A 288,358-nucleotide genomic window follows, 5' to 3' on the forward strand; every position below is an offset into this window, starting at 1 on the left:
GAAGACTCTTAAGAGCCCCTTGGACAGCAAGAAGATCCAGCCAATTTATGTAGAATCTGGCTGTGGCTAGGTTGATACCAGCTTCTAATATCCCCTGATTCTCTCTCTCCTGTATTAACATCCTGACAGTCATGTTTACCATTTTTACCTCAGGATCTTGCATTGTACTCACATGTATAGAGGCTTAATAAATATTCATTACAAAAAAGGATGAATGAACAGCCATCATTTGTCTCCACCTAAACTGTGGCGGCGGCCGTGGCTAAGTCACTTCAGTCGTGTCCAACTCTGTGCGACCCCGCAGATAGCAGCCTACCAGGCTCCTCCGTCCCTGGAATTCTCCAGGCAAGAACACCAGAGTGGGTTGCCATTGCCTTCTCCGTCTAAACTAAGCAAACATTAACTAAAATAAAAAGAAAAACTCATTTTACTGCAGATGTAACTCAGAGGAATGCAAAACTCCGGTATTAGTTGTGTCCTCGTGAAAGAAAATATAAGTATCTTCGATGCTGGAGTTCTTAGCAACTCTGTAATAGAATGTAATTCACTCTGAAACCAGTGGGAACTGAGCAACAAACCAGCACAGTTTGGCTGTAAAGTTCGTGCGGTTCCAAGAAACTGCATTAAAAACACACTCCATTTGAATTTTCAGTAAGAATTCTAATCCGTTTAACCACCTCCTGCTACATCCACACCACAGAATATTAAAGAGGTACTCTTCTTGGTTGTGCCTCACTATCGAAGATTTTTAACATAAGAACACAATTAACTTAGTCTGCTCCTGTAAAGGGATCAGATCCCTGGGAGTTTAAACAAATTAATAAGTTTGTTGATTAGAAAAGATAATTCACCAGCTTCCTCTGTATATTTTTTATTTAGGACAACACACACATGGAGCTGTCTCATTCGTTTTCTCGACTGGCTTACGGTAAAGAGAAGAATGGGTGCCAGCTGTTCTCCATTACCAGCAGGGATGAGAGGAAACAGACTTTAGCATGAGGTTTTTAGGTTCCTTACAGGGAAACTTAAGGGCTTTTCTTAGGTGGCATAGTGGTAAAGAATCTGCCTGCCAATCCAAAAGAAGTAGGAGACACCAGTTCTGATCCCTGGGTCAGGAAAATCCTCTGGAAAAGGAAATGTTAACCTCACTCTCCTATTCTTGCCTGGGAAATCACATAGAGAGGCCTGGTGGGCTATAGTCCATGGAGCTGCAAAGAGTTGAACATGACAGCATACACACATAGGGAAATATAGCTTTTCCTTGGGGCTTTTTCAGTCTTTGGAATGGATTGGTGAGGGAGGTGGGAACTCTAGCCAGGGAGGGAAAATACTCCCCCCCCCCCCCCCCGCCCTGAGGTTTATCACAAGAAGTATTTCATTACAACATATATCAACTCTTAGACATCAGTAGTTCTCAAGTGATACATAGAGATGAGACGGAATCCTGCACAGAGTTTTTAAAAATCCCAAGGTCTAATCCATACCCTAAACTAATCAGACCTTGATCCTGGGAAAGATTGAGGGCAAGAGGAGAAGGGGACGACAGAGGATGAGATGGTTGGATGGCATCACCGACACAATGGACATGGGTTTGGGTGGACTCCGGGAGTTGGTGATGGACAGGGAGGTCTGGCGTGCTGCGGTTCACAGGGTCGCAAAGAGTTGGACATTACTGAGCGACTACACTGAACTGAAACTAATTAACTCAGAAACTCTAGGAGTGGAACCCAGTCATCAGTATTTTTAGTTTCCTTTGTGATTCAAAACTAAACTGTAAATTAAGGGAAATGCATAAGGAAAATTTGCCCCAAACCAACTTTGGTGTCTAAAGGTTGAGATAAAGGAGACTGTTCCAAAAGGCAGTAAAGGAAGGTCAATATATAAGGTTTTGGTGAAGGGGGAGCTCAAAACAATTAAGCACTCATTTTACAAAATGCTTTCTGCTAGTCTTGAGGCTCTGGTGTTATCATGAAGGTATTTAATGATTTTCTAGATATGAGGAGATGCAAGGATTAGGATCATAAAATCTGTTCCTGAAAATATCCAGGTACCTGAAGACCGGTCCCACCAGATTCCTTGAGGCACAGAGTGCCTCACTCTTCCCTGAACTCCCTCAGAGGGCGTTGAAAGTTAACAGCTGCACTAGGAGAGGGTTCAATCTCCAGAGGCAGATGGCAAATGCCCTTGTTTGGTCACTGGCAATGCTCTTGGTAAGCACCAATTTATAGCTGACTAAGGGAACTTCATGGGAAATAGATGGGGAAACAGTGGAAGCAGTGTCAGACTTTATTTTGGGGGGCTCCAAAATCACTGCAGATGGTGATTGCAGCCATGAAATTAAAAGACGCTTACTCCTTGGAAGGGAAGTGATGACCAACCTAGATAGCATATTAAAAAGCAGAGACATTACTTTGCCAAAAAAGGCCCATCTAGTCAAGGCTATGGTTTTTCCAGTGGCCATGTATGGATGTGAGAGATGGACTGTGAAGAAAGCTGAGCGCTGAAAAATTGATGCTTTTGAACTGTGGTGTTGGAGAAGACTCTTGAGAGTCCCTTGGACAGCAAGGAGATCCAACCAGTATCCTAAAGGAGATCAGTCCTGCGTGTTCATTGGAAGGATTAAACTCCAATACTTTGGCCACCTCATACAAAGAGTTGACTCATTGGAAAAAACCCTGATGCTGGGAGGGATTGGGGGCAGGAGGAGAAGGGGACAACAGAGGATGAGATGGCTGGATGGCATCACCGACTCGATGGACATGAGTTTGAGTAAATTCCAGGAGTTGGTGATGGACAGGGAGGCCTGGCATGCTGCGATTCATGGGATCGCAAAGAGTCGGACATGACTGAGTGACTGAACTGAACTGAACTGAAGGGAACAATTACAATAAAATCATATCCTATGCCTGCCAGGTGGGTGACTCACAAACTGGAGAGCAATGATACCAGAGAAGTTCTCACACTGCTGTGAAGGATCTAGGCCCCCTATCAGGCTCCCCACCATGGGGTTTCAGCCAAGGGAATGGAATCCCCAAGGAATTTGACTCTAAGGTCAGCTGAATTTGATTAGAGAGCTTCCATAGGCCTAGGGGAAACAGAGACTCTTGGAGGGCACAAACAAAATCTTGTGCACACAAGGACCCAAGAGAGAGAGGAGCAGTGATCTCATAGGAGACTGAGCCAGACTTGCCTGTGTGTGTTTGAGAGTCTCCTGCAGAGGTGTGGGCCAGCAGGGGCCTGCCACGGGCACAGGGGCACTGACAGCAACATTCCTGGGAGCTGCAGCATAAACCCTCTTTGAGATCACCAACTGTTTCTATTCAGTCACTCAGTCGTGTCTGACTCTGGGACCCAATGGACTGCAGCACACCAGGCTTTCTGTCCTTCACTATCTCCCAGAGCTTGCTTAAGCTCATGTCCATTGAGTTCATGGTGCCATGCAGCTATCTCATCCTCTTTCATCCCCTTTTCCTCCTGCCTCCAATCTTTCCCTGCCTCCAATCTTTCCCTGACTTTAGTAATGAGTCAGTTCTTTGCATCAGGTGGCTAAAGGATTGAAGCTTCAGCTTCAGCATCAGTCCTTCCAATTAATATTCAGGATTCATTTGCCTTAGGATTGACGGGTTTGATCTCCTTATAGTCCTAGGGACACTCAAGAGTCTTCTCAACCACCACAGTTCAAAAGCATCAATTCTTCAGCACTCAACCTTCATTATGGTCCAACTCCAACATCCATACATGGACTAATGGAAAACCATAGCTTTCACTATTCGGACCTTTGTTAGCAAATTAATGTCTCTGCTTTTTAATATGCTCCCTAGGTTTGTCACAGCTTTTCTTCAAAGGAGCAAATGTCTTTTAATTTCATGGTTGCAGTCACCATCTGCAGTTATGTTGGAGCCCAAGAAAATAAAGCCTGTCGCTGCTTCCATTGTTTCCCCATCCATTTGATGTGAAGTGATGGACTGGATGCCATGATCTTAGTTTTTTTAATGTTGAGTTTTAAGCCAGTTTTTCCACTCTCCTCTTTCACTTTCATCAAGAGGTTCTTTAGTTTCCCTTCACTTTCTGCCATAAGGGTAGTGTCATCTGCATATCTGAGGTTATTGATACTTCTCCCAGCAATCTTGATTCCAGCTTGTGTTTCCAGCCCAGAATTTCACATGATGTACTCTGCATAGAAGTTAAATAAGCAGGGTGACAATATCCAACCTTGACATATTTCTTTCCTAATTTTGAACCAGTCCATTGTTTCATGTTCTAATTGTTGCTTCTTGACCTGCATACAGGTTTCCCAGGAGGCAGATAAGGTGGTCTGGTATTCCCATCTCTTTAAGAAGTTTCCACGGTTTGTTGTGATCCACACAGTCAAAGGCTTTAGTGTAGTCAATGAAGCAGAAGTAGATGTTTCTATGGAATTATCTTGCTTTTTCTATGATCCAGTGGATGTTGACAATTTGATTCCTGTTTCCTCCACCTTTTTTAAATCCAACTTGAACATCTGGGAGTTCTTAGTACACGTACTGTTGATACACATATCCAAGCATAGCTTGGATAATTCGTAGCATTACTTTACTAGTTTGTGAAATGAGTGCGCAACTGTACAGTACTTTGAACATTCTTTGGCATTGCCTTTCTTTGGTATTGGAGTGAAAACTGGCCTTGTCCAGTCCTGTGACCTCTACTGAGTTTTCCAAATTTGCTGGTATATCACGTGCAGCTCTGTCACACATCATCTTTTAAGATTTGAAATAGCTCGACTGGAATTCCATCACCCCCACTAGCTTTGTTCTTGTGATGCTTCTTAAAGCCCACTTGATTTCTGCTCTTAGGTGAGTGATCACACCATGGCTATCTGGGTCATGAAGATCTCTTTTGTATAGTTCCTCTGTGTATTCTTGCCATGGCTTAATATGTTCTGCTTTTGTTATACCTACTATAGAAGCCTATAGACTCCAGGACTTGGTCGCCTCGGGCCAAACAACTGACAGGAAGGGAACACAGCCCCACACTTAAGCAGACAATTGGATTAAAGTTTTACTGAGCACCAGAACAAGACCCAGTTTCCCCCACAGTCAATCTCTCCCACCATGAAGCTTCCATAAGCCTCTTATCCTTATCCCTCAGAGTGCAAACAGAATGAAAAACAGAATCACAGAAAACCAATCAAACTGATCACATGGGCCACAGCCTTTCTAATTCAATGAAACTCTGAGCCATGCCATGTAGGGCCACCCAAGACAGACAGGTCATGGTGGAGAAATAGCTCCAGTGGAGAAGAAGAGTGAAGAAGAGTGGATAAATAATTCCAGAAAGAATGAAGAGATGGAGCAAAAGTGAAAACAATGCCCACCTGTGGATGTGACTGATGATGGAAGTAAAGTCTGATGCTATAAAGAACAATATTGCATAGGAACCTGGAATGTTAGGCCCATGAATCAAGGTAAATTAAAAGTGGTCAAAGAGGAGATGGCAAGTGTGAACATCAACATTTTAGGAATCAGTGAACTAAAATGGACTGGAATGGATGAATTTAACTCAGATGACCATTATATCTACTACTGTGGGCAAGAATCGCTTAGAAGAAATGGATACTTCTTCCAAAATGCAGTACTTGAGTGCGGTCTCAAAAATGACAGAATGATCTCTGTTTGTTTCCAAGGCAAATGATTCAGTACCACAGTAATCCAAGTCTATGCTCCAACCAGTAACGCTGAAGAAGTTGAAATTGAACGGCCCTATGAAGACTGACAAGACCTTCTAGAATTAACACCCAAAAAAGATGTCCTTTTCATCATAGAGGACTGGAATGCAAAAGTAGGAAGTAAAGAGATACCTGGAGTAACAGGCAAATTTGGCCTTGGAGTACAAAATGAAGCAGAGCAAAGGCTAACAGAATTTTGCTAAGAGAACACACTGGTCATAAAAAAATGAAACAAACAAACCCTCTTCCAGCAATACACGAGAAGACTCTACAGATGGACATCACCAGATGGTCAACATCGAAATCAGATTGATTATATTCTTTGCAGCCAAAGATAGAGGAGCTCTATACAGTCAGCAAAACAAGACCAGAAGTTGACTGTGGCTCAGATCATGAACTCCTTATTGCCAAATTCAGACTTAAATTGAAGAAAGTAGTGAAAACCACTAGTCCATTCAGGTATGACCTAAATCAAATCCCTTACGATTGTACAGTGAAAGTGACAAATAGATTCAAGGGATTAGACCTGATAGATAGACTTATGGTCTTATGTTCAAGACTTATGGACAGAAGCTCATGGCATTGTACAGGAGGCTGTGATCAACACCATCCCCAAGAAAAGGAAATGCAAAAAGGAAAAATGGTTGTCTGCGGAGGCCTTACAAGTAGCTGAGAAAGGAAAACAAGCGAAAGGCAAAGGAGAAAAGGAAAGATATATCCACTTGAATGCAGAGTTCCAAAGAATAGCAAGAAGAGATAATTATTCATTCCAAAGTGAACAGTGCAAACAAATAGAGGAAAACAAGAGAATGAGAAAGACCAGAGATCTCTTCGAGAAAATTAGAGATACCAAGAAAACATTTCATGCAAAGTTGGGCACAGTAAAGACAGAAAGAATATGGGCCTAACAGAAGCAGAATACACTAAGAAGAGGCGGCAAGAAAACATAGAAAAACTATACAAAAGAGATCTTAATGACCCAGAGAGCCATGATAGTGTGATCACTCACCTAGCTCCAGACATCCTGGTGTGTGAAGCAAGTGGGCTTTAGGAAGCATTGCTACTAACAAAGCTAGTGGAGGTGATGGAATTCCAGCTGACCTATTTCAGATCCTAAAAGACAATGCTGTTAACGTGCTGCCCTCAATATGCCAGCAAATTTGGAAAACTCAGCAGTGGCCACAGGACTGGAAAAGGTCAGTTTTCATTCCAATCCCAAAGAAGGGCAATGCCAAAAATGTTCAAAGTATTTGTGCTTATTTCACATACTTTGGCAAGGTAATTCTCAAATTCCTTCAAGTAAGGCTTCAACAGTATGCAAATGAAGAGCTTCTAGATGGGCAAACTGCATATAGGAAAGGCAGAACAACCAGTGATCAAATTGCTAACATCCATTGGATCATAAAGAAAGCAAGGGAATTGAAGAAAAACATCTAATTCTGTTTCATTGACAGGCTAAAACCTTTAACTGTGTGGATCATAACAAACTGTGTGAAATTCTTAAAGAGATGGGTATACCAGACCATTTTACCTGCCTCCTAAGAAACCTTTATGCAGGACAAGAAGCAACAGTTAGAACTGGACATGGAAGAGTGGCCTATTTCAAAATTAGGAAAAGAAGTGTGTCAAGGCTGCATGTTTTCATCCTGCTTATTAAAATCTCATAACATTTTGCAAAATGCTGGGTTGGATAAAGTTCAAGCTGGAATCAAGATTGCTGGGAGAAAGATCAATAGCCTCAGATATGCAGATGACACCACCCTAATGGCAGAAAGTGAAGAGGAATTAAAAAGCCTGTTGGTGAAGGTGAAAGAGGAAAGTGAAAAAGCTGGCTTAAATCTCAACATTCAAAAAATGAAGGTCATGGCATCTAGTCCCATCACTTCATGTCAAATAGATGGGGAAACAGTGACAGACTTTTACTTCCTTGGGCTCCAAAATCACTGTGGACGGTGACTGTAGCTATGAAATTAAGATAATTTCTTCTTGGAAGAAAATCCATGACAAACCTAAACAGTGTAGCAAAAAGCCTCTATTTAGTAAGCATAATAAAGTGCCTCTGGTTGGATGGCATTATTAATTCATTGGACATAAATTTCAACAAACTCTGGGAGAGTGTAACAGAGCAGGACATGACTGGGTGACTGAACAACAGCAATTATATGTGTATATATTTATACTTATACATATGTATACATATACATATATATGTATATATACATATACGTATATCACTTGTCTGTACAGCAGAATTTAGTACAACATTTTAAATCAACTATACAGCAATGAAATAAATTTTAAAAGTCATAATGGACTTGGGGGTTTAGCAATCATGTAGTGCCAAGCTCCACTGTAACCAACCAATTTTGAATTTTACAGAGTATTTAGGTAATTACACATCTTTTCCAGTGAAATTCTGTGGCTTTTTGCCTTTGTCATCCCCACAATTGAAGGCTGTGAAGGGTCTCAGAAACAGCCTTCACAGATGTAGCTTGTCTTCTTATAAAACTATAAGCAATTTTTTAGTACTTTAATTGTTTTTGGTTCTTTTTAAAGCCTTCCACTTATCCCACTTTTTAACAATTTTTATTTTGAGATAATTTTAGCTTTTATTTTGTGACAAAATATATAAAACAAAAATTTCCATTTTAATCGTTTTTAAGTTAACAATTTAGTGGTATTAATTATGGTCACATAGTTGAGTTGTACAACCATCACTGCTCTCTATCTCCAGCACTTTTCATCATCCCACACTAATGCTCCATTTTTGTAAATTATTAAGTCCTCATTACCTCCTCTTCCCATCTCCTGTTTGCATTTCCTGTTTATATTAATTCCTCTATTCTTGTTGTTGTTCAGTCACTCACCTGTGTCCAACTCCTTGGGACCCCATGGTCTGGAGCACGCCAGGCTTCCCTGTCATTCACTATATCTCAGAGTTTGCTCAAACTCATTTCCATTGAGTTGATAATGCCATCCAACCATTTCATCATCTGTCACCCCCTTCTCCTCCTGATTTCAATTTTTCCCAGCATCAGGGTCTTTTCCAATGAGTCAGTTCTTCGAATCAGGTGGCCAAAGAATTGGAGCTTCAGCTTCAGCATCAGTCCTTCCAATGAATATTCAGGACTGATTTCCTCTAGAATTTTCTGGTTTGAACCCCTTGCTGTCCAAGGGACTCTCAACACTCTTCTCCAGCACCACAGTTCCAAAGCATCAATTCTCTTGTACTCAGCCTTCTTTACAGTCCAACTCTCACATTCATACATGATTAATGGAAAAGTTATAACTTTGACTAGACGGGCCTTTGTTTGCAAAGTGATATCTCTGGTTTTCACTAGGTTGTCTAGGTTTGTCATAGCTTCTCTTCCAAAAAGCCAGAAGTGTCTTTTAATTTCATGGCTGCAGTCACCATCCACTATGATTGTGGAGACCAAGAAAATAAAGTCTGTCACTGTTTCCATTATTTCCCCATCTATTTACTATGAAGTGATCAGACCAGATGCCTTAATCTTTGTTTTTTGGATGTTGAGTTTTAAGCCAACTTTTTCACTCTCCTCTTTCATCTTCATCAAGAGGCTCTTTAGACCACCTTCTCAAAAATGACAGAGGAATAGGACAGGGAGACCACTATCTCGCCCACAAATTCATCAAAAGATCATTTGAACACTGAGCAAGTTCCACAAAACAACTTATGTACACTGGCAGAGGACACCAGACACCCAGAAAGGCAGCCCATTGTCTTTGAAAGGAGATAGGGCAAAATATAAAAGATAAAAAAAGAGACAAGAGTTAGGGACAGAGACCCATCCTGGGGAGGGCGTCATGAAGGAGAAGCTTCCAAACACCAGGAAACCCTTTACCAGCGGGTCTGTGGGGAGTTTTGGAATTTCAGAGGTCAACATAACTGGGAGGAAAAAATAAATAAATAAAACCCACAGATTATGCGCCTAACCACAACTCCCAGCAGAGAAGTAGCCCAGATGCTCACGTCCACCACCAGCAAGCAGTGACAGAACAGGGAGGTGCGAACTGCATCGCTTAGGGTAAGGACCGGGCCTGAATGCCCTGAGGGCAATCTGAGGGAGGTAATGTGAGATAGCAACCCAAACTGTGAGAAGCCAGAGAGAAAAAAAAAAAAAAAAAAGAAAGAGAGAGAGAATTTTCCCACAAAAAGCTCTAACCTAAGGCACTGCCAGGCCCACTCACAGAACAAAGGACTGAGCGAATACCAGAGGAGAGCAAGCAAGCTGTGGACCGGCCCATCCCCCACCAGAGGCAGAGAGGCAGGTGGGCGACAGCCAGAGCCAGTGAAGGGCAATCTTGGCTCCAGAGATGGCATCCTCTACCAAACTGCGAGCAGGCTCCCAGTTGCTAACCGAGTCTTCCTGGAATCCTGGATGGTTGACATCTGCCAGGAGGGTCGCAGCCAGAGATCAGTTCCCCAGAGGAGACACACAGCACACCTGAGAGGGCTGTCCCACTTTGCACCCAGGAAACTGAGTGGCTGGGACCGGGGAGGTGATAAGACTCACTGCCCCAGCTGGGGAGACTGCGCTCACCAAGTACCTGGTCACCTGAGCTGCTCAGACCTGGGAAGGGCACAAAATGCAGGCCCAACCGAGTCGGTGCCTTTGTGGAGTACCCAAGAACCTGAACCTGAGCGGCTTAGAACTGGGAAGTGCATGCAACCCAGGGCCCACTTTAGAGAGCTCCCCTGCAGAGCAACCTGGAGCTTGAGCAGTATAGACCGGGAAAGCACACATGCCGTGAGTGGGGGCAAACCCAGTGTGATCCATACACTGCAAGCACTCCCCACACATGCCAGTGATGTTTATTTGCAGTGTTCCTCCCTCCCCACAGCATGACTTAACAAGTGAGCCTAAATAAGTGACCACCTCCGCCCCCTTGTGTCAGGGTGGAAATTAGACACTTAAGAGACTTGCAAACAGAAGAAGCCACAATAAACAGAGGAAACCACTTCGGAAGTGACAGGTGCAACAGATTAAAACCCTGTAGTTAGCACTGACTACATTGGAAGGGGCCTATAGACCATGAGAAGACATATAAGCTGGAAGGAACTATCTGAAACTGAACTGACCCCAAACTGCCCACAACAGCTCCAGAGAAATTCCTAGATATATTTTACTATTATAATTTTTTAATTTTTTTTTACTTTATGCCCTTTATTACTCCTTTAGTTTTCATTTTTATAACCATTACCTTGCAAAAAAAGACCCTATTTTTAAAGTAAATTTCATATATATTTTAAAATAATTTTTGTGATTTATTTTTAATATTGTATTTTTGAGAATCTGACCTCTACTGTAGATTTTTATTCTTTGTTTTTTTAGTATTTGTTATCAATTTTGTACCTTTAAGAATCCAATCTTCAGTACCCATTTTTATTTAGGAGTGTGATTACTGGCTTGATTACCCTCTCCCCCTTTTGACTCCCCTTTTTCTCTCCCAGGTCACCTCTATCTCCTCCCTCCCCTTTCTCTTCTCTGTCCAACGCTGTGAATCTCTTTGGGTATTCCGGGCTGTAGAGAACACTTAGGGAACTGATAACTGGCTAGATATGTCTCTCTCCTTTTGTCCCCTCTTCTCCACCTGGTCACCTCTATCTCCCTCCTCCCTTTTCTCTTCTCCATGTAACTCTGTGATCCTTTCTGGGTGTCCCTCACTGTGGAGAATCCTTTCTCCATTAAGCTATATGTATTGTCATCAGTTCAGTATGGATGGAGAAGTCTTGAGGCTACTCTAAGAATAAGACTGAAAACCAGAGGGAAGAGGCTTAAATTCAAAACTTGAGAACACCAGAAAACTCCTGATTCCAGGCAACATTAATCAACAAGAGCTCATCCAAAAGCCTCTATACCTACACTGAAACCAAGCTCCACCCAAGAGCCAACAAGTTCCAGAGCAAGACATACCACACTAATTCTCCAGCAATACAGGAACATAGTCCTTAGCATTAATATACAGGCTGCCCAAAGTCACATCGAACCCATAGACAGCTCAAAACTCACTACTGGGCACTTCATTGCACTCCAAAAAGAAGAGATCCAGCTCCACCCACCAGAACACAACTTCAAGCTTCCCTAACCAGGAAACCTTGATAAGCCACTCATTCAACCCCACCCACAGGGAGGAACCTCCACAATAAAGAGGAACCACAAACTTCCAGCATACAGAAAGGCCACCCCAAACACAGCAATCTAGACAAGATGAAAAGGCAGAGAAATATTCAGCAGGTAAAGGAACATGATAAATGCCCACCAAACCAAACAAAAGAGGAGGAGATAGGGAGTCCACATGAAAAAGAATTCAGAATAATGATAGTAAAAATAATCCAAAATCTTGAAAACAAAATGAAGTTATAGATAAACAGTCTGTAGACAAGGATTGAGAAGATGTAAGAAATGTTTAACAAGGACCTAGAAGAAATAAAAAAGTCAATTAATAATGAATAATGCAATAACTGAGATAAAACACACTCTGGAGGGAATCAACAGTAGAATAACTGAGGCAGAAATAAGTGATGTGGAAGACAGAATGATTGAAATAAATGAAGCAGAGAGCAAGAAAAGAAAAAAAAATTAAAATAAATGAGGACAACCTCAGAGACCTCTGGGACAATGTCAAATGCCCCAACATTCGAATCATAGGAGTCCCAGAAGAAGAAGACAAAAAGAAAGGCCATGATAAAATACTTGAGGAGATAATAGTTGAAAACCTCCCTAAAATGGGGAAGGAAATAGCCACCCAAATCCAAGAAACCCAGAGAGACCCAAACAGGATAAACCCAAGGCGGAACACACCAGGATATATTTTAATCAAATTAATGAAGATCAAACACAAAGAACAATTATTAAAAGCAACAAGGGGAAAACAACAAATAACACACAAGGGGATTCCCATAAGGATAACAGCTGATCTTTCAATAGGAACTATTCAGGCCAGAAGGGAATGACAGGACATACTTAAAGTGATGAAAAAGAAAAACCTACAGCCCAGATTATTGTACCCAGCAAGGATCTCATTCAAATATGAAGAAGAAATCAAAAGCTTTACAGACAAGCAAAAGCTGAGAGAATTCAGCACCACTAAACCAGCTCTTCAACAAATGCTAAAGGATCTTCTCTAGACAGGAAACACAGAAAGGGTTTATAAACTTGAACCCAAAACAATAAAGTAAATGGCAACGGGATCATACTTATCAATAATTACCTTAAATGTAAATGTGTTGAATGCCCCAACCAAAAGACAATGACTGGCTGAATGGATACAAAACCAAGACTCCTCTATATGCTGCCTACAAGACACCCACCTCAAAACAAGGGACATATATAGACTGAAAGTGAATGGCTGAAAAAATATATTTCATGCAAATGGAGACCAAAAGAAAGCAGGAGTAGAAATACTTATATCACATAAAATAGACTTTGAAATAAAGGCCATGAAAAGAGACAAAGAAGGACACTACATAATGATCAAAAGATTGCTCCAAGAAGAAGATATAATAATTATAAATATACATGCACCCAACATAGGAACACCACAATATGTAAGGCAAATTCTAACAAGTATGAAAGGGGAAATTTACAGTAACACAATAATAGTGGGAGACTTTAATACCACACTCACCCCTATGGATAGATCAACTAAGCAGAAAATTAGCAAGGAAACACACACTTTAAATGATACAATGGATCAGTTAGACCTAATTAATGTCTATAGGACATTTCACCCCAAAACAATGAATTTCACCTTTTTCTCAAGTACACACAGAACCTTCTTTAGGATCGATCACATCCTGGGCCATGAATCTAGCCTTGGTAAATTCAAAAAAATTAAAATCATTCCAAGCATCTTTTCTGATCACAATGCAGTAAGATTGGATGTCAACTACAGGGGAAAAAAAAAAAAAAAACTATTAAGAATACTAACATATGGAGGCTAACAACATGCTTGTGAATAACCAACAAATCAGAGAAGAAATTTAAAAAAATCAAAATATGCATAGAAATGAATCAAAATGAAAACACAACAACCCAAAACCTATGGGATTCAGTAAAAGCAGTGCTAAGGGCAAGGTTCACAGCAATACAAGGTTACCTCAAGAAACAAGAGAAAAGTCAAATAAATAACCTAACTCTACACCTAAAGCAACTAGAAAAGGAAGAAATGAAGAACCCCAGGGTTAGTAGAAGGAAAGAAATCATTAAAATTAGGGCATAAATAAATGAAAAAGAAACAAAAGAGACCATAGCAAAAATCAACAAAGCTAAAAGCTGGTTCCTTGAGAAGATAAATAAAATAGACAAACCATTAGCCAGACTCATCAAGAAATAAAAGGAAGAAGAATCAAATCAACAAAATTAGAAATGAAAATTAAAAAAAAAACACAAAAAACAACACAGAAATATAAAGGCTCATAAGAGACTACTATCAGCAACTAATGCCAATAAAATGGACAACTTGGAAGAAACAGACAAATTCTTAGAAAAGTATAACTTTCCAAAACTGAACCAGGAGGAAAGAGAAAATCTCAAAAGACCCATCACAAGCATGAAAATTGAAACTGTAATCAGAAATCTTCAGCAAAAAAAAAAAAAAAAAAAAAAAAAAGCCCAGGACCAGACAGCTTCACAACTGAATTCTACCAAAAATTTAGAGAAGAGCTAAGACCTATCCTACTCAAACTCTTTCAGAAAATTGCAGAGGAAGGTAAACTACCAAACTCATTCTATGAGGCCACCATTACCCTAATACCAAAACCAAACAAAGATGCCACAAAAAAGGAAAACTACAATCCAATGTCACTGATGAACATAGATGCAGAAATCCTTAACAAAATTCTAGCAAACAGAATCCAACAACATATTAAAAAGATCATACATCATGAGCAAGTGGGCTTTCTCCCAAGGATGCAAGGATTCTTCAATATCCACAAATCAATCAACGTAATACACCACATTAACACATTGAAAGAAAAAACCATATGATTATCTCAATAGATGCAGAAAAAGCCTTTGACAAAATTCAACATACATTTATGATAAAAACCCTCCAGAAAGCAAGCATAAAAGGAACATACCTCAACATAATAAGAGCCATATATGACAAACCCACAGCAAACATTATCCACAATGGTGAAAAATTGAAAGCATTTCCCCTAAAGTCAAGAACAAGACAAGGGTGCCCACTCTCACCACTACTATTCAACATAGTTTTGGAAGTTTTATCCACAACAATCAGAGAAATAAATCAGAGAAATAAAAGGAATCCATATTGGAAAAGAAGAAGTAAAACTCTCACTGTTTGCAGATGGCATGATTCTCTACATAGAAAACCATAAAGACACCACCAGAAAATTACTAGAGCTAATCAATGAATATAGTAAAGTTTCAGGATATAAAATTAACACCCAGAAATCCCTTTCATTCCTATACACTAACAATGAGAAAACAGAAAGAGAAATTATGGAAACAATTCCATTCACCACTGCAACAGAAAGAATAAAATACTTAGAAATAAGTCTACCTAAAGAAACAAAAGACCTATATATAGAAAACTATAAAACACTGATGAAAGAAATCAAAGAGGACACAAATAGATGGAGAAATATACTGTGTTCATGGATCGGAAGGATCAATATAGGGAAAATGAGTATACTAACCAAAGCAATCTATATATTCAATGCAAGCCCTATCAAGCTTCCAATGGTATTTTTCAGAGAATCTGAACAAATTATTTCACAATTTGTATGGAAATACATAAAACCTCGAATAGCCAAAGCAATCTTGAGAAAGAAGAATGGAAGTGGAGGAATCAACCTGCCTGACTTCAGGCTATAGTTCAAAGCTACAGTCATCAAGACAGTATGGTACTGGCCCAAAGACAGAAATATAGGTCAGTGGAACAAAATAGAAAGCCCAGAGATAAATCCACACACCTATGGACACCTTATCTTTGACAAAGGAGGCAAGAATATACAATGGAGAAAAGATAATCTCTTTAACAAGTGGTGCTGGGAAGAGGTCAACCACTTGCAGAAGAATGAAACTAGAACACTTTCTAACACCATACGCAAAAATAAACTCAAAATGGATCAAAGATCTAAACATAAGGTCAGAAACTATAAAACTCCTAGTGGAAAACATAGGCAAAACTCTCTCTGACATAATTCACAGCAGGATCCTTTATGACCCACCTCCCAGAGTAATGGAAATAAAAGCAAAAATAAACAAATGGGACCTAATTAAACTTAAAAGCTTTTGCACAATGAAGGAAACTATAAGCAAGTTGACACGACAGCTTTCAGAATGGGAGAAAATAATAGCAAATGAAGCAACTGACAAAGAATTAATCCCAAAAATATACAAACAGCTCCTGCAGCTCAATGCCAGAAAAATAAATGACCCAATTAAAAAATGGGCCAAAGAACTAAACAGACATTTCTCCAAAGAAGACATACAGATGGCTAATAAACACATGAAAAGATGCTCAACATCACTCATTATCAGAGAAATGTAAAACAAAACCACTATGAGGTATCATCTCATGCCAGTCAGAATGGCTGCTACCAAAATGTCTACAAACAATAAATGCTGAAGAGGGTGTGGAGAAAAAGGAACCCTCTTACAGTGTTGGTGGGAATGTAAACTAGTACAGCCATTATGGATAACAGTGTAGAGATTCCTTAAAAAACTAGAAATAGAACTGCCATACGACCCAGCAATCCCACTGCTGGGCATACACATCAAGGAAACCAGAACTGAAAGGGACACATGTACCCCAATGTTCATCACAGCACTGTTTACAATGGCTAGGACATTGAAACAACCTAGAAGCCCATCAGCAGACAAATGGATAAGAAAGCTGTGGTACATATATACAATGAAATATTACTTGACCATTAAAAAAAAAACGCATTTGAATCAGTTCTAATGAAGTGGATGAAACTGGAGCCTATTATATAGAGTAAAGTAAGTCAGAAAGAAAAACACCAATACCGTATACTAACACGTGTATATGGAATTTAGAAAGATGATAATGATGACCCTATATGCAAGACAGCAAAAGAGACACAGATGTAAAGAACAGTCTTTTGGACTCTGTGGGAGAAGACGAGGATGGGATGATTTGAGAGGGTAGCATTGAAACGTGTATATTTTCATATGTGAAGCAGATTGTCAGTCCAGGTTCGATGCCTGAGACAGGGTGCTCAGGGCTGGTGCACTCGGATGACCCTGGGGGATGGGATGAAGAGGGAGGTGGGAACGGGGTTCTGGATGGGGAACACAGGTATACCCATGGCTGATTCATGTCAATATATGGCAAAAACCACTACAATATTGTAAAGTAATTAGCCTCCAATTAAAATAAATAAACTATTGTTTTTTAAAAGAAGCTCTTTAGTTCCACTTCACTTTCTACCATGAAGTAATATTTTATTAATAAAATATGTAACTGGTTTTATATGTAAAATAATAAAATATTTTACTGATATTTCTCCCAACATTGTTGATTCCAACTTGATTTTATGGTGTGAATATAACACAATTTATTTAACCATTCACATGTTGGAGAGCATTTGAGTTCTTTCCAGTTCTCAGCTATTAAAAATAAAACTGCTATGAACATTCATATACAGATACTTACAAGAAGATAAATTTCCCTTTCCTGGAACAAAAGCACAAGAGTGAAATCACTGGGCTGTATAGTAAATGCATGTTTAGTTTTGTTAGAAAATGACATACCCTTGCAGTGCAGGAGACTCTGGTTGGAATCCTATGTCAGGAAGATCCACTGGAGAAGGGATAGGGTACCCACTCCAGTATTCTTGGTGTTTCCCTTGTGGCTCAGCTGGTAAAGAATCCGCCTGCAATGCAGGAGACCTGTGTTCAATCCCTGGGTTGGGAAGGTCCTGTGGAGAAAAGAAAGGCTACCCACTGCAGTATTCTGGCCTGGAGAATTCCAGGCGGTCATAAAGAGTCAGACACAACTGAGCGACTTTCACTTTTTCAAGCATAAAAAAAAAAAGTAAAAGTGATAGTTGCTCAGTCATGTCCAACTCTTTGAGACCCCAAGGACTGTAGTCTGACAATCTCCTCTGTCCCTGGGATTTTCCAGGCAAGAATAGTGGAGTAGCCATTCCCTTCTCCAGGGGATATTCCCAACCTAGGGATCAAACCTGGGTCTCCTGCATTGCAGGTAGATTCCTTATTGTCTGAGCCACCAGGGAAGCAAGCATAGCTTTATCAGTTTGCATTCTTACCAACAATCTCTGTGACCCATTTTCTCTTCACCCTTGCCTGAATTTGGTTTTATTACTATTTAAAAATATTTATTTGTGTTTGTATAAGTGTGTGATAATATCATATTGTGGAAATAGTGATGTTCCACCTCTTCTTGCTTGCTTATTTGCCATCTGTGTGTTCTTTTTGGCAAAATGTCTGCTTTTCCTATCTTTTGATCATTTTTTAATTGAACTTTTTTTTTTGTTTGTCTTTACTTTTAAATTTTGAGAGTTCTTTTTACACTCTAGATGCAAGTCTTTTGCCAGATATGTGATTTGCAAACACTTTCCCCAAGTCTGTAGTTTGTTTTTTTACTATCTTAGCAGGAAAGTTTTAAATTTACTGAGGTCTAGTTTATCATTTTTTTCCTTTTATTGATTTTACTTTTGGGTGTTTGGTCTAAAACTTATTTGCCCAGTGTTAGGTCCTAAAGAGCTTTTTCTAAAACTTTCATAGTTTTACAAGTTAAAATTAATACTATGACCTATTTTGAGTTAATATTTATATAAGTTAACAAATTTAGCTTCAGGTCCATTTTTGTTTACCTATGGATGTCCAACTTTTTTAGACCACTTGTTGTAAAGGTATTCTTGGGACATCTGGTTTCCATACTAACATTTAAAAGACTTGAACCTGTCACTCCCACACTCACAATGAGAAAAAACCCAAGTAAACTGAAAAACAAAAACTCTTTTTTACGTCCTTCAGAGAAATGAGTTCATAGGTCAGTCAGCTACTGGGAAAATTGGATAAGGAGGAAGCTACAGAAAATCACAATTTACCAGGATCTGAAAGCCAAGACCAGAAACCCATTGCTAGAGCCAGTACCCATCGGAACAATTAAGCTGCAATTGATGAACCTCTAGAGGCTCAGTGTGGAGTAGGTTGTGAGGTTAAATACTCCCTGTGAGAGTCCATTCTTAGGAAAGCCCTCCACATTTTCATGGCTTTTACCTCCAGGGAAACAAGCAAGTTCTCACTGTAAAGAAAAATCCCAAAGTCACAGTCCAGGCCCATTTACCAAAAAAAAAAAAAAAAAGTGGAGAGTTAATCATGAGATTATAGAATGTGTACCCTCTCAACATCTTACTAGAATATTAACAAGCCTCCAGAACAGTATGAGTGAATTAAAAGTAAGAAGATGCCAAAAACTTGCTCTGTTTAAGAGATAATTTCAAGGGAAAAATCAAAGACAACAAAAACAAAACCTTAAAAGAGACAACAAAAATTTTAACAGACAAAAACAAAAGTACAAAAACAGAAAAGTAGAAATTAAGTCTCTGACACTTATAGCTACAGAAAATTTTAAACATATCCTAATTTCTATCCACATAAACATAAAAACTCACATTAAATGTTGTAAGTTCCTTTTAGCAAATATATCATGTATATATTACAACAACAAAAAAATTGCATGGCATGCTAAAAGACAAGAAAATATACAGTCTGATGGGGCAAACATGTATCAGGACAACATCAGATATGGCAGAAATTTTATCATCAGATGGAATCTAAAATATCTATAATAGATATGCTAAGAGATCTATCAATAATAGAAAAAGTAGACGAAGTGCAAGAAACAGATAATATAAACATAAGATTGGAATTCTAAGAAATAATAAAAATAAGATGCTAGAAATCAAAACACAGTATTAGAAGAGTGCCTTTGTTGAAATCTTGCAAAAGCTAGATGCAACTGAGAAAAGAATCTACATCTTGAAGATATGTCAATGGAAGCCTCACAAACTAAAGCATGAAAAGAAAAGAATGAAAAGACACATAACAGACTATTGAAGAACTGTTGGATAATCACACACTCAAAAAAAAAAAAAAAGTAACATATGTACAATTAAAACGATAGGAGAAAAAAAAATAAAAGAAGAAATATTTGAGTTAGAACTTGATAAAATTTTTCCAAAATTAACTGCAGAATCAAATCACAGATCCAGAAATCTCTGAGAAAACTGACCATGTTAATTACCAAAATATCTATACCAGGAAATAATATATTCAAGCTACAGGAAACCAAAGGCAAAAAGATAATCTTCAAAGAAGGCAGAAAGCACTGAGGGGGTTGGGAGGAAGTGAGGGAAGAGAGGAGACTAACTTATAAATAAGCAGCAATAACAAAGACATTGAGCTTCTCTTTACAAACAATGCAAGCAAGAAGAGAGTAGAATGAAATATTTACAATTTTGAAAGAAAAAAAAAAGACTCTAGAATTCTGTGCTCAGTGAAATTAGTCTTCAAATGTAAAGGAGAAATAAACACTTTCTCAGACAAACAAAACCTGGGAGACTTATTACCAGTAGACTTGCCTTGCAAGAAGTGTTAAAAGATGTTTTCCAAAGAGAAGAAAAAGATATGTCATAAACTCAGATCTCCAAAAAGAAATGAAAAATACCAAAGAAGGGAAAATGAATATAAGACTTTTAATTTTTATTCTTACTTTATTTAGTAGATAACTTCAATACAATAAAAGCAATAATTGGTAATTTTAGCTTTTGAATAAGGAGGAAATGACAGAAATAGTATAGTAGATGGAGGGGTCAATTCAGTATCTATTCTCTCGATAAAGTGCTATAGTGTCATTTACATCATAATATATATACATATAAAATGCTAAGTGAAGAGAAATAAACTTATAAATAAGACTAAATAAATCTGAAGAAGACAGAAAAGAAAGGAACATTAAAAAGGAAATAAATAATAAGAGCAATGATTAGAAAATAGTTATGAATAGGATTAAATACTAATTAAACTATATAAATAATCATTTTAAGTATATATGATCAAAATACATCAAATAAAACCAAAGCTGACTTAGGGATAAAAAATAATTCTCAAATTTTTGTTGCCTAAAATGGTAAATAAAAAGACACAGATACATTAGAATAGATTAAAAAAAAGATAACATCATGGTAACAATCAAAAGAAAATTAGAATAACTATATTATTTTAGACAAAGCAATCTTCAAAGAAAGGAAAATTATCAAGGATGAGGAGGAACACTTCATAATGGTACAGTGTCAATTTTATAACAAAACAACAGTTTTTAAAATGTATTAATATATGCTTTAAAACAGAGAATCAAAACATGTGATACAAATATTGACAGCACTGCAAGGAGAAATATACAATTCCATTGTGACAACTAGAGATTTCATCACATTTGTTTCTGTTATTGACTGCTTTCAAAGGCAGAAATTCAGTAAAGATATAGTTGAACTGAAGAGCAACATCAAGCAACTGGATCTAATTGACATCTATAGAATACTTTATCCAACAAAGGCAGAATACACATACTTCTTAAGCTCACATGGAACATTCAACAAGCTAGATCATATTCTGGATTATAAAACGCATTTTAACAAAGCCCACATTGAAATTAAACTAGAAATTAATTAATAGAAAGATATACCCCCAAGCATAAAATATTAGGAGACTAAATACATGCTTCCAAATAACATATAGGTCAAAGAAAAAAATATTCTAACAATTTTAAGTAATTTAAAATAAAAATACAACTTATCAAAATGCATGGGATATAGCAAAAACAGTACTTAAAGGAGATTGCACAGCTTTGAATGTTTTTATTATAAAAAATGAAAAGTCTAAAATTAAACTTCCATCTTTGGAAACTAGAGAAAAAAAGGATAATATAAACCCAACACAAGCAGAAAAAAATAATAAATATGAGAGCAGAACTCAATGAAAATGGAATAAGAAAACAATAGAGAAAATCAAAGAAGCCAAAGGCCTGCTCTTTGAAAAGCATCAATACAATTGATAAATCTCTATCCAGGCAAAGCAAGGAAAAAAGATAGAAAATACAAATTACTAACAGAAATGAAAGACAGGGGAAGGGCATCACTACAGATCCCACAGACATTAACAGATTAGAAAGGAATTTTATGAACACTCTATGCCAACCAATTTAATAAATGAAATGGACTAATTCCTTAAGAGACACAATTTACGAAACACACACATAGAAGAAATAGATGTTCTGAGTAGCCTTATGTCTGTTACATAAACTGAGTCAATAACTAATAACCTTCCACAACAAAAGGCATCAAACTCAGGTGGACTCATTGGTAAATTCTATCAAATATTTAAAGACGAAATTATACCAATTTTCTCTAATATCTTTCAGAAAATAAAAACAGAATGAATACTTCCTAACTTACTCTATGAAGCTATCATTACCCAAACAACAAAATCACACAAGGACATTGCAAATTGGAAAACTGCAAACTGGTATCTTTTATAAACTTAGATGAAAAAATGTTCAATTATTGGCAAACTAAGTTCAGTAATCCATACAAAAAATTATATGTTTTGGCCAAGTTAAATTTGCCTCAAGTATGCAAGGCTGAATCGAAAGTTGAAAATCATGCTCCATCAACATCAAAAGGTAAAGAAGAAAAATCCAACTAAAATTCATGAATCTTCTACTTCAGTTTTATTTGCTAGACGTCTGGTGCTTTGGACATTTGAAGATTTCCCTGTTAGTGTAAAGGATGGTGTTGCATCAACAACAACAACAATACATGAGAACCTGCCACGTCAGGCTGGCTGCTTTCAGTGTACTTAGTTGCTCAGTAGTGTCCAACTCTGTGTGACCCCATGGACTGTAGCCCACCAGGCTCTGTCCATGGTGATTTTCCAGGCAAGAATACTGGAGTGGGTTGCTGCATCTTCCTCCAGGGGATCTTCCTAACCCAGGGATCAAACCCAGGTCTCATCAGTCTTCTCCTAAAACCAAAAAAGAGGTACAATACTTTACTGGACCCCTCTGGATTTTGGAGGAAACATATCCCTCCCTTGGTTGTAATATTGAGTCATTTACTGAGTGACCAAAAACACTGCAAGTTTCTTGTAGTGCTGAGAACAAGAGAAGGCTCAGCAACAAGATTAGCTCTCCATACTAGCTTCTCTGCCAGTTGGGCCATATGTTCCAGCAGATCCAATGATGCTTGAAGTGTCAGTAGCAGATACAAATGTTGTGTGGAGCCTTGGGCAGAGCCCAACGTTGAATCACAGCACACAACCTTAGAATTTGGAGCAAAATCCATCTGTTCTCTGAAGACGATTACTTTCCTTTTGAGGAATGGCATTTGGTCTGCTAATGGGCCTTATAAACACTGAACACTGAACATGGGCCAGCAAGTTACTATGCAATTTGAACTACTTACGATGAACATGGTGTTATTTGATAACAGAGCCATTAAGTTGTGCATGCACAGCAGAACTCTGTCATCAAATGGAAGTGATATATAGGTGGAATATCAGATCCCAGAATGCCCTGAAAACACAAGCAAGATACATAAAGATGTGCCCAAATACCCATGATCCCCAGTTTTGTTACACTATAATCTCTCTTCCAGTTTGCACCTATGGCCTCATGGGGAATTCCCTATGATCAGTTGACAGAGAAACAGAAAATTCTGGCCTTGTTTTTGCATGATATGCAGGCACCACTGGAAAGTCAACAGCTGTAGCACTACAGCTCCTTTCTGAGATATCTCTGAAGGACTACCATGAAAGGAAATCCTGTAAGAAGACAGAACTTCAAGCACTGCACCTCTTGATTGTTTGTTTGGGCATAAAAATGACCAGATATGCAGTTATACGTATATTGATTCATGGACTGTGACCAATGGTTTGGTTGGATGATCAGGAATTTATAATAAAAAATGATTAGAAAATTGATGGCAAGAGAGTGTGAGAAACAGATATGTATAAGAACTCTCTTAGGAAAACATGTGAAGTTCTTTGTGTCCCATGTCATGTGTCATGCTAAGTCACTTCAGTCATGTCTGACTCTTTGTGACCTGATGTACTGTAGCCTGCCAGACTCCTCTGTCCATGAGATTCTCCAGGCAAGAATACTGGAGTGTGTTGCCATGCCCTCTTCCAGGGGATCTTCCTGACCCAAGGATTGAACCTGTGTCTCTTACATCTCCTGCATTGACAGGTGGGTTCTTTACCTCTAGCACCACCTGGGAAGTGTCCCATGTCAATGCCCACTAAAATGTGACCTCACAGAAGAGGATTTTAATAATTAAGTGGATAGGATTACCTATTATTTGGATATCAGTCAATCTCTTTCCCCAGACGTTCTTGTCATTGCTCTATGGACTCACAAGTAATGCATCCATAGTGGCAGAGAATGGAGGCTGTATATAGGTTTGGGAACATGGATTTCCACTCTTCAAGGCCAACTTGACTATAGCCCCTGCTGAGTACCCAATCAATCAATAGCAGAAGCCAGCACTGAGGCCTGATATGCCACCATCATCTTTGGTGTTCGATCAGCTACCTGGTGGTATACAAGAGGAAATGTTTTGTTCTTAGTAGGCTAGACACTTACTCTGGATGTGGATGCACCTTCCCTGCATGCAGCGCTTCTGCCAAAGTTGCCATCTGTGGATTTATAGAATGCTTTATCCACTATAGGTATGGTATTACATGGTAATATGGTACCATACACAGTATGGTACAGAATAAGGCTTCTGATAAAGGAACTCACTTTACTGAAAAAAGTAGCAATGAATTCATGCTGATGCAATTCGTTGGTCTAACATGTTCTCCATCATCATGAAATAGCTGGCTTAATAGAATTTTGAAAACTCTTACAGCACCAGCTAGGTGACAATTATTTGCATGGTTGAGGCAAGTTTCTCTAGGAGGCTGTGTATGCTCTGAATTAGCATCCAGTATGGTACTTTCTCTCCAATAGCAAGAATTTATGGGTCCAGGAATAAAGAGTAGAAATGGGATTGGCATCACTTCCTATTACACATAGTGATCCACCAGCAAAATTTTGCTTCCTGTTTCTTCACTCTTGTGTTCTGGTGGCCTACTGATCATAGTTCCAAAAGGTATAATGTTTCTACCAAGAAACACAATAATGATTTCTATGCACTTAAGACTGTTGTTCATCTACCTTGGGCTCTACTGGCCTTTGAATCAACAGGGAAAGGAGGAAATTGCTCTGCTGACTGAAGTGATTAATCCTGAGTGCCAAGTGGAAATTGAACTAGTACTCCACAATGGAGGTAAGGAAGAGTATGTCTGAAATACAACACTTTAAGTTGCCTCTTATATTACCATTCCCTATGATTAAGGCTAAACCTAACCCTAATCCACAAGGCCTTAACCCCAACAAAATAACTAATGGCTCAGACACTTTAAGAATGAAGGTTTTGATTCCCCTACCAGGCAAAGAACCAGAGCCAGCTGAAGTGCATCCTGAGAGCAAAGAGTGTTACAACCACATGACCAGTTACAGAAATGAGAATTGCCATGGACTGTCATTTTCATTGCTATTTATTCTTATTTCTTATGAATGTGTATGGAAACACATATATCCATTTCTGTTGTCCCCATAATAAATATGTCTTGGTTTTCATTTTTTCTCCTTCAGTTCATGATACCACTCATGAAAAGAGATATCTAAAACCCAAATAACAGCTCAATTATCTCATGCCCCTGTTCAAAATTCTTCAGTGTCCACACTCAAAGGTTCTGCATGATTTACCTTCTATCAAACATCATTTGCTGCTAGCCTTTGGATTGTTGTTATTTAGTCACTAAGTCGTATCCGACTCTTTTTATTACCCCATGGACTGTAGCCCCTCCGAGCTCGTCAGTCCATGGGATTTCCCAGGCAAGAATACTGGAGTGGGTTGCTGTTTCCTTCTTCATAGGATCACACTGACCCAGGGATCAAATCTGTGTCTCCTTCTTAGCAGAGAGATTCTTTTCCACTGAGCGACCAGGGAAGACCAACCTTCAGATTGCCAGTATTCTAATCACATTAGAATGCATAAAGTTTTGTTATTTTTAGGGATTAGCTTATGCCTGATAAGCCAACTCCCATCTTACTCAGCTCAGTACACCTAACTTTTTTTAGCTCCATAGATAATTTGTTCTCTTAAAGCCCTATCTAAACAAAAAAGAAAGCATTCCATTTTTTTTTTTTTCATAGTAGACACTAGGTTAATTATTGTGAAAAATCTATGGATGAATGAATTTTACATTTATTTTCTAAACTTGTGGAAAAGAGACTCTAATTGTACTCTACATCCACAGAATAAAATAAGCATTCATTTACCAAATACTTATTGAATAAATGAGTATATTAAAGCATGTATTAAAGACTGCACTAAACAGTACCTTCCAAGACCATTAACTTTATGATTCTTGCTTGAAAAATTAAGCAGATAATACTTGATAATTTATTCTTTACTAAGAACAATTCAGAGTTATTCTTCTAAAAGTTTGTATTTGACATCCAAAGTAGACAAATTCTGCCCAAGTAAATCTGTGGCCTTTCCTCCCTTTTTCAAAGGAGCATATAATCTTTTCCCAATCACAATGGAAAAATAATCTATTTAGTTAAGTAAGCTCTGGGCAAAGTATTCCACAATGCAGACTATTTAGGAATTTAAATCTTGTCTTCATATATGTCCTAGAATTGAAGCTTGCTTTATCTACCAGTAATTTATTAATAGTGATAAAAGTTTTGCTTCTAAGTCCAGATTAAATATTCTTCTAAGAGACAAAAGCTTTCTTCTTAGCCTTAAGTAATCTTCATCACACACTAAATTGTGCAGAGGTAGAGAGAACGAAATCTATGAAAAAGAAGAAACTGACCCCCATTGTAGAATCCAGTTTGAATCCAGAACATCCTCAATCTTGCTCTCACAGTGAGCCACATATACATATATGAAAACAAAGTTGTTATAGTCATACTAATTACACTCTTTTCAAGAATTCAGATTGTGTTTATTTAGTATACACTTTAGAAATTCTTAATTATGTGCCAATAATTTTGCCTCTCATCTTTCTTTAAGGTATTTTAGAAGAGATTACCTCTTATGAAACATGTTGGCACTCATGTCTGAAAATATTTTGTATAAATATATGGCTAGAGGTCATTCAAATGAGAGATAAAAAAAAAAAACACAACTATTTGTGCAGTTTTGAACAGTAGGAGCAAAATGTCACTTGGTGTTCAAGACCCAAAGGGATATTTCTCTTCCCTGTCCTTCACCTTCTGAATACAGAGTCCATGAAAGAATATGGAGTTTCTTCATCTTCAAATGAGCATATCACCATATTTTTTGTCAATATTTTTAGCAGACATTATGCTGCTGCTCCTGCTAAGTCACTTCAGTCGTGTCCTACTCTGTGTAACCCCATAGACGGCAGCCCACCAAGGCTCTTCCGTCCCAGGGATTCTCCAGGCAAGAACACTGGAGTGGGTTGACAGTACAACTCTCACATCCATACATATGCTAGTTAGATAGTATTAATGTTTTACTTTCGTTTTCTTTGACCGATGAATCCATAGTGGGGGTTTTTTGTTTGTTTGTTTTTCATTTTTAATTTAATTTTACTTATTAATTTTCTTCTGGGTTATCTGTAGCATAAATTTGATTTGTCAGCTTATTGTATGAGGGCTAACACTATCAACATTTTTTTCAAACTTATTTCTCTTCTGTTGTTTCTTAACTGTTGTTAACCCCTTTGTAGACAACTGAAAAAACAGAGGCTAAAGGGGTGTAGAAACATACTAGTCAAATTTGTTGTTTTGCCTAGTGAAGGGAGTTTAGAGAAGATAGTGAGGAATTTATGCTTTTTTGCATGCATTTGTATTACATATGCTATTATTTTTCTTCTGATTTTCCTTCCTCACTTTTCTGTTATTCCAGACCAGGTTTATTTCTATATGGGTTTTATATTTTGTGTTTGGAAAGAAAAATAATTATCCTTATATTTTTTTATTATTTAAAAAAATGACAAACATAACTACATATATATGACTCCTTTTTTTAAGTTACAATTTGCTGTGTCTTTTGTTGGTAGACTGAGCCAACTTACCATCTGAATGCAGAGTTGTGAATGAGCCCAGACAAGATTAGCTGAGACTAGCCCAGATCACCAGAACCACCCAGTTTACCAAAACATTTATAAAATAATAAATAGTTGCTATTTTAAGCCACTCATTTTAGGAGGTGATTTGCTATGCAGCATTATTGTGGTAAATGATACATAGACCAACTAATACACTTTCATATTGTAGGTTCACTAAATCCTTTTAATGTGACTTTGCAAAAATAGATGTCATGACTAATTGGCTTATTTTTCATATATGTAAATTGTTAACAGACATAATTTCCTCCAAAGCAAAAAGAAATTTCTAACACTACACAAGATGTAACACCAAAATAACTTCAAAGAGGTAGTGATGCATAGAGGCTGACATGGTTAAGAAATATTCATGAAATAAGATGTATTTGGAAATCTTATATTAGTTAACATTATCTTGATCAAATTTTTGAAAGTTGATTTTATGCAACACATACTGACTCCTTGCTATTGGTATTTTCTTTTTATCTTTTAAATATCAGGACAAAGTCTATCAGGTATAAAATGTTAATTAAAACAGTAGCAAGATAGTTCACTCTTCGTTTCATTATGGTAAAATTTTTTAATGCAGAAGGACTCTGAGAAGGACTAACAGTAGATTTCAAAGGTATATGAAATATAGCAGGTGATCTGAAGTAAATATAGGGCCCAAGAAAATGGTCATGTCCCATGTCTCAAAAGAGTCCCTGGAATGGTCCTCCGAGTTAGAGTCCTTTGTTTCTTGCAGGAAGGAATTCAAGAGCAATGCATAGTAAAGTGAAAGCAGGATTATTTAGAAAGATACACATTCCATAGACAGGGTGAGTTGTCTCAGAAGGTGGGAGTGGCAACTCAGGGAATATGGTCCAGGTCTCAGGTGAGAACCATTCTGGGAGAAGCACATTCCATACAGAGAATGTGGACAATCTCAAAAGATGAGAGAGGTCGCAAGGTGAGGGATAGTTAGTTTTTATGGGCTTGATAATTTCATAAGCTAATAAGTGAAAGGAATATTATAACTATCCTGGAAAAGAAATGGGAATTTCCATGAATTGGAGCAATATCCCCTTTTTGGTCTTTTATGGTTAGCTTTCAGAACTGTGTGTGTATCATTTACATGTTAATGTATTACAATGAGTAAATAATGAAACAAAGGTCTACTAGAAGTCAAATCTTCATCCATCTTGGGCCTAGTAAGTTCTAACAGGTTTTTATAGTATTCTGTTCTTAATGGCTGTGCCATTCTTTTAATGGTTGTGCCCTGCCTGCCTCCTTCCTACCTCAAAACTAGTAGTAAACAAGAATAGTAAATGAAATGGGATGTGGAAACAAAGCATAATTTTAAATGATACTAATATATTCTCTATAATTAATTAGAAGATGCCACAAGTTTATATGTAAGGTCTTTTTAGTACCCAGTTGAAACAGACGGATATGAATCAGGTGTGCAATTCACCACAACCATAACTTATCAGATATAGAATTACTCCTCTACAAAGTGAAGTGAAGAGAAAGCTGCTCAGTCATGTCCGACTCTCTGTGACCCCACGGACTGTAGCCTGCCGGGCTCCTCTGTCCATGTAATTCTCCAGGCAAGAATACAAGAGTGGGTAGTGATTCCATTCTTCAGGGGATCTTTCCAACCCAGGGCTGAACTCAGGTCTCCCTCATTGCAGGTGGATTCTTTACCATCTGAGCCACCAGGGAAGCCCATTCCTCTATAGGAAAGACTATTTAAATTCAAAAACAAACAAATAAAACCTGGCATGTGTGAAACGTTTAAGTGATGAAAATATTAAAAAGAAAACAAAATGTAATGTATGACTGTCTGAGAAAGATAATCTTTTCACTTAAAAACAGGAAAAAGCACATGATGTGATATTGTTACCAGAAGGGGGACATCATCCTGGGCCTGACAGTAGGCTCTTATCTAACACTCAGAAATGAACTGTCTAAGGAGATACACATCCTGACAAAGAAAGAGACTTTATTTAGAAGGGGTACCCTAGTGGAGAGCAGCAAGGTAAGGGAAGTCAGGAGAACTGCTCTGACACATGGCTCACAGTCTCAAGTTTTATGGTAGTGGATTTAGCCTTCCAGGTTGTCTCTGGCCAACAGAGACAACCTAGCTTGCTGTCTTTGGCTTGTACACATATTTGGTCTGACTCAGGGTCCTTTCTGGTGGTGCTCGCATCTCTCAGCCAAGATGGATTATAGTGCGAGGGTTTCTGGGAGGTTGGCTGGACATATTATGGACTGGCAGTTTGTCCCTCCTTTTTGGCCCCTCCTAAATTCTCCTAGTTAGTTTTTAGTGGGGCCTCCTGTTGTGAGACAACTCATGCAAGAAGTTATTATTGTGTCTGACCAGGCAGAAGAGAGTTCCGTCAACAGTCCCTAATAATGTGAGCAAAGAAAACCCAGAGAGCAAGAAAGTGATCGTAGAAATTTAAAATATGACTCTTCAAAGGAAAAGAAAAGTAATTCTACAGAAGAAATGAAAAATAAATTTGGGCAAGTCTACCTTTGTGTGTGTGTGTGTATGTGTGTGAGAGAGAGAGGACGGGGCAGATGACCTAAAACAGACAAAATATGATTTATATAGGCATCCCAACATTTGATAAAAAGAATCTCTGAAAAAAGAAATAGAGCAAAACATGGAGATAATAATAATCAAGGAAATTATGTTTAAAAACTAATCTCTGTAGATCTGAATACTGAATGGCAGAAGTCTTAAGATTTAAGGTGGCCATAAACTGCTGAACAAAATATACATATTTTAAAATGCCTTAGTAATTCATGAATTATCAGAATACCAAGGATATGCAGAAAGCATTAAAATTTCCAGAAACAAAATACTGACCTCTTATCATTAAACAAGAATCAGACTGAAATCATACTTAACTAACTCTGGATCTCAGAAAGAAATGTTTCAGTAATATTTCCACTAGCCTTAGAAAAAAAGAAAATATTTTTTATCTAAATTCTAAAATCAGCCTAAGTTTCGATCCGTGCAAAACTAGAGATTTTTAGATATTCTATGCCTCAGAAAGGATTATCTCTTATGCACTCTTTGCTACATTCCACACGTTTTTCACAGTGATAAAAGATGAAGGAAAAAAAATGTTCCCTAAAAGAGGTTAGTTTTTCCTGCCTTCTGTGTGTGACCTAACCTGATACTTTTAGATTTACAGAAAAACACCCCAAACATTCCATGTGGATTCTTGAATGTGGGTGATTTTATGTATCTGACAAAAATGTTTCAGAATTCATAACATCTGAGGAGAAATGTACTCTTTAAAGACACCCTTGGTTTAAATCAGATTTGGGGGGCAGGAAAGGAGTCTTTAACTTGCTTAGTAACCCACTGTTCTTACACACTTTAAAAACCTCAGCTGTACCATCAATAATTAACAGAGTTCTATGAAAGCATTTTCTGTTCATTATAACGGGCTCAGCAGGAGCTCTGCTTAGGCACATTGTTGTAAGTGGGTTCCCATTACTGCCCCTAGCTGAAAGTAAGCATATGGTGTCTCTTTTAACTTTTGCTTTGTTTCCTGATTCAGACTAATTCTCCTTGTAATTATTTTGAATTAGTGGAATTGTGTTCCACTTGTTTGTTGAGTGTTTTATTAATTTTTCATTATGAAAAAGAATGTGACTGCACATATCCTGAGAGTTAAAATTCAAGGAAATAATCTCATCTGTTATTTCTGATGTAAAATCACAGAATCCAGAAGTCAAGCTGTAATAAAATATAAAAAGAGTAAGGTTTACTAAAAGCCACCCTTAAGTTACAGGAAATTGCAATTAGATGGGTGTACTTTAGACATTTCATAAGATATTTCCATGAGATATAAAGACAGATTTCTGGTCTTTTTATGGCCCAAGTATACCCTGAATACACTATATCTTAGTTAACAGGTTTAACTTAAAATATGTTAATAGCAAATGTTATTAAAGTGTATCCAGCCTATTTTTACAGAAAATAATGAAGCAAAGCAGACTGAAGCATAATCATAGACCTGCATTGGCCAGTGGCTGGAGAAAAAGTAAACACTATGTAAGAAAAGTCAGTAAAATCCGTTAAAAGAAGTAAGCGACTTTGTGGTGCCAAGAATAAGACCAAAGACTCCTCTAAATTAATGGAACTTTGCCTTTTGTAAAAATTCAAAGTAATTAGCAGTTAGAAGGAAGGACAGGGCACAATTCATTGTACATATGGTATGAATACTATGAGTGTCCTCTGTGTATTACATATACATACACAATATATATGGCATATATATGCATACTATGTGTGCCTATGTATATCACGTCCTTTCTACAATCATATTGCATGTGTTGGATGGCATCATCAACTCAATGGACATGAGTTTGAGCAAACTCTGGGAGACAGTGAAGGACAGTGAAGCCTGGCATGCTGCAGTCTATGGGGTGACAAAGAGCTGGACATGACTTAGTGACTGAACAAAAATTGCATATGTAGTAAATGTAACCATGCCCCCCCGCCCCCGCCCCACCGCCCCACCATCTACATGCCCATAGTCCAGAACGAATTTAAGGCAACTGAAGGTTTTTCACAGTTTTTTTAAAAAAATAGTTTATTTGTATGTTTTCATGATTGTGCCATTAAACAGGTAAATGCAGAGACCAATATTGTCAACATCATACACCTAACCACCAGATATAATAAATGATGTTGACATTTGGACATATTTGCTTTCATGCCACCTTCTGGTCTCTTAAATATACAATGATGACATCAAATTTATATTTCCATTTCTTTCCAGACTTCTATAGTGAAACCCATGAATATCAATCCCATTTAGGCTTTTAGAGTTTACAACCTATGTCCGGTCTGTATTTTCCATGCACTTTAAAAATGTACACATATGTTAGCATCCTTATGAATTCTTGGGCAATTCATTTTATTCACTCAATATTCTCTTTTAAATAATGATTTAAAGCATACCTTTAAACTGGCATTCTTGAGCATGTGTTTAGAGGTATTTTTGACGAGACATAACTTAAGTGAAATTGCTTCATCATAGGCTATAAGCTTCGTTGTACTTGTTTTTAAGAAATTGCCATACTGCTTTCTAAATATTTACACTATTTGCATTTCCATAAGAAGAAAATGTGGAAGTTACAACTTAACATCTTCACTGACACTTGCTATTGGTTTTTCCAGTATATACAGCAATACAGGAAAAGATTATTTTTCTCTTTCTCTCTCTCTCTCTGGCTCTCTAATCATGTGTGTGTGTAAATATATGCATATGCAACCATATGTTTTTAACTTCTGGATAGTTGTATAGGCGCAACACAAAAAGTTTTAATAAGAGAAAGCTACATGATTTAACAAGAATGACATATAACTCAACATTTGCAGATGCTATCATATTTTCCTCTCCATCTAGATTTTGAAATGGTTTTATTACAACAATTCATCAATAAATAAATAAATAAGATTTTAAGAAAAGCAAGAGACTTTTCCAGGCTACAATGCTTTTGTGAACATATTTGGGTCAAACTGTCTGTTCTCAGAGTTGTTGGTTTTCCATTATCTTAGTATGTGTTTGTCACACCTTAGTTTATGAAACACTTTCATATCCCATATTTCCTTTGCAGGGAAGATACTCTATTTTAGACTTAAGCCAGTGTTTCTAGTGTGAAGCTTACATGTGTTATCATTTAAGTTAAAATGTCAGAATCTTAAGTATATTAACTATCATTTTTAAAAATTGAGAAAACAAAACTCAGAGATATAAAGTCATCGTGAAACACAATCAGAGACACGTAAATGATGATACAAGATTTGAACACAGTTTTGCTTCCAAGTCTGTTGCTCCTGACTTTTAGTTCATTTGTTGGTTTTACTTTATTTTGACTGAGAAAACTAAGGCAGTAATCTGTAGGGACTTTGTTTCATCAGGGGAACACTGGTTAAAGATAATTGGGTTAGGTTAATTTTAGGCAGGGAAGAGGACAGGGAATTATCACTTTCTAAGTCAGTAGCCTAGAAAAGTTGTTTCAGAGCTTCCAAGTGGCCAAAGAACTTGTGAGAGACGTTAAGGGACTGGAGAGTATGAGAAGGGAAACCTAGCTTGATGCATATTTCTAAATTTAAAAGAAAAGCCATGATATCATGTCCTGATATCTAAACATGATATCAGGAAATGATCCAGATAAACAAAAGAAAAAAGGATGACACTTTTTCTCATGAAAATCACTAGAAAAATCATTCCAGTTGTCAGAAATTATGGTATATTTCCATGTGGCAATTTGCAATTTATTGTTCACTCAGAGTTACTGGAATTTTTCCCACATGCAATTTGCTTTATCACTTAATGTGTGGCTATTTAGTGCAGAAAACTTCAAAAGTTTTTGTGTTTCAGCTCATTTTTTGATACTTGAGTGAAATATAGCCTGGGTAAATAATTGTAAATGTACATGAGCAGCAAAATTACAGAGATTTAACAAGTGCTGGTTCTGGAATCCTAGATGCAATCCTGGCTTCTGCTCTCAGTTTCAGTTTTCTCATTTGTAAAATGAATAATTAGGGCAGTTTATATTTCTCAAAAATTTCAAGAAAATTAGAAAATAAAACAGCAAAATGCCTGGCACCTAATAAGCATGGATGCATGTTAAACATTATTATCATCTAGTGCTACATAAACATATTATAGAGCTTAAGGTATCACCTCAATAGACACACAGATACAAATAACAACTAGAGCAAAATCATTATAGAAGGTTGAGGATGTAGGACTATAAACTGCATCTTGACCAAACCCAGGTAGCAATTGTCTGGATGGGGTGGATTGGGAAAGTTTTCAATGTCAATGGAATTCAAGAGGAAAGAGTATCTAGTAATGAAATGTGTCTGGAACATGGGGATAAATTGTGTCTCCTTTCTCTTTCCCCACACTATTGAAAAGACAGAAAAAGGTGTAAAAGGGGGAAAAAATGAACCATAGGTATAGAAAAGAAAAAAGGGTATCTTCTTCAGACCAGCAATTTTTTTGAACTGTCTAGTAGATAGAGGATGTCTTGAGACTGGAAGGAGACAACCAAACAAGTAAAACATAATCCAAACTATAGTGAGCAAAAGGACATAGAGGCAATGAGAAGAGTTCTTTCTAACAAAGCATTAGAGGAACCCCTAAAATTAAACAGGAACGAGAAAGGTCCAGGGGTCATCATCCAGGCACTTAATTAAAAGCTAACTTAGAAAAGAAATGTCCCTTTTCTGCTTAGACCCAGGGAGTGTTTAGAAGCAGCACTAACCTCCCCCTACCACTGCCCCTCCCAACCTTTGCCACAGTACAAAAAAAAAAAAAAAAAAAAGAAAGAAAGAAAAGAACCTCTAAACAAGAATAAGAATATAAGTATCAACCTAAGTCAGGCCTTTGCCATGAATTGGGGGCTGAAATGCTGAGCAGAATGTGAATCAGACAGCTTTCTTCCTTCAGGATTAAGTTCTTACTACAAATCTCAATTTGATGGATCTGACACAGAATATTAGAGTGGGTGCTGGACTAGAGCACAGTTAATGCATGGCCAGGTCATTGAAAGGGTCAAGAGTGCTCACCTCTAGAAACCAAATCTTTGGGCATCCAGTATTCTGCAGTAGGTCTTATGTTATGCTATGCTTAGTAGCTCAGTCATGTCCAATTCTTTGCAACCCCATGGACTGTAGCCCACTGGGCTCCTCTGCTTATGGAGATTCTCCAGGCAAGAATACTGGAATGGGTTGCCATGCCCTCCTCCAGGGGATCTTCCCAACCCAGAAACTGAACCCATGTCTCCTATATTGCTGGTGATTCTTTACCATCTGAGCCACCAATGAAACCTATGAATACTGGAGTGGGTAGCCTATTACTCCTCCAGGGAAACTTCCTGACCCAGGAATGGAACCAGAGTCTCCTACATTGTAGGCAGATTATTTACCAGGTAAGCTACAGGGGAAGCCTCAGTAGGCCCTGCCTGTCCTCAGTGAAGCTTCCAAGGTGTCACCAGTGGTAAAGAACCCTCCTGCCAGTGCAGAAGACACAGGAGGCACAGGTCCATTCCATGGGTCCTGAAGATACCTTGGAGGAAGGCATGACAACCTACTCCAGTATTCTTGCCTGGAGAATCCCATGGACAGAGAGGAACCTGGTGGGCTACAGTCTCAAAGAGTGGGACACAACTGAAGTGACTTAGCACACACATGTCCCCAGTGAGTTCACTAAAATGAGAACATGAATTCACCAAAAAACACATAAGGATATTCTTTGAGTTGAGAAAGAACAAACTTGCTAAAAAATTCAATTTAATTCTCAAACAGATATTTGATCCAAGAATAGGTAAACATTAGAATAAAACAAAGATACTATCAAAGAAAGGTATCAACTTCAATTAAGTCTCTACAAAATCATCTTGCATCCATCAGGAAAAGACACATTATGGCAAAGTAATAAGCCATCAGTATTCTTAGAAATTATGTATCTTATTACAGAATAATATATGTATTAAGTTGCAGAAATGACAGTGGGGTTGACCAGTAGCATTATTCTTAAGAAGTGAAGCATGGGAATGGAATTTATGAGAGTTAATAGACATGAATAATAAGATACTGAAACATCCATAGGGCAAAGAAAAATATTATTTTTAATAGGAAACATAACTGGATTATAAAGGTATGTCAAAACCAAAACAGAAAACATAGAGGAAGGAAGGAGTAAGACTCTCATCAAAAATGATGCTACCTCAATAATTCTTGTTACATGAGAAAAATAAAAATCTGACTTGTTTGAGCCATTTTTTGACATTTGTTTCTAGCAGCCTCATGTAACTTCTAGTGAGTACAAAGTCTAAGATATGTCAGTAAAGACAACAAATTTATGGGTTTTACCTAGCAAAGATAGAACTCTGACATGCCAACACATGAGCAAAGAAGTAAACCAACTAAATGTATCTATATATGCTGTTTACAAGAGGTACATCTCAAAATAAACTTCTAGACAAAAATATACAAGTTAAAAACTTAATTCAAAGTGAAAGTTATTAAATAGGGTAAATGATGCAATATCATATACAAATGAAATTAGCATTTTTACAACAAAATGATATATACAATTCAAAATAATATACAAACTAAAATTTTGAAAATCTGGATTTTGATTTTTATGAAAATATTACCTAAATGTATTCAAGAAGGAATGAAAAACATGAATAGAATACATAAAGATTTGCAAGCATTGCCAAAGAGATAAAAGACTATCACAATGATGTCCATTACAGCTCTATGTGTGGTACTAAAATACTGGTCCCTCAAGCGGAGATTATACACATTGATACATTTAAGCAACAATATGAAACACAATAGATAAATGTTATAATGTAGATATGTCATTAAACATATTTCAGTTAAAATAGCATAATATGTATAAATGATATCATTTGTATAAAATGTTATTATATATATGATTACACACATGTATCTATACATCTTTGTAGTAGTATAAAAATGGATAAAAATTATGACTCCCAATTTCTTGATAGTAAATGCTACTGACAGACTGATGGAATTTAATTTTGATATGCATAAGGCTTACAATATTTTCTTTAAAAAAAAACTCTAAAGAAAAAAGATACAATGTTAAGACTTTATGAAGTGAATTAATAGACATTTTTATTATGTTGCTTTCTATTAATATTTGTATATTTAAAATATTTCAAAGTAAATATGTCTGTTCAAAAGGATCTATTATGAGTTATTAGAAGTAATAAATAATTCAGTAAAGTGATGAGACATAAGAACAAAACACACATGAAATGATTAGAAAGTACTAAGCAGAAATGATTAGAAAATGTAATGAAAAACGCCATTTGCAAAGAAAATAAAAAATGACCTGTAACTATTCAAACTGAAATTTTCAACTAATCAGAAAATTATACACAGTTTTAAGGGAAGAAATTATTTTAAGATAGGAAAAAAATGTATTGTAAAATTTTCACCCAAATAGATCTTTGAATAGGAAGCAAGGCCAAAATTTCTGCTTGCTTTTCTGGAATTCAATATTTTTTTCCTAAAATAAACAAGGAAAAGCAATATGCTAGAATAAAAGTTAATTTTTCAAAGGGATTACATATCCTTTCAGTGTAGTTGACAATTTCATTCTAAACTTAATAAGTAGGAAAAACATGCAATAAGAAAATATTTTTTATATACATGAACAATATAAGACTTGACATAAGTGTGTGTGTATGTGTATATATATATATATATATATATATATATACACATATATATGTATACACTCAAACTTATATACTTATATACATATATATATGTATATATATATATACTCAAACCTTATGCTGTTTATCACTGTGGGCTAACCTTTGTAGATCTATTCATCTCCAATGACGGCATTCACCCTAACCAATTTTTCTGTTGGATTTCTATGTAATAAACTACTCTTGGTAGTATACTCTCTCTGGACATAAATATTTAGACAAAGTCAAGGATAAGGTTTGCATCAAAGGGTTTTAAGGGAAGTTAGAAATCTGTCCTTTATTGTGCCCACCTTTGGATGAAATGTTCCTTTGATATTTCCAATTTTCTTGAAGAGATCTCTAGTCTTACACTTTCTGTAGTTTTCCTCTATTTCTTTGTGTTGTTCATTGAGGAAGGCCTTCTTGCCTCTTTTGCTATTCTCTGGAACTCTGCATTTAATAGGGTGTATCTTTCCCTTTCTCCTTTGCTTTTCGCTTCTCTTCTTTCTTCAGCTATTTGCAAAGCTTCCTCAGACAACCAGTTTGCCTGCTTGTATTTCCTTTTCTTTGGAATGGTTTTGTTCGCTGCTTCCTGTACAATATTATGGACCTTGTCCATAGTTCTTCAGACACTCTTCTTACTAGATCTAATCCCCTGAATCTATTCATCACCTCCACTGTATATTTGTAGGAGATTTGATTTAACTTGCACCTGACTGGCCTAGTGGTTTTCCCCACTTTCTTTAATTTAAGCCTGAATTTTGCTATGAGAAGCCGATGATCTGAGCCACAATCAGCTCCAGGCCTTGTTTCTACTGTCTGTATACAGTTTCTCCACTTTCTGCTGCAAGGAATGTAATCAATCTGATTTTGGTATTGACCATTTGGTGATGTCCATGTGTAAAGTTGTCTCTTCTGTTGTTGAAAAAGGTTTTTGCTATGACAGTGCCTTCGGTTGGCAGAATTGTTTGCCTTTGCCTTACTTAATTTTGTACTCCAAGGCCAAACTTGCTTGTTACTCCAGGGGTCTCTTGACTTCCTACTTTTGCAATCCAATCCCCTATGATAAAAAAGACAACTTTTTTTTTTTTTTTTTTTTTTTTGATGCTAGTTCAAGGAGGTCTTCTAGGTCTTCATTGAACTGATCAACTTCAGCTTCTTTGTCATTAGTGGTTGGGGCATAGACTTGGATTACTGTGATGCTGAATGGTTTGCCTTGGAAATGTACCAAGATCATTCTGTTGCTTTTGAGGGTGCACCCAAGTACTGAATTTCAGACTCTTTTGTTGATTTTGAGGGCTACTCCTTTTCTTCTACGGCATTCTTGCCCACATTGGTAGATTTAATGGTCATCTGAATTAAATTCACCCATTCCCATCCATTTTAGTTCACTGATTCCTAAGATGTCAATGTTTAGTCTTGCAATCTCCTGCTTGATTATGTCCAATTTACCTCGATTCATGGATCTAACATTCCAGGTTCCTATGCTATACTGTTCTTTATAGCATCAGATTTTACTTTCATCACCAGACTCATCCACAACTGAGCATTGTTTCTGATTTGTCTCAGCCACTTCATTCTTTCTGGAACTATCAGTTGTCCTCAGCTCTTCCCCAGTAGTATATCATACACCTTGCAACCTGGGTGACTCTGTCCAGTGTCATATAATTTCGCCTTTTTATATAATCCATGGGATTCTAATGGCTAGTATACCGGAGTGGTTTGCCATTGCCTCCTCCAGCAGATCATATTTTGTCAGAACTCTCCACAATGATCCATCCATCTTTGGTGGTCCTACATAGCATGGTTCATAGCTTCATTGAGTTATGCAAACCCCTTCACCATGACAAGGCAGTGATTCATGAAGGGGTAGACATCCTAGAGTGTGAAGTCAAGTGAGCTTTAGGAAGCTCTGCTGCTGATAAAGCAAGGCTTTAGCAATCAAAGAGAGGTAGAATTTAATTTAGTCAATGAAAAAGAGGTAGAATTTTTTTTTTTCTCTATGATTCAGCAAATGTTGGCAATTTAGTCTCTGGTTCCTCTGCCTTTTCTAAACCCAACTTGAAACCCATGGGAGATGAGTGCATGAGAGATGAGACAGTTGGATGGCATCACTGATTCAATGGATGTGAACTAGGGCAAATTCTGGGAGATGGTGATGGACAGGGAAGCCTGGCATGCTACAATCCATGGGATCTCGAACAGTTAGATGTGACTTGATGACTGAAGAACAACAGAAATATTTGAGAAAGAGATCACCATCTTTTGAAATTGGTATTAGGTGGATTTTCTAACATCATTATCAGAACAACTGATAGCTAGATATATGCAGGCCTGGTTATTGTATGCTTTAATTCAGTGGTTATGATATATTTTTCTACTTTATGGAGTTTGTCTTAAAGCAGGTTGCCCTAAAGTAGGCATATCCTAAATTGTTTGACCCTATAGCAACCCAGTGATTAGGATTTGCTTTAATCTTTCAGTTACTTTTCACTTTGTGTTCTGTGTTTTCCAAAGAGCCAAATAACCAGGCAAGAAATAACATTCATGATCAAGAACAGAAAGTTAAAGACATGTCATTGGTTGAGACATTCTGAGGACAAAATTATAGAGATGCCAATCCAGAGTCATATGAAAAACTATTCAAGTAATATGTGTTTTAAAATATTCTACTCTTTAATCATCAACAAAATAATGCAGCCTGAAAGCTTGTAAATTAATAATAAATTTTTTATTAATAAAATAAATTAATATTTATTTTTATTCAACTCACTTTGATAAATACTTAGGCAAGATAATACAGAAATATATCATCAAAATTCAAAAGTTTGAAATCACTGCTTAAATGTGAGACAGCAAAAGAGACACAGATGTATAGAACAGTCTTTTGGACTTCTGTGGGAGAAGGTGAGGGGGAGATGATTTGAGAGAATAGCATTGAAACATGCATATTATCATATGTGAAACAGATCACCAGTCCAGGTTTGATGAATGAAACAGGGTGCTCAAGGCTGGTGCCCTGGGATGACCCTGAGGGCGGGAAGTGGAAGGGGGGTTCAGGATGGGGAACACATGTATACCCATGGCTGATTCATGTCAATGTATGGCAAAATCACTACAATATTGTAAAGCAATTAGCCCCCAATTAAAATAAATAAACCTTTAAAAATCTTATTATTACTTTACACATTTAGCTCTGAAATTAGTTCCTAGATAATTATTTAATTGAAACTTCAAATTCATATTTTTATCCTTTGCTTTATAAAATTCTACCTACTTTTAAAGGCAGGAACTGTCCTTTCCATTGAATCTTCCCTAACATCTCAAAGCCATAGCAATTTCTCTCTTCTACACTGTGAAGAATATAGTCAAGCACAGTCTCACACATTATTTTTAAATAAACCCCTCTCCAGAGAATTGGTTAAGGAATAATTCTGCCTTTTCACCCTAGGAACATCCTAAACATAACCTATGAAAAATACATATTTCTTTATCAGTTTCTGGCTGACTGTACAAAATGTGAATTTAGGATTAAAATTTAAAATGGAAAGTACTCCTTTCTGCAAGCAAATAGGTATCAAAGGATGGCAAAAGACATATAAGTAATACTATGGCAATGCCTATATTAAAAAAAAGAAAAAGAGATAAATTCCACATCCTGAACTGTGATTAACTGGCTTCTAGTAATGAGCCCCCAATTAAAATAAGCTCCTATTCTAAATGTTTTTGTTTGATAATAACTCTCACTTTTTTCCTTTCTCTTCTGAAGAAATAATGGAAAATGCAGTTAGGTTTTCTGAGCAGACTTTAAAACTCTCCATTAAACCCTTCTATGGGTTGCATTACCTTGTTCAATATCCATCCCTCATTTATAAGAACAATAGCATCTTATGGAGAACAATACCTTTCCCACCCTGAAAATACTTCCAGAAATGAGAACTATTTGGATCCCCCTGGCCACAGTCATTGATTTCTAAATTTATATATGATTCATTTTGAATAATTAGAGAAAATACCAGGACTTTTTTGGTGATATCTGGAAGGAGCTCTCTTTTCTCCAAGATCTCCAAATTGACAGGATACAGCCTCATCATCATCTTGCCAAAACATTGGAAGGACATGAATGAAAATGAAGTCAACACAGAAGAAAGAAAATTGAGAGACTAAGATAAAGAAACGCTGTGTCCTACAAATACATAACACCCTAGATCTAGCTGTACCCGAAGTCTGTCCCTAGGTTTTGCTATTATGTGAGCTAATATTGTGCCTCTTCTCCTTTAAGATATATTGGGTTTGGTTTCCAGCACTTGAAACTGAAATTGTCCTGAATCATGGAGATCATAAAGATATGAAGCACTGAAGCATTTTGTTTAAAAGAATATCACATGGTATTGCTGCAGTTCAATACAACTAAAATGAAAATAAATATCAACCCTCAAACTCCAGGTTGAAATAGAGGAGAATGAATATTTAGGCTGTACCTCTTCTCCAAACAAAGGGTGAAATTGGCAGAATAATTTGAATCATATTAAGAAAAACATGCCATTTTAAAAGTCCTGCCTGTGCTTTGTGTGGCTCAGGGGCAAAGAACATGATTAGACAGCCTTTTGTTTGGAAAAATACTTTAAGGAGTTGGTGCTACACAAGAATAACAGAAGACTTAAATTAGGGGCTGGGCTAAACTTCTAATCAAAGTAAATAGCAGGAATTTGGTTTTGGAATCAAGCAAATAGAAAGCAGGGGGGGAAAGGTCTGGAGTAAGGACTTATAAGATTAAGACAGATGTAACCTACAAGATTTTCCCATGACTGGAAAGAATTAATGGATTTCTTTAGGACAGGAAGGTCCAATGCTCAATTTTAAGGAATTTCTTGTTCTTTTATATAATCCACTGCATTAACTTCAAGTAAAAGACTGTTAAATGTAAGAAGCTTATGTGATGAGTTCTTCAGGAGAGATGAATTGTTGGGGTGTTGACCATTGTGGGCAGAGCCAGCTGGTGAGAAAAGATTGTAGCCAGAGGACCTAAAAGCTTGTGTTGAGCCAGTGATAGGGATTTAGGCTACAGGGCACACTGACTCAGAAGGCTGCAAGCCCCCTGCTCCTTCAGAAATCCTCAGAAACATTTTTCAGCAGATGAAACAGAATAATTCTGAAAAGGTGGAGGACTTGATGGGAATTGGGGGAAGGCATCAGTTTCACTGAGACTTAAATTTCTTTGCTTTCTTAAACGGGGTAATCCTTGAAGAGTAGCAAGACATACCATCTCAAAATACGCTTACATATTTATTACAGGCATACCTCAGAGATACTGCAGGTTCAGTTGCTGACCACAGCAATAAAAAAACAAAAAAATTCACAATAAAACAACTCACATGGATTTTTTTGTTCATTTATTTACCATTACATGTAAAAGTTTTATTTATACTATATTGTAGTTTACTAAATTGAAAAGCATTATGTTTAAAACAACTATACCTTAATTAAAAAATAATGCTCTTGGGAAAATGGGGCTGATAGATTTCTTCTACATGTGCGATAAAGTGAATAAAGTGAAGCACAGTGCAATGAGGTATGCTTATATTTGGACCTGAAGACATTTGAAAAGAGGCAGATACAAAAAAAGCTCTCTGCCCTTCTATTTGTCTAAAAAGGAACATAAATTTATAAAGACATCCTCTCTTTCTTCTCTACCAAGAAAGACAAAAGTTAGTTACTAGAAACAACTGTGAACTCTAAGCCCAGAGTTGGCACTAGTGGAATCTACATAACAAACTTTGCTAAAAGAACTTCTTACGTTAGTTTCCTCATATGTTTGAGACGGGAAGGAAGTGGGCCAGGCACAGCTGTTAAAAGAATGGGAGGTGGCAGCATTTGAGAAAAACATGATACAACAAAAACTGGCCCAAACCAGCTAAAACCAAGGTGGCATAAAGCATGGTTTGAACATAGTATGGTCATAGTGTCTTCATTAGATACTAAAGAAACACTCCCATTCACACCATGACAGTTCCAGGGCTGACCATAAAAGGCCAAAAAGTGGACAGTGACCCAATCCCTAGAAGTCCCTTCACCTCAGCAAGAATATTCCTCCCACTCATTAGCATATGAAATTACCCAGTCCATAAAAATCAACAACCCCACACCCCAGGGCTGCTCTTGCCTTCTGAGATGAACTATGTTCTGTCTATGGAATGCATGCCTCCCTGAGTAAACCTGCTTTCACTCTACTTCTGCTCACTCTTGTATTCCTACCTGTGTGAAGCCAGGGACCCTCAAATAGCCATTCATCCCATGGACTCTGGTGTGTCTGAGGATGTTATATTTCCTTCTCCTGCATTGTATTTACCTTCCTACAACTTCAATCTTAAAGCTCAAAGTCCCTTTCCATTGTCTTGTCAATACTTCACAAATTTATTATTCTTTGCTATTGCCGGGAGAAATATCAATAACCTCAGATATGTAGATGACACCACCCTTATGGCAGAAAGTGAAGAGGAACTAAAAAGCCTCTTGATGAAAGTGAAAGAGGAGAGTGAAAAAGTTGGCTTAAAGCTCAACATTCAGAAAACTAAGATCATGGCATCTGGTCCCATCACCTCATGGGAAATAGATGGGGAAACAGTGTCAGACTTTATTTTTTTGGGCTCCAAAATCACTGCAGATGGTGATTGCAGCCATGAAATTAAAAGATGCTTATTCCTTGGAAGGAGAGTGATGATCAACCTAGACAGCATATTAAAAAGCAGAGACATTACTTTGCCAACAAAAGTCGGTCTAGTCAAGGCTATGGTTTTTCCAGTGGTCATGTATGGATGTGAGAATTGGACTGTGAAGAAAGCTGAGTGCCGAAAAATTGATGCTTTTGAGCTATGGTGTTGGAGAAGATTCTTGAGAGTCCCTTGGACTGCAAGGAGATCCAACCAGTCCATCCTAAAGGTGATCAGCCCTGGGTGTCCATTGGAAGGACTGATGCTGAAACTGATACTCCAATACTTTGGCCACCTCATGCGAAGAGTTGACTCATTGAAAAAGACCCTGATGCTGGGAGGGATTGGGGGCAGGAGGAGAAGAGGACGACAGAGGATGAGATGGCTGGATGGAATCACCGACTCGACGGACATGAGTTTGAGAAACTCTGGGAGTTTGTGATGGACAGGGAGGCATGGCGTGCTGCGATTCATGGGGTCGCAAAGAGTTGGACACGAGAGCGAGGGAACTGAACTGAGTTGAAATGAAGATATCTTATAAGTTTAAGTTATAATCACTTTGAGGTCCTCATCACTGAGTTCTCCCATATGTATGTGCCATGCAGGTGTTAATTTCTGTTTATTTTTCTCTTGCTAATCCTCATTTTGTTCATCCAATTTATAAGCCCCAAACCAGAGGAAAAATTCTTTTTTCCTCCCTCATAACCCCAACGCAGGACTGAGACTAGACTTCATACACAAGTGGTTTATTTGAGTGATTCATAGAAACCATGGCAAGGGGAAGAGTGAGGCAGGAAGAGCAGGAGACCAACAATGGTGTATTTATGGAGCAGGTAAGCATGGGAACAACTGGGGCTCAGTCCCTGCCACTTTGTTTGAGAATCCTCCAACAAACACTCTGGAGAACTCATTCCTTGCAAAGTTCAATAATCCAGGAAATGTTACCCCACGTTAGCTGAATGGTGGCTCTTGGGGACATCAACATCCTGGCACTTCCTGTTACTACTTGTGAGTCAGGCATCCTTCTAGAACCAGAGGCATCCTTCAGGCAGAGAGAAGCAAGCATTTAATGGAAGACAAAAACACTGGCATGTATGGGAATTGTTTATGATTTCAAGGAGCTCCAGAGGGTTGAGGAACATGGGCTATGAGGCAATTAATGATATCTTTCCTATCCAGTAGTATTTGAAAGTCAACAGAGAAATTTTCTTTTCATCAGCTATTTGTACTTGTAGAAATACTTAGTGACTAGAGAAGGAAATAACTGAAGGTTATGTGTGAATGTTCAGAAGGAAACTTCTATATCATTCTCTATATAAATTCTATATCTATACTGTTTTCCAAAGTAATAAAAATAGATGTGGGATTTTTTTTACATCAATCTGCTTCTGCAAACCTTCTTTTTGCTTTCCACTAGTTTAATAATATTCCTATAAAATGTTAATCAATTAAAAATTAGGAAATGTTTCAATTGTACAAAAAATATCAGAACAAGTAATAAATATGTTACTGTCACTCAGATTTGATGTTCTGAAATGTTTCCAAAGACCCTATTGCTGGGAAGGATTGAAGGCAGGAGGAGAAGGGGATGACAGAGGATGAGATGGTTGAATGGCATCACTGACTCAGTGAACATGAGTTTGAGCAAACTGCAGGAGATGGTGAAGAACAGGGAAGTCTGGCATGCTGCAGTCCATGGGATTGCAAAGAGTTGGACACGGCTGAGCGACTGAACAATGTTTCCAAAGATACCTGATAACAGCATGTGGAATATTGCATTACTGCATAGGGTAACAATATGTGGAGAATCTGAAACTCCTATATATTGCTTGTAAGAAAGTGAATTTGTACTTTTTAGAGAAAACTTTGTAAAGATCATACCTATGAAACTACTACCCAGAAAATTCATCTCCAGCTGTCTACCTTAGAGAAATTTGTACAAATGACTTTATGGAAACATTTGTAGCCACTATTTGCAACAGCAATAAAGTAAAAAACAATACAGCTGTCTCTTTATTGGTTAATAGATAATAAGTAATCTTATTCATATAGTGGAAGTTAAATAGCACTTAAAATGCTCGCTGTAGCATGTGGTGTTCTTTTCAAATTTTTTTCTGTCCCTTTGTGTAAGAGGATCGAACTTCCTTATCTGGTAGCTGATGCTAGTATCTACTTGAGGCCTATTATTTTGAGGTACATTTTCCCATGGGGAGATTTAAAGGGCCCATCCCACCAAAGTCGGGTTTGGTAACAAGACTTGCTTTGACCAATGAAATGAGGGCAAAAATTATTATACTACACTGAAAGAGAGGTGAGGAGTCATTTGTGTGTCTGTTATATGTATCCTTGACCATGAGCATGAGAATGTCCTGGATAGAAGCTGATCTTTCTTTCTAGGTCTAAGATAACAAGAAATGAAAGATCCAGAGCTCATATGGCCCATGAGTAAGACGTAAACTCATTAATTTGGGAGAACTGAGATCCTCCAATTGTTTGAAGCATAATTCAAGGAATAATGGTTTAAAAAAAAAACAAAACTGGATACTTAGCATTACTGTTCTTGTTGTTCAGTTGCTAAATCATGTCTGACTTTGCAACCCCAAGGACTGCAGCACGCCAGGCTCCTTTATTCTCCACTGTCTTCTAGAGTTTGCTCAAATTCATGTTCATTGAGTCAGTGATGCTATCTAACCATCTCATCCTCTGTTGTCCCCGTCTCCTGTCCCCTCCTGTTTCTCTCAATCTTTCCTAGCATCAGGGTCTTTTCCAATCATCTGACTCACCACATCATGTGGCCAAAGGACTGGAGCTTCAACTTCAGTAGCAGTCCTTCCAATGAATATTCAGGGCTGATTTCCTTTAGGAATGATTGATTTGATCTCCTTGCAGTCCAAGGGACTCTCAAGAGTCTTCTCCAGCACCACAATTCAAAATCATCAATTCTTTGGGCTCATTCTAGTCTATGGTCCAACTTTCACAACCGTACATGACTACTGGAAAAACCATAGCTTTGACTTTACAGACCTTTGTTGGCAAAGTAACATCTCTGCTTTTTAATATACTGTCTAGGTTGGTCAGAGCTTTTTTTCCAAAGAGTAAGCATCTTTTAATTTCATGGCTGCAGTCACTGTTTGCAGTAATTTTGGAGCCCAAGGGAATAAAATCTATCACTGCTTCAAATGTTTACCCTTCTATTTGTCATGAAGTGATGGGACTAAATGCCATGATCTTAGTGTTTTGGGGTTTTTTTGTTTTTTTTTTTTTAATGCTGAATTTTAAACCAGATCTTTCACTTTCCTCTTTCACTTTCATCAAGAGGCTCTTTAGTTTCTCTTCACTTACTTCCATTAGGATAGTATCATCTGCATATCTGAGGTTGGTATTTCTCCCGGAAAGCTTGATTCCAGCTTGTGATTCATTCAGGCTGACATTTCATATGATATACTCTGCATATAAGTTAAATAAGTTAAATAAGACAATATACAACTTTGTACTCCTTCCCCAATTTGGAAACAGTCAGTTCGTAATAAGGAGGAAAAAGATATATTTTAAATTTTGTCAGAGGCTAAATGAGATATCAGCAGCTATAGTAATGCTGGTTGCCTCCAGTTGTTGGAAAATTAAATATCTTCATAAACAAGAAAAGACTGTTTCTTCTAGAAAATAAATGTAGGTGATCTATAGAAGTTGTTTCATAAGGTATGGGCCTTGGAATCAGATCTAGGTGTGGATAGTAGGCCTACCATTCAAGGCTCTTTATCCTTTGACTTAATCTCACTGATTCTGAAGTAGTCCTTACATGGAAGATGCTCTTAGTGCCTTGTAGCTGTCATTAGACAAAAGATATAAAACCATCAAGTCCTTGGTGTGTGTGTTAATCTATTGAGCTTTAAAAAATAAATATATGTTGTTGTACAATGTGTGTAATACTAAGAACCACAGATATATATGATCTTAAACTAGGTTCTGGATACATAAGTGTGCATCCCTCCATAGGTACACTTTATGCTTTTCACTGCAGTAGGATGTACATACAGTAGAGAATATACTTGAGTTTGATGATTTTTTTTTTTAAACTGAACCAGTATCTGTAGCAGAAAAACAAAACATTACCAAATACTAGAAGTCCTCCTTGTGCATCCAACTGACAGTATGCTTGACCCAAGTTCAATAATTATCTGGACTTCAATCACTTAAATTAGTTTTGTCCATTCTTATTTAGTATGGTTCAGTTCAGTCACTCAGTCCTGTCTGACTCTTTGTGATCCTGTGGACTGCAGGAAGCCAGGCTTCCATGTCCATCACCAACTGCTGGAGCCTGCTCAAACTCATGTCCAACAAGCCAGTGCTGCCATCCAACCATCTGATACTCTGTCTTCCCCCTCTCCTCCTGCCTTCAATCTTTTCCAGCATCAGGGTCTTTTCTAGGTAGTCAGTTCTTTGCATCAGGTGGCCAGAGTATTGGAGTTTCAGCTTCAGCATCAGTACTTCCAATGAATATTCAGGACTGATTTCCCTTAGGATTGACTGATTTCATCTCCTTGCAGTCCAAGGGACTCACAAGAGTCTTCTCCAACACCACAGTTCTAAAGCATCAATTCTTTGGTGCTCAGCTTTCTTTACATTCCTCTCTCACATCCATGCATGACTACTGGAAAACCATAGTTTTGACTAGACAGACCTTTGTTGGCAAAGTAATGTCTCTGATTTTTAACAGACTGTCTAGGTTTGTCATAAATTTTCTTCCAAGGAGCAAGAATCTTTTAAATTCATGGCTGCAGTCACTATCTTCAGTGATGGTAGAGCTCAAGAAAATAAAGTCTGTTACTGTTTTGCACTGTCTCCCAATCTATTTGCCATGAAGTGATGGGACTGGATACCATGATCTTCATTTCTTGAATGTTGAGTTTTAAGTCAGCTTTTTCACTCTCCTCTTTCACTTTCATCAAGAGGCTCTTTAGATTCTCTTCATTTTATTCCATAAGGGTGGTGTCATCTACATATCTGAGGTTATTTATGTTTCTCCCAGCAATCTTGATTCCAGCTTGTGCTTTGTCCAGCCCGGCATTTCACATATTGTATGCTGCATATAAGTTAAATAAGCAGGTTGACAATATACAGCCTTTACTTACTCCTTTCCCAATTTGGAACCAGTCTGTTATTCCATGTGCAGTTTTACCTGTTGCTTCTTGACCTGCATACAGATTTCTCAGGAGGCAGGTGAGGTGGTCTGGTATTCCCATCTCTTAAAGCATTTTCCACAGTTGTGATCCACACAGTCAAAGGCTTCAGTGTAGTCAATGAAGCAGAAGTAGATGTTTTTCTGGAATTCTCTTGCTTTTTATATGATCCAACAGATGTTGGCAATTTGATCTCTGGTTCCTCTGCCTTTTCTAAATCCAGCTTGAACATCTGGGAGTTCTTGGTTAATGGACTGTTGAAGCCTAGCTTGGAGAATTTTGAGGATTACTTTGCTAGCATGTGAGATGAGTGCAATTGTGTGGTAATTTGAACATACCTTGCCATTGCCTTTCTTTGTGATTGGAAAGAAAACTGACCTTTTCCAGTCCTGTGGCCAGTGCTGAATTTTCCAAATTTGCTGGCATATTGAGTGCAGCATTCTAACAGCATCATCTTTTAGGATTTGAAATTGCTCAACTGGAATTCAATCACCTCCACTAGCCTTTTTCGTCGTGATGCTTCCTAAGGACCATTTGACTTCGTATTCCAAGATGTCTCGAGGTGAGTGATCACACCATTGTGGCTATCTGAGTTATTAAGACCTTTTTTGTATAGTTCTTTTTTGTACTTTTGTCACCTCTTAATATCTTTGGCTTCAATGAGGTCCATAAACTTTCTGTCCTTTATTGTGCCCATCTTTGCATGAAATGTTCCCTTGGTATCTTTAATTTTCTTGAAGAGATCTCTAGTTGTTCCCATTCTATTGTTTTTCTCTATTTCTTTGCATTGTTCACTTAGGAAGGCTTTCTTATCTCTCCTTGATATTCTTTGGAACTCTGCATTCAAATGGATATATCATTGCTTTTCTCCTTTGACTTTTGCTTTTCTTCTTTTCTCAGCTATTTGTAAGGCCTCCTCAGACAACCTTTTTGAATTTCTTTTTCTTGAGGATGGTTTTGATCACTGCCTCCGGACAATGTCACAAACTTCTGCCCATAGTTCTTCAGGCACTCTATCAGATCTAATCCCATGAATATCTTTGTAACTTCCACTGTATAACCATAAGGGATTTGATTTAGGTCAAACCTGAATGCTTAAACTACCACACAATTGCACTCATCTCACACACTAGTAAGGTAATGCTCAAAATTCTCCAAGCCAGGCTTCAGCAATACATGAATCATGAACTTCCAGACATTCAAGCTGGTTTTAGAAAAGGCAGAGAAACCAGAAATCAAATTGTCAACATCCACTGGATCATCAAAAAAGCAAGAGAATTCCAGAAAAAAACATCTATTTCTGCTTTATTGACTATGCCAAAGCCTTTGACTGTATGGATCACAATAAACTGTGGAAAATTCTGAAAGAGATGGGAATACCAGACCACCTGACCTGCCTCCTGAGAAATCTGTATGCAGGTCAGGCAGCAACAGTTGGAAGTGGACATGGAACAACAGACTGGTTCCAAGTAGGAAAAGGAGTACATCAAGGCTGTATATTGTCACCCTGTTTAATTAACTTATATGTGGAGAAACATGATAAATGCTGGGCTGAATGAAGCACAGGGTGTAATTAATATTGCTGGGAGAAATATCAATAACTTCAGATATGCAAATGATACCACCCTTATGGCAGAAAATGGAAAAGAACTAAAGAGCCTCTTGATGAAGGTGAAAGAGGAGAGTGAAAAGTTGGCTTAAAGCTCGACATTCAGAAAACTAAGATCATGGCATCCGATCCCATCACTTCATGACAAATAGATGGAGAAACAGTGGAAACAGTGGCTGACTTTATTTTTCTGGGCTCCAAAATCAGCCTTCTTTATGGTCCAACTCTCACAATCCATACATGACTATTGGAAAAACCATAGCTTAGACTGTAAGGACCTTTGTTGTCAAAGTAATGTCTCTGCTTTTTAACAGACTGCCTAGGTTGGTCATAACTTTCCTTTCAAGGAGCAAGCATCTTTTAATTTCATGGCTAGAGTCGTGATCTGCAGTGATTTTGGAGCCCAGGGAAAAAAGTCTATCACTGTTTCCTTTGTTATCCTATCTATTTGCCATGAAGTGATGGGACCACATGCCATGATCTTCATTTTTTTGAATGTTGAGTTTTAAACCAGCTTTTTTATTCTCCTCTTTCACCTTCATCAAGAGGCTCTTTAGTTCCTGTGTGCTTTCTGCCATAAGAGTGGTATTATCTGAGGAGCCAAGATGGCGGAGGAGTAGGACGGGGAGACCACTTTCTCTCCTACAAATTCATCAAAAGAATAACTGAATGCAGAGCAAACTTCACAAAACAACTTCTGATCGCTAGCTGAGGTCATCAGGCGCCCAGAAAAGCAGACCATTGTCTTCGAAAGGAGGTAGGACAAAATATAAAAGATAAAAAGTGAGACAAAAGAGCTAAGGACGGAGACCCGTCCCGGGAAGGGAGTCTTAGGCGGCCTTGCTTGGGCTAGGGTCCGGGCCTGAGTGCCCTGAGGACAATCGGAGGGAGCTTCTGTGAGGTGCCAACTTGAACTGTGGGAGACCAAAAGAGAGAGAGAAAATTAACTGGCCGGAACACACTGCCGGCCGTTCGCAGAACAAAGGGACGGAGAAAGTCCCGAGGAGAGCTCGCAGGCTGCGGACCGGCCCAGCCCCGCCGGAGGCAGGAGGCAGGGGGGAGGGGAAGGTCGCGGCGAGACACAGGGCGCAGGCACCCGGCCGGCGCGGGCGGGGACTGGGGCTGGGGACGCAGACGGCGGAAGGCGAGAGCACCCGACTGGCGCCAGCGGAAACTGAGACTGGGTCCGCGGAAGGGAGTGAGTGTGCCACACCTGGGGATAGCACGCCCATCAAGCCCCTCGCTGCCTGGACCGCTCTGACGGGGAAGGCACAGAGAGCAGGCGCAGCTTTTCCTTCCGCGCTTTTGTGTAACACCCGAGGGCTGGAATCTAGCGCAGCGCGGGGCGCGCTCCATATAGAACAGCCAGGAGCCTGAGCAGCGCAGAAGGAGAAAGCAGCGTCAGCCCCTCCCGGCAGCGCCAGCCCGCCCCGCGCAGGGCCAGCCCCTCCCCGCAGCGTCAGCCCCGCCTCGCAGCGCCAGCCCCTCCCAGCAGCGCAACGGAACTAGCTATCTGAATAAGAGTCCACCTCCGCCCGCCTGTGTCAGGGCGGAAATGAGACCGGCAAACAGAAGCCAAATAAACAAAGGGAACCGCTTCAGAAGGGACTGGTGCAACAGATTAAAATCCCTGTAGAAAACACCGACTTCACCGGAAGGGCCCTGTAGATATCGAGAAGTGTAAGCTGGAACGAGGAGCTATCTGAAACTGAGCCGAACCCACACTGACCACAACAGCTCCAGAGAAATTCCTAGATATATTTTTACTTTTTTTTTTTCTAAGTAAGGAAAAAAAAAATTTTTTTTTCTTTTTATATTTTTTCTTTTTTATTTTTTCTCTTTTATTTTCCTTTAAAATTCCCTATTACTCCCCCATTACTCCTTAACTTTCATTTTCATAGATTTTTATGATTTTTTTAATTAGGGGGAAAAAAAATTTTTTTTCTTTCTTTTTTTTTGTTTTTTTTTTTCTTTTTCTTTTTTTTTCTTTCTTCTTCTTTTTTTTCTTTCCGTTTTCTCTTTTATTTTCTATTTTTCTTTTTCTCTTATTTCTTTTAAAGTCCTCTAGTACTCCTCTACTACTCTCCATTTTCATTTTCACTACACTATAACCTTACAAAAAAAAAAAAAAAAGAGAAGCCCTATCTTTAAACCGAAGATTATTCTCTCTCAATCTTGACTCTCTGTTTTCTACCTCAGAACACCTCTATTTCCTCCTTTCCCCTTCTCTTCCCAATCCAATTCTGTGAATCCTTGTAGGTGTCTGAGATACGGAGAACACTCTGGGAACAGACAGCTGCGTAGATCTCTCTCTCTCCTCTTGAGTCCCCCTTTTTCTCCTCCTGCTCATCTCTATCTCCCTCCTCCCTTTTCTCCTGTTCATGTAACTCTGTGAACCTCTCTGGGTGTCCCTAACGGGGGAGAATCTTTTCGCCATTAACCTAGAAGTTTTATTATCAGTGCTGTATAGTTGGAGAAGTCCTGAGACTACAGGAAGAATAAAACTGAAATCCAGAGGCAGGAAACTTAAGCCCAAAACCTGAGAACACCAGAAAACTCCTGACTACATGGAACTTTAAGTAATAAGTGACCGTCCAAAAGCCTCCATACCTACACTGAAACCAACCACCACCCAAGAGCCAATAAGTTTTAGAGCAAGACATACCACGCAAATTCTCCAGCAACACAGGAACATAGCCCCGAATGTCAACATACAGGCTGCCCAAGGTCACACCTAACACATAGACCCATCTCAAAACTCATTACTGGGCACTCCATTGCTCTCCAAAGAGAAGAAATCAAGTTCCACGCACCAGAACACTGATGCAAGCTTCCCTAACCAGGAAACCTTGACAAGCCAATCGTCTAACCCCACCCACTGGGTAAATCCTCCACAATAAAAAGGAACCACAGACCTCCAGAATACAGAAAGTCCACTCCAGACACAGCAATCTAAACAAGATGAAAAGGCAAAGAAATACCCAACAGGTAAAGGAACATGAAAAATGCCCACCAAGTCAAACAAAAGAGGAGGAGATAGAGAATCTACCTGAAAAAGAATTTAGAATAATGATAATAAAAATGATCCAAAATCTTGAAAACAAAATGGAGTTACAGATAAATAGCCTGGAGACAAAGATTGAAAAGATACAAGAATTGCTTAATAAAGACCTAGAAGAAATAAAAAAGAGTCAATTAAAAATGAACAATGCAATGAATGAGATCAAAAACACTTTGGAGGGAACCAAGAGTAGAATAACAGAGGCAGAAGATAGGATAAGTGAGGTAGAAGATAAAATGGTGGAAATAAATGAAGCAGAGAGGAAAAAAGAAAAAAGGATCAAAAGAAATGAGGACAACCTCAGGGACCTCTGGGACAATGTGAAACGCCCCAACATTCGAATCATAGGAGTCCCAGAAGAAGAAGACAAAAAGAAAGGCCATGAGAAAATACTTGAGGAGATAATAGCTGAAAACTTCCCTAAAATGGGGAAGGAAATAGCCACCCAAGTCCAAGAAACCCAGAGAGTCCCAAACAGGATAAACCCAAGGCGAAACACCCCAAGACACATATTAATCAAATTAACAAAGATCAAACACAAAGAACAAATATTAAAAGCAGCAAGGGAAAAACAACAAATAACACACAAAGGGATTCCCATAAGGATAACAGCTGATCTATCAATAGAAACCCTCCAGGCCAGAAGGGAATGGCAGGACGTCCTGAAAGTAATGAAAGAGAATAACCTACAACCTAGATTACTGTATCCAGCAAGGATCTCATTCAGATATGAAGGAGAATTCAAAAGCTTTACAGATAAGCAAAAGCTGAGAGAATTCAGCACCACCAAACCAGCTCTTCAACAAATGCTAAAGGATCTTCTCTAGACAGGAAATGAAGAAAGCTTGTATAAACGTGAACCCAAAACAACAAAGTAAATGGCAACGGGACCACACCTATCAATAATCACCTTAAATGTAAATGGGTTGAATGCCCCAACCAAAAGACAAAGATTGGCTGAATGGATACAAAAACAAGACCCCTATATATGCTGTCTACAGGAGACCCACCTCAAAACAAGAGACACATACAGACTAAAAGTGAAGGGCTGGAAAAAAATATTTCATGCAAATGGAGACCAAAAGAAAGCAGGAGTCGCAATACTCATATCAGATAAAATAGACTTTCAAATAAAAGCTGTGAAAAGGGACAAAGAAGGACACTACATAATGATCAAAGGATCAATTCAAGAAGAAGATATAACAATTATAAATATATATGCACCCAACATAGGAGCACCGCAATATGTACGGCAAACACTAACGAGTATGAAAGAGGAAATTAATAGTAACACAATAATAGTGGGAGACTTTAATACCCCACTCACAACTATGGATAGATCAACTAAACAGAAAATTAACAAGGAAACACAAACTTTAAATGACACAATGGACCAGCTAGACCTAATTGATATCTATAGGACATTTCACCCCAAAACAATCAACTTCACCTTTTTCTGAAGTGCACACGGAACCTTCTCCAGAATAGATCACATCCTGGGCCATAAATCTGGTCTTGGAAAATTCAAAAAAATTGAAATCATTCCAGTCATCTTTTCTGACCACAGTGCAATAAGATTAGATCTCAATTACAGGAAAAAAAATTGTTAAAAATTCAAACACCTGGAGGCTAAATAACACGCTTCTGAATAACCAACAAATCATAGAAGAAATCAAAAAAGAAATCAAAATATGTATAGAAATGAATGAAAATGAAAACACAACAACCCAAAACCTATGGGACACTGTAAAAGCAGTGCTAAGGGGAAGGTTCATAGCATTACAGGCTTACATCAAGAAACAAGAAAAAAGCCAAATAAATAACCTAACTCTACACCTAAAGAAACTAGAGAAGGAAGAAATGAAGAACCCCAGGGTTAGCAGAAGGAAAGAAATCTTAAAAATTAAGGCAGAAATAAATGCAATAGAAACTAAAGAGACCATAGCAAAAATCAACAAAGCTAAAAGCTGGTTTTTTGAAAAAATAAACAAAATTGACAAACCATTAGCAAGACTCATTAAGAAACAAAGAGAGAAGAACCAAATTAACAAAATTAGAAATGAAAATGGAGAGATCACAACAGACAACACTGAAATACAAAGGATCATAAGAGACTACTACCAGCAGCTCTATGCCAATAAAATGGACAACTTGGATGAAATGGACAAATTCTTAGAAAAGTATAACTTTCCAAAACTGAACCAGGAAGAAATAGAAGATCTTAACAGACCCATCACAGGCAAGGAAATCGAAACTGTAATCAAAAATCTTCCAGCAAACAAAAGCCCAGGACCAGATGGCTTCACAGCAGAATTCTACCAAAAATTTAGAGAAGAGCTAACACCTATCTTACTCAAACTCTTCCAAAAAATTGCAGAAGAGGGTAAACTTCCAAACTCATTCTATGAGGCCACCATCACCCTAATTCCAAAACCAGACAAAGATGCCACAAAAAAAGAAAACTACAGGCCAATATCACTGATGAACAGAGATGCAAAAATCCTTAACAAAATTCTAGCAAACAGAATCCAACAACATATTAAAAAAATCATACACCACGACCAAGTGGGCTTTATCCCAGGAATGCAAGGATTCTTCAATATCTGCAAATCAATCAATGTAATAACAAATTAACAAATTGAAAGATAAAAACCATATGATTATCTCAATAGATGCAGAGAAAGCCTTTGACAAAATTCAACACTCATTTATGATTAAAACTCTCCAAAAAGCAGGAATAGAAGGAACATACCTCAACATAATAAAAGCTATATATGACAAACCCACAGCAAGCATCACCCTCAATGGTGAAAAATTGAAAGCATTTCCCCTGAAATCAGGAACAAGACAAGGGTGCCCACTCTCACCACTACTGTTCAACATAGTGTTGGAAGTTTTGGCCACAGCAATCAGAGCAGAAAAAGAAGTAAAAGGAATCCAGATAGGAAAAGAAGAAGTGAAACTCTCGCTGTTTGCAGATGACATGATCCTCTACATAGAAAACCCTAAAGACTCTACCAGAAAATTACTAGAACTAATCAATGAATATAGTAAAGTTGCAGGATATAAAATTAACACACAGAAATCCCTTGCATTCCTATATACTAACAATGAAAAAACAGAAAGAGAAATTAAGGAAACAATACCATTCACCATTGCAACAAAAAGAATAAAATACTTAGGAGTATATCTACCTAAAGAAACAAAAGACCTATACATAGAAAACTATAAAACACTGATGAAAGAAATCAAAGAGGACACAAACAGATGGAGAAACATACCGTGTACATGGATTGGAAGAATCAATATTGTCAAAATGGCTATTCTACCCAAAGCAGTCTATAGATTCAATGCAATCCCTATCAAGCTACCAACGGTATTTTTCACAGAACTAGAACAAACAATTTCACAATTTGTATGGAAATACAAAAAACCTCGAATAGCCAAAGTAATCTTGAGAAAGAAGAATGGAACTGGAGGAATCAACCTGCCTGACTTCAGACTCTACTACAAAGCCACAGTCATCAAGACAGTGTGGTACTGGCACAAAGACAGAAATATAGACCAATGGAACAGAATAGAAAGCCCAGAGATAAATCCACGAACCTATGGACACCTTATCTTTGACAAAGGAGGCAAGGATATACAATGGAAAAAAGACAACCTCTTTAACAAGTGGTGCTGGGAAAACTGGTCAACCACTTGTAAAAGAATGAAACTAGAACACTTTCTAACACCATACACAAAAATAAACTCAAAATGGATTAAAGATCTAAATGTCAGACCAGAAACTATAAAACTCCTAGAGGAGAACATAGGCAAAACACTCTCCGACATAAATCACAGCAAGATCCTCTATGACCCACCTCCCAGAATATTGGAAATAAAAGCAAAACTAAACAAATGGGACCTAATGAAACTTAAAAGCTTTTGCACTACAAAGGAAACTATAAGTAAGGTGAAAAGACAGCCGTCAGATTGGGAGAAAATAATAGCAAATGAAGCAACAGACAAAGGATTAATCTCAAAAATATACAAGCAACTCCTGCAGCTCAATTCCAGAAAAATAAATGACCCAATTAAAAAATGGGCCAGAGAACTAAACAGACATTTCTCCAAAGAAGACATACAGATGGCTAACAAACACATGAAAAGATGCTCAACATCACTCATTATTAGAGAAATGCAAATCAAAACCACAATGAGGTACCATTACACGCCAGTCAGGATGGCTGCTATCCAAAAGTCTACAAGCAGTAAATGCTGGAGAGGGTGTGGAGAAAAGGGAACCCTCTTACACTGTTGGTGGGAATGCAAACTAGTACAGCCACTATGGAAACCAGTGTGGAGATTCCTTAAAAAACTGGAAATAGAACTGCCCTATGACCCAGCAATCCCACTTCTGGGCATACACACTGAGGAAACCAGATCTGAAAGAGACACGTGCACCCCAGTGTTCATTGCAGCACTGTTTATAATCGCCAGGACATGGAAGCAACCTAGATGCCCATCAGCAGATGAATGGATAAGGAAGCTGTGGTTCATAGACACCATGGAATATTACTCAGCCATCAAAAAGAATTCATTTGAACCAGTCCTAATGAGATGGATGAAACTGGAGCCCATTATACAGAGTGAAGTAAGCCAGAAAGATAAAGAACATTACAGCATACTAACACATATATATGGAATTTAGAAAGATGGTAACGATAACCCTATATGCAAAACAGAAAAAGAGACACAGAAATACAGAACAGACTTTTGAACTCTGTGGGAGAAGGTGAGGGTGGGATGTTTCAAAAGAACAGCATGTATACTATCTATGGTGAAACAGCTCACCAGCCCAGGTGGGATGCATGAGACAAGTGCTCGGGCCTGGTACACTGGGAAGACCCAGAGGAATCGGGTGGAGAGGGAGGTGGGAGGGGGGATCGGGATGGGGAATAAGTGTAAATCTATGGCTGATTCATGTCAATGTATGACAAAACCCACTGAAATGTTGTGAAGTAATTAGCCTCCAACTAATAAAAAAATAAAAAAAAAAAAAGAGTGGTATTATCTGCATATCTGAGATTATTTGATATACTCAGAGAATAGTTAACAGATAAAGTGTTAAAAAAAAAACATACTTCAACTAAGTAAACTTTAAAGGTCTTATTGGCTTTATTCAGTGATTCATGAATCAGGTTTCATCCAATCTAGCAGGTAGAAAGGAATACCCAGGAGCTGTACAAAATGCAAACTTATTGGTAGAAGGGAATGTGAAGAAAGAGATTTTTAAAAAGTGGATCAAAAAATTGGATTGGTCATAGCAGGGTCAATATTTTCGGGGATTGTACAGATCTATCAGGCAGAGCACCCCACTAGTGCTGATCAGGTTTGACTCATTTAAGATTGTATTTCTGATTGACTTGTTTAAGATTGTATTTCTGGGAAAGCAGAAACAGAAATTAGATCTTGGATATGTGACATGAGGCTTTTCATAAGTAACTCCATTTTAAGCCTGTTGTATTGGATTTTAACACAAGCGAAACTTAACCTAGTGTCTTAGTCAGTTGGGGTTGCTATAGCAAAGAGGCATAGACTGAGTTGTTAAACAACACACATTTATGACCTACAGTTCTCGAGGATGGGAAGTTCAAGATCAAGGTGATGGTTAATACCATCTGGTGCAAGCCCTCATCTGGGTTTGCAAATGGCTGTCTTCTCTTCTTATTCTGTCACAGCAGAGAATAGAGAGAGTGGAACAAGAACTCTCATGTCTCATAAGGACACAAATCCCATCATGAGGACTTCACACTCATGACCTAATTACTCCCTCAAAGGCCCCATCTCCAAATGCCGTCATACTGGAGATGAGATTTTAGCCTCCCCATCTCCAAATACCATTAAATTGAAGATTAGATTTCAGCTGATGAATTTGAAGGGGGTACTAATATTCAGTCCATAGCACCAAAAAAGGGTAAATGCTAAAATAGAATTATTTAAGTGTTCTCTAAGAGCACTCAGAAGGAACTTTTTATCAGACACCAATTGATAAAAAGCCATTCTGAATGCTGAAACAGGATTATAATGTCCTATGCAGAAAATTGCAGGTAATTTTTTTTTCCCCCAGGAAGAACAAACAGCACATACACCAAGAATAGGCTAGAAAAGAGAGAAATTTCTCAGGAGTAAATAGTTTGGCTTCACTAGAGCACAGGGTGTCCATGTGGAAATCATAGAAAAGGTAACTATGGAAACAGCATTTTTGTTGTTCAGTCACTAAGTCACATCCAACTTTGCAACCCCATGGATGGCAACATGCAAGGCTTCCCTGTCCCTCACTATCTCCCAAAGTTTGCTCAAATTCATGTCCACTGAGTCAGTGATATTATCTAACCATCTCGTCCTCTGCTGCCCTCTTCTTTTGACCTCAGTCTTTCCCAGTATCAGGGTCTTTACCAATGAGTTGTCTGTTAGCATCAAGTGGTCAAATGATTTGGGTTTCAGATTCAGCATCAGTCCTCCCAATGAATATTAAGATTGGATATCCATCCTTTAGGATTGACTGGTCTGATCTACTTCTTGTCCAAGGTACTGTCAAGAGTCCTCTCAAGTTACCACAGTTCAAAACCATCAGTTCTTCAGCGCTCAACTTTCTTTTTGATCTAAATCTGACAACCATACATGACTATTGGAAAAACCATAGCTTTGACTATATGGATCTTTGTTGGCAAAGTGATGGCTCTGCTTTTTAATATACTGTCTAGGTTTGTTAAAGCTTTCCTTTCAGGGAACAAGCGTCTTTTAATTTCATGGCTGCAGTCACCATCCACATTGATTTTGGAGCACAAGAAAATAAGATCTGTCAAAGTATCAACATTTCCCCCCTCTATTTGCCATGAAGTGATGAGACTGGATGCCAGGATCTTAGTTTTTTTAATGTTAAGTTTTGAGCCAGCTTTTTCACTCTCCTCTTTCACTTTCATCAACAGGTGCTTTAGTTTCTCTTCACTTTCTGCCATTAGAGTGGTAACATCTATATATCTGAGATTAATACTTCTCCCAGGAAACTTAATTCTAGCTTGTGATTCATCCAACCCAGCATTTCACATGATGTACTCTGCATATAAGTTAAATAAACAGGGTGACAATATACAGCCTTTTCTTATTCTTTTCCCAATTTTGGACATCAGTTGTTGTATGTATTGTTTTAACTGTTGCCCATGTGTGTTTTAACTGTTGCTTCTTGACCTGCATACAGGTTTCTCAGGAGACAGGTGAGGTGGTGTAATATTTCCACCTTTTTAAGAATTTTCCACAGTTTGTTGTGATCCACACAGTTAAAGTCTTTAGCATAGTCAATGAAGCAGAAGTAGATGTTTTTCTGGAATTTCTTTGCTTTCTCTATGATCCAGTATTTGTTGGCAATTTGATATCTGGTTTCTCTGCCTTTTCTAAACTCAGCTTGTACATCTGTAAATTCTCAGTTCATGTACTATTGAAGCCTAGCTTGAAGGATTTTGAGCATAAACTTACTAGGATGGGAAATGAGTGCAATTGTTGGGTATCTTGAACATTCTTTGGTTCTGCCCTTTTTGGGGATTGGAATGAAAGCTAACCTTTTCCAGTTCCGTGGCCACTGCTGAGTTTTCCAAATTTGCTGACATATTGAGTGCAGCACTTTAACTGCCTCTTTTGGGGGGAATTTTAAATAGCTCAGACAGCATGGAACATATGGAAGCTCACCATGCCTGTCAAGAGGATTTTCAAGTTATAGGGTAGACACACTGAACCACACAGGAAACAATGGCCTTTAAGAAAATCTTTTACTCAAAACCCATAACTGTATTATCAGGCTGTTATTTACATCTCAAAAAAATAAAGCAATCCATTCAACATAGATTTGTCACAGATTCCTTTAAAAAATAAACCTCTTAATGCCCTTAAGGTGAGAATTTTTCATGTAATTTATCAGGAAATTCTATTTTACATTACTATTACTTTTGAAACATATGTCTACAGGTTAAAAAGTATCTCTCCCTTTATATCTCAGATTGGATAATATTTAATTCAATTACAGAGTTACAGTAACATGTGCAACTGGTAAAATTGGGTTTGGGAACAGACTTTACAGCCTTTTTGTAAGACTGAGTCCAACTGGTGGGGCTCAGTCAATGGTGGAAAATGATAGAATGTTAATCTAACAACTTGATGAGTCAATGCAAGAAGAAGCTCGCTTTAAGAAAACTTCAAATGTGCTACCTTTTCTTGGTTTATCTACTATACCCTTTAGCTGTAGTTTCTCCCCAATAAAGTGTCATGATCTCATTTACATATCTTTTCTCTCCCAACTCTTTCTCCTAACTTTTTGTTTGCTTTTTAAAAATTGTTGCTTATCAGGTCTAAGCATTACTGCACCTGGTGGGGGCGGGGGAGGGGGGGGAAACACAGATGAGCAGCTTTACCTTTATGGTCAATTTATTTTTCCAAATCTCTTTAGTAATTTTTGAAAATTTTAATTGGAGGATAGTTGCTTTACAATATTCTGTTAGCTTCTGTTATACATCAATATGAATCAGTCATAGGTATACATATGTCCCCTTCCTCTTGAACATTCCTCTCCACTCCCACTCGCCCCCCACACCAATAGTTTGTCAATGAGCACTGGGTTGGGTTTGAGCTTCCTGTATCAAATGCAGATTCCCACTGGCTGTCTATTTTGCATATGGTAATGTATATATTTCAATGTCAATTGAAATATACTCCAGTACTTTTGCCTGGAAAAATCCCATGGACTGAGAAGCCTGGTAGACTACAGTCCATGGGGTTGCAAAGAGTCAGACATGACTGAGCGACTTCACTTTCTCCTTCCCCAACTGTATCTACAACCCTAATCTCTATATCTATATCTCCATTACTGTCCTGCAAATAAATAGATTCACCACTACCATCTTTCTAGATTCCATATATATGCTTTAATTAATATGATATTTGTTTTTCTCTCTTGCTTCACTCTGTATAATAGGCTCTAGGTTCATCCACCTCATTAGAATGAACTCAAACGCACTCTTCTTATGGCTGAGCAACATTCCATTATATACATGTACCGCAACTTCTTTATCCATTCATCTGTCAATGGACATGTAGGTGGCTTCCATGTCCTAGCTATTGTAAATAGTGCTGCATGGAACATTGGGGTACATATGTCTTGTCCAATTCTGGTTTCCGCAGGGTATATGCCCAGTAGTGGGATTGCTGAGTCATACTGTTCTCCATAGTGGCTGTATCAATTTACATTCCCTCCAACAGTGTAAGTGGTTTACCTTTTCTCCACACCCTCTGCAGTATTTATTGTTTGCAGATTTTTTGATAATGGCCATTCTGACAGGTGTGAGGTAATACCTCACTGTAGTTTCGGTTTGCATTTCTCTAATAATGAGTGATGTTGAGCATCGTTTCATGTGTTTATTAGCAATCTGTATGTCTTCTTTGGATAAATGTCTGGTTAGGCTGCCTGCCCACTTTTTTATTTTTTATTTTTTTCCAGTATTGAGCTGCTTTTATATTTTGGAGATCAATCCTTTGTCAATTGTTTCATTTGCTACTATTTTCTTCCATTCTGAGGGTTGTCTTTTCAGCTCACTTATAGTTTCTTTTGCTGTGCAGAAGCTTTTAAGTTGAATTAGGCCCCACTTGTTTATTTTTGTTTTTATTTATATTATTCTAGGATGTCGATCAAAGACAATCTCACTCTGATTTATGTTAAGGAGTGTGCTGACTATGTTTTCCTCTAGGGTTTTATAGTTTCTGCCCTTACATTTAAGTCTTGAATCCATTTTGAGTTTGCTTGTATGGTGTTAAGAAGTGTTCTAGTTTCACTCTTTTACATGTACCTGTCTTTTCTCCATTTCTTTGTCAAAGATAAAGTGCCCATAGGTGCATGGGTTTATCTCTGGGCTTTCTATCTTGTTCCATTGGTCTATATTTCTGTTTTGGGGCCAGTACTATACTGGCACATACTATAGTACAAAACTATACTTACTGTACTATACTGTCCTGTAGTACTATATAGTACTACACTGTAGCTTTGTAAAATAGTCTGAAGTCAGGAAAATTGATTTCTCCAGGTCTGTTTTTCTTTCTCAAGATTGCTTTGGCTACTGGAAATCCTTTGTGTTTCCATACAAATTGTGAATTTTTTTTTTTGCTCTAGTTCTATGAAAAAAGCCATTGGTAGTTTGTTAGAGATTGCATTGAATCTGTAGATTACTGTGGGTAGTATAGTTATTTTCACAATTCTGATTTTCCAATTCAAGAATATGGTTTATCTCTCCATCTGCTTGTATAGTCTTTGATTTCTTTCATCAATGTCTTACAGTTTTCTGCATATAGAGCTCTTTGTCTCTTAGGTAGGCTTATTCCTAAGTATTTATTCTTTTTGTCACAATGGTGAATGGTATTGTTTTCTTAATTTCTCTTTCTGATTTTTAATGTTAGTGTGTAGGAATTCAAGGGATTTCTGTGTATTAATTTTATATCCTGCAAATTTACTATATTCATTGATTAGCTCTAGTAATTTTCTGCTAACATCTTTAGGATTTTCTATGTATAGTATCATGTCATCTGCAAACAGTAAGATTTTTGCTTCTTCTTTCCATTCTGGATTCCTTTTACTTCTTTTTCTTCTCTGATTGCTGTGGCTGAGGCTTCCAAAACTATGTTGAATAATAATAGTGAGAGTGTGCACTCTTGTCTTGTTCCTGATCTTAGAGGAAATGCTTTCAATTTTTCACCATTGAGAATAATGTTTGCTGTGGGCTTGTCATATATGGCCTTTATTATGTTGAGGTATGATCTTTCTATGCCTACTTTCTGGAGAGTTTTTATCACAAATAAGTGTTTCATTTTGTCAAAGACTTTCTCTGCATCTATTAAGATGATCATATGATTTATATCTTTCAGTTTGTTATTATAGTGTATCACATTTATTGATTTGCATATATTGAAGAATACTTGCATCCCTTGAATAAAGTCCACTTGATCATGATGTATTATCCTTTTAATAATTTGGATTAGGCTATTCATAATAATAATAATATGTTATTGGATTCTCTTTGCTATCATATTGTTGAGGATTTTGGTATCTATATTCATCACCATGATATTGGCCTCTAATTTTCTTTTTTTGTGACATCTCTGACTCGTTTTGGTATGGTGGCCTCATAGAATGTGTTTGAGAGTTTTCTTTCTCTGCAATTTTCTGGAAGAATTTGAGCAGTAGAAGTGTTAGCTCTTCTCTAATTTTTGGTAGAATTTTCCTGTGAAGCCATCTGGCCCTGGGTATTTGTTTATTGGAATGGTTTCTGTCCTTGTGATTGCTCTGTTCATATTTTCTATTTCTTCCTGGTTCAGTTTTTAATGTTATACTTTTCTAAGAATTTGTCCATTTCTTCAAGGTTGTCCATTTTATTGGAATATAATTGGTCATAGTAGCCTCTTACAATCCTTTGTATTTTTTATGCATTATCTATTGTAACTTCTCCTTTTTCACTTCTAATTTTATTGATTTGAGTCTTCTCCCTTTTCTCTTAATGAGTCTAGCTAACAGTTTGTCAATTTTGTGTATTTTCTCAAAGAAATAGCTCTTTTTCCAAGTGTTAGTGATGTCTCTACAATTTGTTGAGGATATTCCTTTCTATAATTGGTATATTTGAAGAAAATCTTTTCCATTATAAAAAAGTGACCTAGTTTGCTTTAATTATCATTTTCTACTTCACTTCTCAAAGCGTTTCTTATTTATTTTTTGTGAAAGGCAAGCAATATTTCTTTTTTAAAATAAATTAATGTATTTATTTTAATTGGAGGTTAATTAAAATATTGTGGTGATTTTTGCCATACATTGATATGAATCAGCCACAGATGTACATGTGTCCCTCCATCCTGAACACTCCCCCCACCCCCCCCCCACCTTCCTCCCCACCTCATCCCAGAGCACTGGCTTTGAGTGCCCTGCTTCATTCATTAAACTTGTACTGGTCATCTATTTTACACATGGTAATATACATGTTTCAATATTATTCTCTCAAATCACCCCACCCTCAGCTTCTCCCACATAGACCATTAGTCTGTTCTTTACATCTGTCTCTTTTGCTGTTTTGCATATAGAGTCATCATCACCATCTTTCTAAATTCCACATGTATGCATTAATTAATATACTATATTGGTGCTTCTCTTTCTGACTTACCTCACTCTGTATAATAGGCTCCAGTTTCATCCACATCATTAGAACTGACTCAAAAGCACTCTATCTTTATAGTTGAGTAATATTCCATTGTGTATATGTACCACAACTTCCTTGTCCATTCGTTTGCTGATGGGCGTCTAGGTTGCTTCCATGTCCTAGCTATTGTAAACAGTGCTGCAATGTACATTGGGGTACATATATCTCCTTCAATTCAGGTTTACTTGGTGTATATGCCCAGCAGTAGGATTGCTGCATCATATGGCAGTTCTATTTTCTGTTTCTTAAGGAATCTCTACACTGTTCTCCATAGTGGCTGTACCAGTTTGCATTCCTACCAACAGTGTAAGAGCATTCCCTTTTCTCCACACCCTCTCCAGCATTTATTGTTTGTAGACTTTTTGATGGAGGCCACTCTTACTGGCGTGAGATGGTACCTCATTGTGGTTTTGATTTGCATTTCCCTGATAATGAGTGATGTTGAGCATCTTTTCATGTGTTTGCTAGCCATCTGTATGTCTTCTCTGGAGAAATGTCTGTTTAGGTCTTTTTCCCACTTTTTTATAGGGCTTTTGTTTTTCTGGTATTGAGCTGCATTAGCTGCTTGTATATTTTGGAGATTATTTCTTTGCCAGTTGTTTCATTTGCTATTATTCTCTCCCATTCTGAAGGCTGCCTTTTTACTTCACTTATAGTTTCCTTAGTTGTGCAAAACATTTTAAGTTTAATTACATCCCATTTGTTATTTTTGTTTTTATTTCCATTACTCTGAGGTAAGTCATAGGAGATCTTGTTGTGATTTATGTCAGAGAGTGTTCTGCCTATGTTTTCCTCTTAGAGTTTTATAGTTTCTGGTCTTACATTTAGGTCTTTAACCCATTTTGAGTTTATTTTTGTGTATGGTGTTAGAAAGTTTTATCATTTTATAAGTGATTGACCAGTTTTCCCAGCACCACCTGTTAAAAAGATGATCTTACCCTTTGTGTATTTTTGCCTCCTTTATCAAAGATAAAGTTATATTTCTTCTTAAAGTTGTTCATCATATATCATAGAATAATTAAAACTACTCTATTTTCCATTTCACTCAACTAGTAAATTTGTTAACCACTTACAGTGAAATATGCAAAAAATATTGTAATAAATTAAGCTTTTAAAAACACAACTATAGCCTATTTTGATATAGTGGCAATGCCCTAAGTACAAAGAAAAATTCAAGAATGAGGATGTTATGTGAATCAGAAGAATATGTGAAGAATTTTTCTAAAGAACAAAGTCAAGAAGTCAAGCCCTCACAAAAAGGTTAGCTACTGTATCATTTGTCAAATAAACTAAGGAGAATGAAGGTAGGTTCTCCCAGGCAGGAAAAGCAGCAAGAGAAATGTAAAGTTAACATATGATTGTAACATAAGGCAATAGTAATGAGCCCAGCACATGATATTCTAAGGGAGCTAGAAAATTCTAGCAGGATGTTGAGAATATGGTCATCATATAAAGGCATTCATTATTGGACCTCTAAGAAATTAATGCCTCTTATTATAGGCAAAGAGAAACTCTTAAAGATTTTAAACAAGGGATTTGTATAGAAAAATATCTATTTTAGAATGATAGCTTTGATCATTATATAAGGGATAGAAAGCATACAGGAAAAATTGCAGGTTTTCCCTCCTATATAGAAGTAAACCCAGGTCTCCTATGCTATTTTTCTTTCACCTGAGTGTCTCCTTTATTACTCACACAAAATACTTACACACTTTTGACACTTCTGGTCACCACATGTGAGGATTTTTTCCCCTACAACAAGCAATTCTTTGAGACACCATTTGAACATCCCATAACTTAATTCTAACACTATCTACCTGGAGGCATTGTCAAATCCCATAGGCGAAGGGCTCAGTCCCACAACACTACTCCCTACCCTATCACTCAAAAAACCATTCCAGATTGTCACTGTACTTCTGACCAACCAGCTATAAGTCAGATATTTCAACAACCCCCCACCCCCCTCCTTGTATTTTATTTATTTGCTACAGCAGCTCACAGAACTCAAGGAAATACTTACATTTATGATTATTACTAAAGGATATGATAGAGGATACAATGAACAACCAGAAAAAGATATATGTAGGGCAAGTCCTATGAGGGTCCTGAGCACATGAACTTCTGTCCATGTGGAGATTGCCAACTAAAAATTTTCACTTGCCATTTGCCTGTACATGGATTAGGTCACTAGCTACTGAAGCCACTGACCTTCAACACATTCTGAAAGGAGCTCAGGGTATAGATCATGAATGAGACACTGTGCCCTGGAAAATACTGGCATAACAGGCCTTCAGATAGGAAGATATTTTCAGAAGACAATTTTAAGAGCCCAATTTCTGGATCTTCTCATATCTAGAAAAGCACTACACTATAATTATTAACAGTGACATCTGCTCCTCATGACTAGCAGCAAATCTCTGTCAAAATGTGTGCTTGACTGCATGTATCTCCCTTCACTAAAATCATATGTACTAATGATCTCCCCCTACCTCTTTGGAGCAGTTTCTCAGAGCTGTCTGAAAGTTGTCTCCCAGGCTATAGTCCTCATTTTGCCTCAGACAAAACTTAACTCACAATTTCATGTTATGTTTTATTTTCAGTTGACAAGGTGGGGTGCATCACCCTCCTAGTTTGAACATGCTCACCAACGTGGAAGCTCTCTGAAACCCGTACTATTGGAATTTTATGGAGGCTTCATCACATGGGGATGATCAACTCTACTCTTTATTCCCAACCCCTCTCCTCTCTCTAGAAGATGGAGGTATGGAGCTAAAAATTCCATGCCTCTAATCATTACTTGTTTTTTGTTATTGTTGTTGAAAAGCCCTCATTTAGGAGCCATCCAGGAGCCCAACCAGAGTGACCTCATTAGAACAAAAGATGATCCTAATACTCTTACCACTCAGGAAACTACCAGGGTTTTAGAAACTCTGTGCCAGGAACCAGAGACAGCACCAACATATATGTGTGGGTAAAAGTATATATATAGCACATATATCACATATGTGTAATCTCACAGAAAGGAAGATAAGGGTTAACTACAAGAGTGAAAGCAATTATAGTAGAAGATCTGTAAAAAGGACATTGTGAAATGTGAGGGAAATCTAAATGTGAGGGAAATCTTAGTATCCTAAAGTAGCACTCATCACTCATGATTTCTTTCTTTTTTGTCCTATTGGGTATGCAGGTAGAAAGTCACAACTAACTCCCATTATGCATTTATGAAGAAACAATAAGGATGAAAGTAATTATTAAGGATAAGCATAAAGATGACAGAAACTGAGACATTTGTGTTATAACAGAATTACTCATTTCTGGACTCCCAAGAAAATTTAACTATAATAGCTGATGCTTGTTATGTGTAGCCAAATGCAGTCCCTAAGGATTACAACATGAAAGCCTCTTTTTAAGAAATCTTGCTTTAAAAAATGACAAAAGATTACATCAAGGTCCAGACACAACAAATGGGACATGAGACTGAATCAAATCTACAAATTAAGAGAGCAGTTGAATGCAGTCAAGTGATAAAGGTAGCTTGCAGCAACCTGAGTGATAAAAAAAGTGAGTTAAGGTGTACAATTAAATATATGCAAGTCATGAGGATCAAATACAATCCCAGTGGAGGCACATGGACCCTTGAACCATTTTCATGGTAGCAAAAGGAAATTAACCAGAAGAAAGGGGACTGTGTGTGTTTGTCTGTGACTCTTATTGATTCATTCTGAGAGTGTGTGATTCCTGGGTCCTATCCTGGTCTGCAATCTCTTCAATTAGCTATTATCTCACCATTCAAGTATTTTAATCAGAAAACTCAAAAATGGTAAAATTATGCTCCTTAATTATTTGAGTAAGTCACTTTATAATTACCTGAATTGTTTAAAATTAAATAATGAGATGATGAAATTAATCAGATGCTTATATTAATTTTTTTTAATTTAGGGATGACCTAGGTGTTCATCATAAAGGGGTTTGCAATTTTAAGAGAATCCAGCATATTAGAACACCTATCAAGTTAACTTTATGATTTCAATTCGAAATGAATAATTGATACTAGGACTGTGAATTTTATCATATAGTAAAATGTAATTGTTTTTAAACAATAATAGAATCCTTAAAAGAACTTAATTTACTGTATTTATAAGTTTGAGCTCATAAACTTCAAAGAATTACTTCATAAATAAATTTACTGTAGGGCTGATTATAGCTTAAAATGTTTAGGGGTTTTTAATTTTGAAAAATTTTTTAATAATGATAGTAACATTTATTGAGAGTTTGCTATCTACATGACACTGCTACTATTTTACAGATATTATTTCATTTAATCCTCACAGCAGTGTTGTGAGGTAAATATTCTTTTTAAAAAATTTTATTGGAGTATAGTTGATTTACAATACAGTGTTACTTTAGAGTGGACAGTAAATTAATTATACATACACATATATCCATACTTTTTTAGATTATTTTCCCATATAGGCCACCATAAATACTAAGTAGAAATAATAAGTCTTTGTTAGTTATCTATTTTATATAGCAGTGTGAATATGGCAATCTGAATATCCCAATCAATTAATCATTCCTTCCTTATCCCCTTCTAAGGATAGATTTGTTTTCTATATCTGCACTTCTTTTCCTGTTTTGTAGATAAGATCATTTGTACCCTTTTCTTAGATCCCACAAATAAGTGATATCATATGATATTTGTCTTTGTCTGACTTACTTCACTCAGTATGACAATCTTTAGATCCATCCATGTTGGTACAAATGGCATTATTTTATTCATTTTTATGGCTGAGTAATATTCCACTGTATATATGTACCACATTTTTCCAACCCATTTCTCTTAGGTTGCTTCCGTGTCCTGGCTATAGTAAATAGTGCTGCAATTTACACTGGTGTTCATGTATCTTTCAAATTATGATGTTCTCCAGATTTATGCCCAAGATTGGAATTTCTGGATCATATACTAGCTCTAGTTTCAGGTTTCTTTAAGTAACATTCATAGTGTTCTGCATAATTGCTGTAACAATTTAAATTCTCACCAAGAGTGTAGGAGTGTTCCTTTTTCTCCACACCTTCTCTAACATTGATTATAGATTTTTTTAGATGATGATCATTCTGACTGGTGTGAAGAATGGCCTTCAATAACTACATTGCTGTAGTTTTTATTTACATTTCTCTAATAATTAGTGATGCTGAGCATCTTTTCATGTGCTTTTTAGCCATCTACGGGCATTTAATTAAATTACTAATTTATTAAGAAAATTTATCAATTTACTAATTATATTAATTACAATGATAATTATAAAAATTAAATTACTTAAAGAGTTATAATAAATTAATAAATTATTAATTTATTTAAGGGTATTAAATTAAATTATTTTAAGTATTTATTATGATAAACTTTAGTTAATTGAATATTTGTGAATTAACAAGTGCAGGTGATTAAATTTTTCACAAAAAAGCTTTATTGAGTTAAAAGCAAGCTTTCAAAGTTGAACTTGACAGTTTGAAAATAATGCAGCTTTTAAATCTGCAACATTAATTACTGGAATGTTATTTAGAATCAAAAAATTATAAAATGCTATTTCCGCACAAAGGGCTTCCTTCTTCAAACTTAAAATAACTTACATGAAGACTTTTCAATGAAGATGCAGAGACAGATGTCTCAGAACAGAGTTCAAGAGAGAAAAATCTTATTTTATCTCATTCTATCTTATTTTAATAGAGTAAAGGCAGCATAAATACATTTAAAGGAAGAAAGGAAAGACAGGGATGACAGAGTAAAGGATACTGAGTGCAAAAACACAGCTGTTTTTCTTGCCTATATGGTAAGAACATAAATATTTTGAACTAAAAGTCGTGAGTGAAAGTCTCTCAGTCATGTGCAACTCTTGGGACCTCATGGACTATACAGTCCATGGATTTCTCCAGGCCAGAATACTGGAGTGGGTAGCTCTTCCCTTTCCCAGGGCATCTTCCCAATCCAGGGATTGAGCCCAGGTCTCCTGCATTGCAGGCAGATTCTTTTATCAACTGAGCTATCAGGGAAGCCCATAAGTCATTGCACCAACTTTGAAAAAAGTATTGACATATTTTTAACAGAAACTGGCAACTTACAAGTGCAAATTCTGTTTATTGTACTTTTAATAGCTGTAGCTTACTATTTTGGATGTTCAAATAGTTGTGATCATCAAAGTTGTAGTAACTCAGTTTGATCATTCTTAGAGTCATTTATATTCTTATATATCCTAGAAGTATAGAAGCACTCAGACAAATGATTTGTCATTTCTAGACCAAGAATATAACTCCTAACAAAAATAAAAGAAAATCTCTAGTATCATCTTAAATATCAATATCTCCTATACAGAATATGCACAAAGCAAAGCAAAATTTATTTTACTCATTTTTGCCTATGTAAAGCTATATGACTTCCTACATGATATAACTGTTAAAAATAAAAAGATATTAAATTAGATAGGCTATACAATCTAATATTATCCTAAGACATGTTCAGGCCATATCTAAAAGTTTTTTGTGTTCTATACTTCTTCTTTATTGACGTTTCTCCCCTTCTTAGTCAGATGAAACCATAAAATTAGGATTGTTAAAAAACTGAACAAAGAGAACGACTCAATTGTTCTTACTTCCAATCTTGGATTTTAAGTTTAGGACTGAGTATGACAGACACAGAGAAAGAAAAGCTGATGAACCTGCTCCTAGTACACTCGTGTGTGTTCAGTCACATCCTACTCTTTGTGACTCCACAGACTGTAACTTGCCAGGCTCCTCTGTCCATGGGATTATGCTGGCAAGAATACTGAAGTGAGTTGCATTTCCTCCTCCAGGGAATCTTCCCAACCCAGAAATCAACCTGCATCTCCCAAGGCCCCTGCATTTCAGGTGGGTTCTTTATTACTGAGCCACCAGGGAAGCCCACCTGCCCCTAGTCTGTCCCCTAAAACCAATCCATGAGTTACCTGGGCTGGTGTAAGGTCACACATGACCTTAAGATGGTGATACTTTAAAATGTGCTAGAATTGCTTGGATGACTTGTTAAACATAGACTACTTGAGCCCACCCCTAGGGTTTCTGAGGTAAATCTCAGATAAGGCTTGTCAAGAATTTGCATTTCTAATTTCCAGCTACTGATCTGCAGAACGAGTGAATAAGGAGACAGGGAAATGGCCTAGAGACAATAATTTCAGTAAATCAGCTTCTAGATAAAATGTTTCTTCTGGATAGTTCTGGAAAATCAGAAATGCAGCTAATGCATGCAGATAACCCCATAGCCAATCAAATAAGAATTGACTTCATTGGCCAGTGAAGATAGGTCCCTGGAGGTTAGGGTCAATCTAAGTTGCCAACTGCTTGCCTATACTTTTTTTTTTAGCAAAAATACTTGGACTTGTTCTAAAATTTTGCTGAATCCCATGCAAACAGCTTCCTGAAGCCCACTGTTTTTAAGAGCCCAGGTATCTGCAAATACTGCAAAGCAGAGCATTTTAAAGAAAAAAAGAGCTGATAGGTATGTAAAAACAAAGTCTTAGCACCATACCTTGGATGGGTCCACATGTAGCAAATCCTTTCCCATTATAGTCCCAGACACCTTCCATATTTAGTTATTATGATTCTATGAGACACTTATAAATGCTCCAATTTTCCTCTTTGCCTTATTTATGTTCTTCCTTAAAGTTTCACCTGGTGCTTTTATGAGAACCACTCCCCTCTGACATTAGTCAGAACCATCCAAATGTCTAGAACCATCCAAATTTTAGCAGTGAATTTTGAAACACTATTACCATTGTTTCTCAAACACATTTATAAGTTTCTCTGTATCCTACTGCATCTTCTTCATCGATGATTGTGTTAGCCCATAGAAGATGCCCCGAAACAATTTTTCAAGGTTTCCAAAATAGTCCTTTGATTTTTATCCAGACATCTTCGCCAGCCTCGATCTCTGGGGAAGAGATAATCTGTGCACTGCTGCTCCACAGATGTGAAAAAACAAGTCCTGCCAGAGAAATCTCCATGCTGATCTATAAGGAGCTAAATTTAAACACAAAAATCAATGTTTTATAATAGCTCCTTCCAATCACACGACAATTTGGGTCTGTCTATAACATGTGAACATCAGGCATTGAATAAATACTGATGGCCTATTTGGCAGTCGTTCTCCTGGATAAAGACTATGAGGGAAAACAGGCCATGAAGACACTGTACTCTAACAGAGCTTAGCCCACTCATCCCTTAGCCAAGGCCATGTCTACATTCACAGAGAGAAAGTCTGGTTCTGCTTGGAATCTCAAATATCTTGATTTGTAAATGCATTCAATCTGTACTGGTAGCTTATTATCAGTAAAACCACATCGGAGGTGAGATAAATCCTAAGATTCATGGTTGTCAAACAGCTTTTGGGGGCCTCTGACTGCAGTAACTGTGTTATCTGAGCAGACTACACAATTAATAGTCAAAAAATGAGGTAACATATCATCTCTGAACTACTAATAGTCCCAGAAAGAATGAAGTGACTGGGCCAAAGCAGAAATGATGCTCAATTGCAGATATATCTGGTGATGAAAATAAAATCCAATGCTGCAAAGAATAGTATTTCATAGGAACATGGAATGTTAGGTCCATGAATCGAAGTAAGTTGGATGTGGAGCAGGAGATGCAAGAATAAATATTGGCATCTTAGGAATCCATGAACCAAAATGGATGGGAATGGGCAAATTTAATTCATATGACCACTGTATCTACTACCATGGGCAAGAATCCCAGAGAAGAAATGGAATAGCCCTCATAATCAACAAGAGAGTCCAAAGTGGAGTAGTTGAGTGCAACCTCAAAAATGACAGAATGATCTTAGTTCATTTCCAAGACAATCCATTCAACATCACAGTAATCCAAATCTATGTTCCAACCACTGAAGAAGCTGAAGTTGATCAGTCCTTTGAAGACCTCAAAGACCTCCTAGAGCTAACCCCAAGAGAAGATGTTCTATTCATCACTGGGGATTGGGATGTAAAAATAGAAATTAAAGAGAAACCTGGAGTGACAGGCAAGTTTGGCTTTGTAGAACAAAATGAAGCAGGGAAAAAGCTAAATGAATTCTGCCAAGAGAATGCATTGGTCATAGCAAATACCCTTTTCAACAACACAAGAGACAACTTTACACATGGACATCACCAAATGACCAATACTGAAATCAAATTAATTACATTCTTTGTAGCAGAAGATGGAGAAACTGTATACAGTCAGCAAAACAAGACTTGGAGCTGACTGTGGCCCAGATCATCAGCTTCTCACAGCAAAAGTCAGGCTTAAACTAAAGAAAGTGGGGAAAACCACTAGACAGCCAGGTATGACTTCAATCAAATCCTCTATGAATATGAAGTGGAGGTAATGAATAGATTCAAGGGGTTGGAACTTGTAAACAGTTTATGTGAAGAACTATGGATGGAGGTCCATAGTATTGTACAGGAGGCAGTGAACAAAACTATCCCAAAGGCAGGGAAAAAAAGCAAGAATGCAAAGTGGTTGTCTGAGGAGGTCTTACAAATAGCTAAAGAAAGAAGAGAAGCAAAAAGCAAGGGAGAAAGGGAAAGCTATATCCAACTAAATGCAGATTTCCAAAGAACAGCATGGAGAGACAAAAAGGCCTTCTCCAGTGGAACAGTGTATAAAACTAGAAGAAAACAACAGAAGGGGAAAGACTAGAGATCACTTCAGGAAAATTGAAGATATCAATGGAACTTTTTGCCCAAAGATGGGCACAATAAAGGACATAAATGCTAGAAACCTAGTAGAATCTGAAGAGATCAAGAAGAGATGGAAAGAATACATGGAAGAACTGAATTTAAAAGATTCAGATAAACTGGAAAACTATGATGGTGTGGTCTGCCACCCAGAGTCAGACATTCTGAAGGGCAAAGTCAAATAGGCCTTAGGAAGCACTACTGTTAATAAAGCTAGTGGATGTGATGGAATTCCAGTAGAACCATTCAAAATCCTGAAGGATGATGTTGTCAAGGTGATGCATTCAATATGTCAGCAAATCTGGAAGATCCAGCAGTGGCCACAGGACTGGAAAAGATCAACCTTCATGCCAATTCCCAAGAAGGGTACTACTAAAGAATGTGTTAACCATCAAACAATTGCACTCATCTGCCATATTAGTAAGGTTATGCTTAACGTCTTGCATGCTAGGCATCAGCATTATGCAAACCAAGAGCTTTCAGATGTCAAAGCTAGATTTAAAAAAGGAAGAGAAGCCAGAGATCAAAATTGCCAACATTTGCTGGGTCATACAGAAAGCTAGGAAATTTAAAAAAAAAACACAAACAAACAAAAAAATACATCTACTTCTGTTTTACAGAAGTACACCAAAGCTGTGTGGATCATAACAAACTGTGGAAAACTCTTAAAGAGATGGGAATGCCAGGCCATCTTACCTGTCTCATCTCCTGAGAAACCTGCATGCAGGTCAAGAAGCAATAGTTAGAACTTTGCATGAAACAATTGATTGGTTCAAGATTGAGAAAAGAGTATGATATGGCTGTCTGCTGTCACCCTATTTAATCTATACACTGAGCACATCATGAGAATTGTTAGGCCGGATGAGTTACCAGCTGAAATCAAGATTGGGGGGGAGAAACATCAACAACTTAAGATATGCAGATGGTACATATCTTTCTAAAATGGCAGAAAGCAAAGAGGAACTAAAGATTCTCTTGATGAGTGTGAAGGAGGAGAGTGAAAGAGCTGGGTTAAAACTAAATATTAAAACAACAACAACAACAACAACTAAGATCATGGCAACTGGCCCCATTACTTCATAGCAAATAGAGGGGGGAAAGGTGGAAATAGTGACAGATTTCCTCTTCTTAGGCTCTAAAATCACTGTGGATGGTAACTGCAGCCATGAAATCAGAAGACATTTGCTTTTTTGCAGGAAAGCTATGAGGAACCTAGACAGTGTGCTGAAAATCAGAGACATTACTTTGCCAACAAAGTCAAGGCTATTGTCTTCCCAATGTTCAATACAGTTGTGAGAGTTGGACCGTAAGAAGGCAGAGCACCAAAGAATTAATGCCTTCGAACTATGGTGTTAGAAAAGACTCCTGAGGGTCTCTTGGACATCAAGGAGATCAAACCAGTCGATGTTAAGGGAAATCAACCCTGAATACTCATTCAAAGGACTGATGTTGAAGCTGAAACTCCAGTATTTTGGTCATTTGAACTGAACAGTTGACTCATTGGAAAGTTCCCTGAGTCTGGGAAAGACTGAGGGCAGAAAGAGAAGAGGGCATCAGAAGCTGGATGGCCTCACCGAAGCAGTGGACATGAACTTGGGCAAACTTTGGGAGATGATGAAGGACAGAGAGGCCTGGCTTGTTGCATTCCATGGGTTGCAAAAAGTCAGACACCACTGGGTGACTGAACAATGTTCTTCGATTTAATTTTCTTTAGTCAAAGTATAAGAAATGTTGTAAAGAAATAGAAAAGCTTCTACATGGTAAATGTCAACCATCTCCCTGCAAATACATTCTGTCTATATAGGGGTATGCTTTACAGAAAATGACTTTTCCAGTTAGCATTGTCATATGATAGACCACTCAATATAAAGCAATATATCATTATGCTCAACTATTCTGTGAGTCAGGAATTTGGAAAGAGCATAATGGTGTTGTGTTTCTGTTCTGTGATGTCTGAGACCTCAACGGGGAACCTTCAAAGGTTGGGGATGACTTGTTGGCTAGAGGCTTGATCATTAGAAGGCCACTTATTCACATGTCAGCCTGAGCACTTATACTCTTCTTGTGGCTGCTTGGGTTTTCTCAGAGCATGACAGCTATGTTCCAAGAACATTTGCCCCAGAAGAATCAGGCAGAAATTATATCACCTGTCATTAGAGTTGCATGGCTTCATTTCATCTTGCATCACAAGCTACCCAATTCAAGGAGAGGGTCCACATAATTCCACTTCCCAGTAGGAAGAGGCATCAAAGTCACACTGTGAAAGTGTGTGAGGTGGGAAAGGGATTCCATGATCATTGGAAAATACAATCTGCTGTGAGGAACATTTCACTAGTCTGAATCAGAATTTTTGCCATTTGGCTGATTTATTTCTCTTACCTCAGAAGATGGGACTTAGGAATTATTGTAGCAGACCACTTACCACTCTAAAGATAAAGTCCTTATTTCTATAGGTAAAATTGCTTTGAATACACAGTTAAGATGATTCCAGTAAATAAATACACATTAGATGTGGAGGATGGATCTTAATAGAAGAAAATTTTATTTTGAGTAGAAGCAAAGGAGAAATTGGCTTACTTCTATGGGTCAAAAATGGAAAACTTTTAAGGTTTTTCTGGACATGTGACCCATCCATTTTATCTTAGACTAACTAGAAAAACATAGTTAAGATGAAAAGGTCAGGTTGGAATTGTATTGACTGACTACTTCTAATAGTTGTTGGAGGATATTTTATGATCAAAGCAGTTACAAAAGTAGAAATGGGTCTATTGATTTTGAAGTCTGTATCATTATCTGGTAAGTCTGGATTTCTCATAGAAACTGGCCAAATTGTCCATAAGAGGTTGCCTACTGCCTCTGGGTAAATTTGCAGCTGTTCTTTATCTGAAAATTAGCCCTCAAAACTTCAAAGTTCTAAAGACTTTGAAGCTGGGATTCCTGAATATGGACTTTGGGCTCATTTGCATCTCTTCCCCAACTCTGCTGATGATTCTGAAGCTCCTCACCTTTCTGTGAACTTTACTAAAATGAATGTGCAGGAGTGAACTGGGCCCCTTTCCTGAGTTGCCCTCTCCTCTTTCAACAATCTTGGAGATAAGACAATGGGTTAATTGAGGTAGCTACCTGCATTCAGGCCCTGCATGAACCTATCTCTCTGTTGTTTTTGGACTGTATGTAGTCTAAGTAAACTGCCTACAAATATTTTTTCAGAAACTTCTGCCAATATTGCAATTTTCCACTAAGGCTTTTGAGGAAAAAGAAACCCTCAGTGATTTGCCCATAAAAAAGTAAAACTAATGTATCAGACCTTTTATATATTGTATTTATAATATATTTATGACATGTTATATATATGGTGTTTATAAATATATACATGATATTTATAAATATACTTTTTATTTTCTTCCATTAAGGTACACCCTCTAACACCAGATGTGTATGTTGTAGAATATTCATTTTGTGCTTCAAAGCAATTTAACCTTAAGAAGTAAGGGTCCTGTCTTCCCAGTGGAATGTGTCATGCTACCATAAGGCAATCCAAGTCTTTATATATCTATACCTATAAGCCAGGAGGTCAGGAGAATAACACCCTGCTCTATGATGAGATTAAAGTCACTTTAGGAAGGAGCTATTCAGTGAGGTAAATTGGCTTTTTCCATGCTCTGCAAAGCAACTGTTTCAGGAGAACATTGACATTAGATTTTATGTCTTTGTTGTTTTTTTTTTTTTTTTTCACTTTTAATGAATTGTGAACATTTTGATTGGGATACTGAAGGCTTCTACCATCTAGAGCAGAGGTTATCAAACGTGATTGCATCAGAGTCACTCCAGAGCTAATTAAAATGCATATTTCTTTGGGGATCCCTCTTCAGAATTACTGCTCTTTAGCTTTCCTACTCAAAGTGTGGTCTGTGTATCAGTTGTACTGGAAATCACCTGGGAACTTCTTGAAACATAGAATTTCAGCCTGCAACCTAGAAATAGAGAATAAAGTCTGCACTTTAACAAGATCCCTAGGTGATCTATATGCACATTTAAGACTGAGAAGCAGAAGTACTTTTCCAGAATAGTAGTTTCCTGCTGTGGCTATTTACAAGTGAAATATATGCCCCTCATCATACCTAATGTTATAAGAAATTTCCAGGTAATTTCAACTGCACCTCTCTTTAAAAGATAAATAAAGTATATCTGACAGCTAGGGGTTTAGTAACATTGTTAGAAGGATTTGTTGTTGCTGTTCAGTCGCTCAGTTGTGTCCAACTCTTTGTGACCTCATGGACTGTAGCAAACCAGGCTTCCCTGTCCTTCACCATTTCCCAGAGTTTGCTTAAACTCATGTCCATTGAGTCAATGATGCCATCCAACCATCTCATCCTCTGTTACCCGCTTCTCCTCCTGCTTTCAATTTTTCCTAGTATAAGAGTCTTTTCCAATGAGTCAACTCTTTCCATCAGGTGGCCAAAGTATTGGAGCTATAGCTTTAACATCAGTCCTTCCAATGAATATTCAGGGTTGATTTCCTTTAGGGCTGACTGATTTGATCTCCTTGCAGTCCAAAGGACTCTCAAAGAGTTTTCTCCAGCATGTATATTATCTATATTGAAACAGATCACCAGCCCAGGTGGGATGCATGAGACAAGTGCTCGGGCCTGGTGCACTGGGAAGACCCAGAGGAATCGGGTGGAGAGGGAGGTGGGAGGGGGGATCGGGATGGGGAATACATGTAACTCCATGGCTGATTCATGTCAATGTATGACAAAACCCACTGCAATGTTGTGAAGTAATTAGCCTCCAACTAATAAAAATAAATGAAAAAAAAAAAAAAAAAGAGAGAGAGTTTTCTCTAGCACCACAGTTTGAAGACATCAATTCTTTGGCCCTCAGCCTTTTTTTGTTTTCCTGTTCTCATATCTGTACATGACTACTGGAAAAGCCATAGCTTTGACTATACGAATTTTGTCAGCAAATAACGTCTCTGCTTTTCATATGTTGTCTAGGTTTGTAACAGCTTTTCTTCCAAGGAGCAAATGTCTTTTAATTTCATAACTGCAGTCACAGTCCATAGTGATTTTGGAGCCCAAGAAAATAAAGTCTGTCACTGTTTCCATTGTTTCCCCATCTATTTGCCATGAGATGATGGAACTGGATACAAAGATCTTTGCTTTTTGAATGTTGAGTTTTAAGCCAGTTTGGCTCTCCTATTAGAAGGATAACTACTCTAATTTATAAAATTAATTGGTTCAATATTATAACAAATAATCTATAACATGTCCCACAATCATTTCCAAAACCATGACCAAAACCTATAAGAAGTCTGAGGCTTTCTTTTTTTCCTAGGACAAGAATTGGAAAGCAGTGATGGTCAGCACTCATTCATACATTTTACTCAGAATAAGCATTTACAAGCAATAAGTGGTCAATGAGTAAATTCAAGGAATATCTGAACAAAAAAGCATGAGTTCTAGTTAGAACCTATCAATCAAATCATACAAAAAGTTAATATAATTATCATCACTTTTCTATTAGGTGGACTGTCCAACAAAGTTTCATGGCTAACTTAGCCATGTCTACAAAAAAAAAAAATCAAGATTTAAATTACTGACATAATTTGGAACATACAGTTAAAATCTAAGAACTTTATTACATAATGTTGCCTTAATGTATCGCTGTCTTATAAAGAGAACTTTGGTATGAATTTAATGCAACTAACACTTTTGCAAATTTATTATTCATATATGGGTTGACAGGACTTCCTGGGTGGCTCAGTGGTAAAAATTACACCTGCCAACACAGGAGATTCAGGTTTGATCCCTGGGTTGGGAAGATCCCCTGGAGAAAGAAATGGTAACTCTCTTCAGTATTCTTGCCTGGGAAATCCTATGGACAGAGGAGCCTGGAGGGTGGGCTATAGTCCATGGGGTCACAAAAGAATCATACATGACTTAGCAATTTAAAAACAACAACAAGGGAGGGAGGTTCAAGAGGGAAGGGGCACATGTATAGCTATGGCTGACTCATGTTGATGTTTGGCAGAAACCAACACAATTCTGTAAAGCAATTATCCTTCAATTAAAAGTAAATAAATTTAAAATTTAAAAATAACAAAACAATGTGAGTTGACAGGGTAAAATTCATAATTCTAAAATTTTTACTTTAGAAACTGAAAGAGAACATTATTCACTTCATTAACCTTCTCTGAATTATTATTAAATAATAATTAACATCATTAACTGTTTCTGTACATTTCAGTCGTTCAGTCGTGTCCGACTTTTTGTGACCCCATGAATCGCAGCGTGCCAGGCCTCCCTGTCCATCACAAACTCCAGGAGTTTACTCAAACTCATGTCCATCGAGTTGGTGATGCCATCCAACCATCTCATACTCTGTCGTCCTCTTCTCCTCCTGCCCCCAATCCTTCCCAGCATCAGGGTCTTTTCCAATGAGTCAACTCTTCCCATGAGGTGGCCAAAGTATTGGAGTTTCAGCTTCAACATCAGTCCTTCCAATGAACACCCAGGACTGATTGCCTTTAGGATGGACTGATTGGATCTCCTTGCAGTCCAAGGGACTCTCAAGAGTCTTCTCCAACACCATAGCTCAAAAGCATCAATTTTTCAGCACTCAGCTTTCTTCACAGTCCAACTCTCACATCCATGCATGACCAATGGAAAAACCATAGCCTTGACTAGACGGACCCTTGTTGGCAAAGTAATGTCTCTGTTTTTTAATATGCTATCTAGGTTGGTCATAACTTTCCTTCCAAGGAATAAGCGTCTTTTAATTTCATGGCTGCGATCACCATCTGCAGTGATTTTGGAGCCCAAAAAAATAGTCAACCACTGTTTCCACTGTTTCCCCATCTATTTGCCATGAAGTGATGGGACCGGATGCCATGATCTTAGTTTTCTGAATATTGAGCTTTAAGCCAACTTTTTCACTCTCCTCTTTCACTTTCATCAAGAGGCTTTTTAGTTCCTCTTCACTTTCTGCCATAAGGGTGGTATCATCTGAATATCTCAGATTATTGATATTTCTCCAGGCAATCTTGATTCCAGCTTGTGCTTCATCCAGCCCAGCATTTCTCATGATGCACTCTGCATATAAGTTAAACAAGCAGAGTGACAATATACAGCCTTGACGTACTCTTTTTCCTATTTGGAACCAGTAATTATTTACAATGTTTTAAAGAATTATTTAGGAGAGTGTCTATTCCATATGATTTCTCAGGTCTCCTGTATAGTGTTTCTTCTTTCCCAAATATCACAATATTATAGGAAAAAAAATAATAAAGAAAATGCCTGAGAAACAGAGACACTGAAATATTTAAGAAGTCAAAAAACATGTAATACGCATTTAAAACTAGATTAAGAACATAATCTCATAGGACTAAAAAATGTACAATTCCATCGAGATTTAAGAAATGAATTTCCCAGAAAAAGCTTATAGAAGGTATTCAAGACTAGATCTAAGATAGCAGGGACTAGGAGCAGAGGAGAAAATGCTGTGGGACAACTGGTCCACTCTCCCCATTTTACCACTGAAGGGATTTTTCTCTAAGAGAATAAAGAGAACTCAACTTTCTCTGTACATAGGTTTTTCTACTTTTGTGACTCATCTGAGAATCTTGTTGAAAGACAAATTCCAATTGACTAGGTCTGAAATGATACCAGAGATTGGGACTTTCTAACAATCTTTCAGGTGATACCAATGTTTCTGGGTCCTGAACTGCTTTTTCTGCTGCTTTTGTTATTAAAAGTTATTGTTATTAAAAGTCATTTACGCTCAATGACTTGAATTACTTTTTGGGTTGAAAAATGCTCTAGTTTGATATATTCTATTAAAATAAAAGAAAGAAATAGAAAATCTTTACTTGACAGTGTCATCAGGTAACATGTAAGCAATAATTTACCCCATAATTATTAACTAGAATAAAACATAGATTATTTGACAGAATTATGTCCTGTAAAATTCAACCATATTTATCCAAGTTGTTGCTCTCTTGCTTTCTATTTTTATTGAGACATAATTGACCTATCACATTATATTAAATTTTAGCTTGCTTGAGGCTAATCTTCACAATCAATGGGCATCTCAAGAACACAGACCCTAGTGCTCAGTAGAAAGGAGAAACATGTCAACTGTGGTTCGAAGTGTGCGTATTTATGAAAGGGCTCTGATTCCTCTGCTGAGAAACCTGTACACACCTTGCATTGAAGACAGAAAGAATCTACAAGTCCAGAAAGCAGAACAATTTTTTTCTTTTAAGTTTTTAAAAGTTTTCAAACACTAACACAGAATCTGTGACTTAACTTTATTCATTACTAAAGGTTCTCCACTGACGATTTTATAGTTTCCATAGAAATGGCAGGAATATACCTTTCAAAGCAGATTCCCAGCTTCTGTTAATTATTTTATGGCATCTGGACAATATCCTGTGAAAGAAAATAATATACCCTAGGCTTAATGCCAACTGTCACACAAAGTTCTATTCATGTTCCAATGACAATAACAGGTTACTGTGCCTCACACCATTAAATAATACATAATTCTTGTGAGACTAGATGTGTAAATTCCTAATGGGAACCCGAGAACTAAGACATGAGGTATTGTGTAATAACAATACATGGACGAGACACCTTAAGGACAAATTATTGAGGAAAATTATTTTTAGAATATCTAGAGTTAGGTTATATTTTTACATACCATCCATATGTCTTGTTCTTTCCACTAAAACATATTTTGATAGTGGTACTAAGCATGAAGATATATGAAGCATTCTCCAATATTTGCATCATTATATATCCAAAATAGTAGGCATCCATGTGGGGAATAGATACAACAAGAAAACTATTTTCTCTTTGGTTTGATGATCAAAAGTTAAAATCACTTTTTCATTTGTGGGTAATAAAGAAAAAGTTTATAGGACAGCTGGACCAAGTTGTAAATTCATAAGCTTAATGAGTATATTTGTAAAATATGCAGTTTGGGACATTTTTTTGTGGTAATGAAATCTAGTCAAAATGTGGCACCATGAAAACTTGAAAAACAGTGTAGCTTAGAAATCTGCCCCCATAAATGCTCAGTACAAGGGATAGGAAAAAGCAAAACGATGGCCAGAGAGCATCTTTTATTTCCAGGACTCCACAGGAAACTTCTTTTTGTGTAAGTGAACTGCCTAAAAGTCAGCATACATTTTTTTGTTTGCTTTTCTTAAAATATTTAAATCTATTTACTTTTTAATTGAAGGATAATTGCTTTACAGAATTTTATTGTTTACTGTCAAACATCAACATGAATCAGCCATAGGTGTATATGTCCCCTCCCTGTTGAACCTCCCTCCCATCTTCCTCCCCATCCCACCCCTCTAGGTTGATACAGAGCCCTTGTTTGAGTTCCTTGAGACATATAGCAAATATCCCTTGGCTATCTATTTTACATATGGCAATGTAAGTTTCCATGTTACTCTCTCCATACATCTCATCCTCTCCTCCCCTCTCCCTGTGACCATAAGTCTGTTCTCTATGTCTGTTTCTCCATTACTGCCTTGTAAATAAATTCATCAGTACTGTCTTTCTAGATTCCATATATATGTGCTGCTGCTGCTGCTGAAGTCGCTTCAGTCATGTCTGACTCTGTGCGATCCCATAGACAGCAGCCCACCAGGCTCCCCCATCCCTGGGATTCTCCAGGCAAGAACACTGGAGTGGGTTGCCATTTCCTTCTCCAATGCATGAAAGTGAAAAGTGAAAGTGAAGTCACTCAGTCGTGTCCGACTCCTAGTGACCCCATGGACTGCAGCCTATCAGGCTCCTCCATCCATGGGATTTTCCAGGCAAAAGTACTGGAGTGGGGTACCATTGCCTTCTCCAATATATGTGCTAGTATATGACATTTCTCTTTCTCTTTCTGACTTATATCATTCTGTATAATAGGTTCTAGGTTCATCCACCTCATTAGAACTGACTCAAATGCATTTTTTTTTTTTTTATGGCTGAGAAATGTTACTTTGTGTATATGTACCACATATACATTTCATCCATACATTTCTTTATCCATTCATCTGTCAGTGGACATCCATGTTCTAGCTATTGAAATAGTGCTGCAATGAACATTGGGGTACATGTGTTTTTAAGTTTTGGTTTCCTCAGGGTATATGCCTAGGAGTGGGATTGTTGGGTCATATGATGGTTTTATTCCTAGGCTTTTAAGGAATTTCCATTCCGTCTTCCATAGTGGCTGTATCAATTTACATTCCCACCGACAGTGCAAGAGGGTTCCCTTTTCTCCACAACCTCTCCAGCATTTACTGATGGTAGAGTTTTTGATGATGGCCATTCTGACCTGTGTGTGGTGATAGCTCACTGTAGTTTTGATTTGCATTTCTCTAATAATGAGTGGTGTTGAACATCTTTTCATCTGTTAGTTAGCCATCTGTATGTCTTCTTCATAGAAATGTCTGTTTAGGTCTTTTTTCCCACTTTTTGACTGTACATTTTTAGCTTTTCTGGTATTGAGTTGTATGAGTTGCTTGTATATTTTGGAAATTAATCCTTTGTAACTTGTTCCATTTGTTATTATTTTCTCCAATTCTGTGAGTTGTCTTTTCACCTTGATTATAGTTTCCTTTGCTAGCAAAAGCTTTTATGTTTAATCAGATCCCACTTGTTTACTTTTCTTTTTATTTCCATTACTCTAGGGGGTGGGTCATAGAGGATCTTGCTTTGATTTATGTAACTGAGTGTTCTGACTGTGTTTTCCTCTAAGAGTTTCATAGTTTCTGGTCCTACATTTAGGTCTTTAATCCATTTTGAGTTTATCTTTTTGTATGGTGTTAAGAAATGTTCTAATTTAATTCTTTTACATATAGCTATTCAGTTTTCCCAGCCCTACTTATTGAAGAGGCTGTCTTTGCCCCATTGTATAGTCTTGCCTCCTTTATCAAAAATAGGGTACCTATAGGTGCATGGGTTTATTTCTGGGCTTTCTATCTTTTTCCATTGGTCTTTATTTCTGTTTTTTTGTGCCAGTACCATACTGTCTTGATGACTGTAGCTTTGTAGTATAATCTGAAATCAGGAATGTTGACTCCTCCAACTTCATTCTTCTTTTTCAAGATCGCTTTGACTATTCAGGGTCTTTGTGTTTCAATATTAATTGTGAAATTTTTCCTAGTTCCATGGAAAAATGCCATTGGTAATTTGATAGGGATCATATTTGAATCTGCAGATTGCATTTGGTAGTATAGTCAATTTCACAATATTGATTCTTCCTACCCAAGAATGTGGAATGTCTCTTCATCTGTTTAAGTCGCCTTTGATTTCTTTCATCAGTATCATATAATTTTCTGTATACAGTTCTTTTGTCTCCTTAGGTAGGCTCACTTCTAGATATTTAATTCTTTTTGTTGCAATGGTGAATGGGATTGATTCCTTAGTTTGATTAATTGATTCCTTAAAAATCTTTCTGATTTTTAATTGTTAGTATATAGGAATGCAAGTGATTTCTGTGTATTGATTTTGTATCCTGAAACTTTACTAAACTCACTGATTAGCTCTAGTAATTTTCTGATAGTATCTTTAGGGTTTTCTATGTACAGTATCATGTCATCAGCAAACAGTGAGAGCTTTACTTCTTATTTCTGATCTGGATTCCTTTTATTTCTGTTTCTTCTCTGATTTCTGTAGCTAGGACTTCCAGAACTATGTTCAATAATAGTGTGAGAATGCATGCCCTTGTCTTGTTCCTGATCTTAGGGGGAATGCTTTCAGTTTTTCACCATTGAGAATAATGTTTACTGTGGGCTTATCATATGTGGCCTTTACTATGTTGACTCCTATGCCCATTTTTGAAGAGTTTTAATCATAAATGAGTGCTGAATTTTGTCAAAAGCTTTTTATGCATCTATTAAGATTATCATATGGTTTTATCTTTAAATTTGTTAATATGGTATATCACATGCATTGATTATATATATCGAAGAGTCCTTGCATCCCTGGAATAAACCCAACTTGAACATGGTGTATGAGCTTTCTAATGGGTTGTTGAATTCTGTTAGCTAGAATTTTGTTGAAGATATTTGCATCTATGTTCATCAATGATATTGGATGGTAGTTTTCTTTTGTGTGTGTGTGTGTTGTCTTTGTCTGGTTTTGGTATCAGGGTGATGGCAGCCTTGTAGAATGAGTTTGGAAGCTGGGAAGTTCCTTCCCCTGCAATTTTTTAGGAGGCTAGGCATTAGCTCTTCTCTAAATGTTTGATGAAATTCACTTGTGAAGCCATCTGGTCCTGGGTTTCTTTTTTTGAGGGGGAGGAGGAGGGGGAGATTTTTGATCACAGTTCCCATTTCAGTGCTTGCAATTGAAGTGAAAGTAAAAGTCGCTCAGTTGTATCCAACTGTTTCAACCCCATGGATTATATAGTCCATGAAATTCTCCAGGGCAGAATACTGGAGTGGGTAGTCTTTCCCTTCTCCAGGAGATCTTCTCAACCTAGGGACTGAACCCAGGTCTTGTCCATAATTTCTATTTCTTCCTGGTTCAGCCTTGGAAAATTGAACTATTCTAAGAATCTGTCCATTTCTTCCAGGTTAACTATTTTATTGCCGTGTAGTTGCTCATAATAATCTCTTATACTCCTTTGTATTTCTGCATTATCTGTTGTAACCTCTCCTTTTCCATTTCTAATTTTATTTATTTGATTCTTCTCTCTTTTTTTCATGATAGTTCTGGCTAAATGTTTGTCAATTTTGTTTATCTTCTCAAAGAGTCAGCATTTGGCTTTATTAATCTTTAATATTGTTTCTTTCATTTATTTCTTCTCTGATCTTTATGGTTTCTTTCCTTCTACTAATTTATTTGTTCTTCTTTTTCCAGCTGTTTTAGGTGTAAAGTTAGGTTGTCTATTCGATATTTTTCTTCTTTCTTGAGGTAGGATTGTATTGCTATAAACTTTCCTCTTAGAACTGCTTTTGCTGCATCCCATAAGTTTTGAGTTGTCTTGTTTTCATTGTCATTTGTTTCTAGACTTTTTTTTTATTTCCCTTTTGATTTCCTCAGTAACTGTTCATTATTAAGAAACACACTATTTAATCTATATGTGTTTGTGTTTTTTACAGGCTTTTTTTTTTTTCTTTTTCTTGCAATTGATATCTCCTCTCATAGCATTGTGGTCAGAAAAGATGCTTGATTACAATTTCAATTTTCTTAAATTTACTGATTTGTGACCCAAGACGTGGTCTATTCTGGAGAATGTTCCATGTGCACCTGAGAAGAAGATGTACTCTTCTGCATTTGGATAGAAAGTCCTGAAGATATCAATGAGACCCATCTGGTCTAATGTATCATTTAAGATGTGTTTCCTTATCAATGTTCTGTTTTGATGACCTGTTAATTGGTGTAAATGTGGTGTTAAACTCTCCTACTGTTATTGTGTTACTGTTAATTTCTCCTTTCATGTCTGTTAGTGTTTGTCTTATGTGTTGAGGTACTCCTATATTGGCTGCATAGATATTTACAACTGTTATGTCTTCCTCTTGGATTGATCCTTTGATCATTATGTATAGTCCTTCCTTATCTCTTGTAATTTTTTTTTTTAAGGTCTATTTTGTCTGACATGAAGATTGCTACTCCAGCTTTCTTTTGCTTTCCATTTGCATGGAATATATTTTTCCATCCTCTCACTTTCAGTCTATATGTGTCTTTAGGTCTGAAGTGGATTTCTTGTAGACAGAATGTATATGGTTCTTGTTTTTGTATCCACTCAGCCAGTCTGTATCTTTTGTGTGGAGCATTTAATCCATATATATTTAAAGTAATTATTTATATAGATATAGATATAGATTTATTGATATATATGTTCCTATTGCCATTTTCTTAGTTGTTTTTGTAGATCTTTTTCTTCTATTGTATTTCCTGACTATATAACTCCCTTTAACAATTGTTGTAAAGCTGGTTGGGTGGTACTGAATTCTCTTAACTTCTGCTTGTCTGTAAAACTTTTGATTTCTCCATCAATTTTTGAGTAAGATCCTTGCCAGGTAGAGTAATCTGGTTGTTGATTTTTCCCTTTCAGTACTTTAAACATACCCTGCCATTCCCTTCTGGCCTGCAGAGTTTCTGCTGAAAAATCAGCTGATAAAAGTGTGGGTTTCCCTTCTATGTTACTTATTGCTTTTCTCTTGCTGTGTTTAATAGTCTTTCTTTGTGTTTACTCTTTGTTAGTTTGATTAGCAAGTGTCTTGGCATGTTTCTCTTTGGGTTTACCCTACACGGGGCTCTTTGTACCTCTTGGACTTGATTGACTATTTCCTCTTCATGCTGGGGAAATTTTCAACTATAATCTCTTCAACAATTTTTTTCATACCCTTTCTTTTTCTCTTCTTCTTCTGGGACCCCCATATTTCAAATATTGGTGTTGTTAATATTGTTCCAGAGGACTTTGAGTCTATCCTCAGTTCTTTTCATTATTGTTTCTTTATTTTGCTCTTCAGCAGCTATTTCCACCACTTTATCTTCCAGTTCACTGATTTGTTCTTCTGCTTGAGAAATTCTATTGATTTCCTCTAGAGTATTTTTAAATTCAGTAATTGTGCTGTTTGCCTCTGTATGTTTATTCTTTCATTCTTCTAGGTCTTTTTAATTGATTCTTGCATTTTCTACATTTTATTATCAAGGTTTTGGATCATCCTTACTGTCATTATTATGAATTCCTTTTCAGGTACTTGCCTAGCTCTTCTTCATTTATTTGGACTTGGGTGTTTCTAGTTTGTGCCTTCATTTGTGCAGTATTTCTCTGCCTTTTCATTACTTTTTTTTTTTTTTTTTTTTTTTTACTTACTGTGCTTGAGGTCTCTTTTTTCCAGGCTTCAAGGTTGAATTCTTTCTTTCTTTTGGTTTCTGTCCTTGTAAGTTTGGTCCAGTGGTTTGTGTAAGGTTCCTGTAGGGTGCAACTTTTTCTTGCTTTCTGGTGGGAGGAGGTGAGGTGTCTTTTGTTTTTTGTTTTTCCCCTCTGATGGCCATGGCTGAGTGAGGTGGTTATCCTAATGCTCGTGATTGTGTTTTTATTTCTGTCTTGTTTGGTGTTTGATGAGGCATCCTGCACAGGGTGCTACTGGTAGTTGGGTGATGCCAGGCCTTGTATACAAGTGATTGCTTTTGTGTGAGTTCTCACTATTTGATGCTCCATAGGGTTAGGAGTGGTCTGGTAGTCTAGGATCTTGGAGTCTGCGCTCCTAGTCCAAAGGCCCAGGGGTTGATCTCTGGCCAGAAAAGGAGATTCCACAGGTGGTTTATTATGGTATTAAATGGAATTAAAACAAATACCCCCAAATGAGAACAAAAGACAAACCACAAACAATTGGCAATTATAAAATCAGGCAAATAACAATTAAAATAATTGAATATACTCACATACATATACACCCATAAGCAAAATCAAAACAGTCCAACAAAAATAAAGTACAATAGATTGACCTGGTACATAAAGGAAACCAAACTTTATATCCATGAATTAAGAACAAAACTAACTAGAGCATAAACTGGAAAACAAAAATAAAGCAAGGTACCAACTGGGAAATAAATAAAGCAATGAAAACAAAACTAACAAATATGGCCAGAAAAAGAAAGGAAAGAAAGAAAAAATAAGAAAGAATAGAAATGCAAAGATAAATAGAGGTCAATAAAGAAGATTTATGTATATTAAATCTTTTATTTAATATTTAAAAATATTTAATTAAATCTTTTATTTAATCTTTTATTTAATTTATTAATTTAACATTTTAATTAAATATTTAATTAAATCTTTTATTTAATTTATGTATATTAAATGCAGTTAGTATACTAACTGCAAGGGGAAAGAACACTAGGAAAAGCAAACAAAGGAAGAAATGCACAAAAAACAACAATAAGTTTAAAAACTTAAAAAATTTAAATTAAAAAAGAGGGGGAAAAAGGGAAAACTCTACAGAAGTGCAAAAGACCAATGTAGGAGCAGAAATTTAAAACAGAAATATAAATTGTGATAAAAAAACTCACAAGCTTAAATAGATTTCATAGTGCTAATAAAATTGACAATTACAACAGAAGAGGGAGGAGAATGGGAAAAACAAACTTTAAAGGAAACAAACAAACAAACAAAATCCAAAAGAGACTGCAGAACAAGTCAAAATATATGAATAATAAATGTTTTTCTTGAGTTTCTGCTAATGGTGCCCTTTCTCTTGCTGGGAGTCACAGTCTACCTTGCCTCCCTAGGATGCCCTCCAAAACTGCACTGGTTTCTGGAACTGTTGTGGGAGCAGCTCAGACTCTAATCTGGTCCTATTCCTGTGTGTTCTTACCTCCAATGTCCACAGTTGTCAAAATTAGTGTGTTTTCTTTTGTGGGAGGTCTTAATGTCCTTTTATATTTTCCATAGACACAGAGTCTCCCTAGTTGATCGTGTGAATTTAATCTCCAACTTCTACAACTGGTGGAAAGATTTTGCGTCTTCTTCCTTAGTCACATTGCCCCTGGGTTTCAATTGTGGTTTTATCTCCACCTATGCATGTGAGTCATCCACTGGGATTTGCTGAGGCTTCCCTGAAGGAATACCCCAGTGAGTGCGATGGGTGCAGGTGATGCAGTTGCTTGGGTCACAGGGATTCTGGCAGCACCAGGTACTCACGGGAGTTGGCAGCTAGAGCAACAGGAAATATAGTGATCTAGAAGGGTATGGCAACCCATCCCAGCATTCTTGCCTAGTGAACCCCACTCCCCCATCCCCCCACCCCCGACAGAGAAGCCTGGCAGGTCACAGTCTACAGGGTTTCAAAGAACTGGACATGACTGAAGCGACTCCATGTGCACAGATGCAAGGCTTTTTTTGCCTGTGCCAGTTCTGCCCCAGTGAGTGTTGAGCATGAAGGTGGCACAGCTGCTTGGGTCACAGGGATCCTGGAGGCACCAAATGTGCAGGGACATGGACTGCCTCAGTTGCAGGAGTTAGGGCCCTATCAGAGTCTTTTTTCAAGCCTCTGACAGCTGGTGATCAGAAGGCCTCTTTGGCTAGTCTTTCTCCATTGCTCTGCCCATTCAGGCACTTAGAGGGCTCCCTTTCCTGGGGTCCTTCTCTGTTGTTTGGCACACAAGGCACTTAAAGAGGCACCCTGGGTGGGTGTTACTCTGTTGTTACATACCTCAGGCATTTGATGGGCCACCCTCTCTTTTGTTCAACTGCTGGTGCTGCTGTATGGGGAGAGAGAGGCTACAGTGATGGCTCCACCCTTTCACATGACTCAGCAGTATTGCCTTGCTTCCATGGCTGCCTGGCTTTCTTCCATAGGCATTTCCCACCAAAATGTTTACCCTCATGTCCCCTTGGTCCGTCTCCTAGTAGTCAACAGCAGCCCTTGCCCTGAGATTGCTCTACAATCCCTATACTCCAGCTCCCAATTGTTGCACCTTCTAGGGGACCTGCGTCTCGGTTTGGGGGTAAGTATGGCTGTGGCAAGGATTATCTGATTCTCATTCCATTTAGACTGTCACAGATCAGCTACTTCACTCTTAGTATCAAATGTTTCTCCTTTGAGCCAGACAATTGCCCTGATGTGAGGATTGGACCCTTGCTTCAGTTCTTCCACCCACTGAGGGCAAGGTGTAGTTAGTAGGCAGTCCTACCAACCCTCTTGTTTTTTTCCCCCTAGTTCCTGCATCCTACCAAGTTATTCATGGTTCTATATATTCTTTTCAATTGGTCAGGCACTCCTGCCCACTCTCAGCTGGTGTTCTGCAAGCACGTCTGTGTCTGAAGGTGTATTCCTGATGTATCCTTGGAGAGAGATGTAACTCCACATCCACCTACTTTTCCACCATCTTGTTCTACCCATTTGCTTTTTTATTTATCCTTTTTCTTTCAGATGACTTGAATGTCAACTTTCCCCTTATTTTACCTCTTTGTTATTAATTGGACTTGTAGGTGAAATCTCTTGAAAACCCCATCTGCTAAAGTGTCACATTTCCTGATTTCAAAACTTACCACAAAGCTACAGTAATGAAAACAGTGTGTGAGTGGCATAAAGATAGATGTACAGATTAGTGGAAGAGAAATTAGAGCTCAGAAATAAGCTGTTACATTTATGGTCAAATATTTCTGACAAGGGTGTCAAAACAAATTAAAAAGAATAGTCTTTTCAAAAAATGGTTTGACTGAAATACACTATATACTGAAAACCACAGAACTGTATACTGTAAGTAGGTGAATTTTGCATGTAATCACATGTCAATAGAGTTGTTTAAATTTTCTTTTAAAAATCCATCTGCTGTAAACCCACTTTATCAAAAGAATATTATATTTGGGATCAGGCATCTTATATGAATTATCAATTAATTTGGAAATAACACTTCAGAACTAGTTAGGAAACAATATAAAGGAAACTGAATAACAGATCTGAGTTGTATATTTGGCAAAACAAGCACCTACACACATCTTCATAGATGAAACTTTGCTCATGCATCAACTAAAAGACTCATCATACATGCCTGAAATCAGGCTAGAGAATGCAGTTACAAGAAAAATAGACAAAAAAAATGTCAGTGGATTTGAGGCACCATGTTCCTCATCTAAGGGAGAAAAAATAAAGATAAAACCTTGAAATTGCATATTAGGCTGTTGTTGTGCCACTGGTAATGTATATAGAGGATCAACAGTTCAGTTCAGTCGCTCAGTCGTGTCCGACTCTTTGCGACCCCATGAACCGCAGCATGCCAGGCCTCCCTGTCCATCACCAACTTCTGGAGTCCACCCAAGCCCATGTCCATTGAATCGGTGATACCATCCAACCATCTCATCCTCTGTCGTCCAGTTCTTCTCCTGCCCTCAATCTTTCCCAGCGTTGGGGTCTTTTAAAATGAGTCAGCTCTTCACACCAGGTGGCCAAAATATTGAAGTTTCAGCTTCAAAATCAGTCCTACCAATGAACACTCAGGACTGATCTACTTTAGGATGGACTGGTTGGATCTCCTTGCAGTCCAAGGGATTCTCAAGAGTCTTCTCCAACACCATAGTTCAAAAGCATCAATTCTTCTGTGCTCAATCTTCTTTATAGTCCAACTCTCACATCCATACATGACTACTGGAAAAACCATAGGCTTGACTAGACGGACCTTTGTTGGCAAAGTAATGTCTCTGTTTTTTAGTATGCTATCTAGGTTGGTCATAAGTTTCCTTCCAAGGAGTAAGCATCTTTTAATTTCAGGCTGCAGTCACCATCTGCAGTGATTTTGGAGCCCAGAAAGATAAAGTCTGCCACTGTTTCCACTGTTTCCCCAACTGTTTGCCATGAAGTGATGGAACCGGATGCCATGATCGTAGTTTTCTGAATGTTAGAAAGATGGTAATGATAACCCTATATGAATGTTGAGCTTTAAGCCAACTTTTTCATCCTCCTCTTTCACTTTCATCAGGAGGCTTTTTAGTTCTTCTTCACTTTCTGCCATAAGGGTGGTGTCATCTGCATATCTGAGGTTATTGATATTTCTCCCAGCAATCTAGATTCCATTGTGCTTCCTCCAGCCCAGTGTTTTTCATGATGTACTCTGCATATAAATTAAATAAGCAGGGTGACAGTATACAGCCTTTATATACTCCTTTCCTTATTTGGAACCAAACTGTTGTTCCATGTCCAGTTCTAACTGTTGCTTCCTGACCTGCATACAGGTTTCTCAAGAGGCAGGCCAGGTGGTCTGTATTCCCATCTCTTTCAAAATTTCCCACAGTTTATGGTGATCCACACAGTAAAAGGCTTTGGCATAGTCAATAAAGCAGAAATAGATGTTTTTCTAGAACTCTCTTCCTTTTTTGATGATTCAGTGGATGTTGGCAATCTGATCTCTGGTTCCTCTGCCTTTTCTAAAACCAGCTTGAACATCTGGAAGTTCATGGTTTGCATATTGCTGAAGCCGGCTTGGAGAATTTTGAGCATTACTCTACTAGCGTGTGAGATGAGTAAAATTGTGCGGTACTTTGAGAATTTTTGGCATTGCCCTTCTTTGGGATTGGAATGAAAACTGACATTTTCCAGTCCTGTGGCCACTGCTGAGTTTTCCAAATTTGCTGGCTTATTGAGTGCAGCACTTTCACAGCATCATCTTTCAGGATTTGAAATAGCTCAACTGGAATTCCATCACCTGGAAGTGGTCAAACAGGAGATGGCAAGAGTTAACATAGACGTTCTAGGAATCAGTGAACTAAGATGTACTGGAATGGGTGAATTTAACTCAGATATCCATTATATCTACTACTGTGTACAGGAATCCCTTAGAAGATATGGAGTAGCCAACATAGTCAAAAAAGAGTCCAAAGTACAGTACTTGGAAGCCATCTCAAAAAAGACAGGATGATCTCTGTTCGTTTTCAAGGCAAACCATTCAATATCACAGTAATCCAAGTCTATGCCCCAACCAGTAACGCTGAAGAAGCTGAAGTTGAACAGTTCTATGAAGACCTACAAGACTTTCTAGAACTAACACCCAAAAAAGTTGTCCTTTTCAGTATAGGGGGCTTGAATGCAAAAGGAGGAAGTCAAGAAACACCTGGAGTAACAGGCAAATTTGGCCTTGGCGTACAGAATGAAGCAGAGCAAAGGCTAATAGAGTTCTGCCAAGAGAACGCACTGGTCATAACAAACACCCTCTTCCAACAAGAGAAGACTCTACACATGGACATCACCAGATGGTCAACATCAAAATCTGATTGATTATATTCTTTGTAGCCAAAGATGGAGAAGCTCTATACAGTCAGCAAAAACAAGACCGGGAGCTGACTGTGGCTCAGATCATGAATTCCTTATTGCCAAATTCAGAATGAAATTGAAGAAAGTGGAGAAAACCACTAGACCATTCAGGTATGACCTAAACCAAATCCCTTATGACTATATAGTCGAAGTAAGAAATGGATTTAAGGGACTAGATCTGATAGACAATCGACAGACATATGTAAATTGCAGTAGTAATAGGGGAAACTAATGGATCTCCAAATTAAAAAGAATAGAATTGTCTCTAATGAAGCTTTAATGGATACTGACATTTTTGATGAACAGAAATAATTCTTAGACTATTAGAATTTCACCAGATAATTTATAGATATATTAATTCTTTAGATGCCTGGGTGATACTACCTGAAGAACTAACTCAGAGAAAATAATTTTACCAATATATTAATATTTACACCAATTAATCCATGTTCATGTTTTAGTTATTCTTTTGGAGAGGATATTGGGAAAGAAAATTATGGGTAACTATAGAACCAGCTAGCACATTATGGGGCATTTCCAAGTAACTTGTTCCATAAGCACTTGAATTAGATTTTGGGGAGAACGATCTGTGAACAAACCAGTTAGTCTATTAGAAAGTCATTAAGATTTACCTCATTCTATAATCTAGATGCTCTATGGAGCCACCATCACTTTCTTCCTCACATCATCAAATTATACAAAGAAAAACACAAAAGAATTTTTTCAGAGACCCCAGGGTTAAAGCCCATTGGTTTTACCATGAATATGATTGCTGTAAACCTCTGGAGATCTTGTCAGTCTTCAAGGAACATAAGTCCTTCTGGAGATTTTACCCAACTTTATTATTCTAGGTTATTTACTAGAAATACTCTGGTTTTGCTCTTTGGACAAGTTGGTAAATCTCAGAAAACATCATGGGACTCCGGTTAACTAGTCTGTTTAACACTTTGATTACACAACTTCATGCAAAGGGAGGTATTGCTTCATCTTTGGAATTGTTCCCCTTTCTGTTCCCTCAGGGATTTAATCTGCTTGTAACATCCATCAAAGAACTCCACTGTTCTAAAATTTGGGACAAAGGAACTTAGATTTGGAAAAAAAATAATTCACTTAGATTCTAATTTAATTAAATAAACATTATTGTGTATCCCCTGTATGCCTGAATAATCTGCTAGGTTCTTGAGATTTAAAAGTGATCAATTAGATAATCCTTCATGCATTTTAAAATGTCTATCAAATCAGATATTATTTTCTTCAACATTTTCATTATTTAGAGACAAACGAATTCAGAGAGATTGACTATCTTTTTAAAAGTTCTCTATCAAGTGATTTTACTATTTATCATTAGAAAATAATTGTCCCAAGTAGGAAAGAGTAGAAGAAATCAAAACTAGCCAATCAGAGATCCAGATGTTTTGCATGGTAAAACATGAAACCAGAATCTATCCCCAGTTCTACTACTAGTCATTCCAGTTAGCTTTTATAGGTTCACTTTCTCTTCTAGAAAACTGGTACAATAAAGCTTGTCTCTCTATATCCTTTACAATGGTGTTGAAGGAAAATTACCATAACCTACAGATTATCAAAGCTACTTCACATCTTAGATCAAAGGTGGCATATGTATTTTTAATTTATTTATTAATTTTAATTGGAGGCTAATTACTTTACAATATTGTAGTGGTTTTTGCCATACATTCACATAAATCAGCCATGGGTATACATGTGCCCCCCACCCTGAACCCCCTTCCCACCTCCCTCCCCATCTCATCCCTCAGGGTCATCCCAGTGCACCAGCCCTGAGCGTCCTATCTCATGCATCAAGCCTGGACTGGTGATCTATTTCACATATGGTAATATACATGTTTCAATGCTATTCTCTGAAATCATCCCACCCTTACCTTCTCCCACAGAGTCCAAAAGTCTGTTCTTTACATCTGTGTCTCTTTTGCTGTCTCACATATAGGGTCATCATTACCATCTTTCTAAATTCCATGTATATGCGTTAATATACTGTATTGGTGTTTCCCTTTCTGACTTACTTCACTCTGTATAATAGGCTCCACTTTCATCCACCTCATTAGAACTGATTCAAATGCATTATTTTTAACAGCTGAATGATATTCCATTGTGTATAAGTACCACAGCATTCTTATCAATTAGTCTGCCAATGGACATCTTGGTTGCTTCCATGTCCTAGCTATTATAAATAGTGCTGCAATGAACATCGAGGTACACGTGTCTCTTTCAATTCTGGTTTCCTCGATGTGTATGCCCAGCAATGGGGTTGCTGGGTCGTATGGCAGTTCTATTCCCAGTTTTTTAAGGAATCTCCACACTGTTTCGCCATAGTGGCTGTACTAGTTTGCATTCCCACCAACAGTGTAAGAGGATTCCCTTTTCTCCACACCCTCTCCAGCATTTATTGTTTGTAGACTTTTTAATAGCAGTCATTCTGACTGGTGTGAAATGGTACCTCATTGTGGTTTTGATTTGCATTTCTCTGATAATGAGTGATGTTGAGCATCTTTTCATGTGTTTGTTAGCCATCTGTATGCCTTCTTTGGAGAAATATCTGTTTAGTTATTTGGCCCATTTTTTGGTTGGGTCACTTATTTTTCTGGAATTGAGCTGTAGGAGCTGCTTGTATATTTTTGAGATTATTTCATTGTCAGTTGATTCATTTGCTATTATTTTCTCCCATTCTGAGGGCTGTCTTTTCACCTTGCTGATGGTTTCCTCCATTGTGCAAAAACTCTTAAGTTTAATTAAGTCCCATTTGTTTATTTTTGCTTTTATTTCCATTACTCTGGGAGGTGGGTCATAGAGGATCCTGCTGTGATTTATGTCAGAGAGTGTTTTGCCTATGTTTTCCTCTATGAGTTTTATAGTTTCTTGTCTTACATTTAGATTTTTAATCCATTTTGAGTTTATTTTTGTGTATGGTGTTAGAAAGTGTGACATATATTTTAAAGAAAAAATGTTAGCTGTTATTTCATCATATTTAGAGAGCATACAATTGCATTATTTTCTATCTAAAATGTGTTAGTATATAGGATACAGTATACAATGTCTTGTTCTCTCCAAACAGTAAACAAGCAATTATTTAAATGTTATTGAAAGATTTTTCAGGAGGATGAAATAAATAAAGTGTGTTGTAATGATTCAGTATTTTATTCTTAATAGTGACATAATTCTTGCAGTTTACTTTCAAAAGGAAAATAGGTAGGGGAAAGACGGGGAAGCAGTACTACCCACATGTGTGGACAAACCATCTAGATGTGATTTGACTATGATAATAGATAATAGAATAATATTCTATTCTAGATATTCTAGATAATAGAATCCTCTAGCCACCATGCACAGATACAGGTGCCCTGATATATAGTCCATGTGGTTCTAGACCTAAAGTTACTAGGAAAGGCCTAATGATATTTGGTTCCTCAATAAAGTGTTTCCAAATAAAGTGTCCTTCGATCCAGAAGGAAAAAGTCCATGCACACATTTTTTGTAAAACTTTTGTTCTGTCAAAGGTTGGTTTTTACTGTACCTGAGGTCATCAATTAGGCTGCTAATTGATGTGGACCTTGAGTGTGTCCTCTTATTCACTCATATTTGGTCATAATAGAAAAGGAAGCAAGCATCTGCTATTTCTTCTAGGCTAGGTCAGTTCTGTCCTCTGCCAAATGTCTTCATCATCCTTCATAGAGTGTGATGGGATCTTCTTCCTTATTAGTAGTAGTAATGTCTTTCTGCTGTAGGGTGGCATGACAAACATCCTTTAACTTCTACTATAAACCTATGAGGCAGGTTAGACAATTAATTGACCTCACTCTTTATGGATATTGAAATAAAATTCAGAAAGATTACCTGGCATATTCAAGGTCACTCCATAATGCAGTGGTAAAACACACTTCTCTTATCAGTGTGTATCAATCAGTGGTTCCCAAACCAGCATCACATGGAAACTTGCTAGATTTCCCCCACAGATGCCTACAGCTTATTCCCGTCAGCCTGCAAATGTTACCTTACCTGGCAAAAGGGATTTTGCAAATGTGATTAAGTTAATGATATTGTGCTAGTTATATACAGAGTTGTCCTAATTTAATCACAAGAGTCCAAACAAGAGGGAGGCAGAAAGGTCAAGGTGCAGGGAGATATAACAACAGCAGCAAAGGTCAGAGTGTGCTCTAGAAGGTCGAAAAATCAAGGAAATAGATTCTTCCCAGGAACTAGGGAGAAAGAATATAGTCCTGCTGACCTATTTTTGGATTTCTCAGCTCCATAATGATAAGATAATGCATTTATGTTGCTGTAAGTCACTGCATTTGTGGCAATTTCTTATAGAAGCAGTAGGAAATTAATACTGAGGGTGGGATGCCATATCCTATGCTTTAAAAACCTTAAAGGTAATTCTGATGGTAAAGTTTGAGTAACACTGTTCAAACCATTTGGTAAAAATTTAAACATACTAATAAGATTCATAACCAATTAGGAAGAATTTCTCAATAGAATTAATGCATAGAAAAAAGTGCAAAGAGAATGGGGCTAAGGCCAGTGGGAAGAAACTGAGAACCCATTTAGCAAATAGAGACTAAACAGATGAAGAACCCCTATATGTGTAAAGACTAAAGAAAAGCTTATCCATGTCAGTGCAGGAGTGAGATGCTTGAGAAATGAACTGAGGGAGGATGACTGTGTACTTAGTCATTTTATAATTTGAAAAATAAATAAATAAATCAAACTCATGGCCTCTAAGTCATCCATCAGTCAAATCACAATTCTTTCTTAACTTAGAATCCATGAAAAGAGGTCTGGAGACAAAGATTAAAAAAATCTTTATTTTTACCAAATTCTAATTGAAGTGTAGCATTTCCTTCAATTGCGAATGTAACTAATAAATCACATAGTAATGGCGGAAATTGTTACTTAGTCATCAATAGAAACCACATATACTTTTCTCTTACAATTGTTGCAGATGTCTATAATATCATTTATACTCTTTACTACTGTAAAGTTATGACAGAGATGAGCTGCACTACTGAATCCTTGTTAAACAATGTGGTCAATGTGGTGAAACAGAAACATGTATTATTTTATCACAAATTTATCTTTTTATATTTAAAAGATAACTGTCTTCCAAAAACCTGTTTTTAAAAATTATATATATGCATATATATTACTTTTGCATATATATATTATATTTAAAATCTTATTCTGAGAAAGGTTTCATAGGATACTTCAGACCATCCAAAGGATTAATGGCAATAATTAATTAATTATTATGAGGCATAATGTGTGTGATATAAATAAGACAAATATCATTGTAGCATATTTATAAGTAATGAAAAAGAAACTAAAATCTTGTTTAATACCACATAAATCAGACTAAATGTATAAGGCCAGGGCCCTTTTCTTTGTTTTCTCAGGTGTCCATCTGAGCATCTCCAATACTTTCAGATGCCAAATTGGTGTGATTTCCACCTAATCACAGAGCTTTAAAGTCCCACCTTACTTTTGAATTATACTGATTGATGCATCTCAAAAACTTGAGGGAGATAGTCTAAATACCCTGAGAACTAGGCTATGCCAAATTTGTGTTTTCCCTCAGTTGTACTGGCTTCCAAATCAGTTAATGGTTGACATGCTTCCCACAGAATGACCTCAACTCTCTGCTAAGGACCTGGGAAAGAGTGAAAAAGCAAAACCTGACATAGACAATAAAGCCGCTGAAAATATGACTTTGAAATAAGGTATGTCCACTGAACAGCTTCCTAGAGTGTATTTTGTTCATACCTACTATATGACTTAAAGGGACTTTGAAGTTCACTTTCAAAACTGCAACTGTTTGAATGTGGTGCATCAAGATATTCTATGATATGAGGATAAGTGGATATCTTAGCCTCATGGATACTCAATGCTAGATGAACCATGAATATTTGGGAATTCAGGGTTAATTCAAATGATCCTCCAAAATGTTATTTGTTCATCCAGAGTTTACCCAAATGATCTAAATAGTTTCATCATCCAAAATCAGCTGACACTTAAGTGAGAATTAATTTTCCTGTGAGATTTCTCTTTCTCCTTTCTGCCAGAAATATTCCATGTACTTTCTCAAGGTTATGCAGCTGACAGGTCCCAAAAGGTCTGGGAAGTAAAAACAAACAAAAAAGTAAATAGCAATTAATTCAATGTGAAACCTAGGTACAGAGAATTAACTTCCTAAGTAAATACTGCAGGTCTTTACACATCGCACTCTGTTAGCATCTGAAAAGTATACTATAGACAATAAAAAACCTGCCTGCAGTGTAGGAGACCCAGGTTTGACCTCTGAATTGGGAAGATCCCCTAGAGAAGGGAATTATTACCCACTCCAGTATTCTTGTCTGGGGAATTCCATGGACAGAAGAGCCTGGTGAGCTACAGTCCATGGGGTCGGAAAGAGTAGGACACGACTGAGTGACTTCACTCACTCACTCATCTTGAATTAAGAGAATGGACAAGAAGATTTTTCAAGGACCATTCCTGTAAATGTATACTGATATATTGTGTATTATGCTGTGACAAGAACAAATGAGATCACCAAGAAGGCTTGCTTATAGAAACTTCCATGTTCAAAGAAGTACTCTACTGAAAAAAAAATCAAGACATATTATGGGTATCCCGGTTAGCAATGGCTGGAGGAAATTCTGCACCAAGAAAGAGGCATAGTGGCCCCCAAATAATTCCTCAGTCCCACCTACCAACTCCTGGACGTCTGCATAACTTTTGGTTTTAAAATGAGTTGTATACCATCCTTTAATGAAGTTTAATGTAATTCATTGATAGAGTTTAAAATGACATTGGATATGATGTTGTATAGTTTCCCAGATGTCCATGAGGTTTCTCACACTTTGTAGCCAACTTGCTTTTCCATGGGAGCATGTGGCTGATTCTGGCCAATTAACTGTAAGAGGAAGAAACATGTCTCACTTTCAGGTCAAAATATAGAACATGAAGAGCAATTTCTTCATGTGTCTCTTAAACAAGGCTTTGCTTCACATGTGACCCATGTGTTGAGAAGATAGCATCATGAGAAGGATGCTGATTGCATCTCCGGATTGCCAGACATGCACTGTTCTTGGCATGAACAATAAATAGAATTTGAAGAGGGAATGCATTGTCAATCTGCCTTGACTGATAGTTATGATAATTCTTAAAATACCAATTGAGATAAAAATATTTCTACTGTACTTTCAATTCTCATTATAGACAACTTTAAAAGTAATAGCATCACTGTGTTTTGGCTAAGGACAAGGAGCTGCAGTTTTATCCCTATTGATTCATGATAATATGAAATCATCTGTCAGTTATAGTTCTACATACTAATTACATTTACAACAGAGATATTCTTTAAAATTATGAGCATCATATAATGTATTTAAATATTATTTTACAATGAGTCCATATAAAAACATGCTGCTAATGTTGCTGTTCAGTCACTAAATCATGTCCAACTTTTTGAGACCTCATGGACAGTAGTGCACCAGGCTCCCATGTTCTCCACTATCTCCCAGAATTTGCTCAAATTCATGTCCATTAAGTCATTGATGCTATCTAATCATCATCCTCTGCCATCCCCTTCTCCTTTTGACTTCAATCTTTCCCAACAACAGGGTCTTTTCTAATGAGTTGGCTCTTCTCATTAGGTGACCAAAATATTAGAGCTTCAACTTCAGCATCAGTCCTTCCAATGAATATTCAGGGTTGATTTCCTTTAGGGTTGATGGTTTGATCTTCTTGCAGCCCAATATACTGTCTAGATTTTTCACAGTTTTCCTTCCAAGGAGCAAGCATATTTTAACTTCAAGGCTGCAGTTACCATCACAATAATTTTGGAGCTCAAGAAAATAAAATCTGCTTCCACTTTCCCCCCTTCTATTTGCCATGAAGTGATGGGACTGGATCCCATGATCTTAGTTTTTGAAATGTTGAGTTTCAGGCCAGCTTTTTCACGCTCCTCTTTCACCCTCAAGAGGCTCCTTAGTCCCTCTTCACTTTATGCCATTAGAGTGATACAATCTACATATCTGAGGTTGTTGATATTTCTCCTGGCAAGCTTGATTCATCCAACCTGACATTTGGCATGCTATACTCTGCATATAAGTTAAATAAGCAGGGTAACAAAATACAGTGCTGCCATATTCCTTTTCCAATTTTGAATCAGCCAATTATTCCATGTCTGGTTCTAACTGGAGAAGGAAATGGCAACCCACTCTAGTGTTCTTGTCTGGAGAATCCCAGGGACGGGGGAGCCTGGTGGGCTGCCGTCTATGGGGTCACACAGAGTCAGACACGACAGAAGTGACTTAGCAGCAGCAGCAGTAGCAACAGTCTGTTCTATCTGTTGCTTCTTGACCTGCATACAGGTTTCTCAAGAGACAATAAGGTGGTCTGGTACTCCCATCTCTTTAAGAATTTTCCACAGTTTGCTGTGATCTACACAGTCAATGACTTTAGCATAGGCAATGATGCAGAAGTAAATGTTTTTGTGGAATTCCCTTGCTTTCTCCATGATCCAACAAATATCAGCAATTTGATCTCTTGTTCCTCTGCCTTTTCTAAACCCAGATTGTACATCTGGAAGTTCTGAGTTCATATACTATTGAAATCTAGCATGAAGAAAATTGAATATAACCTCACTAGCATGTGAAATGAGTGCTATTAAATAGTTTGAACATTATTTGGCATTGCCTTTCTTTAGGATTGGAATGAAAAATGACCCTTTCCAGTCTTGTGGCCACTGCTGAATTTTCCAAATTTGCTAGCATGTTAAGTGCAGCACTTTAACAACATCATCTTTTAGGATTTTAAATAGCTCAACTGGAATTCTGTCACCTCCACTAGCTTCACTCATAGTAATGCTTCATAAGGACCACTTGACTTCACATTCCAGGATGTCTGGCTCCATGTGAATGACCACATATTTGTGGTTATCCAGGTCATTAAGCTCTTTTTTCTTTTGTATGCTTCTTCTGTGTATTCTTATCACCTCTTCTTAATCTCTTATGCTTCTATTAGGTCCTTACACATTTCACATACACACACACATACAAAAATAGATTCCTAAGCTTACCTAGTATTAAGGAAATGGTGATGTTATTTTGACATTTCCAGCATTTTTCCTATGTACATGTTGCATAAACCCAGATAGCCACAGAATCAGTGTGTCTGTTCACAGAGAAACATTAGTTTAGGATTTCATCATTATAATAAACATTGTACAGAATTTATTACAGAATTAACGAAATTTAGTTTTTTGGCTATAGTGGAAAAATTATTTAAGTTCTGTAAGTCTCAGTTTTCTGGAATATATAATATTCAGGCAATTGTGAAACTCTAAGATTCTGGTTGAATATAATTAGCACACACAGAGTTTCATAGAATAACCAAAGTATTCCCCACTACCATCATTTTATCTCTATAACTCTTACAATTCCTTGAAGTGAAGATGTTTATCCTCATTTTATATCAGATAAAATAAAGCTTGCAGAACAAGAAAAAGATGAAGGTAGAACTCAAACCTAAATTTAAGTTCTTTATTTATACTATGGACTAAAGTGGTTCCCTACTGAGTGGTCAGAGTTTTGGCAGAAAGCTATGGCATCCTCAAATAGAGGTAAGTGAATGAAGCTTAATAAATGTTCTATTGGAAGATACATAAATACGATTAAGGGAAACCACAGGGATGATGAAGTGTCCAGGAGCTTGAAATATCAGGTTAGTCCTGAGAACCATGACTCCTGAAGGGACAGAAGGAAAAAGCAATCATATGCCTGTGTGCTTAGTCTTGTCCAACTCTGTGATCCCATGAACTGTAGGCCCCAGGCTCCTCTGTTCATGAGAGTATCCTGGCAAGAATACTGATGTGGGTTGTCATTTCCTCCTCCAGGAGATCTTCCTGACCCAGGAATAGAAACTGTTTCTCTCAAGGCTCCTGCATTGCAGGCAAATTCTGTACCTGTGAGCCCCCAGTGAAGCCCAAAAGTTGTCATAAGGACCCAGGAAAAGCCTTTAGTTATAAAGAGAACCATCTTATATCACTTGAAATCTTGAATAAGAGAATGACCACCACCAGCCTATATTCTGTCCTCCACCTTGAGGATTGCTTGCTTATGGCTTCCAGACAAAACCCAGCTGATATCAAAGGGCAAAGGAGCCTAGTTTAAGCTGTCCATTTCAGGGAAGCCTTCTGGGGTACAGAGTAGGGTGGAGAAGTAGAAAGTTAGTGGATATGAAAAGACAAAAAGGGATTATCTAGCCCATGTACCATCACTTTCATAGACAGAAAAGCCACTTAACCAAATCTGTATTAGGAAGAAATTCATCATATTGAAAGGCAGCCTTGAAGTGCAATTAAAAATAAAATTTGAGGGGAAAGAACAAGATGGCAGATGAGTAGGTGGAGGTGGAGTACATCTCTCTTCATGGATACATCAGGAATACAACTTCAGACACAGAAGTGCATGCAAAATACCAGCTGAGAGCAGACAGGAGTACCTGACCAGTGGAAAAGAATATATAGAACCATGCAAAACTCGGTAGGATGAAGGAACTAGAGGGAAAAATAGGAGTGTTAGTAGGATTGGACCTGCCCTCAGCGGGTAGGGGAATTGAAACAGCGGTCTGATCCCCACATCGGGGCAATTGTCTGAGGCAGAGGAGAAACATTTAAGGCTGAGAGTGAAACAGCTGATCTGTAGCAGCCTAAATGGAATGAGAATCAGACAGTCCTTGCCACAGACATTCGCAGCCCCGACAGAGATGCAGGTTCCCTGGAAGGCACAGTGGCTGGGAGCTGGAGTTTAGGGATTGTGGAGCAATCCCAGGGCACGGACTTCTGTTGACTGCAGAGAGACAGATCGAGGGAATGTGAGGGAGGAGACTGTGGTGGGAAATGGCTGTAGAGGAAAGCTGGGCAACCATGGAAGCAAGGCGATACTGCTGAGTCAACTGTAGGGGGTGGAGCCATCACGATAGCCTCTCTCTCCCCACACACCAGCACTGGCAGCCAAACAATAGAGACGCTGGCCCATCAAACGCCTGATGCACTGAACTACGGAGTAGAACCCTACCCAGGGTGCTCCTTTAAGTGACTGACGTGCTGATCTACAGACTAGGGCCCCAACCAGGGGGATCCCTTTATGTGCCTGAAAGGGCAGAGCTACGGAGAAAGACTGGCCAAAGAGGTCTTCTGATCTCCAGCTACAAAAGGCTCAAAAAAAAAAAAAAAGAAAGAAAGAAAGAAATACTCTGATAGGGCCATAACTCCTGCAATGGAGTCAGTCCATGAGCCTGCACACTTTGCACTACCAGGGTCCCCACAAGCCAAACAGCTGCACCACCTTCACATTCAATTCTCACTGGGGCAGAACTGCCACAGGCAAAAAAGTCTTGCATCTATGCACACGGAGTCGCTTCGGTCATGTCCAGCTCTTTGAAACCCTGTGGACTGTGGCTTGCCAGGCTTCTCTGTCAGATGGGTTTTCCAAGTAAGAATCCTAGAGCATATTGGCCAGTGCTTGTTGCCATACTCTTCTAGAGCACTGCATTTCCTGCTGCCCGAGCCTCCAAGACCCCTCAGTACCTGGTGCTGCCAAAACCCCTGCGACCCAAGCACCTGCACCACCACCACAACTGGCCCTCACAGAGGCAACCCCGAGTCCTCCAGAGCAGCCTCAGGAACAAACCCCAGTGGAAGACCCACATGCAAAGGTGGAAATAAAACCACAATTGAAACCCAGGGGCAGTGGATTTCAAAGAAGACCGAAAACTTTCCCACCAGCTGTACAAGGTGTAGATTAAATCCACATGATCAACTAGGCAGACTCTGTGTCTATGGAATATATAAAAGGACATTGAGAGCTCCCACAAAAGAAAATGCACTAGTTCTGATAGCTGTGGACATTGGAGGCAAGGATGCACAGGTGTAGGACCAGATTAGAATCTGAGCTGCCCCCACAACAGGTCCACAGAACAGCACAGTGTTGGAGGAATCCCAGGGAGGTGAGGTGGACTGTGACTTCCAGAGAGGGAAAGGACTCTGGCAGCAGTGACTCAAGAAAAACTTTTATTTTTCTTATGTTTTGACTTCTTCTGTGGTTTCTTTTGGATATTTTTTTTTCTTTTTCCTTTATCCCCCCCCCTCTGTTGTATTTGTCAGTTTTATTGGTGTTATGAAATCTAATTAAGCTTTTGAGTTGTTTCCCCCCCCCCCCCACTGACATTTTTTATTGTTGTTATAAACCTCTGCCTCTACATCGGGCTTTTGTAGTTGTGGAGTTTTCCTTATTTTTTTCTTTTCTCTCTTTTTTTTTTAATTTTAATTTTTAAACCTATTATTATTTTTTCTACATTTATTCCTTTCTTTGCTTTTCCTAGTGCTCTTTTACCGTTGCCATTAATCTTTAATGCATATAAATCTTCTCTGTCTACCTCTGTTTAACTTTGCGTATCTATTCTTTCTTTCTTTTCTTTCTTTCCTTTCCTCTCAACATATTTGTTAGTTTTATTTTTATTGTTTTATTCCCCAATTGGCACCTTGCTCTGGTTTTGTTTTCCACTTTGTGCTTTAGTTAGTTTTGATCTTAACTCGTATATAAAATTTTTTGATTCCTTTGTTCACCAGGTCAAACTATTGTACTTTATTTTAGGTGAACTGCTTTGACTTTGCTTATGGGTGTATATGTGTATATTCAGTCACACTTTTAATTGTTGTTATAAACCTCTGTCTCTATGTTGGGCTTTTGCAGTTCTGTAGAGTTTTCCTTTTTTTTCTCTTTTTTAAATTTTAATTTTTAAACCTATTATATTTTTTCTACATTTATTCCTTTGTTTGCTTTTCCTAGTGCTCTTTTCTCTTTGCAGTTAACCTTTAATGTATATAACTCTTCTCTATCTACCTCTATTTAACTGCACATCTATTCTTCATTTCTTTTCTTTCTTTCCTTTCCTCTCAATATATTTGTTAGCTTTATTTTAATTGTTTTATTCCCCAATTGGCACCTTGCTTTAGTTTTGTTTCCCAGTTTGTGCTTTAGTTAATTTTGTTCTTAACTGGTAGATATAATTATTGGTTTCCTTTGTTTGCCAGGTCAATATACTGTACTTTATTTTTCTTGGACTGTTTTGATTTTGCTTATGGATGTATATGTATATGTGTATATTCAGACGCAGTTTTTATTATTGTTATAAACCTCTACCCCTATGTTGGGCTTTTGTAGTTTTGTCAAATTTTCTTCTTTTTTTTTTTTCTTTTTTCTTTCTTCTTCATTATTTCCTTTCTGTTTTTTATAATTTGAATTTTTAATCTTTATAAACCTATTACATTTTTCTACATTTATTCCTTTATCTTCCCTACTGTTCTTTTCCCCTTTAATATTTAATGTATATAAATCTTCTTCATCTACCTCTATTTAACTTTGCATATCTATTCTTTTCTTTTTCTTTCTTTCTTTCCTCTAAATCTATTTGTTAGCTTTGTTTTCATTGCTTTATTCCCCACTTGGCACTTGGCTTTCATTTTGTTTTCTGGTTTGTGCTTTAGTTAATTTTGTTCTTAACTGGTAAATATAATATTTTATTTCTTTTGTTCACTGGGTCAATCTACTGTACTTTATTTTAATGGGACTGTTTTGACTTTGCTTATGGGTATATATGTATATGTGTATATTCCATTATTAAAACTATTATTTGCCTGATTTTGTAACTGCCATTTTTCTGGGGTTCATCTTTGGTTTCTCGTTTTGGGGCATTTGGTTTAATCTCACTCAATACACTTTCACTTTTCACTTTTATGCATTGGAGAAGGAAATGGCAACCCACTCCAGTGTTCTTGCCTGGAGAATCCCAGGGATGGGGTCGCACAGAGTCAGACACAACTGAAGTGATTTAGCAGTAGCAGTAGCAATGCCATAACAAACCACTTGTGGAATCTTCATTCCTGACCAGAGATCAAGGCTTTGGAGTGGGAGCACTGACTCCAAGATCCTAGACTACCAGAGAACTAACCATCAGTCAGTCAGTTCAGTAGCTCAGTCATGTCCGACTCTTTGCAACCCCATGAATCACAGCACGCCAGGCCTCCCTGTCCATCACCAACTGCCAGAGATTACAGAAACTCACATCCATTGAGTCAGTGATGCCATCCAGCCATCTCATCCTCTGTCATTCTTTTCTCCTCCTGCCCCCAATCCCTCCCAGTATCAGGGTCTTTTCCAATGAGTCAACTCTTTGCATGAGGTGGCCAAATAATTGGAGTTTCAGCTTCAGCATCAGTCCTTCCAATGAACACCCAGGACTGATCTCCTTTAGGATGGACTGATTGGACCTCCTTGCAGTCCAAGGGACTCTCAAGAGTCTTCTCCAACACTACAGTTCAAAAGTATCAATTCTTTGGCCCTCAGCTTTCTTCACAGTCCAGCTCTCACATCCATACATGACCACTGGAAAAACCATAGCCTTGACTAAACGGACCTTTGTTGGCAAAGTAATGTTTCTGCTTTTTAATATGCTGTCTAGGTTGGTCATAACTTTCCTTCCAAGGAGTAAGCATCTTTTAATTTCATGGCTACCATCACCATCTGCAGTGATTTTGGAGCCCCCAAAATTAAAGTCAGCCACTGTTTCCAGTGTTTTTACCCATCTATTTCCCATGAAGTGATGGGGCCAGAGGCCATGATCTTAGTTTTCTGAATGTTGAGCTTTAAGCCAACTTTTTCACTCTCCTCTTTCACTTTCATCAAGAGGCTTTTTAGTTCCTCTTCACTTTCTGCCATAAGGGTGGTGTCATCTGCATATCTGAGGTTATTGATATTTCTCCCAGCAATCTTAATTCCAGCTTGTGCTTACTCCAGCCCAGCATTTCTCATAATGTACTCTGCATATAAGTTAAATAAGCAGAGTGACCATATACAGCCTTGACATACTCCTTTTCCTATTTGGAACCTGTCTGTTGTTCCATGTCCAGTTCTAACTGTTGTTTCCTGACCTGCATACAGGTTTCTCAAGAGGCAGGTCAGGTGGTCTGGTATTCCCATCTCTTTCAGAATTTTCCACAGTTTATTGTGATCCACACAGTCAAAGGCTTTGGCATAGTCAAAACTAACCCTAGAGAGTAACAAATAGTGAAAACTCACACAAAGGAAACCAGTTGAATGCAAGACCCAGCATCACCAAACCACCAGTAGCACCCTATGCAGAATGCCTCATATAAGCAACCAACAAAATAAAAATACAAACCCAATCATCAGCATACAGGATTACCACCTCACTGAGCCTTGACCATAAGAGAAAAAACAAACAAACAAACACTCAGCACAAATCTCACCCTATGCAAAGTTTCCACAAACCACTGGACCAAACTTAGGAGGGCAGAAATCAAAAGGAAGAAAGAATGCAACCTTGAAGCCTTGAAAAGAATGAAAAGAACTGAGGATAGCCTCAGAGACCTCTGGGACAATATCAAGCACACCAACATTTGAATATACAGGTCCCATAAGAAGAGAAAAAGAAACGGTATGAGAAATTTTTTGAAGAGATTATAGTTGGAAATTTCCCCAACATGGAAAAGAAAGAGCCAATAAAGTCCAAAAGTCACAAAGAGTCCCATACAGGATAAACCCAGGGAGAAACACTCCAAGACACATACTAATCAAACTAACAAAGAGTAAACGCAAAGAAAGAATATTAAAAGCAGCAAGGGAAAAGCAACAGGTAACAAACAAGGGAAACCCCATGCATTTAACAGCTGATCTTTCAGCAGAAACTCTGCAGGCCAGAAGGGAATGGCAGGGTATATTTAAAGTACTGAAAGGGAAATATCTACAATCAAGATTACTATACCCAGCAAGGATCTCATTCAAAATTGATGGAGAAATCAAAAGCTTTTCAGACAAGCAAAAGTTAAGAGAATTCAGTACCTCCAAATCAGTCTTACAACAAATGTTAAAAGGACTTATATAGCCAAGAAATACAGGAGAAGAAAAAAGATCTACAAAATCAATCCCAAACAATTAAGAAAATGGCAATAGGAGCATATTGATCAATAATTACTTTAAATGTAAATGGATTAAATGCTTCAACCAAAAGACTCAGACTGACTGAATGAATACAAAAATAAGACCCATATATATGCTGCCTACAAGAAACCCACTTCAGATCTAAAGATACCTATAGACTGAAAATGAAAGGGTGGAAAAATATATTCCGTGCAAATGGGAAACAAAAGAAAGCTGAAGTAGCAATCCTCATATCAGACAAAATAGATTTTAAAAGAAAGAAGTTTACAAGAGATAAGGAAGAACACTACATAATGATCAAGGGATCTATCCAAGAGAAAGATATAACAACTATAAATATCTATGCACCCAACATAGGAGCACCTCAGTACATAAGAAAAACACTAACAGATATAAAAGAACAAATTGACAGTAACACAATAGTAGTAGGAGACTTTAACACCCCACTCACACCAATGGACAATTTTCAAAACAGAAAATTAATAAGGAAATACAAGTCTTAAATGATACATTAGATGAGATGGATCTCATTGATATCTTCAGAACGTTCCATCCAAATGAAGAAGGACATACATTCTTCTCAAGTGCACATGGAACATTCTTAAGGATAAACTACATCTTCTCCAACCACAATGCTATGAGACTAGATATTGATTACAAGAAAGAAAAGAAAAAAAAAAAATAAAACTGTAAGATTCTGAAACACATGGAGGTTAAACAACACATTTCTAAAGAACCAACAAGTTACTGAAGAAGTCAGAAAGGAAATAAAAAAAATTTCTAGAAAGAAATAGCAATGAAATATGACAACTTGAAGCCTAACATATTCAGCAAAAGCAGTTCTAAGAGGGAAGTTTATAGCAATATAATCTCACCTCAAGAAACAATAAAAACATTGAATAGGCAACCTGACTTTACACATAAAGCAACTGGAAAAAGAACAACAACAACAACAAAAAGTTAAAATTAGTAGAAGGAAAGAAATCATAAAGTACAGAGCAGAAATAAGTGAAAAAGAAATGAAAGAAATAATAGTAGATATTAGTAAAACCAAATGCTGACTCTTTGAGAAGATAAACAAAATTGACAAAACTTTGGCCAGACTCATCAAGAAAAAAAGAGAAAATAATAAAATCAACAAAATTAGAAATGAAAAAGGAGAGGTTACAACAGACAATACAGAAATACCAAAGAGTATGAGAGACTATTATGAACAACTATATGGCAATAAAAAAGATAACCTGAAAGAAATGGAGAAATTCTTAGAAAAGTTCAATCTTCCAAGATTGAACCAGGAAGAAATAGAAATTATGAACAATTACAAGCACTGAAATGGAAACTGTGATAAAAAGTCTCCCAAAAAAATAAAAGCCCAGGACCAGATGGCTTCACAGGAGAATTCTATCAAACATTTAGAGAAGAGCTGATGTCTATCCTTCTAAAACTCTTTCAAAAAACTGCAGAGGGAGGAACACTTCCAAACTCATTCTACAAGGCTGCCATCACCCTGATACCAAAACCAGACAAAGACAACACAAAAAAGAAACCTATAGGCCACTGTCACTGATGAATATAGATGTAAAAATACTCAACAAAATTTTAGCAAACAGAATTCAGCAACACATCAAAAAGTTCATACACCATGATCAAGCTGGGTTTATTCCAGGGATGCAAGGATTCTTCAATATATGCAAATCAATGAATGTGATACACCATATTAACAAATTGAAAGATAAAACATATATGATCATCTCAATAGATGCAGAAAAAACTTTTGACAAACTTCAGCACTCATTTATGATTAAAACTTCAAAAATAGGCAAAGGAGTCAACATAGTAAAGGCCATATATGATAAGCCCACAGTAAACATTATTCTCAATGGTAAAAAACTGAAAGCATTTCCCCTAAGATCAGGAACAAGACAAGGGTATCCACTTTCTCCATTATTATTCAACATAGTTCTGGAAGACCTAGCTACAGCAATCAGAGAAGAAAAAGAAAGAAAGGAATCCAGATCAGAAAAGAAGTAAAGTTCTCACTGTTTGTAGATGACATGATACTGTACATAGAAAACCCTAAAGATACTATCAGAAAATTACTAGATATAATCACTGAGTTTAGCAAAGTTGCAGGATGCAAAATCAATACACAGAAATCACTTGCCAAAAAAAAAAAAAAGAAAGAAAGAAAGAAATCACTTGCATTTCTATATACTAACAATGATAAGTCAGAAGGAGAAATTAAGGAATCAATCCCATTCACCATTGCAACAAAAAGAATTAAATATCTAGGAATAAACTTACCTAAGGAGATAAAAGAACTGTACACAGAAAATTATAAGACACTGTTGAAAGAAATCAAAGATGACATAAACAGATAAAGAGATATTCCACATTCCTGGGTAGGAAGAATCAATGTTGTGAAAATGACTCTACGGCCAAATGCAATCTACAGATTCAATGTGATCATGATCAAATTACCAATGGCATATTTCACAGAACTAGAACAAAAAATTTCATAATTCATATGGAAACACAAAAAACCCCAAATAGCCAAAGCAGTCTTGAGAAAGAAGATTGGAGCTGGAAGAATCAAGCTTCGTGACTTCAGGTTATACTACAAAGCCACAGTGATCAAGACAGTATGGCACTGGCACAAAAACAGAAATAAAGATCAATGGAACAAGATAGAAAGCCCAGAAATAATCCCTTGCACCTATGGGTATCTTATTTTTGATGAAAGAGGCAAGAGGATACAATGGGACAAAGACAACCTCTTCAATATATGGTGCTGGGAAAACGGAACATGAAACATGGACATGGAACAACAAACTGGTTCCAAATAGGAAAAGGAGTATGTCAAGGCTGTATATTGTCACTCTGCTTATTCAAATTATATGCAGAGTACATCATGAGAAACGCTGGGCTGGAGTAAGCAGAAGCTGGAATCAAGATTGCCGGGAGAAATATCAATAACCTCAGACATGCAGATGACACCACCCTTATGGCAGAAAGTGAAGAGGAACTAAAAAGTCTCTTGATGAAAGTGAAAGAGGAGAGTGAAAAAGTTGGCTTAAAGCTCAACATTCAGAAAACTAAGATCATGGCCTCTGGCCCTATCACTTCACGGGAAATAGATGGGGAAACACTGGAAACAGTGGCTGACTTTATTTTTGGGGGCTCCCAAATCACTGCAGATGGTCATTGCAGCCGTGAAATTAAAAGATGCTTACTCCTTGGAAGGAAAGTTATGACCAACCTAGATAGCATATTAAAAAGCAGAGACATTACTTTGCAAACAAATGTCTGTTTAGTCAAGGCTATGGTTTTTCCAGTGGTCATTTATGGATGTGAGAGTTGGACCGTGAAGAAAGCTGAGCACCGAAATACTGATGCTTTTGAACTGTAGTGTTGGAGAAGACTCTTGAGAGTCCCTTGGACTGCAAGGAGATCCAACCAGTCCATCCTAAAGGAGATCAGTCCTGGGTGTTCATTGGAAGGACTGATGCTGAAACTGAAACTCCAATTATTTGGCCACCTCATGCAAACAGTTGACTCATTGGAAAAGACCCTGATACTAGGAGGGGTTGGGGGCAAGAGGAGAAGGAGATGACAGAGGATGAGATGGCTGGATGGCATCACCAACTCAATGAACTTGATTTTGAGTAAACTCTGGGAGTTGGTGATGGACAGGGAGGCCTGGCATGCTGCGATTCATGGGGTTGCAAAGAGTCGGACACGACTGAGCAACTGAACTGAACTGAACATATAAAATAATGAAATTAGAACACTTCCTAACACCATACAAAAAGATAAACCCAAAATGGATTAAAAACTTAAATGTAAGACCAGAAACTACAAAACTCTTAGAGGTAAACATAGGCAGAACACTCAATGACATAAATCAAAGCAAGATCCTCAATAACCCACCTCCCAGAATAATGGAAATAAAAAAAAAAAGTAAACAAGTGGGACCTGATTAAGCTTAAAACCTTTTGCAAGCAAAGGAAACTATAAGCAAGGTGAAAAGACAACCCTCAGAATGGAAGAAAATAATAACAAATGAAACAACTGACAAAGTATTAACTTCCAAAATATGTAAGCAGTACTTGCAACTCAATACCAGAAAAACAAACAACCTAATCAAAAAATGGGGTAAAGACCTAAATGGACATTTCTCCAAAGAAGACATACAGATGGCTAACAAACACGTGAAAAGAAGCTCAATATCACTCATTATTAGAGAAATGCAAATCAAAACTACAATGAGAATATTACCTCACAGCAGTCAGATTGGCCATCATCAAAAAGTCTACAAAAATAAATGCTGGAGAGGGTGTGGAGAAAAGGGAACACTCTTGCACTGTTGGTGGGAACGTAAAATGATACAGCCACTGTGGAAGATGGTATGGAGATTCCTTAAAACACTAGGAATAAAACCACCATATGACCCAGCAATTCCAGTCCTGGGCATATACCCTGAGAAAACCAAAACTGAAAGAGACACATGTATCCCATTGTTCATTGCAGCACAATTTACAATAACTAGAACATAGAAGCAATCTAGATGTCAATCAACAGATGAATGGATAAAGAAATAGTGGTACATTTACACAGTGGAATATTACTCAGCCATAAAAAGCAACACCTTTGTGTCAGTTCTAATGAGGTGGATGAGACTAGAATCTATTATACAGAATGAAGCAAGTCAGAAAGGAAATATAAATATTGTATTCTAATGCATATATACAGAATTTGGAAAAATGGTACTGAAGAATTTACTTACAGGGCAGCAATGGAGAAACAGACATAGAGAATAGACCTGTGGACATGGGTAGTGGAGAGGAGAAGTTTAGATGCATGGAAAGAATAACATGGAAACTATGTAAAATAGATAGCCAACAGGAATTTGCTGTATGGCTAAGGAAACTCAAACAGGGGCTCTGATCAACCTAGAGAGATGGGATGGGAAAGGAGATGGGAGGGAAGTTCAAAAGGGAGGGGATGTATGTATAGCTATGGCTGATTCATGTTGAGGTTTGACAGAAAACAACAAAATTATGTAAAGTCATTATCCTTCAGTAAAAAAATAAATAAATTTTAAAAATTGAAAAATAAAATCTGAGTTAGAGATAAGCCATTTCTTAGGCAAAGAATGGGTTTTCCTGTGCTAGTCAGAGACAAAGCTGGATGTAAAAGAGAATGGAATATAAGCAGGAATATGATTCTGGTAAGTTAGAATTATGAATCAAGAAAAACAACTGAAAGAAAAAGAAATGCAAAAATAGGAGAGAAAAGAAATTGAGGCAGAGTTTGTTTACATGATTTTGAAAAGATGGGCAGGTGGCTGCCATGAGCATGATGGAAGGACAGTCAGATATAAGACCTAGTCAGTAAGAACTGTACCTACAAGTTTTTTCTGTAATTGTTGTTTACAGCTTTGTGGAAATGTAAGTCTATTTCTACTAACCTAGTGGGCATGCTGGATTTTTAAATGATAATGAATTCCTAGTGAAGTAACTGAACAAAGTTAAGTTGGAGATCAGCAAAAATTCTATATAATGTTCATTCTCTCTTTTCTCTATCCATGTTTGATGCAGTCCAATTGCAATTGGATGAGGATATAATGAGATCAAGAGACCTTGTTAAAAAAGAGAGAGAGTGAGAGAGTCACACAGACAGACATGGATAGAGACAAAGAGAGATCCATTGGCAAAACCCTGGGACTATGAAGATGAATTCAAGGTCTTGATTGAGTTGCATGAAACCAAGCTACAAGCTAAAAAGTTGACAATAACTACTAAATAAAGCACTTAAGTACTTTCTGAACAGAACCAATTTGAATTAAACCAATATTTTAATCAGGCTAGGTCCATTTCAGCTGCCATACCTTAGCCTTCTTACTTCCTTTTCACACATGCAAAGAAATCCTCACCATATCTGTTTCCAAGTTTTAGGTTAGTTCAAATAATCCTCCAAAATTTTACCTGTTTATCCAATCATATTCCAATGATCTGAAATTCATCAGCCATCCAAAATCCCACAAATTAACTACACACCTTCTTAGCAGCACTGCTAAGTATTCTCCCAACAAGTGATCCTAGTGGCTTTTCTTGTTATGCCCTTCTTCCTCCTTCTCTCTCTCATCCTCTTTCCTTTTTTTTTTTCTTTCAGTTGGTTTGTTTGTTTTTAAAGTAAAATTCTGGATAGCTTCAATTTTCAAGAATTTAGTTTACCCAAATATTTTTTGTTCTAGTATCAATAGCTTCAGCAACTCCAAAGGAGGAAAGTATCATTTTGAAGAGTTAGGAAAAGAAGTACTAGAAACAAATCCTATTTCCCAAATAGACTAACAGTGTATTGGACAATCTAGCAGCTTCTGCAAGGTGCAGTAATGACCCAGGAGTAAGGGTCAAACTATAGATGGAGTGCTTAATTCACAAAGTCTTTTAAAAGACTCAGTTATGTCCGACTCTTTGCAACCCCATGAACCGCAGCACGCCAAGCCTCCCTGTCCATCACCAATTCCTGGAGTCCACCCAAACCCATGTCCATTGAATCGGTGATGCCATCCAACCATCTCATCCTCTGTCGTCCCCTTCTCCTCCTGCCCTCAATCTCTGCCAGCATAAGGGTATTTTCAAATGAGTCAGCTCTTCGCATCAGGTGGCCAAAGCATTGGAGTTTCAGCTTCAACACCAGTTCTTCCAATGAACACCCAGGACTGATCTCCTTTAGGATGGACTGTTTGGATCTCCTTGCAGTCCAAGGGACTCTCAAGGGTCTTCTCCAACACCACAGTTCAAAAGCATCAATTATTCGGTGCTCAGCTTTCTTTACAGTCCAACTCTCACATCCATACATGACTACTGGAAAAACCATAGCTTTGACTAGACGGAGCTTTGTTGGCAAAGTAATGTTTCTGCTTTTTAATATGCTAAGTTGGTCATAACTTTCTTTGCAAGGAGTAAGCATCTTTTAATTTCATGGCTGCAATCACCATCTGCAGTGATTTTGGAGCCCAGAAAAATAAAGTCAGCCACTGTTTCCCTATCTATTTGCCATGAAGTTATGGGACCGGATGCCATGATCTTAGTTTTCTGAGTGTTGAGTTTTAAGCCAACTTTTTGACTCTCCTCTTTCACTTTCATCAAGAGGCTCTTTAGTTCTTCTTCCCTTTCTGCCATAAGGGTGGTGTCATCTGCATATCTGAGGTTATTGATATTTCTCCCAGCAATCTTGATTCAAGCTTGTGCTTCATCTAGCCCAGCATTTCTCATGATGTACTCTGCATATAAGTTAAATAAGCAGCATGACAATATACAGCCTTGCCATACTCCTTTCCTAATTTGGAACCAGTCTGTTGTTTCATGTCCAGTTCTAACTGTTGCTTCCTGACCTGCATACAGGTTTCTCAAGAGGCAGGTCAGATGGTCTGGTATTCCCATCTCTTTCAGAATTCTCCACAGTTTATTGTGATCCACACAGTAAAAGGCTTTGGCATGGTCAATAAAGCAGAAATAGATGCTTTTCTGGAACTCTCTTGCTTTTTTGATGATCCAGAGGGTGTTGGCAATTTGATTTCTGGTTCCTCTGCCTTTTCTAAAACCACACTGAACATCTGAAATTTGAAGCCTTAAACATCTATTGTTGAAGCCTGGCTTGAAGAATTTTGAGCATTATTTTACTAGCGTGTGAGATGAGTGCAATTGTGTGGTAGTTTGAGCATTCTTTGGCATTGTTTTTCTTTGGGATTGGAATGAAAACTGACCTTTTCCAGTCCTGTGGCTACTGATAGTTTTCCTAATTTGCTGGCATATTGAGTGCAGCACTTTCACAGCATCATCATTTATGATTTGAAATATCTCAACTGAAATTCCATCACCTCCACTAGCTTTGTTCGTAGCGATGCTTCCTAAGGCCCACTTGCCTTCACACTCCAGGATGTCTGGCTCTAGGTGAGTGATCACACCATCATGATTATCTGGTCGTGAAGAAATTTTTTTAACTGTTTTTCTGTATATTCTTGCTGCTTCTTCTTAATATCTTCTGCTTCTGTTAGGTCCATACTATTTCTGTCCTTTATTGAGCCCATTTTTGCATGAAATATTCCCTTGGTATCTCTAAGTTTCTTGAAGAACTCTCTAGTTTTTTCCATTCTGTTGTTTTCCTCCATTTCTTTGCACTGATAACTGAGGAAGGCTTTCTTTTCTCTCCTTGTCATTCTTTGGAACTCTGCATTCAAATGGGAATATCTTTCCTTTTCTCCTTTACTTTTCACTGCTCTTCTTTTAGAGCTATTTGTAAGGCCTCCTCAGACAGCCATTATGCTTTTTTGCATTTCTTTTTCTTGGGGATGGTCTTGATCCCTGTCTCCTGTACAATGTCACAAACCTCCATCCTCTTTGGTAACCATAGTTTTGTTTTCAAAGTCTAGTCTGTTTTTACATTGTAAATAAATTCATTTGCATGTTTTATTTAGATGCCCACAAAGAAATGATATCATATGATATTAATATTTGTCTTTCACTGTCTGATTCACTTCACTTAGTATAATAATTTCCAGGTCCAGGATTCAGTTCTATTTCCTGCCTGATGCCATTGACATTTGGTTTTGTCAACAGTAATCCCACCCATTATGACTGTAAATGAGCATATTCTCTGGTTTACCTCCTCTCTGAAATACCTAGGTATTGTAGGTATAATATCTGATAATAGTGTCTGATGCACATTTCCTGAGTTGTTTTACAGATGCTGAAATCCCCATCAAAAGGAAGATATTACCTACTTGATGACCATGAACATTTAACTGTCACACCTACTTGGCACCTAAGGACTGATAATGTTAATCCCTGTGACACTGCCCTGTTACCTCGCCATCAGCCAATAAGAGAACTGTGCATGAACTTATCACATACCCTGGGACTCTCTTCCCTCACCTGGCCTTTAAAAATGCTTTCCTGAAACCTACCTGAATGTGTGTATATTTTGAGTACTAGCTGTCCTGGACTCCTTGCTTGGTGCCCTGAGATGAAGGCTGCACTTTCCTTCACCACAACCCAGTGTCAGTAAATTGGCCTAACTGTGCATGGGAGAAAGGCCCAAGTTTGGTTGGGTAATTTAATGTGTGATGTATCCTACTGACAAATTTTCATAGTGAATATACTCATATTTCTAGAGAACTTGCAAAAGATTCTGCACAGAGAATTTACAGGAAAGCTCTTTAAGGTTTCATTAAGACCAGTGTAAACAAGTTGCAGTGTTATCCAATGATCTAAATGGTCTACTTAAGAAAAGGCAGACATAGTAACTTAAATTATTGTTGTTGTTTTTCACTTTTTGTTGTTGTTGTTTTTAACACTTGGGTTTGACTCAATATACTACTGCAGTCATCTGAGCATGGAGTTCCCTTCGAAATCAACAGATGATCCAAAGATAAATGAATTTATGTGAGATGTGGGCCAGTTTTTCTTGTGTAAGCAGTATTACCAAATGTTGTTTTCTGTTTCTGAGTAATTTCTACCCAATTAAGCATCAAACTGACAATAGCCTTTTGGCTGTCATTTGTTTTCCAGGATCATCTGGTTCTGAGTTTATTCATTGTGTCTGGGTGTTCCTGTCACCCTGACATTGAGCCCAATTCTGAAGTTGCATAATGCAAGTGGAGGAAGCAAAAGAAATTGGTCCTTTAAGATTTTTCCTGATGCATTCTGCTGATTTGTTAGGTTTCCACAACCTAGGATTTTCTTGCTTACACTTTACCAGAGGTCTGGAGGTTTGGCTGCCCTGTGGGATAAAGTTAAGTATCTCTTTCAGTAGCAACTTGTAGACTACCAAAAGTTCTTAACCTTTTCTGGTGCCATGGTCTGTGCACTCCTGATGAGGCAGGAGGTAGATGGGACCACCCCAGAGTAAAGGAGAAATATTTCCTGTGGATAAGATGAAAAGAGCAGGACAATTAAGAGAGGAGGTTGGGCTCTGTCCAGGCTACATGTGTCTCATTCTCAAAGTCAAGGGACCTCCCCAACCACATATGCACAGAAAGCCTCCTTGGAGGTCAAAGAGGAATGATGTCAAGAGATGTTCTACCCACAGGCCTTTTCAGGAGGATCCATCTTTGCTAAGATGTGCATGTGCACACATGTGAGGAGCCTGAGATATACCGAATATGGACTGTGAACCAGGCAAATCAAAATAACTGGCCAAAGGAAACCTGGGAGAAATGTCCCATGCAAGTAATTCAAACTGCCACAAAGGTGTGACTTAGGGACTCTTGTTCTGAGTCTGCCTATATATCTATCCACATGTACTATATCCTCTTCCCTCCTAATAAACACTTCAGTTCTTCACTGCTTTCCATATTTGTGAAAATACTTTTCTGCAAAGTCAAAGGTCCAGGGCCCTTGTCACTGACCATGGGTCTAATGGTTAGGATTCAACACACTGCTCAAACTGGCCTCAATCTCTTCCTGAAACCCAAGTCCTGCTCTAAGCCATTGCAGGCCAGGCCACCTGAGATCACTGCCATCTGGTAAAGCCTATGGAAATATCTCATAATAATGTTTTTAAAAGCACAAAATGGATAGAATTATATAAGAAGCAATTATAATGAAAAGTAGCCATCAAGATATTAAAACTGTACGCCTACTTATTGATACATTGAATATAAACATAAATATTTTACACATATATTATGATAATTGCTATAATTTAAAGACTGGAAGACTTAAATGATATTCTGGGATATTTTCAACAATCTACTTATGGTGTGACAAAATCAAGGGTCCTCTTTATACCTGGTTTGCTGTCTATGTTAATAATTGAAGGAAATGCTGATAGAGTGTAGCAAAAATAAAGTAATTTTTCTGTTCTTTGGCTTTCTAGATTCTTTTATTTCCTTTTACAGACTTTTTGGAGGTCCACGGGCCCCAAGATCAGAATATTCCAGTCTAGAATCAGTTCAATTCAGTCGTTCAGTTGTGTCTGACTCTTTGCGACCCCATGGACTGCAGCAAGCCAGGCTTCCCTGTCCATCACCAACTCCCAGAGCTTGCTCAAACTCATGTCCATCAAGTCGCTGATGCCATCCAATGATCTTACCCTCTGTCATCCCCTTCTCCTCCTGCCTTCAATATTTCTCAGCATCAGGGTCTTTTCCAATAAGTCAGTTCTTCACCCAGGTGACCAAAGCATTGGAGCTTCAGCTTCAGCGTCAGTCTTTCCAATGAATATTCAGTATTGATTTCCTTCAGGATGGACTGGTTGGATCTCCTTGCAGTCCAAGGGACTCTCAAAAGTCTTCCCCAACACCAGAATTCAAAAGCATCAATTCTTTGGCACTCAGCTTTCTCTATGGTTCAACTCTCACATCCATACATGACTACTGGAAAAATCATAGCTTTGACTAGACACACCTTTGTTGGCAAAGAAATATCTCTGCTTTTTAATATGCTGTGTAGGTTGGTCATAGCTTTTCTTCCAAGGTGCAAGCATCTTTTAATTTCATGGCTGTAGTCACCATCTGCAGTGATTTTGGAGGCCAAGAAAATAAAGTCTGTCACTGTTTCTATTGTTTCCCCATCTATTTGCCATGAAGTGATAGGACTGGATGACATGATCTTAGTTGTTTGAATGCTGAGTGGTAAGTGGGATAATTTTGGAAACCAGTTCAATCCATCAAGTCATCTAGGGGGTTAAAACATACATTAATTGAATTTTTAAACTATATCAAGCATCTTCTTATCTATATTAAGGTGAGGATAAGAAAGATATGAATTTACTATTTCTCAATTGCTTTGTTATCAAGTCAAACTTGGATCCTCTTACACAGTTAAGACAATCTGTAGACACTGGGTTTTGGTGAAGAAAAGTGCAGCCTTTACTTTAGGGTGCCAAGCAAAGAGTCCAAGGCAGCTAATGCTCAAAACACTGAAACTCTGATGGCATTTTTAAAGGTCAGGTGAGGGAATGGAGTCATAGGATGTGATCAGCTCACACACAATTCTCTGACTGGCTGGTGATGATGTAATGGGGTGGTATCACTGGGGTTAACATTATCAGTCCTCAAGTTTCAATAGGTCTGGGGGCTTTGTGCTCAAGGTCGTCATTAAATAGTTCATTTCTTTCATTTGGTGTGGTTTTAGTATATGCAAAACAACTCAGGAGCTTCAAAGAGGAGTTATAGCAGAAAATATAGTGGAGGGATTTGTCCTGGGAAGTTCCTATAGGGTTCTACTTGGTTATAACTTGATTGATCTTCCTCTCTTGGTGGCTCAGCCAGAAAGAATCTGCCTACAATGCAGTGTCATGGTCCATGCATGGGTGGGAAAAGAATTTCCAGACATGAGGCAGAATGAGAGGAGAATAAAGTTTGTTAGAGTGGGAGACACTGTTAGAACAGTGGACCAACTCAAGGGAGAACTGACATTTAACAGGGGTCCTTTGTCCACTTTTATAGCTTTTATAGCTAGGGTACAAGGAGTGGGATAGGGGTCTTGTGGGTCATTTGCTGACTGGATGAGGCATGTATACTGGGTGGAGGAAGAGTAAGGCAAATACCTTCTCCCTATAGGGTAGGAGGGGAGACAGGTTATACTGCTCAGGAGGACCTGAAATCCGTTAATAGTTACAACATGGGGAAGGGAAGGATGGTAAGTGTCTGGTTTTTCTGTTCCTGCATTCCAAGACCCTCCTTGGTTGCACCTGCTCTTTCATCCTTGGGTCACCACATGCGGAAGACCTGGGTTCAATCCCTGGGTCTGGAAAATCCCCTATCAAAGGGAATGGTAACCCACTACAGTATTCTTGCCTGGAGAATCCCATGGACAGAAGAGCCTAGCAAGCTACAGTCCATGGGATCGCAAAGAGTCAGACATGGCTGAGCAACTTCACCTGCTTGGTTGCAACTTGTTTGATCTTCCTCTCACAGAACTAGCTAGAGACCTGGTCTCAGGGAAATAGTCAGAAGACAGCCTTTCTAAATAGGATGCATTGATTGCCTTAAGAAATAAATGTAGACCCAGCAATAGGTAGAACAAAGCTCCACCCCTTTAGAAAGCAGGCTCCATGTGCTCAAGAATGGAAGACATTCACACAGCTTTTCACTCTGTTGTTGTTGTTTAATCACTAAGTCCTGTCCGACTCTTTGTGAACCCATGGACTGTTGTAGCCTGCCAAGCTCCTCTGTCCCGGAGACTTCCCAGACAAGAATACTGAAGTGGGCAATCACTTCCTTCTCCAGGGATTGAACCTGCATTTCCTGCATTAGCAGGCAGATTCTTTACCCAGCGAGCAACCAGGGAAGCCTTTCACACTATAAAGAGACCCATATTGTAGTGATCTTGATGCATATTAGTGCTCTTTGCCAGTTTGCAGAAATAAACCACTCCAACTAAAACTAGCTCATATTTGCTCCAGCCTTGCTTCCCCTCCACAAAGCAGCATGTCTTAGCCTTCTCCTTTCTGAGTTTAGGGTCACAAAGAATCAGACTCTACTCATGAGAGCCTAAGAAGAGGCAGGAGGAATCCTGGTAGGTGAGTAGTATGTTACATTTCCTCTTTGCTCCATACAAATATATTATACACTATTTAAGAGCCTATGAAAGAGTTAGAAACATCCTTTATGGAAAAGAAATAGAAAAGTAAATAGAAGGTTATGAATAAAATCCTCTCAAACAAAACATTTTTAGAAGAGTTACTCACCATATCAGGGCATTTAATACATGTTTATTATTTTTCCTCAATAATAACAACAAGTTGTTAAAATGCTGTCCAACCAATCTACAGGCTAAGCGGAGGAGGAAGTGGATGCTTGTCATTGCCTCCTCTCCTTTCAAGCCACGGCAAATATTATGTTCTTGCTGTTTTGTTTAACTTGGGTCAATTTCACTTCACAGAGTAACAGGGATGGAGAGCTGGGTCCATTAAGAATAAACTTCAAAAACCTCCTGGCTTTGGGACTTCCTTATGTTATTCCGCCTCAAACCCAGAGGATATGAAAGATGGGGAGATTAGTGAGGGTTTTGCCCAGGCTGTTCCTTGACTGAATGGTCTCATAAATGCCAATTGAAATAATTATCAAGCCATTATGACGATTTGCATTAAAAATGGTAACTTAAGCAAGCAATCTCTGTGCTTGGATGAGGGTGGTTGGGGGTAGCATTTAACATTATAAAAGGCCCATTGAAGCCACATTAGCTTTCTGGATTTTTGAAGATTACCGCACAGTAGTTCACAAAAAGGTTATTCTTCCGACTCTATTTATACTCTCAGTACTTCCAGTGTAAGCTCCCAGTTGCACCCATTCCTGGTATTGATTTGTGCCTGTGCCCAAATTATCATCTGGCACAGACAGAGCAGCAGCTCCAGGAGATGGTGATGCAATGCTTGGAACATGGAAGAACAAAGAACCTCTTCTTATCAACATTTCCCTTTGCTGATTAAGTGAAAATACAAGAAGTCCTAGGTACCATTCCCTATTCCCCCACCTCTCCACTTCTCAAAAGATTGTGCCTTTAAAGCCAATGGCTTACCCTGGAAACCCTTTGAGAATTCACTTAAAAGAACAAGGCAGGATATTTTGGGGATTAAATTCTCCTTTAACTCACCACTGTTGTCAGTGAGGGAGGTAAACTTATATTAGCTATCCTCTTTGCTTTACAAACATCACAGACTCTAAAGGGTAGAGGAGGGGACGGTGTAGTGTCTGACAACTGCCAACATTATAGGTGGCAGTTCTAAAAGTTATAGGGGGAGGGTCACAGCTCACATTCAAGACCAAGTGGCCCTGAAAACTCTCTCACAGATAACACCAAATTATCTGCTACATGATTTAATCATGGTTATTATTTCAGCAGTAACAACAAAACAATGATAGTTCTGTTAGGTAGTTAGAATAGGGAAAAGGAGTCCAAAATGGCTAGGGCTAGAAGATAAGGAAGAGAAAAGCCCACGAAAATAGAACAAAGGAAGGTCAAAGGGAGGTCTGAGGACCAAAGTGAGAACTTCAGGTAGAACAGCACTCCTGGCCAAACCCAATTTGCATAGGGCAGGCCCAGGGGGAAGAAAAAGACATATAAAAAGAGGAGTCAAAGGGCTTTCTCTCTCTCTCTGTGTCTCTCTCTCTCTCCCCCATGCGCTGGGGTGCTCATCTCTTCGTGTCTTTGGGTCAACATGCCCTCACGCCTCAAAGATGGATTTCCCTGCTATTATCCAAATAAAATAGAGCTGTAACACTGAGCTGTAACACTGATTTGTCTAAGAGCTATAACACAGTCCGTTCGAGACCTGAGAGTGATAACATGGTCTGTCCAAGACCCGAGAGCTGGGCCATGCTGAGGGAGGGCTTTAATGTCCGTCACTCCAAAACTTTGTTGTGATGAGACAGAACCGAGGAGCATACACTCACCTGACAGTTCTATAATTTCACTACAAGGAGATCCAACCAGTCAATCCTAAAGGAAATCAGTCTTGAATATTCTTTGGAAGGACTGATGCTGAAGCTGAAACTCCAATACTTTGGCCACCTGATGCAAAGAACTGACTCGTTGGAAAAGACCCTGACGCTGGAAAAGATTGAAGGCGGGAGGAGAAGGGAAAGACAGACGATGAGATGGTTGGATGGCATCACTGACTCCATGGACATGAGTTTGAGTAAGCTCCAGGAGCTGGTGATGGACAGGGAAGCCTGGTGTTCTGCAGTCCATAAGGTTGCAAAAAGTCAGACATGACTGAGTGACTGAGCAACAACAAGGTAACATTTAAAATAACTCCTGACTTCTGCTCTAATGAATGTCCACAAAGCCTTGCCTAACTTTTGATTCCTTTCCTGGATTAAAATGAGTAAGAATGAAGAAATAAGTACTTAAACAATGATTCTCTGCCCCCAGCTCCTCCCTTAGCAAATTTGCAAGAGGATCCTGTGGGCATAGGTGGGCAGTGCAGGTGAGAGAGCACACAATTGCATGTGGACCACCAAGCAAGAGAGCATCCAAAGAAAGATTAGGAAAAATCAGAAGGTCTGCATGCAATGGACAGATGATGAATTTTATCTCATACTCTAATGACTGATTGAGATAGTTTCTCCTTTTCCCCTTTAAAAGTAGTCACAGCTGAGCAAAGTCTTTGGACTTGGTCTCTGGACCAATTTCTCCATCTTCTCCCCAGATTACCAGCTTTGCTGAATAAATCATCTTTTCTTTCTATTTACACTATCCCCTTGATTATAGTCTCTTGAGTAGTGAGCAGCCCAATTTGAGTTTAGTAGCAACCTGGGCTTCTTCTGTGAGTTCAGGAAAGTCATACTTTCTACTTGGCAGCTACAGGCTCCAAAGGCAAGTATCACAGCTAAGAAAGCTCGAGGCTTATTATCTTGGTGACCATACCTAACAGTTCAGACATTCTCAGCTCACTCTGTTACTAGAGAGTCACCCAGATCAAATAGAAAGAGACGTCAGCTCCAGCTCTCAAAAGAAGATATGACAAAATATACGAAATCATTATGTTTATAACCACTGGAGCCACAAAAAACTAAACAATATTCTTACTTCTCTATAGTTGTGCATATATGAAGGATGCTTACTGGATGATTTTAGGCTGTACCTAAAAAAATTTTCCAACAGTCCAAGGCAATCAAGGAAATTCAATGGTGGACAAGCTCAATACCCTGACAGACAACTGTACTTAGTTCCTTGGGATCAGATATAAATTTGGCCCAAGGACAATTTTTCACTAATATAATCTTGCCTAACATGGAAAATTTTTGCTTTTCACACCAATTTACAGCAGTAAAGTGTCAATACACAGAAGTTCTATGTGTAAGATGCATGCATGCTAAGTCACTTCAGTTGTGTCTGACTCTTTACAACCCTATGGACTGTAGCCTGCCAGCCTCCTCTTTTCATGGGATTCTCCAGGCAAGAATACTGGAGTGGGTTGCCATCTCCTCCTTCAGGGGATCTTCCTGACCCAGACATCAAACCAGAGTGTAAGATACCCCTTAATAATTCTGGTTCCTTGAACATTTTTGGTGAAAATGAATGAAAACTTGCATTTTTAGAGGGTAGCATTTTCCCTCTAAATGGAAAAATCATTTTCTAATGACATGGAAATAACTGCTCCTTGAAAAACTTGTATATCAAACAGATTTTCAAAAATGTAAGCTAAATTAAAGCTAAACTGAGGTCTTTGCTATAGGACTTTGTAGAATTTTTATTTTGGTAATGGGCACTGTGAAATTATAAGTGGTAGATATAGTTTGAAGTTTACCCCATGTTTATTTAATGATACACAGAGTTATTATTTAATAGAATAAGCTTCATAAAATGCAAGGTGAAATAACTGATGTGGATCATAAAGGAGTTAGCTAAACAGAGAAGGAGGAAGGATTTCCTAAGTGGAGAAATGGTATCATTAACCCCACAGATCCAATGGGATAGAAGCAATTAATTATGTAACAGGTTACCTGGTTGGTGAGGTTGACACAATATGAAGTTTGCTATGGTCATTTTTCAAGTGTGTGTGTGCATGTGTATGCTTCAGCAGTCTTTAATGGCAAAATCTATAGGATTTATAGGATATAAAGGTCCATTTTACATCATCCCATTCCTCCTTGGATTTTATTCCACGTTAAGTCCATTTGTATGTTCCCTGAGCCTCATTCCCCTTTCATTTATTCTCTTTCCAAAATACTAATAAGGATGAGCAATGAGATAGTTAAGATAGTACATTTAGGAACAGTTGGATATCCAGCTACCAAATGATACAAGTCATTATGTATAAATCATTGAACAACAACAGCAATCAAAAACACAAAATAAAACAATGGACATTCTAGATGGAGAAAAAAAAAACCGATTCAAGCTCGTAATTTGGAAAGAATGCTTCTCAACTAAACTACAAAAACATGAGGTTTGAGAATAGTGCTAGGGGAAAAAACGGAGGATTGTTTTTCTTTTTTTCATTTCCATTTTATACAGTTGTGTCTTTGCCCAACCTGTCATGGGATGCATGTATCTCACCATGCAAATTGATTATAGACAAAATTATTCAATTAAATATTAGTCCAATCATAATATCTCAGTGCTGGAAATGATCTGTGGTACATTCCAAACATAACCAAATCTTCACCTCTTCCCCATGGACAGAGAATCGTCTAATCATACTTTTGCCCAAATCTGGTGGCAGCCAGATGACTTGATTTGACCAATGAAATGTTAACAAGTGTGGCATAAGCAGAATCTGGAAAAGAACTTGTAAAACAGGAATGACTCTTTCTCTCTCTCTTTTGCTTCAGTCATCGTTCTGAGAAAATGCTCAGGCTGGACTGAGACATTAGGGGTAGCATTGAGTCATCACTTTCCTTTCAGCCAAAATCAGCCTAGACTAGTTGACAGCCAGGGATCCCTAGATGTGTGTGAGCTGAGCCAAGATCAGCAAGCTGCCTACCAGAACTACTCACCTGTCTTTATACTGTGAACAAGACATTCCTCTGAGTATTTGTATTGTCAGTCTTATCTATTAATGGGGTAATAGATAACTACTACAGTATAGTTAAAATAACTCTGACTAGCCCCATTATTTGACACAGACTTAGTTACTCAAGCACATTTTACTTAAGAGAACTGAAATCATATTCCAGCTCTTGTCTGAATAGCTATACAGCTATAGAAAAGTCATAGCTTCTTTATGATTTTTGGACATCTTCTGCAAAACTGGGATAACTTCCTTATTTATTGCTGGTTGATATTTAAAGGCATCACCTGAAATGTTAATTACAATGGTAAATGTTGACCAGCTAGAAAACTTGGGTAAGAAGTCAGTTGGGAAAAGCTCTAAACTGGGAATTTTTGAGGACAAGAAATTTATTGCTTGGTACCCAGAATGTGCTCAGCAATGAATGAACAATGAACAACTACCAGTCAACTTCTCAAGATCACTGTTAGAACTCTAGAGTTAAGAGAGTTAGTTGTTAGCATTCAAATAGCTAGGGTTTTATCATATAAAATTAAAAAGAGAAAATAGGCAGCCAAATCATCTGGAAGATCATTTTGTTGTAAAGAAATGTGGGAAAATATGAAAGGAACAGCACAAACACACACGTAAATATAACCTTCTTAAGAGAATTAATACTGACAGAAACACCTTCAAAAGTAAGAGTTGGATAGAATGCAACTTACAGCAACTTCTAAACTCATTCTATGAGGCCACCATCATCCTGATACAATAACTGAATACTGTTGTAATTTAAATAACAGATTTAAATAAAATAATCCTTTTATTAGATAGTTATAATTTTAGCAGTACTGTTAAGGTGGCTGGCACACACACTAAATTGTATTTTTACCCCTGGTATTTTATACACAGGAAAACCACATTGATGCAATTTTAGTGTTTCAGATATATATTCATATATATTTGTGTATCTATATATGGAGATATTCATGTATATATATACATATATATGTATATATGTAGATGTATTCCTGTGTATATAGAGAGCTTCCCAGGTGACCCTAGTGGTGAAGAACCCACCTGCCAAAACAGGAGACCCAAGAGGCACTAGTTTGATCCCTAGATCAAGAAAATCCCCTGAAGGAGGACATGGCAACCCACTCCAGTGTTCTTGCCTGGAGAATTCCATGGACTGAGAAGCCTGGTGGGCTACAGTCCATAGAGTCACAAAGAGTCGGACACAACTGAAGTGACTTAGCACACAAGCGTACTTCTTAACCTCATGTGCCTCTGTTGGATCTTTACCATTTCTGTCCTTTATCATGCCCATCCTTGCATGAAATGTCCCCTTAAATTCTCCAATTTTCTTGACGAAATCTCTAGTTTTTCCATTCTGTTGTTTTCCTCTACTTTGCATTATTCATTAAAGAAGCACTTCTTATTGTTCCTGCTATTCTCCAGTATTCTTAGCTGGAGAATTCTCATGGACAAAGGAGTCTGGTGAGCTACAGTCCATAGGGTCACAAAGAGTTGAACATGACTGAAGTGACAGAGCATGCACATACACACACAATGCACTCTTAAGAAACTTGCTCTTTTACACTTAAAATATGGTTTGGGGACACTTTTAGATGAGAACATATAAATCTACTTCAGTTATTTTAACTACTGACCAGTATTTTTTTAATGAAATTTACCATTCTTTTCTCCTGCTTGTTCATTGAATAAGGGGCAAGTTATTAAACATTTACTGGGTGTCAGGCATGTTTCTAGATGATGGGAATACAAAACAAATGTGTCATCTTCAAGGACTTATTAGGAGAGAAGTGAGAGACAGATTATAAAACAAAAAAAAACACTCCATATAACTTCTGATAATAATGATTGATGCTTTTGAACTGTGGTGTTGGAGAAGACTCTTAACAGTCCCTTGAACTGCAAGGAGATCCAACCAGTCACTCCTAAAGGAAATCAGTCTTGAATATTCATTAGAAGGACTGATGTTGAAGCTAAAGCTCCAATAATTTGGCCACCTTATGCAAAGAATTGACTCATTGGAAAAGACCCTAATGCTGGGAAAGTTTGAAGGCAGAAGGAGAAGGGGACGACAGAGGATGAGATGGTTGGATGGCATCACTGACTTGATGGACATGAGTCTGAGCAAGCTCCCGGAGTTGGTGATGGACAGGGAAGCCTGTAGTGCTACAGTCCATTGGATCACAAAGAGTTGGACACGACTGAGTGACTGAACTGAACTGAATGATAATTTTTATGAAGCTATTAAAAAAAAAAACAGCTATTCCAGGGACTAAGGATTTGGAGGTTATTTTGGGAAGGGGTTTAGGGTGGTTCTGTAAGGAAGACATTTGAGCAGAATGTGCATGATATAAGAGAGAGTCACAATTTGGGGGTAAATCATCAATGATAGGGGCAACAGCCTTTTTGAGCTTCCTGGTATGTACCAGTCCTGCTTAAATGCCACATATTTTCCCCTATGGTCCTCATCTTGGTTCTGTGAAGGCTATACACTATTATGTCAGCATCATCCCCTTTATTATACATTAGGGAAACCCAGGCTTAGACGGGAAACTAGCCCAGCACAGCATGCTTAGTGGTAGAGCTGACGTTGAAACTCAGCAGTTTGGTTTTAGCCTCAGTTCTCTTAGTCACTACTCTACACCACTCTCCAACTTTAAGTTCTGGATCATGGTCCTCATTTAGGTAAGTGTGGTCCAGCCTGGCTTGGTCAAGGACCATGTGTCTGGACCACAATTAGCAACAGAGACCACGCCAAGAAGGAAAATAATTTTAGTTTATAAAACTCTCCTGAAACACTTACCTCTACTCTCTATTTCACTTTGATGCTATAGACTTGTAATGATTTCACGCTGACAGATTGGCAGCCTTCCTTGTCAGTAATGAAAAGAGTTATTTTATTTTAAAGAAACTAACCTTTCCTCAGCATCCCTTGGATGGCTGCCAGTTTATCAAATACAGTGAGAGAGGTTTAACACACCAGGTGGTATATTGGACAGTAATATGCTTATTCTTAGTCATCAACAAGTTTTCTGTTCCCAGAAAAGGATCTATAAATGAATTGATTCTGGACGGTGGTAAAAAGAGGTAGTGAAAGCTTCAGTGGCCCTTAAGCCAAAGCATTGCCAGTATATTTGCAGGTGGCTGATACCTGATGCTCAAAGTACAAGCTTCCAAATCCCAGGTATTGTTAAGAGATGGTGTCTCTCCTAGAGATAATGGTTTTTGTTATTCATTTCTCTGGCATGAGTCTGTCTGGGGCTCAGGGGAGAAAAGAGAGATATTTTTATAGTTAATGAGCCAGTAAGAGACAAGAAGCACCACAACTCCTGTTTGGAAACAGGGGATCCCTGCTTGGAGTCACAATGTGCCAAATGACCCTACTGGGACCTCTATAGGGGGTGGTGTTTCTTCTTAGTGCACTTCTTACTTAGTTCTTCAAGGTTTTACAGGGAAAGAATTTTTCCCTAACAAGATAAAAAAAAAAAAAAAAAAAAACCTTTTTTCGCTGATAGCATTTTCTGACAAGTTCCTCATGGAATGCACTGCCTTCCTCATAGTTTAGACCCCTATTGGTTTGATCTCTTAAATAATTTTGCTTCTACTGCCTTTATAACAAGTATATTGCAAAAATACATCATTTCACTGTGTTATGCAATGTTGTGATGCATATTTTTAGGAATGCACTTTTGAACTTCAACTTTTTCACTAGTTTGGAAAGCCAGGAGTAAAATCGATAGTCACAGAGCTTGCACATTGCTTTTCTAAATTTCACTGACCTATATAAACACCACCTCTGTATAACACTTCTGATTTCCCCAGGCAATTGTCAAAAATATGCAAAATAGTATTAGTGCAGTTGAATAATTTTGCATATGCTTACTAGATATTTATAGTTCTTCTATAAGTTGCTTGAGGTCTAGGCCATTGGAGAGTAGGGATGTTACTCCCAGAATTGAAGAGTAAGCATAAGCATGAGGGTAACATTTGTGTTTTGCTTTATAGGCTGTAGTTATGGCTTCCGCACGTTATTTTTCGAAACTGGAAAGTGAGAATCAGAGAAGTCACTGCTTGCCCAAAGGTGTCCAGTAAAAATGGTCTAAGTCAGGACACAAGCCCATTACTCTGATCCCAAATTCCATGCCCCTTCCACTGCCCCATGCACCTTGGATGAGGAAAATTGTTTGGAGGAAAGAAGTGGTACTGATATGGAGGCAAATATATGGATTTCATTTTAGAAACGATGAGTTTGAAGCAAGAAAACATAAAAGCACTAACATTTTCTCTAAAATACCTTAAGAATATTTCACTTATAAAAATAAATTTGAAGGAAACTCACATGGATTGATTCAGTTATTTAAAAAATATACTTTAATGCAAATCACCCTTCATGCTTCAAGTTATCTGCTTGGGGATGACCATAGACTAGCCCTGAGAACATCTGCATTTTATTAAGTACAGTTCCTCTCTTGTACTCTTTAAAATAAAAACCATTTAATATTATGTTATCTTATCCCATAGAGACCCACCTATTACACTGCATTACTTTCCAAATTTATCCTGAAAATATTCAACCTTGTATATAGTTTATGTCTTGAATTCTAGGAATAATATCTCAGTCTGGAAAGGTCTAGGCAGATGGAAGAGACTTTGTTTACTCTCTGAGAGTCAACACTAAGGGTTGAAATTTATCTTACTTACCATAATGAAAAATGTCCAAATGAGTGACTCAGGTTTAAGTTGAAGATATGCTCAGGTCAATGGAATAGAGTCTATGTGGCAAAAAAAAAAAAAAAAGAAGAATTTTCAATCAACTTTAAATCTGTCCCAAGAGATAGATCAGGTGGTATGCAGTGCATCTCACTAAAACTGGTAAAAGTTCATCCAGGAACATTTAATTATATTCAAGAAATATGATGGTAGAACTTTTGGTTAGAGAGGGTAACTCAACACTGTTCTATAAAACATTAAAAGAATTTTTTTATAAATTATATTTAGTTAATCTTTATTGTTATAAACAATATATTTCAGAGCCAGATGAGTCCACCAAAAACATGCAAAGTTAGAGAAGTTTAGGGTGCTTGTGTCTATTATAGTAGGAACAAGGCAAAACGAAGCTTAAAAGAGGAGTCACACACATCCTTCTATTAAGGGAAGGCAAATTTTACTGTAATTGGGACTTGTCATTTGTCTTGAACTCTTTAAAAAATTCCTTGGAGTTGGCAAACCCAAAACTTATTTTGGTTGAGTCTTTCCCTCAACTTCTAAAACTAAGTGATTTCTAGGGAGACTTAATCTACAAGCTTCAGAGTCATTTACACTTAACTCATCAAAATGTTTGGTAAGGGCTATTTGATATGCAAGATGTCTTTTAAAGCCATTTTCCTTAGAAACAGGAAATTGTTCTTTGTTTTGTTTTGTTTCTTTTCTAAGAGTATACTATCTAGGAACCCAGAAAGCTGGTTTTGAGACCGACTTTAAAATTTTTAACAACTAGAGTTAAACAGATTCTATACATAGAGAACCGCATTCTTTAAAATGTAGTTTTAGCATAGCCTACTGACTTAGGGTGCCAATACACAGAATTACTGTTAACTAATTAACACCAAATAAATGCCCAACGATTTTTTTTCTGGGAAAATATAAAAGGCAAAGCTGTCTCTAGAAGACATAGAAAGTATTGCTGTATTATTGATAACCACGCAAGGAATTAAAATAGAGTCAGTTATTACTTCCTAATAAGGCATCATGCCTCATCAGTTTTGTAGAACTGTAAACTACAGAAAATGCAGAACAAATGAACAAATGTTGATGAGTTCAGAGCTAGTCTATGGTCATCCCCAAGCAGACAAATTGAAGGGTGATTATATGTATTGTATTAAAATAGTTTTTCTTTAATAATTGAATCAACTCATGTGAGTTTCTTCCAAATTTATTTTATAAATGATATATTCCTTAAGCATTTTAGAGAAAAATGCTCATGGCTTTTATGCTCATTGTTTTCTAGCTTCAAACTCATCATTTCTAAAATGAAATCCATATATTTGACTCCAAATAAGTATCACTTCTTTCCTCCCAAACAATTTTCCTCTTTCAAGGCACATGGGACAGTGGAAGGGGCATAGAATTTAGGATCAGAGTGATGGGCTTGTGTCCTGAGTGACCATTTTTACTGGGCACCCTTGGGCAAGCAATGACTTCTCTAATTCTCATTTTCCACTTTTGAAAAATGAAATGTAGAAGCAATAGCTATACCCTATAAAGCAAACACAAATGTCACCCTCATGCTTATGTTTATTTTCCAATCTCTCTATTGGCCAAAGACCTAGAAATCAATCCTTGCCTTCTTTTTTGAATTTACATCCTCCCCATCCTTCAGGCCATAGTGGGTTACCATAGTTTCCTCTTCTTAATTCACCCTGCATAACACATCAAGACATATCTTTCTGAGGCATAGGCTTGAAGAGGATGATATCTACTATAAACTTTTCTTCCTTGATTCCCTGTGACTTCCAATTTTATAGTCTGATAATATTGACCAGAGATGGGATGAATAGATGTGAATTTCTGGGACACTGAAAAATACTAAAATACTAAATTTAAACTGCTTAAATTTGAATAACATATTTGCTAAGTTAATATGCATATCCTATATAAATACATACACACATTCACCTACACATACATATATATATGAGTATATGGGGCATGAGTATATGGGGCTTCCCTAGTGGCTAAGTGGTAAAAAATCCACCTGCCAATTTAGGAGACATGGGTTCTCTGAGTCAGGAAGAACCCCTGCAGAAGAAAATGGCAACCAACTCCAGTATTCTTGCTTGCAAAATCCCATGAACAGAGGATCCTGGTGGGCTACAGTCCATGGGGTCACAAAAAGTTGGATATGACTTAGCAACTAAACAATAACACATGTAATACATACATATATATATATATATATATATATATATATATATATATATATGCGTGTGTGTGTGTGATATGCTGTGCTTAGCCATTCAGTCTTGTCCAACTCTTTGTGACCCCATGGACTATAGCCTACCAGGTTCCTCTGTCCATGGGATTCTCCAGGTAAGAATACTGGAGGGCATTGCCATACCCACCTCCAGGGAATCTTCCCAACCCAGGGATTAAATCCAGGTCTCCCAAATTGCAGGTGTATTCTTTACCATCTGAGCCACCAGGGAAGCCTATATATCTATATCTATATCTATAATGTGTGTGTGCACATGTGTATATATATATATATATATATATATATATTCATAAAATAAGAATAGTTCTGTTCAGTTCAGTCACTCAGTCGTGTGTGCCTCTTTGCCACCCTATGAACTGCAGAATGCCAGGCCTCCCTGTCCATCACCAATTCCCAGAGTTGACCCAAACCCACGTCCATTGAGTCAGTGATGCCATCAAGCCATCTCATCCTCTGTCATCCCCTTCTCCTCCTGCCCTCAATCTTTCCCAGCATCAGGGTCTTTTCAAATGAGTCAGCTCTTGGCCAAAGTGGCCAAAGGGCCAGAGTATCAGGTGGCCAAAGTATCGGAGTTTCAGCTTCAACATCAGTCCTTCCAATGAGCACCTAGGACTGATCTCCTTTAGGATGGACTGGTTGGATCTCCTTGCAGTCCAAGGGACTCTAAAGGGTCTTCTCCAACACCATAGTTCAAAAGCATCAATTCTTCAGCTCTCAGTTTTCTTTATAACCCAACTCTCACATCCATACATGACTACTGGAAAAACCATAGCCTTGACTATATGGATCTTTGTTGGCAAAGTAATGTCTCTGCTTTTTAATATGCTGTCTAGGTTGGTCATACCTTTCCTCCCAAGGAGTAAGCATCTTTTAGTTTCATGGCTGCAATCACCAAAATAAGAATAAGCATTTCTTAAATGGTCTCCAAAGAATAAAGCAATGGAAACTTAAGAGTGATAGCAATTACTTGAACTGTTTAGAAATCTTTACCAATTATCAAAACAACCAACATTTATGAAGCAACTGTGTGTGCACGCTTGCTCAGTTGTGTCTAACTCTTTGCGACTCCATGGACTCTAACCCAGCAGGCTCCTCTGTTCATAGAATTTTCCAGGCAAAAATACTGGAATATGTTGACATTTCTTACTCCAGGGAATCTTCATGACCCAGAGATCGAACCCTCATCTCTTGCATTTCCTGCATTAGCAGGCAGATTTTTTATACCACTCCACCATCTGGGAAGCCTGAAGGAACTATATGTGCTGTGTATTATTTTAGATTTGGGGGATAAATGAGTAAGCATTGCTTCCATGGACCTTACAGCATAAAAGGCTGAAAAACATTAATCCCACAACCACAAGTCAATGCAAATTTCAGTTGAGATAAGTAACATCAGTAAATGAAAGACATTAACAGGGAAATTTTATGTAGTCAGGGAGATCAGACAAATCTCAGAATAAGTAATGATTGGGTTGAGTTATGTAAGAACAGTCAAAATTAAACAATATTTTGGGTTTGGAATGGGAGGTGAAAATAAAGAAAAGTATTCCAGAGGAAAGAGCAGGCACAAAGGTCCTGTGGTAACTGGAATGAAAAGTTTGAGGAACTATAAGATATCAAATATATTTGGAACATAAAGAGTGGGGTAGACTATGACATTAAAAAACTAGAGAAGAAATTAGGGGCTTATGAAGATGCTGTTATAGGTAACAGAAACCTCTCCAGCTAGTTTAAAGAGAAGGTACATATTAGTTGCCAGAATTTTCAGAAGTAAAGGAGGCCAGCTCAAAGGCCCCTTAATTAAGAGAAATACAGGCAAGGGAAATTTCAGAACTAAATACCTTGCTTTCCATCACAAATTGCTTAATATTCACTCAGCCAGAGGCTGAACATCGGGATCTCTATAATAATGGATCCATCACCTTGTTTAGCAAAAGAACTGTACAACCTTGCTCTATTTCCATCTACCTCCCAATACCAGAAAGGAGGATCTGCTTGTGGGAGCCAACCACACATCTATAAACTAGCAGCATGGAGATCTGGGAATTTTTGGTTTGAAATTCTTCCTTAGGAAGACAGGATTGACAAAAGGAGGGATAATCATGATGAAAAAAGGGAAGAGATGCCCAAAGGTTTAGGACACTGAAAAATGACAGATGTCATGGATAAAGTCTGACTGGAGATACATATTTGTAAATTGTTAAAGTTGTTATTGTAATTAAAGCTGAGAACCTGAATGAGTATACATGGTAAGATCATAGGTGTGAGATGGTAGAATACTCTTTCTGTGGATATTTGACAAACACTGTGTTAGCATTATGAGTAAATATTTAGTTCATTTCAGTTTACTCAGTCATGTCTGACTCTTTCTGACTCCATGGACTACAGCATGCCAGGCTTCCCTGTCCAACACCAACTCCTGGAGCTTGAGTCAGTGATGCCATCCAACCATCTCACCCTCTGTTGTCCCCTTCTCCTCCTGCCTTCAATCTTTCCCAGCATCAGGGTCTTTGATGAGTCAACTCTTTGCATCAGGTGGCCAAAGTATTGGAGCTTCAGCTTCAGCATCAGTCCTTCCAAAGAATACCCAGGACTGATCTCCCTGCCAAAATCAAAAAAGAGACATTTTAATTTATAATGAAATCCTCCATTTCCACTGTTTCAGAGCATGTGAATCTACTTTGTGAAGTTATACTTCATAGAAGAGAGGAATAAAGGGGAAAGACACTTTAAAATATTGATTTCCTTTAGGAGTGACTGGTTTGATTTCCTTGTAGTCCAAGGGACTCTCAAGAGTCTTCTCCAACACCACAGTTCAAAAGCATCAGTTCTTCAGTTCTTAGCTTTCCTTATGGTCCAACTCTCACATCCATACATGACTACTTGGAAAAAAAAAATCTTTGACTAGATGGACTTTTGTCAGCAAAGTAATCTCTGAATTCTAATATGCTGTCTAAGTTGGTCATAGCTTTTCTTCCAAGGAGCAAGTGTCTTTTAATTTCATGGCTGCAATCACCATCTGCAATGATTTTGGAGCCAAAACACAAGAAAATAAAGTCTGTCACTATTTCTATTGTTTCCCCATCTATTTGCCATGAAGTGATGGGAGTGGATTCCATGACCTTAGTGTTTTGAATGTTGAGCTTTAAGCCAAGTTTTTCATTCTCCTTCACCTTAATCAAGAGGCTCTTTAGTTCCTGTTCACTTTCTGCCATAATGGTGGTGTCATCTGTATATCCGAGGTTATTGATATTTCTCCCAGCTATCTTGATTCCAGCTTGTGTTTCATCTAGCCTGGCAGTTTGCATGATGTACTCTGCATGTAAGTTAAATAAACAGGGTGACAATATACAGCCTTGATATACTCCTTTCCCAATTTGGAACAATCCATTGGTCCATGTCCGATTCTAACTGTTGCTTCTTGACCTGCATACAGGTTTTGCAGGAGGCGGGTAAGGTGGTCTGGTATTGCCATCTCTTTAAGAATCTTCCACAGTTTCTTGTGACACACACAGTCAAAGGCTTTAACATTTTAGAGTAAATATTGGGTTGGCCAAAAAGTTCTTAGAAAAAACCTGAATGAAATTTTCAGCCAACCTAAAGCTGCATTAAAATCTTATGTAGAATATAGTAGAAGAATAGAGAGCACTGGTCAGGCAGAGAACACTCACATAGCAAAGGAGACTCCAGAAAATCCATCTCCATATCCCTCCTCTTATTCATTCTTCCAACTGGCAAATAGAGACCAAACTTGGGGTCTTTTTTGAGCACTTTATTCTCAACATGTCTGAAATTGTATTTATCATCTATTTTCCTCCCTCACTTACATCTATTTGTTCCTTTTTTACACATTTACCGGCACAACCAACCCTCCAAGTCATTGTGCAAGTTGAAATCTGGAAATCACACTTAGTCTCCTTTCCTCACACCCCTCATTCAACCAATCAGCAGGGATTTTAAATTCCATTACACAGCTCTCTCCCAAATCTGGCATCTCCCCTCAAATCTTGTATTAGAGCTTCATGTCAACAGCTATTGCAGAAGCTGAGATTTGGTATTTTAGCAACAAAATCACTCTAGTGCATGAGTCAGCACATATTTTTCTCTAAAGGACCAAATAGTAAATATTTTTGCCTTTGGGAGCCAGAAGGCCCCTGTTGTAAGTTCTCAGCTCTGCTGAACTTTGAGAGAGGAACAAAGCCTTAAATAATAGAAAGAGATCTGGAATGTTGCAAATTCTAACAGCAGAAAACATAACTTTGCAGAGAGAGGTCCATCTCACAATTTCCTTGAAATCACATCAAGAAGATAATTATGAGTGAGCTACACTTGGTAATAACTTTGTGAAGAATTATCTGAGGCATTTTTATGCCCTCCTTCCCCAGTATATGACAAATCCTAGCTTGATTTTAGATGAAGGAGCACTGACAATTTAAGAAAACACATGCTATATGCTAGAACAAGTTAATGTTCTGTAGCAGTAAGTACATTTGTTTGTAATGTGGATCATTGTCAGACGCAACTCTTTAAGCCTTGGGGAAATTCCCTCTGTGTACCCTGGATCTGACACCAGGTTAGGCTATTTCACAGTTGTCAGTTCAGGGAAACACTCATAAAGAAGACAGACTAGGAAAAACTGAGAATTTAATACTTACTAGACAACCCACTCCAGTATTCTTGCCGGGAGAATCCCATGGACAGAGGAGCCTGGCAGGCTATAGTCATGGAGTCGCCAAAAGTGGAAACTACTGAGTGACTAAACAGCATATGATCAAACATGGCTTCCCTGGTGTCTCACGCGGTAAAGAATTTGCCTGCAATGTGGGAGACCTAGGTTCAATCCCTGGGTCAGGAATCCCCCAAAGAAGGGAATTGTTACCCACTCCAGTATTCTTGCCTGGAAAAATCTACAGACTGGAGATCCTGGAAGGCTGTAGTCCAAAGGGTTGCAAAAAGTAAGAAGTGACTAAGGGACTGTCACGTGCACATAGGATCATATGATAACATCTGTACTATTCTAATCAAATACCTCTGGGCTTGGGTAATAAGAGAAAAGTTTCTCTCTGTGGATTTGTTTTTGGACTACTATTTCTCTCTTTTGAAATACTACAATCTGCTCTGATGTCCCACCTAAGTCGTCTTTTTTTTTTTTTTTTTAATTTGGAATATAGTTGATTTACATTGTTGTTTTAGCTTCACGGGTACAATACACTACTTCAGTTATACATATACATATATTAATTATTTTTCACATTATTTTCTAACATGAGTTACTACAGAGTATTGAATAGAGCTCTGTGTGCTGCTATACAGACCTTCCCTGGTAGCTCAGAGGGTAAAGTGTCTGCCCTCAATGCGGGAGACCAGGGTTCAATCCCTGGGTTGGGAAGATCCCCTAGAGAAGGAAATGGCAACCCACTCCAGTATTAGGTCCTTGTTCGCTATCTATCTTATATATAGTGCTGTGTGTGTTAGTCGCTCAGTCGTGTCTGATCCTTTGTGACCCATGGACTGTAGCCCGCCAAGCTCCTCTGTCCATGGGATTTTTCCAGGCAAGAATACTGGAGTGGGTTGCCATTTCCTCCTCTGGTTGATCTTCCCAACACAGAGATCAAGCCTGCTTTTCCTGTGTCTCCTGCATTGCAGGCAGATTCTTTTCCTGCTGTGCCATAGGGGAAGCCACAGTATGTGTGTGTTAATCCCAAGCTCCTAATTTATTCCTGTTCCTCACATTCCCCTTTTAGTAACCACAAGTTTTTTTCCAAAATCTGTAAGTCTGTTTCTGTTCTGTAAGTAAGTTCATTTTTATCATTAAAAAAAAAAAAAATTAGTTTCCATATATGAGAAATGTTGTGATACTTGTTTTTCTCTGACCACCCAGAAACTCTTTAGGGGTCTTCCTGCATCCTTCCTCCAGAGGCTGTTCAACCATCTACTAAAGGCTCATCACTCCTCTGTTCTCTAGAGGAGCATCCTCAGGTGAGCAGGAGCCACTTTGCTGGGCAGATTGTTCTGCAAGAGCAATGATTGTTCTGATCCCTTGCCTCAAGGTGAGACCAATGCAGTGATGCAGTTGACACTGCAGGGTTACCGGTGGGATTGGACTGAACCCACACTGCACATTATACTTCCTATTGCTTAGCTCCCTTCCCACATTCACCCTTCTTCCCTCCTTTCCTTTTCCCTGGTGACACCTTTCAATAAATCACAGGCAACTTAGTTTCAATGTCAGGCTTCTCCACTTCTAGGACTCAGCCCTGGCACAGTTGTGGACAAAATGGGGAATCCTAGAAGAGAAGCTTGAAATTCATAAGAAAATAAAGGTATCATGGTGAGAAATGAAATAATTTATGTTTATAAACTCTTCATCATCAATGCTCATTAATCTTTGGGCTTTAAAACTAAACATTAATTTTTTTAAATTAAATTCAAATATTTATATAAAGATACATCACACACATAATAAAGGAATCAGGAGGATTTCAAATATTTTGGAACTCTTTTTTTCTTCTCCTTTTTTCTCTTTTATTTAAAAACTTTTGATAGCTAGAACACTGGCTACTCTTATAATGCTAACTCTGGTGTTGGCAGATGGAAAGAAGCAGAATCTTCCTCAACTTCTAAGAACTTTCACCTTCTAAGAACTTTCAAACTATCAAATACCTGATTTCTTATTCCTTATAAAATCTTACAGTTATGAAATAATTTTCAAAGAATCTGGTTTATCTCTTTCCATTGAAAGAGTCCCTATAAGTAAAGAGAGAAACCATTCCTGTCAAAATTCTGGGTCTACTCAGGACTAATGGAGTTTCTTTGTTTCTCAGCAAAATCTCTTGCCCTCAAACCAGCTGCTAAAGTTGAACACCACAAATGATTCTTTCAAAGTGATTCTGAAAGAAGATTCTGATTCCATATGCAGGAATCCAAATTTCTTTAACTTTACACACAAGATCAGAACTCCACATCTTAATAACCATATAACTCTATAAAGAATTACCCCTGATTTCTCTGATAGATCATCACTGACTAAGGAACAAAAAAGGTTTCATGAAAGCATTCCACCTGTATTGCTGGCAGATGACTTATAAATGTCACACAGACACAGGCCTACTACTGGCTCACAGAATAAGTTAAATAAACGACTGAACATCTGCTGGTAAATACACAGCAAACAAAAAATGCAATCCAGTGCCAAACATATGTGTGGGGTGGGCCTCGTCTCTGCTCATAAACCAAGCAATGTGCTCTGCTAATCGTTAGTGGAGTTATTGATTTTAGATGTGTATCACACAGCTATAATTTTGTCAGAGAGTAGACCACATAAGTTGTTCTTTTTCTGGTTGTTTCATTTTGTCTTATTCCAAAACTCTGTAAATTGACGACCAGGACAAAAATTATAATTGACATCATCTGTGGGAAATATTTCATAAAACAACAGGCCCAGATGTAGGATTAAAGCCATGTGGTAGTAAAATACCCCACTGAAAAAGGGCCAGGTTCCATGATTTCTTACAAAAACAGATGTGCTCTCACTCCCCTCTCCTTGTTTTTCAATGCTTTTTTTTTTTTTTTTTTTAACTCCAAATAATTCCTCCTCCCAACTTTTTTCTCTCTCTCTCTTCACAATTGTACTGGAGAGGGTTCATAAATGGATTACAGATGCAAGCTTGTACTTCAAAATCCTAACTGTCACAGTCTCTGAAATAAAATAAATGGAACATTTGGGGGAATTACATTGAACTATGGTAAAGGTAATGAGAATTATGCAAACATGTCTGCTTGGCATTTGTCTAGCATCTTGGGGTATGAACAGATGATCTCCTGGACAATGCAAACTGCAGACCAGGGAATAGGAAGTATGTCCGAGATGCAGCAACAGAGCTGACTCCTCTGAAAGCCTCTTGTTCTATTAGGAAAGTTGGTATCTTTGGGGTTTGGATGAGCTTGTGCAAGGTCTAACATGTACTATCTTCCTTGAGGTGAGACTTTTGGATAGAGATAGGGTACAGAAAAATAAGAATACTTTGAGCCTCAGTCTCTTGGTTCAAGTTTCTTTTAGTTGTGTTACTGCTCTAAAACTCCCATTTGGAAATGTTGGGAACCACATGAGTGGAATTCTAGGGCACAAATAAGCTATATTGTCTGATAACTAAAAGGGCAGTGAAGAACTGTACACAACCAAGATTCTACCGAAGACTTTGGTGTCATATGGAACCCATTGCAATATCACTGATTATAATTAATTAATTCAGCATTTATAGGGCATCTCAGTATCAACCTCCACTAATGTGCCAAGATAACACAGTATTAGAAGGCTATAATACAGTGTAAAAAAATTCTAAATTCCCATCATGTGTCACTGCTAAAGTTTCAACAAAATATCTACATTTTTCAGCTCTTTCCTTTCTGGCCCTTCTATATTGAAACAAACAGTAAATTTGTTTAGAACCAAAAGATACTTAACTCTAGTTTCCTTGCATTTCTAAAAATCTCTTTTTATAGGACTGAATGAAGACTAGAACTCAAGTATCAGCTGAACTTCAGGAGACTAGAGCTGAATAATAACTCAAGAAGATTATCTTGATGCTCCGCTTTTAGCATCCTTCTGCCAGTTCCTCAGATGTGCAGCTCATGGCCAAACATCTTTGTGTTTTGTGGGAATACATTAAAGGAGGAATGAAAAAGGGCTGGGTGTACAGCATGAGACAAGTGTGAGGGGCCAGGAGAAAGGCAGGTCTATGATTCTTCCCCAGACACCAAAGACAAATCAGAATGTTTTTTTCTAAGTTTTAATGATTTTTTCTTTTATTACTACAGAAATGAAATGAAAAGTAAGGACTCTGTAAGAAAACTGTAAAAATAAATGATTGATCCATCCCAAAGAATGTTTAGTGTATTGCTAAGGGGTGGTGAGTGGAGAGAGAATAAATGGAGAAGCACAATCAAGTGTGTTATAAATGCAATTTATTGGCTACTTATCACATAAAAACTCCAGGGTCGAAACATGTACATTTTGTAGCAGATTTGCTCTTCAAAATAGCCCTATGAAGGAGATATTATTAAAGACTTTACATGAGAAAACTGCAGCTCAGAAAGAATAAATTGCTTGTCCAAAGTCACATTGTAACTAAATAAAGGAGCCAGTTTCATGGATGTTCCAACCATATTCTGATCTGCTTGACACCACATCCACCTTCTTACTATTCTAACTTTTTACACTGTACAGCTTCTAAGTTTTGACTTCAGATGCTTCTATTAGTGCAGGTTGTTATAACACTAAGTTATCTAGAAACCTCAACCTTTCTCTCTATATATAGCATATTTGTATATCACAGTGTTTGGGTTCTAACTTTTGCTACTAGATACTTCTGAGTGTGCCAAGAATTGATTTTTTTATTTTTAACTTTTATTATATATATATAAAACATAAAACCATAAAGGTAGTTTTATGCCATTTTAATCATTTTAAGTGTATGATTCAGTGGCATTATATTCTCAAAGGGGGCAAGAGAGGATGAGATGGTTAGATGGCATCATCAACTCAATGGACATGACTTTGAGCAAACTCTGGGAAATAGTGAAGGACAAGGAACCCTGGTGTATTTCAGTCCATGGGGTCCCAAAGAGTCAGACACGACTGAGCAACTGAACAACAACAACAAATTCACAGTGTTGTACAACTATCACTACTCTTTCGAAAACTTCTCCACCATCCCAAACAGATACTATGTACTTATTAAATAATGACTCCCCATTTTCTCCTCCTCCCTACCCCTAGTAATCTCTATTTTCTCTCTCTTATAAATTCGTCTATTCTATATATTTAATATAAATGAAGATCTTTTTGGTCTTGCTTATTTCACTTAGTATAGTTCATCTAAGTTGTACCTGCATCAGAATTTCATTCTTTCTTATCTCTGAACAACATTGCATTATATATATGGATATACCACATATTGTTTATCCATTCATCTACTGATGACGCTTAGGGGTTCCACTTTTTGGCTATTGTGAATAACGCTGCAGTGAATATTGATACACGTATCTCTTTCAGTCTTTGTTTTCAGTTCTCATGTGTATATACTTAGGAATAGAATTACTGGGGTTTAAAGCAATTCTGTATTTAACTTCTTGAGAAACTGCCAAACTGCTCTACCCTGTAGCTATACCATTTTACCTTCCTATGTAAAAAGCATTTCCCTTTAAAAAAATCATTATAGCCTTCTTACTAGGTGTGAATTGATATCTCATTGCAGTTTTGACCTGCATTTCTCCAATGATTAGTGCCGTTGAATAACTTCTCATATGCTTATTGGGCATTTGTTTATCTTCTTGGAGAAATATCTATTCAAAGCCCCTTCTACATTTATATATGTATTAAACCCTTCTCAAACATATGGTTTGCAAATATTTTCTCCTTTTCTTTAAATACTCTTTTTGCTTGACAATATCTTGTAATGAACAATTTAAAAAATTTTTTTAGACTAGGTCCAATCCACCTATTTTGCTTTCGCTTTTCATGCTTTCAGAATCAAATTGAGAGAGTTAATTCTTAGGTAGGTTGATAAGGAGTCCAGGGCCCTCAAAGAGGAAGGGGTCCAGGGCCCTTGAGGAGGAAAATGGGGTCTAGAGCTCTCAAGGAGGAGAAAAGGACAAACTTTATTTTCTACATTCCTTCATCTTAGTCACATAATTTGCTTTTTCTTTAAACCCAGATCTTATTTTCTCCTTCTTAACAGGAACTTGTGATTAATCCTATTATATTATGTGGGAGTGGGTCTGGTAAGACTTTTCAATTGTTAGTTCTAATTTTGTAATTTAAGGTGTATGTTATGGGAGTGGGTCTGGTAAAAGTATATAAAGCCTTGCTAGGACTAGCAAGGGGGGCACTCTGTGTCCCCCTTCTGATGCCTGTGTCAGAAGCTTTCTCTGTCCTTTTTTCACTGTAATAAAACTCCTGCCACAAAAAAAAACTCTGAGTTTTCAAGACTGGTCCCTGGTGCCAAAGCTGAATCTTCCTTGGAGATCATGAATCTGACATCATTCACTATAAGCTATCAATATGTAAGAATCTGTTGTCAAGTTCAAGGTTATGAAGACATGCCTATGTTTTCTTCTACTAGTTTTATGATTTGGACTCACACAGTTGTTGCTGATCCATTTTTAGTTAATTTTTGTTTATGAAGTGAAGAGTTGAATGCCATCATTTGCAATTGGATATCCAGTTGCCCTAGCACTATTTGTTGACAAAATTGCATTTTCATTCATATGCCAAGTCTGAGAACTGATTCTTGGGAATCAAGAATTAAAGCAGTTTTGCCTCTAAGGAATACTTTAATCACCAAGTAGGTCATATTGACAGACATTTAATGCAATAACTATATAATTCAATAGCCATTTAGTTAACCACCTAATTTTTTTTCTGATTTTCCCCAAAGAGATCACTGGAGAGCTTTGAAATTTTAGAACCACAATAACAAAGTGTTTCTGTGGTCACAAATGCGTGATTATTTGGGGGTTAGAAAATGAGAGAGAAAAAAAGAAAAACTTTAAAGGAGAGGGAAAATGATTTCAGTAGCAGAGCAGGAGATATGGGATAGAAGTTCTAGCAATGACCTTTGGAAGGGAAGGCCCTCCCAGTTGCCAATGGGCTCTCACTCTTATTTTATAAGAAGAGCATATGAAAATTGGTCTTGACTTGAGTAGGTAAAAATTTGAACTGGTTAGTACAGAAGGCTGTCGTTGGCTAAAGTAAGCAGATATCCAAGCACAAGTCACAGAGTTCCTAATAATGAATCAATTTAGTAAGAAAATTACAACCTTGGATGGAACAATGAAGAGAAAAATCCATATAGTCAAAGCTATGGTTTTCCCAGTAATCATTTATGGATGTGAGAGCTGGACCATAAAGACAGCTGAGCACCAAAGAAATGATGCTTTCAAATTGTGATGCTGGAAAAGACTCTTAAGATTCCCTTGGAAGAAAGGATATCAAATCAGTTAATCCTAAAGGAAACCAATGCTGAATATTCATTGGAAAGACTGATGCTGAAGCTCCAACACGTTGGCCACCTGATGCTAAGAGCTGACTCATTGGAAAAGACTCTGGGAAAGACTGAAGAAAAAAGAAGAGGGAAGCATAGGAAGATAGGGTGAGATGGCATCACTGACTTAATGGACATGAATTTGAGCAAACTCTAGGAGACAGCAAAGGACAGGGAAGCCTGGCATACTACAGTCCATGGGATTGCAAGAGTTGGACACAACTTAGTGACTGAACAATCACAACAACTACCCAAGAGGTATGAAGAGTAAGGCCACATATCAGTGAATTTGCTCACACCATGTCTGTACTTCCAGTGCAACATATAAGCATCAAATCAAGAAACTGTGGCAAGATCCAACACATAGGTAGGAAAAATGGTCTCCTGTGATCATTCCAGGAATGTGGGCTATCAGATAATGAACAGCAAGACTCTTCTAGACCATATCTGGTGATAGGAATTGTATCTTCCCTTAAATTGGCTCAGAGTCAGGAGTCTTGAGTCTGAGCATGAAATGAAGTAGATTTGACAGTCAGGCTGGGCTGACATAGCAGAAGAAAACAGAAAAGAGTATAGCCCTGTTGGAAAGGAAGCCAGAGACACCGACTCTCTGCAGCCATAACAACACCCTAGGCTATCTCTCTGTGAAAAGGAAATCAGGTAAAAACTTTTGTTTCTGAAGCCAATCCTACATTACATTTCTAACTTCTCTTTTTGCAGAGCTAGGAATTTCAAAAGCAGAAACCAAGAGTGTAAAAAATAGAACTAAGAGCTGAACTACCACAGAATTTGATAGCAATATTTTCATGAGACAGTGTCATAGAGAAGATAATTTCAAAATCTATTAGTGGTTCATGGTCATCACACATGGTCATCTATTTATGTCAGTCATATATATATATATATATATATATATATATATATATAGGAAGACTTTCAGGATGAGAAGTGCTAAACTAAAAGGTTTGCATCAGGACATACTATTCTATTCCTGATTTTGTAGTTTCCTTTCCATCTTCAGATTTTCACCAAGTCCTTGAAAGGTTTGGGGAGCTATACTTGGTGGGGCAATCTGATGAAATATATTAACGTTTCATTGAACATGCACCGAAACAAATATTCTTAAATAGTTTCTATGTAGCAACAGGGCTTCCTTATTCATTAAAAAAACAAATGACAAGGAAGAATAAGCCCAGGAAAGAGGCAGGGCTACTTTGGTGTTGGTTATTTCAAAATGTGATGAGAAGTGACCTGAGAAGAAATATTTTTATTTCCTCATCAACACTGGTTAAAATAATAATATGAAAGAATCATTGAGCCCTTTGCAGTAGGCTTTCCTTGTACACACTCAGTCAAGTAAAAAAGCTTTACTTTCTTGAAATGCTGTTTTCATCTCATCACTTCCCAATTCAAAAAACTCAATTTCTTCTCTATTGGTCATTAGAGAATGGATTGACTAAAACATTTTTAGCAGTAAAAGAGATCTAAGTCTATATTTAATCTAATATTTCATCCTTCTGACAAAAATGAGAAACAAATTCCCAGAGAAACTAAATGAATTTCTTAAGTCATATAGTAAGTTACTGAGGGACCCAGGCCCAGAACTGGTTCTGACTTCCATTCTTGGGTTCTTTTTGAAATTTCATCACCTCAGGCCATACAGAATCCCAGAGCAAGACTCAGTTCTTTTTCAGCTTTATAGTTACTGCTTACCTCTTCTAAATTGCCCTCTTTGCAGTTCTTCAATAGTCCCAGGCCTGAAATACCATATCATTTTTTTTTTCCTCTGCTCAAATGTCTTCCCCTGTTGAGATAAGGTTACATTTCCTAGGAATTCTTCCTGAGCAATTTCAGTCTCAGGAACAATTAATATTAGTTACATTCATTTGCTGTGTTTCCCACCTACTTATTTAAAAGCTTATGCAACAGAGACACAGATGTAGAGAACAAATATATGGACATTGGGTGGTGGGGAACAAGTGAGGGATGAATTGGGAGATTGGGATTGACATATGCAATACACTACTATGCATAACATAGATAACCAGTGATAACCTACCATATAGCACAAGGAATTTTACTCAATGCTCTGTGGTTACCTAAGTGGGAAAGAAATCCAAAGAAAGAGAGGATATGTATATACTTATCACTGACTCACTTTGCGGTATGGCAGAAACTAACAGCACTGTAAAGCAACTGTACTCCAATAAAAATTAACATAAAAAAGCTTATGACAAACATAAGACTATAAGCTTTCAGAAATAACTTTTTTCCTATGTATCTCAATATTCATATCACTCTATCACATTATTTAAACATGTAGAATATGTTTATATTTGTTAAATAATGCATAAGTGGATAATATTATGGATTAACTCTGTTGAAGTCTCAAAGTTCCATAAAATGCAGAGTTGTAATATAAACAATATCACTTAGTTTGGGGGCTAAAATTAAGATGATTATAATTTGCTGTTGAAATTTTTCTTTATGTAAAGCTGAGACGGGCATAAGTAAAGAGTGCTTTTAAGAGATAGGATCTGGAATTAAAAGGCTAAGAATTTAGCCAGGATCAAGTTTGTTTCTAGCTAAAGCAGAAATCCAAGGCTCATAGTGCTTTCTGTTTTCCCCAAACTTTCAAACTCATTTTCATAAATTCTTCTTTCACAGAATTAGAACAGAATTAGATTCATAGTATCCCTTTGAAACCCACTGGTGATGAGGCAACCAGCACATTCTCTATGTGTCAGTTGATCCCTCACTAATGTCCCCTATTTGAACTGAGGTTATGCACATAGACAGATGCCAAATGAATGGAGATATCACTAGTTTCACTGTTTTGGCCAAAATTCTTAGTTCCTGTCTTGTACTTTAACCTGCCACTATGGTTTAGTTTCCATAGTTAACAAAATATGAATATCCCATAGCTACTTAAGATGAAAATCAGCTAGAATACATAGTTCATATTTTCAGCAGATTATTTTTATGAAAAAAGGCCAAAAATCTGTTAAAAACAAAATTCAACTGAGTAAATTTAAAGGCCTAATTGGCTTTATTCAGTGATTCATAAATTCAGCTTCTAGGTGATGCAGAAGTAAAGAATTCTTCTGCCAATGCAGAAGACAGAGGAGATATGAGTTCAATCTCTGGGTGGGGAAGATTCCATGGAGTAGGAAATGTCAACACACTCCAGTATTTTTATATGAAAAACTTCATAGACAGAGGAACCTGAGGAGCTATAGTCCATGGGGTCACAAAAATTTGGGCGTGGGAACTATCAGGTAGATTATCTCACTAGTGCTGATCAGGAAGTGCCAGAATGACCAGTTAAGCTTACATTCCTGAGGGATGTTGAAAGTATAATTAGATTAAATATTAAGTCTCAGTTTGATGGTGTGGACTTAGCATAAGTGACACACTGTTTTGGACCTGTTGTAAAATCTCTTCTTTGACAGCACACGCTAAAATCTCGTTATGAAGCAAAGTGGCTTTATCTCTGGGCATAAAAGAGAATAGATTTAGTAGAAGAATAGGAAATTGATGATCAAATGAATTCTACAGAAAAGAGAACTAAGAAAGTGACAAAGCTATAAATGGTTTTGGGAATGAATCTTGTTGTCCTGGTACATGCGTGGGTTGGAAAAGAATTTCCAGACATGAGGCAGAATTAGAAGAGAATAAAGTTTATTAGAGTGGGAGATGTTGTTAGAACAGCGGGCCAGCTCCAGGGAGAGCAGAACGCTTTTGCAGGCTTGCAGCCAATTTTTATAGCTTCAAGACAGAGAAAATTCCCACAGGAATCATGGCATTAGGTGATTGGCTAGAATGCTGTAGGATGGGTACTTTACATAATATGAGGTCAGGGAACTGGCTGGTTTAGATCTGGAGATTCATGACAACAGTTGCTATGGTGCTTGATCAGTTCCAGAGATTTTTATCCAGTGCCATTGGTACAAGGCTCCACACCTGTGACCTTGGTATAGGGCTCCACATTTATCAAGGGAAGGATCAATAAAGCATTGATAAAGCATTGACTTGTGGGACATTACTTCTAATGGCCACCAAAGAGAAGCCGAAGTTAAAAAATAAACTCATAAATTTCAATCACGTTCCTAGCAGGAAACAAATGTTTTCAGAGAGTTTTATGAAGGAAGCACAATTGACCCTTGAAAAACACTGATATGAACAGTGTGTTTCCACTTACCATGAATTTTTTCAATAAATATTTACTACAGTGTTACACAGGCTTCCCAGGTGACACTAGCAGTAAAGAGCCCCTCTATCCCCCAATTAGTGCAGGAGATGTAAGAGACATGAGTCCTGTCCCTGGATCAGGAAGATCCCCTGGAGGGCATGGCAACCCACTCCTGTATTCTTGCCTGGAGAATCCCTTGGACAGAGGAGCCTGGGGGGCTACAGCCCATAGGGTCACAAAGAGTCAGATACTGAAGTGACTTAGCATGCATGCACAGTGTTACACAATCTATACTTAGTTGAATCTGTGAATGTGGGCACCACGCTATGGAGGATAGACTGCAGTGTTTACACAGATTTTCAATTGTAGGGCTAAGGGTGGTGGTGGTGGTGTCAGGCGTCAGTGCCCCTAATGCGCATGTTTTTTTAAGGGTTAACTGTGAATATAGAGGTCAGTGTTGGGTTAAGGAAACCAACAAAGGATGTGAAAATACCAGGAACAACATTAAGAGATCTTATGAGTCCTAGACTTATTATTCCTCATTGCAAGAGCAGTGTAAATGGTTACTGGTACTGAGAAGATGCTATGACAGCAGCTAGAGGAATGAAGTCACTGTTAGAATTGTGGCTGGGCAGGGAGTGAGGAAGGAAAATAATTACTCTAACATCTTTCTTCTAGTTCTTCCTAAAGAACTTCTGATCATGTTCTAGAGGAGTTCCATGACTAAACCCAGCGGGAAGCCAGAAGGCAGGAAAGCATAAATGCTGCAATTTGTAGAGAATAGTTTCTGGGGTAAAGATTAGTACAGAAAAGTTTAAGAGGGGCAAATAGAAAATAAACAGTACGCCTGGCTTTTGAGTTCTACAAGTTTTTCTAAAAATGTCATTCAGAGCACAGCTTCTGAAAAAATGGTGTAGATATACTTCTCTCCATTCCTCCCACTAAGTGTAATTGTAATGTCTGGACACACTGCTTTCTCTTTGTCTCTCTCTGTCTCTACACACACACACAAATATGAAAGCTGGAGACAATAAGGTAAGTTATCTACGCAACTCAGGACACAAGATAACTACATGATGATGTTTCCTGTTTTCTTTTTGCTTCATATGTCCCAAATGTGAAGCTGATGAAGCTATCCAGAAATGACAACAATTATAGGAAAAAAAGAGCCACAACAAAACCCTGCACTCTCTAGCCAAAGAAAGGGGCAGCCTGAAAGACAATTGTTCCAAGTGTGTTTATTATTGCTTCTTGAAGCATTTTTTATCAAGGCTACTTTAAAATCTTTGTCTGGTAATTACAATGTCTCCATAATTTTTTGTTAATTGTCTTTTTCCATTCAGTTTGAGATCTTGTCTTTGGTGTGATGAATAATTTTCAACTGAAATCTAGACTTTTGGAATGTCATTGATATTTAAACTTTTCATTTTGCCTTGCTTCTTCTGACACAACATTGGTAGGGAAAAAAGAGCTATCACTAAAATGAGTAAAAATGAGCAACAACAAAAATGAGCATAACAGCAAAATGGAGGTTCCACTAAAACTAAAGGACAGATTACAGAGTGGATTTAAAAACATGACCCAACTATATGCTGTGTAAAAGAAACTCACTTTAAATATTACATTATAGACACATTAAAAGTAAAAGTATGCAAAAGATATATCAAGAAAACCCTTATTAAGGGAAAGCATGAGAGGTTATATTAATATCAGATAGAGTAGAATTTAGAGTAGAAAAAATTATCAGAAACAAAGAGGAACTTATATAATAGCTCAAGGGTAGGGAGTCTATCAAGAAAACAATGGTCCTAAATATATATGCACCACTGGGAAGACCCAGAGGAATCGGGTGGAGAGGGAGGTGGGAGGGGGGATTGGGATGGGGAATGCATGTAAATCCATGGCTGATTCATGTCAATGTATGACAAAAACCACTACAATAATGTAAAGTAATTAGCCTCCAACTAATAAAAATAAAAGAAAATAATTAAATAAAACAAACAAACAAAAAATATATATGCACCAACATCGCTATAAAATAAGTGAGGCAAAAACTGATAGAAATGAAAAGATAAATAAGTAAATCCATATTTAGAGTTAGACTGTTCAATACCACTTTTTCAAAATTTGATTTAAAAAACTACATAGAAAATCAGAAACTATATAGAAAAACTCAGCAACATAATCAATCAGTAATGTCTAGTAGATACTATATTTGTAGAACACATCATTCAACAACAATAGAATACACATTATTTTCAAGTGCTCACCATACATATACCAAGATAAACTATTTCTTTGGTCATAAAACAAACTTCATAAATTTAATAAATCTAGAATAATATACGTGTATTCTCTAATTACAGTGGAACTGAAATAGAAATTGGTACCATAAAGGCAGCACAAAAATTACAAACTTTTGGAAACTAAATAAAAACTTCAAATTACTCCATTGGTCAAAGAACAAGTATCAAGAGAATTTTTAAAAATATATCAAACCAAATTAAAATTAAAACATAACATGTTAAAACATAAAATATCAAAGTTTAAAAAGCTAAATCTATACTGAATTTTTTGCATCAAATTCATGTCTTAGAAAACAGGAAAAGTCTCAAAACAGTCACTTAAGCTCACATTTCAAGAGACTAAAGAGAACAAACTAAACCCAAAGCATGAAAAAAAAATTAAATTAAATTAAATTTAAATTAAAAGCAGAAAAACAATATAGAAAAGTTGATAAAGCAATATGCTTTTCTTTGGAAATTTTATTAAATTGACAAAAATATAGCACAAATAACAGAAAAAAAGAGAGAAGACACAAATATCAATACTAGAAATGAATTAGGAGACAACATATAGATCCTGAAGATATCAAAGGAATATTAAAAGAATACTATGAACAGTTCAATTCAGTTCAGTTCAGTTGCTCTGACTCTTTGCGACCCTCCTCCCACCTTCAATCTTTCCCAGCATCAGGGTCTTTTCAAACGAGTCAGTTCTTCGCATCAGGTGGCCAAAGTATTGGAGTTTCACCTTCAGCATTGGTCCTTTCAATGAATATTCAGGACTGATTTCCTTTAGGATGGACTGGTTGGATCTCCTTGCAGTCCAAGGGACTCTCAGGAGTCTTCTCCAAAACCACAGTTCAAAAGCATCAATTCTTTGGTGCTCAGCTTTCTTTATAGTCCAACTCTCACATCCATACATGACTACTGGAAAAACCATAGCTTTGACTAGACGGACCTTTGTAGGCAAAGTAATGTCTCTGCTTTTTAATATACTGTCTAGGTAGGTCATAACTTTCTTTCCAAGGAGTAAGTGTCTTTTAATACCATGGCTGAAGTCCCCATCTGCAGTGATTTTGGAGCCCCCCAAAATTAAGTCTGACACTGTTTCCACTGTTTCCCCATCTATTTGCCATGAAGTGATGGGACCATATGCCATGATCGTAGTTTTCTGAATGTTGAGTTTTAAGCCAACTTTTTCACTCTCCTCTTTCACTTTCACCAAGAGGCTCTTCAGTTCTTCCCTTTCTGCCATAAGGGTGGTGTCATCTGCATATCTGAGGTTATTGATATTTCTCCCAGCAATCTTGATTCCAGCTTGTGCTTCATCCAGACCAGCATTTTGCATGATGTACTCTGCTTATAAGTTAAATAAGCAGGGTGACAATATACAGCCTTGACGTACTCCTTTCCCAATTTGGAAACAGTCTGTTGTTCCATGTCCATCTCTAACTGTTGCTTCTTGACCTGCATACAGATTACCAAGAGGCGTGTAAGGTGATCTGTTATTCCCGTTTCTTTAAGAATTTTCCAGTTTGTCGTGATCCACACAGTCAAAGGCTTTGGCATAGTCAATAAAGCCAAAATGATGTTTTTCTGGAACTCTCTTGCTTTTTCAATGATCCAACGGATGTTGGCAATTTGATCTCTGGTTCCTCTGTTTTTCTAAATCCAGCTTATACATCTATAAGTTCTCAATTCACATATTATTGAAGCCTAGCTTGAAGGATTTTGAGTGTTACCTTGCTAGCGTGTGAAATGAGTGCAATTGTGTGGTAGTTTGAACATTCTTTGGCATTGCCCTTCTTTGGGACTGGAGTGAAAACTGACCTTTTCCAGTCCTGTAGCCACTTCTAAGTTTTCCAAATTTGCTGGCATATTGAGTGTATCACTTTCACAGAATCATCTTTTAGGATTTGAAATAGCTCAACTGTGAACAACTCTACACAAATAAATTTGACAATTTATATGGCAGACTAATTCTTTGAAAACCAAAGCCCATCCAATATGAAACAGATAACTTGAACTGCCCAATAACTATTAAAATATTTAATTTGTAATTTAAGACTCTCAAAGAAGAAATTTTAGTCCTAGATGATTTCACTGGATAAATCTACCAAGCATTTAAAGAAGAACACAGATTTTACACAATCTCTTTTGGAACACAGAAGAGAAGAAAACACTTTTAACAAATTTTATGATGTTAATATTATCTTGATATTAAAACCAGACAGACAGTACAAAATCAAAAATAGAGACCAATTTTCTCCATAACTATAAATAGATATAGTCCTTAAGAAAATAGTAGTGAATAAAATTACACAATATTTGGAAAGAATTATATGCCATGACAAAATTAAATTTATTCCAAGGCTGAAAGACTTGCTCAGTATTCAAAAATCAGTCAGTGTAATCCATCATATCAATGAACTAATAAGGAAGAATCATATGATTATATCAATTGCTAAAGAAAAACAATTTGAAAAAATCAACATCCTTGCATGATAAAGCATCAGGAATAGAAGGGAATTTCTCTACTGAGAACAAGTCAAAGATATCTGCTCTCAGGATGCTTATTCAACATAGTACTGGAGGTCCTAGATAATGTAATAAGATAACAAAAGGAAAAGTAAAAGAGATACAAGTTATAAATGAAGAAACAATAGTGCTCCATTTTCAAATACCATCATTGTGTATGTAGATAATTCAAAGGAATCTAAAAAAAACTTAATAGAAATAATAAGTCTATTTTCTTTGTTATCTCATGTGTGTACATGAGGTATATACATGTTAATAAACTTCTGTTTGTTTTTCTCTTGTTAATCTGTCTTCTATTACAGGGGTTCTCAATTAAAAATTACTAGGTTAGAGGCAAAATTACTTTTTCTGTCCTACAATGTCCATTTATTTACCTTGTTTATGAACTGGAACACAACATAGTAAAGATGACAATTCTCTGCAATTGGTATATAGAGATTTTAGTACTGTCCTTATGAAGGACAAGAAGAGTTTTATTGATAGAAAGGGACAAGATAATTCTAGAATTTATATGAAACAGCTAAATAACTCAATAGCTAAAACAATTTTGAGAAAGATGAAGTAGGAAAAATCATTCTACCCAATCTCAGGAATTTTTACATAGCTGCAATAGTCCACTCTGTCTGGTACTGATGGATAGACCCATAGATGAATGGGATACATTGATATTTATGACAAGATGCCAAGGAGTTTAACATTCAGATATCAAGGCATAATTTAACATTCAGAGATGAAAAAATTACCACATTAACATGAAAAAAGAAAAATAATTTTATCATTGCTACGGATGCAGTAAAAGTCTTTGAAAATTAAACCACTCAATAATAAATTTCAAAAGTTCCATAAAATCTAGGAAAGGAAGTGATGTCCTCAATGTGATTAAATATATTCACAGAAAGCCTGAAGTAAACATGAATGAAATATTGAAAGCATTCTAAGTTAGGCAACAAGGTTTACTATTGTCACTGTGGTTTTTAACTCTGTACTGTTTGGAGTAGCCAAATGAAATAAGGCACTAGGAAAAATAAGTCATAGAAATATAGATCTAAATATTACAAATAGATAAAGAAAAAGAGATAGTAAAAAAAATTTAAAAATCCATGGCTGATTCATGTCAATGTATGGCAAAAACCACTACAATATTGTAAAGTAATTAGCCTCCAACTAATAAAAATAAATGAAAAAAAAATTTTAAGTACCATTACACATAAAAGAAATGATTGAGAAATGATATATTATAAGCTATTAGATTAATGCTGCACTCAATATGCCAGCTAATTTGCAAAACACAGCAGTGGCCACAGGACTGGAAAAGGTCAGTTTTCACTCCCGTCCCAAAGAAGGACAATGCCAAAGAATGTTCAAACTACCACACAATTGCACTCATTAAACACGCTAGCAAGGTAACACTCAAAATCCTTCAAGCTAGGCTTCAATAGCATGTGAATTGAGAATTTATAGATGTACAAGCTGGATTTAGAAAAACAGAGGAACCAGAGATCAAATTACCAACATCCGTTGGATCATTGAAAAAGCAAGAGAGTTCCAGAAAAATATCGACTTCTGCTTCATTGACTGCACAAAAGCCTTTGACTGTCTGGATCCCAACAAACTGTAGGAAATGCTGAGAGACGGGAATATCAGACCATTTTACCTGCCTCCTGGGAAACCTGCATGAAGGTCAAGAAGCCACAGTTAGAACCAAACATGGAACAACAGACTGGTTAAAAATCGGGAAAGGAGTACATGCTGTATAAACTCACCTTGCTTGCTTAACTTATATGCAGAGTACATCGCGAGAAATTCCTGGCTGGCTGAAGCTCAAGCTGGTATCAAGATTGGTGGGAGCAATATCAATAACCTCAGATATGCAGATGGCATCACCATTCTGACAGAAAGTGAAAAAGAGCTAAATAGCTTCTTGATGAAGGGGAAAAAGGAGACTGAAAAAGTTGGCTTTAAACTCGACATTCAGGAAGCATGATCATGGCATCCAGCCCCATCACTCATGGCAAATAGATGGGGAAACAATGGAAACAGTGACAGACTTTATTTTCTTGGGCTTGAAAATCACTGTGAATGGTGACTGCAGCCATGAAATTTAAAGATGTTTGCTCCTTGGAACAAAAGCTATGACAAACCTAGACAGCGTATTCCAGTAGTCATGTATGGATGTGAGAGTTGGACTACAAAGAAAGCTGAGCACCAAAGAATTGATGCTTTTGAACTGTGGTGTTGGAGAAGATTCTTGAGAGTCCCTTGGACTGCAAGGAAATCCAACCAGTCCATCCCAAAGGAGAACAGTCCTGGGTGTTCATTGGAAGAACTGATGTTGAAGCTGAAACTCCAATACTTTGGCCACCTGATGCAAAGAGCTGACTCATTTGAAAAGACCCTGATCCTGGGAAACATTGAGTGCGGGAGGAGAAGGGGATGACAGAGGATGAGATGGTTGGAGGGCATCACTGACTCAATGGACATGGATTTGGGTGGACTCCGGCAGTTGGTGATGGACAGGGAGGCCTGGCATGCTGCGGTTGATGGGTTCGCAAACTGAACTGAACTGAGATAGTGTATTAAGGAGCAGAGACATCACTTTGCTAACAAAGGTCCATCTAGTCAAAGCTATGGTTTTTCCAGTAGTCATGTATAAATCTGAGAGTTGAACCATAAAGAAGACTGAACCCCAAAGACCTGAGGTTTTCAAACTATAGTGCTGGAGAAGTCTCTTGAGAGTCCCTCAGACAGTAAGGAAATCAAATCAATAAATTCTAAAGGAAACCAACTCTGAATATTCATCAGAAAGACTGATGCTGAAGCTGAAGCTCCAATACTTTGGCCACCTGATTCCAAGAGCTGACTCATTGAAAAGTCCCTGAAGCTGAGAAGGATTGAGGGCAGAAGGAGAGGGGCTGACAAGGATGAGATGTTTGGATGACATCACTGATTCAATGGACACAGCTCAAGGAGACAGTGAAGGACAGGGAAGCCTGGCATGCTGCAAACTACAGGATTGCATAGATTTGGACACAACTGAGTGACTGAACAACAAATAAGATTAATAAATCTAGCATAACCATTGAATCAGGATCAACATAACAATTAATTTTACTTAGCCAGTAAAACCAACAAATAAAGAAAAAAATAGAAAATGAATTGTAAAGGTGGTTCCATGGTACTGATCTACCTGCCAATACAGGAGATGCAAGACTCAGGAGACTTGGAGCCAATACAGGAGACTCGGTGGGTAAAGAATATCCCCTGGAGAGGAATTAGCAACCTACTCCAGTATTCTTGCCTGGAAATTCCTATGGACAGAGGAACCTGGTGGGCTACAGTCCATGGGTTGCAAAGAGTCAAACACAACTGAAAACATGCACACACACAATACAATGATGGACCTGTTTAAAAAAAAAAAAAAAAAAAGAAACTGAATTTTCAAGAGACATTATTTTATACCATTTAGAGTAACATCCCCAAAATTAAGTTTCTAGTAATAAATATAATGAAAGGCAAACATGACATATACACTAAAAACTGTAAACAACTACTGAGAGAAACTAAAGAACATCTGAATAAATAAAGGAATATACTCATAAATGGTGTGACTCAGGATAACAAATACCTCAATTCTTTCCAAATTTATCTAAAAATTCTACATTAACCATACAAAAAATAGCAGTCTTTTTGGTGAAAATTTAAAAGTGATTTTAAAATTCTTATGCATGTACACCCATGGTGGATTCAAGTCAAAGTATGGCAAAACCAATACAATGTTGTAAAGTAAAATAATTAAATTAATTAATTAAAAAAAAAATTCCTATGCAAACACAAGTGAAGTAGAATATGCAAGACAACATTGAGTAAGAATAAAGCTGTAGGATTTCTACTACCAGATTTGTGTTGCTGTTGTTCAGTCACTAAGTCTAGTCTGACAGTCTCATGGACTGTAGCATGTCAGGTTACTCTGTCCTCCACTGTCTCCCAGAGTTTGCTCAAATTCATGCCCTTTGAGTGACTGGTCCTAATAATCTAATCCTTTGTCTCCCCTTTCTCCATTTGCCTTCAATCTTGCCAGCATCAGGGTCTTTTCCAATGAGTCAGCTCTTCTTATCAGGTAGCCAAAGTACTGGAGCTTCGATTTCAGCACCAGCCCTTCCAATGAGTATTCAGGGTTGATTTCCTTTAGAATTGACTGCTTTGATCTCCTTGCTATCCAGGAGATTCTCAAGGGTCTCCTCCAGCACCACAAATCAAAAGCAACAATTATTGTTATGGATGTGAGAGCTGAACCATAAAGAAAGCTGAGCACCAAAGAATTGATTCTTTTGAACTGTGGTGTTGGAAAAGACCCTTGAGAGTCCCTTGAACTGCAAAGAGATCAAACCAGTCAGTCCTAAAGGAAATCAATACTGAATATTCATTGGAAGGGCTGATGATGAGGCTGAAGCTCCAATACTTTGGCCACCTAATATGAAAGTGAGAGTTTAGTCATTCAGTCATGTCTGACTCTTTGCTACCCCATGGACTGTAGTCCACCAGGCTCCTCCCTCCACAGGATTTTCCAGGCAAGAGAACACAGGAGTGGGTTGCCATTTCCTTCTCCAACCTGATACAAAGAACTGACTCATTTGAAAAAACCTAGATGCTGGGAAGGCTTGAAGACAGGAGTAGCAGGGGAGGACAGAGGATGAGATTGTTGGATGGTATCACCGACTCAATGGATATGAGTTTGAGTAAGGCCTGGGAGTTGGCAACGGACAGGGAAGCCTGGTGTGTTGCAGTCCATGGGATCTAAAGAGTTAGTCATGACTGAGTGACTGATCTGACTGACTGACTGTCTCTGCATACAAGTTAAATAAGCAGGGTTACTATATACATCCTTGTCATACTCTTTTTTTTATAATATATTTTTAATTTAAAAAAGCAGGATATGTTTTTTTAATTAATTTATTTATTTTAATTGAAGGCTAATTACAATATTGTAAATACAATATTGTACAATATTGTACAATTTGTCATACATTGACATGAATCAGCCATGGGTGTACAAGTATTCCCCATCCTGAACCCCCCTCCCACCTCCCACCCCATCCCATCCCTCAGGGTCAACACAGTGCACCAGCCCTGAGCATCCTGTCTCATGCATCGAACCTGGACTGGCGATCTTTTCACATATGATAATATACATGTTTCAATGCTATTCTCTCAAATCATCCCACCCTTGCCTTCTCCCACAGAGTCCAAAAGACTGTTCTTTTACATCTGTGTCTCTTTTGCTGTCTCGTATATAGGGTCATAGTTACCATATTTCTAAATTCCATATATATGTGTTAGTATACTGTATTGGTGTTTTCCTTTCTGACTTACTTCACTCTCAATTTTCAGTCAGTCCATTTTTCCATGTCCAGTTCTAACTATGGCTTCTTGACCTGCATACAGGTTCTCAGGAGACAGGTGAGTCTGATATTTCCATCTCTTTCAGAATTTTCCACAGTTTGTTGGGATGCAGATAGTCAAAGTTTTTAGGCTAGTCAATGAAACAGAAGTAAATATTTTTATGGTATTCTCTTGTTTTTTCTATGGTCACACTGATGTTGCCATTTTGATCTCTGGTTCCTCTGCCTTTTCTAAATCCAACTTGTACATCTGGAAGCTCTCAACTCGTGTATTGATGAGAAGTCTAACTTGAAGAATTTTGAGCATTACGTTGATAGCATGTGAATTGAGTACAATTGTGTTGTAATTTGAACATTCTTTGGCCTTGCCCTTCTTTGGGATTGGAATGAAAACTGACCTTTCCAGTCCTGTGACCATGATGAATTTTTCAAATTTCCTGGCATTTTGAGTGCAGCACTTTAACAGTAAAGTTTTTAGGATTTTTTATCTGAAATTTTGTCACTTCCACTAGCTTTGTTTACAGTAATGTTTCCTATGGTCCATTTGACTTCACACTCCAGGATGTCTGGCTGTATGTGAACAACCACAACATCATGGTTATCAGGGTCATTAGGACCTTTTTGTATAGTTCATCTGTGTACTTTCCACCTCTTTTTAATATCTTCTGCTTCTGTTAGGTCCCTACCATTTCTGTTCTTTATTGTGCCTATCTTTGCATGAAATATTCCCCTGGTATCTTTTTTTTTTTTTTTTTTTTTCCCTTGAAGAGATCTCTAGTCTTTCCCATTTTATTGCCTTCCTCTTTTTTTTTTTTTTTATCTTGCTCTTAAGATGGCTGTCTTATCATTCCTTGCTATTCTTCAAAACTATGCATTCAGATGTGTATTATCTTTCCTTTTCTCCTTTTCCTTTCACTTCTCTTCTTTTCACAGCTATTTGTAAGGCCTCCTCATTCACTTTGCTTTGCTGCATTTATTTTTCTTGACCATCTCCTGTACAATGTTACAAACCTCTGACCATAGTTCTTCAGATAGTCTGCCTATCAGGTTTCATCTCTTGAATCTATTTGTCACTTCCACTATATAATCATAAGGTATTTGATTTAGGTCTTACCTGAATGACCTGGTGATTTTTCCTACTTTCTTCCATTTAAGTGTGAGTTTTGCAATAAGCAGCTCATAATCTGACCCACAGTCATCTCCCAGTCTTGTTTTTGCTGACTGTATAGAACTTCTACATCTTTGGCTCCAAAGAATATAATCAATTTGATTTTGGTATTGACTATCTGGTGATGTCCATGTGTAGATTCATCTCTTGTGTTTTTGGAAGAAGATGTTTGCTATGATCAGTGTGTCCTCTTGGCAATACTCTGTTAGCTTTGACCTGCTTCATTTTGTACTCCAAGGCCAAATTTGCCTGTTACTTCAGGTATCTTTTGACTTCTTACTTTTGCTTTCTAGTTACCTGTTATGAAAAGGGCTTTTTTTGTTTTGTTTTTTGTTTTTTTTTTGGTATTAGTTCTAGAAGGTCTTGTAGGTCTTCATATAATCATTCAACTTCTTTGGCATTTGTGTTTTGGACATAGACTTGGATTGATGTGATGTTGAAGAGTTTGCCTTGGAAACAAACAAACCAAGGTAATTCTGTCATTTTTAAGGCAGAACCCAAGTACTGCATTTCAGACACTTTTGTTGATTATGAGGGCTACTCCATTTCTTCTGAAGGATTCTTGCTCACAGTAGTAGATATAATGGTCATCTGAATTAAATTCACCAATTCCTGTACATTTTAGTTCACTGATTCCTAAAATGTTGATGTTCACTCTTACCATCTCTTGTTTGACCACTTCTGATTTACCTTGATTCATAAGTCTAACATTCCCACTTCCTATGCAGTATTGTTCTTTACAACATTAAACTTTACTTTCTCCATATACACATTTACTTTCCCCTTTCAGACACATCCATAACTGGGCATCATTTCCACTTTGACTCAACCTTGTCATTCTTTCTGGAGTTATTTCTCTGCTCTTCCCTAGTAGCATATTGGACACCAAATGACCCATGGGACTCATCTTTCAATATCATATCTTTTTGCCTTTTCGTCCTGTTCATGGGATTCTCAAGGCAAGAATGCTGAAGTGGTTTGCCATTCCATTCTCCAGTGGACCACATTTTGTCCAGCACTCTCCACCATGGCTAGTCTGTCTTGCATGGCCCTGCACAGCATGGCTCATAGTTTCATTGAGTTACACAAGGCTATGATCCATGTGATCATTTTGGTTAATTTTCTGTGATTGTGGTTTTCATTCTGTCTGCCCTCTGATGGATGAAAATAAGAGGGTTATGCAATCTTTCCGATAAGAGGAACTAGCTGTGGGGAAAACAAGGTCTTGCTCTGGTGGGCAGGGCCATGCTCAGTAAATCTTTAATCCAATTTTCTGCTGATGGGTCAGACTGTGCTCTCTCACTGTAGTTTAGCTTGAAGCAGCTCAGTCCTGAAGTCTGCAGACTCTATGATAGGGGTATGAGCTTTATGGTAGGACTAATGACAACTTCCTTCAAGAGCACTTATGCCAACACACAGATTGTTGCTGCCAGTGTCCCTGACTCCATGGCCTGAGCCAAGACTCCACCAGAGGCTCCCAAACACTCAGGCAAGTCTGGTTAGTCTCTTGTGAGGTCACTACTCCTTTCCCCTGGGTCCTGGAGTGCACAGTTTTGTACCCTCCAAGAGTCTCTGTTTCCCCAGAGGGGCTCATATGGTAAAATATGAACCTTCAATGCAGGGTACCCAGGCTCTATTTCTGAGTTAGGAAGATCCCCTGGAGAAGGGAATGGCTACTCACTCCAGTGTTTTTGCCTGAAGAATTCAGTGGAGAAAGGGACCTGGTAGGCTACAGTCCATGGAGTTGCAAAGAGTTAGACAGGACTGAGTGACTATCACTTTCAACTTTCATTTGTACTTGACCACTGGAAAAACCATAGCTTTAACTATAAGGACCTGTGTCCGCAAAATGATGCCTCTGCTTTCTAATATGCTGTCTAGGTTTGTCATAGTTTTCCTTCCATGGAGCAAGCTTCTTTTAATTTCATGACTGCAGTTACCGTCCCCAGTGATTTCAGAGCCCAAGAAAACAAAATCTGTCACTGTTTCCACTTTTTCCCCCTTCTATTTGCCATGAAGTGATGAGACTGGATGCCATGATCTTAGTTTTTTGAATGTTGCATTTCAAGCCAGCCTTTTCACTTTCCTCTTTCACCCTCATCAAAAAGTCTTTAGTTCCTCTTCCCTTTTGCCATTAGGGTGGTATTATCTGCATATGTGAGTTTGCTGATATTTCTCCCAGCAATCTTGATTCCAGCTTATGAACCAGCCAGCCCAGCATTTCACATGATGTACTCTGCAACTAAGTTAAATAAGCAGATCAACAATATACAGACTTGTACTCATTTCCCAATTTGGAACCAGTCAGTTGTTCTACATCTGGTTCTGTTTAGATATTATATAAGTTATATTAATAGTAATTAAGACAGTGTGATATTTCCAACAAAGACAGCAAAGTAGATTAGTGGCAAAAAAAATAATAATTCAGAAATAAACCTATGTAGATATAATCAGTCAATTATGTCAAAGGTGACACTGCATAGTTGGTAGGAACCATTCCAATAAATGGTGCTTTGTCTATCTATATGGGAGAAAATAAATCTTGACTTCCATCTCACATCCTACAAATAAATCAATTTTAGGTTAATTTCAGAGATAAATATAAAATATCAAATAACAACACTTTTGGAAGAGAACAGAAGAATCAGTCCATGACTTCAGTATAGTTTTTTGTTTGTTTGTTTGTTTGTTTACTTTTTAAAAGCATTTTAAATTGGACAATAAAGTGCTAACTATAAAAGAAATCATTCATGAGTTAGGGTCTATTAAAAGAAAGATCTTTTATTCATCAAATCAGAATTGAGAGAATCAAGTGCAAGCTGGAGATGAGGAGTTATTTCAATGTGTATATTTTATAAAAGCTTTAGGTATAGAATATATGAAGTATTTCTACAAATTAATTCTTAAAAAGTGGGCCAAAAATTGAGACTGTGAAAGTGAAAGTGTTACTCAGTGAACTCAGTTGTATTTACTCTTTGCAACCCTGTTGCAAGCCCACCAACTGCAGCCCACCACGCTCCTCTGTCCATGGAATTCTCTGAGCAAGAATACTGGAGTGGTACCGGTTCCCTTCTCCAGTAGATTTTTCCAACCCAGGAATTGAACCAGGGTATCCTGCATTACAGGAAGATTTTTTTAAATCATCTGAGCTACCAGGGAGGCCCCCAAAATTGAGTATATATTTCATAAATAAATAATCTAGCTGATAAAAAAAAAAAAACTGATATTCAACACCACTAATCACCAAATGAATGACAAATCTACTATGACCCAACCAGTGTAGTAAAATTTAAAGGCGAAAATATCAAAATGTAGATATGGAATAAATGAACTTTCATTCACCACACACAGGTATGAATTGCACAATCACCTTGGAAAAGTACTTGTCATTGTTTTCTTAAATCTGATCATATGTGTGCCTTATGACCCAGAAATTTCACTTCTAGGCATATATTAAAAAGAAGTCTATACATATAATCATTTTTGTTCATACTAACATTATTTATATTAGCAAAACAGTGAAAATAATCTAACATTAACTATCACATACTGTGGTATAGTTCTACAATGAAATACTATACAGAAATAAAATGAATAGATAAATCACAGCATAATGTTGAATTAAGTAAACTAAATGGAAAAGAACATCCTCTGATTCTATTTGTATAAAGTTAAAAGAAATAAACTCATCTCTTCTGTTAAAATGACAATAGTGGTTATTTGTGGAAGAAGAATGGATGCAGTGAATGGAAGAGAATACCAGGTTGGCTCATGAGGTTTTGGTTTCTTAATCCATGTGATGGCTACACATGAGTGTCTGCAATACTTCATTAATCTGTGCATTTCCAATTTTCTTACTCTCCTGTACCTATAAAGGTTAACTTGAAGTCGTATGTCTTATGGCAGTCTGTGTGAACATTCCCTTTGTCTGATTATTCTCATTTGTTGTTGTTGTTTTTTTCCCCCAACGTTTGCTTTTTATTCAACAAATGCTTACTAAGCATCAAGCAATACACTGGTTACTCCAATTAATGGCAAGTGCATGGCAATTTATCAAATAATTAAGGGAAAATTAAATTTAAAAACTAAATTTAGATTCAAGTGTAGCTCAAACGGTAAAGGATCTGTCCACAATGTAGGAGACTGGGGTTCGATTCCTGTGTCGGGAAGATCCCCCGGAGAAGGGCGTGGCAAACCATTGCAGTAGTCTTGCCTGGAGAATCCCTCAGACAAAGGAACCTGGTGGGCTACAGTCCATGGGGCTTGCAAAGAGTCAGACACAACTGAACGACTAACACACACACACACACACACACACACACACACACACTATTTTAACATTTAAGAAATTGAAGAGAAAAAAGTATAACTACAATAAAAGGTAAGAAAGAAAAATTAATGGTGTTCTGAGTTTATAAAAGAGGAATTTACTTATAAATGTCAGGAAGAATTTGTGATAGTTAAACGCAATCTGACAAACCAGTAGGTTGAAGGGGAAAGGTAGCATTCTAGCATCCTTAACCATTCAATAAAGATAGTGGGTACCTTAGGGAAAAGCATATATTGTGTGATTGGAGAGATAATTTGGGGGTCAGAATCTGTGTTGTTTACTTAAAGATTTTGACCTTAACCCTGAAAGTAATTGGGAGCAAATGAAGATGCTATAGAAGAGAGTCTTACATAATCTGATTTGCATTTCAAATATATATCTCTATTCCTCTGAATGTGTGTGGACTGACAACAGATGGAATAAGTCCTGTTAGATGGCTATTACTGTAGTCCAGGAATCATATATTTATGGGTTAAACTGGGGTGATGGTGGTGGAAATAGAGAGCAATGAAAAGATTTAGGTCTATTTGTAAGATAACATGGGCAAAATTTTCTGATATATTAAATATAGGGTGTGAGGTTGATGGAGGTGCCAAAAGTAGGTCCCAGATTTCTGAGTAGTGGAAATAGGAGTTGGGGGATTTCATTCATCGAGGGAAGGAACTTTGAAGTCTGGATTATATTTGGAGTGGAAATTATGAAGATTCTTGGGAATGCATTCAGTTTAAGATGCCTTTCAGATACAAAAGCAGAGATGCCCAGAGGTCAGCTTGTTTAGGAATTTCAAGCTCAGATACATCTTGCAACAATAATAATAAAATCTAACATAATTTAGTGCTTTTTGTTTGCCAAGAACTGTTCTCTATATGCTTTACATATCTGAAAGTGCTCTGCGACAGAAACCCATGTTGTTGATACTATCCTCATTTTCCAGATGAGAGGACAGAGATACAGAAAAGTTATCTAACCAGCGCCTATTCTAATAGCTAGTACCTTGTGGTATTCAAATGCATTTCATCTGGCTCCAGACACTGTGCTTTGAACCACTAATTTAATATATATCTCAATCACTTGAAAATATAGAAAATGCATTCTTTGCATTATACCAAATCTTGACTTCATGTAACATCAAAAAATTTATCTTAAATTCAAACACGTGGGATGTTATCTCTCAAATGTTTCCATGCTCTGCACCTCCAAGTTAGCACATCTCATCTCTCAGTTCTGTTAGAAAGAATGGACTCTTCTATGGGCTTTTTTTTTTGGACAAGTCTTGCTCTGGTCCCATCTGCATTCCATCAGATCGTAACTATCAATACCTTGGGTTCATTGCTAATCTCTGCTCCAATTTTTTCAATTCTATGGATTTATTCCATTTTAAACATTTCCAATCTGTCATTTAAATGGAATTTGGGGATATTAACAAGCATTCTGAACTATCTTGAACTGTCTTAATTCTTTCATATTTTATAATGGAGAATTCATAAATTGTGACCCAATGCTATTATTTTAACCAACTCTAATCTCTGGATACTAAATCCAAATTTTTTTTTTTAGATACAGAAAAAATATGCAGAATTCAACACTCAAATTCCTATTGGGTGTGGGAATATTAACTTCTAAAAAATCATACCTAACTATAGGACTTTCTTTTTTATTTTTTAGGATTTTCTTATGATTTCTATTTTCCAGCCCAGTTTAGATTGGTGTTGATCATCCTTTCCCCAGTGCTCATTACTACTTGGATGCACTGAAAAATGATTTTATATATACATATATATAAAATCGTCAATGTGGCCTGTTCCTCAGAGTGAACATTCATGTAATGTCACAAAATTTCAATTTTTCATGAAATATCGGAAGATAATATTCCTGTTAGTTTTAATGTTTTTTCTGTGAAGTAGTGATTTGGGATTTGTCTAAGTCCTCACTTTGATGAAAGAAGAGACATAATATATTCATTTTAACAAGAGACTCCAAGATTCCATACAGCAGAGAGGGCTAAAGTGGAATCCAGAACATCATGAATTACCACTGGCTATTGCATTTTCATTTCATGGTTTAGATGTGAATCTCCTGGACTAGCCCAGAAGGGAAAATTTAATCAAAAGCTTCCCAATTTATTGGTGTATTAATTTGGTCTTACAAAAGATAAACCTTCAAACAAATATTTGAGTGCAAATCAATTAACTTTGAGGTTCAATGGCATGTGAATAGGAGAGTAGGGAAGTGATACAAGAAGACATCTATTAAAATGTGTATTATTAAGCTATCTATCAGAGGGCCAACTGGAGATTAACCCAGGAGGAAACTCACTTTTCACTAAGAGTTGAGGGAAATGGGGTGTTTATATATCAACTTTTAGAAATTGCTTCTTGACTACTAACACAGGTGTTGTATTTTTGGCACTTTTAGATTGCCATGAACACAAGTGGATAAGTGTTCCCTGAAGAGGGAAACAGTTACACACAAAGATAGAGACACAGGTGTGGCAACTGGAAACCAGTTGAAAGCTCACTGAAAGAGACATGAGTTGGTCATTGAAAATGATGAAAATTTCCCTAGCATTACCAAGTTTTCTCTGTTTGGAAAATGGAAGATATAGCCCCAATCCTGCCCCTAAATACTGTTACAAATTATTTGACCTATTTCTAGACTCTTACAGACTCCTAGAACTAAAATTCTTGCTTAAGCATTACCTTGTAAAACCAATTATGTTTTGAAAAATATTCTAATACACTCATTGAAGATATATGTGAGATACATATATACATATATAACCTAAGGGTATCTTATATCTAAGGAGAACTAAAGAGCCTCTTGATGAAAGTGAAAGAGGAGAGTGAAAAAGTTCGCTTAAAGCTCAACATTCAGAAAACTACGATCATGGCATCTGGTCCCGTCACTTCATGGCAGATAGATGGGGAAACAGTGGAAACAGAGACTGACTTTATTTTTCTGGGCTCTAAAATCATTGCAGATGGTGATGGCAGCCATGAAATTATAAGATTCATTCTCCTTGGAAGGAAAGTTACTACCAACCTAGACACCACATTAAAAAGCAGAGACATTACTTTGCCAAAAAAAGGTCCATCTGGTCAAGGCTATGGTTTTTCCAGTGGTCATGTATGGATGTGAGAGTTGGACTATAAAGAAAGCTGAGCACCAAAGAACAGATGCTTTTGAACTGTGGTGTTGGAGAAGACTCTTAAGAGTCCCTTGGACTGCAAGGAAATCCAACCAGCCTATCCTAAAGGAGATCAGTCCTGGGTGTTCATTGGAAGGACTGATGTTGAAGCTGAAACTCCAATACTTTGGCCACCTGATATAAAGAGCTGACTGATTGGAAAAGACTCTGATGCTGGGAAAGATTGAGGGCAAGAGGAGAAGGGGATGACAGAGGATGAATGGTTGGATGGCATCATCGACTCGAAGGACATGGGTTTGGGTGGACTCTGAGAGTTGGTGATGAACAGGGAGGCCTGGTGTGCTGTGGTCCATGGGGTCGCAAAGAGTCAGACACGACTGAGTGACTGAACTGAACTGAACTGGACTGAAGGATCATTTGAGAACTGTCTGCATTCACAAAGCAAAACCTTGAAATCTAGTATGAGTTGTTTTGATCTACTCTCTTAACAAATCCATTGAGTGCCTGTTAAATGTCAGACAGTGAAGAATGCTATGGTAAGTGTACAACAATCAGCAAAACAAATTGACAGACACAAGTATAAACACATTGTGAAGGGAACTTTGAAGAATCATAGGGGAAGAGTCCACTATTGTCATATTTGCATGAACTTAAATAAAAATATACAGGCTGCGTAAATTTAGGAAATTTTCAATTACTGGAATTTTCTAATTGAAATTCAAGAATTTTTTCTACATTCCAGTAGTTTCTATGGTTTTAAAAGTCTAAACTTCTGAGTCTGACTTCCATATCTTGGCAGTGTGACCTCAGTTGACCTTCATGATGCATGTTTTGGTTCAGTTCAGCTACTCAGTCATGTCCAGCTCTCTGTAACCTTATTGACTGCAGAATGTCAGGTTTCCCTGTCCATCACCAACTCCCAGAGCTTGCTCAAACTCATGTCCATCAAGTTGGAGATGCCATCCAACCATGTCATCCTCTGCCATCCCCTTCTCCTCTTGCCTTCAATCTTGCCCAGCATCAGGGTCTTTTCAAATGAGTCAGTTCTTTACATCAGGTGGCCAAAGTACTGGAGTTTCAGCTTCAGCATCAGTCCTTCCAATGAATATTCAGGACTGATTTCCTTTAGGATTGACTGGTTTGATCTCCCTGCAATCCAAGGGACGCTCAAGAGTCTTCTCGAACAGCACAGTTCAAAAGCATTAATTCTTTGGTGCTCAGCTTTCTTTATAGTCCAACACTCACATCCGTATATGACTACTGGAAAAAACATAGCTTTGATCAAACGGACCTTTGTTGGCACAGTAGTGTCTCTGCTTTTTAATAGGCTAAGTTGGTCATAACTTTTGTTCCAAAGAGCAGTTCAGTTCAGTCGCTCAGTTGTGTCCAGTGCTTTGTGACCTCATGAACTGCAGCATGCCAGGCCTCCCAGTCCATCACCAACTCCCGGAGTTTACCCAAACTCAGGTCCATCGAGTAGGTGATGCCATCCATCCATCTGTTGTCCCCTTCTCCTCCCACCTTCAATCTTTCCCAGTATCAGGGTTTTTCCAGTGAGTCAGTTCCTCGACTCAGGTGGCCAAAGTATTGGAGTTTCAGCTTCAGCATCAGTCCTTCCAATGAATGTTCAGGACTGATTTCCTTTAGGATGGACTGGTTAGATCTCCATGCTGTCCAAGGAGCTCTAAAGAGTCTTCTCCAACATCACAGTTTAAAAGCATCCATTCTTCGGTGCTCAGCTTTCTTTATAGTCCAACTCTTGCATCCATACATGACTACTGGAAAAACCATAGCCTTGATTAGATGGACCTTTGTTGGCAAAGTAATGCCTCTGTTTTTCAATATGCTGTCTAAGTTGGTCATAACTTTTCTTCCAAGGAGTGTCTTTTAATTTCATGACTGCAGTCACCATCTGCATTGATTTTGGAGCCTCCAGAATTAAGTCTGACACTGTTTCCACTGTTTCCCCATCTATTTGCCATGAAGTGATGGGACCAGATGCCATGATCTTAGTTTTCTGAATGTTGAGTTTTAAGCCAACTTTTTCACTCCTCTCTTTCACTTTCATCAAGAGGCTCTTTAGTTCTTCTTCCCTTTCTGCCATATGGGTGGTGCCATCTGTATATCTGAGGTTATTGATATTTCTCCTGATAATCTTGATTCCAGCTTGTGCTTCATCCAGCCCAGCATTTCTCATGATGTACTCTACATATAAGTTAAATAAGCAGGATGACAATATACAGTCTTGACTTATTCCTTTTCTTATTTGGAACCATTCTGTTGTTCTATGTCTAGTTCTAACTGTTGCTTCCTGACCTCCATACAGCTTTCTCAAGAGGCAGGTCAAGCGATCTGGTTTTCCCATCTGTTTCAGAATTTCCCAGTTTGTTTTGGTCCACACAGTCAAAGGCTTCGGCATAGTCAATCCAAGGAGCAAGCTTCTTTTAATTTCTTGGCTGCAGTCACCATCTGCAGTGATTTTGGAGCCCAAGAAAATAACGTCTGTCACTGTTTCCATTGTTTCCCCATCTATGTGCCATGAAGTGATGCACGTCTCACCGTTTCCTAAATGAACAAGTTGTTTTTATCAAGCTGGTGTAACATGACTATCAAGCAACCATTTTTCATCTGTCTCTAGGATATGTCTCCCTATTGCTTAAGCCTAATGAATCTCTTCAATTTTCAGTATTCACTGTGACCTCTTTCAAACACGACTGTCTACCTCGCCTTCAAATATTTCTAAAAGCATTACTGTACCCCTTACACGATGTATTATTATGTGTGTATATGTCTTATGGATGGCGTGTGTTCATACCATAAGCATGAACAGAACCCACATGGCAGAAATTAAATCTTACATTTCTTAAGAATCCCATTGTTCTTGGTACCAAATACATGATAGACACTAAAGATTAATTATTATTGTTGTTAGTAGTAATATTTCCTAATTGACTAAAATAAAAAGAAACACTGGATAACAATCTACAGTAGATGTCACAGATATGCTTTGTGGAAGTGGATAACTCTTAAGCAGTTTTTAATCTACACATCTTTCCAAGTGAGTCTTTTGAAATATTTTTCAAAACATACTGTTTGTTACTAACTATCTTGACAAAATTCCATTAAATTTATTCAGATTATTGGCAGAAGGAGAGTTATTTTAAAATCTGCTTGCAGCTTAAGCAATGAGAATCTTTTGCTACCTGAATACACAAGGTTTTTCTCATTTTATTACTTAACTTTAAATATTCTGTTGAGATGCAGTCCAGTCAAAGCTATGGTTTTTCCAGTAGTCATGTATGGTTGTGAGAGTTGGACTATAAAGAAAGCTGAGCACCAAAGGATGGATGCTTTTGAACTATGGTGTTTGGGAAGATTCTTGAGAATCCCTTGGACTGCAAGGAGATCCAAACATTCCATCCTAAAGGAGATCAGTCCTGGGTATTCACTGGAAGGACTGATGTTGAAGCTGAAGCTCCAACTCTTTGGCCACCTGATGCAAAAAGCTGACTCATTGGAAAAGACCCTGACGCTGGGAAAGATTGAGGGCAGGAGGAAAAGGGGACAACAGAGGATGAGATGGTTGGATGGCATTACCGACTCAATGGACATGAGTTTGGGTAAACTCCGGGAGTTGGTGATGGACAGGGAAGCCTGGCATGCTGTGGTTCACGGGGTCACAAAGAGTCAGACACGACTGAGTGACTGAACTGAACTGAACTGAGATGCTATCCCTAATGAAGACCTTTTCTCAGTTTGCTGCAATGTTCACTCTGGCTCTAGATCCCTCTGAAAGCCAAAGCCTATGGTTTATTCACAATATATTTTTTTTTCCTAAGCAATAAAATTGTCCTTCACTTTACTAAGAAAAATAAGTTGCCTTCATTTGCAACGAACCTTAGATTAGCATGGCTGGACCATGTAGATATCTCCGAGGCGGTTTCTTCAAAAGCAGCAGCTGCTTCAAGATTTCTCAGGTATTTCTGTCCCCCTGGCATTTGTTACTAAATGGCTGCCATTTTAGATTAGGTCCCAGAGACACTGTTTCAGTTACCTAAAGATGTGCTTCCATTAGGAAAAAAGAAATGCTCTCATTTAACTATGTATCTTACATTGATAAGAGTTGGAAAAAAGCTTCTTTCTGCATTCAAAGTCCTCTAGTCATTCAATTCAACTTGACTTGAGGCTTTCAAATATCGATTTTAATATGAAACACATTTCTGAATATTATTGATATTCCTTTCATGTTTCAAATTTGGTAAATGTTTTGAGACCTTAAAACTGTTGTGAAGCATTGACTTCTTCTGAGGTACATATCTGAAATGATGGCAACGGCCAGAGGAATGGGTTTTGTGGGTTCTCCTCTGCAAGATTTCAAGGGAGATTCCCCTCTCAAATATTATGAAAAGTTTGACAATCTTTTAGCCAGATTGAAATCAACACACATGACATAAAATTATAGTCAAAGTTTCTATAACATCCTGATTGGGAAATTACGACATGGTTTTATTTTTTGTTCTTTATATAAATCACATTACAGAAAAGTTTTGTTATATGTCTTATGTTATGAATAACAGTGGGATTTTATGTAGAATTTTCAAAGCCCTGGGCAATAGTTCTCCTGGATATGCCACTAACACCTCAAACTCAAGTCTGAAGCAAAATCAAAAAGCCTCACTTCTGCTCAACACTCTGTAATGACCTATATGGGAAAAGAATCTAAAACAAGAGTAGATGTATGTATATGTACAACTGATTCACTTAACTGTACAGCAGAAATTAACACAAGACTGTAAGTCAACTATTTTACAATATAAATTTTAAGAAATCCTCACTTCAACCATATTATTCATTACCTCTAAAATTAAATAAAGTAACATGTGTGTGTCTATATGTGTGTTTAAGATGTCAACATCTTTTCAATTACTCAGGCTGAGAATGTGAGCTATTTTTCATTTCTTTATTTTCTTGGTCCTCAGTCCAGTTAACCTCAAAATCCCCAAAATTTAGTTTGTATTAACTTCCACAATATTTTTCCCTATTATATTTTCTCTACCACTGCTGTAATTTAGGCATTCATTATCTCCTAAAAATTAATATAATAATATCCATTATTATAGTCAGAATAGAGAAATAAAGCAAATGCTTTCTAAAACACTTGGAAAACACAGAAATGAGGCAAAAAAACAAAAAAAATAAACCTATTCATTCTCCAGAACCAAGAAACAAAACACAGACTATGATATTTTCTTTTAGTTTTATGTATGTGTATTCATATTTTTAAGTATTACATAGTAAAAGTGTATCAACATTTGTTTAATCATTCCCTTGTTACAAAACTTAAACTGTTTCCAATTATCCTCAATCACCTATGTTGTCCATCGACAATATTATACATATTATACATAACATTTTTTCCACATTCCTATTTATGTCGTGTATCTAGATTCCATGAAGTAAAATGATTTGCTGAGTACAAACTATTTTGCTATATTCTATCTTTACATTCTTCTTTTTAATTTTGAAAGAAAATATTTAGACATTTAGAATTTACAATGGTTTATATTTTGAGAGCTTTTTCTTTTTTTGAAGAGTCAAGTTTTTCTTTCATTATTTATTAATTAATGTATTAATTTGTGACATCCTTGAAGATACTTCATGTACTATGCAAGCATAAATTACAGAATTTTTTTTGAGTATACATTTGACTTTGTTGATCTGCCTGTCCATTGTCACACAAGTACATCACCATTTTGTTGGCAGTTCCTAACAGTAAGTTTTAGTGTTTGAAGGGAAAGTTTTTTTAAATTAATATTCATTATTTTTTCTTATAGTCTCACTTATTTGCTCTACCAGATTATTTTGGAATCCTTATGTCAAGTTCCTATATAAAAAGAAAAATTCATATTAGGAATTTATTTTTTTTTAAAAATGAGACTTTTGAGAGCAGTTTTAGGTTCACAGCAAAACTGAGCAGAAAGTACAGAGAGTTTTCCAGATATTTTCTGCAATCCTCATACAAGCACAATATCCCTTATTATCCCAGTCTATAATAATTTAAACAATTAAGATGTTAATTTCATCCAGAACACCCTCCAAACACTCAGAAATAATTTGTAATCTGGGTTCTCCAAGTCCAGTTCAGTTGACACATGAAATTAATTATCATAGAGATAAAGCTACTAATTAGTCCTCGGTAAGTATGATGTTAGTTTCAGGGTTTTTTTTTTTTTTTTAGGATGTAGGTGTTCCTCCCCATCCCTAGGTTGTTGAGAACTTTATTATAAATATGTGCTGGATTTTGACAAATATTTTTGCTATACTTATTGATATGATTATAGAGTCTCTTCTTTATCTTGTTGATGCAATGGATTATTGCATCATATTCTACTGTTGAACCAGTCTTGAATAACCAGGATAAATCTCATTTGGTTATGGCATATAGTTACTTTTTATCCAGTGTTGGATTCAATTTGCCAATATTTGTTGATAATTTTTACATCTATGTTCGTGGCGTATATTAGTTAGTGTACCTTTCCTTGCTTATAATGTCTTTGTATGGTATTAAGTCAATGCTGGCGTCATATGAGTTAGAACATATGCCTTCTCCTTTTATTTTCTGGAAAACATTGTATAGAATTGGTATAATTTCTTACTTAAATGACTGATAGAACTCACCAGTGAACTCATCTGGGCCTCGTGCTTTCTGTTTTCAAAGGTTGTTAATTATTGATTCAAATTTTAAAAGAGAGAGAACTATTCAGATTATCATTTTGTGTGAGCTTTTGCAGATAGTGTTTTTCAAAGAAATGGTCCATTTCATCTAGGTTATCAAATTTGTGAGCACAAAAGTGTTCATAATATTTCTTTATTATTTGTTTTATACCCATGGGATCAATAGTGATGACGCTTCTTTCATTTTGGGTATTAAAAAGCTTTGTGTCTTCTGTTTTTTTTCTTGGTTAGCCTGGCTAACAGTTTATCAAGTTTATTGATCTTTTCAAATAACAAGTCTTTGGCTTTGTTAATTTTCTCTCATTTTCTTATTTTTAATTTAATTTACTGATGCCTCAAATTTTCTTCTGCTTGCTTTGTATTTATATTGCTTTTCTTTCTTTTTACTTATTTAAATTGAAAACTTAAATTATTGATTTTAGATCTTTCTTTTCTAATTAGTATTTACTCAATACTATAAATTTTCCTCTTAGCAATGTTTTCTCTGTATTCCCAAATATGATCGGTTGTATTTTCATTTTCACTTAGCTAAAAATATTTTTTTGTTTTCTTGAAACTTTTCCTTTGATCTATGTGTTGTGTATTATGTAATCTCAAGTTACTTTCGAATTTTCTACCTAACTCTCTCTTATTGATTTCTAGTTTAATTCCACTATGGACTGAAACATATCCCTATCTCTTTACATTTCTTCAGGTACGTCTTCTGACCCAGAATGTGGTATGTCTTAGAAAACGTTCCATGTGAGATTCAAAAGAATCTCAAATGCCTATTAGAAGTACACTCATACACATAATGAAAAACAATAGAAGATAATATGTCAATAAGTAACATGTTTATATTCTACTACAATATATAGAAGCTGATAATGAAGACTATAGTATACCATTAAAAGGAATTTGGGGCAAGAAGGAAGATTTATAGATCTCATTGTCTATTTGAGGACAGTACTAAGAAATAAGGAATTCTATTTCATTTTTAAATTAATTAAAAATGAAACAAAGATGAATATTTTTAATGATAAAAGGTGTGATTCACAAAGATAGACATTTTAAAAGCCTCCCTTGTGGCTCAGATGGTAAAGAGTCTGCCTGCAATGTGGGAGACCTGGGTTCAATCCCTGGGTTGGGGAGATCCCCTGGAGAAGGAAATGGCAACCTACTCCAGTACTCTTGCCTGGAAAATTCCATGGATGGAGGAGGCTGGCAGGCTACAGTCCATGAAGTCGCAAAGAGTCAGGCACAACTGAAAGACTTCATTTTCTTCTTTTCTTTCTTAGACATCTGACAAGAAACAAAAATATATAAAGCAAAAATCAGAAGTATAAGGGAAAAGAAAAAACATATAATCATAGTAAGACATACTAACATTTCTTTGAAATATTTTATCAGGTGCAGGAAATATAAGAATAGGAGCATCTTGAATTATTTCATTAATAATTTAAATATAATAAATTTAGATTTAATTAATTTATATTAATCTTATATCCTACACAAATATATTTAAAATTTTGTATCTCATACATAGTTATTAGATGACCATGGAACATTTAGAAACAATGGCAAAAAGATAAAAATTAAAAATTTTAAATAAAGATAAACATTACTCAACTTCATAAAGTAGAATTCTTTTTTGTGCATGTGATTCAGTTATACATATACACATATTTTATTTCTGAAATTATTTTCCATTTTGGTTATTATAAGATATTGGCTATAGTTCCCTGTGCTATACAGTAAACCTTTGCTGCTTGTTGCATATCTATTTTTTTAAATTAGAAGCCTAGCTTTCTATTCATAATAAGGCAACAAGTGGAACAAAAATATCATAAACTTTTTAGTTAGACAAAAATTTGTAAGCTTTCTAAAATATATATAATAATATTTATATATATATATATACAAAAGCTTTTATACTATGCTTGATAAAGGCTTGAGAAAGAATACCACAAAAGAAAGAAGAGATGGAGAAATTAGAAAACATAAAATAAATGAAATGGGAGCATTGAGTATGAAATGGAAAAAGTGAAACAAACTAGATAAAAGTAAAAAGATCCTCATATAGTCTAGTTGTTTTTAAAAATGGTTGCTCATTAGAAGTATATATAGAAAAAAATAAAAAATAAAAAAAAAGAAATATATATAGAGTGCTGGAGAAAAAAAGCAATACCCAGGCATTTGTATTTTCAAAAAATTCCAAGATAATTCTGATATGCATCTGAATTTTAAAAAGTGATTACAGATTTTTCTATTAACTGATAGAATTTAATGATAGAATTTGGTGATATAGAAGTCTATTATTTTTCTGTTGACCAATCATGATACAGTGGTATTGAGTAACAGTTACATAATCACAATAGTAAAATATGTTTATTGGTTTTCAAAATCTTTAGCCAAATTAAAAAAAAAATTACAATTGCAAGCCATAATATGAACATGATTAACCTAACAATATAAAATAATTGCATACAATTTGGGGGGTCAAGCAGAGTGATGTGGTAAGTGAAAGTGCATACATGCACATGTTTTCATCTGTTCAGCTAGTCTATATCTTTTGGTTGGCGCATTTAATCCATTTACATTTAAGTAATTATCAATATATATCATCTATTACTGTTTTCTTAATTGTTTTGGGTTTATTTTCTGTAGGTAGGTCTTTTCCTTCTCTTGTTTACCTCCTAGAGAAGTTCCTTTAGCATTTGTTGTAAAGCTGGTTTGGTGATGTTGAATTCTCTTAACTTTTACTTGTCTGGAAAGCTTTTGACTTTTGCACCAAATCTGAAGGAGAGTCTTGCTGGGTAGAGTCTTCTTGGTTGTAGGTGCTTCCCTTTATCATTGTAGATGTATTGTGTCTTTCCCTTCTGGCTTTTAGAGTTTCTGATGAGAAATCAGCTGATAGCCTTATGGGAGTACCCTTGTATGTTATTTGTCATTTTTCCCTTGTTGTTTTTAATGTTTTATCACTCTCTTAAATTTTTGTCAGTTTGATTACCATGTTTTGGTGTATTCCTTTTCCTGCCTGGGACTCTCTGTGCTTCCTGCACTTGGTTGATTATTTCCTTTGTGATGTTAAGGAAGTTTTCAGCTATTATCTCTTCAAGTATTTTCTCAGTTCCTTTCTCTTGCTTTTCTTTCTGGGAACCCAATAATGCAAATATTGGTGTATTTAATGTTGTCTAAGACATCTCTTAGGCTGTCTTCATTTCTTTTTTCTATATTCTGTTCTGCAGCAGTGATTTCCACCATTCTGTCCTTCAGGTCATTTACCTGTTCTTCTGCCTCAGTTGTTCTGCTATTGATTCCTTCTAGTGTGTTATTCATCTCTGTTTGTTTGTTCTTTAGTTCTTCTAGGTCTTTGGTAAACATTTCTTGCATCTTCTCAGTCTTTGCCTTCATTCTTTTTCTGACATCCTGAATCATCTTCACTATCATTATTCTGAATTATTTTTCTGAAAGTTTGCCTATGTCCAATTCATTTAGTTGTTTTTCTGGAGTTTTATTTTCTTGTCCCTTCATCTGGGACATAACTTTCTGCTTTTTCAGGCTGATTAACTTTTTGCAATGTGGTTTTGTTTTCATTGCTGTGGAATCGTGGTTCTTCTTGCTTCTTCTGTCTGCTCTCTGATGGAGGAGTTTAAGAGGCTGTGTAAGCTTCCTGATGGGAGGGATTGGTGGTGGGAAAAACTGAGTCTTGTTCAGGTGGACAGGACCTTGCTCAGTAAAGGTTTAACCCAATTATCTGCTGATGAGTGACATTGTACTCCCTCCCTGGTAGCTTTTTGGCCTGAAGTGACCCAGCCCTACAGTTGGGTTAAACCAAGAGGATATACATCAAAGGGGACCATCTCAGACTGCTGCTGTCAGTTCCTTCATCCCTGTGGTGAGTCCCTATCAATCCACAGCTCTACAGGAGACCCTCCAACACTAGCAGGTAGTTTTGGTTCAGTCTCCTGTGGAATCACTGCTCCTTTCCTCTGAGTCTTGGTGCATGCAATGTTTTGTTTTTTTCCCTCCAAGACTGGAGTCTTTATTTCCAGTATGGGTATGGGATTTGAGTTTATCATGATTGTGCCACTCTTACTGTCTTGTGGCTGCTTTTTTGTCTTTGGAAATGGGGTATCATTTTTGGTAGTTTCCAAAAGTGTCGATGGTTGTTCACCTGCTAGTTGTTATTTTGATTCTCTCACAGGAGAAGATGAACACATATCCTTCTACTCTGCCATCTTGAACCAGAAGCCAAGGAATTGTATTTCTGTGTGAAAGATGTATTGCCAGATGTATTATTATATAGAACACAAAGAAGATATACTTTACAGGCCTAATAGCATTCAAAAATAAGACCTAAAACATAAATCGTCAATAACCAAGAAAGGAGGGTGTGAAGGACATTTCAGTATAAGAGAAGAGCATCTGGAAAAGGTCTAAAGCAATTGCAAGCATCTTAAAGTTAAGAAACTGAAAGGAAAACAATTGCTTCAATAGTTCAAGTAAGACATGGTGGAAACCTGGATAATAGTGTTTGGAGTAGTGAAAGTAGACCTCTTAGTTGAGATTCTGTTGCTTTGAAACATTTCTACATGACTTTGTAGCACTTTATCCTTTCCAGAGGTGGCTGAGGTCATATGTTCCATTCTTCATGTTGATTCACAATAGGGTTTTTTCCTTCCCTCACCTAAAGGTAAAGTCTTTTTTTTTTCCTTCCGGCTGAATCAGGGCTGTATTTACTGACTCATTTGATCAACAGAATATGACAGAAATGGTTTCATGGTCTTCAAATTGGGTCATAAGAATGTCTGTAGCTTCTCCCTGAGTCTTTTGGAATGCTTGTTTTTGATAGATTCTTTCTCAGAACTCACATCTTACTGCCAGAATCCCAAGTGCCAGGGACAAGACTCATTGACACCTTTCTCAGCTGAAATCCTCTTAAAATGTCTAGTTGAGTTGAGCCTTCAGACAAATGTAGTCCCTGTTGACACCCAATTGCACTGCCTGTGACAGAACTGCCCAGCTGAATTCAGGAAACCAAGAAAGTTTAAAAGATAACATCAATTATTATTTTAAGCCACTAAGACTTGAGATGCTTTTTTTCCACAGCAACAAAAAGTGCCTTCCACACTTGCCATAAGCAGGTCCTACTGAAGTGACTTAGCACACACCTTCCTATCCAAATGTATTTCCCATATCTCCTTGCTTGCTACTCCCACCTCCTCAATCTGTTGCTGATTAACTAGAATTGACACCATTTTGTCAAATGATTCTTCTCCTTGAAGTTTCAATGGGAAAGCATCGAAGTCTGTGATCTTCCAAGGAAACTTTTTTTTTTTTAACTCACTAAAGAGTAGGAAAAAGGAAAAAAAAAAAAAACTGCTCTTGAGAAAACATATTGACAGGAGTGAATTTACTAGTTATGAGTTTCTATTGTACATATTTTGCTATCAGAGTATGGTATCTGATTACCTTTTCTTGAATCTCTTGTTCATTATCAGGCAAGAATTAGCCAAATTAGAGACACAATGATAAGTACAGTCACTCTCACCAGGAATGAACAAAATTACAATAAAAGCAAATCTTTGAAGCTTAATATTTCACAAGTTTAGGCCAGTTTCTTTATTTAATTGATTTTCCATTTACTATTCCAATTTGAAAGAAATGCTGAACTTTGTCCAATAAGGATTATGTATTCTTCATCTAATTATAACTTGCTGTATAATTACTGTCAAAATTCAGTGCTAGGGGATTTTTTTTGTGTGTTGTTAAATTAAAAACACAAAACTTATGAAGTTCTGAAGATGAGAGGATGTTACTAAATGAAAGCCAAAACTTGCATAATTAATTGCGCTAATCAGTTCAGTTCAGTTGCTCAGTCCTGTCTGACTCTTTACAACCTCATGGACTGCAGCATGCCAGGCTTTCCTGTCCATCACAAACTCCCAGGTCTTGCTACAACTCATGTCCATCGAGTCAGTGATGCCATCCAACCATCTCATCCTCTGTTATCCACTTCTTCTCCCGCCTTCAATCTTTCTCAGCATCAGGGTCTTTTCAAATGAGTCGGTTCTTCACATCAGGTGGCCAAAGCAGTGGAGTTTCAGCTTCAGCATCAGTCCTTCCAATGAATATTCAGGACTGATTTCCTTTAAGATTGACTGGTTTGTTCTCCTTGTAGTCCAAGGGACTCTCAAGAGTCCTTTCCAACACCACAGTTCAGAAGCATCCATTCTTTGTTGCTCAGCTTCCTTTGTGGTCCAACTCTAACAGCCACACATGACTACTGGGAAAACCATAGCTTTGACTAGATGGACCTTTGTTGGCAAAGTAATGTCTCTGCTTTTTAATATTCTGTCTAAGTTTTACATGACTTTCTTCCAAGGAGCAAGCATCTTCTAATTTCATGGTTGCAGTCACCATCTGCAGTGATTTTGGAGCCCAAGAAAATAAAGTCCTTCACTGTTTCCATTGTTTCCCCATCTATTTACCATGAAGTGATGGGACTGGATGTCATGATCTTAGTATGTTGAATGTTGAGTTTTAAGCCTGCTTTTTCACTCTCCTCTACATGGTAATTAGCCCACAAGTACCATAAGGTTGAAAAGAGTATGACACAACTGAAGCGAATTAGCATGGCACTGCATTTATTATCATGCATTTTTTTCACTGTCTAGGCAGGGTTTAATACATTCTTAACTCCTAAAAAATTGATACTCTAATAGAATAGAAGATGAAAGTACAGGGATATCTGTCTTTATTGTGTCAGTCTAGACAAAATGGCATTCTTTTGAAAGAAGATACCACATAAGAGTTTCATAGATAGAGAGGAGATATTGATGTCTGTTTTCAAAGCTTCAAAAGAGAGGCTAATCTCCTATTATGGGCTAATGCAGCTGGTGACTTTAAGGTGAAGGTGCCCATTTACCATTTTGAAAATCATAGGTCCCTTAAGAATGGTGCTAAATCTACTCTTCTTATGCTTTAAACATGGGACAGAAAATCAAGAATGATAGCACCTGTTTTTTTTTTTTTATAAAATGGTTGACCAAACATTTTAATTCCATTGTTGAGGCCTACTGCTCAAGGGGGGGAAAGATTCCTTTTGAAATACTATTATTCATTGACAATGGGGATATACAATGGCATTCATGTTGTTTTCACACCTGCTAATAAAACTTCCATTCTGGAGCCCATGGATAAAAGTAATTTCAACCTTCAAGTATTATTATTTAAGAAATATATTTTATAAGCCTATAGCTGCCATAGATAGTGATTCCTCCAATGGAACCAGGCAAAGTCAATTTTAAACATACTGGAAAGGATTCAAATTCTAGATGTCACTAAGAACATTCAGAATTCAGAGGACAATGTCAAAGTATCAACATTAGCAGGAATTTGGGGGAAAGCTGCTTTTAATCCTCATTGATGATTTTTAGGGGTTCAAGACTTCAGTGGAGGAAATCACTGCAGATGTAGTGGGGAAAAAACCAAGAGAACTAGAATTAGAATTGGAGCCTGAATATGTTCATGAGTAGCTGTAATCTTATGATAAAACTTGAATGAATGTGAAGTTGCTTCTTATAAACTCATCTATATGTGAGTGAAGAACATGAGTTCTTGAGATAAAATTTAGCTCTGGTGAAGATGCTATGAAGATTATTGAAATGACAAGAAAAGATTTGCAATATTACATAAACTTGGTTGATAAAGCAGTGGCAGATGTTGAGAGAATTGACACCAAATTTTGAAAGAAATTCTACTGTGGGCAAAATGTTATCAAGCAGAGATAAATTTTCCATGAAAGGAAGAGGCAATAAATGCAGCAAATTGTTGTCTTATTTTAAGAATAAGTCTCACCAACCTTCAGCAACCCACACCTTGATCAGTCAGCAGCTATCAACAATGAGTTAAGACTCTCCATCAGGAAACAAATTAACAATTTACTAAAGTGTCAGGTGATAAGTAGCATTTTTTTAGCTATAAAATATTTTCAATTAAGATATGTACATTGTTCACTTAGACATAATAATACTATACACTTAATAGACATAGTGTAAATATAATTTTATGTGCACTGGGAAGACAAAATATTTGTGTGACTCATTTATTGCAACATTTGCTTTATTGTGATGATCTGGAACTGAATGCACAGTGTCTCCAAGGTACACTTGTACTGAAAAATGAATTTATGCTTAAATACTCTGTACTTTAGAGGATAGTGGGATATTGAAGTAATTATTAATACATCATCACTATGCTTGAACAATGTTGCATCTAACTGGGAGACAGACAATATTAAGCAATAATTTTCTATGGTAAAGAGAAATACTAACCTAAGCTCAAAGGTTAAAGGTAACATAGAGAAGAAAATAACCAGTTCTACATTGGGAAGAAACAAGGGGTGAGTGGAGCATTAGCTGCATTTTATGAAATGCAGAAAAAGAATGAAAATCATTCTAGGAAAAGGAACTTCTCAGGCAAAGGCAAGTGTTATGAATATGAATATGGTGTTAGAACAAATCTGAGATGTAAGCTTCACCTGGAATTTGAATTGTGTGAAGTCATGGAAACCATCAGACACAGCCTAATGACTAAACCACCACCACCATGGAAACCAGCAGAGAAAGTTTTATTAAAGTAGGTTTGCAGCAGATTATAGGACATGGTTCAACCTGTGATGAAAAGAAGTGTTAAGGGGAGGAGCCAAGATGGCGGAGGAGTAGGACGGGGAGACCACTTTCTCTCCTACAAATTCATCAAAAGAATAACTGAACGCAGAGCAAACTTCGCAAAACAACTTCTGATCGCTCGCTGAGGTCATCAGGCGCCCAGAAAAGCAGCCCATTGTCTTCGAAAGGAGGGCTGTATAGTTGGAGAAGTCCTGAGACTACAGGAAGAATAAAACTGAAATCCAGAGGCAGGAGACTTAAGCCCAAAACCTGAGAACACCAGAAAACTCCTGACTACATGGAACTTTAAGTAATAAGTGACTGTCCAAAAGCCTTCATACCTACACTGAAACCAACCACCACCCAAGAGCCAATAAGTTTTAGAGCAAGACATACCACGCAAATTCTCCAGCAACACAGGAACATAGCCCTGAACATCAACATACAGGCTGCCCAAGGTCACACCTAACACATAGACCCATCTCAAAACTCATTACTGGGCACTCCATTGCTCTCCAAAGAGAAGAAATCAAGTTCCACGCACCAGAACACTGATGCAAGCTTCCCTAACCAGGAAACCTTGACAAGCCAATCGTCTAACCCCACCCACTGGGTTAATCCTCCACAATAAAAAGGAACCACAGACCTCCAGAATACAGAAAGCCCACTCCAGATACAGCAATCTAAACAAGATGAAAAGGCAAAGAAATACCCAACAGGTAAAGGAACATGAAAAATGCCCACCAAGTCAAACAAAAGAGGAGGAGATAGGGAATCTACCTGAAAAAGAATTTAGAATAATGATAATAAAAATGATCCAAAATCTTGAAAACAAAATGGAGTTACAGATAAATAGCCTGGAAACAAAGATTGAGAAGATGCAAGAAATGTTTAATAAAGACCTAGAAGAAATAAAAAAGAGTCAATTAAAAATGAACAATGCAATGAATGAGATCAAAAACACTTTGGAGGGAACCAAGAGTAGAATAACGGAGGCAGAAGATAGGATAAGTGAGGTAGAAGATAAAATGGTGGAAATAAATGAAGCAGAGAGGAAAAAAGAAAAAAGGATCAAAAGAAATGAGGACAACCTCAGGGACCTCTGGGACAATGTGAAACGCCCCAACATTCGAATCATAGGAGTTCCAGAAGAAGAAGACAAAGAGAAAGGCCATGAGAAAATACTCGAGGAGATAATAGCTGAAAACTTCCCTAAAATGGGGAAGGAAATAGCCACCCAAATCCAAGAAACCCAGAGAGTCCCAAACAGGATAAACCCAAGGCGAAACACCCCAAGACACATATTAATCAAATTAACAAAGATCAAACACAAAGAACAAATATTAAAAGCAGCAAGGGAGAAACAACAAATAACACACAAAGGGATTCCCATAAGGATAACAGCTGATCTATCAATAGAAACCCTCCAGGCCAGAAGGGAATGGCAGGATGTACTGAAAGTAATGCAAGAGAATAACCTACAACCTAGATTACTGTATCCAGCAAGGATCTCATTCAGATATGAAGGAGAATTCAAAAGCTTTACAGATAAGCAAAAGCTGAGAGAATTCAGCACCACCAAACCAGCTCTTCAACAAATGCTAAAGGATCTTCTCTAGACAGGAAATGAAGAAAGGTTGTATAAACATGAACCCAAAACAACAAAGTAAATGGCAACGGGACCACACCTATCAATAATTACCCTAAATGTAAATGGGTTGAATGCCCCAACCAAAAGACAAAGATTGGCTGAATGGATACAAAAACAAGACCCCTATATATGCTGTCTACAAGAGACCCACCTCAAAGCAAGAGACACATACAGACTAAAAGTGAAGGGCTGGAAAAAAATATTTCATGCAAACGGAGACCAAAAGAAAGCAGGAGTCGCAATACTCATATCAGATAAAATAGACTTTCAAATAAAGGATGTGAAAAGAGACAAAGAAGGACACTACATAATGATCAAAGGATCAATCCAAGAAGAAGATATAACAATTATAAATATATATGCACCCAACATAGGAGCACCGCAATATGTACGGCAAACACTAACGAGTATGAAAGAGGAAATTAATAGTAACACAATAATAGTGGGAGACTTTAATACCCCACTCACAACTATGGATAGATCAACGAAACAGAAAATTAACAAGGAAACACAAACCTTAAATGACACAATGGACCAGCTAGACCTAATTGATATCTATAGGTCATTTCACCCCAAAACAATCAACTTCACCTTTTTCTCAAGTGCACACGGAACCTTCTCCAGAATAGATCACATCCTGGGCCATAAATCTGGTCTTGGAAAATTCAAAAAAACTGAAATCATTCCAGTCATCTTTTCTGACCACAGTGCAGTAAGATTAGATCTCAATTACAGGAAAAAAATTGTTAAAACTTCAAACATATGGAGACTAAATAACACGCTTCTGAATAACCAACAAATCATAGAAGAAATCAAAAAAGAAATCAAAATATGCATAGAAATGAACGAAAATGAAAACACAACAACCCAAAACCTATGGGACACTGTAAAAGCAATGCTAAGGGGAAGGTTCATAGCATTATAGGCTTACATCAAGAAACAAGAAAAAAGCCAAATAAATAACCTAACTCTACACCTAAAGCAATTAGAGAAGGAAGAAATGAAGAACCCCAGAGTTAGCAGAAGGAAAGAAATCTTAAAAATCAGGGCAGAAATAAATGCAAAAGAAACTAAAGAGACCATAGCAAAAATCAACAAAGCTAAAAGCTGGTTTTTTGAAAAAATAAACAAAATTGACAAACCATTAGCAAGACTCATTAAGAAACAAAGAGAGAAGAACCAAATTAACAAAATTAGAAATGAAAATGGAGAGATCACAACAGACAACACTGAAATACAAAGGATCATAAGAGACTACTACCAGCAGCTCTATGCCAATAAAATGGACAACTTGGATGAAATGGACAAATTCTTAGAAAAGTATAACTTTCCAAAACTGAACCAGGAAGAAATAGAAGATCTTAACAGACCCATCACAAGCAAGGAAATCAAACTGTAATCAAGAATCTTCCAGCAAACAAAAGCCCAGGACTAGATGGCTTCACAGCTGAATTCTACCAAAAATTTAGAGAAGAGCTAACACCTATCTTACTCAAACTCTTCCAGAAAATTGCAGAGGAAGGTAAACTTCCAAACTCATTCTATGAGGCCACCATCACCCTAATTCCAAAACCAGACAAAGATGCCACAAAAAAAGAAAACTACAGGCCAATATCACTGATGAACAGAGATGCAAAAATCCTTAACAAAATTCTAGCAAACAGAATCCAACAACATATTAAAAAAATCATACACCACGACCAAGTGGGCCTTATCCCAGGAATGCAAGGATTCTTTAATATCCGCAAATCAATCAATGTAATACACCACATTAACAAATTGAAAGATAAAAACCATATGATTATCTCAATAGATGCAGAGAAAGCCTTTGACAAAATTGAACACCCATTTATGATTAAAACTCTCCAGAAAGCAGGAATAGAAGGAACATACCTCAACATAATAAAAGCTATATATGACAAACCCACAGCAAGCATCACCCTCAATGGTGAAAAATTGAAAGCATTTCCCCTGAAATCAGGAACAAGACAAGGGTGCCCACTCTCACCACTATTATTCAACATAGTTTTGGAACTTTTGGCCACAGCAATCAGAGTAGAAATAGAAGTAAAAAGAATCCAGATAGGAAAAGAAGAAGTGAAACTCTCGCTGTTTGCAGATGACATGATCCTCTACATAGAAAACCCTAAAGACTCTACCAGAAAATTACTAGAGCTAATCAATGAATATAGTAAAGTTGCAGGATATAAAATTAACACACAGAAATCCCTTGCATTCCTATATACTAACAATGAAAAAACAGAAAGAGAAATTAAGGAAACAATACCATTCACCATTGCAACAAAAAGAATAAAATACTTAGGAGTATATCTACCTAAAGAAACAAAAGACCTATACATAGAAAACTATAAAATACTGATGAAAGAAATCAAAGAGGACACAAACAGATGGAGAAACATACCGTGTTCATGGATTGGAAGAATTAATATTGTCAAAATGGCTATTCTACCCAAAGCAATCTATAGATTCAATGCAATCCTTATCAAGCTACCAACGGTATTTTTCACAGAACTAGAACAAACAATTTCACAATTTGTATGGAAATACAAAAAACCTCGAATAGCCAAAGTAATCTTGAGAAAGAAGAATGGAACTGGAGGAATCAACCTGCCTGACTTCAGACTCTACTACAAAGCCACAGTCATCAAGACAGTATGGTACTGGCACAAAGACAGAAATATAGATCAATGGAACAGAATAGAAAGCCCAGAGATAAATCCACGAACCTATGGACACCTTATCTTTGACAAAGGAGGCAAGGATATACAATGGAAAAAAGACAACCTCTTTAACAAGTGGTGCTGGGAAAACTGGTCAACCACTTGTAAAAGAATGAAACTAGAACACTTTCTAACACCATACACAAAAATAAACTCAAAATGGATTAAAGATCTAAATGTAAGACCAGAAACTATAAAACTCCTAGAGGAGAACATAGGCAAAACCCTCTCTGACATAAATCACAGCAAGATCCTCTATGACCCACCTCCCAGAATATTGGAAATAAAAGCAAAACTAAACAAATGGGACCTAATGAAACTTAAAAGCTTTTGCACTACAAAGGAAACTATAAGTAAGGTGAAAAGACAGCCCTTAGATTGGGAGAAAATAATAGCAAATGAAGCAACAGACAAAGGATTAATCTCAAAAATATACAAGCAACTCCTGCAGCTCAATTCCAGAAAAATAAATGACCCAATCAAAAAATGGGCTGAAGAACTAAACAGACATTTCTCCAAAGAAGACATACAGAGGGCTAACAAACACATGAAAAGATGCTCAACATCACCCATTATTAGAGAAATGCAAATCAAAACCACAATGAGGTACCATTACACGCCAGTCAGGATGGCTGCTATCCAAAAGTCTACAAGCAATAAATGCTGGAGAGGGTGTGGAGAAAAGGGAACCCTCTTACACTGTTGGTGGGAATGCAAACTAGTACAGCTGCTATGGAAAACAGTGTGGAGATTTCTTAAAACACTGGAAATAGAACTGCCATATGACCCAGCAATCCCACTTCTGGGCATACACACTGAGGAAACCAGATCTGAAAGAGACACGTGCACCCCAATGTTCATCACAGCACTGCTTATAACTGCCAGGACATGGAAGCAACCTAGATGCCCATCAGCAGATGAATGGATAAGGAAGCTGTGGTACATATACACCATAGAATATTACTCAGCCATTAAAACGAATTCATTTGAACCAGTCCTAATCAGATGGATGAAGCTGGAGCCCCTTATACAGAGTGAAGTAAGCCAGAAAGATAAAGAACATTACAGCATACTAACACATGTATATGGAATTTAGAAAGATGGAAACGATAACCCTATATGCAAAACAGAAAAAGGGACACAGAAATACAGAACAGACTTTTGAACCCAGTGGGAGAAGGGGAGGGTGGGATATTTCAAAAGAACAGCATGTATACTATCTATGGTGAAACAGATCACCAGCCCAGGTGGGATGCATGAGAGAAGTGCTCGGGCCTGGTACACTGGGAAGACCCAGAGGAATCGGGTGGAGAGGGAGGTGGGAGCGGGGATCGGGATGGGGAATACGTGTAAATCCATGGCTGATTCATATCAATGTATGACAAAACCCACTGAAACGTTGTGAAGTAATTAGCCTCCAACTAATAAAAAATAAATAAATAATAAAAAAAAAAAAAGAAAAGAAGTGTTAGTCACACAGTCATGTCTCACTCTTTGTGATCCCATGTACTGTAGCTCACCAGGCTTCTCTGTCCATGGAATTCTCCAGGCAAGAATACTGGAGTGGGTTGCAACTTCCTTCTCCAGGGGATCTTTCTGACCCAGGGTAAGTACCCGGGTCTCCTGCATTGCAGGCAGATTCTTTACCATCTGAGCTGCCAGATAAGCCCTTTCAACCTATGATTGGGTTTGATAAAACTGTCAAATTGTCCTTGGTGCTAAGTTACTTCAGTTGTGTCTGACTCTTTTGTGACCCTTGGACTGTAGCCTGCCAGGCTCCTCTGTCCATAGGATTTCCCAGACAAGAACACTGGTATGGGTTGCCATTTCCTTCTCTTGGGGATCTTCCCAACCCAAGGATCGAACCCAAGTCTCATGTCTCCTGCATTGGCAAGCAGGTTCTTTACCACTAGCACCACCAGGGAAACTATTGTGCCCTTAACTATAGATAATGAGGATCCAAAAGAACATTTCCTTAGGACAAAAGTGAATAGTCTGGTTGTCAATTTACAATCACAATTCTAGCACTATTAACTATGCAGAAAGCAGTACCAGAAGGAAACATCAGTAAGTTCTTTACCAGCTTCAATTATTCTCAGTTCCCTAGATGATGATTTCATACTTTCTTTTATTTTCTCCAATTTCTAATATTGATCTGTACTCCTAGATGATCATTTTTCTTGTTACTGAACAGAGAAAGTAAGCATTTTCTGAACAGAACTTCCCCAAGACCTATCCCTTTCCTGAATTTGCACCCAGGCCTTCTGCCTTCTCTTCCATTTCCATGAACACACTATCCACACTCTTGACAAAGGCCAACCCTACTCATGCACTAAATTCATCTCCTCTTCTTACTCTAATGCTTTTTTCTTCTTTAAGCATAAATTATCCTCTCTACTAGATTTTTTCCATCAATACAAAAGGCTGCCATTTCTCCCATTTTTAGACACATACATTCTTTAAGCTCATGTCCTCATTTTTCTCCTCCTCCTTACAACAAAGTTCCTCAAAAGAATTGTGCATACTCAAACTCTCCAATTTCTCTCCTCTCTTTCATGATTCATTCAATCAGATTTTCTACCATTCTATTTAAACAAAACTCTTAGCTACATTTCTTACCTTCAGCCTATCCTCACTTTAGTTTTCAGCATTGTATCAGTTGATTGTTTGTTGATATTTGAGTCACTTTCTTAAGTTGAATTTCAAGACCCCACTCTCTCTCTTAAGTGTACTGGTCACTGAGTGGCAGACCCTTCTCGGTCTCATTATTAGATTTTTTTTTCATCTACCTGGTCTTTGAAATTTAGAATCCTTTGTGAACCAGTCTTTGAATTCTTTTCTATTTACAATCATCCCTTTGATGTTTTCATTCAGTCTCATGACAATAAGTACTATCTATATACCAATGAAACTCAAGTTCCCCTCTCTCCAGGACAACAGAACCATAAATCCAACCACCTACTCAATAGATCCGTCTGAACACCTAACAGAAATCTCAAAGTGATTGGGTACAACATTGGAACTCTTGATCATCCTCCAAATACTTACTCTAGATAGTCATCCCCATCTCACTTAATGGTAAATCCAATGAATTTCTCACTTCCTAAATAAAACCAAAAGCTGATAATAATCTAAACTTCTCACCTACTTGCATATCCCATATCCAATTTCATTTCAAATATTGACTTTACCTTAAAAATACACACATAATCTGACTACTATCACCATCTCCTCTTGATGAGGGTGAAAAAGAGTGAAAAAAAGAGCCTGAAATTCTACATTAGAAAAAATAAAAACTAAGATCATGGCACTCAGTCCCATCACTTCATGGCAAATGGAAGAGGGAAAAGTGGGAATAGTGACAGATATTATTTTCTTGGACTCCACTATTACAGTGGGTGGTGACTGCATCCATGAAATTAAAAGATGCTTGTTCCTTGAAAGAAAAGCTATGACAAACCTAGACAGCATATTAGAAAGCAAAGACATCCTGTTGCCAACACAGGTTCAGATTGTCAAAGCTATGGTTTTTCCACTAGTCATGTATGCATGTGAGAGTTGGACCATAAAGCAGGCTGAGTACCGAAGAATTGATGCTTTTGAATTGTGGTGCTAAAGAAGACTCTTGAGAGTCCCTCGGACTGTGGGGAGATCAAACCAGTCAATCCTGAATTAAAGCAATCCTAAATTCATTGGAAGGACTAATGCTGAATCCGAAGATTCAGTCATTGGCCATCTGATGCGAGGAGTCAACTCATTGGAAAAGACCCTGATGTTGGGACAGATTAAGGGCAGAAGCAGAAGGGAATTGAATTTGAGCAAACTCAGGGAGATAGTGAAGGACAGAGGAGACTAACATTCTCCAGTTCATGTCACTGCAAAGAGTCAGACATGACTTAGTGATGCAACAACAATAAAATCACCATCTCCACTGCTAACACACTGGTGTTATTCACTATCAATTGGTCCAATTCATTCTCATCTCATGCTGGAAATATTGCAGTTCCTTAACTGCCCTTCTTGCTTTGGGTCTTGACTCCCTAAGTGCTATTTTCAAAAAAGCCACCAGACTTTTGCAGTTAAAATGTAGTCAGATCATATTCTCTGCTCAAAATTCTCAAAAGTGTCTACTCTCATTTCAAGTAACCACCAAAGTTTTTAGAGTGGCCAACAATGCCCTACATGTCGAGGCTTCCCTGCAACCTATTGCCCCCCAGGCCTAATACTCTATTAGAGTCTTCCTTATAAATCTGTTTAACCTCCATAGGATATTTACCTGTTCTTCCAGGGGTGCTTTCTTCTCAGAACCTTTGCATTTGATGTTCCTTCTACCCTGAAATCTGTTTCTGCAGGTATCTACAATGGTCAGTTCCTGACCTTGTTTAGATCTTTAATCTAAGTTCACATTCTCTAAGAAATCTTTTTGGGTAATTTATTATAAAATGTAACTCCTACCTGCTGACCCCTTTTCAACCCTTTTTCTGCTGCTGTGTTAATAAGACTTGTAACCATTGAATATTCTACTTATATGACATTTTATATCATTTATTTTTAGTCTACACACTTTTCCCTATAACTGCAAAGTAAGTTCCATGAAGGCAGCAGCTTTTATTTGTATTGATTATTGCTTTCTTCCAAATCTTTGTATGGTTTTAGATAAATAGTGGGAATCTAACAAGTATCTCCTTAATGAATGAATAAATGTGCAATTGCAAAAAATATAAACAAATACAGATGATTGATTGGAAACTATATGTTATGAGGAAGAGATTATTCTCACTATTATTGATGAGATCTAATGAATCACTGAGACAAAGGCCAATATACCAATAGAAAATAAATATGTAGCTTGAAAATAGAAAAAAATATTAAGCTATCAGTAATTCAACATACAAAATCAAATAGTAATTACACACACTATTTACACTGACAAAGATTTAAAAGCAATGCATACCTAAAGCAGTCAAAACTAAGGATTGAGCAGTACCTTTAACCAAGAGGAGAAATATAAATAGTAGCTTAAAGCTAGGGGAAGTTGGAAATATGCATTAAAAATCTTTAAAATGATTATACCATTCAATGCAGAAAACTTTTTCTTAAAATTAATTTTTTATTTATTCATTAAGAAAGAATGTGAGTAGAATGGAGAGCAAAAACAAGAAGTTCCCTTCCTTTATATGTCTAATGTTTGAGAGGTCAGAAAGTTAATAATGTGTCATAGAAAATAATTTAAAATTATATCTAGAAAACAAAAAAGAAAAAATATTAATATATGATATTATGAGTCTATAATTAGCAGTTTGCTCTACATTAAGTGTCAGGAAATACTTTCAAAAAGAAATGGTTATGGACTTCACATCATATGGAGGATGAGATGGTTGGATGGCATCACTGACTCAGTGGACATGAGTTCGAGCAAACTCAGGGAGATCGTGAAGGACAGGTAACCCTGGCATGCTGTAGTTCATTGGGTCACAGAGTCGACGTGACTTAATGACTGAACAACAAAAACAATATGTGATAGAAAGCCTTAGAAGCCCAAACAAGAGATGACAATGACTAGATCTACTTTTTTGACCATCTGTTAAGTGTCAGGCACTATACCAAGTACCAGGCCTAAAATGATAAATAAGGCAAATATTGCCTCAACCCTCATGGTTTCCACATATGCTGGGGAGTGATCTTTGGGTGGAAATGACTATTGAGATGAAGACCATTGTGTAGATCTGAAATATATTTTGAAGCATCATACAATAGGCTTAACAATGGATTCAGTTGTGTGAGTAAAGAAGAGGTAATAATCCTTTATAAATTTATAATTTCAACTTACAATTGGTAAATGTTGTATAATTTACTAGGACAGGAAGACAGGTGTTAGTGGAAGAAGGAATATTAAAGTTTTTGTTTTAGAAATGTCAATTTTGCACCATCTCTGAGACTCCTAATACAAGTTTACAAATAGCCGTTTGTCTAAGACTCTAAAGCTAAAAAGAGAACAGTAGGTTGGTCTTAAGAATCTCATCTATGCCATAGAGATAGTGTTTGAAACCATAACACTAAGAAACCCTTTCCTTTTACATAAGGAAAATAGAAAAACAGAAAAGTGAAGGGAAATTTTGAGATGCAAAGAGAATAGTGAGCATAAGAGACAATGAGAGAAGGAAAAGAGTAGAGAAGAAAAGGAGAACAGAAGAGATAACTAGAGAGTGATTAAGGCCTAGCAAAAATGAATACATTCAGAGTTTAGCCAAAAGAAATAGTCAGTAAACGAAAGAGAAAATTAGTAGCCAGAAAAGAGATGGGCAATGAGATCCAAAGCCACATTGCCAGAGTTGACATTAAATGGGGAAGTGGAATAACTTGGGAGGAAGGGGGAAAGGCCACTTGTTTTCAGAGAAGGAAAGAATGATAGGTCAGGTGCACCTCTGTGTGTTTATGTGTGTGTGTAGTTTTCTGCATTGCAGTAGAAATCACTTTGAGAGGATTATCTTCAATGGCGACTACATTCTCTATAAATATAAGGACCAGTCATCTCCTGAGAGTCTGGGGAGACATGGGAAAGATTTGGTGACTCAGGGAGGGTGATGTTTTAAAATAATGAATATGTAGAGTGGAGAAGTATTGCCAAACAGAAAAGCATGAGTCTATGTGATGTAATTGATCATAATATTTTGTGAAGCCAATTTTCCTCTAGTAATTTTTTTCACTAGCAGACTTCATCTATAACAAAGAAGGAGTAGAAATAAGGTAATACTTGGGTTAAGCTGTGCTGGATTTCTGGCACTTGAGTGTGATAAAGAACACAGAGGTCCAAACACAGTGATTTACTTCATTGGCAAGAATTACATTGAATTATAGACTATGTGCCCAAAGGATTATAACAACCAGCTTTGTTCACAAAATGAAAACTTAAAATCTGTAGAAATATTCATCAGCAAATAATTGATTATTTAGATATGTTGTACAAGAGATGATTATAGAGCAATTTAAAGTGACGATAGTTTGTTTTTTATTGATGTGAAAAGATGCCCAAGATACATTGCTAAGCAGGAAATGCAAGCTAGAAAGTACATATGGAGAACTATTTTATTTTTGTTTGAAAACAATTCTTTGATATCAAGTGTTGGCAAAGAGGTAGAACAAGTAGGACTCATATATTGCCAGTGAAAAAGTAAATTATTATAGTCACTTTGAAAAACTTTGCTGGTGTTTGTTAAAGAAAAAAAAACAAAACAATATACGCATACTCTTAGGAACAAGTGAGCATTTCTACTCTGAGATATAGACTGAACACAAACATGTCCTTAAGATCCCCCATAATGTTTGCATTAGAAGTTCATAGCCTCAAATGTGAAACAATGAAATTGTAAAATGGTTAAATAAAATGTGCTCCATATTTATTCTACAGCTATATAGATCAATAAGAATAAGCAAATTGCAAAAACAAATTATAATATATTTTAGAAAAATGTGTTATACAAATTAAACTACCTAAAAGAGTACATAAATAAAATACAGAAATAGAAAAGATTTATCAACTCTGTTAAGAGATAGTGAAGTTTATTCTTGGTAGACATGGGTGTGGATGAGAAAACTACTGGGTTTGTAAAAATGTTCTGACTCTAGAATAGTTATTATTTGTTCACTGTCTGTATGGTATTATGCTTAAATAATAATTCAGTTAAGTTCAGTCACTCAGTCACATCCGACCTTTGTGACCCCATGAACCACAGCACGCCAGGCCTCCCTGTCCATCATCAACTCCCGGAGTTTACCCAAACTCATGTCCACTGACTCAGTGATGCCATCTAACCATCTCATCCTCTGTCGTCCCCTTCTCCTCCTGCCCTCAATCTTTCCCAACATGAGGGTCTTTTCCAATGAGTCAGCTCTTCGCATCAGGTGGCCAAAATTTTGGAGTTTCACCTTCAGCATCAGTCCTTCCAATGAACACCCGGGACTGATTTCCTTTAGGATGGACTGGTTATATCTCCTTTCAGCTCAAGGGACTCTCAAGAGTCTTCTCCAACACCACAGTCCAAAAGCATCCATTCTTCGGTGCTCAGCTTTCCTCACAGTCCAACTCTCACATCCATACATGAGCATTGGAAAAACCATAGCCTTGACTAGACAGACCTTTGTTGACAAAGTAATGTCTCTGCTTTTTAATATGCTTGTCTAGGTTGGTCATAGCTTTCCTTCCAAGGAGCAAATGCCCTTTAATTTCATGGCTGCTTTCACCATCTGCAGTGATTTTAGAGCCCAGAAAAAAAGTCAGCCACTGTTTCCACTGTTTCCGCATCTATTTGCCATGAAGTGATGGGACCAGATGCCATGATCTTAGTTTTCTGAATGTTGAGCTTTAAGCCAACTTTTCCACTCTCCTCTTTCACTTTCCTCAAGAGGCTCTTTAGTTCTTCTTCACTTTCTGCCATAAGGGTGGTGTCATCTGCATATCTGAGGTTATTGATATTTCTCCTGGCAATCTTGATTCCAGCTTGTGCTTCTTCCAGCCCAGCGTTTCTCGTGATGTACTCTGCATACAAGTTAAATAAGCAGGGTGACAATATACAGCCTTGACATACTCCTTTTCCTATTTGGAACCAGTCTGTGGTTTCATGTCCAGTTCTAACTGTTGCTTCCTGACCTGCATATAGGTTTCTCAAGAGGCAGGTCAGGTGGTTTGTTATTCCCATCTCTTTCAGAATTTTCCACAGTTTATTGTGATCCACACAGTCAAAGGCTTGGCACAGTTGATAAAGCAGAAATAGATGTTTTTCTGGAACTCTCCTGCTTTTTCGATGATCCAGCAGATATTGGCAATTTGATCTCTGGTTCCTCTGCCTTTTCTAAAACCAGCTTGAACATCTGGAATATAATTGCATAAAAATAATCATTATGTATGGAAAAATGTCTACAGAGAAATAGATCAATATAATTGTCATGGTATCTGCAAATTTATTTGTTGCTTCTATATTTTTTATAATTTTATTATGTAAATTTTATATTGGTAAAATGTCAATATTGACACTGTCAATTCTCCAAATTGAAACTGAAGAAGGAATGGTAAACCACTCCAGTATTTTTGCCTCTAGAACCCCATGAACTGTATGAAAAGGTGAAAAGGTATGACACTGGAAGATGAGCCCCCCAGATTAATTGGTACCCAATATGCTATTGTGGAAAAGAGGAGAAATAGTTCCAGAAAGAATGAACAGGCTGGGCCGAAGTTGAAATGGTGTTCAGTTGTGGATGTGTCTGGTGGTGAAAGGAAAGTCTGATGTTGTAAAGAACAATATTACACAGGAACCCAAAATGTTAGGCCCATGAATCAAGGTAAATTGGACATGGTCAAGCATGAGACGGCAAGAAGAAAAAGAAAAGAGTGAATATTGACATTTTAGGAATCAGTGAACTAAAATGGATGGAAATGGTTGAATTTAATTCAGATAACCATTATATCTACTACTGTGGGCAAGAATCCCATAGGAGAAATGAAGTAGCCCTCAGAGTCAACACAAGAGCTGAAAATGCAGTACTTGGGTGCAATCTCAAAACCGACAGTATTATCTGTTTCAAAGGCAAACCATTCAACATTACAGTAATCCAAGTCTATGCTCCATCCACCAGTGCCAAAGAAGCTGAATGATTCTATGAAGACCTATACCACCTTCTAGAACTAACACACACACACAAAATGTCTTTTTCATCATAGGGGATTAGAATGCAAAAGTAGAATTTTATATTAAAAGTGTGTTAATTTACATACAGAAAAACAATGATGCTCTTTGCTTTTTTTAAAAAAGTGATAAATGTGGTTTGAAGAATAACCACTTTATACAACTCACTTTTCACTTTACCTCTTCAAACTCTTCTGAAATTAATTCAAATTCTTATTAAGGTTGTTTTTAAAAAATAATGTCAATAATTATTATTTCAGTCTGTTTTTAGCATTGACCTTAAAATTTTAATTTCTAACATACTTATAACTTAATACTAAAACAAATTGTTTGCCCATTTCTGGCATTAATTCCTAAGTAGGGCAGGGACCATCTATTAAAACTGAGCTAATCTCCTTGAATTCTTAACTGTGAACTCATTTTTTAAAACACCTCCTTATATTTCACCACTAATGGAATGGGAGAGCATCTTGCAGAATATACTCAATTATTGTTAATCCCCTTCTTTCCCATACAAGTCACATCAATCTTCAGGTTTTTTTTCTTTTTCCCCTTCACAGTGCAAAAGTCTATTTAACAAAATGCATGTGGTTAAGTTTGTTGCTTTAATAAAGCTCAAGAGGATAGAATTAAATTAGTTTAGGGTAATTACTTATAATTAGATATTCTTAATGGAAACTGAATAAGTCCTAAATTATTCTAAAACTTTCTTGCTTAAATATGTTTCTCCACTGACAATTCTCCTCTTCCCTTCCCCACATGGAAACACCAAAATTGCTTGACAGTTTTGAAGGCTGAATTCCATTTGCTTAGAAAATACTCAAAGGCACATTCAGAGAAAGCTTGTAAATTAAACTAAACTAAAGCTCATCACTAAAGGAGAGATAAGCTGAAAATTTAGATTATGCAAAGATAATTATCCCTTATGCTTTCAAAGGAAGGGTGGAAAAGAAGTCAACAGAAGTAAATGTTACTTTAAAAGGGCAATGAAGTGGGAGAGGAAAGTGGAGAACATACAGTCTCTGAGGATCAAGTATGATTATCTGTTGTCTATTCAGTTAGACACCTGGTTGTGAGAGTCTCTTGAAAACTCATCAGATATCTGTCCATATTTGTTGCTAGGCAGAAAAACTACCTCCCCTTAAACTCCATGAAGTTACCTTGTGAACACCAGATCTCCAAGCAATGTGGTATTCAGTGGGCCATGCCAAGGGGACCACATCTGTTTTGAATTGGGGATGTCTTCACACCAAAGAGGTGGAAGAGAGAGCCAAAGACACAAGCATCCAGCACTCTTATAAAATCACCAGGACTTCAATTTTTATCTTTCTCTCCTCAAAACAGAAGAGGAGTTAAATTATCCAATCGACATATGTGTAAAAGGCTAGTGCAAGAAACCTGGTATGTTTTATGAAACTCCATGGCAAAAGAATGTTTTCATCTCTTCCATGAGAAAAATTTAAGTTTAAATGATTTCCACATGAAGAATTTGGTGATATTCCATGTGAGAACCTGTCTTTTGTCTTTTACATGCTGTTGCTCTCTAAATTAGATTTGTTCATTTGTTTGAACTCTATGAATTTCCAATAATAAGTTCCTCTTGGTACCAATACAATAACAAAACTTTTGATCAAGTAACTCAAACTCAAGAGAGGAAAAAGAAAGTTTCATCAGAATAGAACATCAAGGGGTTCTGATCTGACCTGACAAATTCTGACCCTGCACTTGTATAAATACCTTATAAGTATCTGTCTGACATTAGGGGCAAGGAATATGAGGGAGAGACAAAAAAGAGATACTATACATTACCATGATGCAGCAATGCTTATTCTTTGGGTCATGGTTAATTTTATTTTTTGGCTTAATACATAGATTGAGTTTGTGGTGCATCCACTGTTTCTTAAGGAAAAATCAAAGTGTAAATCAGATCCTAATGTCTTTAAGAGTGACAGTAAAAGTGTTAGTCTCTCAGTTGTGTCTGATTCTTTGCAACCCTATGGACTGTAGACTACCAGGCTCCTCTGACCATGGAATTCTCCAGGCAAGAATACTGGAGTGGGTTGCCATGCTCTCCTCCAGGGGATCTTCCCGACGCAGCGATTGAACCCATATCTTTTACATGCCCTGTATTGGCTGGCAGATTCTATGCCATCTAAGGCACCAGGAAAGTCCAATGTCTTTAAATCATATATAAATAAATAAATAATAAAAATTGGTGAGTGACGTGAAGGATGTGTGAAACTATCATTCTGGCATTAATTGAACAAGGTATATGTACTATCTTTATCTACAAAATAGATATAACTGATTATGATCTCATTTGAAGTCCATTTTCTTGCGTTACACCATCTACAGAGAGATTATTTTATCTAATTTATTCATGAATATCACATTTCATTTCAGATAATTTTAGAGCTAAAGTATTCTTAGTCTACAAATATCACCCTGTCCATATTTTTCTTTCCTAACAATAGAAGTGTTGATTCCTCTTTCCCAAAGTGAAGGGTTTTCATTCATACTGTATACCATAACATACACAAGAGACTTCATATTGCTTCCCCAGTTTAGGCCTCAAAAAGGCACTGTGAGTTGTCTACCTTGAAGCTCTGGATCCTGAAATTGTAATACATCATGCTTTTAAGACACACCCACAGTAGGCCTTCAAACCAGTCAATCCTAAAGGAAATCAATCCTGAGTAGTTATTGGAAGGACTGATGCTGAAGTTCCAATAATTTGGCCACTTGATGCGAAGAGCCAACTCACTGGAAAAGACCCTGATGCTGGAAAAGGCTGAAGGTAAAAGGAGAAGAGGGCAGCAGAGGATGGTTAGATAGCATCACTGACTCAATGGACGTGAATTTGAGCAGACCCTGGGAGATAGTGAAGGACAGGGAAGCCTGGAGTGCTGCAGTTCATGAGGTTGCAAACAGTCAGATACGACTTAGTGGCTGAACAACACCACCACCACAATGGGCAGGAAACCGGAAGACATTTTTCCAAAGATGATAGGTGGCCAATGGGCACACAAAAAGATGCTCAGCATCATAAATTATCAGACAAATGCAGGTCAAAACCATAATGAAATATCACCCCACACCTGTCAAAATGCCTATCAACAAAAAGACCACAAATGACAAGTGCTGGTGAGGAGGTGGAGAAAGGGAAATATTTGGTGGGAATGTAAATTGATGCACCACTGTGGAAAACACTGTAGATGTTTCTCAAAGACTTAAAATAGAACTACCATATGACACAGTGATTCTTCTGCTGGGTATATATACCAAAGAAAAAAAGAAAAACTTCTCTTATTGAAGAGACACATGAATCCCAACGTTCATAGCATTGTTATTTAGAATAGCTAAGACATAGAAGCAACCTAAGTATCCATCAACAGGTGAATAAAGATATGGTGTGGTATATATATATAAATACACATATATATATATGTGTATATATACACTTATATATGTGTATGGTGTATATATATACACACACATATATATATATATAATGGAGATAATCAGCCATAAAAAATAATGAAATTTTGCCATTTGCAACAATATAGATAGACTTAGAGGGTACTGTGCTGAGTGAATAAGTTAGACAGAGAAAGACAAATACTGCCGATACCACTTATAGGTAGAACCTTAAAAATACAAAAAACAGTGAATATAACAAAAAAGAAACAGACTTACAGATATAGAGAACAAACTAGTGATTACCAGCAGGGAGAGAGAAGCGGGGAGAGACAACGTAGAGGTAGGAGATTAAGAGGTACAAACTCTGATATATAAAATAAGCTACAAGAATATATTTTATAATTATAAATGGAGTATAATCCTTAAAAATCATGAATTGCTATAGTGTACACTTGTAATGTATATAATATTACATATTATAATTCAAAAAATAAATTTAAAAATGCCTGCAAGTTCTTTGAAACTTCTGTCAAAGCAGGGATGTTTGTCTCTTTCTTTTAAATCTGGTCTTAACTCAGTGATGCATTTGTAATCAATAGACTACAATGGAAATGATGCTATTTTGGTGTGTAAAAGTAGTCCAAAGAGACTCTGTGACTTCCACACAGTTCTTGTGGGTCTGTTCACTATGAAGGAAGCCAGCCACCATGTTCTGATATTACCATGTTGGAAATGTGCTCTGGTTGACAGTCTAGCTGAGTCCACCAAGTCAATAGTCAGAGTCAATTGCCACTCATGTCACTAGCCATTTTTGATGTCCAACACATTTGAGTGGTCAGATGACTGTAACCTTAGGAGACAACTAACTGCAACTATAGGCTTCCCTGGTGGATCAGATGATAAAGAATCTGCCCAATGTGGGAGACCTGGGTTCAATCCTGGGTTGGGAAAATCCCCTGGAGGAGGACATGGCAACCCATTCCAGTATTCTTGCCAGGAGAATCCCCATGAACAGAGGAGCCTGGCAGGCTACAGTGCATGGGGTCACAAAGAGTCAGACTCGACTGAGTGACTAAGCACAACTGCAACTACATTGAAGATCCCATGAAAGAGTAGCCTAGTTATGCCTTTTCTGAGTTCCTGAACCATAAAATCATGAGCCACATGAAGCAATTGCTATGTTATGCTACTGAATTTTGATATAACTATTATACTGCAACAATAATTAAAACACAAGACTCAGAAACACTTGGGAAATGAAACATCTGCAGGAGACAAAGTGGGTGGGATTTAACTTCACTAGTCTACAAGCAGAATTCAAATGTAACACAGGAGATATGAGCGTGGATATTAGTATTAAGCAAATATATGTATATCCCAAAATGGCACTTATGGTTTACTGTATTTACATTTTCTGAGACTCAGCTCTATAATGAAGGAAGAAAAACAGAACCATGGGGAGGAAATGGAAACAGAGAAGCAGAAGCAATAGGAAACATAGACAGATAGATGTAGATACAATAGATATAGATATAGATACAATCTATTTGCACAGCTATATAACTGCAGATATATGTAATAGTTATTATATGTTTTATATTATATATAGTCTTTTTAACCAGGAAAAAAGTTATAATAAGAAACTGAATCACACAGTCATTTAACTGAAAAGTACTAAAATCTGCATTTGGCAAGCTAGAAACATAAGAGATGTGATCATAAAGTTACAGTCCAAGTTGAAAGATCAGAGAAGGAGAACCAATGATATAAGTTCCAGTATGAAAATTGAGAGGCCCAAGATCCATGAAGAGCTGTTGTTTCAGTCTGAGTTTGAAGGTAGTAAAAGATCAATGTCCTACCTCAAAAAGTTAAACAGGAAGATTTTCACTGAGTTTCTGGTTGTAACAGCTTTTTTTTTTTTTTTCTATTTAAGCCTACAACTGATTGGACGAAATCCATCCACATTAGGGAGGGAAACTTGCATTTCAGCGTATAGATCCAAATGTTAATCTCACCCGATATACCCTCACAGGCACGGAAGAAGATATTCCATGGTAATGGGAACAAAAAGGAAGCTGGCATATCAATACTCATATCTGACAATGACTATAAAACAAGTCTTTAATAAAAGTCGAAGAAGGGAGTTATATAATAAAAATGGTATTAATGGGTTTCCCAGGTGATGCAGTAATAAAAAACCACCTGCCAGTGCAAGATATGTAAGAGACATGGGTATGATCCCTGGGATAGGAATATCCCTTAGAGTGAGAAATGGCAACCCACTCTTGCCTGGAAATTCCATTGACAGAGGAGCCTGGAAGGCTCCATGGAGTCAGAGTCAGACAAAATTGAGAGACTCAGTACAAAAGTATTACTACAAGTAAAGGATACAACATTCATAGACATACACATACTTAATGTTATTGTTGTTTAGTCACTAAGTTGTGCCTGGCTCTTACAACTCCTTGGACTTTACCCCAATGGAACTTCCCAGGCAAGAACACCAGAGTGGATTGCCATTTTCTTCTCTGGGGGATCTTCCCAATACAGGGATCGAACCCACATGACCTACACTGGCAGGGAGATTCTTTAATACTGAACCACTTGAGAAGCCCCGTGTACAAATATCAGTTCAGTTCAGTTCAGTCGCTCAGTCGTGTCCGACTCTCTGTGACCCCATGGACCGCTTTATTTATAGTCCAACTATCATATCAATACATGACTACTGGAAAAACCATAGCCTTGACTAGATGGACCTTTGTTGATAAAGCAATGTCTCTGCTTTTTAATATGCTGCCTAGGTTGGTCATAGCTTTCCTCCCAAGGAGTAAGTGTCTTTTAATTTCATGGCTGCAATCACCATCTGTAGTGACTCTGGAGCCCAAAAAATATAGTCTGTCACTGTTTTCAGTTTCCCCATCTATTGGCCATGAAGTGATGGGACTGGATGCCATGATCTTAGTTTTCTGAATGTTGAGCTGTAAGTCAACATTTTCACTCTCCTCTTTCACTTTCATCAAGAGGCTCTTTAGTTCTTCTTCATTTTCTGCCATAAGGGTGGTGTCATCTGCATATCTGAGGTGATTGTTATTTCTCCTAACAATCTTGATTCCAGTTTGTGTTTCATCCAGTCCAATATGGGTAAATCTAAATATATAAAGCAAATATTAACAGACATAGAGAACAGAACTGACAGTAATACAATAGTAGTAGTCTCCAACAACCCACTACATCAAACACAAAGGACAGATTATCCAGACTGAAAATCAGAATGGAAATAGTGTCTTTAAATGACAGATTAGAACGGTTGCACATAATAAATATTTATATAATGAATGTTCCTTTCAGAAACTACAGAATACACATTGTTTTCAAGTGCACATGAAATGTTCTCCAGTGTATATCACACACTAGGTCACAAAACAGGTCTCAACAAATTTAAGAGGCTAGAAATTGTATCAACCATCTTTTCCTATCACAACAGTCAAAAACTGCGAATCAATTGAAGGAAGAAAAATGGGGAAAACACACATATGGGGACTGAACAACATGCTACCATAAAAAAAAATTCAATAAAGCAATCAAACAGGAAATCAGAGAAGAGTCTGAGACAGATGAAAATAAATACACAAGCTTTCCAAAATCTGGGACACAACAAAAGTTTACAGCTATACAGGCCTACCTAAAGTAGGTAATACACACATATAGTACATCTACAATTGTAGTCATGACTTCAGTTCAGTTCAGTCACTCGGTCATATCTGACTCTGCGACCCCATGGACCACAGCACGCCAGGCCTCCCTGACCATCACCAACTCCCAGAATTTACTCAAACTCATGTCCATTGACTTGGAACAAAGACTGGTTCCAAATTGGTGAAGGAATATGTCAAGGCTGTATGTTATCACCCTCCTTATTTAACTTATATGCAGAGTACATCATGCAAATGCCAGGCTGGATGAGCACAAGCTGGAATCAAGATTGCTGGGAGAAATATCAATAACCTCAGATATGTAGATGACACCACCCTTATGACAGAACATGAAGAAGAACTAAAGAGTCTCTTGATAAAAGTGAAAGAGGAGAGTGAAAAAGCTGGCTTAAAGCTCAACTTCAGAAAACTAAGACCATGGCATCCGGTCCCATTGCTTCATGGTAAACAGATGGGGAAACAGTAGAAACAGTGACAGGTTTTTTGTTGTTGTTGCTTTGGGCTCCAAAATCACTGCAGACAGTGACTGCAGCTGTGAAATTAGAAGACTTTTACTCCTTGGAAGGAAAGTTATGACCAACCAGGATAGCATATTAAAAAGCAGGGACATTACTTTGCCAACAAAGGTCTGTCTAGTCAAGGCTATGGTTTTCCAGTTCAGTTCTGTTCAGTTGCTCAGTCTTGTCCAACTCTTTATGACCCCATGAACTGCAGCACTCCAGGCCTCCCTGTCTATCACCGACTGCCAGAGTCTACACAAACCCATGTCCATTGAGTCAGTGATGCCATCCAACCATCTCATCCTCTGTCGTTCCCTTATCCTCGTGCCCTCAATCTTTCCCAGCATCAGGGTCCTTTCAAATGAGTCAGCTCTTCACATCATGTGGCCAAAGAATTGGAGTTTCAGCTTCAGCATCAGTCCTTCCAATGAATACCCAGGTCTGATCTCCTTTAGGATGGACTGATTAATTTCATGGCTGCCATCACCATCTGCAGTGATTTTGGAGCCCCCAAAAATAAAGACAGCCATGGTTTCCCCATCTATTTGCCATGAAGTGATGGGATCAGATGTCATGATCTTAGTTTTCTGAGTGTTGAACTTTAAGCCAATTTTTTCACTCTCCTCTTTCACTTTCATCAAGAAGCTCTTTAGTTCTTTCTGCTATAAGGGTGGTGTCATCTGAGGTTATTGATATTTCTCCTGGCAATCTTGATTCCAGCTTGTGCTTCCTCCAGCCCAGCGTTTCTCATGATGTACTCTGCATATAAGTTAAATAAGCAGGGTGACAATATACAGCCTTGACGTACTCCTTTTCCTATTTGGAACCAGTCTGTTGTTACATGTCAAATTCTAACTGTTGCTTCCTGAACTGCATACAGGTTTCTCAAGAGGCAGATCAGGTTTTTCCAATAGATATGTGTGGATGTGAGAGTTGGAATATAAAGAAAGCTGAGCGCCAAAGAATTAATGCTTTTGAGCTGTGGTGTTGGAGAAGACTCTTGAGAGTCCCTTGGGCTGCAAGGCAATCCAACCTGTCTATCCTAAAGGACATCAGTCCTTAGTGTTCATTCGAAGGACTGATGTTGAAGCTGAAACTCCAATACTTTGACCTCCTGATGCAACGAGCTGACTCATTTGAAAAGACCCTGATGCTGAGAAAGATTGAGGGCAGGAGGAAAAGGGGAGGACAGAGGATGAGATGGTTGGATGGCATCACTGACTCAATGGGCATGAGTTTGAGTAAGCTCCAGGAGTTGGTGATGGACAGGGAGGCCTGGCGTGCTGTGGTCCATGGGGTCACAAAGTGTCAGACATGACTGAGCGACTGAACTGATATACGGATGTGAGAGTTGGACCATAAAGAAAACTGAACACTGAAGAATTGATGGTTTTGAGCTGTGGTGTTGGAGAAGGCTCTTGATAGTCCCTTGGACTGCAAGATTAAACCAGTCAATCTGAAAGGAAATCAGTCCTGAATATTCATTGGAAGGATTGATGCTGAAGCTGAAGCTTCACTACTTTGGCTACCTGATGCAAAGAACTGACTCATTGGAAAAGACTCTGATGCTGGGCAGGATTGAAGGCAGGAGGAGAAGGGGTCAACAGAGGATGGATGGTTGGATGGCATCACTGACTCGAGTTTAAGCAATCTCCAGGAGATGGTGAAGGACAGGGAAGCCTGGAGTGCTGCAGTCCATGGGGTTCAAAAGAGGTGAACACTGAGCAACTGAACAACAAAGATCTATCTCTCTTTTGTGTAGATCAAAAGGTGAATTGAATAACAATGCAGTAAAAATCACTACCCTTCTATCATTCACTCCCTTTATAGTGGTAGTAAACTCTGAAATCCTTGTAAAATATAGTATTGTTTTTGGTTTGCCATTTTCCTCAATAGAGGTAGCTCTAGAGACTTTCAGTTGATCTTATCCATCCATCATAGTATCCCTCACTCTACAGGCCAGTGAACCAAATGTGTAGGTTCTGCCAGTTGATAAACATGTCTACTTCAGTAATGCACTACAAAAGTGGGGAAATAACCACAGGATAGATTCTGGGCCCATTGTGAGACAAACCTGAATTGAAATTCCATTGATCACCTGGCCTCTCTAAGCCCCTCTTCTAACTGCTGGGTGGACCACAGTGACGTTTTGTATGTCTTGCTATTAGTATCAGTTCAAAGCGAGTGTCTAGCAGTCTCTGAAAATTCTGCTTAAGGCCAAGGACTGGCAACTAGCAGTGTGATGAGATAGGAGCATGCTGAATGCTCAGATTCTGAGCATCCTGGACCCCAAGCTTCCCATAGGCTCAAGCTCTCCACTCAGCTCCTGGACTACTAGATGGCCCTCCTTTCTCAGTGAAGAGTTCCATCCTCACTGCCCACTGTGCAAGAGTGAAGCCAGGAGATCTCGGGGTACTGCCAGGGCCCCACATTGTACCCATTTTGGACACCTGCTCTCAGGCCCACTCCCCTGTTTACAACATCCCTGTGTATGTTAGACTGATTATATAAAATTTTAAATTTGTCTATATCAACTTGTCCATATAAGTCTATTAAAACCATAGTACAAGTATGCTAATAAAAAAAATTATTTTCTCGATGCCCATCTACCCTGAAAAAAAGGCCATAGGTCCTTTCAGGGGGTCTGGGAGAAAGATTAACAGTATAAATTTTGGCAGTGTACTGGGATCCTTCCTCAAGAAGACACGGTCTCCCTTTTATTCAAGAGATTCTGGGCCAATTGACTCAACTCTGGTCATTGGTTGACAAGCCATAATTCTCTGTTTTTTATAACATTCAAGTTAGATTTTTGTTCACCTGACCTTAAAATTTCCTGTTATACTGATCAAGTAAGAACTTAGTAGACTTCCAAACGATTTTCACTTTTAGGAACACCATGATTAACTAGCCAACATCATGGGTCTGCACAAGTCAGAGCATTGTGATTGCTGCTTTGACATTATTGACAATTATGGTAAGCCCCTTCACCTTGTCTTTGGTGGATGAATGTTACTATATGGCCCCTGCTACCCTGGGATCAAATTATCTCCATTGCATTTAGGGTCCTAGATTCAGTGATTATAGTTTACTCTGTACAATCTGGTCTACAAATAAAAGCACAGAGCTGTTCAAAGATGCCCAGGTCTAGATTGACACGAGAATATATTCAAATTTTTAAACCTGAATCACATAACCTGATTTAGTTTTTCAACATGAATAATATAAACTTACTTGTGTGTACTCCTAGAAAAAAAATGGTATCATGAATTTGATATTGAAATGTATGTACTAATTGATAGATTTCCAAACATGGCTTCTTTAAACAGTGATAGAGAGAGACCAAGATGACAGAGGGAAGATATGGAGCTCTCTTCTCTCCATGAATACACAGCAATACATCTACTCATGGAACAAATTCCATGGGAAACTAACTGGAAACTGGCAAAAGGACTCCTATATAAAGAAAGCTTTAAGAAAGATACACCCAATGTGGTAGAATGGCAGAAAAGCATCAGTTGAGAGCTGTGCTTTTGACAGGGGACTAAGAGGAAAATGGAGATTATACAGGCAGAAATGCACCCTGGACAGTGAGGTCAAGCCACAGTCTTGACATCCCAGTGCTGGGGTCCTACACACAGGAGACAAGCCCATTGGCGACTTGGAGAACTGTTGCGAAAGATAGAAAATCTGGAAAAGCCTACATTTCACTCACGAGGAGTACATGGTTGCTGGCTTGCCCCCAGGATGAACAAAGAGAGTTCTGCTGAAGTGACTACCATGTTTCCATGCACATGAATCCAAGCTGAGCAAATATCATGGCCAGCTCATTTCATGCCACAGCTTGGCACTAAATCTAGGCTGACCAGTACCTGGGAAAGTTTTGATATAAGGATACAGAGACAACCTGGGGCCTGGAGCATAGCCCAAAATGGCAGCAGCAGTCATTGCTGTTGTTTACTCAAGGGGTGCCCTAGAATCTGCCTAGGCTTCTGACAGAATTTCCATAACCTCCTTGTTGTGCCCTCCAACCCAAGCCTAGAAAACATTCCAACTCCACCCAACCCAGGCCACAACCTAGCACTAGATCTGTGACAGCCAATATAGGAGGAAAGATGCAACTACGAGCTGTATCTAAGTAGAGCCACAGACACCAATACAGGCAGAGTATCAGACCTCTGTAAGTGCACAAACCCCACTTGCTTTGGCACACCTTTCCTTTGAGGCAAAGATCCCAGTGCCAGTGCAGGAGGAAGAAACAAACACACTTAAAGGGAACAGAGCCCAGGCAAGCCTTATTTGAGGGCTTCAGCTTCAATAACTTGTGAGCAGACTCTGCCACTGATGTGTCAGTGATGGCCACTGAACAGAGATGAGGTTCCACCTCACACCTGCACAGGCTCTAGCTCCTCCATCACCAGTCACACCCATACCAAGGTGATAGCACCCAGGGCACCTTGAGGAAAGACACAACTAGCACCCATATCAAATCTGGTCCTCCCAGTAAAGGCACTGAGCATATGCAGTCTGCCTATGGGTTTCCCTCATGAGAACACTTCCTTAGGACTGAAATAGGCAATTGTTTCACCTAAAATCAGAAAACCTTAAGTAAAATTAAAAAACAGAACTATTCTCAATTGAAACAGCAAGAGCAAACTCCCAAAATAAATAAATAATGAAACAAAAATAAACAACCAACAAGACAAGGAATTCAAAACTTTGGTAACAAAAACATTGAGTTAGAAAAGAGAATCGATCTAAACAGATTATTTAAACAACAAACTAGAAAATATAAAGAAGACTCAATCAGAAATAGATAAATCAATATCTGAGATACAAATTACTTTAGAAGCAATGAAAAGCAGACTAAATCATACAGAAGACTGAGAAAGTGATCTGGAAGATAGAATAATGAAACTCACCCAATTGGAACAACAGGCAGAAAGACCAGTTTAAAAAAAAAAAAAAAAAATGGTCAACCTACAAAATTGCTAGGATAACAACAAAATTGCAAACATTCGCTCTACAAGGGTTCCAAAAGAAGAAGAGAGAGAAGGGTTTCCAAAATATATTTGAAGAAATAATGGCTGAAAACTTTTCACACCCAAAGAAGGAAGCAGATATCCATACTTCACGAAGCACAGAGATCCCAAACAAGATGAGTCCAAACAGACTGACATCAAGACTTATAATTAAAATGGCCAAAATTAAGAATAAAAAGAGAATTCTGAAGGCAGAAGAAAAACCAAGATTTATACACAAGGGAACCTGCATAACACTATCAACTGATTTTTCTCCAGAATCTTTGCAGACCAGAAAGACACGGCATAATATGTTCAAAGTCCTGAAAAGGAAAAAAAAAAAAAAAAAGCAACTGCAATCTAGAGTACGCTACATAGTAAGAGTATCATTTAGAATAGAAGGATAGATAAAGAACTTCTCAGACAAGCAAAAACTAAAAGAATTCAGCAATACTGAACCTACTCTAAAAGAGATGTTAAGGGATTTTTCTAAAGGGAAAAAAAAATGTATAGAAAAGGGAAAATCCCAATAAAAAAGACAAATGTATAGTAAAGATTGAAGCCTGAAGGTCAATCTTCTGTCTTTATATCAACCTGTATAGTAAATCTTTACTGTAATGTGTATAGTAAGATTGAAGACAATTTGAACAGACTAGAAGTGAAATTAAAGTTGTAATTTTAAAAGTTCCCATCAAACAAAAGTCCAGGACCAGATGGCTACAGGGAAATTTTACCAAACATATAAAGAAGACATAATGCCAATCCTTCTAAAATTATTTCAAAAAAAAAAAATGAAGAAGAGGGAACACTCCCAAATTCATTCTACAAAGCCACTATGACCCAAAATCAAAGACACTACAAAAAGAAAAGACAATTGCTGGCCAATATCTTTGATAAATATAGATGCAAAGATTTTCAACAAAATATTAACCAATCACATCCAAAAATACATAAAAAGGGTCATACACCATAATTAAGTAGGACTTATTCCAGGGTTCTAATTTAATGGCAGTAACAAAGAGACCCTTGATGAAGGTGAAAGAGGAGAGTGAAAAAGCTGGCCTAAAACCCAACATTTAAAAAACTAAGATCATGGCATCTGGTCCCATGACTTTATGGCAAATAGATGGAGAAAAAGTGGAAACAGTGACAGATTTTATTTTCCTGGCACCCAAAATCACTGTGGACAGTGACTATAGCCATGAAATTAAAAGACACTTCCCTCTTGGAAGAAAAGCTATGTCAAACCTACACAGCGTATTAAAAAGCAGAGACATGACTTTACTGACAAAGGACAAAGGTCTGTATAGTCAAAGCTATGGCTTTTCCAGTAGCCATGTATGGAAGTGAGAGTTGGACAATAAAGAGCAGAGAACTGAAAAACTGTTGCTTTCAAACTGTGGTGCTGGAGATGACACTTGAGAGTCCCTAGGACAACAAGGAGATCAAATCAGTCAATCCTAAAGGAAATCAACGCTGAATATTCATTGGAGGGATTGATGCTAAAGCTGAAGCTCCCATACTTCAGTCACCTGATGCTAAGAGCCGACTCATTGGAAAGACCCTGATGCGGGAAAAAACTGAGGGCAGGAGGAGTAGGGGTGACAAGGGTGAGATGGTTGGATGGCATCATTTACTCAATGGACATGAGTTTGAGCAGACTCAGGTAGATAGTGAAGGACAGCGAAGACTGGCATACTGTAGTCCATGGGATCAAAAAGAGTCAGAATGACCAAGTGACTGAACAAAATCCCAGGGTCACAGGGATAGTTCAATATTAGCAACTCAGTTAATGTGATATACGACTTTAACAAGATGAAGGATAAAAATCACATGACAAGTGCACACGGAACTTTCTCCAGAATAGATCAGATCCTGGGCCATAAATCTGGTCTTGGAAAATTCAAAAAAATTGAAATCATTCCAGTCATCTTTTCTGACCACAGTGCAGTTAGATTAGATCTCAATTACAGGAAAAAAAATTGTTAAAAATTCAAACATATGGAGGCTAAATAACACGCTTTTGAATAACCAACAAATCATAGAAGAAATCAAAAAAGAAATCAAAATATGCATAGAAATGAATGAAAATGAAAACAAAACAACCCAAAACCTATGGGGCACTGTAAAAGCAGTGCTAAGGGGAAGGTTCACAGCATTACAGGCTTACATCAAGAAACAAGAAAAAAGTCAAATAAATAACCTAACTCTACACCTAAAGAAACTAGAGAAGGAAGAAATGAAGAACCCCAGAGTTAGCAGAAGGGAAGAAATCTTAAAAATTAGGGCAGAAATAAATGCAAAAGAAACTAAAGAGACCATAGCAAAAATCAACAAAGCTAAAAGCTGGTTTTTTGAAAAAATAAACAAAATTGACAAACCATTAGCAAGACTCATTAAGAAACAAAGAGAGAAGAACCAAATTAACAAAATTAGAAATGAAAATGGAGAGATCACAACAGACAACACTGAAATACAAAGGATCATAAGAGACTACTACCAGCAGCTCTATGCCAATAAAATGGACAACTTGGATGAAATGGACAAATTCTTAGAAAAGTATAACTTTCCAAAACTGAACCAGGAAGAAATAGAAGATCTTAACAGACCCATCACAAGCAAAGAAATCAAACTGTAATCAGAAATCTTCCAGCAAACAAAAGCCCAGGACTAGATGGCTTCACAGCTGAATTCTACCAAAAATTTAGAGAAGAGCTAACGCCTATCTTACTCAAACTCTTCCAGAAAATTGCAGAGGAAGGTAAACTTCCAAACTCATTCTATGAGGCCACCATCACCCTAATTCCAAAACCAGACAAAGATGCCACAAAAAAAGAAAACTACAGGCCAATATCACTGATGAACAGAGATGCAAAAATCCTTAACAAAATTCTAGCAAACAGAATCCAACAACATATTAAAAAAATCATACACCACGACCAAGTGGGCCTTATCCCAGGAATGCAAGGATTCTTTAATATCCGCAAATCAATCAATGTAATACACCACATTAACAAATTGAAAGATAAAAACCATATGATTATCTCAATAGATGCAGAGAAAGCCTTTGACAAAATTGAACACCCATTTATGATTAAAACTCTCCAGAAAGCAGGAATAGAAGGAACATACCTCAACATAATAAAAGCTATATATGACAAACCCACAGCAAGCATCACCCTCAATGGTGAAAAATTGAAAGCATTTCCCCTGAAATCAGGAACAAGACAAGGGTGCCCACTCTCACCACTATTATTCAACATAGTTTTGGAACTTTTGGCCACAGCAATCAGAGCAGAAATAGAAGTAAAAAGAATCCAGATAGGAAAAGAAGAAGTGAAACTCTCGCTGTTTGCAGATGACATGATCCTCTACATAGAAAACCCTAAAGACTCTACCAGAAAGTTTATGAGCTAATCAACGAATATAGTAAAGTTGCAGGATATAAAATTAACACACAGAAATCCCTTGCATTCCTATATACTAACAATGAAAAAACAGAAAGAGAAATTAAGGAAACAATACCATTCACCATTGCAACAAAAAGAATAAAATACTTAGGAGTATATCTACCTAAGGAAACAAAAGACCTATACATAGAAAACTATAAAACACTGATGAAAGAAATCAAAGAGGACACAAACAGATGGAGAAACATACCGTGTTCATGGATTGGAAGAATCAATATTGTCAAAATGGCTATTCTACCCAAAGCAATCTATAGATTCAATGCAATCCTTATCAAGCTACCAACGGTATTTTTCACAGAACTAGAACAAACAATTTCACAATTTGTATGGAAATACAAAAAACCTCGAATAGCCAAAGTAATCTTGAGAAAGAAGAATGGAACTGGAGGAATCAACCTGCCTGACTTCAGACTCTACTACAAAGCCACAGTCATCAGGACAGTATGGTACTGGCACAAAGACAGAAATATAGATCAATGGAACAGAATAGAAAGCCCAGAGATAAATCCACGAACCTATGGACACCTTATCTTCAACAAAGGAGGCAAGGATATACAATGGAAAAAAGACAACCTCTTTAACAAGTGGTGCTGGGAAAACTGGTCAACCACTTGTAAAAGAATGAAACTAGAACACTTTCTAACACCATACACAAAAATAAACTCAAAATGGATTAAAGATCTAAATGTAAGACCAGAAACTATAAAACTCCTAGAGGAGAACATAGGCAAAACACTCTCTGACATAAACCACAGCAAGATCCTCTAGGACCCACCTCCCAGAATATTGGAAATAAAAGCAAAACTAAACAAATGGGACCTAATGAAACTTAAAAGCTTTTGCACAACAAAGGAAACTATAAGCAAGGTGAAAAGACAGCCCTTAGATTGGGAGAAAATAATAGCAAATGAAGCAACAGACAAAGGATTAATCTCAAAAATATATAAGCAACTCCTGCAGCTCAATTCCAGAAAAATAAATGACCCAATCAAAAAATGGGCCAAAGAACTAAACAGACATTTCTCCAAAGAAGACATACAGATGGCTAACAAACACATGAAAATGTGCTCAACATCACTCATTATCAGAGAAATGCAAATCAAAACCACAATGAGGTACCATTACACGCCAGTCAGGATGGCTGCTATCCAAAAGTCTACAAGCAATAAATGCTGGAGAGGGTGTGGAGAAAAGGGAACCCTCTTACACTGTTGGTGGGAATGCAAACTAGTACAGCCACTATGGAGAACAGTGTGGAGATTTCTTAAAAAACCGGAAATAGAACTGCCATATGACCCAGCAATACCACTTCTGGGCATACACACTGACGAAACCAGATCTGAAAGAGACACGTGCACCCCAATGTTCATCGCAGCACTGTTTATAATAACCAGGACATGGAAGCAACCTAGATGCCCATCAGCAGATGAATGGATAAGGAAGCTGTGGTACATATACACCATGGAATATTACTCAGCCGTCAAAAAGAATTCATTTGAATCAGTTCTAATGAGATGGATGAAACTGGAGCCCATTATACAGAGTGAAGTAAGCCAGAAAGATAAAGAACATTACAGCATACTAACACATATATATGGAATTTAGAAGATGGTAACGACAACCCTATATGCAAAACAGAAAAAGAGACACAGAAGTACAGAACAGACTTTTGAACTCTGTGGGAGAAGGTGAGGGTGGGATGTTTTGAAAGAACAGCATGTATACTATCTATGGTGAAACAGATCACCAGCCCAGGTGGGATGCATGAGAGAAGTGCTCGGGCCTGGTGCACTGGGAAGACCCAGAGGAATCGGGTGGAGAGGGAGGTGGGAGGGGGATCAGGATGGGGAATACGTGTAAATCTATGGCTGATTCATATCAATGTATGACAAAACCCACTGAAAAAAATAAATAAATAAATAAAGGGGAAAAAATCACATGACAACTGCAATAGATGCAGAAAAAGTATTTGATAAAATTTAAGATTTATTCATCAAAATGGGTACAGGGGGAACATCATGCATGTCTTTTATGACAAAGCCACAGCTAACATGGTACACAAAAGTGAAAACCTTGGAGCCTTCCTGCTAAATTCAGGACTAAGTTAAGGATGCCAACTCTTGCCACTTCTATTTAACATAACATTGGAAGTCCTAGCTATAACAATAGAGAAAGAAAGAGAAGAAAAAGATAAGCAAATTAAAAGGGAAGATGTAAAACTGGTTCCAAATCGGGAAAGGAGTACACCAAGGCTGTATATTGTCACCCTGATTATTTAAATTATATGCAGAGTACATCAGGCAAAATGCTGGACTGAATGAAGCACAAGCTGGAATCAAGACTGCCAGAAGAAATATTAATAACCTCAGTATGCAAATGACACCACCCTTATGGCAGAAAGTGAAGAACAAAAAAGCCTCTTGATGAAAGTGAAAGAGGAGAATGAAAAAGTTGGCTTAAAACGTGAAGTAATTAGCCTCCAACTAATAAAAAAATTTAAAAAAAAAAAAACAACTCAACATTCAGAAAACTAAGATCATGGCATCTGGTCCCATCTCTTCATGGCAAATAGATGAGGAAACAGTGGAAACAGTGGCTGACTTTATTTTGGAGGGCTCCAAAATCACTGCAGATGGTGATTGCAGCCATAAAATTAAAAGACACTTGCTTCTTGGAAGAAAAGTTATGAACAACCTAGACAGCATATTAAAAAGCAGAGACATTACTTTGCCAACAAAAGTCTGTCTAGTCAAAGCTATGGTTTTTCAAGTAGTCATGTATGGATGTGAGAGTTGGACTATAAAGAAACCTGAGCACCAAAGAATGAATGCTTTTGGACTGTGGTGTTGGAGAAGACTCTTGAGAGTCCCTTGGACTACAAGGAGATCCAACCAGTCTATCCTAAAGGAAATCAGTCCTGAATATTCATTGGAAGGACTGATGCTGAAGCTGAAACTCCAACACTTTGGCCCCACTATGCAAAGAACTGACTCATTTGAAAAGACTCTGATGCTGGGAGTGATTGAAGGTAGGAGGAGAAGGGGACGACAGAGGATGAGATGGTTGGATGGCATCACCGACTCAATGGACATGAGTTTGAGTAAGCTCAGGGAGTTGGTGATGTACCAGGAAGCCTAGCATGCTGCAGGTCACAAAGAGTCACTCATGACTGAGTGACTGAACTGAACTGAACTGAAAACTGTCACTATTTCAGATGATATGATACTTCATACATAGAACCCCAAAATCTCCATCCCCAAAATATTAGAACTTATTATTCAATTCAACAATGTTGTATAATACAAGATCAACATACAAAAATTTGTTGTGTTCTATATACTCATTATGAAATATCAGAAAGAAGTAAAAATAAAATCCTTGTTAAAGTTATATCAATGAGAATAAAATACTTAGGTGTAAACCAAAGAGTTAATGACCTTTCTTCTGAAAACTCTAGAGGGAAATTAAAGAAATGGAAAGTTATTCTGTGTTTTTGGATCAGAAGTATTAATACTGTTAAAATGGCCCTACTACCAAAAACAATCTTCAGATATAATGCCCTTCCTATCAAAATACCCACATTTTTCAAAGAGCTAATAATAAAATTAATATGGAACCACAAAAAAATTCAAATTGCCAAAGTGATCTTGAGAAGAAGAACAAAGCTGGAGACAGCACACTCCCTGAATTCAGACTATACTATAAAGCTACAGTAATCAAAATAGTGTAGTACTGACACAGAAACAGACACATAGATCAACGGAACAGAATAAACAGCCCAGGAATAAACCCATGCATTTGTAGTCAACTAATCTATAGCAAAGTAGGCAAGGATATACAATGGGAAAAAAAAGAGCTTCTCTTCAATAAGTGGAGCTGGGAAAACTTGACATTTATCTGTAGAACAATGAGATTATACCATTCCCTCATACCATATACAAAAATAAACTTAAAATGGTTTAAATACTTAAATGTAAGAATGGAAGCTGAAACTCCTACAGAGGACATAAGTAGAACATTCTTTGGCATAAACTGTAGCAATTTTCTTGGATCAGTCTCCTAAGGCAAATGAAATAAAAGCTAAAATAAACAAATGGGACCTAATTAAACTTAAAGGAGTTCACATAGCAAAGAAAATCACTGACAAAACTAAAAAACAGCATACAGAATGGGAGAATACATTTGCAAATAATGTGACCAATAAGGTGTTAATATTCAAAATGTACAAACAGCTTATACAACTCAGCATTAAAAATCCAAACAACCAAATCGAAATGTGGACAGAATAACTGAATAGATATTTTCCAAGGAAGACTTACAGATGAATAATAGGAACATGGATTGATGCTCAACATCACCAATTATGAGAGAAATACAAATCGAAACAAGATATTATCTCATACCTGTTAAATGACTATCATCAAAAAAATCTACAAGTAAATAATGGAGAGGATATGGAGAAATATGAATCTTTGTATATTGCTGTTTTGAATATAAATTGGTGCAGACACTATGAAAAACACTATGAAGTTTTCCAAAAAACTAAAAATAGAAATTTCATCAGTTCAGTTCAGTTCAGTCATTCAGTAATGTCCGACTCTTTATGACCCCATGGACTGCAGCATGCTCGGCTTCCCTATCCATCACCAACTAACTCCTGGAACTTGCTCAAACTCATGTCCATCAGGTTGGTGGTGTGTACAACCATCTCATCCTCTGTTGTCCCCTTCTCCTCCTTCCTTCAATCGTCCCCAGCATCAGGGTTTTTTTCAAATGAGTCATTTTTTTGCATCAGGTGGCCAAAGTATTGGAGTTTCAGCTTCAACATCAGTCCTTCCAATGAACACCCAGGACTGATCTCCTTTAGGATGGGCTGGTTGGATCTCCTTGCATTCCAAGGGACTCTCAAGAGTCTTCTCCAAAACCACGGTTCAAAAGCATCAATTCTTTGGTGCTCAGCTTTCTTTACAGTCAACTCTCACATCCATACATAACTACTGGAAAAACCATAGCTTTGACTAGACGGACCTTTGTCAGCAAATGAATATCTTTGCTTTTAATACCATATGATCCAGCAATTCCACTCCTGGGTATAAATTCAGAAAAAAATTAAATAGCCATTTGGAAAGATACATGCATCCTAATGCTCATAGCAGGACTAGTCATAATAACCAAGACACGGAAGCAACCCAGATGCCCATCAACAACTACAGTAAGACAATTCAATTAAGAAAATGTGGCATAAAAATACACAATGGGATATTATTCATCAAAAAAAATTAAATTCTTCTATTGCAGCAAAGTGAATGAACCTAGAGAATTTTATGCTTAGTGAAAAGTCAGATAGAGAAAGGCAAATACTTCCATGCGGAATCTAGAAAATAATACAAATGAGTGTATATGCAAAACAGAAACAGCCTCACAGATACAGAAAACAAACTTCTGGTTACAACAGGGTGAAAGGTGAGAGACAAATCAAGGGTATGGAATTAACTGATAAAAACTGTATATAAAATAGATAAGTAACAAGGATATATTATATAGCACAGGGAATTGTAGCCATCATCTTGTAATAACATACAATGAAGTATAATTTGCAAAAATGCTGAATTACTATACTGTATACTTCAAACTGACACAACACTATAAACCAACAATGCAAAAATAAACAATAATTAACAGTGATTGCATTTATTGAAACATACCCACAGCCATCCTTGATTACAGCTTTTAGAGACTTCATCTTAAAGTGTTATTTCCAGCATTTATGAACACAGGTTATTCTATGTTGTCATCAATTTGCTCCTGTGATCATTTTTTAGTTTTCATTGCATGCTGATTAGTCATTTCAGGCTCCTACAATAGCACCATTGACTTAATGGCTTTTAAGCAACAAAAATTTATTTCTCACATTTCCACAACCTGAAAGTCTGAGATAAGAGTGCCTAAATGTCCAGATTCTGATGAGGGCCCTCTTACAGACTGCAGACTACTCACTTCTTGTATCATCACGTGGTGGAAAGAGGAGGTGAGCGCTCTCTGGGTCCCTTTTATAAGGGCACTAATCCCATTCTTAAGGGCTCCATTCTCACAACCAAATACTTCCCAGAAGTGCCACCTCCTGATATCATCATATTGGAGGTTAGGATGCCAACACATAAATTTAGGGGAAGACAAACATTTGGTCTATAACCTGCAGTGAAGCTGTACACATATCATGAATGTACATCTCATTTAATCTAACAAACAGAACATAGTCCAATAACCAGCAGCCAGATCTGGAATGCTCAAATGTAATTATCCTACTACTTCAATGGTACAGGCTCTAAACCCTATAAAGAAAGCAAACAGCCATTCTATATTAAAGAGTTCAGAATCTAGGTTAGATTTTTAGAGTTCAGCTCCCAGCTTCACCCTGGCTAACCCTTCTCTGCCTGACTTTTCTCATCTCTAAAATTAGCGTGATACTATAACTGCCTCATAGGTATATTAAATGAGTTACTACTTGTAAAGATCTTAGAAGGTACCTGGCCTATAATAAGCTCTCAATAAATGTAGGCCATTTTTATTATTTGGTTAATTTCCCCTATACTACCTGATACCAGATGGTCCTGAAGTAAAGTGCTTGCTGGATGAATAGGAAGGAAAAATAGAAGGCCTTTACCTAACAGAATATAGTGTTTCAATGAAATTATACCATGGAGAGGAAACACTTCATCCTGTTTATATGGGAGACAAAAAGGGAACTGGACTTTGACTCAGAGCTGTGTGATGGAAGATGGCATTTCTTCTGTGACCCACATTCACATTCAATAACAAGACCAGAGAGAAATTGCTTTTAGGAGACCAATAGGAATTGTCACTTAAGACTTGCTGTTTGACAAAACAGCCATTCCATTCTTTACTTCCACAGTCATTCCTTACACATTTCAACTGCTTCGCAACATGACTCTCCAGAGATTGAGAAACAGTGTTTCAAGTTCCCTTGATCCTTAACATAACAGAGAAGTGGCAACAGTATACCAGAAAGATGCTTTCATTGATATGGTACATTCTGTTTCCATTAAAGGAAAGAAACTTTTCACTACCAGAGTGCTAGAAGACTGAATGACCAAGTTAAACCATGGGTAAGGTGAAGTCAACCACATACCCAGGAAGTCTTAATTTAGTGAGAGAATCAAGTTTACAATAAAACCATCACTAAAATTTTGCCAGAAATGGTACCAACTTTTCTGTTTCATTTGTAAAGTGTTTATAAAGCACTCCATGCTAAACTTCCCATTGCTTTAAATAAATGTGAACAACTTCTTCTCTTTCAAATAGAGAAAATTGTGATTTATTCCATTTTGAAATGTTCCCTTTTAAAATCTCTGGGATTAGGACTCCAATAGGCAAAAGTTATTAAGTAAGGATTATATAAATCTTGAAGTATATGCCAAGGATAATTTGCTGATGTGTTGACATCTTGGGAGTACTCTATTCAGCCAGAAATCTTTCTGTAGCCTTTTGTTATTATTTAAAGATTATTCAAGAATTGCTCTTTTCATGTATAAATTAGATGGATGGGCACTTAAGAAATTCTTTAATTTCTTCATTTTCATGCTCCATTAAGTTTCCAAGCTGTTTCAGAAAAACAAGCAAACAAAGAATTCAATAGGCTAATTTTATAGTTCTCTCACTAAACAGGTGTTCATTCTGTGAGGTCATAAAATTGAAATCATAATATATACTACATCATGATTTAACATTGAATTCTGGCCAGAGATCATTACATAGATTCAGTTATTGCTCTGATACAAATTACCTACATGTTGCTCGAGAATTGAAATGCAAGGAAAGAATATGAAAAATCTTAATATGTTGTTGGATTCTGTTTGCTAGAATTTTGTTAAGGATTTTTGCATCTCTGTTCATCAGTGATATTGGCCTGTAGTTTTCTTTTTTTGTGGCATCTTTGTCTGGTTTTGGAATTAGGGTGATGGTGGCCTCATAGAATGAGTTTGGAAGTTTACCTTCTTCTGCAATTTTCTGGAAGAGCTTGAGTAAGATAGGTGTTAGCTCTTATCTAAATTTTTAGTCTCTGGGTAGAGAGGGAGATGGGAGAGGGGATCGGGATGGGGAATACATGTAAATCCATGGCTGATTCATGTCAATGTATGACAAAAACCACTACAATATTGTAAAGTAATTAGCCTCCAACTAATAAAAATAAATTTTAAAAAAAAGAGAAAAATCTTAGAATTCAGGTCAAATGCTCTTGAAATTTAACCATGGTTAGTTACTGCTTCCAATTATATTGGTTCTCAGCATCTCTTTAAAGCTTAGATACTGCTGTGTCCTTGTTTATTGAATCCAGTTCATTTGCCACATTTTGACAGTCCCCAAGTCCCTCGGTGGCAAAGCACCTCATCTTCTGGCCAAAAGCAGAGCACAGGAATTGAAGTAATAGACATTACATAGCACACTGTGTACTTCCTCCGCAGAGTAAGAATAGTTTTTATCCCAGACACACTTCAAAATCTTTCATGATTTTGATGACAGTAGCAATAAAAAATTATTTTACATATACCAAAATAGGTAACCATAAATCTCATTTATTTTCATAACTTTGACAATCTTAATTTACCAACTGAGAAATTTACATAGTGGCAATGTTTGGGAACTAGGAAGGTACACTTGGATGTGCCTTCATTCTGCCAGACTGGATTCATTTCTAGAAATACCACTGAATTATGTAGGATAGTAGGTGAAAAAGGTAACAGGATCCTTTTGAATTTAAAGAAATATATGTGTCTGTATGATGTAGGCTTATGGAAATTGAAGTTGTTTTCGAGTTATAGGTACCCATTTTCACTCTCACTTGAATATATGACAACCTAAGTGTCCAGAATAAAAACAGATTAAAAAGCAATTGATATGGAGGTTTTCATAATAAAAGAGATGATAATATAGGTGGGAATAGTTTTCCCAGCACCACTTGTTAAAGAGGTTGTCTTTTTTCCATTGTATATCCTTGCCTCCTTTGTCAAAGATAAGGTGTCCATAGGTTCGTGGATTTATCTCTGGGCTTTCTATTCTGTTCCATTGATCTATATTTCTGTCTTTGTGCCAGTACCATACTGTCTTGATGACTGTGGCTTTGTAGTAGAGTCTGAAGTCAGGCAGGTTGATTCCTCCAGTTCCATTCTTCTTTCTCAAGATTACTTTGGCTATTCGAGGTTTTTTGTATTTCCATACAAATTGTGAAATTCTTTGGTCTAGTTCTGTGAAAAATACCGTTGGTAGCTTGATAGGGATTGCATTGAATCTATAGATTGCTTTGGGTAGAATAGCCATTTTGACAATATTGATTCTTCCAATCCATGAACACGGTATGTTTCTCCATCTGTTTGTGTCCTCTTTGATTTCTTTCATCCGTGTTTTATAGTTTTCTATGTATAGGTCTTTTGTTTCCTTAGGTAGATATACTCCTAAGTATTTTATTCTTTTTGTTGCAATGGTGAATGGTATTGTTTCCTTAATTTCTCTTTCTGTTTTTTCATTGTTAGTATATAGGAATGCAAGGGATTTCTGTGTGTTAATTTTATATCCTGCAACTTTACTATATTCATTGATTAGTTCTAGTAATTTTCTGGTAGAGTCTTTAGGGTTTTCTATGTAGAGGATCATGTCATCTGCAAACAGTGAGAGTTTCACTTCTTCTTTTCCTATCTGGATTCCTTTTACTTCTTTTTCTGCTCTGATTGCTGTGGCCAAAACTTCCAACACTATGTTGAACAGTAGTGGTGACAGTGGGCACCCTTGTCTTGTTCCTGATTTCAGGGGGAATGCTTTCAATTTTTCACCATTGAGGGTGATGCTTGCTGTGGGTTTGTCATAAAAGAATGAAACTAGAACACTTTCTAACACCATACACAAAAATAAACTCAAAATGGATTAAAGATCTAAATGTAAGACCAGAAACTATAAAACTCCTAGAGGAGAACATAGGCAAAACACTCTCTGACATAAATCACAGCAAGATCCTCTATGACCCACCTCCCAGAATATTGGAAATAAAAGCAAAACTAAACAAATGGGATCTAATGAAACTTAAAAGCTTTTGCACTACAAAGGAAACTATAAGTAAGGTGAAAAGACAGCCGTCAGATTGGGAGAAAATAATAGCAAATGAAGAAACAGACAAAGGATTAATCTCAAAAATATACAAGCAACTCCTGAAGCTCAATTCCAGAAAAATAAATGACCCAATCAAAAAATGGGCCAAAGAACTAAACAGACATTTCTCCAAAGAAGACATACAGATGGCTAACAAACACATGAAAAGGTGCTCAACATCACTCATTATCAGAGAAATGCAAATCAAAACCACAATGAGGTACCATTACACGCCAGTCAGGATGGCTGCTATCCAAAAGTCTACAAGCAATAAATGCTGGAGAGGGTGTGGAGAAAAGGGAACCCTCTTACACTGTTGGTGGGAATGCAAACTAGTACAGCCACTATGGAAAACAGTGTGGAGATTCCTTAAAAAACTGGAAATAGAACTGCCATATGACCCAGCAATCCCACTTTTGGGCATACACACTGAGGAAACCAGATCTGAAAGAGACACGTGCACCCCAATGTTCATTGCAGCACTGTTTATAATAGCCAGGACATGGAAGCAACCTAGATGCCCATCAGCAGATGAATGGATAAGGAAGCTGTGGTACATATACACCATGGAATATTACTCAGCTGTCAAAAAGAATTCATTTGAATCAGTCCTAATGAGATGGATGAAACTGGAGCCCCTTATACAGAGTGAAGTAAGCCAGAAAGATAAAGAACATTACAGCATACTAACACATATATATGGAATTTAGAAAGATGGTAATGATAACCCTATATGCAAAACAGAAAAAGAGACACAAAAATACAGAACAGACTTTTGAACTCTGTGGGAGAATGTGAGGGTGGGATGTTTCAAAAGAACAGCATGTATACTATCTATGGTGAAACAGATCACCAGCCCAGGTGGGATGCATGAGACAAGTGCTCGGGCCTGGTGCACTGGGAAGACCCAGAGGAGTCGGGTGAAGAGGGAGGTGGGAGGGGGGATCGGGATGGGGAATAAGTGTAAATCTATGGCTGATTCATATCAATGTATGACAAAACCCACTGAAATGTTGTGAAGTAATTAGCCTCCAACTAATAAAAAAATTAAAAAAATATATATATATATAGGTGGGAATAAAGCCAATTACATGCCAGACACATTTATTTATATTTCTTTTATTTAATTTAGAACAAACTTCAGTCTAAAAACCAGGAAACTGGGGTTGTCATCAGTTAAATGGCTAAGACCTATAGACTCACTTAAACTGATTAACTGGATGTGCAAAAGGAAAATACATATTTATAGATGTGGATTCAGAGTCTGAACTGGGCAAAGAATAGAAGGGGTTTTAACATTGACATGGCCGCCATGACAAGTGGACTCAGGTCAACTACACCCTCACAGATAGACACACTCACAGGGGCCAATGCTTACCTACAGAGAATTCAACTGGCTTTGTCCTAGCATGAGGAGATCTATGCTGGGATTTCAACCTGCAGTATATTTAAAGAAGCTTAAGGCATTCTATTACAGGTAAAGTTCAACTATAAGGCAGATTGCCATATGTTAACATGTTTGTCCTTGATGTCCTTTTTAGAATTCCTATTTTATTCAGCTTGGTCTATTAGTTTGAAGTTAATTTTAAATTTAGATTTTGCCCTTGAACATAAAAGTCCTCTATAACTGAGGTGAATATCTTAAGGCTTTCTTTTGACTGCCCTGTTGCCAGTAATCAAGAGTTTATTTTGTGCCCAATTACTTGAAAATAAAATGAATCTCCTAGCTTCACCCAGGCTGCTCCTTTGGTCATGATTTGGAGACGGACATTTGTCAAAACATCCTCTGAAATATCTGTTTCATTTCAACCAACTCAGTAATGTTGAAAATACAACCTTTTAAATCATAGAAATTTAACAAATAATATGGTCTCTTAACTGGTATGAAATACATATTTTAGTAGAAGATATTTAATTACTCCATACATTTTACACAACAGGAACTATGCTAAATTTTAATGATGCCAATGGACCCTAAAATTGTTCTGAAGAAAATATATATATAAACAAAAAATTACAAAATAAGTTCTAAAAATATTTATCTACTTTCACTTCAATTCAGTCACTTGTAGTCATGTCCGATTCTTTGCGACCCCATGGACTGCAGCATGCCAGGCTTCCCTGTCCATCACCAACTCCCAGAACTTGCTCAAACTCATGTCCATTGAGTTGGTGACACCATCCAACAATCTCACCCTCTGTCACCCCCTTCTCCTTCTGCCTTCTCCCAGCAACCTTGATTCCAGCTTGTGCTTCATCCAGCCCAGCATTTCACATGATGTACTCTTCATATAAGTTAAATAAGCAGGGTGACAATATACAGCCTTGATGTACTGTATGTGGAACCAGTCTGTCATTCCATGTCCAGTTTTAACTGTTGCTTCCTGACCTGAGTACAGGTTTCTCAAGAGGCAGATCAGGTGGTCTGGTAGACCCATCTCTTTCAGAATTTTCCACATTTTATTGTGATCCACACAGTCAAAGGTTTTGGCATAGTCAATAAAGCAGAAATAGATGTTTTTCTGGAACTCTCTTGCTTTTTCAATGATTCAGCAAATGTTGGCAATTTGATCTCTGAACAGTATGAAAAGGCAAAATGATATGACACCAGAGGAAGGGCCACCCAGGTTGGAAGGTGTACAATATGCTACTGGGGGAGAGCAGAGGGCAATTACTAATATTAATAGCTCCAGTAAGGATGAAGAAGCCGGGTCAAAGTGGAAATGACTGTCAGTTGTGGAAGTGTCAGTTGGTGAAAGTAAGTTTGAAGTTGTAAAAAACAGTATTGTATAGGATCCTGGAATGGTAGGTAAATTAGACATGGTCAATAATGAGATGGCAAGATTTAACATCAATGTCTTAGGAATCAGGGAACTTAAATGGACCAAAAAGGGTGAATTTACTTCAGACGATTATCTTGCCTATCATTTTGCCTACTACTGTGGGGAAGAATCACTTAGGAGAAATAGAGTAGCCCTCATAACCAACAAAAGAGTCTGAAATGTACTTGGGTGCAGCCTCAAAAATAACAGAATTTTCTCGGTTTGTTTCCAAGGCAAACCATTGAACATCACAGTAATCCAAGTGTATGCCACAATCAATGATGCTGAAGAAGCTGAAATTGACTGGTTCTATAAAAAACTACAACACCTTGAATTAACATCAAAAAGAGATGCTCTTTATATCATAGAGGAATGGAATGCAAAAGTAGAGAGATACCCAGAAAACAGGCAAGTTTGGCCATGGAGTACAAAATGAAGAAGGACAAAGACTGACAGAGTATGTCAGGAGAACACACTGGTCATAGCAAACACCCTTTTCCAACCATCCAAAGATGACTCTACACATGGACATCACCAGGTGGTCAATACAAAAATGAGACTGATTATGTCCTTTGCAGATAAAGATGGAGAGACTCTATACACTGAGGAGAAACAAGATCTGGAGGTGACTGTAGCTCAGATCATGAGCACCTTATTGCAGAATTCACACTTAAATTGAAGAAACTAGGGAAAACCATTAGACCATTCAAGCATGACCTAAATCAAATCCTTGCAGAGAAGGTGATAAATAGATTCAAGGAATTAGATCTGGTAGACAGAGTGCCTGAAGTATTATGGACAGAGGTTTGTAACATTGCACAAAAAGCAGTGACTAAAATCATTACAAAGAAAAAGAAATGCAAGAAGGCAAAGTGATTGTCTGAGGAGGCTTTAAAACAGCTGAGAAAAGAAGAATAGTGAAGGGAAAGGGAGAAATGGAAGATATACCTAACTGAATGCAGAGTTCCAAATAGCAAGGAAAGATAAGAAGTCCTTCTTAAATGAAAAATGCAAAGAAATAGAGGAAAACAGCAAAGTGAGAAAGACTAGAAATTTCTTCAAGAAAATTAGAGATATCAAGGGACCATTTTATGCAAAGATGGGCATGATAAAGGAGAGAAATGATTAAGACCTAAAGAAACAGGAGAGATTAAGAAGAGATGACAAGAACACACAGAAGAATTATACAAAAAACACACCTCTTGCAGTGTGAAATCAAGAGGGCCTTAAGAAGCATTACTATGAACTGAGCTACTGGAGCTGATGGAATTCCAGCTGAGTTATTTAAAATCATAAAACATGGTGCTGTTAAAGTGCTACATTCAATATGCAAATTAACTTGGAAAACTCAGCAGCAGCCACAAGAGATGGGAGTACCAGACCACCTTACCTGTCTCCTGAGAAACCTCTAGGCAGGTCAAGAAGCAAGAGTTATAACTAGACATGGAGCAAGGGACTGGTTTGAAAATAGGAAAGGAATATGACAAAACTGTATATTGTCACCTGTTTATTTAACTTATATGCAGGGAACATCATGCAAAATGCCAGGCTGCATGAATCACAAGCTGGAATCAAGATTGCCAGGAGAAATATTGACAACCTCAGCTATGTAGCTGATACCACTTTAATGGCAGAAAGTGAGGAGGAACAAAAGAGCCTCTTGAAGAGTGTGAAAGAGGAGTTTGGAAAAGCTGGCTTAAAACTCAACATTAAAAAAAACAAAACAGATTATGGCACCTTGTCCTATCACTTCAGGACAAACATAAGGAGCAAAAAGTGGAATCAGTGACAGATTTCACTTTCTTGGACCCCAGAATCACTGCCCATGGTGACTGCAACCATGAAATTAAAAGACACTTACCCTTTCAAGGATAGTTTTGACAACCCTAGGCATTATATTAAAAAGCAAAAGTATCATGTGCAAACAAATGTCCATATATTCAAAGCTATGGTTTGTCCCACTACTCGTGGATGGATGTAAGGGTTTGGACCACAAAGAAGGTTAAGTGCTGAAGAACAGATGCTTTCAAATTTTGGTGCTGGCAAAGACTCTCGAGAGTCACTTTGACTACTAGTACATCAAATTAGTCTATCCTAAGGAAATCAACCACGACTATTCATTGGAAGGACTGATGCTGAAACTGAAGATCTAATACTTTGGCCAACTGATATGAAGAGCCAAACCATTGGAAAAGACCCTGATGCTGGGGAAGAATGAAAGCAAAAGGAGAATCAACAGTGGAGGATGAGATGGTTCGATAACATCACTGATTCAATGGACATGAATTTGAGGAAACTCCAGGAAAATGTAGAGAACAATGGAGCATAGAGTGCTGTAATCCATAGGGTAACAAAAAGTCAGACACAACTTAGCAACTGGACAACAACAAAAGGCAGTGTCTAAAATAATCTCATAGATATTCTTATTCCTTGCTTTGACTACTCATGCTGCAGAGTAGGGTCTAGCTGAGAACAACAACAAAAAAAAAAAAATTCACAGAGAGAGATGATGGAGAGCATCTTGTTGAGATATAGGAAATGAAACATTTTGTAACTTGTGAGAAAAAAGAAAAGAAAAGAAACTATGTTCCCACAATCAGTTCAGTTCCATTCAGACACTCAGTTGTATTCAACTCTTTATGATCCCAAGGACTGCAGCACGCCAGGCTTCCCTGTCCATCACCAACTTCCAGGCTTGCTCAAATTCCTATCCATCAAGTCAGTGTTGCCATCTAACCATCTCATCCTTGCCATCCCCTTCTCCTCCTCCCTTCAATCTTGCCCAGCATCAGGGTTTTTTTCAAATGAATCTGTTCTTCCCATCAGGTGGGCAAAGTATTGGAGCTTCAGTTTCAGCATCATTCCTTCCAATGAATATTCGGGGCTGATTTCCTTTGGGATGGACTGGTTGGATCTCCTTGCAGTCCAAGGGGCTCCAAGAGTCTTCTCCAACACCCCCCTTTGACAAACTGTGTTCTCTTAGCAAAATTCTATTAGCCTTTGCTCTGCTTCATTCTGTACTCCAAAGCCAAATTTGTCTGTTACTCTAGGTGTTTCTTGACTTCCTACTTTTGCTTTCCAGTCCCCTATAATGAAAAGGACATCTTTTGGGGGGTGTTAGTTCTAGAAGGTCTTGTAGTTCTTCATAAATCTTTTTAGCTTCAGCTTCCTCAGCATTACCGGTTGGGGCATAGACTTGGATTATTGTGATATTGAATGGTTTGACTTGGAAAGGAACAGAGATCATCCTGTCGTTTTTGAGACTGCATCCAAGTACTGCACTCTGGATTCTTTTTTTGACTATGCTGGCTGCTCTATTTCTTCTAAGGGATTCTTGCCCACAGTAGTAGATATAATGGTTATCTGAATTAAATTTACCCATACCAGTCCATTTTAGTTCGCTGATTCCTAAAGTGTCGATGTTCACTCTTGCCATCTCCTGTTTGACCACTTCCAATTTGCCTTGATTCATGGACCTAACATTCCAGGTTCCTATGCAATATTGCTCTTTACAGCATCGGACCTTGCTTCCTTCACCAGTCACATCCACAACTGGGTGTTGTTGCTTTGGCTCCGTCTTTCATTCCTTCTGGAGTTATTTCTCCACTGATCTCCAGTAGCATATTTGGCACTTACCGACCTGGGGTTCATCTTTTAGTTTCCTATCTTTTTGTCTTTTCATACTATTCATGGGGTTCTCAAGGCAAGAATACTGAAGTGATTTGCCTTTCCCTTCTCCAGTATACCTCATTTTGTCATACCAGTTTGCTTCTCTTCTTTTGAATCATTAAGTGTTATGAAAAGTATGAAATATTTTTTCCAACATCACTCTGCTAGTAAATGACAGAGTCAGGGTTCAAGGAGCTCTGGCTCTAAAGCTTGCATTTTAGCCTCTAATATCAGATTTCCTAGCAAGTCTACTGAATTGCAAATCAATTTGGGCAAAAATAGATTAATAAATTATCTGAGGATATGACTGATTGGTTTCTCACAGTGACACACCTAGGATAACATGGAAGCTTGGCTATTTTGGAAGCAATACACCAAGCAAGTTAATAACCTGTGTACTAGTCATATTTGAGGGAGCTCCATGAGCTCACTGAGGTCATAGACATGACATTGAAGGAATTCATCCAGTTGAAATAAAAAACAGAAGCTACGTAATTAGCACCAAAAGACAGAAATGTAACCAAGCCCGGAGATTTCTTGGCAAGAATAAGAAGTTGTGGAAAACTCATCTCCTGCTTGTCTGGTCTAGTAAAACCTGACTGAATTATTAGAGAAAGGTAAAAAATTAAACTAAAAAGATCTATTTTCAGGAGTCCTACCAAGTGAACATTTTTGGATTGAAGCAAAAAGCAGAGAAGTGAGGTGCAACCGATTCCAAAACAGTATATGAGTTATGAAACCACTTGAATAATTATATCTTACCACTGTGGTTCCTTCTGAATCTTAAACTGAAGTCTACCCCTGCTAAGTGCACAGAGAGTTCTCTAGTTTGTCAGAGCATGCTCACATGTCTCCTGAAGTGATTGGAGGCAAAACATAAATGAAGAGCCTCAGTAATAGTTTAAAATTTGGTTAGTTTACTAATTGTTTCCTTTTTTCTTCTTCTTGTTTTTAGAAAAATAAACTTTGTTCTTCTCAAAGAAATAGGATGGGGTGAGTTTTTAACACAGGGTCCGGCCATCCACATTCATCAATACAAATCTCAGTGTACTTGTAAAACAAGTACATAGGAGAAAGGGGGAGAGATTGAGAACCACTACTCTGAGACTCATAGCTTATTTTGAAAACATTTTGTTTTTCTCTTTAATATATCAGTAAATCATATTTGTTAAAGGACAAAAGAGTGAAACATGTTTCCAATATCTTGGTGTCAAGAATTGTGGAGTGAAGTGAACACTTTTGTTTGTTTCTTCTATGTTTGAAACTCCCACTTAAAAAAGACTGGATTATTTAGAAATAGCAAATAAGTAAAAAATTTTGGTTAAAAAAAAAGGTAGAACAGAAGATCAATAATTCTCAGCAATTTCTGATTTCATCTTACTCCCAAAATATTCAGATTGACTGGTATCAACCTCTTATTCAAGATTAAAATTCCAACTACTATATATTTAAAAATGCAAGATCTACCCGAGCTTTAGTCTTGGTAGAGAAGTCAATCAGAGCCAGAATAAATGTTTAAAAAGAGAATAAATGAAACAAGAATATTGGGGGGAATTTAAAAATTGTTAGTGCATTTAATCAAAAGGCCAAATAATAAAATGAATAACATCAGAAGATGATTAGTTATTTAGAAAATAACTCAGTCATGACTTCCCTAGTGGTCCAGTGGCTAAAACTCCACATACCCAATCCAGAGGGCCCAGTTTCAATCCCTGGTCAGGGAACTTGATCCCAGATGCTACAACCAAAAGATCCTGTACATTGCAACTAAGACCCAGAAGAGCCAAATAAATAAATATAAATTTAGGAAATAAATCATCTAAGTCCCATAAAATGAAAGGAAACAAGAGAAACACTGGCAAATAGAAGAGATGGTTTCTAGAACTGAAAGATAGGCATACCAAATACAGTGTCCATCCAATAGAAATTTAAGAAGAAAACAAAATATTAGAAAAAAAAAAAATAGAGGGCAAAGATGAAAACGTGGACTCTTGATTTTATCCAACTTTTGAATTAAGAAGTTAGCAAACCACAGTTTTGCTGAGACTGACAGAAAATGTAAGATGTCCCAACAGAGATAAAAGCCTTTGATACTCATGACACAGCAAGCAACATGAGTATCAGTATATTTACATCAGTTTCTCTTCCTCCAAATTTTCCAAGGGGATCTGAAGGGCCTAGATGGATCTCTGCTCATGCAGTAGGTGACATTATAGAAGAAAAACCTGAAGCTAAGTAACTCAAAATTGTTATCATGGGAAGAAGCAAGCAGGTCTTTTATAATGGAGAAAGACACTCTCCCTACCTTTTCAAGCTGTATGCAAATTTGTTTTTTACTCTGAATGGAGACACTATCTTTATATTCCAAGGCTGTTTGTTATATATTAATAATATTTGTCAAAGATAGTATGGAACATATAGTCCATGTTTCTGCTCAGAAAAAATGTGCACAAGAGTGAGAGCCTTATCAAAAATATTTTGTTAGAACAAACATGAAGTCATCACAAGTACATTAGAAAAAAATTCCATAAGATGAAAAAAACATAAAAATGAATCTTCAATTAATGTTCAGTACTGTTCAGTAGCTCAGTTGTGTCCGACTCTTTGCAACCCCGTGGACCCAATGGACCCCATGGTTGCAGCATGCCAGGCCTCCCTGTCCATCACCAACTCCTGAAGCCTACTCAGACTTATTTCCATTGCGTCAGTGATGCCATACAACCATCTCATCCTCTGTTGTCCCCTTCTGCTCTGCCTTCAATCTTTCCCAGGATCGGGGTCTTTTCCAATGAGTCAGTTCTTTGCATCAGGTGGCCAAAGTATTGGAGTTTCAGCTTCAACATCAGTGCTTCCAAAGAATATTCAGGACTGATTTCCTTTTAGATGGACTCGTTGGATCTCCTTGCTGTCCAAGGGACTCTCAAGAGTCTTCTCCAACACCACAGTTCAAAAGCATCAATTCTTTGGCAGTCAGTTTTCTTTATAGTCCAACTCTCACGTCCATACACGACTCCTGGTGAAACCATAACCTTGACTAGACAGACTTTTGTTGGCAAAGTTATGTCTCTGCTTTTTAATATGCTGTCTAGGTTGGTCATAACTTTTCTTCCAAGGAGTAAGCGTCTTTTAATTTCGTAGCTGCAGTCACCATCTGCAGTGATTTTGGAGCCCAAAAAAATAAAGTTTGCCACTGTTTTCACTGTTTCTCATCTGTTTGCCATGAAATAACGTGACCGGATGCCATGATCTTAGTTTTCTGAATGTTGAGCTTTAAGCCAATGTTTCCACTCTCCAAGCGTCCGCCTGCAATGCGGGAGACCCGGGTTCTCTGGAAGATCCCCCGGAGAAGAAAATAGCAACCCACTCCAGTACTCTTGCCTGGAAAATCCCATGGACCGAGGAGCCTGGCAGGCTGCAGTCGATGGGGTCGCGAAGAGTCAGACACGTATGAGCGACTTAACTTCACTTTCACTTTCACAGTTCAGGTTAATCTCTGTATTCTGGAGATTTAAAAATGTTATTAGTGCACATCTTTTAACTGCCACTAGACCATTCAGGTATGACCTAAACCAATCCCTTACAATTATACAGTGGAAGTGAGAAATAGATTCAAGGGATTAGATCTGACAGACAGAGTGCCTGATGAACTTCATCAAGAGGCTCTTTAGTTTTTCTTTGCTTTCTGCCATAAGGGTGGTGTCACCTGTATATCTGAGGTTATTGATATTTTTCCCAGAAATCTTGATTCTAGCCTGTGCTTCATCCAGCCCAGCATTTCTCATGGTGTACTCTGCATATAAGTTAAATAAGCAAGGTGACAGTATACAGCCTTGATATACTTCTTTCCCTATTTGGAACCAATCTGTTGTTCCATGTCTAGTCCTAACTGTTGCTTCCTGACATGCATACAGATTTCTCAAGAGGCAGGTCAGGTGGTCTAGTATTCCCATCTCTTTAAGAATTTCCTACAGTTTATTGTGATCCACACAGTCAAAGGCTTTGGCATAGTCAATAAAGCGGAAATAGATGTTTTTCTGGAACTCTCTTGCTTTTTTGATGATTCAGCAGATGTTGGCAATTTGATCTCTGGTTCCTCTGCCTTTTCTAAAACCAGCTTGAACATCTGGAATTTCACAGTTCAAGTACTGTTGAAGCCTGGCTAGAAGAATTTTGAGTGTTACTTCACGAGCGTGTGAGATTGCAATTGTGCAGTAGTTTCAACATTCTTTCTTTGGGACTGAAATGAAAACTGACCTTTTCCAGTCCTATAGCCACTGCTGCATTTTTCAAATTTGCTGACATATTGAGTGTAACACTTTCACAGCATCATCTTTTAGCATTTGGGATAGCTCTACTGAAATTCCATCACCTCCACTAGCTTTGTTTGTAGTGATGCTTCCTAAGGCCCACTTGACTTCACATTCCAGGATGTCTGCTCTGGGTGAGTGATTATACCATTGTGATTATCTGTGTGGTGAAGATCTTTTTTGTATAGTTCTTCTGTGTATTCTTGCCACCTCTTCTTAAATATCTTCTGTTTCTGTTATGTCCATACTATTTCTGTCCTTTATTGAGCCCATTTTTACATGAAATTTTCCCTTGGTATCTCTAATTTTCTTGAAAAGATCTTTTACATTCTATTGTTTTCCTCTATTTCTTTGCACTGATCACTGAGGAAGGCCTTTTTATCTCTCCTTGCTATTCTTTGGAACTCTGCATTCAAATGGGTATATCTTTCCTTTTCTCCATTGCTTTTTGCTTCACTTCTTTTCACAGTTATTTGTAAGACCTCCTCAGATAGCCATTTTGCTTTTTTGCATTTCTTTTTCTTGGGGATGGTCTTGATCCCTGTCTCCTGTACAATGTCACAAATCTCTGTCCATAGTTCATCAGGCACTCTGTCTGTCAGATCTAATCCCTTGAATCTATTTCTCATTTCCACTGTATAATTGGAAGGGATTTGATTTAGGTCATATCTGAATGGTCTAGTAGCAATTAAAAGATGTGCACTAATAACATTTTTTAATTCCCAGAATACAGTGATAAACCTGAATACCCCTCATTTGTGTTGGGAACTTGTGTTGGAATATTGTATTGTCAACTTGGTTAAGAGGGAAACTTTATATCCTAAGGCTTCCCTGATAGCTCAGTTGGTAAAGAATCTGTCTGTAATGCAAGAGATCCCATTTCAATTCCTGGGTTGGGAAGATCCCCTGGAGAAGGGGATGGGCTACCCACTCCAGTATTCTTGGGCTTCCCTTGTGGCTCAGCTGGTAAAGAATCCACCTACAATGCAGGAGACCTGGGTTTGACCCCTGGGTTGGGAATATCCCCTGGAGAAGGGAAAGGCTACCTACCCACTCCGGTATTCTGGCCTGGAGAGTTACTTGTATAGAGGAACCTGACGGACTGCAGTCTATGGGGCTGCAAATAGTCGGACATGACTTAGCGACTGAACAACAACAAGGGAGATGGAAGTAAAGCATTGACCATTGCTCTGTGAAGATTATCAGGATTAGGAGGGATGAGAGATGCAGATAGGCTTGAAAGTTTCAGCATATCCTCAATCTCTTCTTCTCAATGTTCAGGTCTTTTTCATTACCACAAGAGAGACCAATTAACAACTTTTCTAAAACCATTGCTAAATTCTTGCCTTCAGGTCACTGAAAACAAGAGCTTCTTGTAGATGTCATAACCAGCTTACTTTTCATGATATCATGTGGTATTTGGGTTGCTTGACTTAATCAGATGGAATGGTTGGTAATTCTGTGATCTTCCAAATATTCCTTTCAGCTCCTCCCTTAAGAACATAATATTTGAATTATTTAATAGCTCTCTTATCCCATGACTTACGGTAGTTTTTCTTTCTTAATCGAGCCTATACTGATGCAAACTCCAAAGACTTGGAACCTGAGTCTAGATTTAATAAGTTCTCATAATGACTGAAGCTCAGTTTAAAATAATATTGGTATCTGAAATTTGATTAAGATAATCCTTGTGAGTAATGCCCTTAGATACCTAGAAGGAAATCAACAACTAGCAAACAATAGAAGCAAAGCCCAAATTAATTTCTTTCTGGAGGGAGCTAACACAGTGTATCATCTGAAGTCTCAAATTACTCTGCAAATAAAATTACTTCTCCAAATAAAAAGGTAGTCATCACTTGAATAGATAAGCCAATGTGGAAGAGAGATAAATAACAGACAAACAGAAAAGATCCACAGGAGTTTCAGATTTTGCAGTTATCAAGCATAGGCTTTAAAAAAGCTATGTTTATTATGTTGAATGATATAAACAATTAGACTAAAATTTCAAATATGAATTTAAACTTTAAGTACAATTCAATGAATAGTCTAGAATTTTAAAATACAATGAATGAAAAGAAGAACTAAACAAGTAAATAACAATTAGAACAAACATGAAAACAGAAATAGGTCAGAAAAAAATATCACAGAGAGACAAAATGTTGCAAAACACAGAGGGTTAAAAGATATAGAGGATACCATGAGAAAAACTAACTACTAAGAACTGGAGTTTTAGAATGGTGGGGGGGAAAAAGTAGAAAAAAACTGTGTGGAGAGAAAATGGCTGAGAATTTTGAGATACTGTTAAAAGATATTGTCATAGATCCAAGAGCCATAATGAATCCCAAGCAGGATAAATACAAATGAATTTAAGTAGGCCCAGCATAGTAAAACTCACAGTCAAAAATAATTAGTAAATGTAAAAATAAGGTAGAGAAACAGCTATCTTCAAAGGAGAAACAATTAGATGGAAAGCTATCTTCTGAATAAAAAATGGAAATTAGACAAAAATAGAATGACACTTTAAATGTATTGAAATAGAATATTATAACTACTATCTTAAAATTCTGGGCTTCCCTGTGGTTCAGTTGGTGAAGAATCCACCTGCAATGCACAAGACCTGTGCTCGATTCCTGGGTTGGGAAGATCCCCTGGAGAAGGGAAAGGTTACCTACGCCAGTATTCTGGCCTAGAGAATTCCACGGACTGTATAGTCCATGGGGTCGCAAAGAGTTAGACATGACTGACGTTCTTTCTTTCTTTTTTTTTTTTTTTTTTTTTTGTTGCACATTTTATAACCTGTGTTAAACACATTAGAGTGAGGAGAGGAACATGGGATTTGGATTGAGGTTAAAGAAACTAAAATATATCAGTAATAAACATTACATAAATGATCTTGATATTAAGCAATGAATTGAGAGGTATGATTAAATTTTCTATAACTGAGGTCTAATATGAAAGTAGAAAATAAATGATGAAAACATATGCTTACTGAGCAATAACCACCTTGAAAATATTATAGTAAAAGTGATAGATACTTACAACAAACATGGTAAAGATATATTTAGGAAAAACTGCATTACTGGATATTTAAAGATGGCATGCACCAAAGGATTTTGGAAGGGGGAAAAAGAAAGCAAATACCATAAATATGTTATTCTTTCTAAGTCAATTTATAGCTTAACGTCATTCCAATCAAAACACCAATAGTATTTTTCTTAGAAGAAGATAAAGCTGATGTAAAGTTCACTGAAGAGTACTAAATAGGTTAAGGTCTAAAAAACTAGCTTCAGGAAGAGGAGCAAAGAGAAGACAGTAGTTTTCAAGATGGCAAATGATAGTATGATACAACAAAAATTTATATAATGGCACAAAAAGATCCATGTAAGTGAATAGAAATTTCAGAACATTATTACACACCATAATTAAATATAGAATTTAAAATATACTGCAAAATAAAGGCAAAGGAAAGAAAGATTTCATAAGACAACTATATTATAATCTAGAGAAAATTAAGTGAGAACCATACCTTATATAAGTACCAAAATAAATTTGAAGGATGTTTTCTTTTTTAAATCAACTCTTGTAAGCAATTTACATGTAGTGTTCCATTCGCTTTTTCTTTTTCTTTTTTCCATTTATTTTTATTAGTTGGAGGCTAATTACTTAACAGTATTGTAGTGGGTTTTGCCATACATTGACATGAATCAGCAATAGATTTACATGTGTTCTCCATCCTGATCCCCCCTCCCACCTCCCTCCCCATCCCATCCCTCTGGGTCTTCCCAGTGCACCAGCCCTGAGCACTTGTCTCATGCATCCAACCTGGTCTGGTGATCTGTTTCACCCTTGATAGTATACTGGTTTCAATGTTATTCTCTCAGAACATCCCACCCTCGCCTTTTCCCACAGAGTCCCAAAGTCTGTTGTGTACATCTGTGTCTCTTTTTCTGTTTTGCATATAGGGTTATCGTTACCATCTTTTTAAATTTCATATACACGCTTTAGTATACTGTATTGGTCTTTATCTTTCTGGCTTACTTCACTCTGTATAATGGGCTCCAGTTTCATCCATCTCATTAGAACTGATTCAAATGAATTCGTTTTAATGGCTGAGTAGTATTCCATTGTGTATATGTACCACAGCTTCCTTATCCATTCGTCTGCTGATGGGTATCTAGGTTGCTTCCATGTCCTGGCTATTATAAACAGTGCTGCGATGAACATTGGGGTGCACGTGTCTCTTTCAGATCTGGTTTCCTCAGTGTGTATGCCCAGAAGTGGGATTGCTGGGTCATATGGCAGTTCTATTTCCGGTTTTTAAGAAACCTCCACACTGTTCTCCATAGTGGCTGTACTAGTTTGCATTCCCACCAACAGTGTAAGAGGGTTCCCTTTTCTCCACACCCTCTCCAGCATTTATTGCTTGTAGACTTTTGGATAGCAGCCATCCTGACTGGCGTGTAATGGTACCTCATTGTGGTTTTGATTTGCATTTCTCTGATAATGAGTGATGTTGAGCATCTTTTCATGTGTTTGTTAGCCATCTGTATGTCTTCTTTGGAGAAATGTCTGTTTAGTTCTTTGGCCCATTTTTTGATTGGGTCATTTATTTTTCTGGAATTGAGCTGCAGGAGTTGCTTGTATATTTTTGAGATTAATCCTTTGTCTGTTTCTTCATTTGCTACTACTTTCTCCCAATCTGAGGGCTGTCTTTTCACCTTGCTTATAGTTTCCTTTGTAGTGCAAAAGCTTTTAAGTTTCATTAGGTCCCATTTGTTTAGTTTTGCTTTTATTTCCAATATTCTGGGAGGTGGATCATAGAGGATCGTGCTGTGATTTATGTCAGAGAGTGTTTTGCCTATGTTCTCCTCTAGGAGTTTTATAGTTTCTGGTCTGACATTTAGATCTTTAATCTACTTTGAGTTTATTTTTGTGTATGGTGTTAGAAAGTGTTCTAGTTTCATTCTTTTACAAGTGGTTGACCAGTTTTCCTAGCACCACTTGTTAAAGAGGTTGTCTTTTTTCCATTGCATATCCTTGCCTGCTTTGTCGAAAATAAGGTGTGCATAGGTTCGTGGATTTATCTCTGGGCTTTCTATTCTGTTCCATTGATCTATATTTCTGTCTTTGTGCCAGTACCATACTGCCTTGATGACTGTGGCTTTGTAGTAGAGCCTGAACTCAGGCAGGTCGATTCCTCCAGCTCCATTCTTCTTTCTCAAGATAGCTTTGGCTATTCGAGGTTTTTTGTATTTCCATACAAATTGTGAAGTTATTTGTTCTAGTTCTGTGAAGAATACCGTTGGTAGCTTGATAGGGATTGCATTGAATCTATAGACTGCTTTGGGTGGTATACTCATTTTCACAATATTGATTCTTCCAATCCATGAACACGGTATATTTCTCCATCTATTTGTGTCCTCTTTGATTTCTTCATCAGTGTTTTATAGTTTTCTATGTATAGGTCTTTCATTTCTTTAGGTAGATATACTCCTAAGTATTTTATTCTTTTTGTTGCAATGGTGAATGATATTGTTTCCTTAATTTCTCTTTCTGTTTTCTCATTGCTAGTATATAGGAATGCAAGGGATTTCTGTGTGTTAATTTTATATCCTGCAACATTACTGTATTCATTGATTAGCTCTAGTAATTTTCTGGTAGAGTCTTTAAGGTTTTCTATGTAGAGGATCACGTTGTCTGCAAACAGTGAGAGTTTTACTTCTTCTTTTCCTATCTGGATTCCTTTCATTTCTTTTTCCACTCTGATTGCTGTGGCCAACACTTCCAAAACTATGATGAATAGTAGTGGTGGGAATGGGCACCCTTGTCTTGTTCCTGATTTCAGAGGAAATTCTTTCAATTTTTCACCATTGAGGATAATGTTTGCTGTGGGTTTGTCATATATAGCTTTTATTATGTTGAGGTATGTTCCTTCTATTCCTGCTCTCTGGAGAGTTTTAATCACAAACGGATGTTGAATTTTGTCAAAGGCTTTTTCTGCATCTATTGAGATAATCATATGGTTTTTATCTTTCAATTTGTTAATGTGGGGTGTTACATTGATTGATTTGTGGATATTAAAGAATCCTTGCATTACTGGGATAAAGCCCACTTGGTCATGTTGTATGATCTTTTTAATATGTTTGATTCTGTTTGCTAGAATTTTGTTAAGGATTTTTGCATCTCTGTTCATCAGTGATATTGGCCTGTAGTTTTCTTTTTTTGTGGCATCTTTGTCTGGTTTTGGAATTAGGGTGATGGTGGCCTCATAGAATGAGTTTGGAAGTTTACCTTCCTCTGCAATTTTCTGGAAGAGTTTGAGTAAGATAGGTGTTAGCTCTTCTCTAAATTTTTGGTAGAATTCAGCTGAGAAGCCACCTGGTCCTGGGTTTTTGTTTGCTGGAAGATTTCTGATTACAGTTTTGATTTTCGTGCTTACGAAGGGTCTGTTAAGATCTTCTATTTTTTCCTGGTTCAGTTTTGGAAAGTCAGACTTTTCTAAGAATTTGTCCATTTCATCCTAGTTGTCCATTTTATTGGCATAGAGCTGCTGGTAGTAGTCTCTTATGATCCTTTGTATTTCAGAGTTGTTTGTTGTGATTTCTCCATTTTCATTTCTAATTTTGTTGATTTGGTTCTTCTCCCTTTGTTTCTTTTTTTTTTTTTTTAAGTATTTTTTTTATTGGAGTATAATTGCTTTACAATGTTAAGTTCGGCTGTACAACATATATCAGACATGTCTACATATATCCCAAGCCTCTGAAGCTTCCCCCTCCCCCATCCCATCCCTCTAGGTGGACTATAGTTTTTTTTGGTTTTTTTTTTTTACTTGTTTGTTTTTTTTTTTTTTTCCAGTGGGTTTTGTCATACATTGATATGAATCAGCCATGGATTTACATGTATTCCCAATCCCTTTGTTTCTTGATGAGTCTGGCTAACGGTTTGTCAATTTTATTTACCTTTTTAAAAAAACCAGCTTTTAGCTTTGTTGATTTTTGCTATGGTCTCTTTTGTTTCTTTTGCATTTATTTCTGCCCTAATTTTTTAAGATTTCTTTCCTTCTACTAACCCTGGGGTTCTTCATTTCTTCCTTCTCTAGTTTCTTTAGGTGTAGAGTTAGGTTATTTATTTGACTTTTTTCTTGTTTCTTGAGGTAAGCCTGTAATGCTGTGAACCTTCCCCTTAGCACTGCTTTTACAGTGTCCCATAAGTTTTGGGTTGTTGTGTTTCCATTTTCATTCATTTCTATGCATATTTTGATTTCTTTTTTGATTTCTTCTATGATTTGTTGGTTATTCAAAAGCGTGTTATTTAGCCTCCATATGGTGGAATTTTTAATAGTTTTTTTTTTTTTTTTTTCCTGTAATTGAGATCTAATCTTACTGCACTGTGGTCAGAAAAGACGACTGGAATGATTTCAAATTTTTTGAATTTACCAAGGCCAGATTTATGGCCCAGGATGTGAACTATTCTGGAGAAGGCTCCATGTGCACTTGAGAAAAAGGTGAAATTGATTGTTTTGGGGTGAAATGTCCTATAGATATGCTGGACCATTGTGTCATTTAAAGTTTGTGTTTCCTTGTTAATTTTCTGTTTAGTTGATCTATCCATAGTTGTGAGTGGGGTAGTAAAGTCTCCCACTATTATTGTGTTATTGTTAATTTCCCCTTTCATTCTTATTAGCATTTGCCTTACATATTGCAGTGCTCCTATGTTGGGTGCATATATATTTATAATTGTTACACCTTCTTCTTGGATTGATCCTTTGATCATTATGTAGTGTCCTTCTTTGTCTCTATTCACAGCCTTTATTTTAAAGTCTATTTTATCTGATATGATAAGCGACTCATGCTTTCTTTTGGTCTCCGTTTGTGTGAATTTTTTTTTTCCATTCCTTCACGTTCAGTCTGTATGTGTCCCTTGTTTTGAGGTGGGTCTCTTGTAGACAGCATATGTATGGGTTTTTCTTTTGTATCCATTCAGCCAGTCTTTGTCTTTTGGTTGGGACATTCAACCCATTTACATTTAAGGTAATTATTGATAAGAATGGTCCCGTTGCCATTTGCTTTGTTGTTTTAGGTTCATGTTCATACAACCTTTCTGTGTTTCCTGTCTAGAGAAGATCCTTTAGCATTTGTTGAAGAGCTGGTTTGGTGGTGCTGAATTCTCTCAACTTTTGCTTGTCTGTAAAGCTTTGAATTCTCCTTCATATCTGAATGAGATCCTTGCTGGGTACAGTAATATGGGTTATAGGTTATTCTCTTACATTACTTTAAGTATGTCCTGCTATTCCTTTCTGGCCTGAAGAGTTTCTATTGAAAGATCAGCTGTTATCCTTATGGGAATCCCCTTGTGTGTTTGTTGTTTCTCCCTTGCTGCTTTTAACATTTGTTCTTTGTGTTTGATCTTTGTTAACTTGACTAATATGTGTCTTGGGGTGTTTCCCCTTGGGTTTATCCTGTTTTGGACTCTCTGGGTTTCTTGGACTTGGGTGGCTATTTCCTTCCCCATTTTAGGGAAGTTTTCAACTATTATCTCCTCAAGTATTTTCTCATGGCCTTTCTTTTTGTCTTCTTCTTCTGGGACTCCTATGATTCGAATGTTGGGGCGTTTCACATTGTCCCAGAGGTCCCTGAGGTTGTCCTCATTTCTTTGAATTCTTTTTTCTTTTTTCCTCTCTGCTTCATTTGTTTCCACCATTTTATCTTCTACCTCACTTATCCTATCTTCTGCCTCCATTAGTCTACTGTTGGTTCCCTCCAGAGTGTTTTTTATCTCACTTATTACATTATTCATTTTTTTTTTTTAAAGTCTAATATTTAATTCTTTTTTTTTTTTGACTTGTTTTTTTTTTTTTTCCAGTGGGTTTTGTCATACATTGATATGAATCAGCCATAGATTTACATGTATTCCCAATCCCGATCCCCCCTCCCACCTCCCTCTGCACCCGATTCCTCTGGGTCTTCCCAGTGCACCAGGCCCGAGCACTTCTCTCATGCATCCCACCTGGGCTGGTGATCTGTTTCACCATAGATAGTATACATGCTGTTCTTTTGAAATATCCCACCCTCACATTCTCCCACAAAGTTCAAAAGTCTGTTCTGTATTTCTGTGTCTCTTTTTCTGTTTTGCATATAGGGTTATCGTTACCATCTTTTTAAATTCCATATATATGTGTTAGTATGCTGTAATGTTCTTTATCTTTCTGGCTTACTTCACTCTGTATAATGGGCTCCAGCTTCATCCATCTCATTAGGACTGGTTCAAATGAATTCTTTTTAATGGCTGAGTAATATTCCATGGTGTATATGTACCACAGCTTCCTTATCCATTCATCTGCTGATGGGCATCTAGGTTGCTTCCATGTCCTGGCTATTATAAACAGTGCTGCGATGAACATTGGGGTGCACGTGTCTCTTTCAGATCTGGTTTCCTCAGTGTGTATGCCCAGAAGTGGGATTGCTGGGTCATATGGCAGTTCTATTTCCAGTTTTTTAAGGAATCTCCACACTGTTTTCCATAGCGGCTGTACTAGTTTGCATTCCCACCAACAGTGTAAGAGGGTTCCCTTTTCTCCACACCCTCTCCAGCATTTATTGCTTGTAGACTTTTGGATAGCAGCCATCCTGACTGGCGTGTAATGGTACCTCATTGTGGTTTTGATTTGCATTTCTCTGATAATGAGTGATGTTGAGCATCTTTTCATGTGTTTGTTAGCCATCTGTATGTCTTCTTTGGAGAAATGTCTGTTTAGTTCTTTGGCCCATTTTTTGATTGGGTCATTTATTTTTCTGGAATTGAGCTGCAGGAGTTGCTTGTATATTTTTGAGATTAATCCTTTGTCTGTTTCTTCATTTGCTATTACTTTCTCCCAATCTGAGGGCTGTCTTTTCACCTTGCTTATAGTTTCCTTTGTAGTGCAAAAACTTTGAAGTTTCATTAGGTCCCATTTGTTTAGTTTTGCTCTTATTTCCAATATTCTGGGAGGTGGGTCATAGAGGATCTTGCTGTGATTTATGTCGGAGAGTGTTTTGCCTATGTTCTCCTCTAGGAGTTTTATAGTTTCTGGTCTGACATTTAGATCTTTAATCCATTTTGAGTTTATTTTTGTGTATGGTGTTAGAAAGTGTTCTAGTTTCATTCTTTTACAAGTGGTTGACCAGTTTTCCCAGCACCACTTGTTAAAGAGGTTGTCTTTTTTCCATTGTATATCCTTGCCTCCTTTGTCAAAGATAAGGTGTCCATAGGTTCATGGATTTATCTCTGGGCTTTCTATTCTGTTCCATTGATCTATATTTCTGTCTTTGTGCCAGTACCATACTGTCTTGATGACTGTGGCTTTGTAGTAGAGCCTGAAGTCAGGCAGGTTGATTCCTCCAGTTCCATTCTTCTTTCTCAAGATTATTTTGGCTATTCGAGGTTTTTTGTATTTCCATACAAACTGTGAAAATCTTTGGTTTAGTTCTGTGAAAAATACCGTTGGTAGCTTGATAGGGATTGCATTGAATCTATAGACTGCTTTGGGTAGAATAGCCATTTTGACAATATTGATTCTTCCAATCCAGGAACACGGTATGTTTCTCCATCTGTTTGTGTCCTCTTTGATTTCTTTCATCAGTGTTTTATAGTTTTCTATGTATAGGTCTTTTGTTTCTTTAGGTAGATATACTCCTAAGTATTTTATTCTTTTTGTTGCAATGGTGAATGGTATTGTTTCCTTAATTTCTCTTTCTGTTTTTTCATTGTTAGTATATAGGAATGCAAGGGATTTCTGTGTGTTAATTTTATATCCTGCAACTTTACTATATTCGTTGATTACCTCTAGTAATTTTCTGGTAGAGTCTTTAGGGTCTTCTATATAGAGGATCATGTCATCTGCAAACAGTGAGAGTTTTACTTCTTCTTTTCCTATCTGGATTCCTTTTACTTCTTTGTCTGCTCTGATTGCTGTGGCCAGAACTTCCAACACTATGTTGAATAGTAGTGCTGAGAGTGGGCACCCTTGTCTTGTTCCTGATTTCAGGGGAAATGCCTTCAATTTTTCACCATTGAGGGTGATGCTTGCTACGGGTTTGTCATATATAGCTTTTATTATGTTGAGGTATGTTCCTTCTATTCCTGCTTTTTGGAGAGTTTTAATCATAAATGAGTGTTGAATTTTGTCAAAGGCTTTCTCTGCATCTATTGAGATAATCATATGGTTTTTATCTTTCAATTTGTTAATGTGGTGTATTACATTGATTGATTTGCGGATATTAAAGAATCCTTGCATTCCTGGGATAAAGCCCACTTGGTCATGGTGTATGATTTTTTTAATATGTTGTTGGATTCTGTTTGCTAGAATTTTGTTAAGGATTTTTGCATCTCTGTTCATCAGTGATATTGGCCTGTAGTTTTCTTTTTTTGTGGCATCTTTGTCTGGTTTTGGAATTAGGGTGATGGTGGCCTCATAGAATGAGTTTGGAAGCTTACCTTCATCTGCAATTTTCTGGAAGAGTTTGAGTAAGATAGGTGTTAGCTCTTCTCTAAATTTTTGGTAGAATTCAGCTGTGAAGCCATCTGGTCCTGGGCTTTTGTTTGCTGGAAGATTTTTGATGACAGTTTCGATTTCCTTGCTTGTGATGGGTCTGTTAAGATCTTCTATTTCTTCCTGGTTCAGTTTTGGAAAGTTATACTTTTCTAAGAATTTGTCCATTTCATCCTAGTTGTCCATTTTATTGGCATAGAGCTGCTGGTAGTAGTCTCTTATGATCCTTTGTATTTCAGTGTTGTCTGTTGTGATCTCTCCATTTTCATTTCTAATTTTGTTAATTTGGTTTTTCTCTCTTTGTTTCTTAATGAGTCTTGCTAATGGTTTGTCAATTTTGTTTATTTTTTCAAAAAACCAGCTTTTAGCTTTGTTGATTTTTGCTATGGTCTCTTTAGTTTCTTTTGCATTTATTTCTGCCCTGATTTTTAAGATTTCTTTCCTTCTGCTAACTCTGGGGTTCTTCATTTCTTCCTTCTCTAATTGCTTTAGGTGTAGAGTTAGGTTATTTATTTGGTTTTTTTCTTGTTTCTTGATGTAAGCCTGTAATGCTATGAACCTTCCCCTTAGCACTGCTTTTACAGTGTCCCATAGGTTTTGGGTTGTTGTGTTTTCATTTTCATTCATTTCTATACATATTTTGATTTCTTTTTTGATTTCTTCTATGATTTGTTGGTTATTCAGAAGCGTGTTATTTAGCCTCCATATGTTTGAAGTTTTAACAATTTTTTCCCTGTAATTGAGATCTAATCTTACTGCACTGTGGTCAGAAAAGATGACTGGAATGATTTCAATTTTTTTGAATTTTCCAAGACCAGATTTATGGCCCAGGATGTGATCTATTCTGGAGAATGTTCCGTGTGCACTTCAGAAAAAGGTGAAGTTGATTGTTTTGGGGTGAAATGTCCTATAGATATCAATTAGGTCTAGCTGGTCCATTGTGTCATTTAAGGTTTGTGTTTCCTTGTTAATTTTCTGTTTCGTTGATCTATCCATAGTTGTGAGTGGGGTATTAAAGTCTCCCACTATTATTGTGTTACTATTAATTTCCTCTTTCATACTCGTTAGCGTTTGCCGTACATATTGTGGTGCTCCTATGTTGGGTACATATATATTTATAATTGTTATATCTTCTTCTTGGATTGATCCTTTGATCATTATGTAGTGTCCTTCTTTGTCTCTTTTCACATCCTTTATTTGAAAGTCTATTTTATCTGATATGAGTATTGCGACTCCTGCTTTCTTTTGGTCTCCGTTTGCATGAAATATTTTTTTCCAGCCCTTCACTTTTAGTCTGTATGTGTCTCTTGTTTTGAGGTGGGTCTCTTGTAGACAGCATATATAGGGGTCTTGTTTTTGTATCCATTCAGCCAATCTTTGTCTTTTGGTTGGGGCATTCAACCCATTTACATTTAGGGTAATTATTGATAGGTGTGGTCCCATTGCCATTTACTTTGCTGTTTTGGGTTCACGTTTATACAACCTTTCTGTATTTCCTGTCTAGAGAAGATCCTTTAGCATTTGTTGAAGAGCTGGTTTGGTGGTGCTGAATTCTCTCAGCTTTTGCTTATCTGTAAAGCTTTTGAATTCTCCTTCATATCTGAATGAGATCCTTGCTGGATACAGTAATCTAGGTTGTAGGTTATTCTCTTGCATTACTTTCAGTACGTCCTGCCATTCCCTTCTGGCCTGGAGGGTTTCTATTGATAGATCAGCTGTTATCCTTATGGGAATCCCTTTGTGTGTTATTTGTTGTTTCTCCCTTGCTGCTTTTAATATTTGTTCTTTGTGTTTGATCTTTGTTAATTTGATTAATATGTGTCTTGGGGTGTTTCGCCTTGGGTTTATCCTGTTTGGGACTCTCTGGGTTTCTTGGATTTGGGTGGCTATTTCCTTCCCCATTTTAGGGAAGTTTTCAGCTATTATCTCCTCGAGTATTTTCTCATGGCCTTTCTTTTTGTCTTCTTCTTCTGGAACTCCTATGATTCGAATGTTGGGGCGTTTCACATTGTCCCAGAGGTCCCTGAGGTTGTCCTCATTTCTTTTGATCCTTTTTTCTTTTTTCCTCTCTGCTTCATTTATTTCCACCATTTTATCTTCTACCTCACTTATCCTATCTTCTGCCTCCGTTATTCTACTCTTGGTTCCCTCCAAAGTGTTTTTGATCTCATTCATTGCATTATTCATTTTTAATTGACTCTTTTTTATTTCTTCTAGGTCTTTATTAAACAATTCTTGTATCTTTTCAATCTTTGTTTCCAGGCTATTTATCTGTAACTCCATTTTGTTTTCAAGATTTTGGATCATTTTTATTATCATTATTCTAAATTCTTTTTCAGGTAGATTCCCTATCTCCTCCTCTTTTGTTTGACTTGGTGGGCATTTTTCATGTTCCTTTACCTGTTGGGTATTTCTTTGCCTTTTCATCTTGTTTAGATTGCTGTATCTGGAGTGGGCTTTCTGTATTCTGGAGGTCTGTGGTTCCTTTTTATTGTGGAGGATTAACCCAGTGGGTCTAACCAGTGGGTGGGGTTAGACAATTGGCTTGTCAAGATTTCCTGGTTAGGGGAGCTTGCGTCAGTGTTCTGGTGTGTGGAACTTGATTTCTTCTCTTTGGAGAGCAATGGAGTGCCCAGTAATGAGTTTTGAGATGGGTCTATGTGTTAGGTGTGTCCTTGGGCAGCCTGTATGTTGATGTTCAGGGCTATGTTCCTGCGTTGCTGGAGAATTTGCGTGGTATGTCTTGCTCTAAAACTTATTGGCTCTGGGGTGGTGGTTGGTTTCAGTGTAGGTATGAAGGCTTTTGGACGGTCACTTATTACTTAAAGTTCCATGTAGTCAGGAGTTTTCTGGTGTTCTCAGGTTTTGGGCTTAAGTCTCCTGCCTCTGGATTTCAGTTTTATTCTTCCTGTAGTCTCAGGACTTCTCCAACTATACAGCCCTCCTTTTGAAGACAATGGGCTGCTTCTCTGGGCGCCCGATGACCTCAGCTAGCGATCAGAAGTTGTTTTGCGAAGTTTGCTCTGCGTTCAGTTATTCTTTTGATGAATTTGTAGGAGAGAAAGTGGTCTCCCCGTCCTACTCCTCCGCCATCTCGGCTCCTCCTGCATTATTCATTTTTAATTGACTCTTTTTTATTTCTTTGAAGTCCTTGTTAAACATTTCTTATATCTGCTCAATCCTTGTCTCCAGGTTATTTATCTGTAACTCTATTTTGTTTTCAAGATTTTGGATCATTTTTATTATCATTATTCTAAATTCTTTTTCAGGTAGATTCCCTATCTCCTCCTCTTTTGTTTGGCTTGATGGGCATTTTTCATGTTCCTTTACCTGCTGGGTATTTCTCTGCCTTTTCATCTTATTTCGATTGCTGTGTTTGGGGTGGCCTTTCTGTATTCTGGTAGTCTGAGGTTCCTTTTTATTGTGGAGGTTTCTCCCAGTGGGTGGGGCTGAATGTTTGGCTTGTCGATGTTTGCTGGTTAGGGAAGCTTGCGTCAGTGTTCTGGTGGGTGGAGCTGGATTTCTTCTCTCTGGAGTGCAATGGAGTGTCCAGTAGTGAGTTTTGGGATGGGTCTATGGGTTTGGTGTGACTTTGGGAAGCCTGTATATTGACGCTCAGGGCTATGTTCCTGCGTAGCTGGAGAATTTGCATGGTATGTCTTGCTCTGGAACTTATTGACTCTTGGGTGGTGTTTGGTTTCAGTGTAGGTATGGAGGTTTTTGGATGATCTCTTATTAATTATTGCTCCCTGTAGTCAGGAGTTCTCTGGTGTCCTCAGGTGTTGGGCTTAAGCCTCTTGCCTCTGGATTTCAGTCTTATTCTTCCAGTAGCCTCAAGACTTCTTCATCCATACAGCACTGATAATAAAACTTCTAGGTTAATGGTGAAAGGATTCTCCACAGTGAGGGACACCCAGAGAGGTTCACAGAGTTACATGAAGAGAGAGAGAGAAAAAAAATTAATTAAAAAATAATAATAATAATAGGAAAAATATATCTAGGAATTTCTCTGGAGCTGTTGCAGACACTGTGGGTTCAGTTCAGTTTCAGATAGCTCCTCGTTCCAGCTTACATGTCTCAATATCTATAGGCCCCTTCTGGTGTAGTTGGTGTTAACTACAGGGATTTTAATCTGTTTCACCTGTCACCTCTAAAGCGGTTCCCTTTGTTTATTTGGCTTCTGTTTGCAGGTCTCTTCAGTGTCTAATTTCCGCCCTGACACAGGTGGCGGAGGTAGTCTCTTGTTTAGGTTCGCTTGTTCAGTCATGCTGTGGGGAGGGGGGGCACTGCAGACAAATGTCACTGGTGTGTGTGGGGACTACTCGCAGTGTTCCAGCCACACTGGGTTTGCCCCCGCTTGTGGCCTGTGTGCTTTCCCCATCTACACTGCTCAGGCTCCAGGCTGCTCTCCAGGGAGTGGGCCCTGAGTTGCATTCACTTCCCAAGCCTAAGCCACTCAGGTTCAAGTTTTCGGGTACTCCACAAAGACGCAGACTCAGTTGGGCCTGCATTTTGTGCCTTTCCTGGTCAGAGCACCTCAGGCAACCAGGAGCTTGACAGGCACACTCTCCCTGGGTGCAGCGCGCCTTATCCCCTCCCCGGTCCCAGCCTCAGTTTCCACGTGCGCAGATCCGGTGCGCCTTGTGTCTCTTCTGGGGAGCTGGTCTCTAGCTGTGACCCCCCCACACCGCCCCCCCACCCCCAGCGGATGTCAACCATCCAGACTCTCAGGAAGTCTTTGGTTAGAGACTGGAAGCCTGTTTGCAGTTTGGTAGGGGATGCTGTCTCTGGGGCCGAGTTTGCCCCTTTCCCCTCCCCCCTGCCTCCTGCCTCCTGCGGGGATGGGCCAATCCGCAGCCGGCTAGCTCTTCTCTGGTATTCGCTCAGTCCTTTGTTCTGGGAATGGGCAGGTAGTGCCTAAATCTAGGGCCTTTCCCAGGTTAATTCTCTCTCTCTTGCTAACCCACAGTTTAAGTTGCTATCTCTCGTTAGCTCCCTCAGATTGCCCTCAGGGCTTTCAGGTCCAGTCCTTACCCTAAGCAATATCGCCGGCTCCTCTTCATTCAGCCCCCACTTGCTGGTGGTGGATGCGAGCTTCTGGGGTACTTTTCTGCTGGGAGTTGTTTATAGGCATGTAATCTGTGGGTTTTCCTCCCAGTTAGGTTGCCCTCTGAGATTCAAACACTTCCCCCAGACCCGCTGGTGAGAGGGTTTCCTGGTGTTTGGAAACTTCCTCTATTAAAACTCCCTTCCTGGGATGGATCTCCATCCCTAACTCTATTGTCTCTCTTTTTATCTTTTATATTTTGTCCTACCTCCTTTTGAAGACAATGGGCTGCTTTTCTGGGTGTCTGATGTCCTCTGCTAGCAATCAGAAGTTGTTTTGTGGAGTTTGCTCAGCGTTCATATGATCTTTCGATGATTTGTGGGGGAGAAAGTGGTCTCCCCGTCCTATTCCTCCGCCACCTTAGCTCCCTCCTCCTGACTGAGTGACTTTCATTTCACTAAAATTCTGCTCTGGGAAAATATCCTTCAGAAATTAAATTCAATAAGAACATATTTTCATTCAAACTAAACTGAAAAACTTGCCATCAACAAATTCCCATAAAGGAAATAATGAATGATACTCTTCAGTCAGAAGAAAAATGATACCAGGTGGGAGTTTTATAATATGTCATTATGACAAGCAATGAAAAAGATAACAATCTGAATAAATGTAAATTAATATCAACAATATTCAATATTAAAAATAATAACAATATTTTATAAAATACAGAGAGAATTAAAATATATGAAAACATTGCATATATCAGAAAAGGAATAAATGGACTCAAGGGTTTAAGATCATTGAATAACTCTGGAAAGCAGGATAATTAACAATTAATAACAATAAGCCTTTTAATTACTGAAAGAATAAAAAAGCATATAACTAATAAGCTAGTATCAGAAGTACAATAACAAAAACAATAATGCAAAAGAAGAAAAAAAGTAAAATAGTATAAGAAGCATGCAAAAAGGAAAAACACATAGTAAGATGATAAATTTGAAACAAACTGTGGGGGAGGAGCCAAGATGGCGGAGAAGTAGGACGGGGAGACCACTTTCTCTCCTACAAATTCATCAAAAGAATAACTGAACGCAGAGCAAACTTCGCAAAACAACTTCGGATCGCTAGCTGAGGTCATCAGGCGCCCAGAAAAGCAGCCCATCGTCTTCGAAAGGAGGTAGGACAAAATATAAAAGATAAAAAGTGAGACAAAAGAGCTAAGGACGGAGATCTGTCCCGGGAGCTCTTAGGCGGCATTGCTTGGGGTAGGGTCCGGGCCTGAGTGCCCTGAGGACAATCAGAGGGAACTTCTGTGAGTTGCCAACTTGAACTGTGGGAGGCCGAAAGAGAGAGAGTAAATTAACCGGCCCAAACACACTGCCGGCTGTTCCCAGAACAAAGAGACCGAGAGGGTCCAGAGAGGAGCTCGCAGGCTGCGGACCGGCCCAGCCCCGCCGGAGGCAGGAGGCAGGGGGGAGGGGAAGGTCGCGGCGAGACACAGGGCGCAGGCACCCGACCGGCGCAGGCGGGGACTGGGGCTGGGGACGCGGAGGGCGGAAGGCGTGCGCGCCCGACTGGCGCCAGCGGAAACTGAGACTGGGTCCGCGGAAGGGAGGGGGCGCGCCACACCTGGGTAGAGTGCGCCCACCAAGCCTCTGGCTGCCTGGACCGCTCTGACGGGGAAGGCACAGAGAGCAGGCGCAGCTTTTCGTTCCGCGCTTTTGTGGAACACCCGAGGGCTGGAACCTCGCGCAGCGCGGGGCGCGCTCCATATAGAGCAGCCGGGAGCCTGAGCAGCACAGACGGAGAAAGCAGCGTCAGCCCCTCCCGGCAGCCCCAGCCCATCCCCGCGGCGCAAGCCTGTCCCCACAGCGCCAGCCTCTCCCTGCAGCACAAGCCCCTCCCTGCCCCGCAGAGCGACTGAACTAGCTACCTGAATAAGAGTCCACCTCCGCCCGCCTGTGTCAGGGCGGAAATGAGGCTCTGAAGAGACCGGCAAACAGAAGCCAAATAAACAAAGGGAACCGCTTCAGAAGGGACTGGTGCAACAGATTAAAATCCCTCTAGGAAACACTGACTACACCGGAGGGGCCTGTAGATATCGAGAAGCGTAAGCTGGAATGAAGAGCTATCTGAAACTGAGCTGAACCCACACTGACCGCAACAGCTCCAGAGAAACTCCTAGATATAATTTTACTTTTTTCTTTTTTTTTTTAATTTTTTTTATTTTTTTTATGTTTTTCTTTTTTTTTCTTTTTTCTTTCTTCTCTTTTATTTTCCTTTAAAATCCCCTATTACTCCCCCATTACTCCTTAACTTTCATTTCCACAGACTTTTACGATTTTTTAATTAGGAGGGAAAAAAAATTTTTTTTCTTTTTTTTTTTTTTTTTCTTTTTCTTTCTTTTTTTTTCTTTTTTTTCTTTCCTTTTTCTCTTCTATTTTCTATTTTTCTTTTTCTCTTATTTCTTTTAAAGTCCTCTAGTACTCCTCTACTACTCCTTAATTTTCATTTTCAATACACTATAACCTTACAAAAAAAAAAAAAGAAGAGAAGCCCTATTTTTAAACCAAAGATTATTCTCTCCCAATCTTGACTCTCTGTTTTCTACCTCAGAACACCTCTATTTCCTCCTTTCCCCTTCTCTTCCCAATCCAATTCTGTGAAACCTTGTAGGTGACTGGGCTACGGAGAAGACTCTGGGAACAGACAGCAGCGTAGATCTGTCTCTCTCCTCTTGAGTCCCCCTTTTTCACCTCCTGTTCATCTCTATCTCCCTCCTCCCTCTCCTCTTCTTCATGTAACTCTGTGAACCTCTCTGGGTGTCCCTAACGGGGGAGAATCTTTTAGCCATTAACCTAGAAGTTTTCTTATCAGGGCTGTATAGTTGGAGAAGTCCTGAGACTACAGGAAGAATAAAACTGAAATCCAGAGGCAGGAGACTTAAGCCCAAAACCTGAGAACACCAGAAAACTCCTGACTACATGGAACTTTAAGTAATAAGTGACCGTCCAAAAGCCTTCATACCTACACTGAAACCAACCACCACCCCAGAGCCAATAAGTTTTAGAGCAAGACATACCACGCAAATTCTCCAGCAACGCAGGAACATAGCCCTGAACATCAACATACAGGCTGCCCAAGGACACACCTAACACATAGACCCATCTCAAAACTCTTTACTGGGCACTCCATTGCTCTCCAAAGAGAAGAAATCAAGTTCCACACACCAGAACACTGACGCAAGCTCCCCTAACCAGGAAATCTTGACAAGCCAATTGTCTATCCCCACCCACTGGGTTAATCCTCCACAATAAAAAGGAACCACAGACCTCCAGAATACAGAAAGCCCACTCCAGATACAGCAATCTAAACAAGATGAAAAGGCAAAGAAATACCCAACAGGTAAAGGAACATGAAAAATGCCCACCAAGTCAAACAAAAGAGGAGGAGATAGGGAATCTACCTGAAAAAGAATTTAGAATAATGATAATAAAAATGATCCAAAATCTTGAAAACAAAATGGAGTTACAGATAAATAGCCTGGAAACAAAGATTGAAAAGATTCAAGAACTGTATAATAAAGACCTAGAAGAAATAAAAAAGAGTCAATTAAAAATGAATAATGCAATGAATGAGATCAAAAACACTTTGGAGGGAACCAAGAGTAGAATAACGGAGGCAGAAGATAGGATAAGTGAGGTAGAAGATAAAATGGTGGAAATAAATGAAGCAGAGAGGAAAAAAGAAAAAAGGATCAAAAGAAATGAGGACAACCTCAGGGACCTCTGGGACAATGTGAAACGCCCCAACATTCGAATCATAGGAGTTCCAGAAGAAGAAGACAAAAAGAAAGGCCATAAGAAAATACTCGAGGAGATAATAGCTGAAAACTTCCCTAAAATGGGGAAGGAAATAGCCACCCAAATCCAAGAAACCCAGAGAGTCCCAAACAGGATAAACCCAAGGCGAAACACCCCAAGACACATATTAATCAAACTAACAAAGATCAAACACAAAGAACAAATATTAAAAGCAGCAAGGGAGAAACAACAAATAACACACAAAGGGATTCCCATAAGGATAACAGCTGATCTATCAATAGAAACCCTCCAGGCCAGAAGGGAATGGCAGGACGTACTGAAAGTAATGCAAGAGAATAACCTACAACCTAGATTACTGTATCCAGCAAGGATCTCATTCAGATATGAAGGAGAATTCAAAAGCTTTACAGATAAGCAAAAGCTGAGAGAATTCAGCACCACCAAACCAGCTCTTCAACAAATGCTAAAGGATCTTCTCTAGACAGGAAATACAGAAAGGTTGTATAAACATGAACCCAAAACAACAAAGTAAATGGCATCAGGACCACACCTATCAATAATTACCCTAAATGTAAATGGGTTGAATGCCCCAACCAAAAGACAAAGATTGGCTGAATGGATACAAAAACAAGACCCCTATATATGCTGTCTACAAGAGACCCACCTCAAAACAAGAGACACATACAGACTAAAAGTGAAGGGCTGGAAAAAAATATTTCATGCAAACGGAGACCAAAAGAAAGCAGGAGTCACAATACTCATATCAGATAAAATAGACTTTCAAATAAAGGATGTGAAAAGAGACAAAGAAGGACACTACATAAAGATCAAAGGATCAATCAAAGAAGAAGATATAACAATTATAAATATATATGACCCAACATAGGAGCACCGCAATATGTACGACAAACGCTAACGAGTATGAAAGAGGAAATTAATAGTAACACAATAATAGTGGGAGACTTTAATACCCCACTCACAACTATGGATAGATCAACGAAACAGAAAATTAACAAGGAAACACAAACCTTAAATGACACAATGGACCAGCTAGACCTAATTGATATCTATAGGACATTTCACCCCAAAACAATCAACTTCACCTTTTTCTGAAGTGCACACGGAACATTCTCCAGAATAGATCACATCCTGGGCCATAAATCTGGTCTTGGAAAATTCAAAAAAATTGAAATCATTCCAGTCATCTTTTCTGACCACAGTGCAGTAAGATTAGATCTCAATTACAGGGAAAAAATTGTTAAAACTTCAAACATATGGAGGCTAAATAACACGCTTTTGAATAACCAACAAATCATAGAAGAAATCAAAAAAGAAATCAAAATATGTATAGAAATGAATGAAAATGAAAACACAACAACCCAAAACCTATGGGACACTGTAAAAGCAGTGCTAAGGGGAAGGTTCATAGCATTACAGGCTTACATCAAGAAACAAGAAAAAAACCAAATAAATAACCTAACTCTACACCTAAAGCAATTAGAGAAGGAAGAAATGAAGAACCCCAGAGTTAGCAGAAGGAAAGAAATCTTAAAAATCAGGGCAGAAATAAATGCAAAAGAAACTAAAGAGACCATAGCAAAAATCAACAAAGCTAAAAGCTGGTTTTTTGAAAAAATAAACAAAATTGACAAACCATTAGCAAGACTCATTAAGAAACAAAGAGAGAAAAACCAAATTAACAAAATTAGAAATGAAAATGGAGAGATCACAACAGACAACACTGAAATACAAAGGATCATAAGAGACTACTACCAGCAGCTCTATGCCAATAAAATGGACAACTAGGATGAAATGGACAAATTCTTAGAAAAGTATAACTTTCCAAAACTGAACCAGGAAGAAATAGAAGATCTTAACAGACCCATCACAAGCAAGGAAATCGAAACTGTCATCAAAAATCTTCCAGCAAACAAAAGCCCAGGACCAGATGGCTTCACAGCTGAATTCTACCAAAAATTTAGAGAAGAGCTAACACCTATCTTACTCAAACTCTTCCAGAAAATTGCAGATGAAGGTAAGCTTCCAAACTCATTCTATGAGGCCACCATCACCCTAATTCCAAAACCAGACAAAGATGCCACAAAAAAAGAAAACTACAGGCCAATATCACTGATGAACAGAGATGCAAAAATCCTTAACAAAATTCTAGCAAACAGAATCCAACAACATATTAAAAAAATCATACACCATGACCAAGTGGGCTTTATCCCAGGAATGCAAGGATTCTTTAATATCTGCAAATCAATCAATGTAATACACCACATTAACAAATTGAAAGATAAAAACCATATGATTATCTCAATAGATGCAGAGAAAGCCTTTGACAAAATTCAACACTCATTTATGATTAAAACTCTCCAAAAAGCAGGAATAGAAGGAACATACCTCAACATAATAAAAGCTATATATGACAAACCCGTAGCAAGCATCACCTTCAATGGTGAAAAATTGAAGGCATTTCCCCTGAAATCAGGAACAAGACAAGGGTGCCCACTCTCACCACTACTGTTCAACATAGTGTTGGAAGTTTTGGCCACAGCAATCAGAGCAGAAAAAGAAGTAAAAGGAATCCAGATAGGAAAAGAAGAAGTGAAACTCTCACTGTTTGCAGATGACATGATCCTCTATATAGAAAACCCTAAAGACTCTACCAGAAAATTACTAGAGCTAATCAATGAATATAGTAAAGTTGCAGGATATAAAATTAACACACAGAAATCCCTTGCATTCCTATATACTAACAATGAAAAAACAGAAAGAGAAATTAAGGAAACAATACCATTCACCATTGCAACAAAAAGAATAAGATACTTAGGAGTATATCTACCTAAAGAAACAAAGGACCTATACATAGAAAACTATAAAACACTGATGAAAGAAATCAAAGAGGACACAAACAGATGGAGAAACATACCGTGTTCCTGGATTGGAAGAATCAATATTGTCAAAATGGCTATTCTACCCAAAGCAGTCTATAGATTCAATGCAATCCCTATCAAGCTACCAACGGTATTTTTCACAGAACTAGACCAAAGAATTTCACAATTTGTATGGAAATACAAAAAACCTCGAATAGCCAAAGTAATCTTGAGAAAGAAGAATGGAACTGGAGGAATCAACCTGCCTGACTTCAGACTCTACTACAAAGCCACAGTCATCAAGGCAGTATGGTACTGGCACAAAGACAGAAATATAGATCAATGGAACAGAATAGAAAGCCCAGAGATAAATCCACAAACCTATGGACACCTTATCTTTGACAAAGGAGGCAAGGATATGCAATGGAAAAAAGACAACCTCTTTAACAAGTGGTGCTGGGAAAACTGGTCAACCACTTGTAAAAGAATGAAACTAGAACACTTTCTAACACCATACACAAAAATAAACTCAAAGTGGATTAAAGATCTAAATGTCAGACCAGAAACTATAAAACTCCTAGAGGAGAACGTAGGCAAAACACTCTCCGACATAAATCACAGCAAGATCCTCTATGACCCACCTCCCAGAATATTGGAAATAAAAGCAAAACTAAACAAATGGGACCTAATGAAACTTAAAAGCTTTTGCACTACAAAGGAAACTATAAGTAAGGTGAAAAGACAGCCCTCAGATTGGGAGAAAATAATAGCAAATGAAGAAACAGACAAAGGATTAATCTCAAAAATATACAAGCAACTCCTGAAGCTCAATTCCAGAAAAATAAATGACCTAATCAAAAAATGGGCTGAAGAACTAAACAGACATTTCTCCAAAGAAGACATACAGATGGCTAACAAACACATGAAAAGATGCTCAACATCACTCATTATTAGAGAAATGCAAATCAAAACCACAATGAGGTACCATTACACGCCAGTCAGGATGGCTGCTATCCAAAAGTCTACAAGCAATAAATGCTGGAGAGGGTGTGGAGAAAAGGGAACCCTCTTACACTGTTGGTGGGAATGCAAACTAGTACAGCCGCTATGGAAAACAGTGTGGAGATTCCTTAAAAAACTGGAAATAGAACTGCCATATGACCCAGCAATCCCACTTCTGGGTATACACACTGACAAAACCAGATCTGAAAGAGACACGTGCACCCCAATGTTCATCGCAGCACTGTTTATAATAGCCAGGACATGGAAGCAACCTAGATGCCCATCAGCAGATGAATGGATAAGGAAGCTGTGGTACATATACACCATGGAATATTACTCAGCCATTAAAAAGAATTCATTTGAACCAGTCCTAATGAGATGGATGAAGCTGGAGCCCATTATACAGAGTGAAGTAAGCCAGAAAGATAAAGAACATTACAGCATACTAACACATATATATGGAATTTGAAAGGTGATAACGATAACCCTATATGCAAAACAGAAAAAGAGACACAGAAATACAGAACAGACTTTTGAACTTTGTGGGAGAATGTGAGGGTGGGATATTTCAAAAGAACAGCATGTATACTATCTATGGTGAAACAGATCACCAGCCCAGGTGGGATGCATGAGAGAAGTGCTCGGGCCTGGTGCACTGGGAAGACCCAGAGGAATCGGGTGCAGAGGGAGGTGGGAGGGGGGATCGGGATTGGGAATACATGTAAAGCCATGGCTGATTCATATCAATGTATGACAAAACCCACTGGAAAAAATAATAATAATAATAATAATAATAATAAAAAAATAATTAAGAATAGAAAAAAAAAAAGAAACAAACTGTGAAAATTAAAAGGTAATGTTTTTACATTGGATAAAATAAAAGTGAAAGTATGTGCTGCTTATAAGCATATCTAAGACATAGGAATACAAGCATATCAAATAATATAGCAGGTCCTAGTCCAGACCACTGCAATAAAGCAAGAATCACAATAAAGTGAGCCACACAATTTTTTTGGTTTACCAGTGCATATAAAACTTTTGTTTGCACTATAATGTTGTCTATTAAGTCTGCAATAGAATTATGTCTAAACAAATGTACATATCTTAATTTTAAAATGTTATTGCTAAAAAAATGCTATCCATCATCTGAACCTTTAGCAAATCATAATCGTTTTGCTTGTGGAAGGTCTCACTTCAATATTAATGGCTGCTATATGATCAGGATGGTGTTTGCTGATGGTTTGGGTGGCTGTATCAATTTTTAAAATTAAGACAACAATTGAGTTTGCCCTTTGATTGATTCTTCCTTTCACAATTTCTTTACAGCATGCAATGAAGTTTGATTTTACCCACAGTAGAATTTCTTTCAAATGGCTCAGGAAACTCAAACAGGGGCTCTGTATCAACCTAGAAGGGTGGGATGGGGAAGGAGTTTCAAAAGGAAGGGGATACCTGTGGCTGATTCATGTTGAGGTTTGACAGAAAACAGCAAAATTCTGTAAAGTGATTATCCTTCAATAAAAAATAAATTAATTTTTTTAAAAACTGAAGCCAATTCTCTCAAAGACTGCTACTGCTTTATCAACCAAATTTATATAATATTATAAATCCTTTGTTGTCACTTCAACAGTCTCCACAGCACTTTCCCTAGGAATAGTTTCCATCCCAAGAAATTACTATTTTGCTCATCAACAAGAAGCAAATCCTAGTCTGTTCAAGTTCTATCATGAGATTACAGCAATTCAGTCACATCTTCAGGATCCACTTTTAATTATATTTCTCTTGCTATTTTTTATCACATCTGCTGTGTCTTCCTGCACTGAAGTCAACCATGAGGTTTGGAATCAACTTCTTCCAAACTCCTGTTAATGTTGATATTTGGACCTCTTCCCATGAATCACTAAAAAAAAAAAAAAAAAAAAAAAAAACAAAACATTCCTAAAATGGTATCTGGAATGGTGAGTCCTCTCCAGAAGATTTAAAATAGATTTTTCCCAAGATCCATCAGAGGAATCACCATCTATGATGGTACTTATACCTTTATGAAACATTTTTCTTAAGCAATAAGACTTGAAAGTAAAAAGTGCTCCTTGATCCAAATGCTATAGAATGGATGTTGTGTCAGTAGGGAAGAAAACATGAATCTCATTGTACATCTTCAACAGAGCTCTTAGGTGAGCAGGTGCATTGTCAATGAGCAGTACTTATTTTGAAAGGGATCTTTTCTCTTGAATAGTAGGTCTCAGTAGTAGGCTTAAAATATTCAGTAAACCATGTTGTTAACAGATGTGCTATTATCCAGGATTTGTTGCTCCAATTATCAAGCACAGGTTTCCCAAGTGGTGTTAATGGTAAAGAACACTCCTGCCAATGTAGGAGATGCAAGATACGTGGATTTGATCCCCGGGTCAGGAAGATCCCTTGGAGGAGGACATGGCAACCCACCCCAGTATTCTTGCCTGGAGAATTCAATGGGCAGAGGAGCTTGGCAGCTACCTTCCATGGGGTCACAAAGAGTCGGACATGACTGAGTGACTAGCTTTCTTTCACTTTCATTTTATAGAGCACAGGCAGAGTAGACTTAGCATCCTTCTTAATGGCCCTAAGACTTTCAGACTGTTAAGTAAACATTAGCTTCAATTTAAGGTTACCAGCTGCATTAACCTCTAACAAGCCAAGCCAAGGTCTAGATCAGTCATGTCCAACTCTTTTTGACCACCTGGACTATAGCCAGCCAGGATCCTTTGTCCATGAGATTTTCCAGGCAACAATCCCCTCCTCCAGGGAATCTTCCCGATCTAGGGATCAAACCTGCGTCTCCTGCACCTCCTGCATTGGCAGGTGGATTCTTTACCACTGAGCCACCTAGGAAGCCCAACTTCTAGCAAAAGAGTCAGCCAATCTTTTGAAGCTTTGAAGCCAGGCATTGACTTCTCGTCTCAAGTTATGAAAGTCTTAAATGGCATTCTCTTCCAACAGAAGGCTGTTTTGCCTACATTTACAATCGGTTGTTTAGTGTAGCCAACTTCATTAATCACCTTAGCTAGATTTTCTGGATAACTTGCTGCATCTTCTGCATCAGCCCCTTCACTTTGCACTTTAATGTTATGAAGAGAGTTTCTTTCCTTAAATCTAACCAATCTCTGCTGGCTTTAGACTTTTCTTCTGTAGCATCTTCACCTCTCTTTTTCTTCATAGAATTGAAGAGAGTTAGGACTTTGCTCTGGATTAGTCTTTGGCATAAAGCAATGTTTAGGCTGGTTTGACCTTCTATCCAGACCACTAAAACTTTCTTCATGTAAGCAATAAGGCTATTTTACTTTCTTATCATTTTTGTGATAATTGGAGTGGTAATTAAATTTCCTTTGAGAACTTTTCCTTTGTATTTACAAATTGGCTCACTGTTTGGTACAAGAGGCCTAGCTTTTGGCCCATATAGGCATTCAACATGCCTTCCTCACTAAGGTAAATCATTTCTAAGTTTTGATTTAAACTGAGACATGCAAAAAAATTTTTTTTTTCCTTTGAACACTTAGAGGCCATTGCAGCATCTAATTTCATTAGCTGGCCTAATTTCAATATGGTTTTGTCTCAGAAATTAAAAAGTCCAGAGAAAAGGGGAAAAGATGGGGGAATGGCTGATTGGTGGAACAATTCACTTCTTCAATTTAAAGAAACGAAGAATGTGATTAATGAAAATGTATTGTTATAGTTTTAGAGGATGCATCATGATGATAAAATATTCAAATCACAAGGGAAATATAAAAAATAAAACTGTGTACATCTAATAGCATGCCTTCAAGTATATAAAACAAAAATTCTAAACAGCTACAAGGAGGAAAAATAATGTCATCATAAGAATTCGACTGAAAAATTCTCTCTACATAGGAGACCCCCCAAAATTTTTTTAATCCTTCATCAGTAGTCTTTTATTTCTCCTTATTTCCTAAGCTGCTCTAAATTATCTGAATCCTTCAGTTCAGTCCAGTTCAGTCCCTTAGTCGTGTCCGACTCTTTGCAATCTCATGAATCGCAGCACACCAGGCCTCCCTGTCCATCACAAACTACCGGAGTTTACTCAGACTCATGCCCATCGAGTCGGTGATGCCATCCAGCCATCTCATCCTCTGTCGTCCCCTTCTCCTCCTGCCCAAAATCCCTCCCAGCATCAGGGTCTTTTCCTTTTTTTTTTTTTTTTTTAGGGTCTTTTCCAAAGAGTCATCTCTTCACATGAGGTGGCCAAAGTATGGGAGTTTCAGCTTCAGCATCAGTCCTTCCAATGAACACCCAGAACTATCTCCTTCAAGATGGACTGGTTGGGTCTTCATGCTGTCCAAGGGACTCTCAAGAGTCTTCTCCAACACCACAGTTCAAAAGCATCAATTTTTCGGTGCTCAGCTTTATCCCCAGTCCAACTCTCACATCCATACATGAGCACTGAAAAAACCATAGCCTTGACCAAATGGACCTTTGTTGGCAAAGTAATGTCTCTGTTTTTTAATATGCAACCTAGGTTGGTCATAACTTTCCTTCCAAGGAGTAAGCATCTTTTAATTTCATGGCTGCAGTCATCATCTGCAGTGATTTTAGAGCCCAAAAAAATAAAGTTTCCACTGTTTCCACTGTCTCCCCATCTATTTCCCATGAGGTGACAGGACCAGATGCCATGATCTTAATTTTCTGAATGTCGAGCTTTAAGCCAACTTTTTCACTCTCCTCTTCCACTTTCATCAAGAGGCTTTTCAGTTCCTCTTCACTTTCTGCCATAAGGGTGGTGTCATCTGCATATCTGAGGTTATTGATTTTTCTCCCGGCTTTAATTTCAGGTTGTGCTTCCTCCAGCCCAGCGTTTCTCATGATATACTCTGCATACAAGTTAAATAAGCAGGGTAACAATGTACAGCCTTGACATACTCCTTTTCCTATTTGGAACCAGTCTGTGGTTCCATGTCCAGTTCTAACTGTTGCTTCCTGACATGCATACAGGTTTCTCAAGAGGCAGGTCATGTGGTCTGGTATTCCCATCTCCTTCAGAATTTTCCACAGTTTATTGTGATCCACACAGTCGAAGACTTTGGCGTAGTCAATAAAGCAGAAATAGATGTTTTTCTGGAACTCTCTTGCTTTTTCGATAATCCAGCAGATATTGGCAATTTGATCTCTGGTTCCTCTGCCTTTTCTAAAACCAGCTTGAACATCTGGAAGTTTTCAGTTCACATATTGCTGAAGCCTGGCTTGGAAAATTTTGAGCATTACTTTACTAGATTGTGAGATGAGTGTAGTTGTGTGGTAGTTTGAGCATTCTTTGGGATTGCCTTTCTTACAGATTGGAATGAAAATGGACCTTTTCCAGTCCTGTGGCCACTGCTGAGTTTTCCAAATTTGCTGGCATATTGAGTGCAACACTTTCACAGCATCATCTTTCAGGATTTGAAATAGCTCAACTGGAATTCCATCACATCCACTAGCTTTGTTCATAGTGATGCTTTCTAAGGCCCACTTGACTTCACCTTCCAGGATGTCTGGCTCCAGGTGAGTGATCACACCATTGTGATTATCTGGGTCATGAAGATCTTTTTTGTACAGTTCTTCTGTGTATTCTTGCCACCTCTTCTGAATATCTTCTGCTTCTGTTAGGTCCATACCATTTCTGTCCTTTATTGAGCCCATTTTTGCATGAAATGTTCCCTTGGTATCTCTAATTTTCTTTAAGAGATCTCTAGTCTTTCCCATTCTGTTGTTTTCTTCTATTTTTTTGCATTGATGGCTGAGGAAGCCTTTCTTATCTCTCCTGGCTCTTCTTTGGAACTCTGCATTCAAATGGGAATGTCTTTCCTTTTCTCCTTTGCTTTTTACTTCTCTACTTTTCACAGCTATTTGTAAGGCCTCCTCAGACAACCATTTTGCCTTTTTGCATTTCTTTTCCATAGGGATGGTCTTGATCCATGTCTCCTGTACAGTGTCACAAACCTCTGTCCATAGTTCATCAAGCTCTCTGTCTATCAGATCTAGTCCCTTAAATTTATTTCTCACTTGCACTGTATATTAATAAGGGACTTGGGGGGATCGGGATTGGGAATACATGTAAATCCATGGCTGATTCATATCAATGTATGACAAACCCACTGGAAAAAAAAAATAATTACAAAAAAAAGTAAAAAAAAAAAAAAATAAGGGACTTGATTTAGATCATACCTGAATGGTCTAGTGGTTATCCCTACTCTCTTCAGTTTAAGTCTGAATTTGGCAATAATGAGTTCATTATCTGAGCCACAGTCAGCTCCAGGTCTTGTTTTTGCTGACTGTATAGAGCTTCTCCATCTTCGGCTGCAAAGAATATAATCAATCTGATTTCGGTGTTGACCATCTGGTGATGTCCATGTGTAGAGTCTTCTCTTGTGTTGTTGGAAGAGGGTGTTTGCTATGACCAGAGTGTTCTCTTGGCAGAACTCTATTAGCCTTTGCCCTACTTCATTCCGTACTCCAAGGCCAAATTTGCCTGTTACTCCAGGTGTTTCTTGACTTCCTACTTTAGCATTCTAGTCCCCTATAATGAACAGGACATCTTTTTTGGGTGTTAGTTCTAAAAGGTCTTGTAGGTCTTCATAGAACCATTCAATTTAGGCTTCTTCAGCGTTACTTGTTGGGGCATAGGCTTGGATTACCGTGATATTGAATGGTTTGCCTTGGAAACGAACAGAGATCATTCTGTCATTTTTGAGACTGCATCCAAGTACTGCATTTCAGACTCTTTTGTTGACTATGATGTCTACTCCATTTCTTCTAAGGTATTCCAGCCCACAGTAGTAGATATAATGGTCATCTGAGTTAAGTTCACCCACTGCAGTCCATTTTAGTTCACTGATTCCTAGAATGTCGACATTTACTCTTGCCATCTCCTGTTTGACCACTTCCAATTTGCCTTGATTCATGGACCTAACATTCCAGGTTCCTATGCAATATTGCTCTTTTCAACATCGGACCTTTCTTCTATCACCAGTCACATCCAAAACTGGGTATTGTTTTTGCTTTGGCTCCATCCCTTCATTTTTTTTCTGGAGTTTTTTCTCCACTGATCTCCAGTAGCATAGTGGGCACCTACTGACCTGGGGAGTTTCTCTTTCAGTATCCTATCATTTTGCCTTCTCATACTGTTCATGGGTTTCACAAAGCAAGAATACTGAAGTGGTTTGCCATTCCCTTCTCCAGTGGACCACATTCTGTCAGACCTCTCCACCATGACCCAGGTCTTGGGTGGCCCCACACAGCATGGCTTAGTTTCATTGAGTTAGACAAGACTGTGGTCCTGTGATCAAGTTGGCTAGTTTTCTGTGATTATGGTTTTAGTGTGTCTGCCCTCTGATACCCTCTCGCAACACTTACTGTTTTACTTGGGTTTCTCTTGCCTTGGACATGGGGTCCTTAGATGCCTATAAAAACATATGGTTTTCTTTCTGTGTACTGTTATTTTATATTTATACTATTTAATAAAAAATTCTATAGATTTCCATTTCCAGAATTACAGTAGGGAAGCTTATTCAGACCACACTTCCTACAAGTCAACTAACACTTGGGATAAAATAGAATTGATCATTTAGTACACTTACAGTCGAGTTAAATGTCAGAAATATAAGAGCACTCTCTAAGTTTTGCCTGAATGTAAAAACCAAATCTGGGTAACTTAATATTTGTTTCTCATTACCTATTGGGGACCATGCAACAAGAGTGAAAGCCCAAAAGTGAGGAGTCTTATAACAGCTTTAAATTTGGGAACTGAAAAAATTACCTATGCCCTTAAGGTAAGAGGAAGGCATAAATAAACCTATCTCAAGATCAACTCCACTCCCATCAACTCCAGAAACTCACAATGACTCTGAGTGGAGAAGCAGAGGAAGTACCCCTGAGGAATTTCAGTGTGTGGGCTCCATGGTTTTGCAAAGATAAATTTACATCCTCTGGGCAATCCACAATACTTCAGCCCATGACTGGCCAGACACCTGGCAGAAGTAAATGTAGGCCCTCTGAAGAAATGCACTCTCCAGCTAGGACTCAAAGAATTCCCAACAAGAATTTTCCAGGTAAAATAAGCATCTCACAGTAATAAGATAACCAATTCATGAGGGGAAAAGGTCCCCATGCAATCCACAGGGAACAAATAATTATCACTTCTAGACTAAAAATTGTATATTTCTCTAAAATTATTTGCAAGAACAGAAAAATTTCAGGTGGCTGGATTTAGATTTGTGAAGAATCAAGTAGAAGTGACAAATGTGTAAATGCTCACCCAGCATACTCCGTTTGCAATCAGCAATGTCACTTCTGTAGTGGCTGGAAGAGACTCTGTTACGGGAATCAGTGCAAGTTATCTGAAATGACAGGCATCCTTATTTTAGAAAAGTTATTTCTTTAGAAATGTTGTTGAGTCTTACATCTTATGCCATGATATATAAGCCATTCATAGATGAATAAAATATTTACTTAGTAAATGCATTGAAATCTGTACTTGAGGATAGTAGGAGCAATGATAAAATCAAAATTAATCACGATAGAAAATAAAGAATAATAAAAATATATCACTTTCTATGGAAATCCGTTTTATTAACATTTCAAAATTTCTAGCTTTTATGCTATGCTGAAATGTTCCCTGAGTCATTATTGATAGAATGCTCTGATACTGACATAAATGGTTATTTGTATATTGTTTGTAAGAATTTTTGAAATGGCTGTGTTCAATTTAATGTGTCATTCAGCCAAAAAGACAATTTCTTCTTCATTTTCTTCTTCCTTTATCCTTCCTAATTCAGTTTAGTCCACTAAACTCAAATTGAAAGCCTATCATAAACCAATCAGTATGTTGTTGTTGTTATTGTTTAGTCACTCAGTCATGTCTGACTCTTGCGACCCCATAGACTGTAGCCCAGCAGGTTCCTCTGTCCATGGGATTTCCTAGGCAAGAATACTGAATTGGTTTGCCATTTCCTTCTTCAGGGGTATTCTCAACCTAGGCATCACAACCATGTCTCTTGCATTGGCAGGTGGATTCTTTATCACTGAGCCACCAGGGAAGCCACCAATCAGTACAGTACAAGTTATATTTGAACTTTTCTTATTCTTTGCCAGCTAACAGTCAGGTAGAAATATTTTAAACCCTTTATTATATTGTCAAATTAAATTTTCAATTTTTTCCTTTTATATAGTAGTTATAAAGTGGTGAGTTTATAACCTGGTTGTCACAGTTGTCTTAAAGAAAACCTGTGTCTCAGTACATTGCCCTCTTATTTATATATATACAGATATGTATCCATTGCTTTCAGTCAGTGTAAATACCTGCATGAGAAAGGAAGCTTGGAATGATTCTGATTGTCAGGTAATTTTCTGTGTTGATTGGTTTCTCTTTCTAGATATTTTGAAAACACAGCTATGTCAAGGAGATCTGAAATAGAAGTGTATTTGAGGAATCAACACACAGTACTTCTTATGATTTGATTATGGAAATCTTAACCACTTGTTACAGTGTGTGCTTACAGGTACACCCAACACTATTAAGAACAGCTCAGATTTGGTCTCTGAAGGACAATGGTTTGTAACTGAGCAGCACCCAGACATGAATGGGGCTTTGCAACACAGTACGTATGTCACATCCAGATTCAGGGCTAAGGCAAAGAAGTATACCACATTCTCTATACTTTCCCCCACTCTTATCTTAAGGACACTGTCCACCAACTCCTGAACATGTATCCGTTTTAAATCACTTCTCAAAGTTCTTGCTTTCTGAAAGCTGTCAACTAGGGGTCATGAAACGTTGAGTGTTCTAGTACTCTGTGACTTGTTTACACTTGAAGTTAGTGGGTCAGAGATACTGAAAAGCATTTGGGCCATTGAGAGAGATACTCTTCTATAGGCAGCAGTGTTTAATGCCCCTGCACTACATTCCTTAAGCAACTTCTGACTCATAAGTTCAACTTTCTATTTCACTATTCATCCAGAAAGAAGAAAAGTAAAGATATAGAATTCAGGCAGAAAGTAGTTTCATAAAAAGAAAGAGAGAGGAAAAAAAACCAGAGGAAGTTATTTCATAAAATGATGATTTGATAAAGTCAAGCTAATTAACATATCATCTTCTCTGTCACCATGCTTTTGTATACATGATCAGAGTACCTGAAATCTCAGAAAGTTTCCAGTGTTCAATACAGTATTATTAACTAGAGTCATCAGGCTGTACATTTGATCTCTAGATATATTCATCCTAAATAATTACACCATTGTACCTTTTGACCAGGACTTGCCTGGTGGTTCAGTGGTAAAGTATCCACCTGCAAAGGACAAGTTGCAGGAGACATAACTTTGATCCCTGGGTTGGGAAGATCCCCTGGAGGAGGGTGAGAGGGGAACAGGTAGGAAGACCAGGGTCCCCACGTGGCAGAAGGAAATTAACTGCAAGTGGCAGATGTTATTTTCCTTCTCTACACAAAATTAAAAGAGGCTTCTTTTAATTCTATGCTGACAACACCTGGTTCTGAGCTAACCAAAGTGCTTTTCTTATGGAAATATGTTTCTTAAGCTATGTTAATGAAACTATGTATTTGCTTTGGAATCTGCCTTTCTTCAAAATGATTCCACCTAGACCTACGTTTTTCTTTTCTCAAGCCTTGGGCTGATAATGGCTCAACAAACCAGTATTCCTGTCAATTGTTTTATAGCTGGGAGATGACACACCTCGAGCCATCCTATCTCAAAAGCGCATATTGTGGGAGGGGGCCTGGTGAAACTCCCTCAACCTTGAGGTGCCTCTCTTATCTGATTAACAGCTTTTTAATAGACATAAAACATCTTCCTGAAAACTAGCAAAGGGGCACTATTTCTGTCCCCTTTTGATGTCTCTGTCAGAAGATTTCGCTATTTCTATTATACTTTAAAAAAAAAAAAAAAACTTTGCTATACAAAAACTCCAAGTAGTCAAGCTTCGTCTCTGATCCTGGATTGAAATCCTCTCCTCCGGAGGTCACAAATCCCAGCGTAACACACAGCTCGCAGCAGTAACCTTTCAAGGGCATGAATCAAGAATCCTTGGGACAGACAAGCCTGGTGAGAGTCCATAGGGTTGCAGACTCAGACACAACTGAAGCGACTTAGTGTGCATGCACACCTTTTGACCAACATTACCCCCTTTATCCAACCCCTCATAAGTATTGCCCTATTCTCTGCTTCATGTATTTGACTTATTTAGATTTCATTTATAAGTGGGATCACAAAGTGTTTTTTTCCTTCTGGATCTGGCTTATTTGAGTGAGCATAATGTCCTTCAGCCTCATCCAAGTTTGTCACAAATGGCAGAATCTCTTTGTTTAAGACTGAATAATATTTCATCATATATGCATATGTACATATATCATAATTTATTCATTATTTCATCCATTCCATAACAAAACAAACAAGCTGTTTTTCAAAATGGTCAAAGAACAAGAATAGTAATTTTCTCAGGCCCTATTCTTAGTGTTTTCACATACCATATCACATTAGCCTCTAAACCTTTGCCTTTAGAGTGTAGTCAGATTTATTAAATTTGAACTTACAAGAGCTCCAGGTGCTTCATAAGCAATAAAGCTAATGAACCACTGTTATAAAAAACTTTTTGAGGTGAGAATTTTTGTGTGTTAAAAGGGGCTTCCCAGGTGGCTTACTGATAAAGAATCCACCTGCCAATGCAGGAGACCCAGGAGATAAAGATTTGATCCCTGGGTTGGGAAGACCCCCTGGAGTAGGAAATAGCAATCCATTCCAGTATTCTTGCTTGGAAAATTTCATGTACAGAGGAGCCTGGTGGGCTAAGTTCATGGGGTCACAAAGAATTGAACGTGACTGAGCAACTGAGCATACACACAATGCTAAAATAACAGCCTCAGATGCACTGCCTTGTCCAAGTGGTAAGTTAAGATTTCAAACCCATGTACTCTTTATCTAAAGGTCATGTTTTTGTTTTTTGGCTTTTCTTATTTTGCTTCCTTAATATTCTATTTTAACAATCCAACAGAAGGTACTTATTAACCACCAATTTTGTACAAAATACTGTCCTTGGGAATGTGTCTAATACAGTCATAATTTCAGTTGAAGCTACAATCCATATCCTCTCTTCAGAAGGTGAAATTAAAAGGAAGCAAAATTGTCCGTATGGAGGTAGGTGTCAGGCTCTCCTCCTTGCAGTTCACTGCCAGGGAGGATGTGAGCTGGAGTGGGACACTGCTTAGAGCACTACTGAGCTATGATCAGGGTGGGACATTCTGTGCAATAAAGACAAATCAGGGCTTTCCTGGTGGCTCAGTGGTAAAGAATCTGCCCGCCAATTCAGGAGACCTGGGTTCAATTCTTGGCCCAAAGAGATCCCACGTGGGCAGGAACGACTAAGCCTCTGTGCCACAACTACTGAGCCCAAGGCCTATAGTCTAGCAGCCACAACTACTGAAGCCTGCACACCCTAGAGTCTGTGCTCCACATAAGAGAAGCCACTGCAATGAGAAGCCCACACATGGCAACTAAAGAGTAGCCCCCACTCGAGACAACAAGAGAAAAGTCCATGCAGCAACAAAGACCCAGTACAGCAATAAATTAAATAAAAATTATTTTTTAAAAGTGTCAGCTATTAGTGTTTCTATCTGATCAATTTAAAAGAAGTTATTATTTGAAAAGTACTGTGATTGCCAAGTCTATGCCCTGACCAATAACACTGAAGAAGCTGAAGTTGAACAGTTCTTCAAAGACTCACAAGACCTTCTAGAACTAACACCCCAAAAAGATGTCCTTTTCATTATAGGGGACTGTAAAGCAAAAATAGGAAGTCAAGAAACACCCGGAGTAACAGGCAAATTTGGCCTTGGAGTACAGAATGAAGCAGGGAAAAGGCTAATAGAGTTCTGCCAAGAGAACGCAGTGGTCATAGCAAATACCCTCTTCTAACAACACAAGAGAACACTATACACACAGACATCACCTGTGTCAACAGGTGGTCAACACTGAAATCAGATTGATTATATTCTTTGCAGCCAAAGATGGAGAAGCTCTATACAGTCAGCAAAAACAAGACCTGGAGCTGACTGTGGCTCAGACCATAAACTTCTTATTGCCAAATTCAGACTGAAATTGAAGAAAGTGGAGAAAACCACTAGACTATTCAGGTATGACCTAAATCAAATCCCTTATGACTATACAGTGGAAGTGAGAAATAGATTTAATGGACTAGATCTGATAGACAAAGTCCCTGATGAACTATGGACAGAGGTTCGTGACATTGTACAGGAGACAGGAATCAAGACCATCCTCAAGAAAAAGAAATGCAAAAAAGCAAAATGGTTGTCTGAGGAGGACTTACAAACAGCTGTGAAAAAAAGGAAGTGAAAAGCAAAGAAGAAAAGGAAAGATGTACCCATTTGAATGCAGAGTCCCAAAGAATAGCAAGGAGAGATAAGAAAGCCTTCCTCAGTGATCAATGCAAACAGAGGAAAATAATAGAATGGGAAAGACTAGAGATCTCTTAAAGAAAATTAGAGATACCAAGGGAAGAGTTCATGTAAAGATGGGTTCAAAAAAGGACAGAAATGGTACGGACCTAACAGAAGCAGAAGATATTCAGAAGAGGTGGCAAGAATACACAGAAGAACTGTACAAAAAAGATCTTCATGACCCAGATAATCACCATGGTGTGATCACTCACCTGGAGCCAGACTACCTGGAATGTGAAGTCAAGTGGACCTTAGGAAGCATCACTACGAACAAAGTTAGTGGAGGTGAAGGAATTCCAGTTGAGCTATTTCAAATCCTGAAAGATGATGCTGTGAAAGTGTTGCACTCAATATGCCAGCAAATTTGGAAAACTCAGCAGTGGCCACAGGACTGGAAAAGGTTCGTTTTCATTCCAATACCAAAGAAAGGCAATGCCAAAGAATGCTCAAACTACCACACAATTGCACTCATATAACACACAGGTAAAGCGATGCTTAAAATTTTCCAAGCAAGGTTTCAGCAATACGTGAACCATGAACTTCCAGATGTTCAAGCTGGTTTTAGAAAAGGCAGAGGAACCAGAGATCAAATTGCCAACATCTGCTGGATCATCGAAAAAACAAGAGAGTTTCATAAAAACATCTATTTCTGCTTTATTGACTATGCCAAAGTCTTCGACTGTGTGGATCACAATAAACTGTGGAAAATTCTGAAAGAGATGGGACTGCAAGACCACATGACCTGCCTCTTGAGAAACCTGTATGCATGTCAGGAAGCAACAGTTAGAACTGGACATTCAACAACAGACTGGTTCCAAATTGGAAAAGGGAGGGTACATCAAGGCTGTATACTGTCACCCTGCTTATTTAACTTATATGCAGAGTACATCATGAGAAACTCTGGGCTGGAGGAAGCACAAGCTGGAATCAAGATTGCCAGGAGAAATATCAATAACCTCAGATATACAGATGACACCACCCTTATGGCAGAAAGTGAAGAAGAACTAAAGAGCCTCTTGATGAAAGTGAAAGAAGAGAGTGAAAAAGTTGGCTTAAAGCTCAATATTCAAAAAACTAAGATCATGACATGTGGTCCCATAACTTCATGGCAAATTGATGGGGAAAGAGTGGCTGAGTTTATTTTTATGGGCTCCAAAGTCACTGCAGATGGTGACTGCAGCCATGAAATTAAAAGATGCTTACTCCTTGGAAGGAAAGTCATGACCAACCTAGACAGCATATTAAAAAACAGAGACATTACTTTGTCAACAAAGGTCTGTCTAGTCAAGGCTATAGTTCTTCCAGTGGTCATGTATGGATGTGAGAGTTGGACTATAAAGAAATCTGAGCACCAAAGAATTGATGTTTTTGAACTGTGGTGTTGGAGAAGACTCTTGAGAATCCCTTGGACTGCAAGGAGATCCAATCAGTCCATCCTAAAGGAGGTCAGTCCCGGGTGTACATTGGAAGGACTGATGTTGAAGCTGAAACTCCAATACTTTGGCCACCTGATGCAAAGAGCTGACTCATTGGAGAAGACCCTGATCCTGGAAAGATTGAGTGCAGGAGGAGAAGGGGATGACAGAGGATAAGATGGTTGGATGGCATCACCGACTCAATGAACATGGGTTTGGATGGACTCCGGGAGTTGGTGATGGACAGGGAGGCCTGGAGTGCTGCAGTTCATGGGGTCACAAAGAGTCAGACACGACTGAGCAATTGAACTGAACTGAACTGAACTGTGATTGCTCAGCCACTGAACATGAGATTATGATTTATCTTTGAATTTGTTGTTGTTTTTTTTTTTGATGGATAAAAACCATAGAAGAATGTAAGTGGTAAAGTAGGACACAAAATGAATGCCAATACATTTTATTTTCCTCAGTTTCCCAGGGTCCTATGAGGTGTGTGGTTTTTATGGTACTGGAAGAAAAAGATGAGATAGACAACACCAGGCAAGATAGATGATGTAAGTCATCTTAAGGCAAGGGAAGCATTTTCTTTGATCACAGCACTGCTAAACATCAAGCACAAGTAAAGGACACTTCTTCAGGTCAATAAATAGAACAAAATAACTAAACTCATTCTCATACTAACAAGATGCCTCAAAAAAATTAGCTCAGTATTTTCTCTTCTTTTAGCCATTGACTCTGAAACAAACACAACAACAAATTCAAAGATAAATCATAATCTCATGTTCAGTGGCTGAGCAATCACAGTTCAGTTCAGTTCAGTTCAGTTGCTCAGTCGTGTCTGACTCTTTGTGACCCCATGAACTGTAGCACACCAGGCCTCCCTGTCCATCACCAACTCCCGGAGTCCACCCGAACCCATGTTCATTGAGTCGGTGATGCCATCCAACCATCTTATCCTCTGTCGTCCCCTTCTCCTCCTGCACTCATCAAGAATTGATTGCACTGAATAGATGTGTTACTGAGTCCAAGCTCATATTGCGCACTGCATGATAGACAAATAATTTGAGAGACAACTTATCGAGGCAAGAAATAGTGATTTTATTTGAAAAGCCAGCACACTAAGAAGATAGCAGACTAGTGTCCTAAAGAACCATCTTCCTCGAATCAGAATTCAAGTTTACTTTATACTAAAAGGGGAAGGGCTATGACTGACTGGTGCAAACTTTTCAGTGTTGGTCAGATTCTGGAGAGGATGAATCCTTTGCTCTTGTAGATTCCCATGTAGATCTGGTCATAATGTTTCTGTAAACCTCCAGCAAGACAAATGCTATTTTCATTCTATAGCCTTTTATCTCTATATAAAAGACAAGTGTTCTATCCTTAAAGGTAAGGCCTGAGAGGCAAAACCTTGAGAATGAGCTGTCATGTACTTTTCAGGCTATTGGTGACATTTTTTACAAAGGTGAAGAACAGAGCCAGCATGACTAAGTACAGACAACAGAGAAAAAAGTTTAAAAAAATAGGGTCATAATGGAGTCAGTTTTATCCTTCCCTGTTACAGATGTATGGATTATACTAATTACTTTATTAAATTGATGGCACAATTTGCTGGAACTGGACCAGTCTTTCATGGACAGAGTCATACTGTCATGCAATCATGTGCAGAAATGTCTACCTGGCTCAACCTCTCTCTATGATATAAAAGTGCCCTGAATATTGCAAGGCAGTATTAGTTCCAATTTTGCTATGGTAAATAATTAGCTATGGAATTGTGACAAATATTTTCACTTTCATGGTCTTCCTTTTCTGAATTTTAATATAGGTGGGATGGATTTCTGTCAGCTGAGAATCTTTCTATTTTAGGGAAAGGAAAACTCTCTTAAATTCAATCCAAACAGAAAATTTATTAGTCTAAATAACTAAAACATCAAGGAGTAAATTGATTGTAATGAACCATTTGATTAGAACTTAATTAAGCAGATCTGCACTCTCATTTCCTTCCCTTTTCTTCAACCCTACCCTATGCAGTAGAAAAACCAGATCCCAGAATTGTCAATATGACATTATTCTTTGTGCCCATAGTCTTTGAAGTTAAAAAAAAAAAAAAATCCTTCCCCAAGAGATACTTCAAAAGCCATGACATCTATGTGGATTGGCCCAACTCAGACCATATGTCTTTTTCTGCCTATCAATGTGAATCTCATTGGCCAGGTCTGGGTCACATGCCCTCTCCAGAAATGACCAGGAAGCTGAGTCCTATATGAATCAAAATAACAGAAGGGCAAAAAAGAGAGATTCTCCTAAAGGAAGAGACTAACCATGACTTCAGAAGAAGAAAGGTTGGCAGTGAAAACTAATCAACATTTATACCAATTTAAATCTAGATCATGTCTTACAGACTCTTCTGCTGCCAAGATTTAATATTATATGCAGTATTTGAAAAATAGATGTAGTAGGGAATAACAAATATGCCTCCATATGAGATCTCTTCCTTTTATTTTAACCTTTGTGCTCTGTTGCCTGTGTTTAGTCAGGCTGGCTCTGTAACTTTTGTAAAAAAGAAAAGAAAAATGCTGCCTACAGCATAATATACAGGATAGTCTATTCTCAGGGTTCTAACCTTTAACAGTTCATTCATATTAGGTTAAAAAGTTGCAGAACAGAGAATAACATTTGACTTGTTCCAGGCTTATAGGAACATCATGACCTGACCTACTTGGACAGTTGCAATAACAAAAGAATCTGACACTAAGAAGTTTGAAACAACTAACTATGCCCCCCTTAGTTTGCCTTTAAAAGTGATTTGCTGAAAACCTTCAAGGAGTTAAGGATTTATTTAGGCATGCATCTCCTTTCATGGTTCTGCAATAAACCTTTATCTGCTACAAACCAACATTTTGGTTTGTTTGGCCTCACTGTTCGTCAGGCACATGAACTTGTGTTTGGTGATAGATGCAATTTTAAAGTAAAGAAATGAATGACCCATTTGAGAAACATACTTAACTATTGAATTAGTAAATCAGTACTCGTTTTATATCAACTAATTTATGTCTATCTTTATTACTTTGGCATACATAAACTGGAAAGATGACTTTCTCTAATTGGTCAAAAATTCTACCTTGGAAAATAAGAACTGTAGATAGTCATCAGACAAAAAACCGGACAATCTCTTAATCCTTCTGCAGAGGTATCTTGGCCGGCGGGGGCGGGGGGTGGGGAACGAGGGGTGCAGACAGGAGACAAGCAAACATATTCCTTTTGTTTTTACAAGTAAACAGTAAGAACAATTGTATATATCAGAAGAAACTGAAGGGAAATTTGCCAGATAAGGATCTGTTTAGTTATGGAGGCCCTGGTATTACACAGTTACATTTATATAATGTATGTCACATTTTGCATTTCAGGAGCTCGTCATTAAGTAGAAGAAAGTAATACTTTCTTTGTTGCTTGTAGACCCCTGTGTATAGTTCCCTGAGACTTTAGTTTTTTCCTACTTTGTGCTCTGGCCATGGTGCTGAATGCTGAAGGTCCACAACTTGGTCAGCCTAGGGCTGACTTGAAAAGTGCAGGCGCAAATTATGGATTCAAAGCCACTATGGGTACTTACATTTTGAAGGAAAGAGATGCTTTCTGACTTTTTTGAGAAAGAGGAGAATTTGTGACATGTGATAAGGCAAAGACCTTGAATGGAAGGAATGTTGTGCTATTGTCTCTAAATCAGAAAACAGTATTTATCTTTCCCTTCTTTTTTTTTTTTTTAATTTTTTTTTCAATTTCTCCTTTATTTATTTTTTTTTTCCAGTGGGTTTTGTCATACATTGATATGAATCAGCCATAGATTTACACGTATTCCCCATCCCGATCCCCCCTCCCACCTCCCTCTCCACCCGATTCCTCTGGGTCTTCCCAGTGTACCAGGCCTGAGCACTTGTCTCATGCATCCCACCTGGGCTGGTGATCTGTTTCACCATAGATAGTATACATGCTGTTCTCTCGAAACATCCCACCCTCGCCTTCTCCCACAGAGTCCAAAAGTCTGTTCTGTACTTCTGTGTCTCTTTTTCTGTTTTGCATATAGGGTTATCGTTACCATCTTTCTAAATTCCACATATATGTGTTAGTATGCTGTAATGTTCTTTATCTTTCTGGCTTACTTCACTCTGTATAATGGGCTCCAGTTTCATCCATCTCATTAGAACTGATTCAAATGAATTCTTTTTAATGGCTGAGTAATATTCCATGGTGTATATGTACCACAGCTTCCTTATCCATTCATCTGCTGATGGGCATCTAGGTTGCTTCCATGTCCTGGCTATTATAAACAGTGCTGTGATGAACATTGGGGTGCATGTGTCTCTTTCAGATCTGGTTTCCTCAGTGTGTATGCACAGAAGTGGGATTGCTGGGTCATATGGCAGTTCTATTTCCAGTTTTTTTTAAGAAATCTCCACACTGTTCTCCATAGCGGCTGTACTAGTTTGCATTCCCACCAACAGTGTAAGAGGGTTCCCTTTTCTCCACATCCTCTCCAGCATTTATTGCTTGTAGACTTTTGGATAGCAGCCATCTTGACTGGCGTGTAATGGTACCTCATTGTGGTTTTGATTTGCATTTCTCTGATAATGAGTGATGTTGAGCATCTTTCCATGTGTTTGTTAGCCATCTGTATGTCTTCTTTGGAGAAATGTCTGTTTAGTTCTTTGGCCCATTTTTTGATTGGGTCATTTATTTTTCTGGAATTGAGCTTCAGGAGTTTTTTGTATATTTTTCAGATTAATCCTTTGTCTGTTTCTTCATTTGCTATTATTTTCTCCCAATCTGAGGGCTGTCTTTTCACCTTACTTATAGTTTCCTTTGTAGTGCAAAAGCTTTTAAGTTTCATTAGGTCCCATTTGTTTAGTTTTGCTTTTATTTCCAATATTCTGGGAGGTGGGTCATAGAGGATCTTGCTGTGATTTATGTCGGAGAGTGTTTTGCCTACATTCTCCTCTAGGAGTTTTATAGTTTCTGGTCTGACATTTAGATCTTTAATCCACTTTGAGTTTATTTTTGTGTATGGTGTTAGAAAGTGTTCTAGTTTCATTCTTTTACAAGTGGTTGACCAGTTTTCCCAGCACCACTTGTTAAAGAGGTTGTCTTTTTTCCATTGCATATCCTTGCCTCCTTTGTCAAAGATAAGGTGTCCATAGGTTCGTGGATTTATCTCTGGGCTTTCTATTCGGTTCCATTGATCTATATTTCTGTCTTTGTGCCAGTACCATACTGCCTTGATGACTGTGGCTTTGTAGTAGAGCCTGAAGTCAGGCAGGTTGATTCTTCCAGTTCCATTCTTCTTTCTCAAGATTACTTTGGCTATTCGAGGTTTTTTGTATTTCCATACAAATTGTGAAATTATTTGTTCTAGTTCTGTGAAAAATACCGTTGGTAGCTTGATAAGGATTGCATTGAATCTATAGATTGCTTTGGGTAGAATAGCCATTTTGACAATATTGATTCTTCCAATCCATGAACATTATCTTTCTCTTCTTATAAAACTATGGTTAATTTTTCCAATTCAGTATCACCCAGAGTCCTTAATTAATTTGGAGAACAGGTTAATTATCAAAACTACTTACATTAGTAAGGAAATAGGCTCACACTACCTTGAGTCAAAAAAGAAAAAAAAATACTTTCTTAGAATGTATGTTCAATGTGCACAAAGTTTTATTTGTTTTGTATGCCACTACTGCATCTCTACTCATCAAACTATCTCATACACAGAAAACACTAAACAATGGTTTTGTTTTTGTTTTTTTTTTCATTAAAGATATTTTTCCTCATCTTTTGGTCACTTATATTGAACAAGTCACTATGCTACTTGTCCCATTTTCCTTTATATAAGATATTCCTGGATATATGAAGCATATATGAGCATATATGAAGGGTATTAGAGTTTCATGTAATTGTCACTAAATAATTCAGTACAACAGAAAAGAGAAAATGAAGTACATTCTCATGATTTCATTTTCAGAATGAAAATGTCTTTCTTAATACTCAGAGTTTTTAATTCACATTAGAGTCCAAATATTTTTTAAAAAATGAAAACATCAATGCAAAGTATCTTTAATATCATGCAATTGGCTGTTAATCCCATTTCAACTTTTATAGATACATTTACTATAACCTTCTAGATAAGGCAATGTGAATGTGAATGGTAAATAATCCTTTTTTTGTTGTTCAGTTGCTAAGCATGTCTGACTCTTTGTGACCCCATGAACTGCAGAACATCAGGTTTCCTTGTCCTTCACTATTTCCCTGAGTTCCTCAAATTCATGTCCATTGAGTCAGTGATAGCATCTAACCATCTCATCCTCAGTTGCCCTCTTGCAGCAGGGCCTTTTCCCATGAGTTGGCCCTTCCCATCAGGTGGCCAAAGTATTGGAGCTTCAGCTTCAGCATCAGTCCTTCCAATCAATAGTCAGGGTTGATTTCCTTTAGGATTGACTGGTTTGATCTCCTAGCTGTCCAAGAGACTATCAAGAGTCTTTTCCAGCACCACAGTTTGAAAACAGCCACATTCTTCAGTGCTCAACCTTCTTTATAGTCCAACTCTCACATCCGTATATGACCACTGGAAAAACCATAGCTTTCACTATACAGACCTTTGTCAGCAAACTCTCTGCTTTTTACTAGGCTGTCTAGGTTTGTCATAGCTTTTCTTCCAAGGAGCGTCTTTTAATTTTTTGGCTGCAGTCACCATCTGCAGTGATTTTGGAGCCCAAGAAGTTGAAATCTATCACTGTTTCCACTTTTTCCCCATCTTATTGCCTTGAAGTAATGAGACTGGATGCCATGATCTTAGTTTTTTCTATCTTTAGTTCCTCTTCACTTTCTGCCATTAAAGTTGTATCATCTGCATATCTGAGGCTATTGCTATTTCCCCCAGAAACCTTGGTGCCAGCTTCTGAGTCATCCAGTCCAGCATTTCACATGATGTACTCTGCCTATAAGTTAAATAAGCAGGGTGACAATACACATACAGCCTTGACGTATGCCTTTCTCCCAATTTTGAACCAGTCTGTAGTTCCATGTCTGATTCTAACAGTTGCTTATTATACTGCAAACAGGTTTCTCAAGAGGCAGGTAAGGTGGTCTGGTATTCCCATCTCTTGCAGAATTTTCCAGTTTGTTGTGATCTACACATCAAGGTCTTTAGCTTAGTCACCGAAGAAGAAGCAGATGTTTTAGAGGAAGTTTAAAAATGAACCTTGAGATTTGCCAACTAAGATATAAATACTTAAAGTAATTCAAATAGATATTAAATAGTGTAGAACTCATTGAAATATTAGTACAAAAAAAGGAAATGAGTAAATCAACAATATTAAAACAAAATTATATGTTAGTTAAAAATCATTTTTAAGGACAAGGTGAGGTGGAGCCCAGTCAGCCAGGCTATGATGGGTTTGATAGATATGGACAGGGACTGGAAAGATTCCTATCAGTTCTAGGAGCTGGGCCAGTCACACACACACACACACATATACACACATACATAGGCAGACACACACACAAATCAGTTTCAGGGGAAAATGTTAGTAACAAAGATATTTGATACATCCAATAGATGTATCTGTGCCTGAGCGACCATATCCCCAAATAATTCTGTCAGTATGTTTTATACAATACAATACAAAAATTTGTTCAATATTATGGCAATTTTAAAAAAGCTTAGTTACTGCTTAAATGAAAATTCCACTTATAATGTTATCAAATTATTCAGCAATTCTAGATTAAGCATATTTTAATTCACTTCAAAATGCTTCTGTCAAATTTTCTTCTGTTATGAGAAATATATTATTTCTAAGTTTTTTTTGTTTTAATATTATTATAGGATTACAGGAAATTTTGTATCACACACACACACGGTGGTCCTGAGCACCCTTTAAGTACCTTCCCCCAATGTCAGCATCTTTCATAATTAATAGTAAAATATCAATGCCACGGAATTGAGTTAATACAAACCATAGACCGTTTTCAGAATTTTAAAAGTCACACATGCATTCATGTGCATGTGTGTGTGTATATATATAGTTCTATGCCATTTTATTAAATACAAAGCTGCATGAAGCTACTACTACAATCAAGATGAAGAATTGTTCTATCCCACATTAAAACCTTATAGCCACCTACATTCCTTACTTCTGAAGCTCTGTACCCTTGAAATCACCAATCTGTTTTCCATCCCTATAATTACAGTATTTCAGAAATGATATTTGAATTGGTTCATTCACTACAGACTGAACTATGGACTGAACTATGAGCTGAAGTTCAGAACAGTGTACAGAAGGCAGTAATCAACACCATTTCAAAGGTAAAGAAATGCAAGAAAGCAAAGTGTTTGTCTGAGGAGGTTTAACAAATAGCTGAAGAAAGAAGAAATGTGAAAGGCAAGGAAAAAAGGGAAAGAT

Source organism: Cervus elaphus, chromosome 23 (assembly GCF_910594005.1).
Source record: "Cervus elaphus chromosome 23, mCerEla1.1, whole genome shotgun sequence".
Taxonomy (NCBI): domain Eukaryota; kingdom Metazoa; phylum Chordata; class Mammalia; order Artiodactyla; family Cervidae; genus Cervus; species Cervus elaphus.